Below are 288,358 nucleotides of genomic sequence, written 5' to 3'. Positions count from 1 at the left end.
CTTCAGTAAGACAGATAGAATAGGCAGTTTAATGTGGATGAACTACAGTTATAGAATAAAGATACATAACAAATATGTATGTCAAATCACAGTCGCAGGAGTAAACAGACGTACCAGCAACCATCTCCTCCCCTACCCTTATCCTCGCCACCACCTGCCCCGGTGTACAGATAACCCGGGCCGGGTGCGTGGAATCATGGGGATAGTACTGCACTAGGGAGGGGGAGGTTTCTCTCAGGTGTTGGTCCTCTCAGGCGCTAGTCGTATGGATTTGTCCCAGACAGTACTTTACTCTCCTGTTGAGGCCACATCACGAAGATTACTTAGTCCTAGCGGTAAGGCAATATTTTTCGTCATAGTTATGTTCAGGAAGTCTGGTTTGTGGCTCGCAGACCACAAAATATATGCCAGTTCACTGGAATCCCGCACAGCCATGTTCAGCCTCTCTTCTGGGTCCAATAGTTTGACTCCAGGTGTTTTTCATTTGGGTCACATCTCAAGAATATTTTCTGTTGCCTTGAAACGTAGCCTCAAAACCGTCCTCTAGCAATTGAGCTCTGGGTCTGTGTCAGGCAGATTCAAAGAGGCCTTTCACTGTTACTCAGGACTAGCACTAGGATCTTCGGGCACCGGATAAGCGTCCTTAGGGTACTATCCCAAATCTTTTATTTTAAACTTTGGTTTTTTGGAAAGTCAGAAGATTTTAATGCAAAAAAAAATCAAACAATTCCTTTTTAAAAAAGCTTTTTAATGCTATCAGTCTTCATAAATTGATACCTTATGAAATTATTCTTCTTTTCTAACTTGTTTTTAGATGCGAATTATTTTATAATCCTGGTATTATCTAACGAGCAGGCTACATCTGACTATTACGATTATAGCTAATGCAGCAACCGCTCTTGTCCAATTGTAGCTCACAAATAATTCTTAACTCTGCTTGGGCAAAAGTAACAGGTGAAGTGTAGAAAATCCATAAGGCTACCACTATATTTGAAAAAATGATATTAAAATTACATTTATGAAGCGCATTGAGAATGCGCAGGGAGGGAAGTGAATCGGACACTAAATTAGGTGCATAAATCTCTTTTAGCTGCAACATTTCTGCTTTCAGGTTCTGATTATTAACGTCTAAATTGTACGAAGAGGCCATGTACTCTGCGTACTCCGATACTATAGAATTGTCTAGGCTTATGTAATTCCATAGAAAAAAAAACAAATTTGCCCAACATATTGTCGACGGCAGCATACCTCATAGTTAAGTTTGCTAAAACGGTATGTAGAATGACATTAAAGAAAACAGTGTAAAGCTGTCAGTTGGACTTAGGACTAAATCTTCTTCTGGTGCTTCATCTACAGAATGTTGCCTCAAAACACTAATCCATTCCGATAAAGCTAAACCACCGCTACTCACACAACCAGGCATACATAAAAGAAACTGTAAAAACTGCGGTAAATTCGATAGAGAACAGACACACAGAAACGTTGAAATTAGGTACAGAGGACACACAATAATCAGCGCAACAAACCAATCCACTGGACCATTTAAAAACTGAAAACTCATGAATCTGATCACGTAACAAAAACAATGGAACTCTGACATATAACACGAAAGTGAATTAAAATGAACGTTTTGGAAGAAACCGAAATCTATATGCACTCACGGACAGCCCCTGATAAAATATTACGTGAACAAACGAACCTAAAACATAAAACAATTGTAGCTAATTTCATTGAAATCATACAGATCGATTCGGGTTAGTCGTAATGAAATAAAAACACAGATATATACACACTACAAAAACCTAACAAAGATCATAATACCACGCCACAGATAACTACGATTCATAAACAAACGAATAAACAAATTGTAACCACAAGCATCGCTGGATTAACTTTCAATCGTAGCTGTCAAAACCACAACAGTGCATACAAGCGATAGAATACCAAGTTTACATTTTCGAACAAGAGCAATTAGTAGAGATTAAGATAAAATTCTTAAAACTTGGTCGCAGTTGGAAACGCACTATACAGCAATAAGATTATAAGACAGCGACAGCGCTACGATGCAGTAAGGAAGTAAGTCCTAGCACACAGCAACACAAAATTGTTATTTATTATAATATTACAACTTTTAAAAAATCGTATTTTGTTGCAGATAGGCCGAAGATGGCGATAATGCCGAAATAGGTCCATTGCTAATATAAAGTGTCCAGCATTTAACAATTATAGCAGCATTCTGGTACATTACCGTCTTTTATTTTATTACTCAATTAATAATATTATGTGTTTAGCACTTTTATCTGGAGGATGAATTAAAAGCCACACAACACAAAAATTGCTTTAAGACACTAAATTCTTTTAGCAATCGGTATGTTTTGAGTACTTATATTATTATCTTATGGAACTCCTCCAAAATAGTTTTAGACTTGTCAAACGACCGTCGCAGCTCAGTCAGTATGCGAAACTAGAAATCCATAAATGCACACTCGTACGTATTTCGTAACATTCATGTTCGATATGGGTAGAAATAAACTTATTTGATAATTAAATCGTTTTTCTTGCTTTGATTAAAATTTATTCTTTTATTTCCATTACACTCTGGTATTACATGACGGAAATTAAAATATTTTCATAAAAATTGCAACACGTGCACGTATGTAACAATAACAATATTTTTTGCCCTACAGCGTCTGATGTATTTGTCGTGTATTAGACGCAAAACCATAATATTTTCATTAATTTAACTACTAGTTATAACAGTGTAATTTTTTAAAAAAGCAATCCTGCAGCATCAGCGATTGCCCCTAGCGCTCAGGCCTTCTGTTCAGAATCATAGATGTAGTATTTAAAACTCGCGTTTGATCGGTGGAGGCCCACGCTCGTGGTACTTTTGACACACTTACAAACGCCCTCCCCCCCCTCCCCCCCCCCCCCCCCCACTTTCAGCTCTAAAGCCGCAAAGGTCGTTTCAAAGGTTGTTAAGCGAGAGAGCACTTCTGCACTTCATTCTGGTGGTGGAGACGTTGACGAATAAAGATTGCCATCCCACCTCCGCTGTCTCTCCTGTCTGCCCTACAGACAATCATGTTGCTAAGTTTGAAGGTCTCTTGACGCTTTAAATGTGCTCCTGATATGAGCAAGTTGCCCATGTCGTACTGGGAAATAAAATTATCTAAATTTTGTTTCTTGCTGTTAATCCCCTTAGCATTCCATATAGCTGTCTGTTGTGCTTTCTTTTTATTGCTTTTATTCAACTAGAAGGGCCAGTCCCTGGGCCAAGGTCTAATGAAGTTTATTGTAGGACGCCTCTCGCAGTTTCCACAATGTGGGCCTATACACTTTACACATTTTGCTGGTTCGCAACAGTAATTTTTCATATTGTCCAGCCGCTGGCATTTCTTGCATTGAACCGGTCCGTCCTACGGTGTGTAAACTTCTATCCGAATTTCTGTGTAAAATAAGTAGGGTAGTTCCCCATTTTAGTCAGTTCTCTTGTGTTTCTCTAGAGTTGCTGTATAACCGAGTAGTGGCATTAAGTTTCTATTATCTTTACGTTCTTTTTTCCTTTACCTAAAATCTTTTCCCCTTTAGAACTGCTTTTAACTTCTTCTTCTTCTTCTTCTACTCCTCCAGGAATTTCACTGATTGCTGCCTTCAGTGCTATTGAGTTCGGGTGCTGGTGGGTGTAGAAGGGAATGCTTCCGTCAAGGCAGAATATGAACACTATCATCTGATGTTCCAAGAGGTCTAGTAAGCATCTGATTTTGTCACCATGTTATGTCGCTGTCAAACCTCCTTTGATGACTCTCTGCAATTACGTATCCAGATTCAGATAGTTCCCGAAATGAAGGATTACTGTTGGCAGTACTGTAGCACACTTCTTTTTCGTGGTATCTTCTGGTGCTGCCTGTCAGTAACAGATTCACTGTACGTTTGCGCGCTCTTATGGGAAGATTTTATAAATGTTACTTATTTCTACTGTTGAATAGTTTTTTTTCTCAGTGCTCTCCATCGTGTGACTAGTTGGAATTGTTTGTGATCCATATGTTCTTTTTGTACATCCATTGCATTTTCATTTAAGGGGTGAGGGGTCCCTTGAAGAAGAAAGTTCTTCATGATCACTGTCTTCTTCGGTGAACTGTCTGAACTGTCGGTGGTTCCATGTTCTTCCTTTACATATTGTTGGATGCCTTTTTCAACTAATTTTCTGTCAGCACTGATGAATTCCTGCAGCCATTGCACTTGAAGAAGTCGTTCTCCGTATTTCTTCTTCTTCGTAACGCTTCGATCTGTAGGCATCGCTTCTGGTTTCATGTACTTTGACGTCGTCGATCTCATTGAGGTAGAGGGAACCTACGCGAGCGATTTATCGCCACCTGTCTTTTTGTCAAGGGTTACCTAACAGCGGGCTGGTCCCACCGCAGCAGCGGCTCTGGACCTGTATCTACCCTCCGCCCTATAAATCCACCTGTTCATGATTATTTCGCCTAACAAGAGCCGTAACCTGTGGACGAACCCGCGATGTGAACTGTCGTAAGTGCAGCTGCTTATGATGGTTCGATATTCCTACTCTCCGTTCAGAACGCGTTCACTTTCTAAGGGACTCCAGCCATTTCTTGAGTGGAATATGTGGCTTTTGGCATTTATAAGTATTTCATACTGTATTTGTGGCAATTCAGATAACTTGTTAACAATTTGCGATGACTTTATACACATAAACCGATCAGCCAGAACATTATTACCACGTGCCTAATAGCCGGTATGTCCACCTTTGGCACGGATAACAGAGGCAAAGCATCGTGGTAGGAAAAAATAAGGCCTTGGTAAGTCGCTGGAAGGAGTTGGTACCACATCTGCACACACAAGTTACCTAATTCCCTTAAATTCCGGGGAGGGGAACGATGAGCTCACATCCCAAATGTGTTCGATCGGCTTCTCAGTTGGCGAGTAGGGGAGTCAGGACATCAATTGGAAATTGCCACTGTGTTCCTCTAACGACTTCATCACACTCCTGGCCTTGTGACATGGCGCGTTGTTTTTATTGAAAAATGCCACTGCCATTGTGAAACATGAAGGGGTGTACGTGTTCTGCAACCCTTATATGATGCTCCTTGGCCGTCATGGTACCTTGTAGGAGCTCCACTGGACCCATGGGTTCCCCAGATTATATTGGAGCAGCCTCCAGCCTGTCTCCGTGCCGCAGTACAAGTGTCAAGGGGCTGTAGCCATGGTACTCGACGGGTTTGCGCTCTCCCATCGGCATGATGAAGAAGGTATCGGGACTCATCAGACCACACAATGCTCTGCCACTGCACCAGCATTCAATGCCGATGGTCACATTACCATTTCAATCGTAGCTGCCAATGTCGTGGTGTTAACATTGGCACATGCATGGGTCGCCGGCTGCAGAGGCCCATTGTTGGGAGTGTCCGGTGTACTGTGTGTTCAGACACACTTAAAATCTGCCCATCATTAAAGTCTAATGTTAGTCCTGCCACAGTTCGTCGCCTGTCCTGTTTTACCATACTGTGCCGACTACGGCGCCCGACACCTGTAATGAGGGCTGGCCGTCTAACCCCACGACATCTGGACGTGATTTCACCTTGGTTTCGCCACATGCTGAAGACACTCACCACAGCACTCCTCGAATACTCGACAAGTCGTGCAGTTTCCGAAATGCTAGTGCCGAGCTTCCAGGCCATCACAATCTGCCCTCGGTCAAACTCAGACAGATCACGCGCCTTCCCATTCTACACACGGACAGCACGCTCACTGATACAACCTGCACTGTGAGTGTGTCTAACTAGCAGTCATTCATCGCCAGGCTACGGTGTTATCGCCTGGACGGGTTTATATCGATAGTAGGTTGGTGGTCATAGTGTTCTGGCTGATCAGTGTACCTCCTTGTAAATTTTATGTGATTCTTCTTATCGTTTAAAAAACCCTGAAGCGACATAGATTACACCGAAATAAGTGATTTAATATAAAACACATGGGGCCGCAAATGTCGGAAAAGACGCGAAAAGTGTATGACAAATGTTGAACATTTGACGTCACCATGTGACTTACCTCGTCGCATGTCCAGTGGGTGTTCTTGTCGATCCCACCCTAGCCGGTACGGAGTAGTACTACATATCGCTCCGCTAGACTACTCCGTTTTCGTTCTCGCATTATTAGATGCGATGCGGTAGTGCTCGTAGTAGTGGTAAGAGAGGACTACGAAGAATCGGTTTACATTTAACGAGCTTGCAGACATTCATCTCTGTTATGGTGCTGCTAATTCCAATGCTCTTACTGCAGTACGTATTTACGCAGAATATTTTCCACAGGGTGTTTTACCTTACCACGTATAGTTTGCTACTGAGGATCGTCGAATACGTGAAGCAGGGATTCTGCGTGTAAGTAAACACTGAAGGCAAAAAATGTATTGACGGCAGGTAACACAGTGGTCGGATATGCTACGTTCTGAAATCAACGTTAATTATCAGACAAGATCTAATGTATTAAATGATTTCTACTTTGCTACTATTCGTTTTATGGGATTTTATGTTAACGTTTAAAAAGCATGTATTGTAAATACGTACATCAGCTTTTTGTTTCGAGCTTTTAATCATAAAAGTCAATACAGTTTTTCCACTCATACTGTATTTCAAGATGTTATAATCGCGTGTGGATGTTTATCATAAACTCAACGTTCCAGGACCTTGGACGTGCCGGTAATGTTGGAGCTATCCCGCGAGTAAGAGACCAAAGCTGCTTTGGCAGGAATACACGCCAAGTCGCAGACCAGTTGGGTGTTTCGCAGTCAATGGTATGGCGTTTGTGGAACGGATAGGTCTGAAAGCGTACCACAAGTGAAAAGTGCACAAGTTGCAGGGAAGGGATCATACGCCTTGTACTGAATTTTGTGAATGGTTTCTCGCGCGACAGTAACATGACTCTTTTTACTTCAGTGGATATGTTTACCGACGAAGCGACAGATACTGCAAAAAGAGTACTCAACATCAAAAATTAACATTTATTTATCCGGTGCTAACACACACCAAATGTACGAGCAAGGGGTCTTCGACAAATTTAAGGTAAATGGTTCAAGTGGCTCTGAGCACTATGGGACTTAACATCTGAGGTCATCAGTCCGCTAGGACTTAGAACTACTTAAACCTAACTAACCTAAGGACAGCACACACATCCATGCCCGCGGCAGGATTCGAACCTGCGACCGTAGCAGTCGCGCGGTTCCAGACTGGAGCGCCTAGAACCGTCTTTAAGGTAAACGTATGGGTGGGAATTTCAGGCAACCCAATTATAGGACGTACGTTTCACCTGATAATTTAAATGTTTATAACTACTCACTTTTTTAGGTAGGTTCTGCCAGAGCTACTTGAAGATGTTTCTATGGATGTAACAGCAAACATGTGGTTGCAGTAGGATGGAGGTCCACCACACTATGCCATCGCAACAAACACGTACTTAAGTCAGGTGTGTCCAGACAGGTGGCCTGGGCGATGCGGACTAATTTGCTGACCAGTAAGATCCCTGGATTTAAACCTAATGGATTTTTGTTGAGTTCGTATGAAGGAGCTACTTTACAGCACGCCAGTAAAATCCCAAATGGACCTAATAGCCCATAAAGCAGTTGCAGCTGTGGAGATTCAAAACACGTAGTGTATTTTCGCACACACGTGCGAAGGGACGAATGAGAGGTGCAATACTTGCATTCAAGCAAACGGTGCAAATTTCGAAATCTTTTATAAACGTGGTTTTTTAAACGTAGAATTTAAAAAATTACTGTCCCCACTGTAACCAAGAAAAAACTGTTCTTATTTTGTTTTTCTTTGCTTCCCTCTTTTTACTACAGACTTGATTTGGGAAAGAAAACGTACGTCATTTACTGGTAGCGACGAAATTCGGAAGCTTATATTCATTAACTTCTGATGCAATACTGTAGGTGTTTGCCTGTAGTGTACTTTGCAATCAACCAGCGGAGACCGCGAGTAGGCCCCGAGTCACACCGACATGGTTTCTTCACTTCGAATGGGATACTCAGGTGCAACAGGCCGATAGGTTCAACCACTGCACGTGCTGTGAGATACGTCATCTGGTAACCTCACATGTTCAACATCTGTCATCCAGTTTCGGGTATTTCTCAACATTTGTGGCCCCATTTGCCTTGCGTTAAATTACTTGTCCCGGCGTCATCTGCTTCGCTTCGGGAGTTTTTAAACGGTAATAAGAATCTATAGTTTCATAAATGTTTTATGATCCAAAGTGTCTTTTCCAGCAAAAGTGGCAACGAATCTGTGTGTTTTATCAACTGTAAAGTTAGGCGGATGGTACTGTGTAAACAATTATTTCCTGTATCCAGCAATTAAGATGGAGTATCGACAGTCAACGCAGCAGAGCGGCGTTGCATGCACTATGAGAAGCAAGGAGTGGGATGCTGCTGATTGCCTACCGCATCCTTCGACACCCATCCACCAAGGCGTCTTTTTGGTAAAAAAAGTCACTAATTTTAAGCTGCCTTTATATACGTATTATGAAACTTCTATTAAATATCTAAAACCTTTGGCTGAAGATCGGTATTATACATTGCCAACCCGCCTCTTCGTAGACAACTGACGTAACAATAAAGTCAATTCTGAACAACGTTTTCGAGAGGTTTTCCTTGGTTGTAAGGCAAATGCTGGAACTGGAAATCCTCTCCCAAATATTCCCAAATGGGACTCTCATTTCCTCACTACCAGCTCGCCAAGTACACTCCTGGAAATTGAAATAAGAACACCGTGAATTCATTGTCCCAGGAAGGGGAAACTTTATTGACACATTCCTGGGGTCAGATACATCACATGATCACACTGACACAACCACAGGCACACAGACACAGGCAACAGAGCATGCACAATGTCGGCACTAGTACAGTGTATAATCACCTTTCGCAGCAATGCAGGCTGCTATTCTCCCATGGAGACGATCGTAGAGATGCTGGATGTAGTCCTGTGGAACGGCTTGCCATGCCATTTCCACCTGGCGCCTCAGTTGGACCAGCGTTGGTGCTGGACGTGCAGATCGCGTGAGACGACGCTTCATCCAGTCCCAAACATGCTCAATGGGGGACAGATCCGGAGATCTTGCTGGCCAGGGTAGTTGACTTACACCTTCTAGAGCACGTTGGGTGGCACGGGATACATGCGGACGTGCATTGTCCTGTTGGAACAGCAAGTTCCCTTGCCGGTCTAGGAATGGTAGAACGATGGGTTCGGTGACGGTTTGGATGTACCGTGCATTATTCAGCGTCCCCTCGACGATCACCAGAGGTGTACGGCCAGTGTAGGAGATCGCTCCCCACACCATGATGCCGGGTGTTGGCCCTGTGTGCCTCGGTCGTATGCAGTCCTGATTGTGGCGCTCACCTGCACGGCGCCAAACACGCATACGACCATCATTGGCACCAAGGCAGAAGCGACTCTCACCGCTGAAGACGACACGTCTCCATTCGTCCCTCCATTCACGCCTGTCGCGACACCACTGGAGGCGGGCTGCACGATGTTGGGGCGTGAGCGGAAGACGGCGTAACGGTGTGCGGGACCGTAGCCCAGCTTCATGGAGACGGTTGCGAATGGTCCTCGCCGATACCCCAGGAGCAACAGTGTCCCTAATTTGCTGGGAAGTGGCGGTGCGGTCCCCTACGGCACTGCGTAGGATCCTACGGTCTTGGCGTGCATCCGTGCGTCGCTGCGGTCCGGTCCCAGGTCGACGGGCACGTGCACCTTCCGCCGACCACTGGCGACAACATAGAATGAACTGTGGAGACCTCACGCCCCACGTGTTGAGCAATTCGGCGGTACGTCCACCCGGCCTCCCGCATGCCCACTATACGCCCTCGCTCAAAGTCCGTCAACTGCACATACGGTTCACGTCCACGCTGTCGCGGCATGCTACCAGTGTTAAAGACTGCGATGGAGCTCCGTATGCCACGGCAAACTGGCTGACACTGACGGCGGCGGTACACAAATGCTGCGCAGCTAGCGCCATTCGACGGCCAACACCGCGGTTCCTGGTGTGTCCGCTGTGCCGTGCGTGTGATCATTGCTTGTACAGCCCTCTCGCAGTGTCTGGTGCAAGTATTGTGGGTCTGACACACAGGTGTCAATGTGTTCTTTTTTCCATTTCCAGGAGTGTACTTGGCCCCAAAGTGCGTTACTGGCAAATGGGTCATCACTGAACGGCCCGCTCTACCTTTACAGGTAGGAAAAAAAGAGTATTTGGCAGGCAGCACTTGCTGTGCAACTAAGGAGTTACCAGCACGCAAGAAACTACAAGTACAGAAAACACTAAAGGACAACCCAACGAATGGATAGTAAAGAGTTTGGATGTATAACTTCATAGAGATTGAACTCCACAAAGCCGGGGACCATTTTCTTCGTTATCTGCAACAGCAGTGGTAGTCGATGTGCAGTTTCAGTCGTGCCTGTATGTCTTTAATCTCATTTGCTTTCAGCCATCTATCTTGGACGTCGCCGCGCTGTGATAACAGATTTCTGCTTCAGACTGCAATTCGGGCTCGTTCTGCCAGCCACTGACGGACGTCTTTGCTTGTTATTGCGTGTTCTCGATGAACAACTGACAAAGCCTGTGTTTCGTTACTATGCATTTATTGAGTTCAATGAATTCTGTCTGAGCCAATGCAAACGTATTTCATTTTGTAGTTTTCCGTTTGGCCCTATGCTCTATAGCGCGTATGGACTGTATTATATCATTCGACAATGAAAGTAAACTTCAGGCTGGTATGTGCTGATACGATTCTGTAGTTAATGCATTTTTCCATTTTCCGCTCGTTGTTTGGGAGGTGTTGTTGTGTGATCTGATGTTGTGTGATCTGATGCTGTTGTTCAGCATTGTATTATACAGGGTGACAATTACTGAACTATATGAAATATAATCGTCATAGCTTCTGAACCTACCCCCATGAACCATAGACCTTGCCGTTGGTGGGGTGTCTTGCTCGCCTGAGCGATACAGATGGCCTTACCGTAGGTGCAACCACAACGGAGGGGTATCTGTTGAGAGGCCAGACAAACGTGTGGTTCCTGAAGAGGGGCACCAGCCTTTTCAGCAGTAGCAGGGGCAACAGTCTGGATGATTGACTGATCTGGCCTTGCAACACTTACCAAAACAGCCTTGATGTGCTGGTTATGCGAACGGCTGAAAGCAAGCGGAAACTACAGCCGTAATTTTTCCCTAGGGCATGCAGCTTTACTGTATGATTAAATGATGATGCCGTCCTCTTGGGTAAAATATTCCGGAGGTAAAATAGTCCCCCATTCGGATATCCGGGCGGGGACTACTCAAGAGGACGTCGTTATCGGCAGAAAGAAAACTGGCGTTCTGCGGATAGGAGCGTGGAATGTCAGATACCTTAATCGGGCAGGTAGGTTAGAAAATTTAAAAAGGGAACTGGATAGGTTAAAGTTAGATATAGTGGGAATTAGTGAAGTTCGGTGGCAGGAGGAACAAGACTTTTGGTCGGGTTAATACAGGGTTATAAATACAAAATCAAATAAAGGTAATGCAGGAGTAGGTTTAATAATGAATACAAAAATAGGAATGCGGGTTAGCTACTACCAACGGCATAGTGAACGCATTATTGTGGCCAAGATAGACACGAAGCCCATGCCTACTACAGTAGTACAAGTTTATATGCCAACTAGCTCTGCAGAGAATGAAGAAATTGATGAAATGTATGATGAGATAAAAGAAATTATTCAGGTACTGAAGGGAGACGAAAATTTAATAGTCATGGGTGACTGGAATTCGAGAGTAGGAAAAGGGAGAGAAGGAAACATAGTAGGTGAATATGGAATGGGGGAGAGAAATGAAAGAGGAAGCCGTCTGGTAGAATTTTGCACAGAGCATAACTTAATCATAGCTAACACTTGGTTCAAGAATCATGAAAGAAGGTTGTATACATGGAAGAATCCTGGAGATACTAGCAGGTATTAGATAGATTATATAATGGTTAGACAGAGATTTAGGAACCAGTTTTTAAATTGTAAGACATTTCCAGGGGCAGATGTGGACTCTGACCACAATCTATTGGATATGAACTGTAGATCAAAACTGAAGAAACTGCAAAAAGGTGCTAATTTAAGGAGATGGGACCTAGATAAAGTGAAAGAACCAGAGGTTGTACAGGGTTTCAGGGAGAGCATTAGGGCACAATTGACAGGAATCTGGGAAAGAAATACAGTAGAAGAAGAATGGGTAGCTCTGAGGGATGAAGTTGTGAAGGCAGCAGACGATCAAGTAGGTAAAAAGACGAGGGCTAGTAGAAATCCTTGGGTAACAGAAGAAATATTGAATTTAATTGATGAAAGGAGAAAACATAAAAACGCAGTAAATGAAGCAGGCAAAAGGGAATACAAACGTCTCAAAAATGAGGTCGACAGGAAGTGCAAAATGGCTAAGCAGGGATGGTTAGAGGACAAATGTAAGGATGTAGAGGCTTATCTCACTAGGGGTAAGATAGATACTGCCTACAGGAAAATTAAAGAGACCTTTGGAGAGAAGAGAACCACGTGTGTGAATATCAAGAGCTCAGATGGCAACCCAGTTCTAAGCAAAGAAGGGAAAGCTGAAAGGTGGAAGGAGTATATAGAGGGTCTATACAAGGGCGGTGTACTTGAGGACAATATTATGGAAATGGAAGAGGATGTTGATGAAGATGAAATGGGAGATACGATACTGCGTGAAGATTTTGACAGAGCACTGAAAGACCTGAGTCGAACCAAGGCCCCGGGAGTAGACAACATTCCATTGGAACTACTGACAGCCTTGGGAGAGCCGGTCCTGACAAAACTCTACCATCTGGTGAGCAAAATTTATGAGACAGGTGAAATACCCTCAGTCTTCAAGAAGAATATAATATTTCCAATCCCAAAGAAAACAAGTGTTGACAGATGTGAAAATTACCGAACTATCAGTTTAATAAGTCACAGCTGCAAAATACCAGCGCGAATTCTTTACATACAAGTGGAGAAACTAGTAGAAGCCGATCCTGGCGAAGATCAGTTTGGATTCCGAAGAAATGTTGGAACACGTGAGGCAATACTGACCCTACGACTTATCTTAGAAAATAGATTAAGAAAAGGCAAACCTACATCTATAGCATTTGTAGACTTAGAGAAAGCTTTTGACAACGTTGACTGGAATACTCTCTTTCAAATTCTAAAGGTGGCAATGGTAAAATACAGGGAGCGAAACGCTATTTACAATTTGTACAGAAACCAGATGGCAGTTATAAGAGTCGAGGGGTATGAAAGGGAAGCAGTGGTTGGGAAGGGAGTGAGACAGGTGTGTAGTCTATCCCCGATGTTATTCGATCTGTATATTGAGCAAGCAATAAAGGAAACAAAAGAAAAGTTTGGAGTAGGTATTAAAATCCATGGAGAAAAAATAAAAACTTTGAGGTTCGCCGATGACATTGTAATTCTGTCAGAGACAGCAAAGAACCTGGAGGAGCAGTTGAACGGAATGGATAGTGTCTTGAAGGGAGGATATAAGATGAACATCAAGAAAAGCAAAACGAGGATAATGGAATGTAGTCGAATTAAGTCGTGTGATGTTGAGGGTATTAGATTAGGGAATGAGACACTTAAGTAGTAAAGGAGTTTTGCTATTTGGGGAGCAAAATAACTGATGACGGTCGAAGTAGAGAGGATATAAAATGTAGACTGGCAATGGCAAGGAAAGCGTTTCTGAAGAAGAGAAATTTGTTAACATCGAGTATAGATTTAAGTGTCAGGAAGTCATTTCTGAAAGTATTTGTATGGAGTGTAGCCATGTATGGAAGTGAAACGTGGACGATAAATAGTTTAGACAAGAAGAGAATAAAAGCTTTCGAAATGTGGTGCTACAGAAGAATGCTGAAGATTAGATGGGTAGATCACCTAACCAATGAGGAGGTATTGAATAGAATTGGGGTGAAGAGGAGTTTGTGGCACAACTTGACCAGAAGAAGGGGCCGGTTGGTAGGACATGTTCTGAGGGATCACAAATTTAGCATTGGAGGGCAGCGTGATAGTTAAAAATCGTAGAGGGAGACCAAGAGATGAATACATTAAGCAGATTCAGAAGGATGTAGGTTGCAGTAAGTACTGGGAGATGAAGAAGCTTGCACAAGATAGAGTAGCATGGAGAGCTGCATCAAACCAGTCTCAGGACTGAAGACAACAACAACAACAGCTTCTGAACGGTGTGTGTTAGGACGTTCAAACTTCGGTTGGCCGCGGGGCATGAAGGAAATTAGTATTATTGGTTTAACGACAAAGCCCACTTTCATTTGGATGGGTTCGTCAATAAGCAAAATTTGCGCATTTGGAGGATCGAGAAGTCTCTTCACCTTCAATGTGTGACTGTGTGGTGTGCAATGTATCGATGCGGTATTCCTTGATGGCACGGTGACTACCGAAAGGTACATGAAGGTTTTGGAAGATTATTTCACTTTGGGGACCGCATTCTGGCTCTGGGGTACCCAGAAGCCACTGGCACGGGCCTCGATTTGCCGTCATATTCTCCAGAGCTGAATATATGCGACTGTTTCTGGGGGCTATATTAAACACAAGACCTCAGAACCATTACTGGGCTGAAAACAGCCATTCACCAGGTCATCGATAGCATCGATGTGCCGACGCTTCAGCAGGTCGCGCAGAATTTCGCTATTCGTCTGAGCCACGTCATCGCGAATGATGCCAGGCATGTCGAACATGTCATTACCTAAATCCGAATATCTGTAGTGACGTTTACATGCTGAATAAAGTGTCTGCACACCGTAGTTTGTAGCTAATTGTAACTAATTCACGTTTTTCTCATATAGTTCAATCATTGTCACCCTGTACATTGAGATGACAAAAACTGATGGGAAAGCGAAATGCAAGTATCCTGCTGGCGGTAGTATCGTATACACAACGTATAAAAGGGCAGTGCACTGGTGGAGCTGTCATTTGTGCTGAGGTGATTCTCGTGATAAGGTTTCCGAAGTAATTCTGGCTAAGGACGGGGAATGGAAGCTGGAGATAGACGCATGGGACATTCCATTTCGGAAATCGTTAGGTAATTCAGTATTCCGAGTCCACGGTGTCATGAGTTTGCCGAGCATGCGAAGTTCAGGCATTACCTCTCACCATGGACAACGCAGTGGCCGACGGCCTTCACCTAAGGCCGGTAACGCACTAGGCAGCCAGGCTGCGGCAGCCGCAACTTTGAGCATCCAGCAACAGCAGCCAGATGACCGCCAGTCGTGTCGAACTGACAGAACGAGATGGACGTGGAAGACGCGATAATTTTCCACCTTTTTTCTCAGAAGAAACGCAGAACCAAAACGACATTCATCCTGTACTGCTGGAGCGACACACAAATGGTTTATTTAAAAATTACTTCAAGGATCTTCAAAACCATCCTGAAGGTTTTTTTTTAACTATACAAGAATTTCAGTGGAATCTTTTGATAACCTTGTGGAAAATATAAGAAACTGCATAACGGGTACTGATACTCGCATGTGAGCTTGTGTAACTCCGGAAGAAAAATTGTTGGATTACTTTGAGGTGAGTTCAAAAACAAATATGATAGTTTATTTTTAATAATATTTGAAAATAATTGGCCAGGGGTTAAAACGATAAGTCACAATTTACTTATTTCTTTTTAGAGAAAAAAATAGTACTTGTCCTTTCCAAATTCTGCAGCAACTATCAACACCAAAGACTTATGTCGCTGCCTAATAATGGTCGCTCGTATTAGAAAATGTGCAATTATAAAACTTCAAAGCAGTAAAACGCCAAATTCGTGAAAGATTATTGAATTATCATCGGTTTCTCTCCTGGTCCTTCGATTCTAATGTTACGAATTTGAAGGAACTGAAAACGGACGAAGTCAGAAGACAAAAGTGATAGTTTGAAAATAATACAACGTGTACGATGATTTGACATTATTATTTTAATTGTATATGCCAAATTATAACAACATTTGGAAAGAATATTAATATTAAAGTTATTGTAGTACTGATGACTGGAACAGATCAAGTATTTCAGAATTCTGAGTTGACACCGTAGAGTCACTGGGCGATGACGGTTCATCGTATTCGGCGGCATTGTCCTGTCTGTATGTAATAGGGGTAGAATAATCACGGCGACTTTCCTTCTGTCCTTTGCTGAAGTCTGCTCGACCATCATTTGGCTGTAGTACGTATCCATGCTAAAACTGTCTACTCAAGGCTTCTGGCTCATACCTACGGCTATATGTTCCAGCCACTGTTGTTTCAGACTCATAATCAGAATAGCCTTGGTGATGAGTCCGCAGTGGAAGCATTTGTGCTCTTTTTATGAACATCAACAATCTCCTTTTGGGCAGTAAGCTTGCGTTGCTCCGGAATCTTTTTCATGTCTTCTAGTAATGAAAGCAGGAATAGTCTATCTGAATCAGATTCCTGGTTCCTTTCACGCTCCTCCCTCAGTGCGATACTCTGTTGTAGTACATCAATCACTCAGTCGTCGTTGCTTTTCTGCTTCTTTCTTGGAAAAAGTGAAGGACTTTGTACGCCACATCCTCCATAGTTACTTTCAAAAATGGTTCAAATGGCTCTGAGCACTATGTGACTTAACATCTGAGGTCATCAGTCCCCTAGAACTTAGAACTACTTAAACCTAACTAACCTAAGGACATCACATACATCCAAGCCCGAGGCAGAATTCGAACCTGCGACCGTAACAGTCCCGCCGTTCCGGACTGCAGCGCCTAGAACCGCAAGACTACCGCGGCCGGCAGTTACTTTCAGCAACGTCACTTTCATCCAAGCTACCTTGAGTTGTATTGTCTCAACCGTTTCCTTAAGAATCTGTAATTGCTCGAAATACAGGTAAGGTATTTTACGCAAAGCTGCTGATCCACTTTTGGCACCTGCTCTGCGTTTTAATTCCCTTCTGAAACTTGTCCTAATATTCTTCCACTTCTGCTGTGGAAATTTTCCTGCAACAAAATTTTCTGTTAGCGGTGCCGATGGGATGAAATTAGGGATGTTAATATGGCTAATCTGTCATAATGTAATAAAATTTCTGCCAGACTTACGTGGGTTTCATTTTTTCATATAAACATATATTTCGTTTCAGATATCTGGCTACAGTATGTACTATGGCGGCACAGAGTCACAATTTTCGGATCTGATGTACTACTGTCCGAGAAGTCATATGAAACTTGCTTGGCGATTTGAGACAGACTACGTTTCCAGAATTAAATGAGGAAAGATGGATTGTAATAGTAAATGGGTTTAATAGGTATGCAAACTTTCCCAATTGCATCGGTGCCATCGACAGGAAACGTATCAGAGTAATAAAACCCCGTCATTCAGGTTCACTTTACAATAATTAAAATATTTTTCGGTCGTTTAGTTGCTTTATGTGATGCAGATTATAAATTCACTTACATTGATGTTGGAGCACGTGGAAAATGTAGTGACTCATGTATTTTTAAGAAATCAGTTCTGTATGAAAAACTACCAAATAAAAATTCACAAATACCAGACAAATTCTCAATATCAAACAATGGAACATCGATGCCGTACGTCATTGTCGGAGATGAGGCGTTTGGTATGTCTGAAAATTTAATGCGTCCTTATGGAGGAAGGAGTTTAACAGACAAAAAAAGAATCTTTAACTACCGACTGTCTCGGGTTAGGCGATTTATAGAATGCACGTGAGGTGTAGTAGGCGAGTGTCAGCAATATGTCTCGTGGTGTTATCGTGGCGTGTTTATCTTCTGCCGTTAGGTCAGACGATAGACATGCCACTTGCACGCTTAGAGTAGCAGATTGACGGTGACCAACTTTAAACAGAACTTGATTAATTTTTACACACACTTATTAAAATAATAAAAATCATAAACCTTACTTAACTTGATTCTGGATGCTATTTACAACTGACAATCTGAAGTTCCTTTGGTCTTGGTACGTTAATCTTATTCTCACATATCTCTGATACTTGACAAAGTGTCTATACATTTCTCTTCATGGCTATGTACAGGAATATGATAATCTTATTAGGCGCAAACTGAAACTTGACTATAGACTGGTACAGACTAATACAGACAGGTACAGACAGGTGCAGATAAATGCAGACTGACTAATCGGAGGTCTGTACACTCGTTATAATACCGTGCGCATTCAGGTATCACTGCGCGAGTGTGATCCGCGAGGAGAAAAGGTTCTACGTTAGCAGCAATCTCATTGGCTGCATTACAGATTAATACGCGGATCGGCGGAAGCAGAATTTGGTCCGTCTCTAAGACAGCGCCATCTCGTAGTGTGGAGACGGACGAGCGCTGCGCCTGCGCTGTTGTGTTTAGCGGGGCGCGCTCTATTGGGAAAGTTGTGTACGCGCTGACTACGCGGAACTATGTACACAACAGCACGTTTGGCATTGTGGCAAATAAATGGAGAATTTTTCATCGCCCTATGGATGTTTGGGAAGAATTTGCAATTACCATAATAAAAGCATGCTGTGTTTTACATAATTATGTGCGAGAAAGTGATAGCTACAAATTTGAAGTCACACTGTACGTCCCTCCAGAACTGGAAATTTCCCCAGGTCCTACAAGAGTAGGGTGCCGTTCATCAGTATCAGTAAACAGAGATTTACTTGCGGATTATTTTGCAAATGGAAATCCGCTGGAATGGCAAAACAGAACTGCATTGGGGTAATAATTATATGTGTTAATTGAATTTTGGATGTGGCTATTACTGATTTCATGTGAATTACTGTGTATTATTGTTAAGTGTACAATGATACCCTCTTCTCGATTAATGTACATATAACCATTTTTATTTTGTAATAAGTAGTAAATGACTTACCGAATTCATTCTTTTCGTTTTCCGTCATATTCTCCTCACGCATTATATTTGTGATTTCCTCCCATCTTCTTCTCTTCACGTCATGATCACTGTACTCCTCACAAGATACGTCCAATATTGGTCTTCGTCTTTAAATTTCGGTGTCGAAAGACATCACTACTTTTGGCTCGAGGTGCAGACAAGGTGTGGCTGCTCGGACAAGTGCGTGGAGACTTAGGCAGCCACACACGCTCTTTGCGGGACCCGCAGCTCGCCACCGGCTGCGCGCAGCCACCTGGTTGCCGTGCAATCGCCCGTGTTCTGCTGGCTGCCGCGTCCACAGAATCGTGGCTGCCTAGTGCTCGGCCTGCAATCAACTGCCATTGTTTTATTGGCTGCCGCAGCCTGGCTGCCTAGTGGGTTACTGGCCTAACGCCCGAGAACTGCGGTGTTTGCATAGAGTTGTCAGACGTAACAGACAAGCAACACTGCTTGAAATAACTGCATAAATCAATGTGGGACGTATGACGATTGTATCCGTTAATACAGTGCGAAATAGTTATTTTCAGACAATTGACTATTGTATTAAAACTTCCTTATAAGTAATAGGAATATCAATGACTGGTTTTCGACGCGACAGATTTCAAAATTAAATCTATTATAATTTATCTGAAATTTTACATTCGAAAAATATGAATGGGACTTATTAATACCTTGCCAAAACGTAAGATGAAGAGACTGATACCAATTGAAACACTCGTACCACAAAATTGTGTGTGGGAGTGGTGGATCAAGAGGCCATAGACAGGGGTGGCAGGGACCAGGGAGTTCTCAGGATGCTACATCCATCCTAATAAGCAACAATGTCCTGGGCAGATATGTAGCCAGTAGAATAGTTTAAAATAGGAGATACCCTCGGCATTAATGGTCTATGGCAGCAGACGACCGATGCGAGGCCTATATCTCTGACATCGATATGTTGTAGAATTTTAGAACATGTTTTTTGCTCGCGTATCATGTCATTTCTGGAAACCCAGAATTTACTCAGTAGGAATCAACATGGATTCCGGAAACAGCGATCGTGTGAGACCCAACTCGCTTTATTTGACCCAGAAAATATTAGATACAGGCTTCCAGGTAGATGCCATTTTCCTTGACTTTCGGAAGGCGTTCGATACAGTTCCGCACTGTCGCCTGACAAACAAAGAAAGAGCCTACGGAATATCAGACCAGCTGTGTGGCTGGATTGACGAGTTTTTAGCAAACAGAACACAGCATGTTGTTGTCAATGGAGAGACGTCTACAGACGTTAAAGTAATCTCTGGCGTGCCACAGGGGAGTGTTATGGGACCATTGCTTTTCACAATATATATAAACGACCTAGTAGGTAGTGTTGGAAGTTCCATGCGGCTTTTCGCGGATGGTACTGAAGTATACAGAAAAGTTGCAGCATTAGAAAATTGCATCGAAATGCAGGAAGATCTGCAGCGGATAGGCACTTGGTGCAGGGAGTGGTAACTGACCCTTAACATAGACAAATGTAACGTATTGCGAATACATAGAAAGAAGGATCCTTTATTGTATGATTATATGATAGCGGAACAAACGCTGGTAGCAGTTACTTCTGTCAAATATCTGGAAGTATACGTACGGAACGATTTGAAGTGGAATGATCATATAAAACTAATTGTTGGTAAGGCGGGTGCCAGGTTGAGATTCATTGGGAGAGTCCTTAGAAAATGTAGACCATCAGCAAAGGAGGTGGCTTACAAAACACTCGTTCGACCTATACTGGAGTATTGCTCATCAGTGTGGGATCCGTACCACGTCGGGTTGACAGAGGGGAGAGAGAAGATCCAAATATGAGCGGCGCGTTTCGTCACAGGGTTATTTGGTAAGCGTGATAGCGTTACGGAGATGTTTAGCAAACTCAAGTGGCAGACTCTGCAAGAGAGGCGCTCTGTATCGCGGTGTAGCTTGCTGTCCAGGTTTCGAGAGGGTGCGTTTCTGGATGAGGTTTCGAATACATTGCTTCCCCCTACTTTTACCCCCCGAGGAGATCACGAATGTAAAATCAGAGAGATTCGGGCGCGCACGGAGGCTTTCCGGCAGTAGTTCTTCCCGCGAACCATACGCGACTGAAACAGGAAAGGGAGGTAATGACAGTGGCACGTAAAGTGCCCTCCGCCACACACCGTTGGGTAGCTTGCGGAGTATAAATGTAGATATATATGTAGAGTGCCTTTGCTAACAACACGACATTGCTTGCAGCGCCTCTCGTAGTCTCGTGAGTATATCGACTGGACGCTAGACGACTCGAAAACCGTGACCTGGTATGATGAGTCCCGATTTCATTTGGTAAAAGTTGATAGTAGGGTTCAATTGTGGCGGAGACCCCACGAAACCATAGACCAAAGTTGCCAATAAGGCACAGTGCAAGCTGGTGGTGGGTCCATAACGGTGTTTAAAAGGAATGTACATGGTCCTCTGGTCCAACTGAACCGATCATTGACCGGTTATGTTCGGCTAGTTGAGGACCATTTGCAGTCAGTCAACAACTTCATGTTCCCAAAGACGGAAATTTTATAGATGACAATACGCCATGTTAACAGGCCACAGTTGTTCGCGATTTGTTTGAAGAATATTCTGTACATAATCAAGAGGTCAGTTCGAGCGCAAAATCATGAATCGGGGAACACTTTCGCAATTATGGAGGGCTTTAGAGGCAGTATGGCTAAATATTTCTGCAGGGTACTTCCGACGACTTTTTGAGTCCACGCCGCGCCGAGCTGCTGCACTACGCAGGGCAAAAGGAAGTCCGACATGACATTAGTGAGCGTCTCATGACTTTTGACGCCTCAGTGTGTTCTTTGTCATTTTTGACCCAAAGTGTTTCTTCAGGGTTTCTAAATTTTGGAGAGGAATCGTTTTACATTTCTTTGTGCTCAGCTACATAATGTTCTCCTTAAAAGTTAAGCAGCCAGTCTGGTCTGTAATCAGTCAAATTGTCATTAAAATCAATCACAGACCTACTTATCAATGAAATTAATTTCGAAGCATGTCCCTCACATGCTGTATATTTTTTGTCACGTACTATTATTAATGATGCTCAATGTACGCCATACTCAGTTTGATATCGGTTGTAATTAAATGTGACTTGTTACAATCTGAAGCCATATTCAACAGACTCATGCTGTAGTTTATGTATTAAGTACCCATGAATGATTACAGCCATACTGCTACAGTCACACTAGACAGAATTAAAATTTATCAGATGCCTAAGTAGGCATACTTGAAAGAGTTTCCCGTTCTTTTACAGTGTACTTTCTCCCCCAGGAAGATAACGCGCTGCTTATCCAGTGACGTTTCCAGTTGCTGCTTCCTAAGTGAACGTCTTTACATTCACATCTATACTCCGCAGAGGATGCTCCCGTTGTACCACTTATTACGGCCTCTTCCTGATCTACTTACGGCCGACCGAGGTGGCCGACCGGTTCTAGACGATACAGTCTGGAACCACGCGACCGCTGCGGTCGCAAGTTCGAATCCTGCCTCGGGCATGGATGTGTGTAATGTCCTTATGTTAGTTAGGTTTCAGTAGTTCTACGTTCTAGAGGACTGATGACCTCAGAAGTCACATAGTGCTCAGAGCCATTTGAACCATTTGTTCCACTTACGTATGGGGCACGGGAAAATAGACTTCTTCAGCGTCTCTGTGCACGCTGTAAGTAGTCTAATCTTGTCTTCACGCTCCCTACGAGAGTGACACATAGGGCAGTGTAGCGTATCACTAGAGTCCTCACTTAGAGCTGGTTCTTGAAAATTTGTTAACAGGCCTTCACTGGAGAGTTAGCGTCTATCTTCAGGCGTCTACCAGGACAGTTTTTTTCAGTATCTTGTGAATTTTTCGTAATAGGACACTTTTAACATCGCCTGCTTCATTTAAGTTACTTAAAAACGACGTATTATGGACATCGAGATAGCTACTGAAAATTTGGAAATATTTCGGAAATATTAACGGTTTCGGTAATAAGTTAAAGGCAAGTGGATCATCAACGAATATTTAACAAGACTCATCACATACAGTTCAGTATTTCTCATAGAATTCCACAAGCTAGAAAAATAGTTTTATCAAATAATGAAACACAAGAAGTAGACAGTATCACGATCTTAACTATAAATGTGCATTATGGCATATGTATGTTATGTTACAACTTTAGGGTAAACTGTAGCAATGTCTGCGGTGCCCACAGGCTCCTTTTTCTGTCATAGTACGGTACCTCACATATAGTATCACACTTCATTTACAAAGAGTGACAGTTTATATGTGGTGTGTAGACATACATTCAGGTGATGATGGAGGATTAAACCTTTGAAAACCGTAGTGGTAATAAACAAACAGTGAATGGTAACAGAAAACTTATTGCTTCATTCGATAATGTAATGTTCCTTCCCATAAATATGCAATATCGACATAAGTAGCGCTGCTCGGAGGCGTAAACATCGCTGGGCAAAGAGAGTATGGATGCCGAACAGGAATATCTGTGAATAAACAAAGACTCCAGTCAGTGTGCTATGAGACATGCAAGTGTGCAATGATGCTTTTGTGTCGTTAAAATATGTATTGTTCAGTCACAAGCATCCCGTCTCTGTTATTATAATTTTCCTTACACATAGTACGCAAATCTTCCATCAGCCTATACAGCTTCCTCCAAAATCGAAATTACAGTTAATCTGAATGATGAAGTTATAACGAAGCACAGTATAACGGCCAAGATCATACTTGCTGAAAATTACGCCCTATGACATAAATACTAAGAACTAGGTCGTACATAAAAAGAAAAAAAAAGATCCTGCAAGACTTATGGAGTTACAGGGTCTAAACGCCACATGCAGCATGTGGCCTCTTAAGACTCCTTGATGTGGACAGTAATATAGGGTAACGGCCAGACAATTACTCATAATGATACAACGAGTAAATCTTACGAACTCCAATGAAAGAGATTGGAATTATTGCGATCAGATACAATAAATACGGCTGATCGTATCCGGACGGTGCACTGATAGAGAGTGAGGTGGTAATAGCGAGCAAAAAATAGTTAAAAGAGTGACAACAGTAGCCTGCAAATTTCAGATTCCATAATAAGGAAAATGGTAAACAGCTGCTACATGAAAATGAACAATGGAGCCACAGGAACGCAGCCAGCTCCATGATAAACTGAATTTTCTTGTGTTGCGAGTTTAAATGCTGTAGTAATGTATCTAATTATCCACTGCTACCAATCCACAAGCACAGCAAATCATCCACGTATTTAAACCAGTAATTAATTTTACAGTTGAGCTGGGAAGCTTTTCTATAAATTTATGTGATCTTCATATACACTCCTGGAAATGGAAAAAAGAACACATTGACACCTGTGTGTCAGACCCACCATACTTGCTCCGGACACTGCGAGAGGGCTGTACAAGCAATGATCACACGCACGGCACAGCGGACACACCAGGAACCGCGGTGTTGGCCGTCGAATGGCGCTAGCTGTGCAGCATTTGTGCACCGCCACCGTCAGTGTCAGCCAGTTTGCCGTGGCATACGGAGCTCCATCGCAGTCTTTAACACTGGTAGCATGCCGCGACAGCGTGGACATGAACCGTATGTGCAGATGACGGACTTTGAGCGAGGGCGTATAGTGGGCATGCGGGAGGCCGGGTGGACGTACCGCCGAATTGCTCAACACGTGGGGCGTGAGGTCTCCACAGTACATCGATGTTGTCGTCAGTGGTCGGCGGAAGGTGCACGTGCCCGTCGACCTGGGACCGGACCGCAGCGACGCACGGATGCACGCCAAGACCGTAGGATCCTACGCAGTGCCGTAGGGGACCGCACCGCCACTTCCCAGCAAATTAGGGACACTGTTGCTCCTGGGTTATCGGCGAGGACCATTCGCAACCGTCTCCATGAAGCTGGGCTACGGTCCCGCACACCGTTACGCCGTCTTCCGCTCACGCCCCAACATCGTGCAGCCCGCCTCCAGTGGTGTCGCGACAGGCGTGAATGGAGGGACGAATGGAGACATGTCGTCTTCAGCGATGAGAGTCGCTTCTGCCTTGGTGCCAATGATGGTCGTATGCGTGTTTGGCGCCGTGCAGGTGAGCGCCACAATCAGGACTGCATACGACCGAGGCACACAGGGCCAACATCCGGCATCATGGTGTGGGCAGCGATCTCCTACACTTGCCGTACACCTCTGGTGATCGTCGAGGGGACACTGAACAGTGCACGGTACATCCAAACCGTCATCGAACCCATCGTTCTACCATTCCTAGACCGGCAAGGGAACTTGTTGTTCCAACAGGACAATGCACGTCCGCATGTATCCCGTGCCACCCAACGTGCTCTAGAAGGTGTACGTCAACTACCCTGGCCAGCAAGATCTCCGGATCTGTCCCCCATTGAGCATGTTTGGGACTGGATGAAGCGTCCTCTCACGCGGTCTGCACGTACAGCACGAACGCTGGTCCAACTGAGGCGCCAGGTGGAAATGGCATGGCAAGCCGTTCCACAGGACTACATCCAGCATCTCTACGATCGTCTCCATGGGAGAATAGCAGCCTGCATTGCTGCGAAAGGTGGATATACACTGTACTAGTGCCGACATTGTGTATGCTCTGTTGCTTGTGTCTGTGTGCCTGTGGTTGTGTCAGTGTGATCATGTGATGTATCTGACCCCAGGAATGTGTCAATAAAGTTTCCCCTTCCTGGGACAATGAATTCACGGTGTTCTTATTTCAATTTCCAGGAGTGTATATATACAAGCATAAGACGACATTTAGTTAACATTTGCTGAAAAAACGTAGCTACATGTATGGGAATCCCTGTATGCTCCCAGTACCCACACAGCCACAAGCATGCAGCTTTTAATTCGATGGTGCATCACCTCATATCTGTTCCATTATCTGAAACAGCTTTTCAATCATAACTACAGACCATCAAACATACCACTTCCAACAATGGCTATAGGTCTCTCTTCTTCATGAGTTCTAAGCTGCTACAAAACTTGTTCCACATGGGCTTGCTCTGACTGTTGAAATTATTGTTATACTGTCCATAGGACAAACTACGCAATTTGCTTCCTGCTCGAACTGTATCAGTAGTGTTTCTGTACTTGTACTGACTTCAGAGTCTGATTGTAGAAAGCTTTTGTTACAAATATAATTTACCATAAATTACATAAACAGTTCCTCAGTAACGTTCCTCTTCTCATAATAATTCCATTGTTCATATTCTAACATATATATTGCGGTAAATGACCAATTTCTTGTTCTTCTAGTGTTGAAATGGAGTGCATCCTAAAGTAATCACAGTTTAATGCAGAACATGCAGGCAGTGTATCCAGCACTATGGAGAAGATAAAGATCAAAGAGAGGAAAGATGGCATAAATGCAGAATTTTCATCAATGAATGGGGCATTGTATACAAGGTCCTACGATGAAATGGGGTAAAACTGATTGCTCGTAATTCAAGCGCATTTACATTTACGTTTTTTCTGCTCTTTTCCCCTCCTTTTCTGCCACCCTTAACCCTTCTGCTCTCACCCTTTCTGTTCTCCTGTTTTCTGCTCTCTACCTTTCCTTTTCCTTCTCCCTCTCCATCTTCTTTGTCTCCATCTCTGCTCTCTTCCTTTCCTTTTCCTCCACCCTCTCCCTCTTCTCTTTCCTATCTCCCAATTATTCTTTCTTTCCCATTGGTCTTCTGTTGTTTTTCATCTTCACCTGTTATTTTCTTGATTCAGATGAAAACTACCTGAATACTTAAGTCGCTTTTCACCATATTCCTTGTTTCACACTCTCCAAAAATCAACAGAAATTGAAACACATTAAATCTCTAGGCTACTTATTCAAACATTTCTCCTTTTAGCAGAAGACTCTAAACACAAATTCCCACAGGTCACAGAAATAAAAACAAAACAACTAACTGAAGCATAAAAACCATACATTTACACCAAAAGATGATTGAAAACGGAGTCACACTAAGCTTCAGGATTTGCCTTACAGGGCTTTTTTATGTTGTGCTTTCAGCCACTTAAGATGAAATTCTGCAAAGTGGTTTCAGTACTGGCAGGTGAAATGGTTCTTAGGGCTCAAAACTGTTAAGGCTTTTGCGAGCACTTGTTGATAATTTGCCCGTTTGCTTCTGTCTTGGGTTTTCGGCTGACGCGTGTTTGAATATTTTTCTAACGTTTCTTAAGGTTGTTCTTGGAGTGGTCGTGGCGTCATGTGAAGTCCCACTCGGTGCCATAGCCAGAATGCACGGACTATTATTCATTTATAACTTATGAAACAAGTTAGAAAACATATTGCACCAAAGATTAACTAAGAAACTATTATTGGTGGAGCTCAATCAACTTTCCACAATGCTGCGCAACTAAAACCTATCTAAATAAAGGTCAGTAAATACAGCGCCTTCACCTGGTTAATACCAGTTTACATTGACAACCTCCACAAAGAAAATGTAGATAAGTAGAAAGTCATATAAAAACATCACACTCCAATTTTCCGTGGAAACAAATTTAATTTATTGACATCAATTAGTCACCACCAAGTCCAACACTTATATTAAACACACCACCAGTTAAAATGAATATGTGAACGCTCATGAAACTGCAACACTCATCTATAGATCCAGAAAGTTGTTGATAAGAAGTAGATACCCATGGTCTGTAATGCTCTTTTGGATTCTTGTAGGTTTTCTGTATTGGGAGACTGCTTTACTGACCACAAAGGATCACATACTCCGGACTTCAGACACGCTAAACTCTTTAAAACAGCACCTCCACCCCAGAGGGCACAGAGCCTGCCTCCTATATTTGTGAAGGCTGGCAACTGACTCCCCCATTTTGTGAATTCCAAACAGCTCTGCAAAACTGTTTTAACACATAGACTTTTCAGACAGTTTGATTCAGGAGCAGGATACAAGCATTTTCAGTGACCTCTTCTCTCTCCTGCTAGAAGCACTTCTCTGGATGTAACTGCTTCGTACTGGTACTTTTCAGAAATTTATTTCCAACAAATGCTTGAAATGCCTGCTTTCGGGAGGAAGTAAAAAACAAAGAAGATTGGGTTTAACCTACCATCGACATCAGAGTCATTACAGACAGACCACTAGCTTGGATAGTATCAAGGATGGGGAGGGAATTCGTCCATGCTCTTTCAAAGGGACCATCCTAAAATTTGGCTGGAGCGACTTAGGGTAATCACGGAGAACCTAAATGTGGATGACCAGACGCGTGTCTGGACCGTCGTCCTCCTGAATGCGAGTCCAGTGAGCTGACCACTGCGTTCGTGAGCAAGACACTAGCCTTCAAGCCATTCATCTTAGTCATACCGTAGGGGGGGGGGGGGGGGGGGGGGGGTGTCGTTCAGTAAGTAATGCAACACTTATTTTGTGAAAGTAGGTTGGCTTTATTCAGGATTCCCACACACCATATTACTTCCATTCTCTGCCTACAAACCCTACTTTTCAAAATAATCTCCGTTCAGCGCGACGGCCGTACGCCACCTTACTGGGGGTGGGGGGCTGTATGCCTGTATGCTATCACTCTAATGGTCGATGTCGGAGTTAACGTCTTGCTGCTTCAATAAACCCCCCATCATCCACGTTCTGCTTCCCGCGGAGTGGATCTTTCACTGGGCCAAACAGATTGAAGGCTGAAGGTGCGCGATAAAGGCTGTAGGGTGGATGAGAAAGGACAGTCCAATGAAGTTTTGTGGGCTCCTCTCGGGTGCGCAGTCTCACTGTGATTTTGTTCACTGCCAGGTCTCTGTAGACATTCTGCAAGTGTCTATGAGTATCTGTGATGCTCCGATTTACCGTCTAAAGAAAGTCAATGATAGCTCTCTACTTGGAACGCACCTTCGTTACAGATGCAATTTTGAAGTCTGCGTTTAGCGCAGCCAACTGTCTGAACTTCGTCAAACTATTGGGGCTGAAGTTGAAATATTCAAAAAAATGGTTCAAATGGCTCTGAGCACTACGGGACTTAACAGCTATGGTCATCAGTCCCCTAGAACTTAGAACTACTTAAACCTAACTAAGCTAAGGACATCACACAACACCCAGCCATCACGAGGCAGAGAAAATCCCTGACCCCCCGGGAATCGAACCCGGGAACTCGGGCGTGGGAAGCGAGAACGCTACCGCACGACACGAGATGCGGGCAGTTGAAATATTCCACGATGTCCCAGAACAAATTCCGCATTATTTCAACCGGAAGTGGCCGAGACAAAAAATGTGTTGCATCACTTATTGAACGCTCCTAGTATTATGCAAAGACCGACCCATGATCTCCTGGTTGGGTAAAACACCCTTTTACTGGATGCAGGAAGCAGGCCTACCAGCCTAGATGACAACCCCACTGCAAGGTCACGAATGATATGTTACATGGCATTTTCAGAATGAAGAATAATCACTACAGGTGTATGGCAGGGATCAATATTCAATTTTCTTCTTGTTCTTGCTAATAAATGGCCTGTCCGCATATATCCAAGAGGCAGATATAGTTCTCCTGGAGATGATGCCTGTATTGTAATCAAGCCTAATGGCAAAACTTCAACACCTGCAAAAGTAAATAAAATTTCCTTGGTAATCAGTAACTGCTTCTTCGCAAATCGACTGGCACAGACCTTGGGTAAAACACAATACATCCCATTCTGTACTATATAAGTTCTGAGCACGCCATTAGAAATAATACAAGTGGATAAAGTAACAAATGAAACAGAATACTGTAAATTCTTAGGTGTTCATGTTGATAAGGATCTGAACTGGAGTTCACTGGTTACAGATTTTTAAATTAAGTAAGCTCTGTAACATTTTGCAATACAAATAACAGTAAACTTTGGAGAGCAGAGTGTGAAAAAGTTGACTTAATTTTTGTGTCATCATTCAGTACTGTCTTATGGCATCCAATTCTGAGGCAACTCTTCAATGAGGAAGAAATTTTTTGTTGCACATATGTGTGTAATAAAGATAATATGTTGTTGTACTTTCAACATTGCAGCACAGTCAGCAATCGCGATAATCTAATATATAAGAAACTATCAGCCTCGATTGCGGTAATGAAACCAACCTTTACCTAGGTTTCAGCCCACAAATTGAGCGTTCTTCGGAAGATATACCTGAATCTATAATTTGTCTAAGAGGGCATAGTCTAGAAATAAAACTAAAACAGCCTGAATAGGCATAGTCACATTTTAACTCTACCAGCGGATTTCACAGAGACATCTCAATCATCAACAGATAAGGAACTTCTACACTTGTCCGTAAGGTGAAGCAGCACATCACTTCTTTCATGATACCATCTCTGCAAGGACACATTTCAAACAAAATCTTCGCCATCGAGCTCTAAAGGACTGTGGTTACGTATTGCTGAGAGATGACACTGTCTGTCTGGCCTTGCGAACACAGTACTCAGGCCCACACAGAGTGATTAGATCTGTAGTCACGTCATCGCCTCCACCACTTAACCCACGACCTTACTCCAAAGCCGAGCATCAGTCTCGTTACGAACGACAACACCGACTCTCTCTCACCTCACGCACTATCATATCTACTGACTAACGCCAATCACGCCTCGCTCCATCCAATCGACGCCTCAGGAAACGGTCCAGCCGTGCCTTACTTACTCAACGGGCCTCGGGACAGCCGGCCACGTGCGCCTGCGCGGTGAGGTGGGCAACAACATCGTTGTCCATCCCCCACCTCCATCCAGTGCCCCACACTCCCACACGAGAGCTCTACAGCGACCCAGCAGTTATTTCGTTAACTGATACAGAAAAACTCTTTGGTCAGTGGCGCAGCTCTCTGCTGCAGGGCTATCTTTGAGTCACTTTGGTCTGAGCTCACGTTGTATGCACACGCATCTTTTCCATGTATTGTTACCGAGCAATAAAGTGTATATATTTCGAATTTTCTGCGTCAGTCATTCGACTTTGAGTCTCCTCACTTGCGTCATCTCCACAAACTCTTTAAACAGTTGGCCGTAATTACAACAGCTTCGCAGTACATTCACTCTATTACACTACTGCCATTAAATTACTACACCACGAAGATGACGTTCTACAGACGCAAAATTTAACCAACAGGAAGAATATGCTGTGATATGCAAATGATTAGCTTTTCAGAGCATTCACACAAGGTTGGCGCCGGTGGCGACACCTACAACGTGCTGACATGAGAAAAGTTTCTAACCGATTTCTCAAACACAAACAGCAGTTGACCGGTGTTGCCTGGTGAAAAGTTGTTGTGATGCCTCGTGTAAGGAGGAGAAATGTGTACCATCACGTTTCCGACTTTTTTGATAAAGGTCGGATTGTAGCCTATCGCGATTGCGGTTTATCGTATCGCGACATTGTTGCTCGCGTTGGTCGAGATCCAATTACTGTTAGCATAATATGGAATCGGTGGGTTCAGGGGGTAATACGGAACGCCATGCTGGATCCCAACGGCCTCATATCACTAGCAGTCGAGATGACAGGCATCTTATCCGCATGGCTGTAACGGATCGTGCAGGCACGTCTCAATCCCCGAGTCAACAGATTGGGACGTATGCAAGACAACAACCATCTGCACGAACAGTTCGACGACGTTTGGAGCAGCATGGACTATCACCTCGGAGACCATGGCTGCATCACAGACAGTAGCGCCTGCGATGGTGTACTCAACGACGAACCTGGGTGCACGAATGGCAAAACGTCATTTTTTCGGATGAATCCAGGTTCTGTTTATAGCATCATGATGGTCGCATCCGTGTTTGGCGACGTCGCGGTGAACGCACATTGGAAGCGTGTATTCGTCATCGCCATACTAGCGTATCACCCGGTGTGATTGCATGGGGTGCCTCTGGTTACACGTCTCAGTCACCTGTTGTTCGCATTGACGGCACTTTGAACAGTGGACTTTACATTTCAGATGCGTTACGACCCGTGGCTCTACCCTTTATTCGATCCCTGCGAAACCCTACATTTCAGCAGGATAATTCACGACCGCATGTTGCAGGTCCTGTACCGGCCTTTCTGGATACAGAAAATGTTCGACTGGTGCCCTGGCCAGCACACTCTCCAGATCTCTCACCAATTGAAAACGTCTGGTCAATGATGGCTGAGCAACTGGCTCGTCGCTATACGCCAGTCACTACTGTTGATGAACTGTGGTATCGTGTTAAAGCTGCATAGGCAGCTGTACCTGTACACGCCATCCAAGCTCTGTTTGATTCAATGCCCACGCGTATCAAGGCCGTTATTACGGCCAAAGGTGGTTGTTCTGGGTACTGATTTCTCAGGATCTATGCACCGAAATTGCGTGAAAATGTAATCACATGTCAGTTCTAGTATAATATATTTGTCCAATGAATACCCGTTTATCATCTGCATTTCTTCTCGGTGTAGCAATTTTAATGGCCAGTAGTGTATGACGCTTACTGTCAGAGAGCTGCCCCATTGACAAAGGGTTTTGCTATATTATACAAATCGCCATTGTCTTAAAGGAGTAAAGTGTGCAGGAATTAAAATTTAACAGTAACAACAGTAGCTTCAATTACAAACTGAAATTGTGTGTGTGTGTGTGTGTGTGTGTGTGTGTGTGTGTGTGTGTGATAACCCATGGGTCTTCCTTTTCTGTTGGTTGTAATCTATGTGTAATTCCAAAAAGTTACTAATATGAAATTTGTTTAGTAATGTAATGCATCTATATACAATGTAAAAAAACTCGACCAATTTCTGGAAGCCCCAAAATGTAACTCATTTCATTAACATTTGGTCCAAACGTCTGGGACACCGCTAATTTCAATGCTGTGTTGTTGCCATGGCCGTTTGCTATAATTTTATGTACTGTACTTCATATAGAGTGACTCGCCTAAAACTTGGCGGATTTCACAGAACGGATTGGCAGTCAGGGGCTCGTATTGTTAACCAATCAAGAGATTGAAATAATAACTAGAAACTGTTTTTATGCAAATATACACTTTTTAATTGGAACAATGCCTATTGATATTAGCATACTGAAAGCAGGATAAATAAGCATCTCCATGGTGGTTGTTGCAAGAGAGTCGTTTACGAGATATCGTATTTTGAAGAGTTCCGACACCGGTACTTGTGTAATACCTGTAGTATCACGTACTAAAGAACAATAGAAGTGCATGAACTAGTTACGTGAATTCTAGCCAGTAACGAGACAAATGACTCTCACAATTTGTGTTAAAAATTACCACCGGCAACGGTAAATACACGTTTCCAGGCTGGTATGGAACGACTGCTGCACGCGTACTAGCATTTCAGCTGAGATGTCCGAGCAGGCTGCAGTAGTGCGTCGTTGTATACCATCGGGTGTAGGCGGTATGCCCTTGTAGACAGTGTCTTTCGGCTTTCCTCACAGAAAAAAGCCTACAGGCGTCAAACACATAGCACATGTAGATCACATTCATTAAAAGAACTAGATCCGGGAACACAGCTATGTCAGCCAGTCACGTTCGTTATACAGTTGTCAAGTGGGACCATATAATGGGAGACCAGAATTTGTCCTGACATGTACGATGTTCAAATAACTTACGGGAATGCTGCCGGCTGACGTTGTCGACAACCGCCGATATTTCTACAGATTACCAAGGCAAAACTGCAGCAAGTAAGCGATGTATAAGGGGTAGAAGGGAACTTAAAACCTCGGTTTGTAGAGCAATTACACACACACACACACACACACACACACACACACACTGTAAACACAAGCGCCACCACAAAACCAGAGATGACCTACCGTGGAAGTTGTTGGTAGGGAAAATTACTAAACGACGAGTGAGGCATCATTAACTCTCTCCTTCTGCTTTTTGACCAGACAGAGAGCAGGATTCTGTTCAGGATTGAAGCAGAAACTTGATTTTCTATTTACAAGGTGACTTGCTAATTTAATTTCAACTGCTTCCTTAATAACGCTGCGGAACTGCATACCAGAATCTCCGCGTTGTTATATTCCATAGGCTGACCCGTGTGAAGACAATGTTCTGCAATAGTCGATTTGCTCGGCTATTGTAAGCGTATGCGGGGCCTTTTTGGGAGCGGAGGAGGAGGTGGCGCCACTAGGGCATTTAACGGCGGCTGAAGGGTGGGTGGTGACATGAGGGACGGGAGCTATAGGGAGGTGGCGAGAAGGGACAGGTCCCGGCGTGGACGCACCGGTCGGCCCCGGAGATGGTGACGGTGAAGGCGACGGCGACGGCGACAGTGGTGTCGGTGATGGCGAAGTCGATGGGGAGAGATGGGCATGGGCAGCTAGCTGGAGCTGCAGTGACAGACTGGGGGAGTGGGGAGAAAGGATGAGAGGGAGAGGAGCGGGAGGAAGAAGATGGAGAAGGGGCGACAAAGAGCGAGGGCGAAGGGAGAGTGAGAAGAGGAGGGACGGAAAGAGGGGGGGGGAGGAGGTGACTGGGCACACCACGTAATGGTGATGGTGGCGGCGGAGGGCGAAGTGTACATAATGGCAGTGGTGGTAGTAGTGGCAGTGGTGGTGGGGGCTGACATGACGACAGGGATGAACGAAAAAAGCACAGGACGAAAAGGAGAGGAAAAAACTGGGGACGGACGAAGACCAGAGTCCGACGCTGCTGGCGCTGGCGACGGCTGGCAGGAACGCCGCAGCTGCTTCTGGAGGGCTGGCTGGCTGGCTGGCTGGCTGGACCGCTGCTGCTGGCCGGACTGCTGTTGTTGGCCGGAATGCTGCTGCTGGCTGGACCGCTGCTGCTGGCCGGGACCGCTGCTGCTGCTGCTGCTCGGCTGGCTGGCTGGCTTACTGGCGGGCTGGCTGGCTGACTGGCCGGCTGGCACCTGAAACCCTAACGCCTCGATTAGTGCTGGAATGGCACAATCGAAGGGCGGTATCCTTCCGAATTACCGCCGGAGATGACAAGTCAGTGTGAGCAGGCTTCCTATAAACAAGAAGTCCAAATGTACATCAACCTTTCTTCTGACTAACACAGCAGGGAAAGAAAGTCAGTCATCTTTCTCCATTCAGGCGTTCTAAAAAGTCGTGAGGACAGACAACAGTAGTATCACAGATAAATCAACAAAAGGCTGCAGAAAAAGGTTGGGAGAAAGACGTGTCCTGTGCTGTCTGGTGCACGTCGAGCTACGAGTAATGTAACAACCGCAGAGAGGGCTGCTTTACGTTGACTTAGAACTGATACATATGTTGCTATTATACCCGCTGACAACGGAAATGCTACAGTTGTTCCGGACAAGCAAGATTACATTCAAAAGATGCAATGTTTACCATCGTATTCAGCGAATCGCAGGATCGGCGCAGACTCCACACTCTTTCCACTCGCTTTGTGTTTGCACTAGTGGCGTATTTATGCCTATAAACATATGACTATGCATTTGACAGTTTTAAATGCGACTCTCCCACAGTTTCTGGTATTTTATAAGAACATATGCTTCTTTATGTGAAGCACTGTGTGTGCACTATGTAGTACGCTTCCACCTGGCTAAATATAAGTATTGCTCGAAATTGTAATTGCAATAAGTGAAAGTGAAATAATTTTTAAACTGCCATTACCAGAAATGATCACGTTTAATCCTTCAGCAGAAGCGCTGGCGCAAATGCAAAGCAAGTTTATTTTTGGCGAGTTTAGATCCTTTGTTTGGAGAAACAGCGATTCCTTCATTTTTGCTTCGGATACAGTTTTGATAGATTTTGTCCATTGTTGAACACTTGTAGTGCGTCTGAGAGAAGTTTAAAAGCAAGTGTGTCACGTCTGGCATACCAAATACACAGTGCATCTGGTCATGTAAGTAAAATTTATCCTGATTAGTTTTTCTGCTGTCACTAATATAGTTACTGTCTCGTGTGTGGTTTTATATGCAAGTGGTCTGTAATGTACAAATGACTTTTTCTTGTTCAGGTAGCGTAAGGACATCGCGACTGACAAACTTTATGAGGTATCCAATAGGTATTCCGATACTGAAGTAGAGTACTCACATGGGGATGATGACAGTTCTGATGGAGAAGATGAAGGCATTGACGGCAGAGAATATGATTCACAAAGTGAGCAGGAATACAATCCGGAAGATTATTGTACTAAAGGTAATAGTGGGCTTGCAAATGAGATGTATTTCACAACGAGAAGTAAATGGAAGAAAATTTGCAATGTCAGTAAAAAAACAAACAAAACAGAAGAACATCGTGAAAAATGCTTTTTATATAATAAAGTTAATATTGCGAATCTTAACAAAATAGCCCTTTGAATTTGGACTAATAAAACAAACATGTTTTATTTCGTAAAGTTAGCGGAGTATTATGCACTCCTGCACATAATTCTACTAGAATCATACCATCTGTAGCAAAGATTGTCAATTAACCAACTTCAAATCATAATAAAATACTAATACACGTAAACATGGCCCGTATAGGGTGTCATGTGATTTTTATTTAATTTCGACTACTTGTCATTCTCAAGCACCTGTAAAACCAACATGCAAAAGCACAATATTGTCTGCATACATCGCGTATATAATTGGACTTTACTCACCTCACATTAAGAGAAAACATTATTGCACAAGTTTTTTACAACCACTGTCACGGTAGTTACAATATCAGGCGAAGAAGAACGTTCAGTTAACTGACTGTATTCCCTCGTGCTATTCAGCAGGACATGGAACTCTCAGCCTCTAAATATGTGTCACTATATTCCTCCTATATGTATATCTCCCAATACAGTGTATCTTTATGTCTGGCTTTAATACCCAATCTGGTTCTTATACAGGGTGGTCCATTGATCGTGACTGGGCCAAATATCTCACGAAATAAGCGTCAAACAAAAAAACTACAAAGAACTATACTTGTCTAGCTTGAAGGGGGAAACCAGATGGCGCTATGGTTGGCCCGCTATATGGCGCTGCCATGGGTCAAACGGATATCAACTGCTTTTTTTTAAAAAAAGGAACCCCTATTCTTTATTACATATTCGTGTAGTACGTAAAGAAATGTAAGTGTTTTAGTTGGACCACTTATTTCGCTTTGTGATAGATGGCGCTGTAATAGTTACAAACATTTGGCTCACAATTTTAGACGAACAGTTGGTAATAGGTAGGTTTTTTAAATTAAAATACAGAACGTAGGTACGTTTGAACATTTTATTTCGGCTGTTCCAATGTGATACATGTACTTTTGTGAACTTATAATTTCTGAGAACGCATGCTGTTACCTGTAATTACCATATTAATGCAATAAATGCTCAAAATGATGTCCGTCAACCTCAATGCATTTGGCAATACGTGTAACGACATTCCTCTCAACAGCGAGTAGTTCGCCTTCCGTGATGTTCGCACATGCATTGACAATGCGCTGACGCATGTTTTCAGGCGTTGTCGGTGGATCACGATAGCAAATATCCTTCAACTTTGCACAGAAAGAAATCCGAGGACGTCAGATCAGGTGAACGTGCGGCCCATGGTATGGTGCTTCGACGACCAATCCACCTGTCATGAAATATGCTATTCAATACCACTTCAACCGCACGTGAGCTATGTGCCGGACATCCATCATGTTGGAAGTACATCGCTATTCTGTCATGCAGTGAAACATATTGTAGTAATATCGGTAGAACATTACGTAGGAAATCAGCATACATTGCACCATTTAGATTGCCATCGATAAAATGGGGGCCAATTATCCTTCCTCCCATAATGCCGCACCATACATTAACCCGACAAGGTCGCTGATGCTCCACTTGTCGAAGCCATTGTAGATTTTCCATTGCCCAATAGTGCATGTTATGCCGGTTTACGTTACCGCGTTAAATAGAACGTGTGCAAAAAATCTGTCATCGCCCCGTAATTTCTCTTGTGCCCAGTGGCAGAACTGTACACGACGTTCAAAGTCGTCGCCATGCAATTTTTGGTGCATAGAAATATGGTACTGATGCAATCGATGATGTAGCATTCTTAACCCCGACGTTTTTGAGGTTCCCGATTCTCGCGCAGTTTGTCTGATACTGATGTGCAGGTTAGCCTTAACAGCTGCTAAAACACCTACTTGGTGTTGCAGGTCGTAGTTGACGTTTCACATGTGGCTGAACACTTCCTGTTTCCTCGATTCCTCAAATAACGTAACTATCCGGCGAACGGTCCGGACACTTGGATGATGTCGTCCAGGATACCGAGCAGCATACATAGGACACGCCCGTTGGGCATTTTGATCACAATAGCCATACATCAACATTATACCGACCTTTTTCCACAGTTGGTAAACGGTCCATTTTAACACGGGTAATGTATCAGGAAGCAAACACCGTCCGCACTGGCGGAATGTTACGTGATACCACGTACTTACACGTTTGTGACTATTACAGCACCATCTATCACAAAGCGAAAAAAGTGGTACAAATAAAACATTCATACTTCTTTAGGCACTACACGAATATGTAATATAAAATGGGGGTTCCTATTTAAAAAAAGGCAGTTGATATCCGTTTGACCTATGGCAGCGCCATCTAGCGGGTCATACATAGCGCCATCTGGTTTCCCCCTTCAAGCTAGACGAGTCTCGTTCTTTGAAGATTTTTCGTTTGATGTGAGATATTTGGCCCCGTCACCATCAATGGACAACCCTGTATATTGCTGTCACGTTCTGTCTACATGGTTCTTATAGATCTACACAAATATTCTATTCTCTATCTGCAGCTTATGAAACAGTATATAAGACAATTTTATTGTTAATTTAGATACACAGTTATTAATGCGAATTGTATTGGGAAGACCCCAAATGTATACCAATGGTGATTGATCATTTCTTATTATCTTACCAGCAGGATTTTTACATCATACTACCTCTGTGTATCATGTGTTACGTTTTCGTCTTATTTACTCATATAAGAGCACTGTGGTTTTGTTAAGTATCAGTAAATTCGTACCAGGGTACGGCTTAAACTGCTGTCTACTCTGAATTGTCACAAAAACTGTAATGTATCATTTCCAGTTCTGAGATGGCTAAATGGGTACGTACCAAAACATAATAAATTGAATAAGTTATTACGTATATTTTAGACTTTCAGAGGGCTTTTGACACCGTTCCTCACAAACGACTTGTGATCAAATTGTGTGCCTATGGGGTATCGTCTCAGTTGTGCCACTGGGTTCGTGATTTCCTATCAGAAATGTCACAGTTCGTAGTAACTGGTGGAAAGTCATTGAGTAAAAGAGCAGTATTACCTAGCGCCCCCCAAGGAAGTGTTAGAGGTCCCCTGCTCTTCATGATCTACATAAACGATTTAGCAGACAGTCTGAGCAGCTCTCTTAGATTGTTTGCAAATGATGCTGTCATTTACCGTCTTGTATGATCATCTCATGATCAAAACAAATTGCAAAATGATTTAGAGAAGAGACGGTATCTGTATGGTGCGAAAAGTGGCAATTGACTGTAAATAATGTAAAGTGTGAAGTCATCCACACGAATACTAAAAGGAATCCGCTAAATTTCGGTTACACGATAAATCATACAAATCTAAAGGTTGTGAATTCAAATAAATATTTGGAAATTACAATTGCGAATAACTTAAATTAGACCAATCACATAGATAACATTGTGGGGAAATCAAACCACTACTGCGATTTATTGGTAGAACACTTAGAAAATGCAACAGATGTACTAAAGAGTCTACTTAAATTACGCTTGTATGACCTCTACTGGACTACTGCTGTGCGGTGTGGGATCCGCATCAGATAGGACTGACGGAAGACATCAAGAAAGGTAAAAGAAGAACAGCTCGTTCTATGTATCGCGAAAAAGGGTGTGCCATGGATATGACACGCAAATTGGGCTGACAGTCAATTAAAACAAAGACATATTTCGCTCAGCACGATCTTCTCACGAAATTTCAATTACCAACTTGCTCCTCCGAATGCTAAAATACTTTTTGGTGGCCACATACAAAGAGAGAAAATATCATTGTAATAAAATAAGTCAGAACTTTTACGGTAAGATTTAAGTGCTTGTTTTTCCCACGAGCTGTTCGAGAGTGGAACGGTAGAAAAATAGTTTGAAGGAGGTTCGCTAACTCCTATGCCAGGCACTTAATTGTGAATTGCAGAGTAATCATGTAGATGTATATGAAGACACAGTGAATTGACAACAGGTGCACTGGGATCTCGGATGAGTGGGCAGTTTCCCGCCTAAAATAGGTACAGGACGTGCTGAAGCATCTGCCTCGCAGTAAAGTGACTTTTTTGAGTTGCTGTTTGCCAGTCCATTGAGTGGAGAAAGTCAGGGTCCAGGACCATTGAGGTAGGTAAGGATCTTGGCTGAGAGTACTTTCAGTGTTTTATCTGGCCAGTTGTGCCACATTCACAATGAAATTCCTAGTTACGCTAACAGGGAGATGAAAAGTTTGCCCTGAGATGTCACAGATTGTGTTGTTAATTCGCAAAATACTGTCTTCCAGCTCCAGTTGCATTGCACCCCTACATCGGCCTTGCTTGTGGCAACTCACAACAACTACTTCGAGTTTGTACATGGAATACATGCAGCGTGTCCCCACTCCTTTAAAATAAGGTTGAGGTGCCAGAACATCCCATGGGCACCATTCTGCTCCTGCTCCCCTTGCGAATAATTGCACCTTGCATACCTCTGCATCGATCTGATCTATTTGGTTTGGGCAAGTCATGACCTAGTCTCTCTCTAGTAATACTGTGTTCATCCGCTAACATGAGCACATATTTCTTTCCTTCCTCGGAAATTAACATTGCCTCTTTCGTTTTTATTTGTCGTACTACACCAAGGACCCCCAAGTTTCTGAATAAGGGTAGACTTTAAAACGTTCGTACCATGCGTTGGTACCCGTTACGGAAATCGGATCAGCACACACAGTCGAGCATGGTCGGTGTAGATCCCTAATGCTGCAACATGAAAAAAGAAAGCCAGGTTTGTTTGTTCAGCATGAAGATTACCTCTAAGCTAGCTGGTAGCTTCTTCTGGGTCTTCCATAGACTTCCCAGGAATCTTTCAGAACGTAACAGACACATTCAACAACCTGTGTATGGCCTCCTACAACCCTATTAGCTATACCCTATGCCGTCGGCTAATGTTCGCAAGAGTCACGCTACTGCTACAGTGGTGTCCAACAGATCTAACTGGGTCTGTATACCTTTCAGAACCCACGTTCATTTTCACATATCCCACCAATTTGGTTATTAGCTTTCTCACCATCAAGTGTAGTTCAGTGTGGCCCATTCCAAGTTTGTCAGCTGCATAGTGTGCCACTCAACAATAGTTATGTTACCGTTTGCCAGTCCTCTCGGTCATGAATATTTTTCAATGTCCTGCCCCCCTTGTCCAATCACTCTCTCATATATTGCTGCAAGAAATGTGGTACCAAATCCAGTGCTGGCTATGATAGTTCCCACAGACGTTCATATGAATGACATAACACTTGGTGCTCCCCCTGTGCTTCTCCAACGTCTTCTTCACAGCCTCAAAGTGAAGTTTTGAGAATATCTCATCTAGCGTTCATACTTCGTTTCTCACTTAGCACACATTGTATGTTAATTTTAGGGTAGTTACAATGGTGTCTACCGCTCTGGAGAGCAATACCCCTCCTCCCAGTCATCAGTCCTGAAAGGCTTCTACCCTATTCTCACTGAAGAGGTGCAGCACTACCAGAACTATGATGTACACCATGGTCATGCTTGCTGGTAATATTGCACGTGAAAAGGAAGCTGTAATCACTCTCCCTCCCATTTTGGAAGATCTGTTGTCTGTGTTCTACACCCATAAATACACTGTCAATTGCATAAAAAATTCCATTCCGCCACCATATACCCGTCCTTCAGATTAATTACTAAAACAAACTTCACCTCATGCATTTTGCTAACAAAACAATAACAAATCAAAATGATCGTACCTTCAACTTCCTACATTAACAAAACAACATTCTAATCAAAAAGGTTATATGAACAAATTACAGTCGCTAGGATCCCTAGAATCCTACGTTCTTACACACACAACCACAAACAATCAACACCCTGAATTTACCTGTCACACAAAATTCCTACACACAGAAGAATGCATTGGACTTTCGTAACCTTAGTGCATATAGTATTTCACTTACAACTTGTACAAGTATTTCTGGCTCCCCTTTCCTTCTCTTACCCCCTGCATTCTTCTTCGTGATGCTACCTGCAGGAACGAACCCAGAACGTCTTTAAAAGGATGAAAGTGCCCCACCTTCGGAATAGTTGTATGCGCGCATAATCATAATTTGACATTCACCAGCGATATCGGTTCCACAACTTTGTATTGACCCTGGTACCAAGTATAAACTTCTTTGTCTTACCTTTTGGGTGTATGGTCTTGTCAGCTTCATCCACTGATCTACCTAATACCTAAAATTCTGTCCTGGTCACTCCTGACATTGAAGGGCCTTGGTCATCGTTTTGTACACCTGCTTCCACACACACTTCAATATTCTATCAAAGTTCTGTACCAATTCCCCGTTCTTCCCCATCCTTGGCTTGACTATTTGCAAATGGCAAAGGAATTTTCCTAGCATACACTACTTTGTATGACGACAGTCCCACGGTATCGTGGAAGTTCGAATTATATACTGCTACTACGTATGGTAAGAAAATATCAAAGTCATTATAGTGGATATTGACATAACAGTCTTGTATCTCACTGACCACTGCATTTCATCCTTCTGCTAGCCTGTGGATGTAATGGGCTAGTCCTCAGTTTACGAATATGTAACAAGTGACATGACTGCTTCATCTGGTGTGACATGATGATACTCTGGTCTATCATTGCTGTCCAGACACACCAAACATTAGCAACCAGTTACTTATCACCATATGTGTGATTATGTCTCCCTGTTGATTTGGAAAGGTAAGCATCATAATGTATTGTGAGGTATGATCTATAATAGACAGAATGTATTGTTCCTCCAATTAGTGTCCTAGAATATCCATTTCAGTTAGCTCATGGGTTTAGATGTTCTGAAGTGGTACTTGTTGATGACTTAAATCTACATATTGTTCATACCACACACAGTTCTTTACATAGTGATCTACATCTTGGTTCTGTGTACACTACCAAAAAACTTGGCTACTCTATGGTCTGTCATCCTACATTCTCCATGCCCATATAACACATGATCATGTGCTTCCTTTAATACATCCTCCCACAGTGTAGAAGGCACTACTAAATAAGGCCCAAGCCTTGTTGTCCTGCATAACTCACTGTTATGAACAGAGAACTGTAACAGTGTTTTGAATAGCTTGCAATTCAGTCAGCAGCTTCTGTCTCTGACATTTCACACGGTTATGACCCAGTTCCCCATTATGCCAACCTTTCTACTAATCATATTTGCTTTCCATGTCATTTATCTGGTTTGCGAATCACTTCGAAGTTAAATTCGCTTAGTTTCAATGCCCACTGTTTAAGTGTACTTGATGGATATCTCAAATCTACAGCCATTTCAATAGTGTGTGATAAGTCAATACCTTAAATTTATCAGTATAAAGATATCACTGGAAATATGTCACACCATACAATAAGCTTAACATCTCCTTCTCAGTGGCAGAGTAATTTTTCTGGGCGTCCTTCAAATTCTGTGAAGTTTAAACATCTGGATCCTCTTTGCTGTGTACTTCTTGAATTAGAACATATCGTATTGCATTGTTGATAGCATTACATGATAAAAAATTCCCTTTCATAATCCAGAGACACCACCATAGGACAATTTGTTAATGCCCGCTTAAATTTTTCAAGCACACTTTGTCATTCTGTTGTCAACTTGAACTTGACACACTTCTTCAACAAATGCCTGACTGGTTATGCAGTATCCACAAAACCCATTATGACTTCCTATAACAATTAGATGATCCCAAGAATGACAATAATTCTTTACTCATCTGAGGTACTAGGAAACTTCACACTTAATGTATCACTCTCTGATCTGGTTTTGCTCCATCCTGGCTAACCAAATGTATTAAGAAGTTCACTTCTCTTAAGCCATACGGTACAAGGGGGTAGTATCCAACTTTTGTAAGTATTGTGATTTAGATTGATATTTCATATTTTAATATTCTGGTAAAAATATTTAATCTTTTTCTCTTTACTCTACCAGATTTTATAAATATATAACTTTTATCAGCTAAACTTAATCTATTCATTTAAGTGTAATGGCAGTCATCATGAAGTCTATCTCATTAGTGGTAGATGTGAGATACAACGAATGTCTTATTTCATAAATGATAAAACTGTGGCAGGATAGATCCTCTGTGCATTCAGTTTCTCTGTGAGCAGCAAGAATGATCTCAACAATGATTCATTTCTCTTTAGTTTCTGATTGTTTCTTGTTCCTCCTTATTGAGAGCTATTTTGTTCAGTGTTAGAGACAACTATGAATGAAAATGTACCATCACTCTCTTAATGAGAGAGAATTACTAAGCATTTTAGAAGAATCTAGAGATTGTGAAACTGAATTTGGTGACAGTGATGAAGTGGTGACTGAAACTGAAGACAAATATGTTTTGTGCGAGGATGTGGGCAGTGTTCTTGTACAAGCAGACTCTGAAGGCGAACTCCTGGCACCTGCAGCAGATGACGGCGCAGCTGATAAGGTCAGTAAGAAGTATTTTACAACTACTGGAAACGTTTTTATGTCCAAACTTCCTCATATGACAAGGCGAGTAGCATGAAACATAGTGAAACAGCAAGAAGGCATAAGATGCGAAGGTAAAGTATTAACAATAACGAGACGGAGGGTAAATGTGGAGGCTGGCCGTGTGGCATCGCCCGCTCTGCCTTTGAGTGGACATGTGGCTGCTCCTTCAGCAAGGTCCGAGCAGGCACACGGGGGGAGGGGTTTATTAGTTATTGGGAGCTCCAACGTTAGGCGGGTGATGGAGCCCCTTAGGGAAATAGCGGAAAGGTCGGGGGAGAAGGCCAGTGTTCACTCTGTCTGCTTGTCGGGGGGTCTCATCCGAGATGTGGAGGAGGCCCTGCCGGTGGCGACAGAGAGCACTGGGTGCTCCCGACTGCAAATTGTTGATCATGTCGGCACCAATGACTCCTGCCGTCTGGGTTCAGAGGTTACCCTCAGTTCGTACAGGCGGTTGGAGGAAATGGTGAAGGCGAAAAGCCTCGCTCGTGGGGTGGAATCGGAGCTAACTATTTGTAGTATCGTTCCCAGAACCGATCGCGGTCCTCTGGTTTGGAGCCGAGTGGAAGGCTTAAACCAGAGGCTCAGACGATTCTGCGGAGAGCTGAATAGGTCATTCGTGCACTACACGCCGGAAGCGGCTACAAGGGTTGCGGAGTAGGTGTGGAGTTGGTTGGTTGGTTTGGGGAAGGAGACCAGACAGCGTGGTCATCGGTCTCATCGGATTAGGGAAGGATGGGGAAGGAAGTCGGTCGTGCCCTGTGAGAGGAACCATCCCGGCATTTGCCTGGAGTGATTTAGGGAAATCACGGAAAACCTAAATCAGGATGGCCGGACGCGGGACTGAACCGTCGTCCTCCCGAATGCGAGTCCAGTGTCTAACCACTGCGATGTGTGGAGTGCACATGGGGGTTTTCTAGGTTACAGAATTCCCTCCCTAGGCCCGACAAGACGCCTCCTGAGACGCGGCAAGGTAGGAGTAGGCAAAATGCAACAGGGAATAACAATATTAATGTGCTAATAGTAAACTGCAGGAGCGTCTATAGAAAGGTCCCAGAACTGCTCTCATTAATAAACGGTCACAACGCCCATATAGTAGTAGGGACAGAAAGTTGGCTGAAACCAGACGTAAACAGTAATGAAATCCTAAACTCAGACTGGAATGTATACCGCAGAGACAGGCTGGACAGTGAAGGGGGAGGCGTGTTTATAGCGATAAGAAGTGCAATAGTATCGAAGGAAATTGACGGAGATCCGAAATGTGAAATGATTTGGGTGAAGGTCACGGTAAAGCAGGCTCAGACATGGTAATTGGATGTCTCTATAGGCCCCCGGGCTCAGCAGCTGTTGTGGCTGAGCACCGGAAGAATAATTTGGAAAATATTTCGAGTAGATTTCCCCTCCATGCTATAGTTCTGGGTGGAGATTTTAATTTGCCGGATATAGACTGGGAGACTAAAACGTTCATAAAGGGTGGCAGGGACAAAGAACCCAGTGAAATTTTTTTAATTGCTTTATCTGTAAACTACCTTGAGCAGTTAAACAGAGAACCGACTCGTGGCGATAACATATTAGACCTTCTGGTGACAAACAGACCCGAACTATTTGAAACAGTTAACGCAGAACAGGGAATCAGCGATCATAAAGCGGTTACTGCATCTATGTTTTCAGCCGTAAATGGAAATATTTAAAAAGGTAGGAAGATTTTTCTGTTTAGCAAAAGTGACAAAAAGCAGATTACAGAGTACCTTACGGCTCAACACAAAAGTTTTGCCTCGAGTACAGATAGTGTTGAGGATCAGTGGACAGAGTTCAAAACCATCGTACAATATGCGTTAGATGAGTATGTGCCAAGCAAGATCGTAAGAGATGGAAAAGAGCTACCGTGGTACAACAACCGAGTTAGAAAACTGCTGCGGAAGCAAAGGGAAATTCACACCAAACATAAACATAGCCAAAGCCTTGCACACAAACAATAATTACGCGAGGCGAAATGTAGTGTGAGGAGGGCTATGCGAGAGGCGTTCAATGAATTCGAAAGTAAAGTTCTATGTACTGACTTGGCAGAAAATCCTAAGAAATTTTGGTCTTATGTCAAAGCGGTAGGTGGATCAAAACAAAATGTCCAGACACTCTGTGACCAAAATGGTACTGAAACAGAGGATGACAGACTAAAGGCCGAAATACTAAATGTCTTCTTCTAAAGCTGTTTCACAGAGGAAGACTGCACTGTAGTTCCTTCTCTATTTTCGCACAGATGACAAAATGGTAGATATCGAAATAGACGACAGAGGGATAGAGAAACAATTAAAATCGCTTAAAAGAGGAAAGGCCGCTGGACCTGATGATGGAATACCAGTTCGATTTTACACAGAGTACGCGAAGGAACTTGCTCCCCTTCTTGCAGCGGTGTACCGTAGGTCTCTAGAAGAGCGAAGCGTTCCAAAGGACTGGAAAAGGGCACAGGTCATCCCCGTTTTCAAGAAGGGACGTCGTTCAGATGTGCAGAACTATAGACCTATATCTCTAACGTCGATCAGTTGTAGAATTTTGGAACACGTATTACGTTCGAGTATAATGACTTTTCTGGAGACTAGAAATCTAGTCTGTAAGAATCAGCTGGGTTTCGAAAAAAGACGGTCGGATGAAACCCAGCTCGCGCTATTCGTCCACGAGACTCAGAGGGCCATAGACACGGGTTCCCAGGTAGATGCCGTGTTTCTTGACTTCCGCAAGGCATTCGATACAGTTCCCCACAGTCGTTTAATGACCAAAGAAAGAGCATATGGACTATCAGACCAATTGTGTGATTGGATTGAGGAGTGCCTAGATAACAGAACGCAGCATGTCATTCTCAATGGAGAGAAGTCTTCCGAAGTAAGAGTGATTTCAGCTGTGCCGCAGGGGAGTGTCATAGGACCGTTGCTATTCACAATATACATAAATGACCTTGCGGATATCATCGGTAGTTCACTGAGGCTTTTTGCAGATGATGCTCTGGTGTATCGAGAGATTGTAACAATGGAAAGTTGTACTGAAATGCAGGAGGATCTGCAGCGAATTGACGCATGGTGCAGGGAATGACAATTGAATCTCAATGTAGACAAGTGTAATGTGCTTCAAATACATAGAAAGAAAGATCCCTTATCATTTGGCTACAATATAGCAGGTCAGCAACTGGAAGCAGTTAATTCCATAAATTATCTGTAATACGCATTAGGAGTGATTTGAAATGGAATGATCACATAAAGTTGATCGTCGGTAAAGCAGATGCCAGACTGAGATTCGTTGGAAGAATCCTAAGGAAATGCAATCCGAAAACAAAGGAAGTAGGTTACAGTACGCTTGTTCGCCCACTGCTTGAATACTGCTTAGCAGTGTGGGATCCGTACCAGATAGAGTTGATAGAAGAGATAGAGAAGATCCAACGGAGAGCAGCGTGCTTCGTTACATGATCATTTAGTAATAGCGAAAGCGTTACGGAGATGTTAGATAAACTCCAGTGGAAGACTCTGCAGGAGAGACGCTCAGTAGCTCGGTACGGGCTTTTGTTAAAGTTTCGAGAACATACCTTCACCGAAGAGTCAAGCTGTATTATTGCTTCCTCCTACGTATATCTCGCGGAGAGACCATGAGGATAAAATCAGAGAGATTAGAGCCCACACAGAAGCATACCGACAATCCTTTCCACGAACAATACGAGACTGAAATAGAAGGGAGAACCGATAGAGGTACTCAGGGTACCCTCCGCCACACACCCTCAGGTGGCTTGCGGAGTATGGATGTAGATGTAGAATCATTTAAAAAGATTTTTTTCTACAGAAATTGTTATCATCACACGAGGGTTGCCCAGAAAGTAATGCACTGCATTTTTTTGCCCCCCCCCCCCCCCCCCCCCCCCCCCAGTTGAAATCAATGCTACGAATGCGAAATGTTACGTATGTATTATTTGAAGTCTCCTGAGTAAGCACACCAAGTTTCTATCACTTCTGACAGATAGCGTAGCTGCAGTACTCTTTCAAAATGGTGTCTGTAGGTGATGTATGTGACAAGCAACGTGTCATCATTGAATTTCTCACTGTAGAGAAATAAACTGTGGGAAATATTCACTAACGCTTGTGCAAAGTCTATGGAGCATCTGCTGTTGACAGAAGTACAGTTACTCACTGGGCACGATGGGTGAGGTCGTCAGGAGGCAGTTCAGCAGAGCTCCATGATTTGCAGCAGTCACGGAGACCATCCACAGCTGTCATACCTGACACGTTGCAGTGACCTGATGTTGTCATTCACGAAGACCATTGTTGGGGCTGTTAAAGGATACCATTTGTGGAAGGCATTTTGAGGACAATGACTCTCACAATGAAGCACTGTCTCTGCCACCAGAACAAGGACTGGTATCTTCAGGGCATACACGACCTTGTTCCACGGTGGAGGAAAGCCATAGAACGTGATGAAGATTAAGTGAAAAGTAGGGTGTGTAGATAAAAAAGCATTCTTTCATTTGTGTAATACTCGTTATGTTCAATAAAGAATTGTTGAAGAAAAAAATGTGGTGCATTACTTTCTGGGCATCCCTCATAATAAAACATACCAACAAGAAACATTGAGACAGAATTTATGCAAAACAGACTTGAATTCATGGCGTATATAGGGTTAGTTATTATTATGGGGGGGAAAGGTGACAGTACGTCACCTATTCCCGATTTATGGTCCAACACTTCAGGAAGGTTTGTTTATACTGCTATGAGGAGTAGAACTAGATTCCATCAGCTTACTAAAATAGTAAGATTTGATGATAGGGAGACATGAAATGAGCGCAGGGAACATTACAAGTTTTCTGTAATATGAGAAATATTTGATAAAATGAATGAAATGCTGCCAATATATTATTCTGCTGGGATGCACACTGTTATCAATGAAATTTTGTCATTGTTCTATGGCAGGTGTCCCTTCAATGTCTTCGTGAAGGAAAAAACTGAAAAGCATAGTATACTTACGTAATTACTCACATAATCTAAAATCAGAAATGTTCTCAGCACAGAGCTGTATGCAGAGAAGAAAAATGATAGTCCACAACAGTCAAATGCAGCTGCACCTGTAGTCAAATGCCTAGTTGTTCCTATACATAATTCAGGGCACAATGTCACCACAGACAGACATCAAACTTCAGTTGATTTGGCTGAAGATTTGTGCAAGAATCATAAACTAACACTCGTGGGAACATAACAAGCTAATAGGAAACATATACCTCATGAACTTGCAAACATCTCAAAAAGAGAACTATATTCCAGTAAATTTTCTTTCAGTGATTCTATTGCTGGAAATATCCCAATCACAACTGTTTCTTATAACAACTGTGAAAAACCCAAAAAAATCTTCTGTTGCTGTCTACTCAACATTATGACACTGCAGTTGGTTCATTTACTGACACTAACGAGCAAACAGTCATAAATTTATATTATAATGAGCCGAAAGGTGGTGTTGACAATCTATCAAATGGTGAGGAAATTTTTAACTAGGAGGGTTACAAGAAGGTGGTCACTCTACATTTTCTACACCATTGTGGGCAGCGTTAAATGGTTATACATTGTTTCTGCTCAACTTCCCAGAGTCCAAAAAGTCTAATAAGTAACAGTTTTTTCTTCAAGAATTGGGACTACAGCTGACAAAACCATACATTGAGGAAAGGGTTACAAATAGTAGAGGACTCCGGAAGTGTGTGGTTTCAGCAATGGGAGGTACTCTTGGACGAAATATTAAGCAGAAGTTTGCTGCAAAGGAAGCTAAAACAAGAAGGGAAGATGTCATTTGTGTTGTGAAAGCCAATCAAAAGCAGTGAAGTACAATAAAGTGAACAACAAAACAATTATCTCCAACAACTGTTAGAGATACACATGAAGTAAACACAGCAAGAAAACTGTTATATGTTCCAAGTGTGAAGAGGTTTCTGAAGAAAATGATGAATAGTAAAGTAATGTAAATTGCTGTATTTTACGAAAGACATCTACAACATTTTTTAGCTATAATGAAGTGTTCTTCATTATCTCTGTATTGGCTTTAACACCAATGTAAAGAGATACTACTCAAGAAAATAAATCTGGATAACCTTAAATGATGAAAAAAAAGGAACATTAAATGCATTTCTGTAGATAGTGCTAAAAGAAATTTACAGTTTCTGGATCTTTGTTGCACATCAATAGCTCTTTATACAATATGTTGTTAATAAAGGTCAATAACACTAAATACATCTGAATCTTAAAAAATTTTGTGGTGGCCGCAAAGTAGCCCCCCCCCCCCCCCCTCCCTTGGTACTGTGTGTTATGAAAAGTACATTGGTACCTCAAGGGTTAGTCCAAACTGACATTTATCAATGCCTGGGGTCATGCATCCAGAATGTACTCTCTTAAGACCGTCTTTTAAGCATTACACATGTTCCTCCACATCTTTTGAAAATATGATAATACTCTCAAGGTACATTATGCATCATCTCAGCTTTAGATCCCTTAACACTCCATCCAGCAACTGCAGAAATGTGACTAGTCCATTTTTTTAGTGAAACATAATTCAGGGATACTGGCAATGACCCCATGGAACTGTTAAAAATGCAGTCTTTGGCTGGTGTTCTGGCACTACTTCCAATTGATGATATCCACTTTCCAGGTAGATGGCGCATTTGGTGCTCTGTAGCTTGTAGAAATTACAAATATGTCATAGTAATAATTACTTATTGGACAGAAGTGGCTTTTTGGTAGTTATTTATTTTACCGAACTCATTTTGGATGCTGCCCATCATCAGCAGTATCTATATTATACAAAATATGCATATTTCTTATAATATGTTACTTACATTGTGTTGCGAATCACAGTCACTGAGATGTCAAGGTGTTACAATAACAACTTTACACAACTGGGATGTGATTTCAGCAGCAAGTCGCAACTAAAGTCGGAATTAGCAACTAAAGGAGCAGTTAACATTTAATGCTCTGTTCCATCTGTTGGACAAAGTTCATACTTCTTTCTAAGAACCTTTTGTCTTACATTACAGATATATAACCTCCTTATAGCTGAAGAAGTGAACTGAGAAGCTAATTTGCTCTGAGAAAAATTTTAAACTTCTTGCTCTTCCTGAAAGTAGCACTGGTGTATTTGGCTAGAGTGTGATACCTGACACCATCTCCTCCATCCCTTCACAATAAAGCCTGAGGTCAAAGTTAGATTGAAAGATGATAATATTCCATTGAGAATTAGTGGATCCAATGCATGTTGTCAGATAAAGGTTGTGCGCATAGACAGACCTGTAGTGTAGCCTGATGTTTACATTTGTGTCACATTTAAACATACTAAATTCACATTTCATTATAAAAACTAAAACTGCTAGATAATTTCAGGAAGATATATTGGGTAATGGACAAGGGCTCCAATATGTACTCTACATGTATATCATACATAAACTTCAATTAGTGGTCCACAATGCAACTTTTACCAAATGTTTAACAACAGTGTAGTCACAAGACGAAAATTTTTTTCAATACTACAGTACGCAGGAAGGCTAAAGTTATGTGTGCATTTTAAAGTATTGCACTTAAGCTATTCCTGATTGTCAGCTTTCAAATGGAAGTTCAAAACTTTCCACCATTTTTACTTGCACATCATGAACCTTAAAACACCCAACCGTCAGACCTAACCTAGGCCTTGGGGTAAGCTACAGGTCAGTCTGTCATCACAACCAAATTTGTGGAGGGGGGGGGGGGGGGAGGAGGAAGGAGGGGTGATCCAATATTACACTCTAGCAAGACATTATCATAACTATGTGTGCGAAAATTTTGGGACTTGGGACAGCTTGAACAAGGGGAGGATGGAATTTTCATTGTTCACTCACAATGTATTTCACATTTACTTTTTATCCTTTTCATGTTACGTAATGACTTCAATGACAAATTGTTCCACCACTCATTTTGCACACTTATTATATCAGTGTTATGTCTGTTTTAAGCTGTAAGTTCTTCAAGACTTGTCTTGAATCATCACGATTATCTCTATTACATCTGGACGGATATATTGAGCAGCCGGTAATTGAAGTGACAATTGCATCTGGAAAATCCTGAGGATTATTAAATTTTTCCACTGCTACTAATTACTAGCAATATCATTCACAGTGTACAACTGCTAATATTTCTGGCAATGGAAACAACTGAGTGGGAGATGGTTTCATAGTTCGCAGTAAACTCACTAAGTTCATTCACAAACTTGGAAACCTATGTTTCCTCTGATGAAGACTGTCTCAACTCACTGTGGCAGCTTCTCCAGTTCTGCTGTCACTGATATTCTGAATTATTGCTACGTCGAGTGACTGAAAATGTGGTTCAGATATGTGTGAACCTAAAGAAAACTGTTACAATCTGTATTCTAAACACGCAGTCATGCTGTAATGTGTGGAATTTATGTTATGATAATCAACATCACATATTAATATTTTCAGAGTGTGAAAACATTACCTTACTTAATACAACATTAAAGCCTAAGGAAAAACAGATGTCAAGCATATTTACTACTGACTATTTTGTTGAGATGGAATTTTCCCTGTAGACAAGTGCAGGTTTCGTATATGGCGATTAATCATAAAAATTTGAAAGTCACATAAATCGCTTAAGTCACAGAAATAGCAGAAGTCACAGAAATCACTTATGCCACAGAAATAGCACTGATAGAGTGAGGTGAGATACAAGCTGTGAGTTCATTAAGTGCAATTTTGAACCGTGACAAATAGCAATTAAGAATCACAGTTACTGAAAAGTAGCATTCACGGATCTCGCCAATAAGGGAAAGTCACAGTTTAGCGCAGTCCCCAGTGTATGTGGTAGTGTTTTATGCAAATAAGAGTTTTCAGTTCCTTGTCATGTGACTTTAGATTGCTTTTCATAAGAGCAAGTTTGATTTTATGTGAAATTTTTCCCTATCAACAGTGACAGTGAGACCCACACTGCAACCAGGAATTGTATCATGTGGCAGTTATCCTTCACCTCTACTTTCATTGAGTGACTTCAGCTCAAGTCCAAGCATAGAAATGGAAGAACATGATCGGCAATTATAGAGCTACCTAAAGTTAATCTCATCACCACCCATCCATTCTCAAACCCTTCACAATTTGATGTCTTTCACTTCCCTACCACTGATGGTTGTAGCCATTAGAGTTGTGGTTGATCTTTTCCCCCCTAAACCATTCCTGTTGTAAGTAGGGAGAGTGCTGTACCCTTAACCAATTATTTTTAAGAGATTTGCAGACTTTCAAATTGTTTGCTAAAATGATCCTCTTTGCATCAACTCAGCTTACTTATCAATAATTAGACAATTGTTACTTTACATCAAAATTTTTAAAATGAAAAGAAAACATTACATAGTCATCAAAAGTAAAACATTCTGTTGGAAATCTGACTGGACTAAAAACTAAGTGTGTGCCTAACATGTTTACTGCCATGTCTGACAATGACACCAATATGGAGAGCAAGGCCAGTGTGCTGTGTCGTGGCCTACTCAAGTTAAAATGTTGTGCCCACCCAAAGATGCCACACAAGCAGGCCACTGCAGGACATGGCCACAATGCAGAAAGTCTGTTGGCCTGACACTGGTTGCGTGTACATCACTCCCATTTATCAATGTAGAGTTCCTGTGTCAACGAATGCGGTTCTCGGTTCACGGTCACTGGGATCTCATTTATGATGACTTTGGCAGTGCTTTTGGACTTTGTTTTGGACACATTTTCAGCCAGCCTGTGTGTTTAGCTTCATATGACAACTTGGCAGGATACGATAATATAGTGATGAGGACTTTGCAATTAATAACACTTACTACAAAATAAAAAAGTGCAAAAGGTTCATAATTTTACATTCAGATTAAATTAAATATATTTTTCTGATTACTTTTAATTTGTAATTCATTATTCATTGTAGTGGTTAGAGATCTTAATCTGAAACATCAAACACCTTTTGAGAACAAAGAATCTTCAGTTTTCTTTGGAAAGGGTAGTGCAGTCACATCAGCTTCTACTGCATCAGTATGTGTTTTGTTATCTTCTTTCAGAAGTATACAACTTTTCCTCATTCTCTTCAGAACCTGTACCTTTAAATAGTCACTTTCCATTTCTTGTATTTCAGTCACAAAATACTTGGTGTTTTCTACATGATAAATTTAAAATACTGTAATCTTCTTTATCAAAGGTGTCTACATTGAAAGAAATGTTTACATGTCTGCCTTATTCATCTGGATTCCCGTCGCCATGCGGTTTGAGGCACCATGTCACAGATTGCGCGGCCCCTCCCACCAGAAGTTCGAGTACTCCCTTGGGCATGGGTGTGTGCGTTGTTCTTAGCATAAGTCAGTTTAAGTTAGTTTAAGTAATATGTAAATCTATGGACTGATGACCTCAGCAGTTTGATCCCTTAGGAATTCACACACATCTTAACATTTGATTTGTGTCATTAGGTAAGCTAGGAACACTTTCACCAAATAAAATCTCAACTTGTGTCTCAGTATTGTCATCCTCGTGTTGAACAAACCTTTTAGTTTTCTTAATACAAGGCTCACATGGGATTTTGCAAATGGAATGTTTTTTCTCATCCCATGTTTTAATACTTGTTTTTCATGTATGTCTATTAGTATTCCTTGCCTTCTTTAAGCATATCCTACGGTGTTTCAGCGTTGTTGGCTATATTTTCAGAATAGGCCTAACATCTTCTGATGAATCCAAAGATACAATTGATTAACTGAAACAAGTAACATTTTCTGTGACAGAAGAGTCCTCTTTGGCTACTTTTGATCCCAGTATCATTGGCCCATCACTCTGTAAAAGAAAGTCAGGCTTACTGTTATTCTTATTCAGTGGACTAACCTTTAATTATGCCCCATGTTGTTCTAATGTTAGCAGCAGCAGTTTGTGTTCTGTATAGTTACTTACCGGATTTACTCAGGTTACCTTAAGTTAACACGCAGTTGCCAACATTAACAGCCATGTTAATGAACCAAACTTGTCTCTTACAAGAGGCGGAATTTTGTGACTGGAGTCAAGGTGGAACGTCTTTATTCTCAAAGTATTTGATTTGCTAAGGTGATGACAGTTATTGTCATATGGGTTTCATGATGGTCCATCAGCAACAAAGCTGAAATTTCTATACTTGGACTTTCATGATGTGTGTGTGCATAATTAATCAGCGTGCACCTCCATGGCCATGCTAAATAGGACACCTCACGTCAGCACAGACAGCACAACAGCAGCAGCATTGTGTGCAAAACAGCCTTATATAAGATAGTGCTGGGCCCTCAGCCACTCTAATGTTTATGTGAAAAATATTTACTTCACTGTTAGACTGTGCCTTAATGTACTCCTTGGTTTTGTTTGTTTGTACTGATTACTGTGTATTTGTATAGTCCTTCATGTGGAAGTTTATTGAAAATTAGTTGGCAGGAATTCTGATACTGTATGTGTGCAATGTTACAATACATGAACAATAAAGTGATTATGAAACTGGAAGAAAACTTGTTTTGTTAATCCAATTTGAAAGATTAGCAGCCTTAGTACATACTGGTGCTCCAATTGGCACTAAAAAGTTGAAATTTATTCTGGGTAGAGGGAGGGGGAAGTAGAAATGGGATGGAGTTGCTGGCAGAATCCATTTTCATGTCTGATCCTCTCTCACTGGAAATCGTTCCTTCTACCTCCTTTTGTCCTTTTGGTGTCTGGCCTTTGGAGTCTCAGAGAATTATTATTATTATTATGATTATTATTATTATTTTATTATTATTATTATTATTATTATTATTATTATTATTATTTGAGAATATATCCAATTTCTCAAATGTTGGAATTTCTTGAGGAGGAAACTCAGGGTAGGCCTTTTCCATTTGAAGTGCATTTACACATAATCAGTATTCAACTCACAATCTTGAATAAACTTTTATGGCAGTTTCAATATCTCCCTTATCTTTTTTTCTCGTTGATTTCTGTCTTACTGCCTGCCATGTTGAAACCCTTCCAGCAGCCTGAAATGCAGCATGTACTTTGAGTATTATAAAAGGTACTAATAACCAAACATTGGTTATCCTTATGGGTAAAATTCTATAATTATTCCACCTACTCATAAGAAAATTATCAACATTTGAATTTTTGAAATGTGTGTTGTACCATTGAAATGATCAAAGGAACGGTACCTGTTTATCGTCAAGGGTACAGCAAACTGTCAGCATCTTTTTACAAATCATGCTCTTTGCTTAATACATCTTGGCTGATTAAAACTGTGTGCAGACTGAGGCTAAAACATGGAGCCTTTCCTTTCATAGGGTGATGCACTTACCAACTAGGCGACCCACCCACCCCCACAGCTTTACTTCCACCAACACCCCTTTCCTAAATTCTAAACTGCAAAGAACTTCTCCCACATACCATATGGAACCAACACTCCTGGAATGAAAGATACTGCACACAACTCACATTACATTTCTTCCAGGAGTGCTAGTCTCAAAAAGTATGTGGGAGAACTGTGAAATGTTGAAGGTGAGTGAGAGGTGCTGGTGGAAGTAAAGCTGTGAGGACAAATCTTGAGTAATGCCTGGGCAGCTCAGTGGGTAACAGCATTGTCCCCAAGAGGCAGTGAAATGGCACGGTTTGGAATTCGAATACTCCCGTAGCACACAGTTTAAATATGTTATCAAGCTTCAAAACAGTGCACATTTAGCTGCAGAATGAAAGATTTGTTCCAGAAGCTTAAAAGATTCACTCTACACAATGAATAGTTCATAATAAATTGGCTTTGTTTCTGCAGTCCAGTACAACACAGCACAAATCATTACTAAAAAGATGGCAGTAAATATGCTTTGAACTGAAGGATGAAAACCGATAGAGATTTCTCTGCATACCAATACCAGCTTAACAGTGCCTTTGGCAAAGGGATGATGCGGTATTAACACTGACTTGAACTTATCATTTCTAGATAGCACAAAAGTGCCACACTTATTCCAAATGGTACTTACTGTTTCTCAGCATAGCTGATTAATCTAATACTTAAGCCATCTTAAGTTACAGTGAGGAAATATACTTGTTCATTCCAAAACCATGATAGTGAGATTTTTACTATTTTTTGGGGGGGGGGGGGGGAGGGGGGTTACATAAGAAATTAAAAGATCAATTATTGTGGAGTACCAGTTACACAAACTGCTGGTGAGATCAGAAACTTTCTTGTACGGACTATTTAATACATGAGTGTGTGCTGGCAATGAAATATTTAAGAGAGTCTTCGAGCAGATTACATTTTTACTAATCCTCTGACTGAAATATCTACTAAATACATCTGGTGACTGCCAATATAGATGTGAAACACTGATAACAAGAGGGGATCTGAATTAATAGCACCTGAGATGCTGTCCTTAAGTCTAGATGTAAGTCACTAACCTGAAACACCTTTTGAAACTGAGAAACAAAGCTGTCATTTGCCAATGATACATCTGAAAGGGAGGTAGAGATGGAGAGAAAATTCTGTATGTACTTTATATCAGAGTGGAGATATCAGTGACCCAACATTCAGCATTTGTCAGTGCTGTGAAAGAACATTCTACAAAACAGTGGTATCATCATTGTTAACACTAACAAAGACATAGATTTTATGAGAACTTCAGTAGTTTTTAAGCAAACATAGTCATGGCCTGCCAGGGACACCAGGGACACAATAACCACTGTAATTAACATTCACATAAAAAGGCTACAAGCCCCTCACAATTTTAATTACTATTGCTGGTTTCATCCACCAGATACAAGCAGCAACATATCTGTGAAAACTTCTATACAGGGTGTTACAAAAAGGTATGGCCAAACTTTCAGGAAACATTCCTCACACACAAAGAAAGAAAATAAGTTATGTGGACATGTGTCTGGAAGCGCTTACTTTCCATGTTAGAGCTCATTTTATTACTTCTTTCCAAATCACATTAATCATGGAATGGAAACACACGGCAACAAAATGTACAGCGTGACTTCAAACACTTTGTTACAGGAAATGTTCAAAATGTCCTCTGTTAGCGAGGATACATGCATCCACCCTCCGTTGCATGGAATCGCTGATGCGCTGATGCAGCCCTGGAGAATGGCGTATTGTATCACAGCCGTCCACAGTATGAGCAAGAAGAGTCTCTACATTTGGTACTGGGGTTGCGTAGACAAGAGCTTTCAAATGCCACCATAAATGAAAGTCAAGAGGGTTGAGGTCAGGAGAGCGTGGAGGCCATGGAATTGGTCCACCTCTACCAATCCATCAGTCACCGAATCTGTTGTTGAGAAGCGTACGAACACTTTGACTGAAATGTGCAGGAGCTCCATCGTGCATGAACCACATGTTGTGTCATACTTGTAAAGGCACATGTTCTAGCAGCACAGGTAGAGTATCTCATATGAAATCATGATAACGTGCTCCATTGAGCATAGGTGGAAGAAACTAAAATGAGCTCTAACATGGAAATTAAGCATTTCCGGACACATGTTCAAATAACATCTTTTCTTTATTTGTGTGTGAGGAATGTTTCCTGAAAGTTTGGCTGTAGCTTTTTGTAACACCCTGTAGATCTGATGATATTCACGTCTGATGAGGGAAACTGGTTTTAGTCAACCAAACTGTATGCAATGTGTAGCTGCTGTATCTTTGGTTTAACTTCAACATTACTTTCAGCTTCAAAACAAACACAAATAGAAACTGAATCTGACAGGTGGCAGCCTGTTCAAGGCCATACTTCACATGTTATACTGCTTTGCATACCCAATTAGCATATCAAACTTTCATTTCTTTATTTTGCTTTCTGAATAGATCTGTGTTTACTATCGCTAACTCACAGTTGGATGAACATAACTCATGAGTGGTTAGACATAGTTATTAATGTTAGATGGGTGATCATATGGGATTTTGGTATAGAGCTCATTTCTGGTGACATTCAGATTTCTCTGTTCACATCTTGGCTTGACAAGTGAGATCTCTTCTAACTGTGGAACAACAACCTTCCCACACACTGCAGAGAGACATGTCAGTCAAGCCTCACTTTTCCTATTACCTAAGTTTGAAAGAAGACAGTTCTGTTGCAAATGGTGGCCTGAAGATTATTTGATGACTGCGTCTGGTCAATGGGAGACAGATCTGATGGTGCTCACGCGAGCTTTGCAGACAGTAACATATGGTACCTCATGGATGGTCAGGCTGAGACCTGGCCATCATTAAAAGCCATTGATGATTGGTTTTGGCTGTCCACAGTGAAACTGCCTGCTTTGTGCTAGTGGGATTGCCTTCCTCAGCCAGAAATATTGACACATGTTCATTTTGAAAACCTCTGTAGCACTCCTTCTGTTGGAATGAGCCATGAAGCCTTCCTAAAATTTGCAGAATTTCCCATTGTGGAGGACCAGTGGTGGGAATCTTTGCCTGGTCTCTGCTGATCAGGAAAACTATAGTTTTCATTGGCTGATGCACATTAAATTATATGGCGGAAAGACAGGGAACCAATTTCTAGGTCTGGGGTTGGCGATTCACCCAGGCCCATTTGCTGATTGGTCACAGAGGGGTTTTTAGAAGTGGTGTTTGTGGTGAGAAGGAAGGTCTTGCATGTCAGTGTGAGGGGAGTCAGGTTGATGGTTAGCTAAGTGAAGGAGCTGCTCAGACTTTGGCCTTCTGTCATGTTATTCTGGAGCTATACTTTAACTTTTTTGTAACTTTGAGATTATGCAGCCTCATCAGTGTCAACAAGATGATGCTTTTGGCTTCATGTATTCAACTCATTACAACCAGTGGCATTCTCCATTAGCTGCTCTTATGTCTCAGTGCTCAGTGCCAACACCTTCACCTATAATTATGCCACCGATAGTTACGCAGCCACTGTTAGGACTGCAAATTGCAATGTGCACCTTAAATTTCAGGTTATGAGGTAGAATGGGGAAAGAGAGACTTGACTTCACTTTACACCTCATTTAGTGTTTGTGAGGCAGCACTGTTTGAGTATCTCGAAGCCAGGCACTTTATTTCCCTTCTTGTTGTTTCTTTTTTTTCCCAATGCAGCTTTTCTTTTCTTGGGGATTTTTAGTTGCTAACCTCTCATGAATCAATTAATTGATGCTGTTATCACCTGTAGGACTTGCAACTGTTATGATAATCTTGCAACTCCTTGATTCTGAATTCCTTTCCAGCTGTATACTCCGTTGAGGCATACTAATTTGATTCTCTCTTTATATATATATATATATAACAGAAAGAAACTTCCACATGGGAAAAATATATTAAAAACAAAGATTCCAAGACTTACCAAGCGGGAAAGTGCCGACAGACAGGCACAATGAACAAAACACACAAACACACACACAGAATTACGAGCTTTCGCAACTGGCAGTTGCTTCGTCAGGAAAGAGGGAAGGAGAGGGAAAAATGAAAGGATGTGGGTTTTAAGGGAGAGGGTAAGGAGTCATTCCAATCCCGGGAGCGGAAAGACTTCCCTTAGGGGAAAAAAAGGACAGGTGTGTGTGTGTGTGTGTGTGTGTGTGTGTGTGTGTGTGTGTGTGTGTGTGTGTGCGAGTGTACACCTGTCCTTTTTTTCCCCTAAGGGAAGTCTTTCCGCTCCCGGGATTCGAATGACTCCTTACCCTCTCCCTTAAAACCCACATCCTTTCATTTTTCCCTCTCCTTCCCTCTTTCCTGACGAAGCAACTGCCAGTTGCAAAAGCTCGTAATTCTGTGTGTGTGTTTGTGTGTTTTGTTCATGTGCCTGTCTGCCGGCGCTTTCCCGCTTGGTAAGTCTTGGAATATATATATATATATATATATATATATATATATATATATATATAGAAAGAAACTTCCACATGGGAAAAATATATTAAAAACAAAGATTCCAAGACTTACCAAGCGGGAAAGTGCCGGCAGACAGGCACAATGAACAAAACACACACAGTAATTCTGTGTGTGTGTTTTGTTCATTGTGCCTGTCTGCCGGCGCTTTCCCGCTTGGTAAGTCTTATATATATATATATATATATATATATATATATATATATATATATATATATATAACCATGGTTGAAATTATTGAGTGTCTGTAAGTTGTTTTGTGACCACCACTTCAATCAACTTGTCCAGTGTAATGCTGGTGATGACCTTTGTACTTAATTACTCAATATTCATCTTGTTAAAGAAACCCATATTTCAGGAGGTCTTGCGTTTCAAATTTATTCATGAAGTTTTCTAATTTACCTAGTTTCTTCATGAAGAATAAAAAGTTACCTGATCCAACTCTTTCATTTATAGTTATTAATTTACCCTACATATTTATTGCCTGAATTCTCTAACCATCGGCTAGTGCGCCAAGTCACTTTATAATTTCAGCCTTTCTTATGTGGAAGAGTCAATACATCCATGTAATCCACGTGCCCCATGGGAGTATTTTCTTCTCTGTCAGGATGAGGTGTGATAAATTACCAAGATTTGGTTATTTGCATATCCATAGTGAATTCATTGAAGCAGTGTCTGTGCTCACAGAACATTGACTTCTGTCGTAATTGGAAACCCTGCCATTCCTCCAATTCTGGGGACTCGGTGATGCATAAGTGGCATTCTTGTCATTCATTAAAATTTCGGGACTCAGGGATGCTTCAATGACATCACTGTCAGCTCTTTGTTCAGATGATCTGGTGACAAACTTTCTCTCTTGATTAGTAGTCAAGTTCAAAATGTTTGCATGCACCAAATACTCAAAGTGAGTTTATACAAAGGAGTAAACAAAAGCTAGTTACATTTTAAAATTGTGAGGGATTTTTCTCATTTAAATTTGTCCACAAAGTTGCATGCTTTTAGTGTAGTTAGTATTACGGTGTAGGTGTTTCTCTGGTACCATGTTTCACAGGTATGGCAGGTTCCTCATTCCCACAATGAATTAGGACTAGGAGCCAAACCTGGGAACTAAGCACAATGGAAAACATAATGGTGTTAGTTCACGTAGATAATGCAGCATCAGGGGGAAAATAGTGGTGATGCATTTGATACCCCACTGGGTCAAGCAGAGGATCAGTTAGCAGCAGGGGAAAATGATAGTTAACAAGCGTTTGATGGTACAAACGATGGTGGATTAGATGAGACATATGATAGAATGGGGGAAGACATAGGAGAAGACTCTTTGCAGGACATGGTAGCTCAAATGAGCCAAGCAACAGAGCCACCCACCAGATCTACTGTATGCACACATAAGATGACTTTCAGAGTATAGTTCTGTACCTCATACTTGAACAGAGTGAGCAGATGAAGAAGATGCTGGCTGATCATAATGCACTTCAATAAGAAATGTGAAAATATAATATTGAACAGAAAGTGGAGATCAAAACAATTCTCAATAAATTGAAAGTTCATGAGGTGCACAACAAGAAAGTTGACCATATGTTAGAGAAACCAGAAGAGCGAAATAAAGTAGGTGTGGATAAGCTAAGCAATCATGAACAGTTTATCACATACATTTCCAAGGAGTCAAGAAAGTTTTAGAAGTGTTTAGGAGAAATAAGATGGTAGAAACAGTAGTTAACACCACTCCGACTCAAATTCAGTGGCATGTCATAACAGCAATATGAAATTTAGACCTAGGATCTGACAGGACGTCCCCTGTCACAGTTTCCAACTCCACAGACAGCGAAGATTTGTTAAAATTTGAAGGAATGCAAGAGAACATAAATACAACCTGCAAATAGGGAAAGGAGGTGATCGTAAAGAAGCTCATTACTCTGCAGTGTAAAGTGACAAAATCTGTAGGCGCGATGGATTGCGCTGGAGTGCCTGACTGTAGCATACAGTCTAGCCTAGATGCTACATTAGGTACTAACCAGAATCTGTCACAGACTAGCAACAGAAGTTGACAGTCTTGACTAGCATGTGGTACATGTGTCGAATCACATCTGCCCTTTAATGAAGACATGGGGTCAGTAGAGGAGCAGTGTTTGAACTCCAGTTACTTCTCGAAGCTCAGGAAATTTCAGGTATTTTGGGAGAATAATTGGAATTTGCACTCCAAAGCTTCCATGGAGCAATTTGATCATTCTGTTCCACCCATATGGATGGTTCAATTCCAACTCAAATTTAATTGCAGACACTTCAAGGTGAAAGCCTCATCAAAAATATGATCAGCAGCATGAAGCTGTCAAATGTACAGTGAGTTTAAAAGAAAGATCCTCATGACATATTGATCACAGGAGGTACATTCTAGACTTGAAGGTAAGATTATGTTAGGGATAAACTTCACAAATTTGGGCATGTGCAGTCCAGTGACATATTTTGAAAGGCCTTCTCACAAAAATCAATTCCTTGACACCTTCTTCCCACATAAAGATTACATCTAATTCTGTTACAGTAAACTCCCACAGTTGTACCAGCAGACACTGATTGGGAATTGTGGAGAGTATCAAGAGGCTTTTAAGAGAAAATTGTTAAGGCTTTCGTAGACACTTGTTGACAAACTGCTTATTTGCTTCTGTCTCGGGTTCTTCGGCCAACGTTTGTCTGAAGATTTTACTGACGTTTCGCCAGCATGAGTGGCTGGCACTGTCAAAGCTTCACCCTCTATTGCCGGTGGTGAACTGGAGCTGAGCTCGCAGCTGCAGACTACATGTATCGCAGGAAGCAAGAGGAGAACTGCACCAGAAATGACTGCAGAGAAGCCCTCGGGCATTGGGGCGCCAGGTACATATAGTCTGCAGCCGCGAACTCGGCTCCAGTTAACCAATAGCGATGGAGGGTGAAGCTTTCACAATGCCAGCCACTAGTGCTGGCGAAACGTCAGTAAAATCGTCAGACGAACGTCAGCTGAAGAATCTGAGACAGAAGCAAATAAGCAGTTTGTCAGTCTTTTAAGACTTTTAAGACCTTACTACAACACATTGAGTACAACAGCAGCTTGTTATGCCTTAACACCAGTACAAAAAGTGCAGGGATGAAAGATTCCAATCATAGTGAGGCCACCCTATCACAGAAACAATACTAGATGGGTGTCCGTTACTGCTTTTCACCACGTCAGATATTTTGCTTACAATGTGGCTTAATGATTTTGTAGACTGCGTGAGTGTAGTGGTGATAACAGTGCACTACATGCATTTTGTTAGTGCTTATCCGCAAGTTCTGTTTCAGAAGTTTTGGAGTCAAGAAATCTAAGCCAGTCTAAATTATATGCCAGAGTTATAAAGTATACAATGATAAACCCAGCACAGCCCCAACTCGATGCTGAACATTCTGACAGTAATCATCCACAAGACAAGTACGTGATGGACTGGATCAACTGTCCACAACAGCATGCACACAGGATGAGTACAACTAACAGCTGATGTTCTTTCTCAGGAGAGATTTGCAATGTTTTACATGTGAGGTGAAAGTCTCTGGGCGAGATATATTGTGTTTGATGTGGGAATTTTGTTGTTGAATTGATAACTTGGGTATGCATATCGCACACTTGTAAAAGATATCTTCCAGAAGCAGTAGCCAGAAGAAGGTATAAAGACAGAGATGATGAAGGAATTGATGAGACAGGTGATGACGTTAAGGGAGTATTGAAAAGAATTTTTTTTTAATTTAGTCACATAGCAGATGCCACTATAAAAATGACAATGATATGAGTAGTTGATTAGAAAACAACCACAAAGCAGGGAATATGGTATTGCCTCATCCATATTTGTGTGGCATGATGACAGCAGAGCACATGAAGTTGCACGGTGCTGTGTCATTAATATACTACAGACATCCGGTGTTGATATATTACTCTAGATTAGGTAACACCTACTTTGGGCACAGTTAAAGCATATGATTAACCACTAACCTGGAGTAAGTCATCTAATAATGAAGATGGATGGATGAATGTATGATAGAAGATGCTATTTCTTTTCCTCTCATGGTGAATATCTCCTTGATTGTACAGAATCTATAGATTCCACTATTGTCTGCTAGTTCAGTGTTCAAAGGTCATGTCATTTTCTATCGTTTCTGTACACACCTTTTGAGCAAGATAGCCCATGTAAATCATTAATTCTTAGTCGACTGCAACTGAAGCATAGAAACTTGAAACCCATTTCCATATTAGTTTGTTGTATAAATATTTAATTTTTGTGAGGCCAGCTCCTTATTAAACTATAATTTTGCGATGAAAAGTTGAGCACCTAGGTTCAATTTAGTCACCCATAAGGTGCAGGAAATTGTGTTGTTTATTGTCTGAACACAATTACTGACACGTTTAGTAATCCAGGTATTGTTAGTGTACAGAGAGAGTAGGTGGAAACACAAATGCACTCACATGTGCGGCTCCAGCGGTGGTGCGAAATGGAGCATCTGACACGGCCAGAGAGGTGCCGATATGTCTCAGCTGGGTCATAGATAGCTGGATGACAAAACAGCTGCTCTTCAAACACTGAGTAAGTGCCTCAAAGGTTGGTGGCACATGACTGACACAATGAGAGCCTATGGATTACAACATTGTGGCAGCTCGACTGGTGTCACACCTATACAGCTGCGCAGGATGAATGAATAGGGACAACTGACACAGACAGCAGTTGGTAAAGGACAATCAACTGCTTCCAACAAGCCTTCTTATCCAGTCAACAAACAGATGTCTCACAATACTTACTATGGGTCAACTGAGGTTATCTCAAGCCAATAAATTGTAGAAGTACATGTTCTCTTGTTTGTCGAGCACCAATATCATGTAATTCGTCACGCATGATGACGAAGCACGGACTATGCAATCAGATCTGTTCTCAAAAGGGAATCTCACCTCAATTCCCAGTGTGCCTAGTGATACCATAGGTTAACACCACTATTTTTGTCTCCTCGTGAATTACAGTACCCCTACTCACATGCAGAGAACAATCACTCGCCTGATTAAATGTGACATCCTACAATCACACTCATTTTCTGCCACAAGGCACTCAAGTCTGTGCTGCAACACTGTACGTAAAAATCAAGAAATGATGTACAGTCATCCCATATACCACCACACCAGATGTAACCACTCAGATGTCCTCCACAAATTGCAATCTGCCACAAACTTTTGATTGAATATTCTTCACAATAATGATCCATTTGCAATGTGAATGCAGAGCAATATTACAATCTTTATATCACATGCTGCTGCTAAATTATTGTCATATTTGGAAGTCGCAGTGAGGCATATTGTGTTTCCTCAGATCTCACAAAGAGGTGTAAAGATTTGTTTTCCTACTCATTTGTGATGTATTTTTCTGCAGACATTTGAATTTTTTTTTAAATTATTATTATGTAAAATGGGCTCAGCATGTTTTGTCATGGCATCTGTCTATACTATTTATTGTTTTTTAATTTTGTTCTTGGTCACACATAAGCACACATGCACAGTGACACATACTACTGTGGTTTTTGATGTTTTTTTGTATATGTGTTCTGTTCACAACACACGTTTAAACACATATACATGATGATTCTTGTACAAAGTAACATGTCACAAAGAGTTGCATGAGCTTTATACTGAAGAGTTTAAAAAAAATGCTGCAGTCACATGTCATATTTTATAAAGTTTCTCACCTTATGGTCATACAATCTTGTTTGAATATGCACATCTATTGTCAAGAGTGTCTTTCCTTTTCTGAGAAAATTAACCATTTTTCTTACACATTTACATCTGCGGTAGAGGTTGGTGTTTAACTTATATGAATGTGTGGCAAACTGAAGCCAATTTTTTCTATTTTAGATTCATTTCTCTAAGGTATTTAGCTTAAGTGTGTTTGTGGATATCACGTAATAATGAATAGGAATACTGCAGAGTCACAACAGGTTCTACACATACACTCTTCTCCTCTTTCAGTTTTTCTACTATGATTCTTACATCTGTTGGGTTGTGAAAAATTTTCTGGGAAAAATCTCACCATATTTCTTGGTGAAACCTCTACTGGTGTCAGTTTTAAATGTGACACAAGGCTGATGTGAGGCAGCGGCCTGTTCCAGGCCTTACCTCACATATATCCTGCTTTGCATAATAGATTAGCACATTAAACATTGATGTCTTCATTTTTCTTTCCAAATTGTTCTGTGTTTAACATGCATGACACTCAATTGTAAAGATTTAACTCATAAGTGGTTAAGCCACAGCTGCTAGTAATGGAGATGGGTGATCATACTGGATTTTGGTATTGAGCTCATTTCCGGTTACATTCATATTTCACTGTTCAAGTCTTGACTCAGCATATGGTACCTTCTATAACTGTTGAACAGCAACCTTCCCACACACTGCAGAATGACATAGTCAAGCCTCATTTTCCCTAGTACCTGGGTTCCCAAGATTACAGCTCTGTGGCAAACAGCAGCCCAGAGATCATTCAGTGGCTGTGTATGGTCAATGGGAGATGGACCAGAAGATGCTCAGGTGAGCTTTGCAGATAACAGCATCCGGTACCTCATGAGTGGTCAGGCTGAGACCAGGTCTTCATTAAAAGCCATCAGCGAGTGCTTTTGGCCACCCACAGTGAAACTGCCTGCTATGTTCGCACTCGTTGCACTGTCTTTATATGCCAGAAATACTGTCACATATGCATTTCAAAAGCCTTCTCAGCACTCCTGTTCAAACAAGCCATGTAGCCTTCCTTAAATATGCAGAATTTCTCATTGTGGAGAACCAGCTGTGGGAATATTTGCCTGGTCCCTGCTGGTCAGTGAATCTAAGGGGTTCCATTGGCTGATGCACGTTAAATTATTCTGTTCCTATTTCTAGGTTTGGGATTGGCAGTTCACTTAGGCTGTTTTGCTGATAGGTAGCAGAGCGGTTTTTGGAAGTGCTGTTCTGAGGTGAGATGGAAGGGCTTGAGTGCCAGAGTGAGGGGAGTCAGGCTGGTGGTAACTGAGTGAAGTAGATGTTTGGACTTCAGCCTTCTACCAAGTCATTCTGGAGCTATACTTTAGCTTTTTTGTGACTTTGCGATTATTCAGCTGTGTTAGTATCAACAACATGATGCTTTTTATTCATGCAGTCAACTTGCTACTATCAGTGGCATTCTCCGTTAGCTGCTCTCATGTCTCAGTGGTCAGCACCACCACCTCTAATGATCTTGCAACACCTTGCTTCCGAATTTGATTCCAGTAGGATACTCTGTTGAGTTCACGTTAATTTGATTCTTTTTTTACCATAATTGAAATTATTATTTGTTTGTCTTAAATTGTTATGCGGCCACCATTTGAATCAACTTGTCCAATGTACTGGTAGTGGCGACCCTTTGTAATTAATTACTGAATATACATCTTGATAAAAAAAACCATATTTCAATGGCTCTTGTGCTTCGAATCTGTTCATAAAGTTTTCTAATTTATCTTGTTTCTTCTTGAAAAATAAAAATAAAAAGTTAACTGATCCAACTCTTTCATTTAGTAGCCACCCTACATATTGACTGCCTGCATCCTCTAACCATTAGCTAGTGGACGAGGCTGCCTGATAGTTTCAAGTATTTAATTTCAGACTTTCTTATGCACAAGAATCAGTATAACCCTATAACCTATGTGCTCTATGGATGTATTTAATCATCTTTCACAGGATTAGTTGTGATACATTAGCATAATTTGGTCATTTGCATAGCCACAGCAAATTCGTTGAGGCACTGTCTGTACTCACAGAACACTGACTTCTGGCAAAACTTCCTCAAAGATTAAAGTTGTGTGCCTAGACAACTCTCTACCAATAGAAAATTGCTCATGGCCTTACTTTTTCTAATGTAGGAGAGGCACTGGCACACTGAAATTTGGACTCAGGTTATGAGGCAGAGCTCTGCCTGTGAGACATAAAGAAATAGATTTGAGCCTTTATTCCACACACACTTTTAGCCTGTGAGGAAAGTTCACAATTGCCTGAATGCAGCTGGAAGTTTCATTCTAAACAGCAAGTGTTCTTCATGATGATGGTTTCTCTGATATAACAGGAATTAATTTTGTATTACAACTTTATTTCATAACAAATGGATTAATAGACAAATAAGAACGCAATATTCTATCAAAAAGGATCTTCAATACATGTTCTAGAATCATATCCTCAATAAAACAATAGTAAAAAAACATTTAAAAAGTAATATCTGTTCAAAACCAAGTGAAATTCAATTTACATACACAGACAGAAGTTCAGAGGTTTACCCTGAATTGATAATTTCCAAAACCTTTATCTTATTCCTTAGGCATCAGACATTATCATCATACAAGTTGAGTGCTTTAGCGCCAATTACAAAGTTTCATCATCAGTAGTCTCAATTTCATCTGATGGAACATTGTTTATTTCAGTATTATCATTTATGATGCAATTATTTTTAGTGTTTCTTTTAACTGACTTTCCTGATTTCTTTTTAGAACTGGAACTTTCCCCTTTTCCAGGAAGTTGTTTTATTCTGACTTTTTTAGTAAGAGAGTTCTTTGGAATACGATCAGTGTAGTTAGTAATAATATAAACTGGTTGCTGAGGAAGTGCTTCATACGATGACCCTGGTACACTATTTCTTCCTCTGGGATTAAATATCTGCAACAATGAAATGAATATAATAATGTAAGAAACAACTTTTATAGTTAATTAAGCTTAAGCTTGCCAATTCTTTGTATTAAAACAAAGTTTTACAAAAACCCAGACATTAGCTCATTAAAATGGAACACATATTCCATCTAAATTTGTTCACTTTTGTAATTATAAAACAAGTAATTAATGCATTACGCTATTCAAGAAGAATAAATTAGAGAGATCACACAACTAAAATGAACTGACAATATAAGATAAGACAAACTAACATAAATAAGAATTATGAGCAAGTTAAATGGCTACAGAAGTGTTACGATGAACCAAATAATACTTATAAAGATTATACACTGAAGTGCCAAAGAAACTGGTATAGGCATGCATATTCAAATACACAGATATGAAAACAGGCAGAATATGGCACTGCGGTGAGCAATGCCTATATAAGACAACAAGTGGAGGAGGAGGAGGATATTAGTGTTTAACGTCGCGTCGACAACGAGGTCATTAGAGACGGAGCGCAAGCTCCGGTGAGGGAAGGATGGGAAAGGAAATCGGCCGTGCCCTTTCAAAGGAACCATCCCGGCATTTGCCTGAAGTGATTTAGGGAAATCACGGAAAACCTAAATCAGGATGGCCGGAGACGGGATTGAACCATCGTCCTCCCGAATGCGAGTCCAGTGTGCTAACCACTGGGTCACCTCGCTCGGTCAAAGACAACAAGTGTCTGGCGAAGTTGTTAGATCGGTTACTGTTGCTACAATGGCACGTTATGAAGATTTAAGTGAGTTTGGGCATGGTGTTACAGTCTGTGATGGGACACAGCATCTCCTATGAAGTGCGGATTTTTCTGTATGACCATTTCTTGAGTGTACTGCAAATATCAGGAATCTGGTAAAACATCAAATCTCTGACATCACTGTGGCCAGAAAAAGATGCTACAAGAATGTGACCAACGACAACCGAAGAGAATCATTCTACGTGACAGAAGTGCAACCCTTCTGCAAATTGCTGCAGATTTCAATGCTGGGCCATCAACAAGAGTCAGTGTGCAAACCATTCAACAAAACATCATCAATATGGGCTTTCAGAGCCGAAGGCCCACATTTGTGCCCTTGATGGCACCATGACACAAAGACTTATGCCTGGCCTTGGCCCGGCAACACCGACATTGGACTGCTGATGACTGGAAACATGTTCCCTGGTCAGATGAGTCTTGTTCCAAATTGTATTGAGCGGATGGATCTGTACAGGTATGGAGACAACCTCATGAATCCACGGACCCTGCATGTCAGCAGGGAACTGCTCAGGTTGGTGGGGGCTCTGTAATGGTGTGGGGTGTGTGAAGTTGGAGTGAAATGGTCCCCTGCTATGTCTAGATATGACTGTCAGGTGATACACACAAAAGTATCCTGTCTGATCACCTGCATCCATTCATGTCCATTGTGCATTTCGATGGACATGTGACACCCCATACATCCAGAATTGCTACAGAGTGGCTCCAGGAACACTCTCCTGAGTTTAAACACTTCCACTGGCCATCAAACTCCTCAGACATGAACATTATTGAGCATATCTGGGATGCCTTGCAACGTGTTGATCAGAAGAGATTTCCACCCCCTGATACTTCTATGGATTTATAGAAAGCCCTGCAGGACTCATGCTGTCAATTCCCTCAAGCATTACTTCAGATATTAGTCGAGTCCATGCCACGTTGTGTTGTGGTACTTCTGCGTAACCGCGGGAGCGCAATATGATATTACGCAGGTGTACAAGTTTCTTTGGCTCTTGAGTGTAATATACACATGCATGGTGTTCATGAAATGTATTTTCATTTGCGAATATGAAAAACCACCAGCTGTGTAATGGGATGATGATAATGAAAATTTGTTCTGGATCAGGAATTGTAGGCAGATTTCCCACTTATCGCGAGGGGTCACCTTACTATTAGGCTATCCAAATACACTCCGCAGCCAGACCCAAACTGCCATACATTGTCAACAACGTGTCTACAGCTTGCACTCATAAATTCATTATGTATATTCCTGTACAAGGAGACACTTTAATTATAAATTGCTTGCCAAGGGTCAACAAATAAATATGATATTGCAGTGCCCGTGTTGTTCAGAATTATGATGCAATGTTGAAACTTCCTGGCAGGTTAAAACTGTGTGCCAGACCGAGACTCAAACTCGGGACCTTTTCCTTTCGTGGGCAAGTGCTCTACCAACTGCCAACTGAGCTACCCAAGCACGACTCTCGCCCCATCCTCACAGCTGTACTTCTGCCAGTACCTCGTCTCCTATCTTCCAAACTTTCCAGAAGCTCTCCTGCGAACCTTGCAGAACTAGCACTCCTGAAAGCCACAGCCTGGGGGATGTTTCCAGAATGAGATTTTCACTCTGCAGTGGAGTGTGCACTGATATGAAACTTCCTGGCAGATTAAACTGAGTGCCGGACCGAGACTCGAACTCGGGACCTCATATCAGAAAGTCAGTTCTATCTGCGAGTGGAACAGGAAAGCAAACATCTAATTGTGGCGAGGGCTTTTAGAATATGTATGTAGATATAGATGTAGATCTCAGGGTCCTTACTTTATATTAGTGACATTTCATCTGTAACATTACCAGATGCCAAGTTTGTTTTCTTTGCTGATGGCGTGAACATCGCAATAAGAGCAAATCATGTACAATCTTAAAATGATCGGCTAAAGAAACTGACATCAATAAATAGTTCCTACCAATTTTTTGTCACAAAATTTTGAAAAAAGAAAAACCACACACAAATGTAGTTTATAACTTGTAATAGTTTCCCTTCAGTCTATGCTTAAAATATAATGACAAAGAGAGAGAAGAAGATGACAGTGTTAATGTCTTGAGCTTACAGCTTGATAATGGATTCAACTGGGAAAAGCGTACCACAGAACTGCTGAAACATCTGAATAAAATTCTATTTGCAGTGTGAATGTTGTCAAACATAAGGTAATAAAAAAATAAACAAGCTAGCATACTATGCTTACCTTCATTCCATAATGTCATACGAGATTATTTTTGAGGTAACTCATCAAGCTAAGTTAAAGTTTTCCATGTCCAATCAATACTAGAAATAAGACTAGTCTTCACAAAGATTTAAAGTCACTTGCTTTGTTCCAAAAAGTTGTCTGTTATTCAGGAACACACATTTCCAATAATTTGCCAGCAACCTTAAAAATTTTAAGCCTTAAGGATTTAATTGGCGGCCAGTTCCTACTCCAATGATGAATTTCTAATTAGAAACAACTAATATGTGTATGTTATTAATAATACCAAATAATGAGAGTATTAGTACAATCTGAATTCTGTACAAGTTCAGTGCAGTAGTAAGTGTTGTAAAATGATTTTTCTACCTGATGAATATTTCTATTTCAAGAATTATCAAATGCACCTCACTGTACTGAACATTTACATGTTTTGTGAGTGTTCATTATTACCATTTAGATTAAAATATGATTAAGATTTTTTTTTAATTTATTCCACATCCATGAGGACCATTCCACTTGGGATTTGTGCAAGGTACATTAGCATATTTGCTTTTCTTTTTAAATATTTATTGGGTATTCCTGCTTTTTCTGAGATGTTCTACGGTCTAGAGGATCTCCTCATTCTGGACCTAATGGAACGAAAAGTACCTGTAATTTAATCTCATCTAGTCTAATCTATATGCCTAAAGATTCCTATTACTCTGGCACAAGTGTTTTGATCAGCAATATCTTTCATACACAGATGATACTTATGCATTATCCTACCGATAAATCAAAATCTGCCAAATGCCTTACCTACACCAGAGTCTATGTCAGTGGTTCCCAACCTTTTTGATACTGTTAACTCTCAACAAAATCATACAGAAACCAATACCCCAACAGAGTTTAGTATCTAACTAAAGTTTAAAATGGAAAAAAAACTTGCTTCAACATTTCTATTCTTAAAATTACATAAAAATAAATAGTATTTCATTAACATTCAACAAATAAAACTCACATGTTTTGTATGTGTTATATTAAATCAAAATATAATGAAGGTCAATAAGATGATTGGTACTGCTTATTTCTAACAATATTTTTTATATTTGCTTTGGTCTTGGCCAGTGCAAATCGTAAATTGTGTTCCAGGTTCATTTGGACCCTTGCTTTTGTTTTCATTGCCACCACATTCACAAATCCACTTTCACACGTACAAGTTGTGGTGAATAAAATCAATATTCTTAAAACTTTTTCTGATAATAACGAACACTTGTCACTAATCTTTCTCCACAATATTGCTAATTCTGTTTTAGAGAAATCTAATTTCCATGTGTTGCCTCCACATAGTCCCATACATTGTGTTCTGGGTTGAACTTCACTACCCAAAAATATTCCTTGATTTATTACATGTTAATTGTCTCATTCAGAAAAAAACAATTAATGACAGGATTTACTACTGACGATAAGAAATGGCTTCACTGCTGCTGGTGTTGAGGATCGCTATCAGTTCTGGTAACATCAAAATGTGTTAGCTTCAGCCCTGCATTGGTAAAGCTCCAATCTGTGAAGAAAACTGACAACTTCATCTTGTGCTGTCAAAATATTCATCATATTTACTTGCAAACTGAGGTTATGTATATTTATGCCTACAAAGAAATCCACAAAATATGCCACTTTGGAAATCAATGTATTGTGTGTTTTCTTTCGGTATGGAAAAGAAATGGTTACTGGCAATGTGTCACGAATTGTGTGTGCTGCAAAACAATGGAAAAGGAGAACAATATGTAAACTTTGGTGACAATTGTTGATATACTTTGGATATCTTGAATAGCTATGTCAAATTAATAAAAGAATCTAGTTGCCAGAAAGTGCAAAGTTGTTGTCAGCCTCTCTGTGAGATATTACAATTGTACAAATTGTGTTCATTATTCATGGTTCAGATACAACACCTGTTCAGAGCGTCCAACTGAAATTTGGTAACCCTTCTGAACTGTGTATTCTCACCAGTATGCAGTTCACAGGAAAGACTATTTTTGCTATGCACCGCCTCACTGTTAGAAATGATTTCAGCCACCAATGATGGCTTTTTTCTTAAATAAAAAATGATGGTACAGCATAATAAATGCTGCATTTGCTGTCTTGACTTCCTCCAGCTGCAAGCCTGCATTCACTCAAACTCACCGCTATTCACAGTGTATCTCTGAAAAGCTTTGGATGGTGTGATGCAGCCCCATCCAAACTGAGAGTGAAAAAATGTTCTGCCTCTGGGACGCACCTTCATATAGTAAGATATTATTTGTTTGGACACTTTGAAATTATACACAAGACTGGTAAACTATTTTCCACTGGATATAAAGAGATATAAGTGTTTTACAATCATAAATATTTATTTTGATATGACAGCTGCATTTTGTTTGCACCAACATATAGCTTAAAGTGCACCAGCTGAATAGTAGTGGCAATGTATAAACATTTGGTCGAGTCCTGAGCTTAAAGAAGGAAACAGAGTTGGGCACAAATGAAGGGTGGAAAATTTCTTGCAGATGACAACAGAAGATTTTGTAAGACTTCTGGAGATGGTTTGGGGGACGAATTTCAAAACAAGATGACAATTTTAGATTGCCAATTTTTGCTTCCTTCAGATTAGTAATCACACTCTGCAAGTTGTTCAAACAATGGGCTGTGAGTTACTTAACTTCAAACTTCAAGGAATTGTGGTAATTAGTCTGAACAATGAATCAGTGCATACCAAAACTTCCTGGAAGATTAAAACTGTGTGCCCGACTGAGACTTGAACTCGGGACCTTTGCCTTCACGGGCAAGTGCTCTACCAACTGATCTACCGAAGCACGACTCACGTCCGGTACTAACAGCTTCATTTCTGCCAGGTTCACAGGAGAGCTTCTGTAAAGTTTGGAAGGTAGGAGACGAGGTACTGGCAGAAATAAAGCTGTTAGTACCGGATGTGAGTCGTGCTTCGGTAGCTCAGCTGGTAGAGCACTTGCCCGTGAAAGACAAAGGTCCCAAGTTCAAGTCTTGGTCGGGCACACAGTTTTAATCTGCCAGGAAGTTTCATATCAGCGCACACTCCGCTGCAGAGTGAAAATCTCATTCCAGTGCATACTAAGCTTTACTAGAGGAATGTTGTCACATGCTACATGTCTAGAACATGCATGTTCAGGAGGTGACTTGGCAAGTACAAGAGCCATGATAAAATGCATTACAAATTGTGTGATCTCTTTTGCGATATGACCAGATGTCAACCTATGTGTGCAATTTTTATTCTGCAGCGAAATAGATGGATTGAAGCACATGCTGAATTCAGTTTTGTCTTTACTGTGAAGTAATTTTTAGTCTGTAACTGTGTACATTCTTTATAGTGACATTTTCATGATCACTGCTCAGTGGCACCACAATTACAAACAATAAAAAAACTGACACACCTACTTATATCTTACTTATTCAGATATTTATGTTCAATACTGAATGAAAGATAGTGCTGTAAATTAGCAATTACCAGCAGTTGGTACTTGAACAAGAAAAATTCATTAACCTCTTCTTGAGACTCTTCTTAACAACCCAAAACACACTGAGAAAGTAGTGAAATGGGAAGCAGCAACAATGGATTCACTTCACTTGTCTGTCAACTTGGATGGCAAGCATACAACTGACTAACAAAAGCAGAACCATGAGCAAGCCAATAACTAGGTGGAACCAACAATGAGCATACCACGCCAAGGAAGTGGCCAGCTGTATCTAACTGTCATCGCCAACTGCATGTGGATTTCAAATAAAGTAATTAATGCATTTGCTGTGACTGCTGCCTTGTCATGTCATGCATGCTTGTATCTCACAATTTTAGAATTAGTTACCTACCTAAAATTATTAGTCTAATGAGATAGAGATGGTTGGATGGATTGAAGAGGTTAAAGGAATCAAACTATGAGGTCATCAGTCCCTTAATCCTTTGTGTTTCAAGCTGAGAACAGTCCCCAGAGAGGAAGTACAGAAAGACAAATCCAAATGGACTTGACTGTGTCCAAGAATCAAGAAAGCCATGAGATAGCAACAAGTAGAAATGAAATGGGTAAAAGGGTGAAGGTGGAAGAGTTTCCCCATCCATAAAGCAGCTGGAGGTCCCCAGAAGACATTATATGACTGGAAACACATCCTTTGCATCCGACTGTTGTTTCCACACCCTCTATAACTACAAGAATACTAGCTACACAGACAAGATAAAATCTCAGGAAACAGAACAATGATGGGTCTGTCAACTAGTGACATATGCATGAAATAAGAATTAAAATGGCAAGAAGGGCAGCAACCAGGTCAGACCACTGAGCAAAGGCACCATGTGCCTCTCAATCAGAGCAGGCAATGGGGTACCTCTCAAATCATTCAGTCGGCCGACGAGGCTAATGTGCCCTGGAATGAAGAGATGAGTAAAAACCACTTTCACAGGTAAAATGTAAAACCAAACCAGCTGCGTTGGCATTGTCCTCTAGCAACTGATGCAGTGTGTCAGCAGTTTAAGGTTTTGCTGTAAGGTTGCCAAATTAGGACAATCCAGTAGGATGTGGGTCGCCATGAGTTGGGCACCACACCGACAGTAGGGTTGATCCTCACACTGAAGGATGGGGCCATGGGTGAGCCAAGTATGGCCCATGCAAGGCTCGCAAAGGACAGTAGATTCCCTCTGAGAAGCATGAAGGGAAGACTACCACACGGTCATGGTCTCCTTTATGGTTTGCAGTTTATTCGGAGAAATCAGAGCACACTAATCCACATTACAAGCCTCCAACAATTGTTGGCATAGAGTCAACCAAAGATCTGGTTCCAGTACTGCCACCTCTAAAGTCAGCATCCTGACAGACAACTTGGCCTACCAGTCACCACGTTCATTCCCTGGGAGCTCACTGTGATCAAAGGTCCATACAGGATGACTCACCATTCCTGTGGTGGTCGTCATACAGGAGGTCCTGGTTAGTGACAAACAATGGGTGTTGACAGCTTAAAGATTACTGAAGGAGTCACTGCCAATTAAGAACAACTAGCCAGTGCAGGAACAAAGGTGACTGTGGGCTCAAGCAATGGTCACCAATTCTGCACTGAATATACTGCATTTATTCAGAAGGGAGTGTAGTTTGCTGCATCTTGCATGTGCCTACAATGGGGGTGCTCACAGTTTCTCACTGCCAAGAGGAGACAGGGGAGAAAGATGGAGTTCAGAGCAGAGACTGTATGTGACCTGCAGTTGTGCCTCCAGGCCTTGGCTTCTGTTGTGGGAGGTAGATATCCCTACCAGGAAATAGGACACAGTAGTTTGGATGCTCATGGAAGCAGCAAATGTGTATTACATAGCTGAGCAACAGTTGTTGGTGTTTGATCTGTGGGAGAGGGATGCCAGCCTCCATGGGTTGGCTGTTCACAAGGCTGGTGAGAAAGACACCTACTGCAAGTAAGACCTCCCAATGGTGTATCAGGTCTAACATCCGCAATGTTAAAGGTGATGCTGAGCCATATGCCAAGCTCCTATAATCAAGACACAACAGGATCATAGCTCTGTTGAGCCACAAAAGTGTACAGTGATCCGCATCCCAGATGGTGTTACCGAGACAGTGAAGAGTATTAAGGTGTGAGCAGCATGTTTGTTTTGACCTGAATCTTGGTTAAGTTGGCGAAGACAGGGAAGCCACTTCAACTGCTCATCAAAGACAAATCCCAAAAAACTATAAGACTTCACCACACTGAGCATTTGATCTTCGAGATAGAGTTTGGGTTGGGGATGAGCAGTATGACAGTGACAGAACTGCATGACACATGTCTTGGTGGTGGAAAACTGGAAGCCATGGGTGATAGCTGAGGACTGTGCCTTGTGTATGATATCCTGCAGTCAAAGATCAGCAACACCCACAGTTGAGGAGCAATAGTACATGCAAATGTCATCAGCATACAGGGTGGGTGACACTGTAGACCCCACAGTGGCAACTATAAAAGGTGCTCTCTCAATACAGACCCCTGTAGAAGCCCATTCTATTGTATATGGGAACTACCTCTAGTAAGCAGAACCGAACGAGACTGGAGTGCACCAGCTGACGGGGTGACAGTGTCAACGGGGAATCCCTGGTAAAACACAGACACACACAACAGGAACAATTAACCACAAAGAGAGCATACAAATCCATCAGCAACCAAAGCAACAATGACTAGAGATATGATCATGTGCACTGTCAGAACACGACTGTGGTCTGAGGCCTGGTGTTACTGGCTTTATAGAACCCCTGTGAGTGCTGATGGATAGGCGAAGCAAGTATGGCCCAAGCATAGCACTGTGGTAATGGCAGCAGCACTCGCAGATTATATGGGCATCACCTAGTGGCTGCTGTCTATGTCCATGCCTTTTTGCGGGCTGTCAAAATTGTTGGGCCGGGATACCAGAGAACCATGGAAAGCACCAACTTGAGCCCAGACAGCACAGTGAGATGAAAAATTCCTGATAACACTCAAGAGATGGACCTGATGGTCCCCTCATTGAGGGTAGCGAGGTTGTAGTAACATCATATAGTGTCATACATCCTACACAAGTCAAAGAAGGCAGCGATAAGATATTGATGTCGAGCAAAAGCTGACTGAATAGCAAATTTGAGGCAGACCAAATTGTTAGTGGAAGAGCAGCCTTAGCGAAAACCGCCCTGGGACAGAACCAAAAGACCCAAGACTCAAGATGCCAACACAGCTGTTGGATCACCATATGTTTGAGCAACTTGCAGAGAACATTAGTGAGGCTAATTGGGCAACAGCTGTCCATATCAAGGGGATGTTTACCCAGTATCAGTACTTGGACAATCACACTTTCTCACCATTGAGACAGAAACCCAACCAGATATGATTGACAATGGAAAAGATGTGTTGGAAATCCACTGATATGGGTTTGAGGATTTGTCCATAGAGATGAGTCAGGGCAAACAGCTAGGGCAGTGAGGAATTCCCACTCACTGAATGGAGTATTATAAGATTCTAGGTGGTATTGTAGTAAATGGTAAAGAAAGTTTGAGGATGTGAAATGCAGGCTGATGAATTTCAGATGCAAAGGCTCAAGCATAATGAAAAGCAAAATGTTCAGCAACAGCATTTGGATCAGTGCAGACATCACTACCCAAAGAGATACCAGGTCTAATGGTAGCAACACATTACTCTCAGCATTCTCAGTTCTGTTGGCGGACCTTAGCATGGAGGCATTTAAAGGCAACGAGGTGCTCCATCGATGGATGTCACTTATGGTGCCTGCCATCTGTAATGGAAATGGCTATTTTGGGGGTCCACCAAGGTACTGTCTTCTGACAGGTGGATCCCAAGAAAGAGGGGATTGCTGAGTCAGCTACCAACAGAATGGCTACAGTTGTGCTGTGGAAAACTGCAACAATACCTCCATGTAGCGAACTATGAAGGGCAACGACAGTGGTAAAAGCATACAAATCAGCTATGGAGAGAGTCCATCTGGTTGGGCACCCAGGCGAGTGATGCTGTAAAAGTGTCAAAAGTTTGGAAAATAATCACTGTCACATAGGTCATCATGGACTCTCCAGTGGATGGATGGAAGAAGACCTGGGCAGCAAATGGAGAGGTCAATGACTGAATAAGACCCATATGCCACACTGAATTGTGTGGCAACACCATTATTCAAGAGGCAAAGACTGAGCTCTGCAAGCAAATTTTCAACAGTTTTACATCAGCCAGTGGTCGTAGTTCCACCGCACAAAGGGGTGCAGGCATCACTCAATACTAGGAAGGATGGGGTGAGTTGAGAGAACAGTGCAGACAATGCATTCTGGGACACTTCACCGCCAGGAAGGAGATACGCTGTACAGATTGTAAATTCCAGAGTTGTCTTTACATCATCGAGTCCAGAACATACACACAAACACCACCCAATGCTCTTTCATAGTCTGTGCTCTTCTTAAAATAGCCCCAACAGTCGCAGAGGGTAGGGCTCCACATTGCTGGGAAACAAGTTTTCTGGAGGACAATGCAAAATAGGGGAAGTGCACAGAAGATGTCGTAGCCCAAAAAAGTGTCAGAAAAAACTGTTCCAGTTCCACTAGAGGATCATGCTATCAGTATCTTGTGGAGCATGAAGGGACCCAGAAGACATATCACACCTTCATGCCACATGCTGCCACTGGTTGTGAAGATACACCATCAATACACATTTGTCCCAAAGCAGGGTCCATGAGAGGGTTTGGGGCCGTTGGGGCCACCATGAATGCTGCCTTGGACACAGAAGCAGAACATGCAGGGTCTGGTGGCATGGGGGCCATCAGAATCTCCATCTTTTTGTCCTTAAGATGATTTAGACTTTGGCAAGGGACTGTTCCCCCCAGATTTTGGAACAAAAGGAACTCAAAGTCCTATGACCCGCAACCTGTGGCTCCTTTGGTCACCAGCTGGCTTCCAGTTGCAGGTCAGCAGAGTCCTGGGAAGAGTATGTCTGAAGGAACCCCTTCCAGGTAATCGGTGCTGGAGGAGGGAGTTGCTTCTACAGCTGGGGGTTGGGTACAGATGTTCCCGAGAGATAGGAAGCTGACGTTCCCTAAAGGGGTGTGGGGGAAGCAGTATGAGAAAGACCACAGCCACCAGGGAAACGGGTGAAGTCAGGTGGCCCTGTGGGTCAGATGTAGAAGATATGGAGGGTGATAGTGCAATCACTAAAGTGGACAACATCGTTGTAACAGTAGCATACATCAATGTCACGTGTGTCAGATTTAGGTGATTGTACTTCTTCTTGGCCTCTTGATACGTGAGGCAATCAAGGGTCTTGTATTCCTGGATTTTTTTTTTTTCATGTTTGAAAATGGTGCAATCTGGTGAACAGGGGGAATGGTACTCTCCAAAGTTGACACAGATGGGGACAGGGCAAAAGGTGCATTCTTTTCCAATTGACAGCCACAGCCCCTTCAGGCTAAGCTGGTGTGCAACACGAAGACATGTGTCCAAATTGCATGCATTTGTAGCACTGCATGGGAAGACAAATGTACAGCTTGACATAATGCCGATGCACTAACACCTTGACCTTCTCAGGCAATGAGTCACCTTCAAAGGCCAAGATGAACATTTCACTATCCACTCAGTTTTCTTTTGGACCTTGCTGGATACAAAGCACAAAATTCACATTTCAACACTCCAAATTAGGACACAACTTATCATCAGTCTGTAAAAGAAGATCTCAGTAGAAAATGGTACCCTGTACCATTTTAAGACTTTTATGGGAGGTTATAGCAACACGAATATCATCCAGCTTGTCGCAAGTGAACAGTGCCCATGACTGAGAAGGGGAAGCTGTTTTAAGCAGAATGGAGCCACTTTTCATTTTTCAAATCACTGCCACTTCCACGAACCTGTCCTTGAGATGTTCAACGAAGAACATATGCTTTGTAGTAAAAAATGAATCATGGTTCATCATCCTAGAACATACCAAATATTGGGGGAAGGGGTAGTCCTCGCATTGTCTCTGAGCCCTATGTTCCTCCCATGACGTAGCCCAGGAAGGGAATAGGGTCATACTTCTCCGCATTGTAACATGTCTTACCTTCAGAAGAGACTGCTGGGGCTGTGCGGCCACCCGCAGAAGAAAGTTTAATTTGCTTCATGTGTGAATGTTCTGCCATGGTACCACTCACTCCGAATGTGGGCTCTCCTCTCACAGGTGCCACTCAGGCCACAGCAATGGTTACATGTATAGTAACCCATTGCATAGAATCTTCTTGCCCCAGTCATGACAGGCAGATCTCCTTGGTTTAGGTGGGGAGTTTCCACCTCAGGCACCAACAGTGCACCCCTGTGTGGTCAGGGGGCTACCACCATGCAGGACCTTGATGACCTCCCCCCAATGGAATGGCTAACATGCTGTGTTTTGGACATAGTACCACTGCAACAAAGAATGGTGTAAAGAGAAAAAGGTGCAAAGGAGGAATATATGCTGCACTGGGAGAGCTTCCCTGCACAATGTGGACTTCTGCAAAAGTTAGAAAAAGAGTATCAAGTCAAATCCAACAAGGGGAGCATATAATTAATTATGACAGGGTGAAGAAGGCAGGAAGGTAAGAAAATGAGAGACCAGAACATAAACTAGATCCGATCACAATTGGTACCAAGAAGACTACCCAATGGAAAAATAGAAAGGCACAAGAAGACTATCCAATGGAAAGGTAGAGAGGAAAAAAGAATAAGGGAAAGATAGACTTGTAGCATCGAAAGGGAATTAACATACCCATGAAAAAGATGTGAGCCCCCAGGGGAGATGAGGTAGTATTGATTTTTAAAACAAATTAGTTTTGTGACTGAACTATAATCAAACTCCTCCTGCTTTTACTCTCCAGAAAATTTGATTTTACTAGCCTATGTGATATTCAAATACCCACATGTTACTCTAAGGTATTTTATGACCTGAACGCTACAAGCTGGCCGGCCGGGTTGGCCGAGCGGTTCTAGGCACTACAGTCTGGAACCGCGCGACTGCTCCGGTCGCAGGTTCGAATCCTGCCTCAGGCATGGATATATGTGATGTCCTTAGATTAGTCAGGTTTAAGTAGTTCTAAGTTCTGGGGGACTGATAACCTCAGCAGTTAAGTCCCATAGTGCCATTTGAACCATTTGAGCTACAAGCTGTAATGATAACCATGTATTCAAAGGCTGCTGAAATTTTACATTTTGTGAACTGTAAACTAATGTATTTCTCTTCATTAAGAACAATTTGTCAGTTTTAGTATGATGCTGATGCTTTGGCAAAGATTTATATGGATATCACTACAAAATTCATAGGACAACAACTTACAACAAATAACTGTATTACCTATGAAAAGCTTTGAGGTTGGAACTACATTATCCACTAGTCACAAAGATATAACAAGAGTAGTAATGGCTCTAAAAACTTCTATGGTCCCCACTCCAAATGATTTTCGAGTTTGTAGATGATTCTCCATCTAAACAGTCACTTACTTTATCTTCCTTACATCTAAAATGAAATGCTAAGTTCTGCCATTGAAGAAGTTTTCAATCGAGACAGAAATCTGCTTAGATGCCCCATACAAACATATGGTATTCAATAAGAATTGGTGTGGTCTTTAAAAATTTTGAAAGTATAGGAACACTAAGTCAGCAAGTACTTATGTTAGCAGGTCTTATGATGTCACAAACAAATACTGCCAGCTGAGCTTCACATGGCCTAAGTCTATATCGACATTCCACAAACCACCATTGAACATGAGACCAAAAATATGACAAATTTTCCAAATACCGCAATGGGAATCAGTTCCATGGGGATGTCAAACAATTACTTTAGACCAGGCAAGAGAGGAAGGACTGATGTTTTCAGAGTTCTTACTCAATGCAATGGATGCAATTGTCGAGGAATTATGCTACATCCAGATAGAGACTGGTGGTAGTTCTGTTGATCTGTTCTGCTGCCTTGCTTTTTTCTCCCTAGGTGAGTGTGACATGTGATCCTTTTGAGTGTGTGTGAACAGTTCTCTGCTAATGTGTCAGTAAATTATGATAAATAGCAGTGCTAACTCAATTACAAATCTACTTCTGTAGAGAATCCAACAGCCACTCTGTCAGGCCTTGAGGCCTTGAGTTTGTTGCTTTCCAACAACAATAACCATGATAGTTATATCAGTTCTATTGTATGACAGCTGAAAGATGGCAGTATCTCTTGATTTTCCTTTGTGGAGGAATATTTGAAGAAAACATTAAGAACCAATGACCTCAGAATATGCCAAGGTAATCACTGCTAATTTTGTTACTAATGATTTGTGATATAATTACATGGGTTCTCCGTACAAAGAGTGATTTCTGTTGTACTCTGAGCAGATTCCTCAATCCACACACTGATTAATGAATTCGTGCTGTGGTCTGGATGGAAACCATACTATTCTGGGACAATGATGACTTTGATATTTTATACAAATCCCTGTTCCAATCTTCACAAAAATCACTACAATAGCACTTGACTTGTGAGTTAAAAGTATTTTTAACAGTCAATAAGCGAAAGATTCAATTGTTACTGGACACATGTATTGGAGTGATTCTGACAGCAATCTATCTCGAAGGAAAACAATAAAGCTTTTGACTGCACATGTATACAAATATATGATTTATAATAAATGATAGTGGTATGTATAAGATAGGTAAATCTCTAATATCATTTGGATTGGACATGTGATGAGATGACAAAGCCTACTGGCTTGAATCTAGTGTTTGGTTCAGTTTAATGTTTTTATTCTTTTACCCAGCTCATCATTTCCAACACTTTCATCCTCCTTGTAATCTAATTTTCTCTCATCTGATATTTTACAAATATATTTCACACAGCTCCAACGTTTTCCTGGGGCCTGTATTCTATGCCAATCTACCATCATAATGGGCTTGTGAGACTTACAGATTGCTAAAATTATTTTTTTAAGAGACTAACATTCAATCCATATTGTTCTTGACTTCATTTAATATTTTCTGTTGCCAAATCCAAATGGCACTCAACTCCCTCTGCAGAGAATCAGTTTGTGAATTATTTGATGGTTGGCAGAGTACCAATGTTAGTCAGATAATTTTCTATTGCTGATAAAGCATCTTAGTAATCTCATGTCATCCATACCAAAACAACATATTTTTTGTGAACTGTAGTTGCTTTCCAGCATGCTGAGATACCCAAAGGCAGTCTGCTTGCAATAGCTTTTACTTGATTTACATGCTTAATTTTCAGTATTTCTAGCAAGTTATGTTACTTAGTTAAGTCTTTTTTAGGTAGTATACTTTTGGATCCAACAGTGATTTGGATTCCTTGCCTAGCATGGACATGGACATTTCAGAGGTACTAAGGCTGTCAACAGTGGTTGCAGGCAGCTATTGTAAGGGGAGCCACTGCTGAGATACACACACCACTTGGTGCCATTCGGTGTCAACTGTTTGTCATTGATCTTGTGACCCGGGCTCACAGCATGGCTTACTCCTTGCTATATTTTGTAGCTGTTTGAAACACAGCATTGCACGTCGAGGTTGATTTAGTTTGTTTCTGGTTACTAATCTGGAACCATTGTATTGCTTCGTGGACTTTGCTACATCCTGAACTTGTTAGTGCATCATTCACTTCGTGAACTCAGTCTATTGCAGACTTATAGGGCCACATGTTCTTTTCCCTGTGGTTCAGTGTACCCACTGGAGCAAGAGAGGATAAACAGTTCCTAGCTAGTTTCTAGCTATGCCAGGCAGGATAGAAAATGTACAAATAATTGTTAGGATCCAGAAAGAATGTTCACTCTGCAGGGAATTGTGTGCTGATTTGAAACTTCTTGGCAGATTAAAACTGTGTGCAGGACCAGGACTCAAACCTAGGAACTTTGCATTTCGAATGCAAGTTCTCTACCGACAGCTATCTAAGCATAACTCATGACCTGCCCTCATAGCTCCACTTCCACCAGTACTTTGTATCCTACTTTCCAAAAATTACAGAAATTATCCTACTTACCTCTCAGGATTAGAATTTCTGGAAGAAAGGAAAATTTTCACTCTGTACAGGACTGTGCACTGAAATGAAACTTCCCGGTAGATTAAAACTGTGTGTTGGAATGGGACTTAAACCTGGGAATTTTACCTTTTGTGTGCAAGTGCTCTACTGACTGAGCCATTCAAGTATGGCTCACAACCCACCCTCACAGCTCTATTTCCACCATTACTTCCCCTACCTGCCGACTTTACAGTTCTACTGCATAGTTTACATCACTACCAATCCTAGAAGAAAGGATATTGTGGAGACATGGCTTAGCCATAGCCTGAAGTTTAGAAGGGAGAAGATGAGGTACTGGTGGACATAGAGCTGTGAGGATGGGTCATGAGTTGTGCTTGAGTAGCTCAGCTGGTAGAACTCTTTCCCACAAAAGGCAAAGGTCCAGGTTCAAGTTCCAGTGCGGCACATTGTTTTATTCTACTAGGAAGTTTCAAATCACACACAGCCCACTGCAGAGTAAAAACTCATTCTGGAAAAAAAAAATAAAAAATAAAAAATAAAAAAAAAATAAAAAAAATAAAAAAAACCTCAGGCTGTGGCTTAGCCATATGCCCAAAATATTTTCTCTTCCAATATATTTTCAGGAGGTGGTGACCCACAGCTTATTAGTAACATATTCATTCATAGCTTTATCACTAATTGCTGATGTTACATAAAAGAGTTGACTGCCCAGCATAGTTTATATATACTGATGACGTAATTTATATTACAATGTGGGGACAGTAACTAATTCATGGTTTTATTATCAGACACCAATGATTTAAAAACCTGACGATGGTCTATAGACTGAAACTGATTGTTAAATAAAGCATTTTAGCAGCAACTTAAGAGGGAAACTATGACATTTTTCAAACACTAATAAGGTATGGTGCACCACCTTCTGAAAATACACTGGAAGAAAGCATATTGTGCAGACATGGCTTACATAAAGCCTCAGAGATATTTTCCATACTGAATTTCCACTCTGCAGATGAGTGTGTATTATTTAAGTTCCAACCTTCATAACAGGCCTATTTTGTTCCATGTTGAATATTAGTTACTGGTAAGTTAGATGTTTCCAATGAAAGAAATGGGCTTCTGTGACAGTTTACTTACATGGAGGTGGGAAAAGGTAGTGTAGAAGAGTTCTGTAAATCTTAGTGCAGCTTGTTTGATTTACTAGGGTGGTTTGAAAAGTTTTCAGAATGAAATAGAAAAAGAGTACTTACACCACTGAAACTTTTTTTATTTTTCTATGTAGTCTCCTTGTAGATTAATGCACCTGGTCCATCAAAGTTTCAGTGCCTTGACCCTATCTTGAAAATGAGTTTCCTCCAGACCTGCAAAATAGTTGTCAACTCCGCTTATCAATTCTTCGTTTGAAGTGAATCTTTATCCACCAAGAAAAATTTTCAATTTTGGGAAGAGATTGAAGTCTGATGGAACCATATCAGGTGAATAAGGTGGGTATGGCAGCAATTCATACCTTAGTTCATGTAATTTTGCCTTAGCAATGGCACGTGTGCGGGCGTGCATTGTCTTGATGGAAGACGACTTTCTTCCTAACTAAATCTGGCCTTTTTTCACATACCTTTTGCTGCAATTTGTCCAAGAGGTTAGCATAGTATTCATAGTATTCTCCAGTAATTGTTTGCCCAGTGAGGAGATAATCTACAAACAGAATCCCCTTCACATTCCAGAAAACTGATACCATGACCTTTCCTGCCGAAGGAATTGTCTTTACTTTCTTTGGTGGTGGAGAATCAGCATGTTTACACTGCTTTGACTGTTGTTTTGCCTCTGGGTTATAGTAGTGCTCCCAAGTTTCATCTGTGGTCACAAACCATTGCAAAAAATCTTGTTCGTTTCTCCTAAAATGGGCCAAACATTGTTCCAGTATGTCCACTATCATGGGTTTCTGATCCAGCGTCAAGAGCTGTGGCAGCCATCTTGCGGATAATTTTTTTATTTCTAATTCTTCAGTTAAAATGTGATATACCCTTTCAGATGACATCTGGCAAGCATGAGCAATTACATGCGCTTTCAATCAGTGATCCTCTATGACCATTTTGTGCACTTTTGCAAAGATTACTGGAGTAGTGAGACATCTTGGCCAACCACTGTGCAGATCATCATCTAAGCTCTCCTGACCAAATTTAAATATATTTGTCCTCTTGGCAACAGTTGAATATGAAGGAGCAAAGTCCCCAGTGTGTTCTGGAAACTGGCACGAGTGTCCTTTGTTTTCATACCTTTCTTTAGAAAGTACTTAATCACTGGTCGAATCCTGACTTTTTCCATCTTTGCAAATCATTATGCGGGAACAACAACAGAGTCACATCACCGCCACAGCTATCTTCCAAGAGCACTGACATGGCATGTGTTTACAGGCAACAGTCCAATCAATATGACGTGAACAACTCATTGCGCTAGTGCTGACATCTCGTGGTGATTCTGAGAACTTTTCGGACTACACTTGAAACTGTCCTAAATAATACAATTTGTAGAGAAACACTACAGCTTCTGGCATCAGCAGCATTATGTTTTAACTCCAAGATTAATAACAGTAAACTCCAGGACTGTGGTTATAACAACATCACATCCTATGTCATAGCAAATCGGTGTTTGTGTTTTTCAGTTACTATAAATAACCAACATATCATGCCACATTAGCTCTGTTTTTAATAGGAAATTATATTGTCTGCATTTATCATAAATTAATGCTACTGTCGAATTTTTTCAGTGACCTTAACCTTAAAAGAATTTCAGAGAAACAATAAAACCCGTACTAAGTTTTCTGTTGTCATAACAGACATGTCATAGTTGGTTGTAGATCACTTTCTTTCCAATAGGCTACTGGTAATGCATGTAGAAACCCAGACTCAGATATTAAAAAGAGAATCAGCAAGCTTAGTATAAACTTATTTGTTTATTATTCTGTAAAATACAGCATCAGGCACAAGGTATTTGTTAATTGTTCTGTAAAATATTGCACCTGGCACAAAGCAGCCCCACTGTGCTTGCCATTCTTCAACAGGGATGAGTAGGTTACTACTCACATGTAGCTGGAAATCATTTTGACTACTGTCAAGTGATTAAAGAGTGGCATGTCAATGGTTCAATGTATGTTTAGACATATGGTATAGTGTAGACAGATTAGGGAGAACTCAGGATGTTCTAACCATCATTTAGGTGTACTGTATAGAGTTGACAGATCAGGGAGAACTCAAGATGTTGCAACCATCCAACCAACCAACCAACAAGTTTGAGGTACTTTCTCCCACTGGAACCAAAACTAAACCAGTGAGACTCCCTTCACATGGTGGGAAACCTGCTGTGTCCTGTGTCAACTGGCAGCAAAAGCAAAGGGGTAGGGGTCTAGTAATCAACAACAGCTCAAACGCATGGCAAATAATTGTGCTGCTTATGGAAATGGCACCAAGGGATGGGAAGGAACATCAGGTGCACATAGTGTGTATACCTGGAGGCCTCATTCAGCATGTTGCATGTTGAAGAGGCTATTCTGGGAGCCACTAAAATAACAGTGTGCAATCAACTGCAGACTGTGTGCACATTATGACAAACAATACCTGTCATCTGGGCTCTGAGGTAATACTCGGATTATTCTGGTGACTAGCAGAGAAGGTTGAGAATACCAGCCTTGCTCACAGAGTTTTAACAAAGCTCATAATCTGCACCATTCTCCCCAGAAGAGACTGGGGGGGGGGGGGGGGGGCTGGTTCTGAGTCAACTGAAAAGCTCAAAAAAGATACTCTGAGATTCTGTAAAAGCTAGACTGTGACCTCCTAGACTTGTGCAGTAGGTTGAAAATTGTAGGGTTCCCTAAATGGGCCAGGTGTGCACTACACATCACAGACAACTACCCCGGTAGCTGACTGTGTAAGAGATGCACACAAGGTTTTTTTTTTAGGCTAGACAACTGTCCATCCAATCTAGATAATAACAGCTGTAGGAAGCCCAGAAGTATAAGCATAAGATCCAGAGAAATGCCATCACACAGGTGACAGTATTAAAATCTTAATAGTTAACTACCAAAGCATTTGCAACAAAGTGGCAGAGTTTGAAGTACTCCTAGAAAGCACTGAAGCTCACATAATATTAGACACAGAAGATTTTTAAAACTAGAAGTTGAGAGCAGTGAGATCTTTGGAGAAAATTGAAGTATATATTGCAAGGATGGGGACATGGGAATTGGAAGTGGTATATTTGTCCCTGTAGGCATGAAAATACAAATCACTGAGACAGAAATTGAAGCTGCATGTGAGATTGTTTGGTCGAGGCTCAGTATCAAGGCTGGGTATAATATTATAATGGGATCCTTCTATCGACCACTAGTCATCTCCTGATGTAACCAAAAACTTGCCACTCATGGTAAAAATATACTACATCTAATGGGAACAAACAGACCTGACTTCTTTGAGAAAGTCCACATAAAAACTGGTATCAGTGAGCATGATGTAGTTATAGCAACAATGAATACCAAAGTACAAAGGGCAACTAAAATAAGTAGACAAATTTATACGTTCAGTGAACTAGACAAGTGTCGTATCTCAATGAAGTACCTGAAACTTTCAGCAGCGAGTAGGTGCATGTAGAAGGGATATGGCTCAAACTTAAAAGAATGATTCACTATGCATTGGATAGACACATACAACTGAATGATTTGTGACAGGCTGTTGCATACAGTCACTGTAAAGAAACTTCTAAAGAAAGAGACTGTTGCGTAGTGGATATAAAACAAAGCACAGGGCTATAGGCAGATAGGTGTTGAATGAAATGCATTTGGCTGTCAAGAAAACAATGTGTGAAGCCTTCAGTGACTACCTAATCAGAATATTGTCAAAAGATCTTTCACAAAATGCAGAGAAATTCTGATTGTATGTAAAGGCTGTTAGTAGCATCAAAGTTAGTGTCCAGTCACTCTTGGACAAGACAGGAACTGAAACTGAGAGTAGTCAAACAACAGCAGAAATGCTGAACTCTGCTTTCAAATTTTCCTTTACCAAGGAAAACAAAAGACTATTCCTTCAATTTAATCCTGTTACCACAGAAAAGAAGAGTGAAATAGATATTGTGTTGGTGACAGTGAAAAACAGATGACATTGTTCAAAAATGGGTCAAATGGCTCTGAGCACTATGGGACTTAACATCTATGGTCATCAGTCCCCTAGAACTTAGGACTACTTAAAGCTAACTAACCTAAGGACATCACACAACACCCAGCCATCACGAGGCAGAGAAAATCCCTGATCCTGCCGGGAATCGAATCCGGGAACCCGGGCGTGGGAAGCGAGAACGCTACCGCACGACCAGATGACATTGTTAAAACTGCACAAAGCCCCAGGGCCAGATGGAATCCCCATCAAATTCTATATCCACTTTGCAGCTGAGTTAGCCCCTCTGTTAAGTACTCTCTACATGAAGGGTAGCAGAAGTGACCCACAAAACTAATGTCCATTTGGTGTAGAATCTTAGAACATATTCCAAGCTTAAACCTAATGAGGTTCCTCGAACAGAACAACCTCTTCCATGCCAATCAGCATGGATTATGATAACATATATCAAGTGGAACAAAACTTGCACTTTTTTCACATAACATCCTCAAAGCCAGGGCTCAAAGCAGCCAGGTAAATGCAGTATTTCTCAATATCTGAAAATCTTTGACTCAGTACCACATCTATGCTTATTATCAAAAGTATCATTGTATGCGGTATCAGGCAAAATCTGCGAATGGATTGGCGATTTTTGGTAGAGAGGAAGCAGCACTTTATCTTGGATGGAGAGTCATCGACAGATGTAAAAGTAACTTTGAGTGTTGTATATTAATTAACTTGCAGATAATATTAACAGTAACATCAGACTTTTTTGGAGATGATGATGTTATCCATTATGAACTGCAGTCTGAAGGAACATTTAGTCGGACCTTAATAAGATATATAGGTAATGCAAAGATTGGAAACTTGCTTTAAATGTTCAGAAATGTAAGATTATACACTTCACAAAATGAAGAAACATAGTATCCTATGAACACATCAGTGAGTCACAGCTGGTATCGGTAAATCTATAAAAACACCTGTGTGTAACACTTAGTAGGGATTTGAAATTGAATGATCATATGGATTCAGTCATGGGTAAAGCTGGTAGCAGACTTTGGTTTATGGTGGAACACTAGAGAAATTCAGTCAGTCTACAAAGGAGATCACTTAAAAATCGCTCCTGTAAGCATCGCAGTGTAGTGTATCCACCATATTTGGTCAAAAAGTATGCCAGAATGAAAGTGAGTTGCAACAGAGCCAACTGCAGGCAGGCACCAGTGTTATGTGTTGTGAAGCAGAACACGGCTGACAGGCATTGCGAAGCAGAGCCAGCTGGGCCCGGTATAGCAACAGCCAACGCTGCAAAGCCTTACCTCACTTGCTACCACAGAAGTGTTTAGAGTCTAAATGAACAGAGTCTGGAGCATGTAAGTGCTCAGCCATTTGTGTACTAAGATATTCTCATCTGAGTATCACAGCCTACATCATGAGCCTGTGACATACAGAGCAACATCCTGGAATGCAGTATGGGGTCCACTGTACAATCAATGGTCAGGGCAGCCTACCCTGAGTGACGAGAGTGCCGCTGCTGGAGCAGAGAGCCGCCCATTTGCTGGAGGAAGGTAACAGCCTTCTCCACGGTATTGTCAGATGTGCTGCCATACTGTCATCACAGCTGCAGCCGGAGACATCACTGACAGTGGCATTCCAGTGATGTCATGCTCACCCCACTTTTGCACTGTCACGAATGCCAGACATCTACTGTTTTGCATGCTGCATCAGGTACAGAATCAGTTCCAGTAAAATGTTATAAGTGTAACTGTTAGGGGCAGGAAGCTAGGCAATGCCTGGAGTTGAGATGGCTCATTATTAGATGTAAGAATTAAGTTAATGTATTTTGTTTTCTTGACTTGTGAGTGCTAGATCTCAAGTCTTCAACAGTACTAGAATCGTGATTGTCACAATTGGGTGCAGATTTGTCAGTTACAAGTTTAACTGCTTCTCTTTCTGGTAAGGCAACTGAGGATATGAAACCTTTGTGTGAGACCTTGCAAATCTACCAGAGATGGGAAGTTGGTCTGATAAGGTGTTATTGAGTGTTGAAAAGTGGAAGCTAAGACTTGTGCAGGGTATACAGAAGCTCTCACAGGAGTCACAACATTCGAAGAATTTACAGAAGGGATAATTCAGAGATATATGAAATGAAATAGTGGCAGACACTATAAGGAGCACTTAGGGGTAATAACTAAGAGAAACTGTGGGACAATCTGCAGAAAGGATAAGAAAATTAATGGATGTGCCTATGAATTAGGACAAGATGATGCAGTCAATGAAATTATTTTGCCAGAAGCTGAGCAGAGGGTGCTCGATGCTGTTTTCAGAGAGTTGCACATGGACATGTCAAAATATGTACAGCCAGCTGGTCCGACAGATTTGCACACAGGAGTGTGGTTAGCTATAGAGTGTGAGAAGATCGATTCGTCAACTGGAATGCAGAGTAAATAGTCTGATTTTGTAATTAGTATAAAATGTTTCAGGTGTGAATGAACAGGGCATGTAAGATGCAGTGCCCTCAGCCTCAGGGTGATGTGAATAAAGTAAGGGGAAATAATAGTTTTAGAAGTAGATGACAAGGGAAGGATAAGGTGTTAAATGCCATTGGGAACCCCAGGTCCACCTACGGCCAGTCCCAGTAACACTGGGTGCTACAAAATCATATGCAGAGGTGGATTGTGCAACAAGAGGAATATTAGGAAAAACGGTTGCAGGCTATTACTGGCCACTGGGGTGCATATGTCAGTCACCAGTAGTGATCTGATGAAATGTAAGCAATTGGACCCACAACAGTACAATTAGTGTGGGGTGAGGGATAAAGATGTCACACAATTAGAATCGGTGAACACAGACTTTTGCTGGGATATGGTACAATTTAAACAATGTGTAGAAATTCTGCTACATGTGAGTGAGGGCTACAACATGATTCTAGGATTAGATTTCTTATATCAGCCTAGTACCATAATCGATCTCTGGCAACATAGGCTGGAACTTAACAGAAAAATGTTTCAGTTAGGTGAAGCCACAGCCAGTGTAGTGATGCTGCGAGGGGAGTCTGTCCTGAAAGACAAACCGATCAGACTAAGACTTTATTCACATGATTGTATACTTAATGGTACTGGGAAATCACTGGAGTCAGTGTTGAGTCTAGCTTGCCGGTATGAATTTTGTGTGTGGTGGAACCATTGGAAGAGAATGACGTATAGATCAGGCAGGTCACTTAGTTAAAAGAGGTACTGTACAGATACAAGAAATAAAGGATGAAAGGAAGGCACCTGTTTCTACAGATCATTTTAGCACACAGGACAAAGAATTAACAAGGTTTTAATCAATGTTATGGATATCCTGGAGGGAGAAGAATGGAACATGAGGGGTGTCAGCCACAGACAATTGCTGGATGCCCTGCAAACAGCCTTATGAAAAAAAAAGAAGCACCTAGAGAGAAGCAATAGGGAACAGTTGGAAAAATTCTTTTGGAATTTAAGGATTTATTTTCTTCAAAACGTCTATTACTAGCCATGCATTTTACACAGCACAGCACACCAACAGGAAATGAATCACCAGTCTATGGCAAACTGTACAGAATACTTAGGTACTTGCAGCCAATTTTGGAGGAATTTATAAATCAACAGCTGAAAGATGGAATAATTGAAGAAAGTAATAGTGAGTGGGGGGTAAGGATAGTCATTGTGCCAAAAAAATCAACAAATGGAACACAAAAATATAGGTTTTGTTGTGATTACAGACACCTAAATGAGAAAACCATAATAGATGCCTACCCTTTGTGAAACATCACAGAAACGTTGGATCATGTAGAGCAGTGTAAATATATTTCAAGAATGGATTTGAGGAGTGGTTACCACCAGACAGAGGTTGCACTACAAGATCAACACAAAACAGCATTTTGAGCAGCTTTGGGACACTACCAATTCAGAAGAATGCCATTCACAGAAAAGAATTCACCTGCAATGTTTCAGGGAGTGTTGGACAGAGTACTCAGAGGTTTAAAACAATGGCGATGCTTAGTGTATCTCAATGACATAAGCATCTATGAGAGTAATATAAAACAGCATATGAAATGATTAAGGGAAGTATTCCTAAGGTTAAAAGCAGCAAAGTTAACACTGAATGTGTAATTATGTCATGGAAGAGGTAGTGTACCTAGGTCATACCGTAAGTAAAGATTAGGTTAAGACAGACCCAAGATTAATTACATCTGTACATGAATTTCCTGTAGCAGAATATGTAAAGGAGTTGCAATCATTCTTAGAAGTCGCAAACTATTACCACCAGTCGATAAAAGGATTTGTGGATATTGCCAAACTGTTAAAAAAGGGTACTAAATTTGTGTGGTCAGAAGAGTGCCAGTAAGCTTTTAAGGAGCTAAAAGAGGCTTTAGCACCCAGTCAAATATTGGTATTTCCAGATTTTGATACAGAACTTGTTTTAACATTGATGCATCATACCATGCACTTGGCTGTGTGTTGTCACAAGAGGTAAAAGTCATAGAACATCTGGTAGCTTTGATATCAAAACAACTAATTTCTGCAGAAAGAAATTATTTCACAACAGAAAGAGAGATGTTAAGCCTTATTTATGGAATCACATACTTCAAATGTTATCTGTATGATAAAAAGTTTTGAGTAATAACAGATCATGTGGGGGGTTAAAGGATACTTGTAGTAGGTTGCCATGATGAGCAGTAATTTGATTTCAAAGTCAAGGATAAATCTAGGAAGAAGCACGAAAATGCTGATGGCTTAAGTAGAACAGCAGCAGTATTACATATTGGGGATAATGAGCATAAGGAATAGCAAACTGGACAGAGTGGATAACGAATGTAAGCAGTATTTTAGGCAGTCACAGCTTTGTATGCAGGATGGGTTGCTACGCAAAGAAACCAAGCTGGGACCATAGGTTGTGGGACCAGTGAAGCTAAGGAATAGAGTGTGACAAGAAGCTCTTGATCACATATTAGTGGATCATGGAGACCACAGATTAAACAATGTAAGAGTAATGGAAAGGTATTGGTGGAGGAGTATGCAGACATAAATAAACCAGTATGTGAGGAACTGCATAAGTATACAAACAGAGCAGATATGTTTCGAACAGGAGTACCATTGAAGAGGTTACCTGAAGATTCAGATTTCTGGGGATTGATGTTTTAGGCCCATTCAATAAAATACCTGCAGGAAATAAGTATATACTCACAATCAGAGATACATAGAAATGGTCATGATGCCAAACCAGCAGGCAGCAACAGTAGCACAAGCATTTGTGAATAATTGAATACTGGAGTTTGATGAGCCTGAAACAATAGTACAGACCAGAGAACAAACTTCAAGTGAGATCTATTAAAGGATCGTATAAGTTATTGAATGTGAAGAAGTTAAGAACGAGTGCTTTCCATCCACAAGCAAATGAAAGAACTGAAAGAGTGCACAGGAAAATTGGGAAGATGATTGGATATTACATCAACTCACATCACACCAACTAGGTCATCTATTTTAAGTACTTCATCTCCACTTACAACTCGAAACAGCATACCAATACAGGATTATCACCATATGAGGTAGTATATGGTTGTAAAATGCCATCACCATTCAACATATTGAAAATGGGGTACAAAGTAGACTAGCCTCCAAGTGGTGTACCCCGGGCAACGTAACTAAGTTACGGTTAAATAGTCTACAGATATCGGCTGCTGGACCTCTGGTGGTTGCAAATTTTCTTAGGATATCCCAGCTGTTAGAGGATACATAGCAATGAAGCAAAACAGTTCTGCCAATAACTACCTGACAAAGGACTTAGGGAATACCCTCCGGCTCTTACAGCTAAACATAGAAGGAACAAGCAGAGCAAAAAGTGAGTATCTCACTCAAATATTGATTGAAAACAAGGTGGACGTTGTTCTACTACAGGAAACCCACTGCTCAGGCGAAACCCAACTTCATTCCAGGTGTAAGCTCCCTGGCTACACGTTAGCTGCTGCGACATACCATGCAAGTTACGGATCTGCAACATATATCAAGAATGATGTTGAAAAGGTAACAGATGTCCAAACAAACCATCAGGCTGAAAGTCACCAACACAGAGATTGTGAACATCTATAAGCCCCCAGCACAACCATGGGTAAATGAAGCTGCTCAAAATATTCCACATCCAGGAATAGTAATTGGAGACTTCAACAGCCATAACACACAATGGGGCTACAGAACCACGAATGAAGATGGTGAGAAAGTATCAGAATGGGCTGAAATGGAACGCCTTTTCTTACTATTTGACGGGAAGGACAAAGGGACATTCCGCTCAGCTAGATGGGCTCAAGACTACACTCCTGATCTCTGTTTCGTTACCACTAACAACAAAGGATTACCCTTGCAGAGCAGCAGGAAGGTGCTCAGTGATTTCCCTAGAAGCCAACACCGACCTGTACTGGTGAAAATTGGACTCGAAATCCCAGTTGTGAAGTCTATACCAAAGCGACGATGGAACTTTCAAAAAGCCAAGTGGGAAAAATTCTCTGAAGAGGTTGATCATATTATTCAGTTTATTCCACCTAAAGTTAGGCACTATGACCGCTTTGTTAGACTAATTCATTCCATTGCCAGAAAACATATTCCAAGAGGCTACAGAGAGAACTACATCCCTGGATGGAGCCCTAGATGTCATGAATTGTATGACGAATTTAAAACGACTCAAGACACCAAGGTAGCAGATGAATTGATTTCGGCCCTAGATTCAGCTAGGCAAAAGAAATGGATGGAACTAACTGAAAACATGTCTTTCCAACACTCGAGCAAGAAATCTTGGAATTTATTACGAAAGCTTGGCAGTGCCACAAAAGTTGATATCTTATCAGACAAAATAAATCCTAACAAAATAGCAGCCAGGATTGTTAATATAACAAGAACACCAAGCAACAACAACAAACAGAAAGCCAAAGAAATAAAACATGAGCTAAAGTCTAAAATGTCTCAAGCACAGCCTTCCGAATTTGCACAGATAATCTCTTCAACCGAAGTTGTTTCAGCCCTAGACACTCTGAAATCTGGTAAAGCGGCTGGTTGTGACGGTATATACCCGGAGTTCCTTAAACATGCTGGCCAAGGTGCAGTGCAGTGGCTAACTGCACTGTTTAATGAAATTCTCGCAACAGGAAGACTGCCAAATCTTTTTAAGAAAACTAAAATAATTGCCATCCTGTAACCGTCAAAATCTGGTAACAATCCTGAAGACTATAGACCCATTGTACTTTTAAGTATCTGCTATAAACTGCTGGAGAGAGTACTCTATAATAGAATTGCACCAACTATCCTGAAACACATTCCTGTAGAACAGGCTGGCTTCAGACGAGACCGCAGTTGTAGTGATCAAGTGCTAGCGTTGGCAACATACATAGAGAAGGGCTTCGAAGACCTGAAGAAAACAATGGCCGTGTTTATTGACCTAACATCAGCATATGATACAGTGTGGCGGAAAGGCATGCTTCTTAAGTTCTTAAGAATAATTCCATGTAAAAGAATTGCACAACTACTCAATAACATGCTGTCCAACAGAAAATTCCAAGTTCACCTAAAAGGTCAAGTAAGCAAGGGATACAATTTAAATGACGGACTACCACAAGGATCAGTATTGGCCCCCCTACTTTTCAATTTATATGTCGCTGACTTGCCAGAAACGAAAGCAAGAACATTTATCTATGCTGATGACATAGCCTTGGTGACGCAGGCTAACGATTTTACAACTTCAGAAATGACTCTCACTGAGGATCTGCGAATTCTAGATGAATTTTTTAATCGATGGCGACTCAAAGTAAACAGAAATAAAACTGAATCCTCCACCTTCCATCTGAGTAATAGGCATGCTCGTTATAAACCGCAAATTTCCTTTAAAAATCAGTTGCTGTTATATAACCCATTCCCAAAATATCTCGGTGTGACCTTGGATCGTTCGCTAACATATAGAAAACAACTGCCCTCTCACTTGTATACTCTGTCGGGGAATATTGCAGCCCAGTATGGCTGAACAGCACTCACACAGCCATGGTAGACACGCAGCTGAATGTAGCCATGAGAAGCGTATCCGGGACAATAAAATCCACACCCACAGAATGGCTACCTGTTCTGTCTAATATTGCACCACCGAAGTTACGACGTCAAGCAGCGTTGAAAAGGGAATGGGAAAAATGCTCCAAGAATCCCAAGTTACCGCTACACCAGGACTGAGATTCCACTCAAAGGCAACGTCTTAAGTCCAGGAAACCCTCCTGGAGACTTGGAAAAAGGCTTACTTCTGATGGATTCCAACCAGAAACAGCATGGCGGGAAGAATGGTTCGCCAGCCAATCCCGATTCTGCAGGTCTCATTGCTGATCCTACACGAGTCCCTCCTGGATTCCACTTACCTAGGAGGTCGTGAACCACCCTAAATCACATACGCACCAAGCACGGAAGATGCCAGGACTTGAAGCATAAGTGGGGAATCGCTGAAAGTGCCAAGTGTGACTGCGGACACCAACGACAAACAATACACCACATAGTCACCGAGTGTCCCCTACGGAAATATGCTGGAACTATGACCAGCATACATGAGGTCTCTGAGGAAGCAATCTCCTGGCTGGGTGCTTTAGATATTAACCTATAGTTTTTATTACAACTTGAAACTCTGTTTGTCAGTATTACTGTTTATAAAAACCACTTTTTCTCTTTTACATGTAACTCATCCTAGTGTTTTTATCCATATGAATATTATTGATTTATCGATCTAATCTAAGACTTTTATTACCATAAATGAATGTAATCTGTTTTATTTGTAGTATATGCATATTGTGTTACCAGTAACATCATTGCTGTTCAATTCAAGTACTGTATCCTTGATGCCAAATGAACTAATAAAAAAATTGAAAATGAAAGGGAATGGAAAGGCACGGGATACTCAAAGGAAGTGCTGGGGTATGTGAGAGAGCACATGGAGCATACGAGAAATTAAGGAGTGAGATAACCCACTCGGGGGGGGGGGGGGGGGGGGGTCATTCCACATATATGAAGGAAGAAGGGTAGACTGACATTGGAGGATGGCTTATGAAAACTATATTTGGCACTGATGATGAGGAAGACATTTAAAGAGTGAACAACACCATGTAGAAGAGGTTAAGCAGTGGGCAAAAGGAGTCAAATCCATGAGTGATTGGCACACTACACAGATTGCAAGTTTAAAGAAGGACATATTGAATATCACACAACTGACATGACAACTGAGTGGAGAAGTATGCGTTATGCCAGAACTGCAGAAAAGGCAGTTGATCAGATTATCTGGGAACTACAAACTGAAGTAGTAGTCTTAGATAGGGAAGTAATCGTGTTTGGGAAGCACAATAGAAGGTACCGGAACTACAGGAGGCTACGCAGTACGCCATAAGAGGTCAGCTAGGGGTAAACTTGTTGTCATCAGAGCAGTATTTAGAGGGTCTAAGGAAAGTACAGAAGGAACTACCGCTGGAGTTAGGGTTGGTTTTAGAACCCGAGAACAAAAACATACCTTTTATTATCAAGGCAGCCACAGTATTGGTGAAAACTAATGGAGCAAAAGTTAACATTTCCATTTATTTATCAATAGCTGGGAAACAAGCACATTATATGAGTGCTACATATCTCACACATATCCCGTCAAGTGGGGTATATTGAAGAAATTTGAAAGAGTAAAAATGCAGTGATTATTCATAAGCTGCGACTTTGTTTTTATAAAACAGATCTGATGATGGTCATTATAGACCAAAACCGGTAATGTGTTAATAAAAATATGTAACCATAGACGTAAAGTAAAGGAAACTCCTTGCAGTGATTATTATTCATTGTAAAAGACAAGGGAAGATAAGTAGAAATGGCAGCAGTAAAGTTACAAAAATGCTACTGAGAGGAAGTCATAAGACAGGGGCAGGATTCCTGTGCAGTGAAACTGCCAATGGGACAAAAGGAGGTAAGAAAATGCAATAAAGAAGTGATTGAGCCAGAGTTGTACTTTCAGCAGGTAGAGGCATATTGGTTGTACTCTACCTTTACTCTAAGTTTGTGGTAGCGGCTAGTTCTTTCGAGCAGTACAAGTTCAACTCCACAAAGAGGCTAGAATTAAACAGGAGTGGTTTGTTATTAAATGGAACAGCATGCAAGATAATGGGGCCTACTTTCCATATGCTCACCGCAATTTAAGGGATAACTCACCTGAATATTTCACAGTCTTGTTTGTATTGGCCAGAGGAGCCCATGGAAGTACTACCTGCTGCAAATCTAATCAGCTTAAATTGAACTACAGGAACAGAATTAATGCAGTCTATAAACACACCTCTGAACCAGCAGGAGTTACGAGTCTCCCTGGAAACCTTAGTGTAGCATTATATCACGACAATCAGTACTGGAAAGAGACAACACTGACTATTGTCATACCAACCCCCAGAGCAGCACTTGTTCTGCTGAACATAGTCCTTGTTTTACTATGTACAAGATGAAGCACACGGCTGAGTTCGGACCCAGCCATCTTTCAGATTTCAGTGGATTGGATACCCCAAGCATAAAAGCAGCAGAAGATAGATGAATGCATAAGGGGGGAGTGTTAAGGATACCAGAAGGACATTGTCACTCTGCAGCAGAGGGTACACTGATATGAAACTTCCTGGCAGATTAAAACTGTGTGCTGGACCAAGACATGAAATCAGGAGCGTCGCCTTTCACGAGCAAGTGCTCTACCAACTGAGCAACCCAAGCACAACTCACGATCCATCCTCGCAGCTTCAAATCTGCCAGTACCTCATCTCCTACCTTTCAAACTTCACAGAAGCTCTTCTGTAAACCTTGCAGAGTTAGCACTCCTGGAAGAAAGGATATTGCGGAGACATGACTTAGCCACAGGCTGTGGGACGTTTCCAGAATGAAATTTTCACTCTGCAGTGGAGTATGCCCTGATATGAAACTTCCTGGCAGATTAAAACCATGTGCCAGACTGAGATTGGAACTTGGGACCTTTGGATAATTGATTCATTTTAGCTTCCAAGTTTGGAATAGAGAGATAGGAGTTATTGTGCAACAAGCCTAGTAATGAAATAAGTTTGAAATAAGTAAGATTAAGTTATAGAGTTGCCAATAGGCATTGCGAAGCAAAGAAAGATTAATGCTAGTGGAAGAATAGAAGCCTTTCCTTACTTGCAACCATGAAAGTTTTTAAGAGTACATGCCTTAAGCCCTAAATGAACATATTCTGGAGCTTATAAGTACTCTGTCATTTGTGTACTAAGATATTCTCATCTCAGTATTACAACCTCCACCATGAGCCTCTGACACATGGAGCAACATCTTGGCATGCAGTACAGGGTCTGCTGTTTGACCATGGGACAGCGTAGCTCACCCAGAGTCACGAGAGTGCTGCCACTGGAACAGAGAGCAGCCTGCTCACTGGAGTGAGGTAATGGCTGCCCCTGCGGTATCATTAGCTGCTCTGCCCCACTGACATCAGGTGCTGCCAGAGACATTGCTGACAGCAGCATTTGAGTGATGTCATGCTTGGCCTCACCCTTCCCTGCTCTGTCAGTAATGCTGGACGTCTATTGTTTTGCATGAGAGGCAACTGGGCGCATCCACCAAACTGTTCCTGACGTACTATGGCCGATGGCCAGAATAAAGAAGTTAATTAAACCAAATCTACTGTTGTCCTGATGTCTCTTTTCACTAAAACTGAAGTAATCTAACAATAGAATATTGCTCAAGTTTGTGGGACTTGTATCAAATAGGACTAGTGTGAGATATCAAACGTATGCAGTGAAGGGCAGCACAAATGGTTTCAGTTTTGTTTGACACGCGGGAGAGAGTCAGACGATTGTTGAAGGAACTGAACTTCAAACTCTTAAAGACAGAAACTGTCCTGAGAAAGTCCAGTAACAAAATTTCAAGAACTAATTTTAAATGATAACTATAGGATTATACTACAATCTCATATACATCACTCCCATAGGGATCGTGAGAACAAGATTAGATTAATTACAATACCCACAGAGGCATTTAAACAATCAGAGATATTTAAACATCACTCTTCCCATGTTCCATATGTGAATGGAACGGGAAAAATCCTCGTAAGTGGTACAGTGGGACATACCTGCTGCCATGCACTTCATAGTCTTTTGAAGAGTATAGATATAGATATAGATATAGATGTAATGCAGATTACATGCTGATAATAGTAGAATTATCTTTTTTATTCTTACTGCAATTGGGAGGAAGGAAAATAAGGGTTTAACATGACACGGAGATTGAAGTAATTAGAAATGGAGTGCAGGTTTGGACTGGGCAAGGGTGGATAGGGAAACTGGTTATGCTCTTTAGAAGAAAACCAATTTGAAGACAATTATTCAAACATTGCTCTTCCCAAGTGTGATTCCAGATGCTTAATCATTTGGTCCCAGCACATAACATATTGCAGCTGGGGTTCTAACTTCAATGGATACAAATGCACTCAGTCAGCACAATAATATAACTGTTTGTGACATCAGCTGGTACACACTGCTCAACTACTTTCAGTTTTTAATGTTGCTTGTTTTAGCAGGCAAAATTCACTTTTCAGTTAATTTTGTAAAACTCAGAGAATGTAAATATCTGAAATATCTGACACTATTTAATGGAATAATGTATATAAGTTGTATTCGTGGCCAAGCACAGTATCCAATTTACAAAAGTATCCTTTTGTCTATCTGACACGTGTACTCAATATGTATTAGTTCAATTTTTAACACTCATGTATACAATAAGTGGCCATTTTCTAGTGACTTTTGCAATGTTACCCCTCGACACAAAATAAATATGACTGCTCATATAATTCATTAATGGTAATCAGTGCATTACTGCTTTCTCACTTTGTACAGAGTCCTTATCGTACAGCAAGTTTCATCGAAATTGATCAGCTCAGTGGTAGTGAATAAGCATTTTACTATACACATGGTTTTCACTTTTACCAGAAAATAATATACACAAGAGAAAAAAGGGTTTCCCTTCTGCTGAGTCTAGCTTTGACTTCTGTTTCTGCATAGACACATTTAATGTGTGGTATACATGGTGTTCTGAAATGAATCAGTGGCACTGACTGGGTATGTCTGGCTATGAGCACTATGGGACTTAACATCTGAGGTCATCAGTCCCCTAGAACTTAGAACTACTTAAACCTAACTAACCTAAGGACATCACACACATCCATGCCCAAAGCAGGATTCAAACCTGTGTCTGTAGTAGTCGCACAGTTTCGGACTGAAGCACCTAGAACTGCTCGGCCACATTGGCCAGCACTGGGTATGTGTACTGACATCTAAAACTGCTCTGTGTATGGATGGTTTGCTCTGAGGTCTGCCTTGAAGTACACCGATTCATTCACAAGTGTCACCACCTTGTGACAATAATGATGACTTCGTCATAAATGCACCAATTTAATCGCTATCGTTACTGCCTTGTGACAACAACAGTGAACATGGAACAGTTTACTTAAGCTGAAATGGCCGACATGTGTCTAGTACATGTGTGTTGTTGTTGTGGTCTTCAGTCCTGAGATTGGCTTCATGCAGCTCTCCATGCTACCCTATCCTGTGCGAGCTTCTTCATCTCCCAGTACCTACTGCAACCCACATCATTCTGAATCTGCTTAGTGTATTCATCTCTTGGTCTCCCTCTACAATTTTTACCCTCCACGCTGCCCCCAATGCTAAATTTGTGATCCCTTGATGCCTCAGAACATGTCCTACTAACCGGTCCTTCCTTTTTGTCAAGTTGTGCCACATACTCCTCTTCTCCCCAATTTTATTCAATACTTCATCATTAGTCATGTGATCTACCCATCTAATCTTCAGCACTCTTCTGTAGCACCACATTTTGAAAGCTTCTATTCTCTTCTTGTCCAAACTATTTATCGTCCATGTTTCACTTCCATATATGGCTACACTCCATACAAATACTTTCAGAAACGACTTCCTGACACTTAAATGTATACTCGATGTTAACAAATTTCTCTTCTTCAGAAACGCTTTCCTTGCCATTGCCAGTCTACATTTTATATCCTCTCTACTTCGACCATCATCAGTTATTTTGCTCCCCAAATAGCAAAACTCCTTTACTACTTGAGGTGTCTCATTCCCTAATCTAATACCCTCAACATCACCCGACTTAATTCGACTACATTCCATTATCCTCGTTTTGCTTTTGTTTATGTTCATCTTATATCCTCCCTTCAAGACACTATCCATTCCGTTCAACTGCTCTTCCAAGTCCTTTGCTGTCTCTGATAGAATTACAATGTCATCGGCGAACCTCAAAGTTTTTATTTCTTCTCCATGGATTTTAATACCTACTCTGAATTTTTCTTTTGTTTCCTTTACTGCTTGCTCAATAAACAGATTGAATAACATAGGGGGAGGCTACAACCCTGTCTCACTCCCTTCCCAACCACTGCTTCCCTTTCATGCCCCTCAACTCTTATAACTGCCATCTGCTTTCTGTACAAATTGTAAATAGTCTTTCGCTCCCAGTATTTTACCCCTGCCTCCTTTAGAATTTGAAAGAGAGTATTCCAGTCAACATTGTCAAAAGCTTTCTCTAAGTCTACAAATGCTAGAAATGTAGGTTTGCCATTCCTCAATCTTTCTTCTAAGATAAGTCGTAGGGTCAGTATTGCCTTACATGTTCCAACATTTCTAAGGAATCCAAACTGAACTTCCCCGAGGTCGGCTTCTACCAGTTTTTCCATTCGTCTGTAAAGAATTCGCGTTATTATTTTGCAGCTGTGACTTATTAAACTAATAGTTCAGTAATTTTCACATCTATCAACACCTGTTTTCTTTGGGATTGGAATTATTATATTCTTCTTGAAGTCTGAGGGTATTTCGCCTGTCTCATACATCTTGTTCACCAGATGGTAGAGTTTTGTCAGGACTGGCTCTCCCAAGGCTGTCAGTAGTTCTAATGGAATGTTGTCTACTCCCAGGGGCTTGTTTCGACTCAGGCCTTTCAGCGCTCTGTCAAAATCTTCACGCAGTATCGTATCTCCCATTTCATCTACATCTACATCCTCTTCCATTTCCATAATATTGTCCTCAAGTACATCGCCCTTGTATAGACCCTCTATATACTCCTTCCACCTCTCTGCTTTCCCTTCTTTGCTTAGAAATGGGTTTCCATCTGAGCTCTTGATATTCATACAACTGGTTCTCTTTTCTCCAAAAGTCTCTTTAATTTTTCTGTAGGCAGTATCTATCTTACCCCTAGTGAGATAAGCCTCTACATCCTTACATTTGTCCTATAGCCATCCCTGCTTAGCCATTTTGCACTTCCTGTCGATCTCATTTTTGAGACGTCTGTATTCCTTTTTCCCTGCTTCATTTACTGCATTTTTATATTTTCTCCTTTCATCAATTCAGTTCAATATTTCTTCTGTTACCCAAAGAGTTCTACTAGCCCTCGTCTTTGTACCTACTTGATCCTCTGCTGCCTTCACTACTTCACCCCTCAGAGCTACCCATTCTTCTTCCACTGTACTTCTTTCCCCCATTCCTGTCAATTGTTCCCTTATGCTCTCCCTGAAACTCTGTACAACCTCTGGTTCTTTCAGTTTATCCAGGTCCCATCTCCTTAAATTCGCACCTATTTGCAGTTTCTTCAGTTTTTATCTACAGTTCATAACCAATAGACTGTGGTCAGAGTCCACATTTGCACCTGGAAATGTCTTATCATTTAAAACCTGGTTCCTAAATCTCTGTCTTACCATTATATAATCTATCTGATACCTTCTAGTATCTCCAGGATTCTTCCATGTATACAACCTTCTTTCATGATTCTTGAACCAAGTGTTAGCTATGATTAAGTTATGCTCTGTGCAAAACTCTACCAGGTGGCTTCCTCTTTCATTTCTTAGCCCCAATCCGTATTCACCTACTATGTTTCCTTCTCTCCCTTTTCCTACACTCGAATTCCAGTCACCCATGGCTATTAAATTTTCGTCTCCCTTCACTACCTGACTAATTTCTTTTATCTCATCATACATTTCTTCAATTTCTGCATCATCTGCAGAGTTAGTTGGCATATAAACTTGTACTACTGTAGTAGGCGTGGGCTTCATGTCTATCTTGGCCACAATAATGCGTTCACTATGCTGTTTGTAGTAGCTTACCCGCATTCCTATTTTCCTGCTCATTATTAAACCTACTCCTGCATTACCCCTATTTGATTTTGTGTTTATAACCCTGTATTCACCTGACCAAAAGTCTTGTTCCTCCTGCCACCGAACCTCACTAATTCCCACTACATCTAGCTTTAACCTATCCATTTCCCTTTTCAAATTTTCTAATCTACCTGCCTGGTTAAGGGATCTGACATTCCATGCTCCGATCCGTAGAATGCCAGTTTTCTTTCTCCTGATAACATCGTCATCCTGAGTAGTCCCCGCCCGGAGATCCGAATGGGGGACTATTTTACCTCCGGAATATTTCACCCTACAGGACGCCATCATCATTTATCCATACAGTAAAGCTGCATGCCCTCGGGAAAAGTTACAGCCGTAGTTTCCCCTTGATTTCAGCTGTTCGCAGTACCATAACAGCAAGGCCGTTTTGTTTAATATTCATGGGGAAGTGTACGTGAATGGAAATGGACAAACAGCATTGAGGTAGTACTGACAGCACTTTCCCACCCAACAAATTCTACAACAAACAATTGGACTTTTGCATCATCTGCTCATGCATGGTATAGGTTGGAATTGAACAGTGCGAACTCCCAAAATGGAAGAAAGATTCTGCAACATGTTGAAGACACTGCATCTACAAGTGCATGACATATTGCACACATTCTTGGTGTCAGACATATCCTAGTGCGAAGTGTGTTAGATGACCAACAGCTTCATCCTTTTCATGTTCAGCATGTGGCAGCATTAGCACCTGAAGATTTTCCCTAACAGTTTCTACAATGGTTTTCACAACAGACTGACCTACATCCCTTATTTCCAGATGAGGTCATTTACACCATCAAGGCTTTAATTACTTGTGACTGCCATTTCAATATCAACTATTTGCACATTAAGAGACATGTGAATCCATGAGGTACTCAACCTTGTGCTCATCAACAGTAGTTCAGTGTTAATGTGTGGGCCAGCATTCTCAGTAACAGGTTGACTGGACCATACAGGATGCACATAAATAAAACTGACAAGCTACAGGGATGAATTCCTGACTGGAAATGGAGGAAAAGGGGTCCTATGAACCCAGAAATGCATCATTGCCACAGTAGATGGCAGTGACAAATGAGGTAGTGACAAATGAAGTTCCTCTGCCCACTGACCATATTTCATGTGTTCCTTGTGTGCTGCAGGCTGTGAGATTGACACAGCATACTGTAAGCAACAGAATAATCGAGGAACAAGGCGATATAGTGTTTTTGTATGGCCCAAAAGATGGAAACGGTTGAGAGGCAGCATGGCTATACCAAAACAAGTACCCTCACAGTCACCAACCACATCTCACAGCATTTAAAGCCCTTTTTGGGCATTTGTGTGATCATGGGTCCTTTGAGAGGTGGCAGACTGTGTGGACACCTGTTTTGGAGGACTGGATTCTACAGGATATTGAGAGGAATCCTACAACAAGTGCCAGGAAAGTGGCCTGTCAACATGGTGTAAGCCAATGTATGATTATGTGTAACCCGCATGGACAACTGCTTCAATCCCTATCACCTGCAAGGATTATCAGCAATGGATTTCTCTCTATAGGAAGGATTTTCTCAATGGTTTCTGCATGACACCATCACAATTACAGTATTTCTGTCAACAGTCCACTTTATCAACTAAACAACCTTTACCGGAACTGACTTCAACAATCTGCATAATCATCATCTGTGGACTACAATCCTTCGGGAATGATTGAGGCATTTCATCAGCAATGGTTCAGCATCAGTGTGTGGCTATGGATTCTTGGTGACCACGTACTTGGACCAGTTATTACTCCTCAGCACCTCAACAGAGGAACATAACTGGACTTCTTAGGGAATACTCTGCCTGGGCTGCTTGAGAATGCACCTTTGGCACTACAACAGGTTATGTGGTTTCTGCATGATAGAGCACCACCCTACTTCTGCATTACTACACCCCAACAACATCTTCCTGAGACATTGGATAGGACACAGAGGCCCCATAGCATGGTCTACTAGATAAACAGATTAACACTCAGGATTTTTACCTCTCAGGGCATCTGGAAAGCACTAAATCAGTTCCTGATGTGCAGACCCTTCAACAGAGTATTCACGTCATCTGTGACCCTATTAGGAGAGAGGCCAGAACATGTGAAAGAGTCAGCAATCCATGATGCAACTTGTGAATGCGTGCACTGCATCCCACAGAGGCCACTTTGAACATCTGATATGATGTGAATGCAGTGCAGCTGTGTACTGTATGCTGGGATGATTTGTTGATGTTGCATGCACATCATCCATTTCCGAACACATGTTCATAGGACCTTTCTTTCTCCATTTCCAGTCAGCAATCCACCCCTGCAGTTTGTCGGATTTATTAATGTTTATCCTGTATATTCTTCCATTCCACCTCAATGGATGGAGATGTCATGTCTTTGTGGAATATGTGTTGCCTGAACTGCAGGTACATCTGAATGTTAGACACAGGATGTACTTACAGCACAATGGGGACACCAGTCAATTTCAGCATTGCTGTGAAAAATTGTCTGATAGTCACTATCAGGAATCATTGGATCGGCCAAGGAGGCCCTGTGGCCTGGCCATCAACATCACCTGACATCATGTGGCTGGACTTTTTCCACTGGGGGGGATATGGAGCAACTCTTGAATGAAAGAATTGTGTAAACAGAAGAAGACCTCATCAATAGAATTGGTACCATTGTGGACATGCCCTGAATCTTTTAATGGACATGGCATTCAATGGTTCGATGATGTACTGTGTGTATACAGGACAATGGTGATGTACTGCTTGTATACAGGAAAATGCATTCGAGCAGTTCCTGTGAACGCCACTATTGTAATTAGCATGCTAAACTACCCTCTGTGTATATCATGCCTACCATCAGAAACTGTTATCAAGGACCATATATATAAAATAATATATAAATACATTTGTTTTTATGTTCTGTACCTCACGTATTAATTTGAAAGAATAGTTTCAGAATACCCTGTAGACATGTTCAGTTTTATAGGGTTTAGGTTAACATCTCACTTCTATAGACCAGAAATGGAGTAAGGAATGGCCACATTGTCAGAAACTGTCATGAATTTAAGAAGACATACATTTATAAATTTTGCTCAGACCAGCATACGGAAGCATGTGTAACAGAAGTTGAATTTCATAAGCAATTCTTCATAATTGTACGTGTCTATCAAGCACCTGCAAGTAATTTTAATCAGTTCAAAAATCACCTTGAAGAGCTATTGAACAGTAAAAAACAAAGAAACAGTGGTTAGCAGTGATTTTAATTCACTTAACACCTCTTCCCATAAGAATTTATGGCAAAGTAACAATATTACCATTCAAGATAACTCCCACTGTCAATTTCTCAAGTAGGGTAGCTAACTGTTCAAAAAAAGCCACTGATTATATCTCTGTAGGAAGGTGTAATGAACACAATTACACTGCCTGACCAAAAATGTAGCACCAACAAGACATGGTTTGATATTACTTTAACTTTGTACATGTATTAATGATTAGAACTGCAATTCTCTGTGACACGTAGAACGGCCACATGTCTGTGTTAGTGTTGCTTGCATTTAGTGTTATTACCACACCTGGTACTGTATATTTTAGGCATGATCAGTGTCAGATGCTGAGTGTTCACTGTGAATGACACAGAGATACTGCATCTGTGATACACTGGTACCAGCACCTAAAAGAGTTTTAAAGGAGCCTCATTGTGGGTCTCTATTTGGCTGACCAATTAACATTCGAAGTATCCACGTTTGTGGGACATGCAGATACGACAGTGACCCAATGTTGCACTGGGAATGTGAGGGCAGGGATACTTATCATTCACAGTTCTGCCCAATCACATCTGATCACTACAAGGGAGGATCATCATATTGTGCACCAATCACATCGTAACACCTTCACATCAGTGCCTGTCACCTGAGAACAAGTAATGGACTCCTTGAAACATTCTGTGTCATCCTGAACCATTGGTTGCAGACTAGCATCAGTCTGACTAGGGAATTACCATCCCATGTGCAGGCTGCCATTACAACTGCAACACAAATTACTGTTTTTGGAGTGGTGCCACAGCTGGGAACCATGTACTGCTGATGAATAGTTTCACATATTGTTCAACGTCCTGCACTACCCTCGATGACGATTGTCAGTGAGTGCGGCAGTGATCTGGGGAGAGGTTCCATTCTTCCAATATTTTAGAGAGGCACAGCTGTGTTACTCTAGACATCATGGTTTGGGGAGCCATTGAGTAAGATGTCAGGTCACGACTGTTAGTGATTGAGAGAACTTCGACAGCACAATGGTTTCTCACAAACATCCTGTGTCCATGTGTTACCTTTCATGTGACAATATTGTGGTGCTATTTTATTTCGAGGTACTCCAATGGCCAGCAAGATCCTGAGATCTATCCTTGATAGAACATGTGTTGGACCATCTCAGACATATGCCCCATCCAAGTGCTAGTATCCAGGATATCAAGACCTAGTTACAATATTTGGAGGCCAGTGTGTCTCAAGAGAAGACTCAATGACTTTATGGCACCCTTCAAAAACTGAATCAGTGCAAACACCCAGGCCAGAGGAGGTGCAACATCATACTGATAAGCACACACACACTGCCAAGTTCTTGTAAATTTGTCTCGTGCCTGTAACCAAGTCAAGTGGCACAGTGGTTAGCATACTGGACTCACATTGGAGAGGACAACAGTTCAAATCTGCATCTCAGCATCCAGATTTAGGTTTTCTGCAGTGTCCCTAAAACTCTCCAGGCAAATTCTAGGATAGTTTCTCTCAAAAAGGCATGGCTGATTTTCTTCCCGTCCTTGGAACATCCTGAGCTTGAGCTCCATTTCTAATGATTTTGCTACTGATGGAACGTTAAACCCTAATCTTTCTTCAATTTTGTAATCATTGAAATAACATGACATACCCTCTCAACCAATGAAGTTTCATTTCATTTACTCCTCACCTCCTGGGTGCTTCACTTTTTTTTTATCAGATAGTGTATATTACAACTCCAATAGTTAATGACCTCTTACACCGAGACATCCAATTCTTTATGTTATATGATAATACAGATCAGGACACAAATCTGATTATTTTAGAAAACTCCTCAGAGACATGAACTGGAGTGATGTATATAGTGTTCATGACATGAATGAATTTCTCAGATTCTTTAAAAGCTATTTCCTCTCAAAAGTAACCCAGATTAGACAAGTCTACAAAAAAGAATCCATGGATTACAGAAGAAGTAAAGGTATCTAGTAAGACACAAAGGAAACTGCACCTGTCAGACAGAAATTGCTCTGATGTTGATGCTACAGCTCACTGCAAGTGATACCTCAAAATATTGAAGATCCACACATCAAAGGAAATTCATTACGATAAAAAAAAAAATAGTCACATCAGGTAACAAAGTAAAGACAATATGGGATACAGTGAAGAAGGAATCTGGTAGAACCAGCGATGAACGGAAGTAGACTGCATTAAGAGTAAATGATATATTGATAACAGATATGTTCAGTGTTGTTAAATATTTTAACAAGCATTTCATTAATGTTACTGGAAGATGAGGTTGTCAGGTTCAATAGATACAGCCACAGAATACCTCCAACCAGCCCTTACAAATAACTTCAGTAATATGAATATGACTCTTACAACATTAGTACCATTAATGACCACCATTATACCTTTAAAAATCAAAAAATTCTGATGGTTACGAATAAATATCTACATTTATTGTGTTTCATAAATAGAGCAGTAGTGTAACCTCCATCTGACCAGATGAGAGGAAACACCGCTGTCAACTAAAAACATGGAGAACCATCCAACTGATGATGCCTTAAAGTGAAAAAAGTCGAAACGCGTCTGGGAGAATAAATATAGTGCAGCAAGAGGAAGCTTTTTTTTTTTAATTTACAAACAAATATTCCCCGTCAAGATGCTCCAAAACATGATGACTATTTCCACCAGCCGAAACGCGTCTGGGAGAATAAAATATAGTGCAGCAAGAGGAAGCGTTTTTTATTTACAAAACAAATATTCCCCGTCAAGATGCTCCAAAACATGATGACTATTTCCACCCTCTTTTCTGCCCAGAACGCCCTAAACCATGTGACCTCCACATCATAAATAAGTTGCAGATTTTTTGTCTACTGTCCTCTGTTTATGAAGACCACCAATTTTAGTGCTTCAACCAATATTGTGTTACAAATTTTTTTTTGCCATAATTTTATAATGATTATCAATAATAAGTCTCACGTGAACATCTTTTCAATGTGATTTCACAAAATAGTAGAGCTAACGCCTGTTAGAAAGAAACAAAAACAATTACTTATTTCACATTTTTTAAAAAATAGTCAAAATTTAATATGCTTTAACTTTAAATTCTGAACAATATTAGGAGAATGTCAGTATGAGTAATTTATCCATTTTCACTTCTTGTGTTCCATACGCTTTCATGGATTTTACACTTTCCTGCATTTTATACATTTTTGGGTCAGTCTGCTGAAAAGTTTAAAAAGGGGGTTTTACTGTAACTTAAAAACTGAAAACTAAAAAAATAAAAAAGTTTCTGCATGGGGCTTGACCCCATGAACTTAGCATTTCTGTTCTGTATCATTTCTGCTGTGTCACCTCCTGCCTGGGAACCATGCCTGGCCCAGATGGAAAAAGCTTTTTTTCTAAACACCTGGACACCTGGAGCCCCCATTTCCATTATTTTAATTTTTGGCTAAGGCCTGCATATACCAAAAGTTTGGACAAAACAAGTGATAACAGGTAGGTGCAATCCCCTTGTCAGTAACATACATTTTCAATAACTTTCCACCAGGAACGAAAACTTCAGTTACTAATAAAGTTCAGTTTAAGAGAAGCCTAAGGGATTCATTGGTGGACAGCTCACTCTCCTCCAGAGAGAAATTTCTTAGCAGAACCAAATGACGTGTATATACAGTGTGTTTGGAAAGTCTCTGTGCACTGGACTATGGACAAACATTACATTGGAAGTTTGCTACAGAGTTGGCAGAAATGTGTTTGCTACTGTTGCTTAGCAATTAACTGATTGGTTAAGTTGATGAATGCTACCAAATGCATTTTGTAGTGTTTAAATGTTCAATTTGCTTTTAAATTAGGGTGCTTTCAACTGAGGAACATATTTTTCTTGTCGAACATATTGTTCATCAAGATGATAAGTACATGGATTTAGTGCAGCAGGCATCTGCTGAAATATTTCCTAAAACAACTGTACCTCATAGTAATAAGGTTCATCAATTTATTGAGAAATTTTGAGGGACGCAGTCCATGTAAGATTCTGAATGAAATGGAAGATCATCTAAGCTAAATGAACAGAAGTTGTTGGATATTTATGATTTCACACAGCACAGCCTAGCAAAATCATTATGCAATCTGGCACAAGAAAAATTTACTGAAAATTTTCTCATATAAAGCAACAGCAGTAAAGGAACTGAAAAATACAGATAATGAAAAGTGAATCTATTAACGCAAATGGTTTATATCTTTTATTTGAAGGAATACCACTGATATTCTTGATGTCACCTCCCATACAGATGAGGCCTAGTCTAACTCTCTAATCATGTTTACACACAAAGCACATGATTATGGTCAATGAAGAATCCTCATGCTATGCTTCAAATGCCATTGCGTGATTAAGAAATTGGAATGTGGGTAACCGTATCCAAATGGTGCATTATCAGACTTCTATATTTTGACGAAACCATAAAAAGTGATCACTGCTATTTAATTATCCATGACTTTACTGGCCAGCTAAAGGAACGCCAAATCAACTACTCATGGTTTCAACATGTTGGTGCTACTGCGCACATAGCTAACACCACTATGTGTATTCTGGAGGAATTTTTGGGGAACAGACCTTACACCACCACACTTTTTTTCTTGTATAGCTGACTGTGGACATTATTTTCAATATATGTTGTAAATGTGCAGCAACTTTCCAAATACCCTGTATTATTAATAATACCAAATATGAGTGTTATGTAAAATCTAACTTCTGCATGAATGTGGTAAATGTAAATAAGTGCAGTAAACCGACTTTCTCTTTGATAATGGATGCCATATTATTCCACATCTGTGAGGATAATTTTATTTGGGACCTGCAGAAAAGGCATTAGCATATTCCCTTTTTGTGGCTACAAATACATATTAGTTATTCTTGTTTTATGAATGTTCTACACCCTTGATAATCACCTCACTATGGGTCTATGGAAAAAATTACATTTAAACTAATCTAGAGGAAAATGGCAACTACATTCCAACCCTTCTGTACTGATGCAACACTTTGCTTTTGTCTTACCATGCTTATGATGCCTCCATTGGAGAAGATTCAAAACCAGCTCATTAAATGTCCCAATGGACCAGGGTACATAACAGTGTTAATAAAATTTTCTGCTAATTTGCTGCTCATATTTTATATTTTCTTACAAAAATTATTATGAAAATAAAAATAAATAAATTAATTAATTTAAAAAATCTTCTGCAGGAGTAAATCTGCAAAAACAGAAGCTCCAGCTATCTTCTATATTTCGATATAACATAAATTATTTCACATTTTGTGATGTGGAGCACCTGAGCCTGAAGATAGCCACATGCTGTGTTATGAAGAAGTTGTCACAACATGTTCTTATACAGATATTCTAAAATTCATGCATAAATCCTAAAGGGGCATAAGAGTTTTACATAAATTGTGAATACAACACATATTACAAAAACAGACAAAAATATACTTCTCAACCAAGAATGGCAATGAAGTATGTTACTTGAGGATCATTACCTGGCTTCTACTATCTGGATGAAATGGGCTAGCATCTGGTTCTGTATCACAAAATCGCTGACCTGCAAATGTATAAGGATAATTGTGGCTTCCAAGACCTCTGCTTCTACCATGCAGCCCATAACAGCAGAAAAAGATCACACTAATAATGATCATGACAGCTGTTGCATAGACAACCATTCCACGCAAGAATGGTTGTGATTCTGAAAATTAAATACTAGAATTACTATGTATCTTCTCAATTATCTTACAATAAGCTACTATGTTTCAACACCAAGAAAGAAAAAGATAGTAAAAATAACAAATAATCTTAGATAGTCAGTTAGGGAGCAGATTTCTGGACAGGCTGCAGCCTAGGGAATGTTGGATAACCATATACACTAGAACACACAAAGAAATAATAAACACATCATACAGTTTTCAAGATTCATATATCATTCTACAGCAACTGAAGATTTAAATGACTGACTGAATTTGTTGTTTAAATGTTTTAAGAGGACTATTTCATTAATTTTCTTTCATTTCCTTTTTTTTTTTTTTTTTTTTTTTTTTAGCTGTAATGAAACCCCACTCTTGGCAGTCATTGTGGCTCATGTGCCAGACATGGAATAAGAAAAACTGACCAAACGATTTCACAAACTGACAGTAACTGTTCTGAATGTGGAAGGAGAACTGATTCTAGTTTGTTTCACTGATACCTTTTTTTCCTAACTGTTAAATATTCTACAGTCCATTCCATGAAAATGAATTTCTGCATAGTAGAAAAAGCCTTAAGATTTAGATGACACCTGCAGAGAAATCTTTCAAAATACGCAAAACATAAGAAATAATTTAATCTACTTGAAAGCATGTATATCATGTAAATCTTTGATACTTGGTGAAGGACCTTGGTATGGACAGTGGTAGGACACTGGCAATTTTTTATTCACCTCAGGGACTTTAGAAATGCAAAACCTAATCAGACTGATATATGAACTCCACAGACTGACCCAGTCTGCTCTCTCACAGTGTGCTGTGCGCCGTTGTGTTTGCTACTGGTCATCATTATTTCTCCCTGGCAACTTTTACAATATTCTTCTCAGGTTGTGTCAGGATGCTTATGATGTAGCACTGTGTTTTCCTTTAATGTTGTGTAATAAACTGTGGCAACCTATAACTATTCTAAGTAATTTTTCATTGTTTATTTGAGTCTTGAATTATGAAAAAGAATCTGTATCAAATCTGACTGTCCATCAGCTGTTTCATATCATAAACTGAGGAATCAGTGCTCTATTGAGCACTAGTCCACCAATGGAAGACAATACAGCAGTGATCTGCGTAGCATGTATTCAACAAGTCCTTGATAGGTTTCTAGCAACACTTGGCACCAGATGTCTACCCATAGGCCACTTCACTTAAAATTATGGGCTCCTAATCTGTGGACACAAAACTGGAATCCAATAGCATCATGAATGCATCCCATTGGGTTTCAATCAGGCAAATTTGGTGGTGATGACATCAGTGTGAGTTCACTGTCATACTCCTCAAACCACTGTAGCATGATTCTCACCCTGTGATATGAGCAGTTATCCAGAAGATGCCATAATGACAGGGCAAAACATCAGGCCTGAAGGGATGTGGTTGGTTTGCAGTAATGTTCACACTGTCCACAATTGTCATGGTGCCTTCGACTACTATTGTAGGTCCCGTGGAAGTCCCTGTGAATGTCCCCCATACTTACTGCTCCCACCAGGCAGAGTCCATGGCATGGTGCATGTTTCAAACCTGGATAACAGCATATATGGAAAGGACCAACAAGCTGGTGTAACAAGATAAATGATTCATCTGAACATGCAATATGTTTCCATTTACTCACAGTCCAATCTCAATGATATCATGCCCACTGAAATCAAAATTCATGATTCCGTTAGGTCAACATGTGAACACGTAGGGGTCATCTACTGGGGGGGGGGCTCCATATTCAACAATGTGTACTGAACAACATGCTCCAAAACAATTGTGCCTGCATCAGCAATGTACTCTGTCATCATATCTGCCATAGATCACCAACTATCCTGATTTGCAGAGCAGGCAAGCCTCTGCCTCCACATGATGAGATAAGGGATGGCTTTCGAACATCTTGTCACTTCACCATCATATTAACCACTTTCCACAGATGTACACGACAGCACTATGAGAACAGCTGATCAGATTCATCATTTACAAGATGCTCATACACAGATGCCAGGCCATAACAATTTGCTATTTGTCAATGTCACTTATTTCAATTAACCTTCCCATTTTCAGCCTGCATTGTCAATATAATATTTCCTTATTGATCACTGCTCCAATTTATACACTTTTCTTATCAGAACACATGCCTGCAATGGCACCAGTTAGCACTGAATATCACAATAAGATCGTTGTTCTCCGACAATGTTACATAATATTATATGTGTGCATTATGTCTGAGATTAGCATCTCTGATCATAGAATTCAAACAATTTGGAATACTGTTAAAAGGGGAACAGGGCAAGGCACAGGAAGACTGTATTTCTATTAGATCCAATGAAAAGATTGTTAACAAAAAGTCAGAGTACAAATATTTTTAGTAACCATTTTTAAATGTTATAGAGAAACTAGGAACCAGATGTCCATTAGAAAATGCAAGGCTGTATATGGAACAGGCAATGCCTATGCAGTTTGATAAAATTGAAATTCAGCCAACCTCTCTTACTGAAATTATGAAAATAATAAATTCACTCAAAAGTAAAAGTTCACATGGAATTGATGGCATTTCCAACAGAGTACTATAATCTTGTTCCCAATAGATAAGTAGGATTCTCAGCCACATATGTAACAACTCACTGAAACAGGGCATTTTTCCAGATAGACTGAAATATGCTATTGTTAAATAATTGCATAAAAAGGGAGATATGTCTCATGCTAACAACTACAACCCAATCTCACTTCTGACAGCTTTCTACAAAATTCTGTAAAAAGGGATTTATTCTAGAGTAGCTTTACATATTTGTAAAAATGAAGGACTAACAAAATGTCAATTTGGTTTTTAGAAAGGATTTTCAACAGAAAAAATTGTATATATGATTTCAATGATCAAATATTAAATGACCTGAATAACGAAACATCACCCATTGGGATTTTTAGTGACCTCTCAAAGGCTAGTGACCATGTGAATCATGAAATTCTTCTAGATAATCTTAAGTATTGTGGTATGAGTGGGACAATGCACAAATGGTTTAATTCATATTTAACTGGAAAAATACAGAAGGTTGGATAGATGCTGGTGATGGTGTAGGGGATATAAAGGTGGGGCCCAGCAAAAGACAATCAGTTGTCAGGACTGCCTGAAAATGCCAAGAAATTGGCTTGCAAAATATCGTGCCTTCTGGACAATGCAGAACTGCTGAATACCCAAGAAATATTCAAAATCTTCCTATACCAGGAAAACGTAAAATCACACATTTTATATTCTTTATAAAAGGTGAAAATGTTATTCTGAAATAGTTCTCAGTATGCATGAGATCATAAATACAGAATTTATTTATGACCAAATGCTTTAGCACATACAAAAAAAGTTAATGCTTAGCCTGTTTCTTATTGTATACAACTTCTCAGTGTTCAGAATATAAACTGTGATGCTAGCTTCTCTCCTTTGCTCCTGACATTGTGCAAAGTTTTGCTTCACTATTCAACACAGTCTGCAGTAGTGTAGTGTTGTTTATTTGTCTTAAAATAAACATGCTTATTATTGTGATCCACAGATTTAGTTTTGTGCTTTATTCCAATCCTCAGTTCAGTACAATTGTTTTACTTTTCTAAATGTTTGTAACTGTATGGATCAATGCGTCATTGTTAAATAACTATGTTTCTGACATGTCACTCACAATTTTATGTTCTGTATGTTTCTTTCCTCCTTGTTTCTAGCAGTGTAACTGTTATTGCCCAACAAAATTACAGGATCACTTTTCTGAAGCCCCATAATAGTCTCCCATTGTGACAGATAAGTTTGAAATTTGTATTTTTTTAAAGCTGTGGTTGCAAAAAGTACTGCCTTGCAATATGTTCTTTGGCTTCTGAAAATATGTAAATGGTTTTCAGACGAATGACATTAAAACATACAGTAAACTTACCAAATATTTGGCTTGAAAAACTTGAAAACATGATCCCAAACTGCTCCAATGGCTGGAAGATGATAACTCCTATCATATGGGATATGACATTCACTGGTGTAACTTCATCAGAGGGGTCAATGTGCAAAGCATTCCATCTTCTCTGGCATTCACTATCACTGCTGGACCCAAATATACTGTGATACCAAGATCGTTCCTGTGGTGTACATGTTAATGTGTCTGATAATATTCTCTCGTTCTTTTCTCTTGCTTTCTGTGGCAAAAAAAAGGGAAGTCACTCACAAATTCATAATACTACACAACTACCAAAGATTTACCATTTCATTATTAATTTTGTGAAAATTTACCATCCGAAGGAATCTATAAGTTCCATAGTAGCTCACAGAAAAAGTCATAAGTAATGTGATACAAATAATTCTTGTTATTCTTCCACCCAGTATGAACAAAAATAATGGTAAGATGGCAAAACTGATTACACCAATTTCCATCCAGACCTGAAAATTCATTTACAAATTTATTTCATAGATTGTATTCTTACAACAGCATTGTAATCTTAAAATTATAATATTAATGTTTTACAGCCTAATAATTCAGATATGAAGGTCTCAAGTCACTGACATGGCAATCACCATAGATGACAAATAAAAAAAAGCATAGTAATACTAGTATAATATACAATCAAGTAATTCTGTACAAATTTTTTATGCTGTGAATGGTATTAGCATTAGAATTTCCTTCAAGATGCCTAGAGATGCCTAGGACTGATGCCATGGAAAACCAAATACATTTATGACTTCTTTGGGCTGGGGAATGGAAGTGGATGTTGCATGGTAAAAATTATTTTCACCTAAGTTGAAAAGTTCTGTGCAGCACCCAGCTACATTCACATAATTTCATTTCCCAAGAGTCATTTAACTGAAGTAGATTTCCATTTTTACTTACTTCAATTCCAACAATTACTTTCTTATAGCAAAAGAAATTGCATTAATTGAGCTTAAAAGCATTCCAGAATCTTGGTTTCATCTGGTGATTTGGTGCAAAGACATCAAGAATACATTTCAAATATGTATTCTGAGTAACATCTAAATTTTCAGTTGTTTACAGATCCAGCATGTTCAGTCTACACAATTTTAGTTTTTTCCCAAATTACTATTTTCCAAATATGACTCTTTACTAGTTCATTTCGCTTTAAATACAAAAAAAACCTTACCTGATAATTTCCAATGAGAAAGAGCAGTTACTCTGGTATGTCGATCTGTGTGCCTTGGGGTGAGGGGGGGGGGGGGGGGGGGCGGGGTGTCAAACATGGGGGTATTTGTGTAGTTTCAAGGGGTTCTGCTGTGGCTATATCAGTGCCCTTGTTGAAATAATTAAAACAAGTGTGCTTAAACTGTCTCAAATATTTGAAAAAGTATAAAATTCAAACTTGCTTAAAGCTATGCTCACTCTCTCCAAATTTCACTCTCATCCACTCACACATTTTATCACACCATGTAAAATATTGCACATTTTAGCCAAATGCTCTAAAAATTTGTAAAACACAGGTAATACAAGGAGGAGGAGAAAATAATACCATGAGTATGTATCTACATCTACATTTATACTCTGCAAGCCACCCAACGGTGTGTGGCGGAGGGCGCTTTACGTGCCACTGTCATTACCTCCCTTTTCTGTTCCAGTCGCGTATGGTTCGCGGGAAGAAAGACTGTCTGAAATCCTCCGTGCATGCTCGAATCTCTCTAATTTTACATTCATGATCTCCACGGGAGGTATAAGTAGGGGGAAGCAATATATTCGATACCTCATCCAGAAACGCACTCTCCCGAAACCTGGACAGCAAGCTATACCATGATACAGAGAGCCTCTCTTGCAGACTCTGCCACTTGAGTTTGCTAAACATCTCGGTAATGTTCACAGTTACCAAATGACCCTGTTACGAAACGCGCCGCTCTTCTTTGGATCTTCTCTATCTACTCCGTCAACCCGATCTGGTACGGATCCCACACTGATTAGCAATACTCAAGTATAGGTCAAACGAGTGTTTTGTAAGCCACCTCCTTTGTTGATGGACAACATTTTCTAAGGACTCTCCTAATGAATCTCAACCTGGTACCTGCCTTACCAACAATTAATTTCATATGATCATTCCACTTCAAATTGCTCCGCACGCATACTCCCAGATATTTTACAGAAGTAACTACTACCAGTGTTTGTTCCGCTGTCATATAATCATACAATAAAGGATCCTTCTTTCTATGTATTCGCAATACATAGAAAATGCTGCAACTTCTCTGTATACTTCAGCATCATCCGCGATAAGCTGCATGGAACTTCCGACACTATCTACTAGGTCATTTATATGTATTGTGAAAAGCAATGGTCCCATAACACTCCCCTGTGGCACGCCAGAGATTACTTTAACGTCTGTAGACGTCTCTACATTGATAACAACATGCTGTGTTCTGTTTGCTAAAAACTCTTTAATCCAGCCACACAGCTGGTCTGATATTCCGTAGGCTCTTGCTTTGTTTATCAGGCGACAGTGCGGAACTGTATGGAAAGTCAAGGAAAATAGCATCTACCTGGGAGCCTGTATCTAATATTTTCTGGGTCTCATGAACAAATAAAGCAAGTTGGGTCTCACACGATTGCTGTTTCTGGAATCCATGTGGATTCCTACAGAGTAGATTCTGGGTTTCCAAAAATGACATGATACTCAAGCAAAAAACATGTTCTAAAATTCTACAACAGATCGACATCAAAGATATAGGTCTATAGTTTTGCGCATCTGCTCGACAACCCTTCTTGTAGACTGGGACTACCTGTGCTCTTTTCCAATCATTTGGAACCTTCCATTCCTCTAGAGACTTGCGGTACATGGCTGTTAGAAGGGGGGGCAAGTTCTTTCGCGTACTCTGTGTATAATCGAATTAGTATCCCATCAGCTCCAGTGGACTTTCCTCTGTTGAGTGATTCCAGTTGCTTTTCTATACCTTGGACACTTATTTCGATGTCAGCCATTTTTTCGTTTGTGCGAGGATTTAGAGAAGGAACTGCAATGCGGTCTTCCTCTGTGAAACAGCTTTCAAAAAAGGTGTTTAGTATTTCAGCTTTACGTGTGTCATCCTCTGTTTCAATGCCATCATCATCCTGGAGTGTCTGGATATGCTGTTTCGAGCCACTTACTGATTTAATGTAAGACCGGAACTTCCTAGGATTTTCTGTCAAGTCGGTACATAGAATTTTACTTTCGAATTCACTGAACGCTTTACGCATAGCCCTCCTTACGCTAACTTTGACATCATTTAGGTTCTGTTTGTCTGAGAGGTTTTGGCTGCGTTTAAACTTGGAGTGAAGCTCTCTTTGCTTTCGCAGTAGTATGGCTAACTGACCACTTGAAAAGAAAAGAAAAAGACACAAATCAACCCACCACCCTTCTAAATTATTAAAATTTCCTCTCCAATGTCATTTTAAGCATGACTTCTTAAATATCTTAGAATTTTCATCACATTCACCTCACTAGCTTCTGAAAAACAGGGCAGATCCACATCTGCTATCTGTACCCGACATGCATTGTACACTGGAGGGTCCTCTTGTTGGAGCATGAGGTCAAGCATCTTAGGACAATGTCCTGTATAATAGGCAAATGCAGGTAACCACATTTCAACTGTGAGGGAGGAGGCATGACTCTGCTGTATTGCTGACTTTCCAAGCCACAGCTTATTATTTATCACTTCTTGCTGTTCTTCTCTTGAGCTTCATACAATTCTGTGCCTCCTCAGGCAGGATGTAGGGGGTAGCACACTGACCCATCTCATTATAACTACATGGCTCCTTACTTGCTACATGTACTAATTTGTTTCCATTAATTCCCATGGTTCCTGGAACCCTACAGAATGACATCTGCTTCAACAGCCTTTGTGCAACTTTGCAATCCAAAAGACTGGGCGATCATAAAAATTGGAATGTCTGTTTTTTGGAAAGAATTGTGTTTTCTTGTCTACATCAGTGTTATCCCTTCAAACTAGTCCCCCATTAGATATTATACATTTATGCCACAACTTCTTCAGATCCCTGAAACACTCCTGGAACTTGATGTGTCAGCTATCTTTTAGCTCTCAGAGTGATGCATTTTTAATCTCATCTATGCTTGTAAAACAAAGATCTTTGAGGTTTTATTTATTTTTGGGAACAGAAAAAAGTCACCTGGAGTTATGCCTGGTGGCTATGAACACTGGGACATTGTTACAGTATTGTTGTTGAGCAAAAATTAATGAACCAACAATAAAGTATGAGCAGGTGCATTATTGTGATACAAAAGTCATTAACTGTTTCATCAGAAATCAGAGCATTTATTCAGATTCCTTCATGCAACAGCACTACCAGAAGTAGTCCTTATTGATTGCTCAACATTGTAGTAGGAAATCATAGTGTACTATGCAGTTAAATTTGAAGATCACAGTAAGCACAACCTTAACATCTGACAGCAATTACTGAGATTTTTGTTTTCTTTTTTTTTCCTCTCTCGGCATCTGAAACACTGCTGACATCTGGTGACTCTTGATCAGCTTAATTCGGAACAAATTTTGCACAGCAGGTTCCCCACAAGTGAAATTTGACTTTCTTAAAACTCTGTGCACTCTATTTTATTTTAGGAAAAATTGATACAAGCACTATGATCAATTTTTCATTCAAAATAAGTAATCACTGATACTACCAAAACACAAGTGTTACTTTGACAGCTGACAACAGACTATATATCAAACTAGCTGACCCGGTGAACTCTGTTCCACCTTAAAGGTAATAAATAATCAGATTTTGGATGTTAAGTTCAATTTTTTAATGGGAATACAAATAAAAAAATAAGTATTTTAATGATTATTTATTCTTTATGTTTTTTGGTGCATAGCTTCCACTCTTAAATTAAGTACCTTGTGATACATGACATTTTTTGTTTCATTATCAGGTGCAAGAACAAACAATGCAGATGGTCTTCCGACCTCTGAACATGCCACAAATAACTGACCATGTGAAAAACATGGATATTCCAGATTTAAACCACAAACTTTCAAGGATTGGCTTTGTGATTTGTTAATGGACATGGTGAATGCAAGACGGATCAGAAATTGAAGTCTTTTAAACTCAAATGGCGTATAAGTTGGGATCATTGTGATCCTCAGAATGAGAACTTCCTCACCTTCAAATTTTCCTTTTGAGTATCATCACATAAATAACATTGTTCATCAATTTACTTACCACCAAACACGTACCATTGCACAGTTTTGGTTGGTTTATGTTTTGAAGCACGATTACTATGGAGCCAACTTTTGGCCAGGCACATCCAAGGAGTTTAAAAATTCAATTGGATAGTTGGTGGCTTCATCTTCATTTGTTACACAGTCAACAGATTTGAATGAATGCATTTTACCAATGATCTCATTCTGAATTATGTAGTTTAGATCATCTACATCTTTATTCTTAGCAGCTAATTGCTCACTCACTCAACCATTCATTACTTTTGTAGTTAGTAATAATGTTTGGGAATACTTTGTTGATAAGTTCATCTTTTGATGAGACAAAGTTGCAGAAATTATGAGGAAATGAAGTAATCTACTTGATTCTTCGACAGGTACTCGGCCATTACCAATAGTCAGCAATTGCTCAGAGAAATCTTGAGCAGATGTATCATTAAGCAATGTAACTCTCATATTTGTTGTCAGCTGAAGTTTCTTCAGATAGCGCCATAGATTTGATGATTTGAGGCAAGCATTTATTTCGTCTGCAGCTGTTGATCTTGGAAATACTAGCAGTGTTTGGCAGAAATCACCAGACAGTAAAATAGTTGCTTCTCCAATAGATCTAGAGTCATTGTGTAGATGTTTCAATGTTTGGTTAAGTGCCTCTAATGCACGTTTATGCACCATTGTGCATTTGTCCAAGATGATGATCTTGGATGTTGATAAAACTTTAGCTATTGCTGAGTTTTTTGTAATATTACATGTTGGTTCTTCAATAGCTTGAAGATTTAATGGTAATTTTAATTCTGAATGAGCCATACGGCATCCTTCTAACACTGTGGCTGCTATTCCAGAAGAAGCAACTGCTGTTATTCCATGTCAGATGCGTTTTTGTTATACCGTTTTATACTGACGTTTAGCTGACATGTGCGTTTTGTTATTCCATGCCAAATGCGTTTTTGTTATACCATGTGTTATAGTGACTGAATGGGATAAAAAGTATCCTCTTTCCGTCTCCTGGTTCTAAGCTACCTCTCCACCAATTTTCAGCCAAATCGGTCCAGCCGTTCTTGAGTTATAAATAGTGTAACTAATACGACTTTCTTTTATATATATATAGATAAGCTAGGTTTCCACAGACACGAATTACACATGCATGCTCCTGCTACCACTTGGGTAAACCAACTTACATCTGAAAATACCCTACTTGCACACTATCATGCCATGAAAGTTAGAAGCTGTTTAATTTTCTTGTATGACATCAGGTCCCCCACCATTGCCTATGATTTCCAACAACCACCATACAGTGGATGAGTATATTACCATCTGTCCAATTGTTAACTTGTGTCACAAACTACCAACCAACAGGGTGTTTCTTCTTGTTTAGCTTTGTCAGAACTTCACTTCTGATATCTTGTATAGCTTCCTGTACGGCGAATTCTTTATGAAAACATACAGAGGTGTCACTCCAGCATATTTAAGTCTTTGAGTTAATAATATGCCATGTGCCATTGACGGATCACAAATATCATGGTAATCTTTCCAAGTCAGCACAACATGATAATACTCTACATGAAATACCTTCACAGTTAGCAGAATTACTAACAGTTTGTCACTTGATTAATTTTGAAATTTCCTGAGAGGTTTTAGTTTTGACATTAATGTCTGTTGGTTGTACATGCAGTGTCTGCTGAACTAAATTTAGTGCATCTGTATGTAGTTGTTCATTAATGGGTAGCATTTTTACTGCTTGTCACCCAGGTCATTTATATAGATCAGGAACAGCACAGGTCCCAGGACGCTTCCCTGGGGAACATCTGATAACACTTCAATTTTACTCGATGATTTGCCGTCTATTACTACGAACTGTGACCTTCCTGACACGAAATCACGAATCCAGTCGCACAACTCAGACGATACCCCATAGGCCCGCAGCTTGATTAGAAGTCACTTGTGAGGAATGGTGTCAAAAGCTTTCCATAAATCTAGAAATACGGAATCAACTTGAGATCCCCTGTCGATAGTGGCCATTACTTCGTGCGAGTAAAGAGCTAGCTGCATTGCACAAGAACAATATTTTCTGAAACCATGCTGATTACGTATCAATAGATCATTCCCTTCAAGGTGATTCATAATGTTTGAATGCAATATATGCTCCAAAACCCTACTGCAAACCAACGTCAATGATATAGGTCTTTAGTTCGGTGGATTACTCCTACTACCCTTCTTAAACACTGGTGCAACCTGCGCAATTTTCCAATCTGTAGGTACAGATCTATCAGTGAGCGAGCGGTTGTATATGATTGCTAAGTAGGGAGCTATTGTATCAGCGTAATCTGAAAGGAACCTAATCGGTATACAATCTGGACCTGAAGACTTGCCCGTATGAAGCAATTTGAGTTGCTTCGCAATCCCTAAGGTATCTACTTCTAAGAAACTCATGCTAGCAGCTGTTCGTGTTTCAAATTCTGGAATATTCCATTCCTCTTCCCTGGTGAAGGAATTTCAGAAAACTGTATTCAATAACTCCGCTTTAGCGGCACAGCCATCGACTGCGTCCTACCGCTTGTGTACTGTACATACAACCAGAATTTCTTTGGATTTTCTACCAAATTTCGAGACAACGTTTCATTGTGGAACCTATTAAAGGCACCTCGCATTGAAGTCCATGCCAAATTTCACGCGTCTGTAAATTATAGCCAATCTTTGGGATTTCGTGTTCTTCTGAACTTCGCATGCTTTTTCCGTTGCCTCTGCAACAGTGTTCGGACCTGTTTTGTGTATATACATACACAAATAAATAAAAACTGCATTGGGCTAACACAACATGCAACATTTCAAAATTTCGGTTACTTTTTGAATACACCTTGTACATTTAATCTGCTCCAGTCTCTTCAAGATCACATGTAATTCTGCATTACTTACAACAAAGTTCTTAGGTACTGAATCTTGAGGACAAACCACAAAACAGGCAACAGTCCTCCTGCTTGGACCCCTCTGGGAACACAGGCAGAGAGTTGTAGTGTTCATTTAAAATATCATAAAACACTGGATTAAAAACATTTGCAGAAATGCAGTCTCTTCTGTACCTCACCAAAACTAAAATTACACTGGGCCTCTTCAGTAACCTAAGAGATAGTTGGTTCCAACATTGGGTTTTGATCAGTACTTGTCTCTAGTTCATTTTTCAAACAGATCCCAAATGGACTGATTCATCATAGATGATTTGAGCTAATTTATTCCATAGTAGGGCAATCCATAACTTGGTATGATGGGGAATTTGAGGAATATTAGCTATGTTAGCCACAACAGTTTTGAATCAAATATGAGGCCCAGAAACCTAAGTGAATCTGTAAAACATGAGATAGTGTGCATAATTTGCAAGTTTGAGAAATTAAAAACACATCAAGAACAATTAAAAATACATATACTTATCCAAAAAAATTTAAAACCTATCTTTGCAGCCCACTCCTCAAATCTTCTAACTCAGAGTTGCAACTAATGAGTTGCTGCAGCAGGGTTAGAACTGTCTACAAATAAGGAGCATTGCACATGGCCTCTGATTGTGGATGTTATACTATTTATGACTATGGTAAGGAGGATAACACTTAAAACACACTCTTTGGGGACAGCAAACCCATGGTCATTGCTGTCAGGCTAAACTTCATCATCATTGTACCCGAAAATACATTGTGGACTAAATGAATATAGGCAGATGGTTGTGGAATCCCAACTTTTGGAGCTGCCTGTTACTGTGAACTCTAATATGATATCTATGGTAATACTAAAAGGTGAATGTGTTGAAAATATGTATTTTTCAGCTGATTATAATACATATGCTGAATGTTAACTAACTGTTGAACATGTGTAAACCTGGCAATGTACACCATAATACAAGAAATATCAATGTAAATTAAATCTGTTCTATCTCGGAAACCATTTGGAATAGGGCATATAGCCATATGATTTTTTTTGCTTCAAATTATCATTCATCTCATATTCCTGAATATTGACTATTCCTCCTAGGACACACGGTATTGTTAGTCAATTATCCACCCTTGCATTATGCACTGATTCCTGCATTTGGTTATAATTTGCTACATTTGCAACTTCCCTGTTTACAATGTCATCTACAAATAGCCTTGCGGACTTTTTGATATTTCATCAGCTAATTCATTGTGAATGACATGCTTTGTTACAATGTGGTGTCCAAACGTTCTTGAAATATAATAGTTAAAATTATTACAGCTTACCTAGATCTTATTTTGCACCCTCACCTTCATGGTAGTCCCCTTGGTGTGAATATACTAACCCAACTGTTTGTATGACACGTCTGTGGACAGTTTCCCCATATCCTTCCTCAAATTTCTTAGAACATCACTACTGAACTCTTTATTGACCATGTGAGCAGAGAGGACAGTCTCCTTATGAACATGAAATAAAAATTAAACAACCTGCCACTGTCTCTTTTCCATTTCATTAATGTATGCAACCAGTTTCAACGATCCATTATACCATCTTTAGGAAGCTTGACCAATGTAAACTGGAAGGAATCCAATCTCATGTGCAGCCATAACAGCAGCCAATATTAAATAACCAGTGTCTGTAGACACTATCGCTTCATTCACCAACTGATGAGTCATCACATGTTTGTATGGAAAGTGCACAAGCATCATGGAAATGTTCAGCCAACTCCAGCAGTAGATGCTAAAAGAGATATGTTGTGCATCACACAACAGTTTACTATTTGAATTGCAAGAACAAACATCGCTACATAAACTTTCCCAGCATATTTAGTGGTAATATTCTTGCCATAATGTAATTTTAAGGTATAGATCCCCAGTGGTGAAAGTTGGCAGAAACAATGAGTTGCTGCGAAGTACGTGCCTCTGTTGGTCAAGTCAAAGACTTTTCTTTTTTAAATATCATAATTATGAATGAAACATGATTTCACATTTTACTTAAAGGATAACCCTTCTCTCTATTTATATTATCTTCCAATCTAATTTCAGGTGATCCCTGTAAGGAACAGCCTTAATAGTAAGATGCAGGAGCAATTATAAATAATATGGCAGCTACTATTATAAACAGAGACAAGGCCTATCCTTCGTCTGTTGAGCTCCTCCATCCCCTTCTCTCTCCACATTATCACACTCACACCAATGGGAGGCTGGTGGTTTTTACACCAACAGTATTTCTTTCCACAATGTAACTAATATGTGTACAAAATTTGACTGAAATCATTCCAGCAGTTTCAATGAAATTTTTACCTGAGGCTTTGCCCATGCACACACATGTCAAATATATTTCACATGTATTTAACATATTTTGTTTGTATTTGTACACATATTTCACCTGTATCTCTAGCTCTGCAGTATCATTTTCATGCTGCTCAATGTTTATGATGATGTATCTTCTGAACTATGTGCTGGACAATGACATAATGTTGCAGATACATTCCAGTGGCATATATGGCTACTGTCAGTGAAAAGTGTTGTAAATAGAGTTAGTAGCAATGAAGTAATAGATTTAAATGTCTTGCAAGATGAGGCAGTTTTCATGCATCTGTGTTCATGATGTCATATGTCCTGAACTATGAGTCGTATATGTATCATGAATACAGTTAACAGTAAAGAACTAGCAAATTAAAATGTCACCCTTCATGCTGCTGTTTTACTGCATGAACAGTGAAAATGTTGATAATATTTTTTTTTTCCTTTATCATTCTGTTGGGGTAGTCAGTGTGAAAAAGTTCCTTAAAGGTTTGAAATTATGTGTAAGGTTTGCTGCAAGTCTCTAAGTGCTCTCACTCTCAAATACTGGATGACTAAAGTATTGGTATTTGCATGTTATTGGTTACATTGCTTTTTCACCCCTACCCCCACTCTGTTGTTAGGTAGGTGGTTCTGGCCCTCATAATGATGATTTCCAGACAGTAAGTGATATGTGTGAAAAGTTGGTTGAAATCCGTCCAGTGGTTTAGGAGGAGATGTGGAACGAACACACATACATCCACATACGTCCATTTTTATAATATATATGAAAAAGAAACTTTCATTTGGCCGGCAAGGACATGCTCCACAGCAGTTCATCATTTCTGCCAGTTTTCCACCACCGAGGCACTGTACTTTCAATTTAAGTAATGGAGCAGCAGCAACAATTTCTCACATTGATGCTTTTAGTAAAATGTAAACTTCCACAGCCGGAAATGTCACACTTAATAAAATGTTCCAGGCTGTTATGCCATGGTTGAATGGATTTCATCTTAAAACCTGATGTTTCATTCTCATCTGCTGAGGATATTTTCAAGGAGGATCATAGCTTTGTTGAACGTCTGATTCAGACCTCACTACTGACTACTGCAAAATTCTGCTTCTGCACAGTGGCATGACATCACACATATTGAATATGCACGTGCACTTGGCCCTTGTTGACTGGCATCGTTCGTTGTTGCTATCATCCCGTAGTGCAAAAATGGACCACATCTTCTTCAGCACCGAAATCCAAACATCATTCAATTTAATGTTGTCCTCCTTCCTATTTGAAATTCCTGGGGCACTTTACAATATCTATGGCCTCTCTGTATAGCCTTTCATGGTATCCACTTGTAGCTGCTAGTACTTGAGTCCTATCAAAATGAATGTGATGGTCTCCTGGCTGTAAGTCATGTTACGCAACAGCTGATCTGTCAATCTCCCCTCTTCTGCAATTGCCCCTGTACTCTTCAAGTCTTTTTTGACAGTTCTTTTAGTAGTATCCACGCCCACTTCCCGACAAATACACAGAATCCTACAAATTACAGCTTTCCCAATGGTTATCAAGCATTGTTGGCCAGTTTTAGGTGATCTTGTATCTTCCGTGTAGGTGTGATGTTCCAATTCTGGTCTCCAGAAGAAGAGAGTGCAGCTTTTGTGTTCCTTCACATACCTGTCTCACTGCAGAGCAGTCAGTGTTATTCCAAAGTTTTTGAGAATTAATTTACTATACAACTCGGCCAAGGCACAGAGGATTTTCAAATGGACAGAAGAGGCTTTACTATGACAGCGAATTCAACAGATCCATCGGAACCTGGCAAGCACAGACTGTAAGTTAATGTCTCTTCATATTACTATCAGCAATAAATTGTGTAGTGGTGACTGGGATAGAACTGACAGACCGTTGCACAATACTATTAGGAAGCGTATGTTGACAATGTCTAATAGACAGATGAAGAAATTTGATTATCTGCAGCATAATAAGGCACTTCCTGCTTGGTTGTTATCTAACTATGAGAGATCTGTGTTTGCCAAGAGTGGATATTTTGCCATTAGCCTGTGAGTTGTGCCCATGGAAGTAATAATAGCCAGTGTAGAAGCAGGCATTAATAGTGTGGACCAGATTACGGCTATCCACAGCTCGTGGTCTAGTGGCTAGCCTTTCTGCCTCTGGATCACGGGGTGCTGGGTTCGATTCCTGGCCGGGTCGGGGATTTTCTCTGCCTAGGGACTGGGTGTTTGTGTTGGCGTGATCATTTCATTATCATCATTTGTGACAATGGCTAGATTGGATTGAGAAAAATTAAACTGTGTAAAAAATTGGGTCTTTGTACAGGCATTGATGACTGCACAGTTGAGCGCCCCACAAACCAAACATCAACAACATCATCAAGGTTATGGCTGAAGAAATTCATAAAGGAGCTGTAAGAGTACTGTCTCACACAGAGCCTATAAAAGGTAATTTAAGTGTGGGTGAGAGGAATGCCATAAAACACCTGAATGAGGAAGACAGTGTCGTCACTCTCTTCACTGACAAGGAAAATGCAATGGTTGTTTTGAATGTGACTAACTATTATAGTAAGATTAATGACTTATTAGACCTGCAAACATATATGAAACTAAGTAAAGACCCCATTGACAAAGTTCTTAGAAGTGTTATGCAGTGAATAAAGAAGCATTCAAAAACGTCTGTTCGATTCAGTTATCCTAGCACCAAGACTTTATGGATTGCCAAAGGTGCACAATGAACATGTTCCTCTAAGGCCTATAGTGAGTGCTATTGGTTCACTCACCTATTCAATTGTCAAGTTCTTGACAACATTATTATGACTGTATGTGAGCCGATCAGATTAATATTTAAAAAATTCAGCACATTTTATCAGTACATTAAATGGCATAGTGATACAACTGGAGGACATATTAGTTAATTTTGATGTGGTGTCTCTGTTTACAATGGTTCCACTCAGTAAATTGTTGCAACAGCTGAATCACATGTTTCCTCCTGATGTTGCGGAACTGTTTAAATATTGCCACACAACCACATATTTCAAACGGAACGAAAAGTTCTATGAACAGAAGGATGGTGTCGTCACTCTCTTCACTGACAAGGAAAATGCAATGGTTGTTTTGAATGTGACTAACTATTATAGTAAGATTAATGACTTATTAGATCTGCAAACATATATGAAACTAAGTAAAGACCCCACTGACAAAGTTCTTAGAAGTGTTATGCAGTGGATAAAGAAGCATTCAAAAACGTTTGTTCGATAGGACTATAGGAGGCCCCTTAATCTTGGTTATAGTGAACATCTTTAAGGAAAAAGTTGGGTAGTAGGCTTTGGAAACTGCGAACAAGAAACCAAATAACTAGTTCTGTTATGTGGATGATACATTTGTTTTGTGGCGGCATGGCAGGGAGGAACTGGATCATTTTCACAAACATCTGAAGATTCAGTTTATGTAGGAGGAGGCAGATGGAAGATTAAATTTTCTTGATGTACTAGTTTTCAAGAAAGAAGATGGTAACTTGGACCTCATGGTTTACTGAAAACCCACACACATAAACCATTACCTACACTGGGATTTGAACCACCACTCACAACAAAAGCGAGGTATCATAAAAATATTGGCAGATAGAACAAAGAAAATCTGTGAACCAGAGCTGCTTGAAGCAGAATTAAAACATCTCATCAATGCATTGCTCAAGAACGGTTATTCTTTGAGCCAGGATAAGAATCAGACATTCAACAAAGTTACGATCCCTCATGAAAATGTCTTCTGCATATGAGGACATAATGCCGGGTTTTAAGGTGAAATCAATTTGACCACAGCATAATAGCCCACAACATTTTATTAATTCTGATAGATGCTTTTAGTCCAATGAGGCATTAAAAACAGCTGCTGTTCATGGTAGGAATCAGTTACAGAAAGATTTAGCAAACAGCATTTGCCTTTAAAGATGGCAACTGGCTAGACTGCTAGAATATTCTGTTAAGATTATTGTATGATCCAGTTGCAGATCCAACAAGAATATTATTACAATAATATACTATGTCAGACGATTGAAGCAAAAAAATTACTTACAGTCACATGTATTTCACAAACTGACCATTACACTAAATCAGACAATTCACAAATTGAACAGGAAACAGTTGCCCCCACCATGCACCATAAGGTGGCTTTGGAGTATTAATGTAGATGAATGAGCTGCCGAAGCCTTTGGTGTTGCCAGCAGCGGCATATTTCCAAACTCTGAATCTTGATAGCAGTCAAGTCTGTTTTAACATTAGCAACTGGCTTGGATTTAGTGACTGCAACAGTTAAGACTGTACTGGAGATGGTTTTGTTAGTGTCACTGATAAAACAGTGCTGAGGAGACCATCTTCATTTACGATGCATCTTGTCAAAATCTCTTTCCCTACTCTTCTTCCCTACCTCTTACATCTTCTCCTTTCACCCCACTCATCAGAGCTGATACCACTGCTCACTAGCGTTATGCTACGGAATTAGTGTCTGATAAAAAATTGAAAGTTTGAGAAATGTGCTAAGGCATTCAGTGCTCCTCATTTGTGGAAAAAATTGCATTCTGTTAAACATAGCTGTATGCTACTCAGTGGATTTTCTCACAGGCAAATGGTTGACTTTCCTAAGACCATATGTTAAAAGGAAGATAAAATAAAGTTCTGAATTATAGTTCTGAAAGGTATAAAATTCATTATTTTCCTGCCATTTATTGAGAAGTATAATGGAAATTCTTAAAAATAGGTCTAGAAAATTGTTGAAAACTAGCTACAGCTTTGTAACATTGCACTAGAGGCCACTTATCTCTTTCATCCACATTCTCAATTAAATCACACATCATTCAGCAACACAACTTTTTGTTATCCATGCATTGGCCACCCTATAAAGAGCACTGACTGGCAGACTAAGGGTAGATGACTAAAGTCAGATAAATGCATAATGACATGTCTTCAAAAACATGTGTGCATCTCTCTAATGTTTTCTTACCTCTTTTGAAGAAATCATTCGTATAACCCCATGAAAAAATGAAGAGTTGTCTTCCTCATGGTCATTAAATTTCATATCTGAGATTATGGTATTTAGCAGTCTGATGGCTGGGGCAACATCTGTGTCATCTTTCAGTCTTTGTAGTTGCTTCAGTTCCTCTGGTGAAATTTCTAATGTAACTGAAATCTTTTTTTGGATTTCATTATTTTTACTGACACAAATGTTCACCAGTAAGTTAATAAATCTTCGCAGGAAGTTATGCTCCATTTCATTTTTTGCACATCGACAAATGTCTTCCTTTGGTAAATTTTCATCAGACTTTGTTTTACTTTCAGTTTCTGTACTTTCTCCTTCATTTTTTTCAAGCATATTTGTAGAAACTTCCATCTCTTCATTTATTTGTAGATTTTTTTTGGTGTTCTCTACATTTCCTGGTAGTTCAGCATTTTTACTTTCTTCTGGTAATTGTTTGATAATCTCATTCTCAGATGAAGATTTTCTGTAATGAGAGAAAAGAACAAATACTAAACACACATAGTTCTTTATAAGATGACACCTTATGATTGTTACAGTAATAAAAGCCAAAAGTCCTGTATTCTGAGAAAAAAGTAAGAGGAAAATATTATTCCTATTGGGAAATAGAACATATTCACCAATGGAAATTAGAGGAATAAAGGCAATGACACCTGAAATTCCATTTAGAGACTAATTGTATCATCTCTTACATGTAATAAAAGTTTTGTCACAAGTACACACACAAAAATCAAATCAACACAATATTGATTATAGTAAACTTTGTCAAAATGGTAATAACTGGGAAAAAATTATTGTTCTATTATCGTTAAAAACAGAACTGGGTTCTGCAGTAATATTTACAGATTAATGTGTGTCCCCAGCCTCCAGATACCAACAATTGGTTACCACATCACTCACAAACAGGAGATGATGTAGAATCTCTTTTTTCTCCCATTACATTAAAAAAAATTGAAATAATCCAATATGAAAACATTTTTGATGATGTAGAATTTATTGTGGCCTCTGAACACCCTGCTGTAGAATTCAAAATTTTTCTATCAGGTGACACTAATTTTTGTTTTTCTTACTTTTATTTAAATGATTGCAGCTGGTAAAAGTAATTAGATGTAGCAATGTAAAAACATAAATGAATATGGTCAGCAAGAAGTTTCATAATGTGTGACCAGAGCTATCATTATGAACAGCAAGGAAAGAAAATATGTTCTGGTAATGATTATGGAAACCAGTAGTGACCACACAACGTTTTCTCCAAAGTATATCACACAGACTCAATAATATTGAGATCTGGTGACAGTCGCAGCCAGGGCAGCTGCGTCATTTAATCCTCATGTTTACTAAACCAGTCCTGGATGATGTGAGCCATGTGAGCAGGGGCCCTGTCATCTTGGAACACAGCATCATCATTGGGGGACTAATATTGTACTGTGGAATGGACCTGAACAGCCAAAATGGTGACATAATCCTTGGCAGTAATGGAACCTTGCAGAGTAAGCATGGGGACCATGCAGTATTATGATATTGCTACCCAAATCATCAATGAATGCCCACCACATTTCAATCTTGGCAAAAAGAAGTCTGCATCATAGGCTTGTGACAGCATACACCAAATGTGAACTCGGCTAGAAGTTGGGGACAGTGTGTAGCAAGACTGATCTGGCCAAATGATTTTTTTTCATTGCTCCAGTGTCCAAGTTCTATGGCTTTGGCAGCATGTTTACCTATTACAGGCATTTGCATTACTAATGTGCAGCTTCAGAATTCCAGCTTGCCCTGTAATTACAGGCTTATGGAGCTCCTTTTATGTAGTTTTGGTGCTGACACCTTTCATGAGTGTGAAATTCAGTTCTGCAGTGACTTTGCAGCTGCTGTCCCCTTATTTTCCATCATAATCATCTTTAATGACTGTCTGTCATGGTCATTCAACACACATTATCATCCGCATTGTGACTTAGCAGATGATGATGTTTTTGCTGTATCTACACTTCTTATTGAGATCCCCAACATACACAGATTTACACTGGGTGATAATTGCATGCCAAATAATGACAAGGTTAGAGAAACATTAACAGAACCATTAACTGCCCAAGTACAGAGTCCTATGACTGACATGTCTCTGGCTCAAGAACATTCACATACAGTGAAGAAAACACATGTGGATAAGGCCCTGCTGCAGCAGCCTGATATATTTATATTTATATTTGTATTTGTATTTGCTGGTCAGGGTGCTGGCTGCAGGTGCACCTGCTTCACCCAGCTGCCGCTGACACCAGATACAAATCCTGCAGTGGCAGATCGTGCAGGTGCGCGCCACATCCCTCCCCTCTTCTACAAAACTGGTGAAAACAGGAGGACCACGCTGGCCAGGTCTATGCTAGCAGAAGGTTGGCATAGGTGAAGAAACCACCAGGTGCATCCAGAAGACCCGACAACAATGATAACGGTGACAGCAGTGGCGCAATGCCAAATTCATGGCAACGATGTTGGCTTCCATCGGTTGATCCACATCTGAAGAGGCAGAAGCCCCACAGGGATTGACTGTCAGCTGTCTCTGGCCTGGCGGGGTGTAAGAGCTGAAGTGGCCCCGACAATTGTGCACTGGCCACTGTGATGACTACACATGTGGAGGCTCCGTGGGCCAAATGGCAACAAGCGTTGCAGGCTGCAACAACGGGGGAATGTCTGCCCCATGCTCTGATGAGCAGGCGATATCTGGCCAGCCACTTTCCAACATCAGTTAAGGGTCCAGGGCGGGCAGTAGATCCATCTTGACATCAATGATGCCTGCTGGCAGGCTGTGGTGCAGGATGGAGTGGATGTAGCAGTGTAGGTGTTGTTGGTTGTGTAGGACTTCCACTAAGCTGCACCTATTCAGGGGCGTGGTCCTGTAGGTGCTTAGGAACAGAGGCTACATCATATCAGTAGACGAGTTCACCAAGCACTTTGCCATTTGGATCATAAATGCATGCACCATACGTTCCACCTCACCACTCCATTGGGGGTGAAATGGTGTGGACGTGAGGTGAGAAATACCAGTCTGGCTGCAGAAATCTTGGAACAATGTCAGGGCAAACTGTGAGCTATTATCAAAGTCAACTGTCTGTGGTAGCCTTCATCTGCAGAAATCTGCATTAGAGCCCGCACAGTCATGTCTGTTGAGATGCAGCTTATGTGCATGACTTATGGGTAATTTGACAGTGCATCCACAACTACTAAATACATGGAATGACAGAAAAGACCCGCAAAATCGATATGGGTGCAGTCCCTCGGCTGATCAGGAGTGGGTTGGAAAGAAAGAAAAGAGTGGGCCATGGAGCAAAATTTCGAGGAGGGGCTGGGGTTCCCTGTTGCTTGGCACACTATTTGCAGCCACGCGGAGGGGCAAGCTTCTCAATCACTGAATGAGGGCTGGGCCAGTAGACAACATATCTTGTTAGCATTTTCATGTGGGTTATGCCACAGTGGAGAAACCACAGGACTGATGGGATGCCAGGTGGGCTTTATCCGAATCCATACTAAGGAGAAGGGTTTCATCAACAATCACCAGCTGATTACTGGTCAAGTCTTTGTGTGGTCCTGCAAGGAAGCCAAGAACAGGGGCAAAAAAGTGCCACAAATGGTTTATGGTTGGCAATGAAATGAAATTTGTTTCCATATAGGAAGGCATGGAATTGTAGACTGTGTAGTCTATCGTCTGTTCTTCCTCTTCTATTTGTGAACAATTCATTAAGGTGCTATCGACATCTTTGAGGCCAGATAGCCACACTTAATAAGATTGACCAGAGTTCTTTTGCTGTTGGTGAACTCCAAATAGGCAACTACCACATGGGTTTGCTTATGATAAGGAAGTCACACATTTCAGAAAATGACAATGCAGATGATCTTTCAATAGACCAAGTTTTTGAAGCAAATGAAATGTTTCAGATGCAGTCCATGACAAGAAAAATGCTGAAACGCTGCAAAATTTTGCTGCTTACATCATACTTATGTGTTCAAATCTTTTTATGCTTCTTGGAATGGTGGGAAACCTGGGGGTGAGAGGTGGGGGAGGGAGGGGGGGAGCTGCACGGTCAGGCACATAAGAGCTAGTCGCTGGGGGGGGGGGGGGGGGCTATTGCTCCCAGCGAATTTGTAAATATAATTGATGAAAAAATCCTAACTGCTGCTGCTGTCACTCAAGTTGTTGGAACTGAACCAATACCGGATCTGTTTTCACTTATGAAAGACATGTGTGGAATGAACTACATTGCTGCCAAACAACTGCATGCTGAATAATGACTAGGTTAGGGAAACATGGACACAACTGTCCAAGTACAGATTGCTATCACTAACAACAAAAACACACTGGCACAGTGCTGGACTGACTCAAGAACATTTGCATACAGTGGAGAAGATGTAAGTGGACAAGGACCTGCTGGCAGCAACTCAACATGTTTGTATTTGCCGGCCAATGATACTGGCTGTGGGCAATGGTGGCACCCAGCTGCCACTAGTGTCAGATATAAACTTTGCAGTCGCACATTGTTCAGGCATGCCACAGCAGTTTTTCTAGTATCCCTCCATGTGGTATTTCTTTCCTACTGTGTCTCTTCAAATACAAAAAAAACTTCATCTATCGTGGTTACAGAAGCACCCACCATACGAGGACCAACAGTTTTCCCACATTTGAATTCACTGTCTCCAATATAATGCATGCACAACTACACACAACACTGTTCTGACCACAACTGACACTTGCAACATAACAGATGGGCCCTGCATTCAAATGGTTAAATAGGAAGCGAAATTGTTATTACTTTTCTTCAATGTTAAAGCATTTAAGTCTCTTTATATGAATGTTGTCACTTGTGCAGTCAAATAACTAAAATAACAGAAGATTCATTTGGTGATTTTCTGTCATTTGAATATTTTATTTTGTTCTGAATGACTGAAGGATGATTTTGTTGTGACAAAAATGTTTTCTATCTACATGTAACCACATTTCATTTGTCATTTCCCATAATAACTAAATTTGGGTCCTGTTTGAGGCTTCCTGGTTTTCCTTTTGACAAAGTCCCATATAGTTTTACTTTTAGCTTTGGGTTAATTAATTTTATAGATAATTTATAAATTTATTTGTTACTGCAATGTGAAAGGTGATGTACTTCTGTGCTTGTCCTAACCTGTCCACATAGTTCCCTATTCATGATATTTTAATTTCCTTCTTTATCCATGTTCAGCAAGAACATTTCATAATTCCCACATGGAAACAGATTAAAAAGGTGTACATAAATTTAGCCAGAAATATATTAAACTTACAAATGACACCTAATGCATTATACTGCCACACATAATCCAGGATCAAATACCACTTCCAACAGCCAGAGCATCAACAAGAAGTAACAGTTCCTCTGAAAGCACATTTATTCTGCACACACTAACGTACAGACAGAACTGAACAGATGGTCTCAGCAAACATTGCTCTTGTTTATATGTACGTAAATTCCAAAGTTAGGTCCCAAGTTATTTCAGAATTCTTAAATTATAAATAAATGCAGGAGGGAATCAAACTGTCAATCTGCAAGTTACCTGCTAGTGATTACAAGAGCTACACCCCAACATATGATGTACAGCATAAAGCATTGTTCCTCATCCTGGAAAAACTGCAACCTATTGTTTCAGAGTGAACTAGAGCTTTCTGCCTCTGGATCTAGTTGGTGGATCTTCATATGACATTACTGGAAGAATGTCACATACAAGTTGTATTGTCACTTCCTCATCTTCAATATGACATTCAAAATTGAGTTTATTCCATCAAGGTATCGATCATCAGGCAGGTATTCATCTTCAATATATGGAAAACCCCTATTATTGATCTGCAGCTCAGAATTAAGATACAATTTCATGCAAAGGGCACAAGATCACTCCAATTTTGTGATCATCATCCTTGGCTTTGTAGGTGATGTCTGACACGTGACATAGGATTTGGTACACACTAAAGTAGTGCTTTTATAATTTTTCTTACAGCCTGACCATCCACAAAGTGAAAAACTGCCTACTAAGACACATGAGTGTTGGTATTTGGAATTATAATTTTCGCAGTCCTTATCCTGGGCATCCAAGGGTTGAACACATGCCAACTGTCTTTCTTCTTTAGTTCTGAATAGCGATGAGCTGTTTTATGTATCCTTTTCAGCACTATCAGGTTGTAATGAAAAGAGAGTATCCATTGTTGTTTCAGACTCTCAACCATGGTTCACGTGAACTGATTGACAATGTGTATTGTCTTGCTTTGCTGTCACGTACTTGAATGTCTTGACTGGCAGTACCATATCCCAGTCTCTGTCCGATATCAATGTACACAACAGGTCAAAAGTTTTCACTCACCCATGAAAGAAGTTATATACTATATTCCAATGTACAAACACATTGTACAAACTAAACAGACCAACAAAATAAATATTTTCTCTCTCTAAGATTAAGTACGACACAATATGATTTAGATTTTAGCTTCTTCAAAGTATCCACCAGCTGATCTAAGAACAGCTGCACAAAATCTCAGCATTCTGGAGATAATATTTTGTAGTGTTTTTGCAAATTTTGCCTGTGAATTATTCCCCAGATTTTCAGCCTATTTTCTGATCTCCCTGTCAAGTTCATCCCGTAAGAGTTCAATGAGATGTAAGTCAGGTGACTGACTTGGCAAAATGATAGTTCAGTTGCCCACATTTCTCTTTTCTATTGACATACCCTCTGTAGGGATCGCAAAATGATAGTTCAGTTGCCCACATTTCTCTTTTCTATTGACATACCCTCTGTAGGGATCCGCATAGCTTCCACACCCACAATTGGGTTGCACAGTTGTAAGGTGTGAAATGATGCTAGCACTGGCAGAGGCCATCACTCTTGGATGCGCATCAAGCCTCTCTGCAGTGCACTACACCAGTCGGGTGATGGCTTATAGAGTCAGGCCTGGCCAGCCTCACTCTCCATCATATGATGACATTCGGCTTATGTTTATCAGACTAGTTGTGTAGGCAGTCCATGGCAAGTGTCTTCTTGTACAAGTATTCTAAGCATAACAAAGTGTTGTGTCTGTTATTATTTGTGAGTACTTGTGCTCAGAACACACTGGCAATGAGCAGGGTCCATTTTTTAATGTGTTTTGTTGTGCTGTTGCTTCTCTCATGATGTTTTGACATTGAGTGACTGCTTCAGATGTTGCTGCAACATTAGTAGGAACTACTTATGGTCATTTGACGAGCTGTGCTGGTGTTGCGCTTTCCCCCTTCATCTCCAACTATGTTTTCTCCTCAGTTCCTGCCTTTGGCGAGGCAGTGGAAGATTGGGACATGTAGTAACTTTGCCTACAGCAACATTTCCATGCCTTCCACATTATGGATGTGAGGGTATGTTATTAGCTGTTCTTGTCATTGATTTCTCCCACCATTCATCAGGTGTTGCAGCAGTTGTCCCATTGCAGGAACCTTCCCAATTGGAATTTTGAAAAGTTATGCTCACTGCTGTCTTCCTATTACTGTCCCACACGCACGTCATGGCCCCTAGGGTTGAAGAGCACCAATGCATGAAGCAGTCCCATCAGTCTAATCATGCCTAGGCCTTGACCATCCATGGCCTTAGTCACAAGCACCAATTTGTCACAGCAAAGTCAAAAGAGTCATATGCGGACATCATGGTTTGTGATGTTATCATCTGCTCCCTCCCCCTGAATAAGGAAGTCTGGCAATGGGCCCTCCAATTAGAAAGCCCCTCCCTCGAAGAGGTTTTGTCCATCACCCCATTGTATGAGATCTAAACTGTGGCCAGCAGCTGGAAGCACTGTGTGGTGTCGCAGCAGTACAGTGTGGCCCAGTGGCATCCACTGCATCCAGAGAGGACGACCTCTTGGTGGTGCAAGCCAGACAATCAGGCAGCTTCTGCACAGCATATAAACAGTATTCCAGCTGCCGTTCCCTGTTGCCATTGTGTGCATCTTGTTACTCCAAACATGAGAGATCAAGTGTTTCTCCAGCATTGGGCTGTCTGCCAAAAAAAAAAAAAAAAAAAAAAAAAGAGCGCACATTGTGGTAGTCTGCCACATAACTGCACAGAATGCAGCATAAGAGTACATGGATATAGACATCCAGGAAGAGTCATCATCAAAGTCCATTCTCAATCAGGATTCTAAAAGCTTTTATAGAGGGTTTTGGTTCTTTTGCGACATCTGTGCCTGCAGGTAGGCACCGGTGCTTTTGTTCCCCTCCTTAATGCCCGAACATATTCAGATCTAGGCCCACTGCTGCTGTCACTTGTAAACAGGTGCCTACAGAGATATGGTGAACAGCAAATCCCCTTGCCTGGCCATTTCATGATTGATGTCACCTATAGATCAGTGACTTGGCCTATTACCTTTACGGTCATGCACGATGCTAGTTCAGCGAACCTTTTTGCGTTTGATGCCTTTTACGCCTTTGGCTTTTCAAAATCAAATGTGTGTGAATTCTAGGAAAACTACAGTTTCCATAATGCAGTGGAATGATGCTGGGTTGCACAGCACTTTTGCCAAATAGTGTTTATACAAGGTCAATTCTCCTTTGCTTAAGATACTGAACTTAGTGTTTTCTATCATTAGTTTGACATTTTGATGTGTAGTGCGAAAGCATACCGAGTGTGTTCTACAATAACCGTTCTGCAAATTTAGAATGGTTCAAATAGCTCTGAGCATATGGGACTTAACTTCTAAGGTCATCAGTCCCCTAGAACTTAGAACTACTTAAACCTAACTAACATAAGGACATCACACACATCCATGGCCAAGGCAGGATTTGAACCTGCAACCGTAGCGGTCATGCGGTTCCAGACTTAGCGCCTAGAACCGCTCGCCCAAACCAGCCAGCTGCAAATTTAGAAAACCAAATCTTCATTGCTGTAATTTAGTTTTGAAATAATAAGTATTTCAGGTATTACTATTCTATCTCCATCTCCCCCCTTCACAGTTACACAGTATTTCTTCCTCTGCTTATTTTGTCATTTTCATAAAAATAATTACTCACTGATTGCACAACTTCTTGTGACAATAAATTCTCTCCCAGTTTTTGATCAGGATTTTCTAATATATTTATTTCCTTTTTGCCTGGTGTACCATGTAGTTGGGAGCATTGAATTCACGCATTATCTTCCTAATACTCCACGATTCAGGCAAACAAGTTAGTAGCATTACTTTATTTTTCCTATTACTTGAACAAAAACTAGCTTTCAAGTTACCTATTACAGACTGCTGCAATGGCTCATGTTCAAATTCTGAGGAATGCTTTGCAGTAACAAATAACTGTCTTTTTTTACTGCTAACTCAACGGGTTTTAATTTTTTTGTGGACTGCTCCTTCATCTGATGTACATGGGAATCTCCTAATCCTGAAGAGACATATTTAGTGTCTCCAGAACAGCTGAAGGTGGAGGAAAATAGCTTGTTTCATCATCATCCAAAGAATTTTTGCAGTCATTATTTTCTTGAATATTTTTCAATGAACCAAACTGCTTCCTACAATTATCAAAAATTTTTGATATCTTTGGGGTATCGGGAAACATATCAAACATCTACTCAGGCACATTTCTTAGTTTCTTTATGTTTTTCATTGAATGATTATATTTTTTTAAAGGATTGCAACACTGTAGTGCAAAATTTCTTTCTTCCTGAGTCATTGCATAAAACCACCTGCAATTAAAATTTATAAATGATTCTCTATAGAATGCTAAGAAAATATACTGAAATAACAAGTAATGACTTAGATAATAATTTTGTTCCCTAACCAACACCTTACAGAATATTAATGAAGCTTGTATCACTACATAATTACCAACAACATTTACATTAACTTCCACTAAATCAGCATGAAGGTTTATAGGTTTAAAGGAACTGAATCATAACATCTTTGGACTCATAGTTACAGATGGTTCAACCCTGAATTGGAATAGCAGGGCCTGGACTGCAGCCACCTAAGCTACAGTAATACTAATTAGCTATTTATTATTCCTGGAATCAACCACTGGAACTTCTATCCCAGTTTGTTCTCTTTGCATATAGTTATCACACCTGTCTGTGTGCATCTTAGAGACACTGAATCTGTACCTCAAGTTATGGTCTGGGGTAAAATTTCAAATGACAGCAGGAGCACTCTCATGATTATCGCACACACCCTGACTGCAAATTTCTACATCAGTCTTCTGATTTGGCCAGTTGCACTACTATTCACGAACAGAATTCCAGGGGGTGTTTTCCAACAGGATAAAGCTCACCCAAATACTGCTGTTGAAACCCAAGAAGCTCTGCAGAGTGTCAACATGTTGCCTTGGCCTGAATGATTACCAGACCTGTCTCCAGCCGAGTACATATGGACATCATCATATGACAACTCCAGTGTCATCCATAAACAGCACTAACCATCCCTGTAATGACCAACCAAATGCAACAGGCAAGGAACTGCATACCACAAAATGACATCCGGCACCTGTACAACACAATGCATGTATGTCTGCATGCTTGCATTCAACATTCTCATGGTTACTCATTAACCTGTGCTCTAAGAACATTAATCACTTAGATATGTTACCTAAACAAATTTATTCCCAAAATTTCATTATTCTACATTAATAATTTTTTGATGTTATGATTCTTTTCCATCAGTTTACATCATTCCAATGTGTGAAGTTCACTGTTATGAAATAACACAATTTTCCTTGTCAACAACTGTTTATGGGTGGTCATTTTGTTTATAGAGGTTAATGGGTCACTGTAATTTGAAAGACTATTTGTAACTGCATTGATGTTAATGTGACTGACCATACAACACATAAAAAAAGAGGGAGTAACCCTTATTAATGTACTACTGCACTGTTTGGTTATTATTGTTGTTGTTAATATTATTATCATACACCCTCCCAGTGCTACGGACCTTGCCATTGGCTGCTAAAGATAGCCATACTGGAAGTGCAACGACAGTGGTAGGGTATCTGTTGAGAGGCCAGACAAATGTGTGGTTCCTGAAGGAGAGCAGCAGTCTTTTCATTAGTTGTATTGGTAACAGTCTGGGTGACTGACTGATCTGACCTTGTAATATAAATCAAAACGGCCTTTCTGTGCTGATACTGCACATGACTGAAAGCAAGGGGAAACTACAACCATAATTCTTCCCAAAGGCATGCAACTGTACTGTATGGTTAAGGGATGATGGCATCCTCTTGGGTAAAAAATCCTGGAGATAAAATAGTCTACCATTCAGATCTCCAGGTGGGGACTACTCAGGAGGATACTACCATCAGGAGAAACAAAACTGGTGCTCTAAAGATCAGTGCATGGAATATTAGTTTCCTTAATTGTGCAGTTGGGTTAGACAATTTAAAATGGAAAATATATTCTCAGTTTGAATACAATAAACTTTCTTGAGACAAAGAAGCTTATGCCCATGAATCAGCATGGTTTTAGAAAGCATCACTCATGCAAAACTCAGCTTGTCCTTTTTTCACGTGATATGCTGAGAACTATGGATGAAGGGCATCATGCAGATTACATATTTCTAGATTTCCAGAAAGCATTTGACACGGTGCCCCATTGAAGGCTGTTAACAAAGGTATGAGCATATGGAATAAGTTTACAGATATGTGGGTGGCATAAAGACTTCTTAAATAACAGAACCCAGTATGCTGTCCTCGACAGCGAGTGTTCATCAGGGACAAGGGTACCATCAGGAGTACCCCAAGGAAGTGTGATAGGACTGCTGTTGTACTCTATATACATAAATGATTTGGGAGATGGGGTGGGCAGCAATCTGCAGTTGTTTGCTGATGATGCCGTGGTGTACAGAAAGGTGTCAATGTTGAATGACTCTAGGAAGATACAAGATGACTTAGACAAAACTTCCAGTTAGTGTAATGAATGGCAGCTAGCCCTAAATGTAGAAAAATGTAAGTTAATACGGAAGAGTAGAAAGAACAAACATGTAATGCTCAGATACAGTATTATTAGTGTCCTGCTTAACACGGCCAAGTCCTTCATCTGGGTGTAATGTTGCAAAGCGATGTGAGGTGGAATGAGCTTTTGAAAACTGTGGTACGGAAGGCAAATGGTCGACTCTGGTTAACTGGGAGACTTTTAGGAAAGAGTAGTTCACCTGCAAAGGAGACTGCATACAAGATACTGGTGCGACCTATTCTGATAGAGCGATTGGGATCCATACCACGTAGGACAGAAGGAAGGCATAAAATCAATTCCAAGGCAGGCTGTTAGATTTGTTACTGGTAGGTTTGAACTACACGTAAGTGTTAAGGAGATAATTTGGGAACTCAAATGGAAATTCCTGGAGGGAAGGCAATGTTCTTTTCCAGAAATACTATTCAGAAAATTTAGAGAAACAGAATTTGAAGCTGACTGTTGAAGGATTCTAATGCCACCACCAACATACATCACACATAATGACCACAAAGATTATAAACAAAAAAATATGGCTCATACGGGAGTGTACATACAGTCATTTTTACCTTGCTCTATTTGCAAGTGCAATAGGAGGGGAAATGACAAGTAGTGGTACAGGTACCCTCCGTCATGCACCTTAGGTTTGTGGGGTATCTACATAGATGTAGCTGTAAATGGATAAGTTGAAGTTAGATACAGTGGAAATTAGTGAGGTTCAGTGCCAGGAGGAACGAGACTTCTGGTCAGGTGAATACAGATTTATAAATACAAAATGAAATAGAGGTACTTAAAACTTACGGGCTGATAGGCCGGCTTTTGATATAACGCTCACCTTGCTGAATTTTATTTCATGATCACCTTCCTGGTAAACATGTTTCGCTATGGCCGACTTATCCGTGTGACCCAGGCGGCAATTCCTCTTATGTTCAACAAGACGGGTGTTCACACTTATCTTTGTGGTACAGATATAAACCTGTCCACAACTACAAGGAATTTCATTGTGGCATTATTCTGACACTGCCTCACCACAACCTACTTTCAATACAATAATAAAAGGTGGAAAGAAAAGGCCTAATAGAAATCCTTGAATGTCTCAGGAGATATTGAATTTAACTGATGAAAGGAGAAAATATAAAAATGCAGCAAATGAAGCAGGTGAAAGGGAACACAAAGGGTGCCTAGAAAATGAGACTGACAGGAAGTGCAAAATGCCTAAGCAGGAATTGCTAGAGGACAAATATAAGGACTTAGAAGCATATTTCACTACGGGAAAGATAGACATCACACACAGGAAAATTAAAGGGCCTCTGAGGAAAGAGAAGCAGCTCAATGAATACTGAGAGCTCAAATGGGAAACCAGTACTAACCAAAGAAGGGAAAGCTGAAAGGAGTATATACAGGACCTATACAAGGGAGATGAACTTGAAGGCAACATTATAGAAATGGAAGAGGACGTAGATGAAGATGAGATATGATACTGTGAGAAGAATTTGATAGAGCACTGAAAGACCTAAGTCGAAACAAGGCTGTGGGTGTAGACAGCATTCCTTCAGAGCTACTGGCAGCCTTGAAAGAGCCAGCCATGACAAAACTCTTCCATCTGGCGAGCAAGATGTATGAGACAGGCAAAATACTCTCAGGCTTTAAGAAGAATGTAATAATTCCATTTCCAAAAAAAAGCAGGTACTGACAGGCATGGATATTACTGAACTATCAGTTTAATAAGTCATGATTGCAAAATACTAACATGAATTCTTCATAAAACAATGGAAAAACTGGTAGGAACTGAACTCAGTGAAAATCAGTTTGGATTCTGGAGAAATGTAGGAAGGCGTGATGCAATACTGACCCTACAACTTATCTTAAAAGATAGGTTAAGAAAAGGAAAACCTACATTTATAGCATCTGTAGACTTGAGGAAAAGCTTTTTACAATGTTGACTGGAATACTTTCTTTTACATTTTGAAAGCAGCAATGGTAAAATACAGGGAATGAAAGGCAGTTATAAGGGTCTAGGGGCATGAAAGGGAGGCAGTGGTTGAGAAGGGAGTGAGACAGTGTTGTAGCCTATTGGCAATGTTATTCAGTCTGTACACTGAGCAAGCAGTAAAGGAAACAAAAGAAAAATTTGGTGTAGGAACTGAAGTTCAGGCAGAAGAAATAATAAAAAAAAAATGAGGTTTGCCAAGGACACTGTGATTCTGTTTGAGGTGGTAAAGGAAAATCAGCTGAAAGGAATGGACAGTGTCTTGAAAGGAGGATATAAGATGAACATCAACAAGAGTAAAACAAGGATAATGGAATGTAGTTGAATTAAATCAGGTGTGCGGCACTGGCCGCATCTGGTCAGTCCTACATTAAAATATGCACGTCATTAGTCATACTGCTGGATACCCTACAGCCGCCACTGCAGTAAGAGAGTGTTGCCATGAACACAAACACTGCTGCCAATGATATGCAAGCATCCCTCTCTGGATCTTCATTGGTGGTCTACTTAAGTTCAAACATCGATACACAGTGATCTTTTTTGTGTGTTTGCTATTTCATAATATTTACAGACTTTCATAGTGGTCAGGGCTTGTCATCTATGGCAGTCATCGTATTGAAGATTAACTGAATTGCTATTTGGGCAGCAGAATAACTGATGTACTGCTACAGAAGAAGCTGAAGATTATGTGGGTAGAACACATAACTAACGAGGTCGTACTGAACAGAACTGGGCAAAAAAGAAATTTGTGGTGCAATCTCACTGGAAGAAGAAATCGGTTGATAGGACACACTCTGAGACATCAAGGGATCACCAATTTAGTACTGGAGGGAAGTGTGAGGGGTAAAAATTGTAGCGGGAGATTAAGAGATGAATACAGTAAGCATATTCAGAAGGATGTAAATTGCAGTAGTTATTCAGAGATGTAGAGGCTTGCACAGAATAGAGTAGCACAGCTGCCTCAAACTAATCTTCGAACTGAACACCACAACAACAACAGCAACAACAACAACAATAAAATAATTAAAACTTTAGAACTGAAGCCAAAAAATTATTTATCAAAATCAGACACACTCCCACACAAGCAAACATTCAACACTCCTTCACACAAAATCCAATACTGTAACAACACATTTGTTTTAAAAGTAGGCAAATGTTAAAATACAAATAGGCAAGCAAAACAATTAATTCACAATGTTGAGGGGAAATCCAGATAGACTCTAAAATCTTGTAACTAACAATTCAAGTAAGTCAGATGTCATAAAACACATTCAATATATGTTTTGCCACACTTGAAAACAGAGGGCAGATTAGCTTACAAACTGGTTTCTGCATTCTTGTCATGATACAAAACACGTTCAATTAAAATGTGGCATACAGAGGATCATACACCACAAATGGTGAACTGTGACGGGCCTTCTTGCTGAAGGAGAAGCCTGTGTGATAGGGCTATAGGCTACCCAGAGGCACATTACCTATATTTCCTCTCACCTCAATGAATTGGCTTGACCAACTACAGCTTTATGTTCTGTACATCCAGCTTTTCCTGTTCTTACTGATACATGATCTTGTGTCTTAACAGCAAGGAGATAGCATGTAAAGTGACAACAAATTTTGCCACAATATGTCCTGTGGAAGCACGCTTATTTGATTCATTTGCAGTGCCATTTCCATGAATTCTCACATACACTGATACCTAGTAGAATGATACTTCTTTCCTTGACTCAGTAGGTGAAAAAGTAAGTCCTGGAGGGTTTGCACACTGCCACCTGCCAGGTACAATCACTGAACAGATTGAAGGACACATTGTTGGTATGAGCATACCTATCTGGCAAATTTGATCGAAAGTTATGTGGAGGATTTCCTCTCACTAGTTATTAAGATGTAGCAACATGTAGTACTGAATATGATCACTATCAGGAACAGTGTGTGGAGCTTGGGACAGAACTGATTCCAGCTCACTCTTGAGGAAATGATAGTTGTTCTTTACTTCATAGCTGTAAATAAAATAGCAACCACCCATGTATATGCTTTACAGCATATAAAACCTAGATCTGCGATAGCTGCAGCATTTACACTAACATAAGGTTCCACCATTGCCATCACTGCAGCTGATATAGGTGGCCTGGATTCTTTGCTGAAGATCCTTCTGATAGCTTCCCTTTCTTTAGTGAAATGTATTCTTTGATTGAGTTTAGGAACTCCTGTCTTGACAATTCATTTTGGCACTTTCCTTTCTGGGCTGCTCTGCCTCACAAGTTGCTTTATATGGAGGAGCAGTTGCCTGAGGAAGATATGAAGCCATTTACCACCAAGCAGCATGTCTCAAAACATGACATAACAATAGTGAAGAATGACCATCAAGCACTGCTAAAAAGTCATAAATCATTTCTTGAGGAGGTATAAGTTCTTAGAATAGATAAGAGTCTCAAAGATTCTTCCTATGGTGCATGCAGACAAGTCTCATGGCATATAATGTTCTTTAATATTCCCCTGAGGAATGATTTGGGAAGTTGAACAATGCAAACCAGCAGTGTCACTGTCTACATGCTCACTTTTCAGAAGATGCAGTGAGTGCACATTATTAACTGAAAAGCTGTGGTGAGGCTGACAACAGGTGAGACATGATATTCATTGGCACTGAAAAACTGCTGCAGCATGCATGACATTTTAATTTATTACTTCTTTACTACTAACTCTATTCCCAGTTCATTTCACAGACAGTATCCACATATGCTGCTAAATGTACCTGCAGAATTATATAAATGCACAACACATAGCTGAAAGGATAAGACCTCATAAAAATTGAGGTGTGTGAAAACAAAGTTCACTAGAGATATGGGTGAAATACATGTACACAAATGTGTGAAATATGTTACCCTAGATTGGTTGCAGTCAAACTTGGTACACATGTAACTTACTATCTGAAAAGAAATACTGTGGGATAAGAGCCATCAACCTCTTATTGGGGTGGAAGTGATGGGCAGAGATGAGTGGAGGAGGAAGATATGAAGACACACAGAAAGGGAAGGAGGAGATGGGCACAGATAGAGGGGTGGAGATGGTCAGAGAGAGGGAGAGGAGAAAATGAATAGAGAGAGGGGAGTACGAGAGGGACAGAGATAGGTGGAGGAGGAGTTGGACAGAGATAAGCAGAGGGAGGAGGAGATGGACAGAGAGAGGGACGAGAACAACTGAGAGAGAAGGGTAGAAGGAGATAGACAGAGAGAGTGAGGAGGAGGAGGTGATGATGTTTGGTTTGTGGGGTGGTCAACTGTGCCGTCATCAGTGCCGTACAAAGTCCCAATTTTTTCACAGTCCAATTTTTACACGATCCAATCTAGCCACTGTCATAAATGATGATGATGATGAAATGATGAGAACAATACAAACATCCAATCCCTGGGCTGAGAAAATCCCCATCACAGCCTGGAATCGAACCCGGGACCCCGTGATCCAGAGGCAGCAATGCTAGCCATTAGACCATGAGCTGCGGACAGGAAGGAGGAGATGGGCTACTAGAAGGCTGGGATAAATACTTGATCAGGCAATGCTGGGTACTCAGCTACTGTATCTACACAATAGCCACATAAAATTTTAGTGTTAAATATATTTTGCCTCAACATGCTGTTAAGATTACAAAATTGTATTTGTGCTTATAACCCTGTCCTATATTCAGATGGCACTGCCTTCCAAAGTATGTTAATTTAATAACCAAACAGTTTTCTACTTCGTGATCTGTTTTACAAATGGTTAAAATGGCTCTGAGCACTGTGGGACTTAACATCTGAGGTCATCAGTCCCCGATCTGTTTTACAAGTCTACAAAGTTAGTACATTGTTTGTCCAAAGTTCAGCTCATATGACACAGTTTTTATGTATTACAGATGTATACTTATAAAACTCCTGTATGTTCATAGCCATTTCTACTCATTTTGAAAGTGATCCAATACTGTGTCAGCTGTGCTGCTCAGTTCAGCCCATCTGTCAGCAACACACAAAATTTCTTTGATGTCATTATATTCATATCGCAACTGTCAACAGTTTTTATTGTTGATGTGCTTGGGGGAGCCTCTCTCCTCACATGACCACTTGCTGTCTTGATGAAGGTGGATGTGATGCAGATATACAGGGAATGGGCTGTGGTCAGTCAAGAAATGAACCAATGCCTCCTTTATGTGGTTAGTAGAAATCTATCTCCATTTCATATCGTTACGAATTACACTGGTGTCCAAATGTAGGCAACAAATCACTATTTCCCCATTCTGTGTCTAATCCATGATATAATCATACAAACTGTCAACATACATCAGTACAATCATGTTCTGCATGGAGGATGGCATTTCAATCAATGGACAACCCTGCCAGTGATGATGTCAGGGCACCTATCAAACAGGATAGTGTTTGCTGGGTAGTCCCACATCCACAGCTGCTCTGTATACAGTCACAGACGGTGCAGTATGACACAAAGAAGACACCTACAAGAAACTTTGTGGTGGAAGGCTATAGGAACAGGACAGTCGCAACCTGATGTGGTCCAATTGCTTAATGTGAATCGTTCTGTTGTTCCTTGGATGTGGTGACATTTTATAGTGACAAAAGCTAAAGACTAAACTTGTTTGGAATGTCATCAGCATTCTGCATCATCTAGTCCATAGTCTGTTTGAGATATCTAACTTTGCTAATATTGTTCATATGTTTGGAAGCCCTTTTTACCTTTGCATTCATGGTTTTGTATTTTGCAGGACACACAGGGCATCCGTGTTTTGAAAATCCTTCTGTTTGTGTCCTACTTCATCATAGACAGAGTACTCCTGTTTGTGTAGCCTACAGAGTTTTAAGGAATGTCAAAAGTCACAGCAATTGAAGCACTTTGTTACTGACACAAAGTTCTGTATACTTAGTGCATGGAAGTTTATGGAGACCCATTCTTGGTTAAGGAGCTGGCTTTGCGCCCTTGGGCTTATCTCAATAATGTTATTTTCCACTCCTCTGTCCCTGGGACTTGTCTTGAATCTCAATCTATCTTCATTTTGGATGTCCTTGCTAGAAAGGATTTCACTCAAATTGAGCTCATACATTTCCTCCAGGAAGTCATTGGCACATTGTAAATTGCCATTGGGGAACACCTCCTTTTCAATTCTTCACAACAAATTTCTTTCAAACATGCTATTTATTTACATGATTCTCTGGCAGTCTTCCTTTGAGTATGTCTCCATAATCACAATGTGTGCTGGTAAATTGCCATTAGGGGACACCTCCTTTTCAATTCTTCACAACAAATTTCTTTCAAACAGGCTATTTATTTACATGATTCTCTGGCAGTCTTCCTTTGAGTTTGTCTCCATAATCACAATGTGTGCTGGTAATCTAACTGTCTTTATCTTGTCAAAGAATTATCACTTTGGTAAGTGTATCCTTTATAGGTTTTTTTTTTTTCATTCCCATTAACAAATAGCATCATGGCTTTTTTGGCCTTGACATTTGCTATTTTTGAACCATCCTATGTTTCCTTGACATGACCCCCCCCCCCTCCCCCCACAGCCACCACAGCTGCAAATGACACAGTTTGTCTTTACATCATTCACATGCAACTTTTCATTTTCTTCTCTGAGATGCTGGGCTTCACAACATGGCATTTTCAGCATTCCTATATGTTCCTTGTCTTGAAATGACTTCTGCTTCAATGATTTGTTGCTTTCCTTTAACACATCTATCTCTTCTGTCAATTTTGTGTCCTTTCTAATTGCTGTTTTGATTTATTTTTTTTAAATCTTAGCAATTCTTTGTGAGGGAGACATTAACATGTCCTTCATGGTTACATTTTTCCCTACTGTGGTGGTATCCTAGTATTTTCCTTAGAACCAGTGTCTATCATGGGGGAGGTACCATTCTCTTTGCCATTTCCCCTCACTTTGGGTTGTGCTCTTCATCAATATTTTCATTTCTGTTTCCACTGACTCCTAAAGGAGGTTCACACTGTGGCTCCATGTATTGCCAAAGAGACTCCAAAACTCACAGACACTGTCAGCACATTCGCATTTAATGCCTACAAGTCCGCATACTTCAGTACAGAGATGGAACTAAACACAGATCAGCAGTCAGACCCACGCATCCCAGCTACTACAGATTCATGGAACAGTGGGAGCCATGTTTGAACCACATGCCCTATATAGTGTAGTAACGACTAATTCCTATGAATATACCCCTTAGTGCATTTGCTATCTTGCTTAAGCTTCAAAGATATGTGATGGTTAATGAACCATTATGGTATTTTGGGGCATATGATAAGAGAATTCAGTCTCAGCTGTAACCATGAGACAGTGAACAAACCAAAACACCCTGTTTTACCCTTTCTTGTGGAGATGTCATGCCACATCATCTTGACAAGTTTGAAAGCAATGGACAGAAGCCCATGTCTAACTAAATGTTTGAGTCAGACCATTAGACATGCTAAGATAGCACACACAGATGTTAATGAACTGGGTTCAGCCCCTAGTCCATCACAAAGTAAAAACTTTTCATATTTAATCAACATTTATTTGAGCATTTTTCACTTATATTTCCTAAACATTTTGTCACACTTTTGTATAGTCATGTCAATATGGTACACAGCATTTATGATTTCTTTCTGCATCTTCTATCAGGTCAATTTAATAAATACCCTTAACATTGAAATAGCATGCTAGAATATTTGTCACTTATCTTACATGCAGTTTCCTTAGCACATGCACTGAACTTCCCAAAATCTGCAATCCCCTTTTCTCCCTAACACATATGTTTCTTACTTATACTTTATTTGGTACTGATGTGATTGTTTCATTTTCTTCGGTATGACCTGAGGTTTTTAAGTTACATGAAATGCTGGATAAATTATGATTAATGCTATAGCCTGAAACATCATGTTTTTTTCTTGTTCTTTGCATAACCATTCGTTTGTATGAATCTGAGGTGACCTAAACCTGCTGAAAATGCTGTCCAAGTAGTTTGGTATATCCTCACAGTCATGCAGCAATATTACTTTCAAGTAAACATCATCATGGTGAACAATATGTGTGTGCTAATGGCCTTGTAAGACAAATCATTTATGGATACTGAGAGCATTAACGATTCCATCACACTTCTATGGGGTAAGCCAAACATTACATTAATCTGTGTTAAACATTCATCATTCACTATAAAATAACTGATCCTTCTTGTTTTTCTTCTTCTTCTTCTTCTTCTTCTTCTTCTTCTTCTGGGTTTCAGGGACTACACAGCTGCTGTTTTAACTTCACAATTCTATCTACCTCCTATGTGGTCACTGTACATTCCTCTCACCTACTAGAATGTATTTCATTACAAGTTTAGGTATGAGCATTTGTAACAGTCTCTGAATGGTGCTACTTAAGTGAGGTGGGACATTTCTATCTTTTATTGGCTTCCTTTGGAAAAATTTCTCTAAAATATTTTTATGATGTGTCTGCATTTTGGTCACAATATTTCTATGTTTGTCATATTTGAACTAAATGATCACATTAACACAGCCTTGGAAAATGCCTCCACACACTAATATAGCTCAGTAACAACATATAATACATACATTAGAGTCTTCTGCAAGTTCCTGTGACCTTCCAAATCTAATGGGTCCATCCAGTCATCGGCAGCAGTATTCATCTTACTGAAACAGACAAAGAATACTCAAGTTTGAAAGACACTTATCATAGTGCACATGACTTTACTCAGCATTATTGTATGCATTTTATACCTAGTAAGCAAAACCTAGTAAAAAATCATTTATAATACAAAAATGCCAGGTACTGCAAAAACAATGACATTAATTTCTAATTTTAAGTTTTTGTTGGACTACACCAAAATATTCTAACAATAAGCAGGGAGAGGAGGAGAGGGCCAGGGGAACAAGCTCCGCCTCTAGAAGCCAATATCTGTTTTCGAGCTTCCATAAAATAAAAATGTGTTTGACAGAGGTAATGACCAGTTAAATACTTTGTGTTATCAAAACTGAGATTGCTGTTTGTATTCACAAGTCAAACAATTGTCTCATCACTTATTTTCAAAACAATCATGATCAATATAGGACAACAGTACACACCACAGTGACAGAACAGCTCAGCTAGGATGCAGTCACCACCTACAATCAGTATCCTATATTGTTGGCAACAATCATCCACAAACCATTACAGCACAAAGCCTCCCAACTGCTGTTGAGTGCTACCAATCAGAACTAGGTAGTCTACGCGTCAAGTTATAGTACTCACTTAGTAATGTGTTTGTGAAAATGAGTGCACCTTAACACAGAAAAATATACCACTTCCATGGTGAGTGGCAAGAACAGTTTTTTTGTTACAATGCATAAAGATAGGTGTACACATTTGATATGTGGCTCTAACTTAATACCTAAGAAGTGAAGTATGGAACCTCATTCTGGAACAGTTCACAAAGATTTAGAAGAAGAAGCAGCTGTGGACAGTGAGCTGAGAAAGAAGAAACTTTCTAGTCTTAAAAGTAAAGTAGTTTTTTGTAAAGCCTGCAAAGAGTATTTAATCAAACATAGCATCATTTCATGTATCAGAAATACTGATCAAATATGCAAAATAATTTTAACAATGGCACAGTAGTTATGCAATTCTTTCTTGGGTCCTTGTTTTCCACATTTAACAACAAATCAGAGGAAACATCAGCCATTTGAAACATGCCTCTGTCAAGAGCTACTATAACAATGAAAGTGGAATTAGTGGTAGAAAATATAAAAGGTCAACTGATAGCAGATTTGCAGTCCTGCTTGCAACCTTGAAATATATCACACGAACAGAAGATGGTTGGTTGGTTGGTTGGTTGGTTTGTGGGGGTTAAAGGGACCAGACTGCTACGGTCATCGGTCCCTTTTTCCAAATACTAAGAACACCCACAGAGAATGAAAACGATCAACCGACGTTAAGACAGACGACACAGAACAAGAGAAACGTAGACAAAGACCAGACAAGACGAACTAAAATCACACAGAGTGACAGTGGTTGGCTGACCATACAAACAAAAAGGGATAAGCCAACCACCAAGAAACACATTAAAAATCAGACAAATCGTAGGCCAGAGGCCAGAATCAACACAAAAACTCACACACTTACATTAAGCGATAAAATCCTCCTGCCCGAATAAAACACAGAACTATGTCCACTATGGAAGAGTCGTCAGATAAAAGTGCAGAGAGCGTATCAGGCAGCGCAAAAGTCTGCCTGAGAACAGTTAAAAGGGCGCACTCCAACAGAATATGGACCACCGTCAAGGACGCCCCACAACGACAAAGAGGGGGATCCTCACGACACAGTAAATACCTGTGCGTGAGTAGGGTGTGGCCAATGCGGAGCCGACAAAGGACGACTGAATCCCTGCAGTTGGTTCGCATGGATGACTGCCACACAGTAGTCGTCTCCTTGATACGGCGGAGTTTGTTTGGCACAGGCAGGTTGCGCCAATCAGTGTCCCATAAATCGAAAACTTTGCAGCGTAATAGTGCCCGCAAATCAGTCGCCGGGAGGCCAATCTCCAAAGATGGTGCACTAGTGGCCTCTTTCGCCAGGCGGTCAACAGTTTCATTTCTGGGTATCCCAACATGGCCCGGGGTCCAAACAAAGACCACAGATCTGCCACAATGGGCAAGAGTATGCAGGGACTCCTGGATAGCCATCACCAGACGAGAACGAGGGAAACACTGGTCGAGAGCTCGTAAACCGCTCAGGGAATCGCTACAGATAACGAAGGACTCACCTGAGCAGGAGCGGATATACTCTAGGGCACGAAAGATGGCGACCAGCTCAGCAGTGTAAACACTGCAGCCAGCCGGCAACGAACGTTGTTCAGAATAGTCCCCTAGAGTTAGTGCATAACCGACACGACCAGCAACCATCGAACCATCGGATTAGACAACACCAGAGCCCTGATACGTGGCTAGGATGGAATAAAAGCTGCGTCGGAAGGCCACTGGAGGGACTGAGTCCTTCGGGCCCTGTGCCAAGTCCAGCCAAAGGCAAGGGCGAGGCACACACCATGGGGGTGTACGCAGAGGGGCCCGGAAAGGAGGTGGTACAGGGAAACACCCAAGCCCGCAGAGAAGCTGTTTGACGCGTACGGCGATCGGACAACCCGACCGGGGCCGACGTTCTGGCAGACAGACGACTGACTGTGGGAACAGGACACGATAATTCGGATGCCCGGGCAAGCTAAAAACATGGGCAGAATAAGCAGCCAGTAATTGTTGGCGTTGTAACCGCAGTGGAGGGACACCTGCCTCCACAAGTATGCTATCCACAGGGCTGGTCCGGAAGGCACCAGCGGCAAGGCGTATCCCGCTGTGGAGGATTGGGTCCAGCAGCCGCAATGCAGATGGGGACGCTGAGCCATATGCCAGACTCCCATAGTCCAGACGGGACTGGCTCAACGCCTGGTAAAGCCGTAGGAGAGTAGATCGGTCGGCGCCCCACCTGGTGTGGCTCAGGCATCGCAGAGCATTTAGATGCCGCCAACACGCCTGTTTAAGCTGCCGAATATGGGGCAGCCAAGTCAACCGGGCATCAAAAACCACCCCCTAAAACCTATGTAACTCCACCACTGTAAGATGTTCGCCGTCAAGATAAAAGCCGCGGCTCCGGGTGAACAGTGCGTCGCCGGCAGAAATGCATAACGCAGGTCTTGGCTGCTGAAAACTGAAAACCATGTGCTACAGCCCAATACTGCGCCTTGCAGATTGCACCCTGTAGCTGACGTTCAGCAGCTGCAATGCCAATAGAGCTGTAGTAAAGGCAGAAGTCGTCAGCATACAGGGAAGCAGAGACAGAATTTCCCATGGCCGCAGTGAGCCCGTTAATGGCTATTAAAAACAGACAGACAGAACAGAACCCTGTGGCACACCATTCTCCTGGACTTGGGAGGCACTATATGAGGCCGCGACGTGCACGCGGAAGGTACGATACGACAGAAAATTGCGGATATAGATCGGCAGAGAGCCCCGAAGGCCCCATCCATGAAGCGTAGAAAAGATGTGATGACGCCATGTCGTATCATACGCCTTCCGCATGTCGAAAAAGACAGCGACCAGATGCTGACGGCGAGCAAAGGCAGTACGGATGGCCGACTCCAGGCTCACCAGATTGTCGGCGGCGGAGCGGCCTTTACGGAACCCACCCTGAGACGGAGCCAGAAGGCCCCGAGACTCCAGGACCCAATTCAAGTGCCAGCTCACCATCCGTTCAAGCAACTTGCAAAGAACGTTGGTGAGGCTAATGGGACGGTAGCTGTCCACCTCCAAAGGGTTCTTCCCCGGTTTCAGAATGGGGACAACAAGACATTCCCGCCATTGCGACGGAAACTCACCCTCGACCCAAATGTGGTTGTAAAGGTTGAGGAGGCGTCGCTGGCAGTCCACTGAAAGGTGTTTCAGCATCTGAGAGTGGATGCTACCTGGGCCAGGAGCGGTATCAGGACAAGCGGCGAGGGCACTGCGGAATTCCCACTCACTGAATGGAACATTGTACAATTCAGGATGGTGGGTGCGAAAAGAAAGACTCCGACATTCTATCCGCTCTTTAGTGGAGCGGAAGCCCAAGGGGTAGTTGGCAGAAGCGGAATTCAGAGCAAAGTGCTCTGCCAAGCAGTTTGCAATGACGTCGGAGTCAGTACAAACTGCTCCATTCAGTGAGAGCACAGGGATGCTGACAGGGGTCCGATAGCCATAGAGGCGGCGAATCGTGGCCCAGACCTGTGATGGGGTGACATGGAGGCCAATGGTGGACACATACCGCTTCCAGCACTCCTGCTTGCGTTGGCGGATAATGCGGCGGGCTTGAGCACGCAGCCGTTTGAAGGCGATAAGGTGTTCAATTGAGGGATGTCGCTTGTAACGCTGGAGCGCCCGCCGGCGAGCTTTAATCACTTCAGCGAGCTCAGGCGACCACCAAGGCACAGTCCGCCGCCGAGGGGACCCAGAAGAACGGGGAATGGCAGATTCGGCAGCAGTAACGATGCCGGTGGTGACTGATTGAACCACTGCATCAATGTCATCGGTAGAGAGAGGCTCAATAGCGGCGGTGGAGGAGAAAAAGTCCCAGTCAGCCTTATTCAGAGCCCATCTGCTAGGGCGCCCAGAAGACTGACGCTGTGGCAGTGACAGAAAGATCTGAAAGTGGTCACTACCACACAGGTCGTCATGCACTCCCCATTGGACAGAGGGTAAGAGGCTAGGGCTACAGATCGAAAGGTCAATGGCGGAGTATGTGCCATGCGCCACACTGAAGTGTGTGAAGGCACCATCATTTAATATCGAGAGATCGATCTGTGCCAATAAATGCTCAACGATGGCGCCTCGACCTGTTGCCACCGACCCACCCCACAGATGGTTATGGGCGTTAAAGTCGCCCAGTAACAAGAAAGGTGGCGGCAACTGGGCTATCAGAGCAGCCAGGACATGCTGCGCGATATCATCGTCCGGTGGAAGGTAAAGACTGCAGACGGTAACAGCCTGTGGCATCCACACCCGAACAGCGACAGCCTCTAAAGGTGTTTGGAGAGGTACAGACTCGCTGTGAAATGAGTTCAGGACATATATGCAGACGCCACCAGACACCCTTTCATAAGCTGCCCGGTTCTTATAATAACCCCAGTAGCCACAGATGGTGGGGGTTTGCATTGCCGGAAACCAAGTTTCCTGCAGAGCAATGCAGAAGAAAGGGTGAAGGCTGATAAGTTGGCGGAGCTCAGCTAGATGGTGGAAGAAACCGCTACAGTTCCACTGGAGGATGGTGTTGTCCATGGCTGAGAAAGGCGTGATGGGACTGGGAAGGGAGATTACGCCGCTGGGTCACCTGCTGCCTCCGATTTAGCGCCTGTGATAGTGCTTTCCATGGCGTCTGATGGACCGGCGAGATCGAGGACCTCAGCGGACGCCAGAATCTCCACCGCATCCTCAGACGCAGAGCCGGAAGATTGCGGTGGGATGGCTGCCACCGCAAGTTCCTTGGGCTGAGAGCTCTTCTTGGGTTTCTCACGCCATTCCTTGGGTCGCACCGACTGGGAGGGCTTCACCGAATGAGTCTCCGGGACGGAGGAGGATCGTGAAGCCCTACGACCAGCTGATGGTGGGCACTTGCGCCACTGTCGGTCGTCAGCCTTCTCGCTGTTGGAAGCGTGGGAAGCGAGGGACCCAAGGGACCCCTTGTGAGCTTGAGAAGCCGAAGAAGTTGGACACTTCTCTGGCTTAGAAGTGGGGACGGACGTCCCCGATGGGTAGGATGGTGTTGCTCCTGAGGTAGGTGGCGCAGGAGCAACCCGATGGGTAGAGCCCCCCACTGGCGAGGGGGCAGGAGGAGTTGTACTACTCGTTGATCCGGCCACAATTGGAGAACCAGACGGGGCTAGCACAGGTGTTGTAGCAGCAGCGTAGGAAGATGTCATTCTCACAGGATGGAGTCGGTCGTATTTCCTTTTGGCCTCAGTATAGGTTAGTCGGTCCACGGTCTTGTATTCCATGATTTTACGCTCTTTCTGGAAAATTCGGCAGTCTGGCAAGCGAGGTGAATGGTGCTCCCCGCAGTTGACACAGATGGGAGGCGGGGTACATGGAGTATTGGGATGTGATGGGCGTCCGCAATCTCGACATGTGAGGCTGGAAGTGCAGCGAGAAGACTTATGGCCGAACTTCCAGCACTTAAAGCACCGCATCGGGGGAGGGATATAGGGCTTAACGTCACATTGGTAGACCATCACCTTGACCTTTTCCGGTAATGTATCCCCTTCGAAGGCCAAGATGAAGGCACCGGTAGCAATCTGATTTTCCTTCGGACTCCGATGAACGCGCCGGACGAAATGTACACCCCGACACTCTAAATTGTCGTGCAGCTCTTCATCAGACTGCAAAAGAAGATCCCTATGGTAAATAACTCCCTGGACCATATTTAAACTCTTATGGGGTGTGATCGTAACGGCAACGTCCCCCAACTTGTCACAAGTGAGTAACCGTCGTGACTGGGCAGAGGATGCCGTTTGTATCAGGACTGACCCAGAGCGCATTTTTGACAAGCCCTCCACCTCCCCAAACTTGTCCTCTAAATGCTCGACGAAGAACTGAGACTTTGTGGAGAGAAAAGACTCCCCATCAGCCCTCATACAAACTAAGAAGCGGGGCGAGTAACTGCTACTGCCATCCTGAGACTTACGTTCTTCCCACGGTGTGGCCAGGGAGGGGAACATTTTTGGATCATACTTCTGAGCGTTAAACTGAGCCCGAGAACGCTTAGAGACTGCTGGCGGCTGGCCACCAGCAAGAGACGATGTACCACGCTTCATTGCGGGTCATCCGACCTGATGCCACCTACTCCGACCAAGGGCCCTCCCCACGGGCGCCACCCAGCCACGGCAAGAGCCACCTGGTAGGATGGCCGTTGCCAGGAGTCCCGATACCCCAGGAGGATGGGCATCTACTCCTTGGCATACGTGGGGAGTTAACGGCGCAGGCATCAGTAGAGCGATCCCTGTGTTGTCAGGGGGCTACAACCAACAGGGTACATGGCGGCCCCACCACAACGGACTGGCTACCGTGCTGGACGTTAGGTAACATGTGGTCGATGGTCGCCGTCGGTGCAGAAAGAGGCACTGCACAGTGCAAGGTGTAATCTGCGCGCAGAAACAGAGTCATGCCCAAGAGATGGAGAGCGGACAGGACTGCAGTTCAACGGTGTATAAGCTGGCGAAAGGTCTGATCGCAAGATGGACACAATGCACCAAGTAAGGCGCCCTTCCCCAATCGGCTCACTCTTCGGAAAATTTTGAGAGATGGAGGTCAAACCCAACAGGGGACCATTATATAAGGCCGAAAAGTTAGAGACTCCTTTTAGTCACCTCTTACGACAGGCAGGAATACCGCGGGCCTATTCTAACCCCCAAACCCGCAGGGGGGGAACAGAAGATGTTTACAATGCATTCAAATTCTTCATTTCTGAATATGATTTGCCAATTCAGAAACTTGCATCTATTACTACTGATGGAGTGCCTTGCATGATAGGCAACACAAAGGTTTTGTTACCTTGTGTCCAAACAACAAATCTTTCCTGTCTTTCTTTAAGTATCTTTGTACTCATCAGAAAGCATTTTATGGAAATATTTTGAAAATGGCACATGTTATATTACTCTCACAAAAATTGTGATTTCAATTCGCTCACAATCACTGCAGAGAAAAAATCTTACAGCACTGTTACAAGAATTGAACAGCTAATGCACACTGATGTTCGATTGATGAGTACAGGTATGCTTCTAAACAGATTTAAAGAACTTCTGTCAATGATAAAATCTTTTGTGTCTGAAAGAGAGGAAGATTACTCACTACTGAATGATTTGAGTTGGTTGTAGGATGTGACATCTGTAACTGATATAACAGTTAAACTAAATGAGTTAAATGAAGAATTCCAAGGAAAAAACTAACAGTCATAACTCTTTATGTCTTCTATAAAATGTTTCATGTGAAAACTTGACATTTTGATAGCATAGTTACAGAAAATAAAAATGTGAAACACTTTTCTCAAATTTGATCAGAACTGTTGGATCAACAAACATCACTGGATCAAGAAGCTGCAAAGAAGTATTGAACTAACCTGCAAGCACTGAAGACAGAGACTGAAAATGATTTTCAGATTTCAAGTAAATGGAATCTGTTCTAGCTTTTATAGCTCAGCCCTCCCAAAATGTGGATGTGGAAGATATTTCAAGTACAACGGCATTCAATACATAATGCAATATTTCTTTTTCTGGAAGCAGGTTGGTTTGATTTGGGATTCCAATAACCATATTATTCCCCGCTCTTTTGGGTACAAAACCTATTTTTCAACATAATATCTGTTCAATGTGGTGGTCTTACACCCTGCTGCCACCTCTGAATTAGCTCCAGTTTTTGGTGCTTGAAGTATAAATAGCACTGGATGGGAAATTGCTGAAATAACAGTCTGCCTCAACCTGCAGTGACATCATCAAATCAGAAGAAGAAAACAAAGTGATTTAAAACCTCTAGAAACCTGAATCAAAACAAGCAAACCATAAGATACATCAGAGCTTACTCATTCATACTAGGGTCTCCTTGAGTGAACGCTCATGTCCTCTCAGCTATTCCCCTTCTGAAATGGGTTCTCCAAGAAGCAGAAGAGAACAGGGGAGACAAAAAACTCATTGACAAATAGTTTCTGTACCAAAGCTGAACATGAACAGGTTCAGAAGATATGTGGAGATGCTGAAACTGTTAGCCCAGGAAAGACTGATGCCCCTGTGGTCAGAAGACACAGCCTCCACCAAAAAGGTGACTTCAGCAGTGATGGAGCTATAGGTGAAGTATCCATCCATGTGGTGACACACAACATTCCACTCCCATCTGCCTTGGAACAGTTATTCTGGCAGTTGCTATAAAAGTGCACATTCCAAGTAACATTAAATTGAGTAACATTTATTTACCACTCAATGAAGCTCTGTTTGGAAATGCACTCTCTCACCTGATTTCACATCTACCCTAACTACTCCTACATGTAAGAAATTTTAATGCAAATATACGCCATGGGCATTGATGTCAACCAGGCCTAGTAGCACACAATTCAGCATTTTAGTGGTGTCATTCTACTTTGCTGACATCACAGGTATTGCTCAGTGGGATGTGATCAATGACTTTCAGTCGAGTAATGACCAATTCCACATCTGGAGCCATCTATCAGATTGAGCAGTTCCCAAAAGGTAACCACCACCCTGGATCCTCAGCAGAGGAAACTGGATGCTGTACAGCCAAGTGGCTGCTTTTGAACCGTGATACAGCATCCAGAAATTGGTGGACCACATTAAAAGCATATGCCATCAAGCAACTGATGTATCTATCCCAAAGTCCTGACTTCAAAGGCAAAACATTCCATGGTTGGTTGGTTGATTTGGGGGAGTGGACCTAACAGAGAGGTCATCGGTCTCATTGGGTTAGGGAAGAATGGGGAAGGAAGTCGGTCATACCCTTTCAAAGGAATCATCCAGGCATTTGCCAGAAATGATTTAGAGAAATCAACAGAAAACCTACATCAGGATAGCCGGATGTGGGTTTCAAACTGTCGTCCTCCTGAATGTTAGTCCAGTGTGCTAACCATTGTGCCACTTCACTCAGTAGATTCCATGATGAGACATGTGCCACTCAGCAATTAGGATCATGTGCACGGCTTTGTTGTGGTTCAAACACCAGCCATCTGCTGGGAACATCACAGCCTTTCAGGTCAATAGAGAAATGAGATTTAGATCAATGAAATAGCTCAAGAAAAGGGATGGCAACTATTTCTGAACTCAGTACTCTGTTACACCAGTTCTCCTAAGGTATGGGAAGCCACAACAGGATATTTGGCATATAACTGTTGTTATACCAATAACTGATGTACTGAAGCAAATAACTGTTCTTATATCAATAACTGTTGTACCAAAGCTGGGGTGTCTCCAGTACTGGAGACATTGTGTATGCAATGGCAAAGTCCAGTACCTCAGCTCAATCACTGCAACTGAAAACCAAGACCCAACTTTAAATCACCATCGGCTACTAAGGGAGAAGGGCAGTTGGAATTTCCTTTCCAACAGCTCCAAGAAAGGTAACTGCCCTTTTTTTATATGGGAACAGGATTGTGCATTACCTCATGCCAAGTGTGAAATAAGTACAGCATGTGGGAAAGCAAATGAGGTTTTCTCCCATCTGACAATAGTTTTTGACACACAGCATTCTGTGCTGAGAGTGTAGTTGTGATGTCACAGTCTGTTGTGCATTAATTTTGGAATTGTTAAGGAAAGTTTATGCTGTAAATACATAGTCAGTGCATAGAGTGCACCATGAAAGCACAATCTATAAAGTTGGTTCAAAATGAAACATACGTCTTTTTGATGTGTTATGTCCAGTAAGGAATGGAGATAGTAAGTAAACAGTAATGTGTATTTTATATAAAGAAAGCATTCCCTGCACCTATGTAGAAATAACTTTCAATCGGATTGAGTTATTCTGAAATTAATGATTTCAGTAAATATTGTAAAACCTCAGTATAGATATTTTGATATGTTGTATGTTATCGAAATTCATGAGGAAGTATGGTTTCAAAGCAATGTGCAGTTACTGCCAAATTAAGTCACAACGAGTTCTTTCAGAGCCCACATCTGACTATATCATGTTTTGTAGACTACAATGATACTTTTAATTGCAATTCAGTCAAGAAAAGATCACCAAATGTTAAAAGATTATCAAGCTACAGCACAGACTACAATGGAAATGCTATGTGTAATTTAGTTAGTTGGATGGAGCACATTTTGCTTCAGCTGAAAGCAGCCACTAGTGAATTAAGGGTGGCTGTCCCATTTGCTGTCTGCTCCATCTGACAAAATCTGCTCACTTTACTGGCCAGGGAAGAGTCTTGACAGTACAAGGATGCTATCACTGGTGTTAGTTTGCACTCTGCCTCAAAAACTCTGTTGTGTGTGATTTTTTTTATCATGCTAGATGGGGGACTTAGGAATTAAATCTACTCACCACCTGATTTCAGACTCTAAATCTGGTCGAGTAGCTGAAGCACTGTACACGTTATAAACAGTTTCTCATGAAATGCCAACTTATACTACTGCATGATGAGTGGATTCATTTTGTATTAACTTCACGCTTTCAAAAATGCACTGTAGGGCAAGCTCTGAAGTGGATTTTGCCAACATAACTTGTAACTCCCCTGCCAGTTTATAAAGCCATGGTGAGTGTGGCCTCTGACAGGAGAAATCTATTGTATTACTGCACAAACAACTGCTGTAAAGGACTTGATTATATTACATCTTTCTGAAGAGACTGTTTGTTAGTCTATCTAATGGTCTACAGATTGTGTTTCTTTTTATTGCATTCAGTTGCCACTCTACTACATCTAAATCTACTACATCTAAATCTAATTTTACATGGAAAATATCTCAAGGGGATTGCAGCTAGGGAGATAGTCGGACTCACTGCTTTTTTCAGTAATTTTCAGTTGACAATACCATCCAACTTACCCTTACAGAGTGGGATGGAGAGCATATTGTCGTAAATAACAACTTACATATGAAAGTACAGTGAAAAGCTTGGAAAGCCTGTTAAAAAACCTAAAAAGTAACATGAAGGTAAGCAATCCTCCTATCTCTTCATAATAAAATTTGACTGTTTGGAGACATTCCTGATTCACAGAGTGAGGCAGTTTTAGTACACTTCCTGAAACTAGAGAAGGCTTGCACCTTCCTCAGTAGTTATCACTGCATGGCACTCACTGGGTGTGTAGGAAAGATACTATAATGCATGGTCAACAGGTGGCTGACCTGGGATCTAGAATTGGAAGAACTACTTTACTTACTTCCAGTGTGAGTTGTTGAGGTATTGTTGGGCCATCGACAATCTCATCCTGATGGAGGCCACAACACAACAATATTTCCTGTGCAGACAGCATCTCATAGGTATATTATTTGATCTTGTAGAATTCGTGGATGTCCACTCAGTCACATTGTAAGTTCTCCATGATATTTTAGCAGAATCATTGCTTCTTCAAGTGATTCCTGATGACACAAAGAGTGATCAATGATGCAATAATGTTGGTGTTCAGGAAAGGACTAAACTTCATCCTGACTTCACCATCACTACTAATTGTGGACATTGTATACAGTGTGGAACAAGCCACCTACACTTTATCAGTTAACACAACTGAAGAAATATTCAGTGAAATTTGCCATGCACTCACCAGGGTCACACCACTGACAACAAATATTTCAATGGTGGAAAGAGTGCAATGGTGATAATGACTGTTCCATCTTAAGAGCTATACACACTGCCACATAGCATATATTAATTTTCAGTGCTTTTTTATAGAGGCATCTGCCATCCTCAAGATTCAGGAGGATAAACCAAGAATGGCAGCCACTGAAGCATATACAGGGTGTTCACTAATCTCCATGTCAGGAACCCCAGGTTAGTCGAACCTGTAGACAGTCAAGGCAGGCCGCATTCCCTGGCATGCTCACAGATATGGCATTCAACTTAGAGCTAGTTACAAGAAACACTCTGACAACCAATGGGGGTAGTTTGGTCCTTCCATTTTAAGGAAGATGACTAAAACTGTTGCCCTCCACAAGTTCAGAAATTGTCCTGTCTACCATGTTGTGATGAAAAGTTCTAGAAGGATTTATTTTTATACATCTAGTGGCCTAGTGGTGAAGCACATTTATGTTTTTGTTTATTCACCTGGCATTGTTTTTTCAATGGTGATGGACATTTTGGCATGCTGCTTTTTTTTTATAGTTTTGACTTTCTTTGGTATGATATAGCTGTCTTTTTGGTGCTCTCTAGAACTTACCATAACTGTTTTACTTAGCACTGGTTTGACAGTATTGGTTGCTTTGTAACTGCATTTACAGGAGCATGTATTTGTGGTTACGCTATTGGTCTGCATCTGTATTGACATGCAGACTTTCAACAGTGAACAGTTTCTTAATTACTGACACAAAGGATGTCATGAATATGGGCTGCTGCATCATCTTGTGTAACTTTCTTCCCTCAGTGTAGGGTACCTGCTTATTTATTTTAACCTCTTGCACCTTCTTTGCTTCTGGAATATTTTGCAGCTTCAGTTCCATTCTGCATGGTCACCACCACAACTGATATACAATTCTGAATTCCCATTTCATGCTAGGGTTGTGTGACCATATTACTGTCATTTAAAACAGCACAGGGGATTTGAGATATATGGCCACACTTTCAATTGGAAGAATCCTGCCTTAACATATTGCAGCACATTCTGTGAGTCAAAGTTTAGAATAAATGAATCAGTCTTTTGAAGCCCACCACTGAAGCATTTAATCATGTTTTATGCATCTATTACTCCTTCATCTGACCATTTTACCAGCAATTCCTTCATCTTTATATACATAACCGGTTTGAGTTAAGTGACTTACGTTTTTCTATCAAAACAGAAATTCCCATAGCTCCTTACATTTAAGCAGCTGGTCAGTTTTTTTAGCTGTGCTTCTTTCTAATTATATCATCAGATCTCTAGGCTGTTTCACTCATCTGAGTGATGTAATAACACACTCTAGTGCTTTCTGAATGCAGAAAGGACACTTTTTTTTCAAATGTCCCTTCATCCCATTTAATAATTATACATAAATATTGACACAGCTGTGCCCTGTTACAATTCAATGTTGTCATATATGCCTTTTAGATATGGCTATGTGTTTCAGTTGAAATTCTCCTAGGTTTGTATTTGGAGATTTCCAAGTTTTGGCTTTTCTTGTAAGTTGCAAAAATGTGTAGACATCAGTTCTAACTGGAATATTTTACACACATTGATCAGTCTCTCACCATTTCTGTTCATTTTTATGTGTGCTGGATATTCACCCATAATATTCTTAAACTTCTTTTCTTTTCCAACTTACACACTGAAGTTGCTGAGACATATTTGAATACTGTTTTTAGGTGTGTTGGAGATTTCAGATTCTAAAAAGGTCCATTTCAGCTTCTAAAAGACCCTAAACCTGATTTACTTTCTCCAGATTTCTTCTGTTATCATCATTTAAAGGCGCATGGCAATTTTTTAGGGTATATAGCTTTTATTCTAGCACTGTATTGTCAACATGCACATTCTTTCTTATTTCAACGTAAATTCTGTTATACTATCTACAATTTTTTTGCTTGCATAAAATTCTGTTCCAAACATTAGCATGTTTTCCATTATCCTTACTGCTGGTTTCTCTTTACAAATTCTGTAATTTTGTGGTTCAACTACATTCTTATCAAAGAATCTCATTTCCTGCACTGTTAAGATTTATATCATTTTTCTACAGAAATATTTTCAATTCCTTCTGTTTCTCAATCTTCTGAAAAGAATTTACATTTAATATTCCAAAGCAGTACTTCATTTTGAACTTAAACTTAGAGGGCTTCTCAGTACAGTCTCTCTCTTCATCACCGTACTTGTTAATATTATTCACAGCTGACGCAAATGGACAAGTACATGATGTGAATAATACTGCAAAGCAAGGGGGCATAGAACTATATGTACCACTCTGTCCACAGTTTATGGTATTCATTTATCACTTTAAAGTCTTTAATCTTCTTTTCATCATGGAAGACAGGACACACTACACCCCATACAGGAAGACTGCCTGAACAATTTACATAAACTTGGGAATCTGCTGAGGCATACTTCCTACATGTTGCCTATGCTTTACATTATGCATTGGTGTGCCCAAAATACAGACATTTAAAACAATGCATGGGTTTGTTATACACGGCAATGACATAGCACAGGTATGAGAAAAGATAAACACTGAATTTTCCCAAGTGCACCATTGAACTGTTTCATTATATTTAAACAATGGAAAATGTTGGCCGAAATCTCACTTTCTCACAGTCTTTTTGTTGTGTCTATCTGCAAATGGTTCAAATGGTTCTGAGCACTATGGGACTTAACATCTATGGTCATCAGTCCCCTAGAACTTAGAACTACTTAAACCTAACTAACCTGAGGACATCACACAACACCCAGTCATCACGAGGCAGAGAAAATCCCTGACCCCGCCGGGAATCAAACCCGGGAACCCGGGCGCGGGAAGCGAGAACGCTACCGCACGGCCACGAGCTGCGGACGTCTATCTGCAATTCAACAACTCACTATATCATGAGTATCAACTTTACTCTTCATAATTTCAATCCATTTAACTTTCTCTTGACAAATTTCTTTGCCCACTCCTCTTGAAACTCAGGTAAGCTGATGTGTGTGACACCATTGAATGTTACTAAACCTTTGCTGTAACTAAGGGTAGATTGCAGTTCATCAGTAATTCCATGCTTTTAGATGCCAATTGCACTGTAGCTGACACTATTGTTCCATCACAAAATGCCCAATCAATAATTCATATATAACTAGAATCCAGTCAGTAGGAAAGTTCACAGACTTGAGTATAGCAAACTATATAAGTATGTACGCAGAAGAACACAACCAAAAATGAAAATCAAAGAGCAGCACTTTATGCCTCGCCAGTGACAGCTGGCTGTCACTAAGGCAGTAAGGAAGTCTGAGCAAAATGACATCTGTTCATCTGTCAGTGACAAGATAATGTTTGAGGCACTACAGTATATTTGCTTTAAGGTGAAGCAAAGTTCAAACCCACTTCCGGCAATATAATAGTTTCTCACAATTTTCTTAAGAGTATAGCAGAGGTTCTTTTGGGAAAAAAAACTCTAACTCTTCCCCAACTCAGTTAGCATTCCATCTTTAATGCCCTATCTGACTATATAATATCAGGATGGGCAGTCAGGGATATCCAATTATGTTCAAAAAACATTATAGCAGTGTATTCAACATGGAGATTTATTACAAAAAATTACAATAGCGATTTCATATACTAATCAATATTGGCAACTACATCCAATTGTTTACAGAACGTAACATACACTTTTAGCTTCATATAACCTGTTACAGTTTTTATTACAAATCTGTTTGTAGAAGAAGATGGATATGTTGATTAGCAGTAGAGAAATATAGAATCTCACACTGACAAGTCCCCCCCCCCCCCCCCCCCCTCCCATGTACTAAGATAATTAACCATATAGTCTTTTTTTAATTCTACATTCCTCCACCTAATATATGGCATGCTACCTATATATAAAGGAGATACATCATGCATAGGGGATATGCAGCCAACAGGGACTTCTCAAAAAATCCAACCTTTTCGACTTGCACTTTAGCATCACTCAATATTGTTCTAGTCAACAGAGTATCTTGCTTAATTTCGCTACTTTTGCCAGCAACAGTCCGCCACTCTTCAACTAAACAATTAATCTTATGAAACACAAAACTAAACTTCCTCACAGTCAGGTTACAATACTTAAAAGACATTTTCCACACACAACTGATTAAGAACACTCTTAGAATCACATTCAGATCTGATTGCAGAATCAGTAAAATCTCCACCACGATAATTAAATTCCACATTAAATGGAATATCTGGAGATGCTACAGTGGAGCACACAGGCTTCCGACCATATAAATATTGGGCAAATCTACGAGTCCAATGATGTTGACAACGATAACGGTTTGTCGCATAATAACATCATGTCCACCTCTGATGAATCCTCTGACCTACAATCATATGTTGAAACCTCCATACACAACCTACTCCCTGCCGCCTCGATGTCAATGTATGGCACAATGGGTGATATAACTTCCTTTGAAACCTCATCTTCTATTTTAATTATTGAACACTGTGAAGATGACACATGCACCTCAGCATACACAAACCTTAAATGATTTCTCAATTCTTTAACATAAACAATATCTTCATAAGAAATAAATGATGCAAAACCATGATACTGAATACTAAATCCTGGAGCATTTTTAACACTAACGGTGACTCTCCTACCTTCAACAATTAATTTAAAAATATCAGCATACTGCAACCACTTTGACCAATAAAACTCATCAAACAAAATTACCTCATGCACATTTGAAATATAGCCACCAAAGCCAAATTTGGAACACAAAGTTCGACCCCATGAACTCATCATGAACAATGATTTTGTCAACAACAGTAAATTTATGAATGTTGATGGGACCAAATATATAGAGTAGTTTCTTTTGCAGAATGTGATTCCACCAAGAATCATAATACCAATTCACTAGTTCACCAGCCCAACCACAATACTGCCCATGATAAGGTCAAAGTCTACCACACTCCACATTCTTCCTATGGTAAACATCATGGAACTTCTCTCTCAATAAATTTCACACGTGTCCAGTTACTAACCATAAATGGGAGCATATAATCAGGCACAGATATTTTACATGCCCAATTATGAATTTGAACACAAAAATCTTAAATGACTGACAGAAATATTAGTCAAAGGATTTGCACCAGCTTTTTTATATACTTCAACCAATCTTGCAGTCTCTTACAGGACTGGAAATCCAAATGAACATCTTCACTAAAATTATATCTAATCATTTCAGATATATCATTGAAGGCTTGACCAGTAGCATATCTAATAAAAGAATGACAGTGAATACCTTCCTGCACTTTGCCAATCAACTTGAATACATCAAGAATGTCTGCTTTACCATCAAAAACTTCACCAATAGTAGCAGCAAAACATCTGGTACACTGGCTTTTATACTTCTTGGGAGGCAAATTTGCATTTAAAGAATACTAAAAAACATCAACAGGTCACGCCAGACCTTGCTGTGGCTGCAAAATATTTGGCTCCGATTCAGCAGCGATTTCAACAACCTCAAGGTTAGTTTGACCACCTTTGAACTGACTTAACCAGGTAACTTTAGGGGGATCCACAGCTAAATGTGAAGTGAACCACAGTTCAACTTGGCATTTTTAACATACACAACTCATTGCTGGAGGAGAAAGGAGACTCTACTGGAGGCGAAAGGTGTTGTAGTAACCACAACCAACAGCAGGAATGCCTTGGGCTGCGGATCGGAGCCGCGAGGCGGGAAAGCCGCCGGCGGTGGAGAACACACCACCGGGTAAACACAGTACGAGTCAGATGACAGACCAACGACAACTGACAACAACCGACCACGACCGACTATGAGTGACACAACTAGGAAGAGATAAACAGCGGAGGCTTGTGGAAACCACAACACCAAACATCGAACGTAAATCCACTCGGAACCAGAGCCAGGCAAATGTCAACAATGAGCAACGACCAGAATGCAGTACCGCTGAGATAGAAACGAAATCCAGAGTGAGTACCAGACTGGCTGGACTAGGGCAGAGCGGGCCCTTATATATGAAACTGGAGGGAGCGACTATTGGCCGCTGTCTGCACGTGGCTTAGCGGTGGTGCCCTCACTGCGCAGAATAGCCGCCGTGGAGGCAGAGCCCTCTATGAGCTGACCATGTCCATTTGTTATGCCGCGTGTTCGACTTCCGCGGCGGAAGGTACTAGAGGTGTAATAAGCCACAGAAAAAATCCTAGAAGGAACTTTGCATTGGAACCCAAAACTTAGTATTTGTAGTCTGACACTTATCAACTAAGCTATTGGCCTGTCTGTCAATGTGACATTAAACTCTAACCTTCTTTATATACTTTTTCTTTCTCTTTACAAGGAGAGATAAAATTTTACATAATGACATTCCATATTATTACACTGTCTACTTCTGACACACCACTGGGAGCTAATTTCTCCTTATGGATTCTGAACTACTTAGATCCCAAAAGGTGCTGGGATTTTATTTAATAATAATGGTGTACGGTGCAAGTCTTACAATTGGATGCCACTTTGGTGAATCGTGAGTCCCTGAGCCAACAGCACCCAGTGTTTCCATGTGGTCAACCACATATGTACTAACCAGACCCGACATTGCCTAACTTCAGTGAGTGGGTGAGAGCTGATAAATCTGTAGCGGCGCCACTGCATAAGGTAGTTTTAGTGTGAATTTGGAGCAGTATTTTGCAGCCATACTTGTAAATCAGGTGTGGGCTTGTTGATAATAGTTTTGTGCAAGATGATGTATGAAAGTATGGCAGGATGACACACGCACAAGAGCTGCCAAAATGGCTCGCTCAGTGGGACTGCGAGTAAATGTTGTCACAAACAGCCATCAAAACCAGCGCACTGGCTTAACTTAATGAGTGTCTGTACATGGCTTAAAGAAGTGAATTTGCAAAACATATGTGCACTGCCGAGTATACATTGGGGGCAGTCAGTGTCACAGCTCTCTTGGACGACAGTGCTGTGCTACACGGGTAGAAACATGAAACTTCCAATGAAGGACTGCAGTTTCAGTCTGTGGCTAGGCCACAGTTTGACCCTCTGATTTGGCAAGGGACTCACAACCAGCCAGTAGTGGGCCAGACCAGGTCTCCAGCAGCACAGTCAACTGCTGTAGAGAGGCAGGCGGGATGCCACAATCACAGCTACTGCAGAGGACATTTACCCACCAGCATCCACATTCTGCTGTTGTGGGGAGTGGGTCAGTGTGGTGCGAGTGCCACTTGAAATGGTAGGCCACCGCACAGCCGTCATAAAAGAGTTCACTACTGAGGTAGCATGCCTCAGTGCCACTGTCGCAACTGGGCCACAGGCAACAGGACTATGTCCTCAGCAAAACAGTGAGACTAAACTGTTGAGTGAGTGGGACAACAGACACCTCTATCATCTGAGGCAAAGGAAAACATAATGTTTACAGACTGTCGCAGTATCTCTCTGCAGCCGTGAGCTGCCCTGTGCTCTGCCCTATGGCCTCCGCTACAGCATCCCTTTACTCTGGCGACTTCATTTGATGTCACAGTAACTGGTGTTATCTTTGCAGTACAGCGTTCGGATCCACCGCCTACATAATCTGTAAGAGCTATTCGGATAAAGCAGTCACAAGGTGTAGCGAGTGATGAACAGTTTTGTTTTGCAATGTGGAAAAGGCATGGGAGTTGTACAGTTACATATGTTTTTTTATCAGTGTGTTGGCTATTAAGAAAAGGGTGCTGAGAAGCATTTCAGAATTGTTTTGTTGTGAACATAAGTGAAATTGTAGTACGTGGAACCTGTTGTTGTTTTACAGTCTCGTGGGGGTAGGAATCATAATTCTTTGGTACCTGTAGGACACAACCATTGTAATTTGTTGGGTTATTCTGCACCTTATAATAAGTCTGCGGCACTAGTGTGTTACATTTGTTGCCGTTTCAGCCATAGTGTGAATCAATGTTTTCAGTTTAAGCAGTATCACATAGAAATTAGGGTTGTTTTGGTCTATGTTGTATCTGTGTGGTTTAGTATAATAGGTGTGAGGAGTAGTGGCGTGACCAGGCTGAGAAATTTTTCTTTTTGTGGTTGTGCAGTTTGTGATTTGTGATTTTGAAGCCTAAAAGCAGTACAATGGCAGAGTCAGGGATGCAAGGCATGTCATAAACCGAGGTGGTGCAGATTTTACTGGAAAAGGTAGCTCAGTTAACAGTGGATAATACACATTTGAGTTATCAGTTAGCAGTGAGGGGTAACCAGTGATCATTGCCTCAAATGCAATAGCAGGAGATAGATCGGGCTGCCACAAGGTTGATTGTGCCATTTTCGGTAATTTGAGGATGTGCATTCTTTCGTAGAGGATCTAGAGATGTAGACTGTGATGAATGGTTGGACCGATAATCAGTTGTTGCACATGGATAAGTAGTTGCTGTTAGTGGGAGAAGTTAAAATGTATGTTAAGTGTTCTGAGGCTTTGAAAAAGGTGACAGTGTTTGAGCCATTGAAGGAAAGGTTGTTCCAGAGACATATGAAACAGAATAGCACATGGTACTTTTGGGAGAGGTTGAGTACGATGTTAAAGAGGCAAGGGGAAACAGCAGAGAAATTCACATATAGGATAAGAGAGATGAACAAGCACACTTATGAACTGGAACCAAGTCATAAGGCAAATAAGGTTCTGGTACAAGAGGCCAAGCAGAGGGCACAGAATGTCTTTTGGAAGGGGTTGCTGACGAATATGTCTAGAAATGTGCATGCAGGAACACTGAGGGATTTGTGTTCTGCTAGATGGCAATTCAGTATGAGGAAACAGACATAGTAATGGGGCTATGTGATAAGCAGACAGTGTTTTTGACTAGCATAAGGAGTTACAAGTGTGGTCGTATGGGACGTGTGCAGAAGCAGTGTTGCAAGCCACCAGGGCATACGGGTAGAAGTGATAACCAGCAATGTGGAGGATGGAGGGGAGGATGTGGTAATGTTAAGCAGTTGTTAAATGGCAGAGGAAGCTCAAGGTTCACCTATGGGATTTCCCATTTAATTTCAATGCTACAAGTACATATGTGTAGGAAGCATGTTCAGTGGTAGGATTTACAGGAACCTGGAAATTTAAGTTTCTGTTGGAGACAGCAGCACATGCATTCATGACTAGTAAGAGCCTAGTAGGTCAACAGAAGTTGAACCCACCACGTTATAAGTTGCATGGAGTGGGGGATGGGAAGGTCACACCGTTGGGGACAATGCACGTGGATTTTCGAATAGGGAAGGTTTAATTTGACCAGTGCATGGAGGTTATACCAATTGAGAGCAAAGACTATGACATGATCCTTGGGATAGCTTTCTTGTTTCAGCATCATACCAAAACTGACTGTGGACAGAAAACTGTGGAGCTTATTGGAATGTTATTTCAGCTAGAGGAAACCATTGTCAATGTGAAACTGTCATAAGGGGTGTTAAAAGTAATGAACAAACCAACTGAACAATGTACATTAACATTAAGGCTCAATTCGCATGATTTTGTGTCTAGTGGCAGCAGGAAGCCATTTTGGGTGAATGTGGAGTCACATCAAACTGTAGGTATGGCGTGTGTTGTCGAACCATTAGAAGAAAATGGCATCTTGGATCCATTAGGTTGTTTTGTGAAATGTAGTATTGTACTTGTATAAGAGGGGAATGTTGGGTGAGTAGTGCCTGTGAACAGGGGTAATTATAGTGTTATGACCGAGCGAGGTGGCACAGTGGTTAGCACACTGGACTCGCATTCGGGAGGACGACGGTTCAATCCCGTCTCCGGCCATCCTGATTTAGGTTTTCCGTGATTTCCCTAAATCGTTTCAGGCAAATGCCGGGATGGTTCCTTTGAAAGGGCACAGCCGATTTCCTTACAAAATCCTTCCCTAACCCGAGCTTGCGCTCCGTCTCTAATGACCTCGTTGTCGACGGGACGTTAAACACTAACCACCACACCACATATAGTGTTATGGAAGTGAATCTTAGGAAAGGGATATTGATAGCAAATTTAAATGTTCCTGATGAGGAGGATTGGTCCATAATGGGTGCCCACAGTGGACAACCATGAACCACAGATAGAACTGCATTACGTAAGAAAATTGAGCATTTGAAAGAGTTGAGAAGGTGTGGATGGAAGAGTTGTTATGGGAATTTGAGAATTTGTTTTGTCCGCAAGGGCCAGTGCCAGCAACTTCAAAAGTTCAGCATAGAATGCCAACAGAGGACGAAGCACCAGTTTACTGTAAACCCTATTGTATTCCAAGGTGTCTGCAATCAACAGTGGAGGAGTTAATTAACAAGCAGCTAGCTGTCAGTGTAATAGAACATAGGAATAGTACTTTGGGAGCTGGGATCATGGTTGTGCCAAAAATGTCTATGGATGGGACAAGGGAATACATGTTCTGCTGTGACTATCATCATCTCAACAGCAAGACAGTAACAGATGTGCACCCCATTCAAAATGTATCTGAGATTTTGGAACACTCCAGACATTGCCAGTACTTTTTGACCATGGATCTGATGAGCGCTTATCATCAGTTATACGTGGCTCCAGAAGATTATCCGAAAACTGCATTCTCCATGCCTGTAAGCTACTACCAATATAGGATGCCATTCGGTCTAAGGAATGCTCCCGCAATGTTTCAGATACTGTTGCACAGTCTGTTGATGGATTTGAAATCACGGCAGTGTCTCGTATACCTAGATGACATCATAGTATTTTCAAGTAGCATGGAACAACATGAGTAGCATCTAACAAAAGTGTTTCAGGTGTTATGAGCAACATGTTTGACATTGTGACTGGAGAAGTGTCATTTTGCATCAGAGAAGGTGAGATATTTGGGCCACATTATTAGTACAAATGGAGCTTGGATGAATCTGAGGCTGGCAAGGCACTATGGGATTTTCCAGAAACATACACAATTAAAGCAGTTGAGTCCTTTCTTGGGATTTTGAATTTCTATAGAAAATTTGGGAAGGGATTTGCTGACATAGCACAGCTGTTGACACAGTTGTTATGAAAAGGTGTGAAATTTGAGTAGGCGGGAAGTGCCAGGAAGCATTTGACAAGTTAAAGGAAGTGTTGACATCGAGTCCGGTTTTTGTTTCACCAGATTTTGAGAAAGAGACTATTCTGGCATGAGACACATCTAATCAGGCAGGAAGTTGATGGGAAGAAGCATCCAGTGGCCTATGCATCAAGACAATTGAATACACTGCAAAGGAATTACTCAATGACAGAGAGGAAAATGCTTAGTGTGGTTTATGGCTCTACGTATTTTAAGTGTTATTTGTACAGGAAAAAATTTCATGTGGTAACAGACAATGTCACTTTGAAGTTGTCACTCAGACTAAAAGACACATTTAACAGACTTGCAAGGTGGGCTTTAAAGCTTAGTGATTTCAACTACGAAGTTATACACAAGCCAGGGAAAAAAATACAGTAATACGGACACACTAAGTAGAAAAGTGGCAATAGTGAAAGCCTGGGTTACAATCTTGCAATATGGTAGAAAATGCAGGACGCTGATGGTGATTGTGAGCAGTACCAGACACAGCCACAGTTTAGCACATATGACAGTCTTCTGTGCAGAGAAATGAGGATAGCACCACGAGTAGTAATGCCAGCAAAGTTGAAGGAGGAAATATTAAGGGCAGTCATGTTGTCTGTAGGTTGACGAACAGGAGATTGGTGGTGAGGTACTGGTGGATGGGAAGGAGAAATGACATAGACCAGCATGTGAGGAGTAGTATATAGTGTGTGCAATGAGCCGATTTGAGTCATAAGCAGGTACAACTGCAGAGATTGACAGAAGCATCAAGCCCATTATCTGTGTTGGGGATTGATGTCATGGAACCGTTCAGTCAAACACCAGCAGGGAACAGATTCGTTCTAACGTTAATGGAACATTTTTTGAGGTATGTAGAAATGGCGGTCATGCCAAATCAACAAGCTGCAATGGTCACACAGGTGTTGGTGAACAACTGGATTCTGAAGTTGGGTGTACCCAAAATGATAATTACTGACCATGGCACCAATTTTATGTCAGGTCTATTGAAGGAACTTTGTCAGTTGCTGAACATAAAGAAGTTGAGGATGAGTGCACTGCATCTGCAGGCAAATGGGATGATGGAATGTGTGCATGCCATTATTGGTAAGATGCTCAAATACTATGTAAACTCACATTAAGACTAGGAGGAATATCTGGGATATGTTGCCTGCACCTACAACTCAAAAGTACACACAAATATGGGGTTGTTTCCAGATGAGATAATATATGGATAGAAAATGCCATCTCCATTTGACCTGATAAAGGTAGGAAACGGAAGAAATGGGGAATCAGAGTGCGAGTTTGCAAGAACAGTTTAAGAAATATGGAAATGGGTGCAAAAGGCAAATACAAGAGCTTTGGAAAAGCAGGAGGAGGCACTGAGATGAATGGCGAGTTTATCTCAGAGCAGAGTGGGGCAATGGGTGATGCTGTCCAGCCCATATACACTGAAAAATGAGACCAAGTAATTCACCACCAGGTATCAAGGGGCATGTCATGTAGAAGAAACCAGCTCACCTGAAATGTTAAACTTCAAGTGCCCACCAGAATGACAATTGTGCATCTGGGCATATGTGGCTATTTAAGGATTGTCCAGATGTAAATCCCACTATTTCACAAAGGAAAAAAGGGAAGGAAAAAAAATGATAGAGGAAGGTAGGAACAGAAAGATGTGATTGGGGTAGAGAATGAGGTGCCATACATGTTGTGTGCTAGGGAGTAGTAGAAAGCATGTGCAATTTTTTATATTAGGTAGTAGTGAATGACTGTTCCATATAATTGTAATTTAGTTATGTTGTTTGATTTTATGTAGAGCCTGCTAGGGGCAGCAGTCTTTTGAAAAGGCAGGAAGGTTGCTGGTGATCCCTGTCCTCAAGTTACTGAAAATGGAAATCTTGGCAGTGATGCATCTCATCATCCTTGTTGGGATGGATGCCTTGCAGGTCCAGCACTTGGAACGTGGAGCACTGTACACGAGACAGGAGGATGTGATGGTGACAAGTCACCAGTGGGTGTAAGGCTTAGTATTGAACACATGAGAGTTATGGAATGAAGTGAGAATATTGGAGGAGACATTTGATGAGCTTAAGTAGGTTCAGAAAATAAAAGGACTGCTCAGGGAAGTAGCAGGGGAATGTGGGAAATTGCCTCAGGCTTATTGGAATGCTACATAAATGTGTTTTGAAGACAGTATTTTGAACGGCAGATGAAAGTGATGTTAGGGATCTAAACAGCATATAGGAAACTATAAATAAATTGGCAGAGGAGAGTAAAGCAACAGATGTGTAGCACATGGCAGGTAGAGAGTTTGGAAGGGGAACTCCTGAACAACATGTGGTTATTTCATAAGTTGGCACAAAATGTGGTGGACTATGCTTAAACATTATAAAACATGAATCAAAATCTAGGAGCCTTACAGGGATGCTTGTAAGTGATGGCTATCATGATTGCACTGATGAGACTTTTGCAGGGAGTAGCTCACAGTGTTTGAGATGTGCAGGGAGTAGTGATGAACCTGCAGAAAGCTTTGCATTACACCTTGCATGGGCAGCTGAGTGCTAATTTGTTAATTCCGGGCTGGTGATTGCTGGCATTATGTAATGCACAGAAAGAACTGCCACTGGGGTTAAGTTTGGTAATGGAACCTAGAAAGCAAAACGTACCATTTTACTATCACATTGCATCTGTGGTAGCAAAAACTGACGAAGCACAACTATGTATTGTGGTTTGATTCCCAGGAATGGGGAAGCATGCAAAATTCTAGTGCTATACCATCCATTCACTTTCAGTAAAGTTGGGTACTTTGAGGAAGTTCATGAAGGTGAGGATTGAGGGGATTACACTAATCTTGGCAAATCGTAGCAGGTAAACTAAAATTTCAAGGGCAGAATTTCAAAACTGCTATAGAGGAAGGATAACTGTGTGTCCATCTAAAGAGATAAACACTGATCCAAATGCAGGAGTGGTGCAATTATTTCTAGCCAGACAAAAGGAGATAGTTTGCCCAGGGGGTATAGTGAAACTCAAGCTGAGTCTGCAGCGAGTTGGGTTGCATTGGGTTCACCCCATCTGCGAAAGTCTGGAGGTAGTAGCAAGATGCTTTGAGCATGGTGATTTGCAGAAGCTACACACATAGAACTCAGAGGAAATGGAATACTGATTAATGGGACTGTGTGCAATATAATAGGACCAACTTTTCATCTAGCAGCATCAGTTTCAAAGGTCACACAATTGAACATCACACAGCTGCAGCTGTACTGGCTGGCGGCAATGTTAGGATTTTTGTCTCAATGAAATACAGTATAACCTTTTTGAATCAGCCTTTGGAGCCGAGCCTGATGCAGTTCATGGAGCAACAAGGGCACATCTCAGTTGAGCAGCTGATGCAGCATGTCACGCGTTACAGAGCAGGACAACAGCTGGTAACAATCCTTCTGAGTGCCAACGTGCCAAATGCCATAGTGGCCCTGGCCCTGTTATGTGTTGCTTTTATTCTTATAAAGTGAAAATCCAGCAAACCAAGGGAACCATATGTGGTAAAAATCTCGGTGGATTGGATGCCAAGGGCTGGAGAGGAAAGGGAACTCCAAAATTCTTGGTGCCTAGTGCTTAAGTAACAGTGTAACAGTAGGATCCATGTGCGTGTGGGCAAAACAAAACACCTGGGGTACCACAAATAATATATGTTATTATGAACACTTGAAGAAGACGTGTAATAGATTAGAGAAACACATGCAACCGAGTCTTCCCACAGGGGGAAAGTACTGTAGTGGCATCACCGCATAAGGTAGTTTTAGTGTGAATTTGCAGCGGTAGATTGTAGCCGTACCTGTAAGTAAGGCACAGGTTGTTGTTGTTAACTTTTTACAACATGGAGTATCAAAGTATGTCACGCTAACATGGGCGCACGAGTTGCCAAAATGGTGTACTCAGCAGGACTGCGAGCAACTTTTGCTACAAACCATCATGAAAACCAGTGCACTGGTGCTAACCTAATATATGGCAGTACATGACTAGAAGAGGTGGATTCTCAAAACATATGTGCACTGACGAGTATAAATGGGGGCAGTCAAGTAATACCAGTGTCTTAGTGTCACAGCTCTGTTGCACAATGGTGCTGTGCTATGCAGATGGCCACAAGATGCTTCCAATGGAGGATCACAATACCAGTCAGTGGCAGGGAAATGGTACGAGCTTCTGAGTTCGCAAGGGACTAAGAGCAGCAGGACAGACCAGGTCTTCCAGCAGCGTGGTCAACTCCTGCCCAGAGGCATGGGGGTCGCATCGTGGCTGCTGCAAAACACATCTGCCTTCACACTTAAGGGGAGTGGGTTGGTGTGATGCAAGTGCCACTTGTCATCGGAGGTCAGAGCACAGTTATCATTGGACAGTTTGCTGTCGGGGTAGTGCACCTCGCCGCAGCTGTTGCAACTGGGACATGGGCGACAGGGCTCTGTCCTCAGCAAAGCAAAGGGACCAAACTGCCAAGTGAGCGGAATTTGATATGAGCAGGACAACAGACACCCATATAACCTGAGGCAAAGAAAAATAACATGTTTACAGGTTGCCACAGTCTCTCTGCAGCCTTGTCCTGCCATGTGCCCTGCCCCGCAGCTTCCACTCCAGCATCCCCATGCCACTGGTGACTTCAAATCCAATGTGACAAGGCCTCTGGCTCTGGGGCCCTACAGAAACATAGAGTCTGACATATCTGAATAAACCATAACAAATAGGGTGATGCAAGTTAGTGTGAGACTGCTTGTTCCCCATTCTCTGAAATGCACAATATATCACCACCATGTCTAATAATGGTTGCTGAAGTGGGTACAGAAAGTAATATACAGAACTGGGAAAGCTGAACAGCTCCCAGCTTAGTAATGTATCCATGAAGTGTCAACTCAATAATGTCTAAGTGAGATTCCTAAAGTTTATGCCCTAGCGCCCCTTAGGGACCACGGTTAACTTGAAAAATGTTCATATGTTCAGATGTGTGTGAATTCCTAAGGGACCAAACTGCTGAGGCCATCCGTCCCTAGACTTACACACTACTTAAACTAACTTTAACTTATGCTAAGACCAACACACACACCCATGCTCGAGGGAGGACTCAAACCTCTGGCAGGAGAGGCCACGTTATCAGTGACCTATAACCACACAGCCACTCCACGCAGAATTGACAAATTCTTATGATTCCAGTAGATTTTCATGTAAAGTTGTCTTTGGTGACTGATGATAGATACATCACTGTAACCTGTTCCATAAAATTTTGGGTGTGTAGCTGCAAGAATTTCACTTCTTCTTTTGATATTTTGGCTGTATACTGTACTGCCATATTCAGAGTGAGTCACCTCGGCTCACTCTGAAGATGGCTGGACAGTATACAGATGAAATATCATTAGAAAAACTGAAATTCATAGGCTGCATACCCAAAATTTTATGGAACAATCATTGTGTTGTGAGAATATGAAGATACACATCATTATAACCTATTTCACATACAGTCTGTCAGGCACAAATCTCTGGCATTGTTGTACAATATTACAAGAGGTTGCAGACTGGATTACAAGTTGGCAGCACTCATATTTTCTGCAGCCAAGATTATTATTGCTCTTGTTGAAAAATCAACATTATTAACTAATATTGAGGTAATTTTCAAACAGTTGACTCAGACACACCAATGTGCTTTATCATCTGATATGCTTCTAATGTACACTCCTGGAAATTGAAATAAGAACACCGTGAATTCATTGTCCCAGGAAGGGGAAACTTTATTAACACATTCCTGGGGTCAGATACATCACATGATCACACTGACAGAACCACAGGGACATAGACACAGGCAACAGAGCATGCACAATGTCGGCACTAGTACAGTGTATATCCACCTTTCGCAGCAATGCAGGCTGCTATTCTCCCATGGAGACGATCGTAGAGATGCTGGATGTAGTCCTGTGGAACGGCTTGCAATGCCATTTCCACCTGGCGCCTCAGTTGGACCAGCATTCGTGCTGGACGTGCAGACCGCGTGAGACGACGCTTCATCCAGTCCCAAACATGCTCAATGGGGGACAGATCCGGAGATCTTGCTGGCCAGGGTAGTTGACTTACACCTTCTAAAGCACGTTGGGTGGTACGGGATACATGCGGACATGCATTGTCCTGTTGGAACAGCAAGTTCCCTTGCCGGTCTAGGAATGGTAGAACGATGGTTTCGATGACGGTTTGGATGTACCGTGCACTATTCAGTGTCCCCTCGACGATCACCAGAGGTGTACGGCCAGTGTAGGAGATCGCTCCCCACACCATGATGCCGGGTGTTGACCCTGTGTGCCTCGGTCGTATGCAGTCCTGTTTGTGGCGCTCACCTGCACGGCGCCAAACACGCATACGACCGCATACGACCATCATTGGCACCAAGGCAGAAGTGATTCTCATCGCTGAAGACGACACGTCTAGATTCGTCCCTCCATTCACGCCTGTCGCGACACCACTGGAGGCGGGCTGCACGATGTTGGGGCGTGAGCGGAAGACGGCCTAACGGTGTGCGGGACCGTAGCCCAGCTTCATGGAGACGGGTGCGAATGGTCCTCGCCGATACCCCAGGAGCAACAGTGTCCCTAATTTGCTGGGAAGTGGCGGTGCGGTCCCCTACGGCACTGCGTAGGATCCTACGGTCTTGGCGTGCATCCGTGTGTCGCTGCGGTCCGGTCCCAGTCGACGGGCACGTGCACCTTCCGCCGACCACTGGTGACAACATCGATGTACTGTGGAGACCTCACGCCCCACGTGTTGAGCAATTCGGTGGTACGTCCACCCGGCCTCCCACATGCTCACTATACGCCCTCGCTCAAAGTCCGTCAACTGCACATACGGTCCACGTCCACACTGTCGCGGCATGCTACCAGTGTTAAAGACTGCGATGGAGCTCCGTATGCCACGGCAAACTGGCTGACACTGACGGCGGCGGTGCACAAATGCTGCGCAGCTAGCGCCATTCGACGGCCAACACCGCGGTTCCTGGTGTGTCCGCTGTGCCGTGCGTGTGATCATTGCTTGTACAGCCCTCTCGCAGTGTCCGGAGCAAGTATGGTGGGTCTGACACACCGGTGTCAATGTGTTCTTTTTTCCATTTCCAGGAGTGTAATTTTCCCTCATTTAAAGCCAAATGGAGAATGGCTATACTAATCTCTAACATAAATCATGAATAATCAACATATAGAGAAATCATCGATACAAAAGCACTCACCAAAAATAATTATCTTCATTTGGTATTTTATTTCAAGTGATACACAAAGTGCTACATATTACTTTTACCGGTTTGACTGCAAAAAAAAAATTTTCAGAACTTTTGGACAGCACCTTGTACCACGCGGACCACAGTTATTTTGACGGAGAAAGGTTAAGAATCTATGCATTACACTTGCATAAATATTATCATTGGTCTTAACTTTCTTACTTCCCCAGTTCTCAAGAAAGTTACTGCTTACATCTTAAATACTTTCCTTATTTCAGACACAAAATTTTCCTTTTAGTCATAAAATAGATACAACTATGAAAGTCATGTAATCAGTTTATTATTCTGTGACTGTACCTGTCTATATAGAATGGATCAACCCAGTTATCATCCTCATCTCCTTTCTCAGCATTTATTACTGGAGGCGAAAGCAAAAGTGTGGCAGCAATCAAGACGGCACAATACATTTCTGTAACAAAACTGTGCAACAAGAGATTAAATGTCTGATTTACATTTCTCCTCAAACAGTAACAACAATAATACACATCAAATGTAAGCAACATGAACCATTTTATATCTAACATGGTGACATTACAACAGTACTGGCAGAGAGATGAGAAAATTTGTGATATCTCTTTCACTCTATGTTTCTTACAGCTGATAATTCTCACCCGAGTGGGGCTTCAGTATATTTTCTGAATTTTTAGCAAAACTGCTTATCAGCTTAAACCAGTTCAAAGTGTCTCCAACAATCTGTGACTAAATATGATGTTAATATAAGGAAAACATAAATGATAAGTATGGAACTAAAACTGGAAATAATGTAAAAATGTGTTGGTGAGACACATTTCATTGCTTTGGTCAAGACTTAAGAGATTGTTCTTCGCAATAGTACATTAGAGGACATCAAATAGGAGGAAAATAGGTTACTGTATGTAAATCTAATAATGAAAATGATTCGGATGTCATCTGAAGATACATAAAAATTCAAATTGGGCCTGGGTAACATGAAGAAAGAAGTGGGACTAGGGCTTAACACTTTGTTGATCGTAGGAAACCCCGAACTCAAACTGGACAGGGATGGTGCAGGTAAATCATTGTGGTCTTTTAAATGGAACCTTCTCTGAGTTTATCTTCAGGGGATATGATGACAAAACTGATAAAAACATTCATTTAAAAAACAAATTATTAATGTATACTGGATGCCTTCTGGAAGAGCTTGATATAAGAAATTTATGTGTTTGATGTAATTTAAGAAATGTTAACTGATCTTTGCTCAACATTCTTCCATCAAATGTCATTCCCCTGTTGAAATTAAAATGATGTTTTTGCCACAAATTTGCAAGTCTAAAATAAAGAATTTTCAGTATCAATACTGTTTTCCACTCTTATTGTATCTGGCTGCACTCATTCACTGTTATGAGAGTTCTGCACTGTAGCTTTGTGTATTTCCAATCAAGTTTTGTTTTGTTACATTGTGGCATGTTAGTGCATAAGGTGCCTAGAATATGTTGCTTCATCAGTAATAAACATCATCACAGGAACTGATACATGGCAAAGTGTACTTCAATAACTGCTGACAGAGAAGAACCATGCACAGGCTTTTTCTGCAAATAGAAATAGAGACCATCAAACTTATCATCAGAGATGATTCAAATGAAAACTTATTGATGAATTTTCGTAGCAGTACCCAAAAACCAAATCAGATCTTTAACTAATATGTGTGGGGTAGGTTCCAAGAAACACTATTGTGTGACAAAACACACTTACAATCTGAATTTATGATGAAGTTTAATGTTTCAATGATAGTGTACAAACAGGAAATATGTTTCAGAACAAATAAGAATTCAGTCTGGTGTGAGCTACATGAAAGCAATAAATATGGAGCATGGAGTGTAAGCGGATAAATTATTGTTGCATGTTACAAAATCAAGAAGAGTGCATAGAAGAATATGGCATTGGACAGTTTTAAATGCATTTAAATGAAAAAAGATACTGTACAGACCTGTATTGGCAAATGAAATTTCTGAGTACCTACAACACCTAATTTTTATCCTTATAAACCAACATGCCTTAAGTGCAATCCTCTCAAATCAGTTAAAATAGGTAAAATTAAGATAAGTAATTACATATTTAATTTTTTTTTCCTAACTGAGATGTTTGAAACATAATGATTTATTCAGTTTTTGATCATAAATAAATTTAAGGAATAATGGTAATAACTCACTGGGTTGTACAGGTGATGAGTTATTACTGAATGAGATTTCCACTCTGCAGCAGTGTGTGCACTGATATGAAACTTCCCGGCAGATTAAAACTGCGTGCCGGACTGAGACTTGAACTCGGGACCTTTGCCTTTCATGTGCAAGTGCTCTACCAACTGAGCTACCCAAGCACGACTCACGCCCCGTCCTCACAGCTTTACTGGCAGAAGTAAAGCTGTGAGGATGGGGCGTGAGTCATGCTTCGGTAGCTCAGTTGGTAGAGCACTTGCCCGCGAAAGGCGGAGTTATTACTAGTCACATAAAGAACTTTACTTTTACTATAGAGGAAGGGAATACTGCAGCGAAGAGGGTGTCTATGCAAGATGAGTGAAGATAGGGTCCTGGAGGGGGAGCAGGTGGAGGTGGGCATGAGACAAAAAGATTATAGGATAGAAACGTGTTGCAAGGAGAACATGCATTTATCTAATTCAAAGAACCTGATTTAGAGGGTGATGATAATGATGTTGGTTTGTGGGGCACTCAACTGTGCAGTTATCAGCGCCCACACAAATTCCCAACCTTCGCTCAGTCCAATCTTGCCATTTTCGTGAATGATGATGAAACGATGAGGACAACACAAACACCCAGTCATCTTGAGGCACGTGAGATATTAGAGGGGAGGATCCAGAAGGGTAGTGAGGCAGCCATTGAAATCAAGCTTGGGCTCGGTAGTATGTTCTGCCACTTGGTAATCAATCCTGCTCTTGGCCACAGTTTTGTGGTGGCCATTTATTCGGATAGACAGCTGGTTGGTGGTCATGCCCACATAAAATGCTGTGCGGAAACTGCCACAGAGTTGGTATATGAGATGACTGTTTGCACAAGTAGCCCTACCTATGATAGGGTAAGATAAGCCTGTGGTGTACTGGAGTAAGATGTGCTGAATGAGTGTATTGTGTATTGGACAGGTCTTGCACCTGGGTCTTTCACAAGTATGACACACATGGACAGGGAGTTGGGAGTGGGTGTGGAGTAAAGATGGACTAGGACTAGGACATTGTGCAGATTGAGTGGGTGGAGGAATATCACTTTGGGAGGGTAGGGAGAATTGTGGGTAGGATGTTCCTCATTTCCAAGAATAATGATAATTAGCCACATCACAAGTGAAGGATAAGATTCAGTTGTTCCAGTCTGGGATGTTATTGGGTGAGGAGTGGGGCACTCATTTGCAGCTGGGTCTTGGCGGCTGTCAAGAGATTAGCAATGTGCGGGGTGTGGAACATATGTCTGTGGACTACATTTGGAGGATAGTGCCTTTCAGTGAAACCCTTTGTTAGACCTTCAGCATGCTGGGCAAGAGATTTCTCATCATGGCAGATGCACTATCCATGGGTGGTCAGATTATACAGGAGAAATTTTTTAGTGTGCAAGGGATGATAGCTATCAAAATGCAGGTACTGTTGATGTTTATTGGATTTAATATGCACAACGGTATAGATGGAGCTATCAGACAGATGGAGGTCAGTGTCCAAGAAGGTGGCACATTGGGCTGAGGATCAGGTAAAGCTGATAAGAGGGAAGGTGTTTAAGCTGTAAAAGAATGAGGATAGGGTGTCTTGACCCTGGGTCCAGATTACAAGGCATTCTCAATGAACCTGAGCCAAATAAGGGGTTTGGGGTTTTGGGTGGCTAGGAAGGTTTCCTGTAGATGGCTTATAAACAGGTTGACACAGCAGTGTGCCATTTGAGTGCCCATGGCCATGCTACAGACTTGTTTGTGTATATTCTCCTCAAATGAGGAGTTGGAAAGAAATATGGTAACACCAAAAACACAACACATTACCCTGCCCAGTGAAGAACTAATGGCTGTTTCATCTCAACAGCTATTCATTCTCATGATGTGTAGTGCACTTTTGAGAGTGTTCCTGAAAGCCTCTTAATTGTCACATCACAATGAAAGGCATCACAGAACAATGTATGGCATTCACAAATTTCTGCCATGATCTATGATGATGATAGTTTTACACACTCAGTGGCATGGTTATCAGCACTCTTGCTAGATAGGAATATATGCGTTTAGTGAGTGGAACAAACTCTTTCCTCATAAGCAATCTTCTTTTGGCAATCTCCAATGAACACTATGGAGACCACCTGACAATATCAACATTTGGGAGAGTGAGGGAGAGAGTCTCTAGGCCAGATAAGAAGTGAAAGTCAACTTCCTCAATCCATGCCAACACTAACAGTGCCTGTCCTATAGCTGCCTCTTGCAATGGCATTCTGAAACATTTCCTCACAACACTGGGATACCCAGACATGGAGAAAGTGGTATTGTAGATTAATATTTCATCTTTTTCTTCCAGGCCTTTATCCTGTGCCTTCACAGAGTCGGCATATTAATTTCTGGATATGGCCATGTTAACAGTAGAGGGTGGCCAAATATCCTTCTTGTGGCCAATTGTCCCCCCCCCCCCCCCCCTCTTCCCCACAGAATGTAATTTGTGCATCCCATTTGTCTCTATATTGTCTCTATAAAGTGTTATCCCATGTGAAAGTGTGCCAACTTTTTCGAAATGTTTGCGAATTGTGTAACTGAGTTTTCATCTAGCCTGATGTGGAAAACCAAGTGAAAATCACACCCAGGATGACTGGCACGCTGGCCCATGTTGTTAATCAACCATTTGGATTCGATCTGGGGTCAGCATGCCTCTCCAAATCCAAGAAATGTCATGCCAATGCAGGCAGCTACCTGGGTGGGTCATGATGAATTTTTCAACATGAAATGGTATTCACAAACCAGCATTTTATTGAGAATGCTTGATTATGTGAACATTTAGGAGATGAGAACAAACTTCCAGTGAGCACCAACCCTCCCAATCCAAGTGAATGCCAACACTCCCTGTCCTACTACTGTTACGTGTTGGGGCATTCAGTAAAATTCTCAGTAAAGACTGGGAAGCCCACAGATGGGCAGCAAATCAATCAGAGAACAGGCTTCCAGTTTATCTGTCTTGAAGACTGGTTTGGTGGCATCAGCAATGTAGTACATCAGCTGGCGAAATGATCCACTCATTTCTGAATGATGCGTCTATGTTCACACAGAGCCACGTGACTTGCTGACTGTTCTACAGCATTACTTTGCTTTGCTGAGCACTCAAACTGAAGGTTTTCTTTTGAGCCCCAGTCTGTCTGGAACCTGTATCCATATGGTGAAGTGATCACTGGAGTGTAGATCACCACCCACCTCCCACTGAGCCATTTCTGTGCAAGAGTTGGAGAGCATAATGAAAAATTAATGACAAAGAATAACCCTATGGCTGTATAAATGTGCTTTCTCCAATAGTAAAAAAAAAAAAAAAAAAAAAAAAAAAAAAAAAAACACTTTTTGATAGCAAGACTCTCAACAATTTGGCTTTTGGGGGCAAGTAATAAAAAGGATGGCCATAAACTTTTAATTATCACCTTGAAGCAATAAAGTTGCAAAAATAATATTTTGTTTGTTTGCAGGTACATGTCTAGTCCTGGTACACATTGAAATCCCCACACCTCACAACCCTAGCATGCAGCTAAAGGAGCCTAGAAAAAATAGCACAGCCCACTGATAAAGTGGTGTTGTAGTGTCCTCCAGTTGACAGGAAAGAACTAACAGTCAATTTGAACACACTTTATTATAATCAAAGAAAAACGCCTTCTTGGCATACATTAAGTCTTAAACACAAGAACAACAAGAAAACCCACAACTCTTGTGGTGGTAAACCAGATGAGGAAACACGACTATGGAAGAAAATACTGACCAAAATCTACTCTACCAATCACAAAATACAACGTGCTACTACAATGCTACGGCGAGTGTATACAATGCTAAGGACAGCAGAAGTACTGGCCGGAGCTGTTCCTAGTGGTAGGTAAACACTGCTGTTCTGACTGCCTGGGGGTGCTTATAAGGCCGGGTCGGCAGAGTGCTACATGCGTCATATGAGTTCCAATTGGTGGAACACTGTTACATGTTGTCTGACGAAATAGTTCCGCGTTTATTTGGAAAACCTATTATTGTTTATATCCGCCGGCAATGTTTCTCTCTGCACTCCTATAAGGAGGTCGGCAACCCAACTTGCACATCGGTCGTGTGGGCCCTCTAAATAAGGGTCCACTATGACAGGGGTAAAATATGGCAATTCATTATCTATGTTTGAAGGGGACCAAGCCTGCAACAACCCAGTGAAATTATATAGTATGATACAGTGGACTGGTGGAGCAAGTCTGAATGATGAAGAACAAAATAACTCACCATTTCTCTCCGAAGAGCTGGGAATTGCAAGAAAAGTAGAGAGCCTGATGAAAAACTGAAAATCAGTCATGGATCAAGTTTCAAAAGCTTACACAAAATTCTAAACATAATAAAAGCTGCCACCTGCAAACAATGTTACCTAGGAACTGCTCACACTCACTCAAAAAGTCTGCCAAACTGAGGCAACACATGCTGCTATTCAGGGCTATCAAATTACGTCTTACATCAAGATTCTTCTGAAATGGCATATGATGACTTCTTCCACTTCCACCCGGATGAGAAAACCATTGCAGAGCAGATATTTTCAGAAGGAAAACAAGGTGACTTTTGAGGTGCAATTTTTCCTGAACAGAGAAAATGCAGACTCTACAACCAAGGTCTCTGCCAATTCTTCCACTGTTGGGAAAAATATGTTGCACTTAAGGGTGAATATGTAGAGAGGGTCAAACAATGTTACCTAGGAACTGCTCACACTCACTCAAAAAGTCTGCCAAACTGAGGCAACACATGCTGCTATTCAGGGCTATCAAATTACGTCTTACATCAAGATTCTTCTGAAATGGCATATGATGACTTCTTCCACTTCCACCCGGATGAGAAAACCATTGCAGAGCAGATATTTTCAGAAGGAAAACAAGGTGACTTTTGAGGTGCAATTTTTCCTGAACAGAGAAAATGCAGACTCTACAACCAAGGTCTCTGCCAATTCTTCCACTGTTGGGAAAAATATGTTGCACTTAAGGGTGAATATGTAGAGAGGGTCAAACAATGTTACCTAGGAACTGGGCTCAAACATGGGGCACAAAAGCTGCAACACTAGCCACTGTGCCACCACTTCAGTTGAACTTACCACACACCAAAAGGCATCTACATTATACTGAAAACTTTGACAATCATTCTCTCAGAAATGTCAAGTATCTGTATAAGCTGAGACATGTGTTCACTTATTTTGACCCTTCTTTCACTGTGCGATGTTTCTGGGAAATAGGGTTATGGCCCTTACTATGTTCTTTGTGCTCTCCATGTTAGTAGTGGATTGGCTTCTGAGTTCTTGATATTCACATTCTCTTTTCTCCAAAAGTCTCTTTCATTTTCCTATACACAGCATCTATATTTCCTCCAGTCATGAATGTTTCTACAGCTTTGCATTTGGCTTCTAGCTATACCTTCTTAGTCACTTTGCACTTTTTGTCATCTCATTTGAAGGCATCTATATTCTCTTTTCACTGCATTTTTATGTTTTACCCTTTCATCAGTTTCACTCAGTATCTTGGGTGCTATCCAAGAATTTCTAATAAGCTTTGCCAATTTGCCTATTTATTCCTCTGCTACCTTCTATTTCTGCTATGTCTGTGAGTAGCCAGATATCAGTGAACAAGTCAGAACCTGGGAAAGAAACAGGTGATGCTGCAAGGCCTGTGGAAGAGAACAAAAACACACAAACACTATGTGGTAGTCAACACAGCTGACTGATGGCAGACAAGACATGGACTAGGACAAGCCAAAAGTACGCTATGCAACAACAAGGTGCAAAATAGAAACGTTCTCCAGAATGATGTCAATACACCAAGAGCACAGGGAGAGACACTCCAAATCATGACCAGAGAGAAAGACCAAGTGTCAAGTGATGATGATAACTAGCAATATCAGACATGAGTATGGAACTGACTGTTCACTGGGCAGCCGTATTTATACTGGGTGCAAGGAACACCACTGGCTGATGTATTCAAGTGGCAAGATGGGTAGTGCACTCACTACACAAGTACATCAATATTGTGATATTATGTTCTCTAATGACCATCTATGTCCATTTCCTCCAGCAGGCACTGGGTCACATACCATATACCTCCTCTCATATCAGGTGTGTAAGGGCAGAAACACCCTGTATGGTGCTATAGGGAGTGGAGTGAAGGTGCAGATGAAGTTCTGGTCCCTTCGACTGACAGCTGAGGGAAGAGAGTGTGTTTGGCAGCATCCATTGCAATATTGCTGGCAATGGGCATGCCTTGGGGGTTTCCACTGATCCACATGGATGTGAAATGGAAATCAAGTGTAACTGTGTGGATTCACAGGCAACCCACCAGGGGCACCAGTTGTGGCACGAAACTGCCAGCTGAAGGCAGTGGACGAGGTGGCAGTGAGTGCGACACCTGCACTCAAGGCCTGAGTGGGCTCTGCTGGCAGTGATGAGCCCCTTCTGTGCCTGGACTGATGTAACCCACTTCCTGTGGGTCTCCACTACCATTTCTGGTGTCCAAGCCTCAGTACTCTCATAGGAGCAAGTCCATATTGCCACACCAGTCGTGTAGTGCTGAAAGGGATGGGAGAGGAACTCTGAAAGCAGTGGTGCCAAAAGGTGAATCAAGATTTGTGGTTGCTGCCCGTGGAGTAGCTTGGTGGGCCTACAATTGTTAATCAGTGTAGTGCAGTAAGTGCTCACAAACAGGGTGAGGGCTAATGAAGTGGTAGAGGAAACAACAGCTTTTCTCATTCGCTGCTTAAAAGTCCAAATGAGAGTTTCTGCTTCACTATCTGAGGAAGGATGGAACAAAGGGCTGCAAATATGTTTCATGCCATTGGCCTCACAGAAATCTTTGAAGGCAGATGCCATGAATTGTGACCTATTACCAGAGACCAATGTACAAGGCATCCCCACAATGGCCAAAACCTGGGCCAAGGTGGTGATGGTGGCATCAGTTGCGGTGGACACTACATGTACAACATATGTGTGCTTCAAGTAAGCACCCATAACGAGAACCCACATCAATTCCAAGAACCAGCTTGCAAATTCGGGATGGATGCTGTCCCGGGGGATGCAGGGTGAAAGCCAGAGGATAAAAGATTTTTGGGGTGCTGTCTGATGCTTGTGCATGTCCTGCAGCACACACCTTTCAATATTGCTGTTGATCCCTGGCCAGTAGATATGTTAGCAAGCTAATGCATTTATGTGGGACATCCCTCAATGTCCCCATTGAAACAAGCTTAGCATCCATTGTTGCAATATTGCTGGGATGGCCACCCAATGTGTGTGTGTCTCAGTGTTCAAATGTGTTCAAATGAATGATGTCACTGACAACCAAGAGCCTGTGAGAAATATGTTTCCATGAGCTGGACTCATTTACCAACCAATGAATGAGGTAAATTGGCTAGGTATGGATCATGAAGATGACCTGCCACAAGGTAGAGTGGCAACACAAGCAGCTGTGATGCTGCTCAGTATTGATGTGGAGGCACTGGACCTCCTGTTGCCTGAAACTGGGGTCTGGCCCAGTGAGGAGGTGCAACAACGCATCAGCTTTGTAACAGTGGGTCTTGGGTTTATACAGGATGGTATAATGTGCAGTCAGGAACAATGCACAGCACTGGAGGCATTGGGCTGTCTGCTCTGGGGCACTGAAACATGATCCAAATAATGCCACCAACAGCTTGTGATTTGTAATTAGGAAGAACTGCTTTCCAAAAAGGAAATTTTTTTAATGAAAAACACTATCGTCATTGTTTCCTTTTTGATCTGGGAACAGTTTCACTGAGCAGGATTCAATCTCTTGGATGCATATGCATCTTCATTCCTGTGTGACAAGACTGCCTTGATGCCATAGGTGGATGCATCAGCCACCACAACCAACAGGTGACCGAGACAGAATGGTGTGAAGCAAGGAGCGTATTTTAGCATGGTTTTCAAGTGAATAAGAATGTGGTCACAGGCATGGGCCCAATTTCAAGGCACACCATTTTATGCACCTAATTGAGGGGTTGCGCAATGTGGGTCATGTAGAACAGGAACTTGGAATAAAAGTTGATTTTTGTCCAAAAACATCTGCAATCCAGATACGTTTGTCGGGAGTAGGGGGGAAGATGCCTATTGCAGCAACATTCCTATCAGTAGGTCAGATTCCCTCTTTGGTGAGCCAATGTCCCAAATACATCACTTCTGGTTGAAAAAACCTGCACTTCTCCAAACAAAAATTCAGGTCTGCATCCTACAGGGTCATAAGAATGGTGTGGAGGTATTGAAAATGCTCCTGCAACAATGAGATCATCCAAGTAAACCATGCAAGCTGGAATATGCTCCATCAGCTGTTACAGAAACTGTTGGAAAATTGCAGGATCTGAGGCAATACTAAATAGGAGACACTGATACTCGTATAATCCAAAATGTGTATTAAAAACAATTATGTTCTGTGATTCATCATCTAAGGGTAACTGGAGGTATGCATTGGCAAAGTCAATCTTAGAGTTATAATCCCCTCCAGCAAGGTCTTCCAGCCAAGGTATAGGATAAGTTTCCACCTGTGATTGGGCACTGTAGCCTTGAAATCTTCTCACAATCGGAAAGAAAAAATGGGCTTTCTGTAATTGCTAGCGGAATGGCTCATGCACTATATTTCATTGGCTTGATAAGCCCTGCAGCCTGGAGATGATGGAGATGATACAGCTCCTCCTTCACAACAGCACATGTGGCTACCAGAATTGGTATGGAACAGTAAAAATGAGACATATTGGGTGGCTGAAAGCTGACATGAGCCTTAAAGTTTGAGGCTCGCCCAAAATCCAGCTGAAATATGGATGCAAACACAGTGCAGAGATCACCCAGGTTCTGGAAAGAAACAAATTGCAGTTAATATCATCTTGGCTTCATATGAAATACGAAACCAAAACAACATAAAGGTGTCAAAGCCAAAACTGTTGATGGCAGGTGGGTGATGAATGACAAACACTGTGATGAGCCACGTAATGCATTTGTAGACCACAGTGATTGAGAACCGCACCTACAGGCCACCAAACACCATGACAAAGGGGACAATTTGGGCGAAACCAGTTGTGCATACATCACCTGGTTTATTAAAGAAACAACAGTCTCTGTGTCCACCTGGAAACATCCTAGTGAAAAATGCAAAGTGTGAGAAACAATTTATATGTGAAGGAGTTGCCCGGAGGGACTACTGACTACAATGCATGTACAATGTGTCCTGGTGCACTCATGGGGGTAGGATGGAAGCAGGTTGCACAGCTTTGATGCACTGAGCACAAATGCCCCTTGTGGCATATAGCTGGTGCCTTAAGATCCAGCCACACACCTCAGTGTTGTAGTCCTGTTAAGAGATCTGAGAGTTACGCAGCTCATCTTGGTTGCACTAACCACTATAGTACTAAGGTCATCATATTCACTGGATAAAGCCACCAATAGCTTATATCCATAACCCATGTGACATAAGACTATTTCCTGGTATTCCTCTGCCAAGGGGCCTTTATAGGATAACACTCAGCAGCTTACCAGTGAGTGCTAATCTAGCTGCGACACTGATGTACACTTCAGATGTGCTGTGAGTCTCTTCCTCTGACTATAGCATGTTACAACAAATCCAGTACATCACCAGCACAATTTATACAGACCGTTACTAAGGCAGTGGCTCTACAACAGATTGAGTGCTCGCCTGCACCATCCAGAAATGTATTGTAATAGCGACAGTTCTTCAAAAGACGTTGGCATTCTTTATGTTGTCTATTCTAGGAATCTGTTTCTGCTGTTCACATTACTGTGTACTTTCTCTGTAGTAATAAAGTTCTATTGCTCTTGGCTATCTGCACACCTTTCTCTTCTTGAGCATGCATCACCCACAATGGGATACTTTCATTGGCAACAAGGATAACTTTTCTGACACTTTTGACTCTGGATCTTCAACCTCTGGATCCTGTGCTCCACCAGATGGCACTTCTCTCTGTGTCTCCCTAAGGAGATTACACAGTTCTGTTCCACATTTCAAGAACATTGTTTCTGCTTCCTTTGGGTGTCATTTGCTGTGCACACTTTGTTCTCCACTGTTCTGTGCTTCTATGTCCTATTCTTATTTGTTTTGCCTTGTCTGTATTTAATGCAAGTGTCATTTTCCTCACAATCTGCTTCTCTTGTCAATGCTGATTCCTCTTCAGTGGTTTTTTTTTCCGTTGGTCTTGCTTACCCATTTACTGTGACTCCTTACGGTCTACACCTTTCAGTTTGGCAGCTTTCCCAGTTACAAGGTCAACTGTGGCTCAGTTGACCTGGAATATCACTCACCCGATGCAGCACTGTTCAGTGATGACATCCACAAGTGCTACAGCCAGGACAACACAGCTTCTGCATCTTGCTAGGCACTTCCTGTGCACCCCAGAGCTTCTTCAATGGCACCTTGCTGTCCAGGAGCCTCTCCAGCTCTGGACTCGACATAGGTGTGTCTCCTTCCTTCAGATTTTGCCTTAGATCCTTGGCCCATGTTCCTTGTTGCACTGAACCAACTCCTGCACGTTTCTACTTTTCTCAATGCTTCTCTCCTGGCCACCTGCAGACACCAATCCTTATGTCCCTTGCACACTCAGTTCCTGTGCTGCCTCTTTTGCCTCTGATCTGGTGTCACCAGCTCCGGTGCCTCCATCTGCACCACCACTGGCTCCTGGACTGCCTGCTCTTGCCCCATTGCAGTCCCCACCACTGGGTCAGGCTCCCCTGCTGCTTCCAGCTCTGCCAGTACCAGCTCCGCCTCCTCCACAGCTGACCTGGTCAGCACCCCTATCTGTTGTACCCTCTCTTGTCTTTCTGGTGCCCTCAATGGCCAACCACTTTGTTGACTCAGCTACCCTATCCACTGGTGCCATTCCTCATCTCTTTGCCACTTCTGCTGATTCGAGACTGTTACCTTTTGACACATCTCCAATCATTCTGCTTGGTACAGCTGCTTCATGTCCAGCTCCGCTATCCTTTTACACCTCCTGACCCTTATAAGTGTAGGTGTCACCAGTCTCTCATTCTCATCTTCTCTAACAGGTACCTCCACAGTACATGTTCTGCCTTCAGTGGGGCCCTGCCTGGTGCTGCCCACATCTGGTCACCTTTCTCAAATGTCCTTTCTCACGGCTACCTCTAGTGGCCTCAAGGACTTCCTTGCACCTCCTGTTCTCTGGTCTTGAAAGTTGTGCACAAGATCTGGCTGCACCTGATCTTGCCAGCTTTGGCAATTTGGTTGTCCATTCTTGACAATGGCTCTGCATGTTTTTCGTTCTTCCAGGTCTGCTCCTCAGCTCATCTGGCAGCTGGAGTGCTCAAGACTGCTTGCACCTTCTATTAGAAGCCCACAGCCATTGCTGGCTTCCTTCTGTGCGCAGCTGACTACTCTGGGTTCCTCCCACCAATGGCAACGGTATGTCTGACAATCTGCTGGAATGTTTCCCATGCTCTGTCACATCTGCATCTGGCTGCTGGCATGTTCTCTACTGTGGTTCTTGCCTGGCTGGCACCGCTGGCACCCTTGCATACTGCTGACCACTGTTGGTTCCAGCACCTGTTTCCCGTCAGGTGCCAGCACCCTGACACTGTCCTCTCAGCCAGCCTGCGTTGATCTGACATGACATGCTTTGTGGTCCCCACACTGGTGGCTCCTGAGACCTCTTCCAATGCCAGCGGCACTCTCACCACTAGCCCTGGTGCCTCCTCAGGTTACAGCAACACAAGTGCCCTCCATACCTCCAGCAGTGCACTGCAGGCCACACATTGCTGGCTACTGACTGACAGCCTCTCCCTGCTATCTTGTATGCCATCGGCTTCAGCCTCCAGCATGCCAGCACGTACTCAGTCATCTGGTGGCATCTTTCTGTTCTCTTTCACCCCTGAAAGTCACCCCTTGTCCCTTCTGGCTGCAAGGCCTGTTGTCAGCATTCCGTCTCCATTATCCAGGCCTTGCTTCCTTCCTGGGACTACTCTTCCAATTGTGACTCTCACATGTCTCTTGCACAGGGATTTTTCTTTCATAATAGACATCTTTGCAGCATGCCATACACCTTTGTCACGATGCCGCTCTGTGCCACTCTGCTCTGGTTGCGGGTTGCAGACATCTCCAACTGTGCTCCTGTCTCATGTTTTCCATGGTCTTCCCCTCTCTGTAGTGTGCTGGAGTCTTCTCTTTGTGCCACCCCCCACCAGGGCTTCCATTGGCCTTCATTGGTGCTCCTGTTCTCCGGGCCAGTTCTCCCGGATGGCTTTGTCATCTCCTCCATTGGGAAGAAGAGTGATGTATCTTCTGATGTCGTCTCCATTGCATCCACCATCTACACAACAAGGTGCCGGAGTCTTCTCTTTGTGCCACCCCCCACCAGGGCTTCCACTGGCCTTCATTGGTGATTCTGTTCACCGGGAAACTTCTCCTGGATGGCTTTGTCATCTCCTCCATTGGGAAGAAGAGTGATGTATCTTCTGATGTCATCTCCATTGCAGCCACCGTCTACACAACAAGATGGCTCTTCCATTGCTTCCAAATGGAAAAGGAATGTGGCATACAGCTGGTGCCTTATGATCCAGCAACACACATCACAACACAGCGTTGCAGGTTGCTGTCCTGTCAAAACACCTGCAAGTTGACACAGCTCAGCTTGCCTGCACTGGACACTGCAGTACTGAGGGCACCACATCCATTCAATACAGCCGTCACCAACTAGTATCTGCACACCACCTGACATGAGAATATTTCCAGGAATTCCTGTCAGGTGACCTTTACAGGATGCTGCACAGCATCTTGCCAGTGAATGTGAATCTGGATTTGACATTGATATATATTTCAGAAGTGCTATGAGTCTCTTCCTCTGACTGTAGCATGTTACATCTGAACAAGGTTGTCAACTGTACTGACTGTGCCTACAGGAATGACTCTTGACTGAGACAGGCAGAATGCTCACTTGGACTTTCCAAAACAGTATTGTAATAGTAACATTCTTCAATAGAACAGGATACTCAATAAGTTGTCTGTACAAGGAAGCTGTTTCTGCTGTTCATGTTACTAGACACTTTCCCTGTAATAATAAAGTTCTATTGCTCTCTGCTTCCTGGGCACCTTTCTCTTATTGAGCTTGCATCGCCCACAATAGTATGTTACCCCTCTTTGCCATAGCAGATGCAGAACCTCCATTGATCCGGACAGTCTGCTTGGGAGCAAGCAAAAGAATACTGCCAGTACAAAGAGTGTGATCCCATGACCATTAATGAGGTGCGACCAGAGGGTCTAATGGCATAGAGACACTGGCCAATGATGAATCACAATATTGTTGCAACCTAGGGGTTGACCCAAACCTGTTATTCACCACCACGTTTTCCACCCATCACAATTTGTGACCCTGCCATAAGCCAACACAATTTCGAAGGACTGCACAATAAGCAAGATGTCCTCCATTCAGCTGCAGTGCCAGTGTGTAGGTATCAGGTTCAGGTGCCAGCTGAACCACATCATCATGAATCATGGAGTCCATGTACGAAGCCTTGCAACCTTGACTGGTACAAGTGAAATCGCATTTGAAGCTGAGAGCTTGCAAGTCAGTGACCTGGGAGAAGTACCGCTGTCCAGGCTGTGTACGGTATTAGTGAAACTCGAGCCTGGTGGCAACAAAATGATATCTCTGGGAATAACAATTAGTCAAAAGAGAGAATATCTCCTGAAAGGAGAGTGTGGTGGGGTCAGACAGAGGCACCAATTTTTGGAGCAGAAGAAATGTGTCTGGTGATGCACATGACAGAAATAACAGTCACTGAAATGAATCATCCATGACTTGAAATGCAGTGCAATGTTGATTCAGTCAATGCTAGAATGTGACCTAGTCCTCCGTAGTTTCACTGAGAGGTGAAAACGATGGAGGACAAATAGCTTTGTTGACCGTGGGTGGTGCCGAGGCATGGTGTGAAGTGGCCTTGTGCACTCGAGTTTTTTCATATGAAGCTAAAGTGACTTTTATAACAGATCTGGCTGAAACTGCTGCTGTTGCTCCAGCAGGCAAACCAATTTAGCATCCATGTCACCAAAATAATTCCTTTTTCCTCATTGCCAATGCTATATGAGCAAGTAATTGGATATTAGTGCATACATCAGAACCTGGAAGAGAAATGGGTGAAGCCACAATGCAGAAAGGCCACTTGTGGAAGTCAATATGACATCAAGTGGTAGTCAAGCTAAACATGGCTGACTGATGGTGGACAAGACACAGACTAGCACAATCCCAAAGCAACCTTGTCAACAGGCCAAGGGAAAAGACAAACACACTATCCAAATTGTGATAAGAGAGAAAGACCAAGTGCCAAGAGATGTTGTTATCAAATAGTCCATAGTGAGGCAGGTGGAGCACTCACTATGCGAGTGCAGCATTGCAGTGATTATGCTCTCTAATGGCTATCCAAGTCCATTTCCTCTGGTGGGCATTCAAATTCTGTGGAGGCGGGTACCAGAATTTCAATCTCTCAAAACTAACCATTCCTCTTCTGTTGTACTTCTTTCCCCTGTATCTATTAATCGTTGCCTAGTGGTCCATATGAAACTCTCAACAAACCCAAATTTTCAATTTATCCAGGTCTCATCTCCTTAACTTTGTATGATTCCATCATCATTAAGCCATACTGTACAGCTGTATTCCCCTAGGAAATATGACAGCTATAGTTTCCTCTTAATTCCTGCCATATGCAGTATCAACATAGCAATGATATGTTGGTTAAATATTATAAGGTAAAAATCAATCATCTGGAGTTTAGCGCCTGCAGTTACTGAAAGGGCTATTGCCCCCTTCACAAACCACAAGTTTATCTAGTCTTGCCACAGATACCTGTTGCTGTTGCACCTACGGTACAGCTAACTGTATGACTGAAGCACACAAGCCATCCCACTTCGCCAAGGTTCATGTTTCATATCTTCCACTGAAAAATGCAACCCAACTTGTACATGAAATTTTGCATGATCTTCAACAAATATCTTTCCATCATGGCATGGATGTTGAGATGAGACTCTCTAAGGGGCTTGATGGTTCTGTAAGACAGATTACAATGTCTGGGTCAACTATATACTTTCATCTTCTTCACATCCATCATACAAGAACAGCGCAGCACAGTCTGATGGCTTGGGCTACTTCTTTTGATCTCCAGTTTCTTCACTGCACCTTTTTCCTTGTGTGGAGCAAGAGTGGCCTGCTCAATTTGCTGGCAGTGTGGAGAAGTCAAATTAGTTTATGGCAATTCATTAATTGCAAGTGAATTTGGATAAGCCAGAGTTCATGGCCACTTCAACCTGTAAAGTTTGCTTTGGAGTAACCATTGTCACAACTATTTCTTTGACCACTGAAGCAAATTATGTCACAAATTAGTGGTTTCTGAGAAAAACATATGTTTTGGATACTGAATAGAGTATTCTTCTTGTGCTTTTTAATTCCTGGTTTTTCTTTTCATCAATTATGTCTTGACAGTCAAGGCACTAAATAGTACTGTTGACTTTGCAGTTCACTAAAAACAGCAAATATTAACAAGGTTCTCATCTCCAAGCACAACTTGACCATACTTTCCAGTTGTTGCATGTCCATTGCACTGTAGACAATGAACTGGGTTATGAATGTACTGTCTTATTTGCAGATGGGTGAATCCAGCTTTTATAACTGAGACATCAATGGATAACTGGAAGTTAGTAAAAATTCAGTTGTCTTCTCTAGTTTGCTATTCCCACATCTACAAGCATTAGACACCTGCTAACAACCACCATATGAAAATTGTGGGTAGAGTGTGATTTATGCACAAATGAACATTCATCAAGCACTTTTGATTTGTGTATTTGTTCTGCTTGACACTATGAAGCTGTTTCCACCCAAAGTACATGTTTCTCAAACACTGGACAGGTTCTGGCATACTTGCTATACAATGCAAGTCTTTGTGTGCATAAAAAGGTTCTGTCTCTTCAAAATTTCACAGTACTCTCTCATTTATAAAGAACAGATTCTGAAATGCATTTAGTTTATTGTTAGCCATTGAAATTATTGTATAAGATGTAGCTCATAGTGGCCTACCTGAAGACATTTTTCTCTTGAGTGGATGTTATTGCTTTATGTTTTAAATTAATAACTCGATGTCATGGTGTTCCCACAAGTGAATTGGAAAATAAAGACTGATCTAGACAGTCTTACTTGCCTGAACAAAGTCTATACAAATGGAGAGTATCAGGTAGCTCAGAAGTTACCTACTAATGACTGTTTCACATCCATCAATCCCATTGACACATTGAGTCATCAGTCTTCTGACTGGTGTAATCTTGAAATTCCTCCCCTGCACTAACCTCTTCATCTCAGAGTACCACTTGCATCCAATGACCTCAATTATTTGTTGCATATATCCCAATCTCTGTCTTCCACTACAGTTTTTACACTCTGCTGATATCTTAACAAACCTCTTGTCAACCTGTCCCTTCTTCTTGTTAGTGTTTCAGATACATTCTTTTCCTCATCAGATATGTGGACAATGTCTCATTCCTCACATTATCAGTCCACCCAATTTTCAACACTCTTCTACAGCATCACATCTCAAATACTTCGACTGACTTCTGTTTTGGTTTCCCACTGTCCATGATGCACTACTATACACTGCTGTGCTTCAAATGTACATTATCAGGAGTCTCTTCCTCAAGCTAAGGCCTATTTTTGACACCAGTAGACTTCTCTTGGGCAGAAATGCCCTCTTTGCCTGTGCTAGTCTATTTTTATGTCCTTGTGTGATCTGTCATGGGCTATTTTGCTACCAAGGTAAGAGAATTGCTTGGCTTTGCCCACTTTTTGATCACCAATTTCTCACTATTCTCATTTCTCGTACTTCTCATCACCTTTGTCTTTTTCTGGTATGTAGCAGTGTTCACCATCCCACAGCTAAGAAACCGAGAGTTTACAAACATCGTACCAAAGCAAAAAATGAGTGCTTGCCATTTGGCACAACCCACTGTAAAACATGTTGCTTACCAAACGCTATGGACAAAGCAAGATTATCTCTCACAATTCTACTGCCTGATGGTCTCAACTGCATTCTTCTCTTTTTTTTTTTGTGATGTAGGTTTCATCACACATTATTTTTAATGGATTTCTCAGCTGGGAAATTTAATTTTTGGTTTATGTTTCTTCTGTTGTAGATGATGGTGCTCTCATTAGATTTGTCTGACAGCACACCTGCATGTTGAAGTACTGCTGTGTGTAATATGGGTTCCTCAGTTCCCATACAAAATATCTTTTTAATGTTTGAAGCAGCAGGTGGTAACCCAGTGGGAAATTTTTATTCTGCCATTTTCACCACTTCCTGCTATACATCTGATGATTACCTGAACAGCACATGCAGGCTAGTGAGGATGAGAACAATCAGCATTTTTCATGTGTAGATAGATCACACTTACTGTGTACTACTTGTCCTTTACACATACATGTAGTAAGTCCATACATATAAAGAAAGAAGGTTTGCGTTCAACAGCATTTTATTACTGACACAGAACAAACAATTCTCCTGGGGAAAATAAATAATTCATTGCCTTATTTAAGGAACTAGGTGACTGATTGACTCAAATAGTTACAGAAGACTAGAGAAAACTTAAACTGGGACTACCAGGCACAGATTTGAGCCCCTGCCAAACTAGAATTTAGACATATTAAACGATTTTAAGTGTCTGTGCATATAGGTTCCATGAAAGGTTAGAGAACCTAACAAATACACACATAACAGAGTAAGCCTGATACAAGCTAGATGCAGAAAATGCATCACAGACAGCATGCTACGAACAGCTTCACTTCAATACCCAGTCACGCAACTGATCCACTTACTGGTTTTGTACTTTGCTCATCTTAAGGTTGAGATCCTTTTTACAGAGGTATATATCAGCCTGAGGGGAAAATGATTGGGTTAAGACCACTCTCAGCTGACACACACAATATTTTATTCATCAATGGTGGTCATCGAAATGAACTCATAGTTTACAGTAATATACACTTTGTAGCACAAATCAACATGCAATGCAGGAATTTCAGATTTGTCAAATGAGAAACAAGTTATATCTGTCTACGCTTGATGAGGTACTCAATATTTGGCTTAATGAGAGCGTATATCCAGCCTGGTGTATCCTACACTTATGTTGGAACAACACCGGTAATCGTGTTTATTTTAAGGATCTGCAACCATATCTCTCCAGTAAATGTGGGTGACATTCCATATACAGTAATATGGTTTCAGCAACACCAACTGATCATTAATAAATCTACATTGTTTGTAAGGAATGAAAACAGATGCTGTCAAAACTGCTGTTGGTCTATATGCAACCATGTGTGCTCAGTTGAAATGTTTAGCAGGTACAGCAGTTAAGATTGATTTAAAACAAGAGCTGAGAGCAACTGAAAGATGTATGATTAGTAGCATCCACAGATTCAGTTCCACCATATAAACTACCATACTGAACAGTATGTGATGCAGCAGTGGAATGTAAATACAATGTCACCTCAGTGATGGAAGCCAAAAACACACAGAAGCCCTGCAAATGATACCAATACTAATACCACACATCAGGAGATGTTAGCACTTACACATTACAGTAAAGTTACAGCACAAACCAAGGATCATGATACTGAAAAACAGCACATGTTAGGCAAATGTAAAATCTAACACAGGTGTATTGTAGAACAAGGTAAGAGTAGGCACATGATATGGACTGTGAAATCATACTAACAAGAAGGCTTCAAAATGCAAGACATGGATTAAAATCCTTTGGCGAATGTCCTGCTACCTCATGCAGAAGAGCAAACTAAGTATTCACTGGCGCCAAAAGTAAACACAGAAGGGTCATCAGTTACAGCAGCAACCAAATGAGGGCAGCAACTGAGACAAAGGACACTGTAGCCCTCAGCAACAGCAGTCACACAGTGTAGCTGCCCAAGACCTGGGAGATCTGCAGTAGAAGCATCCAGTCAGGGTAGGTGACTGAGACTGAGACCTAGGAAGCCTCCTACATTAAGTGAGTTTTTTTATGGCATCATGGGAGCCGCAGAAGGCCTTGGAAAAATACATAAGTGAAAGAACTCAATTTAGTTACCAGTATAAAAATATCACCTGGAATTTAAACATAATACAAAGAGATGAGTCATTTTTGCGCCACAACCTCCAACAATTCAATGCAATGTAACTGAAGTATGGGCAGCTAGTGAAATGCTTAGTGCATCACACAAAGGGGAATCATTGAAATTAAAGACAACAGTTACAATACTTCACCGGGCTGTATGGAACATAAATAATAAAGCAAACGAATATGCAAATATAACCAGTTTCTTCAGAACACTGGATAAAGGTGGTGGGGTTACCATTTTCTCTAGCTACATATCAACTAAACCCATCCAAAATACCTAAAATATGCTGATGCAGTGAGCTTTGAAACTACAACTGTGGAAATAAAAATTGTAGCAAAGTTGTGCTGTAGGCCTGTACCAATCATCAGATGGAGAAATAAAAACATTCCTTGAACAACTAGAAGGTACAATTCAAGACTTGTCAAAAAAGACGTGCTTATTTAATAATTATTGTGGATTTGAACATAAACACTAGGGAAAATACTGGCAACACAAGATGCTATTGGACTTACAGCATACATTCAACCTAAAAATAGAAATTGACAAAGCATGCCAGAGTAACTAAACATAGTGAAATAATGAAACTAATTGTTCCAGCATAAAGTCAAGCACTGGCATGCCGGTCGGGAACAAGAGAGCAGAGAGGGCTGTGAAGAAGACATGCCAACTGCACGTGGACCAACCCTGCACTAGGACGACAACCCGATGACAGCGCCTTGACACAAAGAGGACATAAGCGTAGTGCCGCCTGCCCGTGGCCCAGTTGAAGACTGGCAGTTCTACGACTTCCACAGCGACATCAAGAACAGGCACTTGTATAGCAGCGACTTTGGAACTGTATTACTTCTCTTTTATTATGAATTGTGTATACTGAAGGGATTTCTTGTTTGTCTCTTGCTCTTTGCTCGCAACACATCTGTATTCTTAAAATTAAGTATTTTAATCATTTCCTTTTGTAGCAAACTTCATTAATACAATTTGCTTGAATTATTGTCTAGCGGTCCGAGAAGCAGGTTTCCTAGGCACCCTATATCTGACAAGTAGGCAAGATACAACACTAATATTGGTCATATAATAAGGGGGGGGGGGGGGGGAGGGGAAAGCAGGGGGGAATCAGAAACTAAGGTTACAAGACAAATATTCCTGGAGTTTCACCTGTTATGCAGAAATTAGTAGTGTGTGATAATTCTCATACCTGTGCTTTGCAACTGTGGAAAGTTTCAGCCACTTGCCACCTACAGCACTAGTTGTGGGTACACACAAATGGCAACTCGTTTGGAAAACTGGTCTCACAAAGAAATCTTCTCAGTTATTTGATTTCTGTGGAATGTGTACTCACAGCTGAAATTCACTGGCAGCTGTAGAGATTTATGAAGATACTGTAATGTTTTATCAGTACGCAACAGAATGTTGTCAAAAGTTTGTGGCCAGTAGAGAAAATGTCACTGATGAGAATTGCAATGACTGACTCAGCTCGGCATCAACAGATTTGAACACAGTTTACATGGAGGAGATGATTTAGGAACAGGAAGGTCATATCATGACATATGCTAGTAGAACTGGGAGAAGGTGAAACACTTTGTGACAATGTGTCTGAACAGGCGAGGACAGGATTTTTACAAGGGGCATGAATACAATCAACCTACAAAGTGACTAGCACCTAAACTGACATGGAGACTATGAGAAAAAATAACCTAATGTATGTAGGACTACTATCAGCTGGCTGTGAAATAAACCATAAATGTCTCACTGCAGGCTTTGTAACCTTAGCTTCTGATCACCCCTTATCAAATATTCCTTCATGCTACTGTGACACCCAGGTACCAATAGACCATTTTGCCATCATGATAAGACATTAACAAAAAGACTTCTTGTAGTTATCAAAAACATAATTCACAAATAAATAAAAGTTTTGCATCACCTCGGTTCCGAGAGTTCTGGAACCTGTACAGAAAATTGGAATAGAGATCAACATAAACATCATTTCTGCCCTTTTTATTGCTCATGAAAACTGCACATTGCATGTTGTACCACTATACAGCAAGACCTTCAGAGTTGGTGGTCCAAATTTCTGTGCACACCAGTTCCTCTAATACCTACTAGCATGTCCTCCTGCACTGATGCATGCCAGTATTCATCGTGGCATACTATCCACAAGTTCATCAAGGCACTGTTGGTCCCAATTGTCTCACTCCTCAACGGCGATGTGGTGTACATCCCACAGAGAGGTTGGTGGGTCATGCCGTCTATAAACAGTCCTTTCAATCTAGCCCAGGCATGTTCGATAGGATTCATGTCTGGAGAACATGCTGGCCACTCTAGTCAAGTGATGTCGTTATCGTGAAGGAAGTCATTCACAAGATGCGCACGATGGGGTGCGAATTGTCATCCATGAAGATGAATGCCTCGCCAATATGCTACTGATATGGTTGCACTATCGGTCGGAGGATGGCATTCACATATCGCACAGCCCTTACGGCACCTTCCATGACCACCAGCGGTGTACAGCGGCCCCACATAATGCCATCCCAAAACATCAGGGTACCTCCACCTTGCTGCACTCACTGGACAGTGTGTCTAAGGAGTTCAGCCAGACCAAGTTGCCTTCAAACAGGTCTCCGACAATTGTCTGGTTGAAGGCATATGTGGCATTCATTGGCGAAAAGAACATGATGCCAATCCTGAGTGGTCCATTCGGAATGTTGTTAGGCACATCTATACTGTGCTGCATGGTGTCATGGTTGCAAAGATGGGCCTCGCCATGGATGTCGGAAGTGAAATTGCGCATCTTGCAGCCTATTGCACACTGTTTGAGTCATAACACAACGTCCTGTGGCTGCACGAAATGCATTATTCAACATTGTGGCAATGCTGTCAGGGTTCCTCCGAGGCCATAATCTGTAGGTAGTGGTTATCCACTGCAGTAGTAGCCTTTGGGCAGCCAGAGCGAGGCAAGTCACTGACAGTTCCTGTCTCTCTGCATCCCCTCCATGTCTAAACATCACATTGGTTCACCTGGACACCTCCCTTGTTGAGAGCCCTTCCTGGCACAAAGTAACAATGTGGATGCGATCAAACCGCATTATTGGCCATCTAGGCATGATTGAACTACAGACAACATGAGCCATGTACCTCTTTCCTGATGGAATGACTGGAACTGATCGGTTGTCAGACCCCCACTGTCTAATAGGCACTGCTCATGCATGGTTGTTTACATCTGTGGGTGAGTTTAGTGACATCTCTGAACTGTCAAAGGGACTGTGTCTGTGATACAATATCCACATTCAATTTTCAGGAGTTCTGGGAACTGGGGTGAGGAAAAACTTTTTGTGATGTGTGTAAAAAATGAATGTAATGACAGAAAAATGGAAGGTAATGTATCTAGACAATGAGGCAAATACTAAATTGAACCAGTTATTATCTTTACTATTATTATTATTACAGATGAATGGAAAAACTGGTAGAAGTCAACCTCGGGGAAGATCAGTTTGGATTCCGCAGAAATACTGGCACATGGGGCAATGCTGACCCTACGACTTAACTTAGAAAATAGATTAAGAAAAGGAAAACCTACGTTTCTAGCGTTTGTAGACTTAGAGAAAGCTTTTGGCAATGTTGACTGGAATACTCCCTTTCAAATTCTGAAGGTGGCAAGGGTAAAATACAGGGAGCAAAAGGCTATTTACAATTTGTACAGAAACCAGATGGCAGTTATAAGAGTCGAGGGACATGAAAGGGGAGCAGTTGTTCGGAAGAGAGTGAGACAGGGTTGTAGGCTCTCCCCAATGTTATTCAATCTGTATATTGAGCAAGCAATAAAGGAAACAAAAGAAACATTTGGAGTAGGTATTAAAATCCATGGAGAAGAAATAAAAACTTCAAGGTTCGCCGATGATATTGTAATTCTGTCAGAGACAGCAAAGGACTTGGAAGAGTGGTTGAACAGAATGGACAGTGTCTTGAAAGGAGGATATAAGATGAACATCAACAAAAGCAAAATGAGGATAATGGAATGTAGTCAAGTTAACTTGGGTGATGCTGCGGGAATTACATTAGGGAATGAGACACTTAAAGTAGTAAAGCAGTTTTGCTATTTGGGGGGCAAAATAACTGATGATGGTCGAAGTGGAGAGGATATAAAATGTAGACTGGCAATGGCAAGGAAAACGTTTCTGAAGAAGAGAAATTTGTTAACATCGAGTATAGATTTAAGTGTTGGGAAGTCATTTCTGACAGTATTTGTATGGAGTGTAGCCATGTACGGAAGTGAAATAAGGACGATAAATAGTTCGGACAAGAAGAGAATATAAGCTTTCGAAATGTGGTGCTACAGAAGAATGTTGAAGATTAGATGGGTAGATCACATAACTAATGAGGAGGTACTGAATAGAATTGGGGAGAAGAGGAGTTTGTGGCACAACTTGACCAGAAGAAGGGATCGGTTGGTAGGACATGTTCTGAGGCATCAAGGGATCACCAATTTAGTATTGGAGGGCAGCGCGGAGGGTAAAAATCGTAGAGGGAGACCAAGTGATGAATACACTAAGCAGATTCAGAAGGATGTAGGTTGGGAGATGAAGAAGCTTGCACAGGATAGAGTAGCATGGAAAGCTGCATCAAACCTGTCTGTGGACTGAGAACCACAACAACAACATTATTATTATTATTTTGTTACATGTCCTGTCATAAAAAGGCTAATTTAACTAATACCAGAAAAGAAAAGCTGAGTGATTGGAGAGGTAATCCATGCAAGAAATAAACTGAAAGTCTATTATGACTTCTCCAAGAAAGAAAAAAAAACAACAACATCATATAATACTAAGCACAAAAGAGGATTTCTGGGCGGGAAGGAGCGCCTGGTCCTCAGCACAAATCCGCCCGGCAGATGTGTGTCAAGGTCCGGTGAACCGGCCAGTCTGTGGATGGTTTTTAGGCGGTTTTCAATTTGCCTCGGCGAATGCGGGCTGGTTCCCTTTATACCGCCTCAGTTACACTATGTTGGGGATTGCTGTGCAAACAAGTTCTCCATGTACACATACACCACCATTACTCTACCACGCAAACATAGGGGTTACACTCGTCTGGTGTGAGACGCTCCCTGGGGGGTCCACCGGAGGTCGAACCGCACAATAACCTTGGGTTCGGTGTGGGGCCGCGGAGGGATGAAATGAAGTGGGCTACAGTAGTCGTCGTGGGGTTGTGGACTACTGCGGCTGCAATGGGGACGGAGCCTCTCCATTGTTTCTAGGTCCCCAGTTAACATACAATACAATACATATAAGCACAAAATAAAAAAGTGAGAGTATTGCAGTTGCATCACAGAAACAAAGCTAAGACAGCTGTAGATAAAGGAGAAAATTACTCAAATGATTTATTCAAATGACTTGTGGTCCTTCTTAAGGAAGAGAGGGTAAAGGAACAAAATGCACAGAGGACACCTGCCAACTGAAAGATGCCAAAAATGAATATATCCTCTAAAAATGCAAACACCTTTAACAGATACTACATAACTGTAGCAGATGAACTGATAAAACAAAATAAAACAGATGAAGAAAGTACGATACCAAAACTTCCACATATCAACCATACCACTGTACTCATCCCAATAGCTGACACAGGAGTTTCAAACCTAATAAAGAAAGAATTATGGACTCTGCTGTTGGTGGGATGGATTGCATGATTCAGCAATACAGACAGCCATACTGTAGGTGCAACCACAATGGAGGGGTACCTGTTGAGAAGTCAGATAACCATGTTCTTTCTGAAGGTGGGAAGCAGCCTCTTCAGTAGTTGCAGGGACAACAGTCTGGATGAATAACTGAATTGGCCTTGCAACATGAACCAAAATGATCTTGGTGTGCTGCTACTGGGAATGGCTGAAGGCAAGCAGAAACTACAGCCATAATTTTTTCCGAGGGCACGTATCTCTACTGTACGGTTAAATGATGGTGGCATCCTATTGGGTAAAAACTTCTGAAGGTGAAACAGTTGAAACAGTCCCCCATTTGGATCTCCTGGTGGGGACTACTCATAAGGATGTTGTCATCAGGAGAAACAAAACTGGCATTCTATGAATCAGTGTGCAGAATGTTAGATCCCTTAACCAAGCAGGTAGATAGAAAATTTTAAATGGGAAATGAATAAGTTAAAGTTAGATATAGCAGGAATTAGTGAAATTCAGTGGCAGGAGGAACAGGACTTCCAGTTAAGTAAATACAGGTTTATAACTACAAAATCACATAGGGGTTACATTGGAGTAGGTTTAATAATGAATATAAATATTGGAATGTGTGTCAGCTACTATCAACAGCTTAGTGAATGCATTCTCATAGCCAGATAGACATGAATCCCACACCCTTCACAGCAGTACAAGTTTATATGTCAACTAGCTCCTCAGGTGAGAATGAGTTTGAAGAAATGTATGTGGAGATAGTACGTGAATACAGACTGGGGGAAACGAATGAAAGAGGAAGCCATCAGGTAGAATTTTGCACAGAGCATAATTTAATCATTGCTAAAACATGGTTTAAGATTCATGGAAGAAGGTTGTCTATGTGGAAGAGATCTGGAATGGTTCAGATTGATTATACAATGGTAAGACAGAGATTATAGAAACCGATTTTAAATTTCAAAACATTTCCAGGGGCAGATGTTGACATTTACAAGAAGTGTAAAATGCTGAACAGGAATGGCTAAAAGAGAAATGTAAGGATTTAGAAGCATATTTCACCAAGAGAAAGACAGATACCACCTACAGGAAAATTAAAGAGACCTTTGGAGGAAAGAGAAGCAGCTGTATGAATGTCAGGAGCTCAGATGGAGAACCAGTTCTAAGCTAAGAAGGGAAAACAGAAAAGTGGAAGGAGTATATAGGGGGTCCACACAAGAGAGATGGACTTGAAGGCAATCATATAGAAATAGAAGGGGAAGTAGCTAAAGATGGGATGGGAGATACAATACTGCAAGAGGAATTTGATAGAGCACTGAAAGACCTAAGTCGAAACACGGCCCCAGGAATAGACAACATTCCATCAGAACTGGTGACAGTCTTAGGAGAGCCAGCCAAGAAAAAACCCTTTGATGTGGTGTGCGAGATATATGAGACATGCGAAATAAATGTGTGTGAATTCCTATGGGACCAAACTGCTTGGGTCATAGGTCCCTAGACCTACACATTACTTAAACTAACTTATTCTAAGAACAATACACACACACACGCCCAAGGGAGGACTCAAACCTCTGGAGGGAGGGGCCACACAGCCTGTGACATGACGCCTCAAACTGCGTGGCCACTCCACACAGCAGAGGTGAAATACCCTTAGACTTCTAGAATAATGTAATAATTCCAATTCTAAGGAAAGCAGTTGCTGACAGGTGTGAAAATTATCAGCCTATCAGTTTAGTAAGTCATTGTTTCAAAATACTAACACGAATTCTTCACAGAAGAATGGAAAAATTGGTAGAAGACCGGTGTCGGGGTAGATCAGTTTGGATTTCGGAGAAATGTAGGAACACATGAGGTGATACTGACCCATGACATTAGAAGATCGGTTAAGGTAATAGAGTTAAAAAAGCTTTTGATAATGTTGGCTGCAATATTCTCTATGAAATCCTGAAGGCAGCAGGGGTAAAATACAGAGAACAAAAGGCTATTTACAGCTTGTACAAAAACCAGATGGCAGTTATACAAGTCAAGGGGCATGAATGGTAAGCAGTGGTTGAGAAATGTGTCAGACAGGTTTGAAGCCTATCCCCAACGGCATTCAAACTGTACAATGACCAAACAGTAAAGGAAACCACAGACAAATTTGCAGCAGGAATTAAAGTTTATGGAGAAAAAATAAAAACTTTGAGGTTTACTGATGACAATGTAATTCTGTCATAGACAGCAAAGGACTTGGAACACCTGAACGGAATGGATAGTGTCTTGAAAGAAGGGTATAAGATGAACATCAACAAAAGCAAAAAATGGAATGTAGCTGAATCAAATCATGTGATGCTGAGGGAATTAGCATTGGAAATGAGGCACTTAAAGTAACATTGCTAAAACATGGTTTAAGATTCATGGAAGAAGGTTGTCTATGTGGAAGAGATCTGGAATGGTTCAGATTGATTATACATTGGTAAGACAGAGATTTTAGAAACTGATTTTAAATTTCAAAGCATTTCCAGGCACAGATGTTGACTCTTACCACAATTTATTGATTGTATAATGTAGATTAAAACTAAAGAAATAGCAAAAAAAGGTAGGATATTAAATGGATGAGACCTGGATAAGTTGAAAGAATCAGAGGTTGTTGATAATTTCAGAGAGAGCAATAGGCAATGGTTGACTAGAAGCAGCACAGAGGATATAAAATGCAGAGTGTCAATGGCAAGAAAAGCATTTCTGAAGAAGAGAAATTTTGTTAACAAGTGTTAGGAAATCTGTTCTGACGGCATTTGTCTGGAGTGTACCCATGTCTGGAAGTGAAACATGGATGATAAACAGTTTATACAAGAAGAGGATAGAAGCTTTTGAAATGTAGTGCTACTGAAGAATGCTGATAGGTGGGTAGATAACGTAACTAATGAGGAGGTATTGAAAAAAAAAAAAAAAATGGGGACAACTTGACTAAAAGAAGGGATCAGTTGATAGGACACATTCTGAGACATCAAGAAATCATCAATTTAGTATTGGAGGAAAAACAGGCAGAGGGGGGGGGGGGGTAGAAGCTGTAGAGACAGTAAGAGTAAGATATGAATACAGTAAACATGATCAGAAGAACATAGGTTGCAGTAGTTAATCACTGATGAAGAAGCTTGCACAGAATCAATCTAAAATAATGCATGTAGCATTCCAAAGTAGAGTGAAATGTGTAATGTAAATAGTACATTAAATAGTGAAACAATTAAAGAAGTGAGCAGCACAATTTTTTTTAGGAATTATTATAAACAGTCATTTGACATTGGGAGGGGGGAGAATGTAGATGTACTGTGTAACAAGATAAACACACAGATTTTCCTCATGCACAAAACTGCAAACATTGTGGGTGATAAAGTTCTGAAGACGCTTGCATTCTCACACTTGTCCTACTCAATTTATATGGGGGGGGAGTGAACAAGGAGTAAAGGAGATCACTCACTGGAAAGTGTATTTGTACCCCAGATGGAGAAAGGATAAATCCCAAAACCAAGTAAGTTTTCTCTCTTTTCTACCTGTCAATGACTCAATGCTTCTGCTTTTTGGGGACTGGTCTTCTTCACTTCTAAAGGGTTTACAGTCTATTAGACCTTTCCCACTATAATTATACCTCTTAAATAAAGACATACATCAACTAATACCAAAAGGAAAGGAAAATTATTACACAGGACAATGACATCTCAAACTGACAATGAGTGGTCCAGATGGAGTAGGCAAAAGTTTTTTACCACGCTACCAAACTTAATCAAGTACAGAAATTAAAATTTATTTCTAAATTGTTTGAAAATGGATCTTACAAACACATGTCTATACTGGTACAGTATGAGTGAGTATTAAATATCAAAATATATGTTAGCTGCCATACTGTAATGGAAAATAGGTAATAACCCTGTATGCACCTGTAAAATGTAATCCTGTTTTCTTTACTGTACATTTATTGTAATAAAAAATTGTACGATGCACCCGGTACTCTCAGCTGAAAATTATCAGCTAATGTCCATGGGCATAGACTAACTAAACACTAATCTGTAAAATTTTGATATTCTTATGGATGCACACAGAGCTGGAACATGATAGATGAATGGTGCATTACTCCCTGTGTAAAGCATAACAGAGTAGCAGCTGGGAAAAACAAAAACTTCATTCTAAACTACTGGCTTTATGATAGTATTAGAAACTATGGATTGCAATATACTTTGAGATGAACTCTCTTCTAGGTAATAGTTCATTAGTGGCAACACCCCCCTTGTATTTTGATTTATTTTGCTGTTTTAGTTATCCATAACAAAAATCGCATTATGAACTGAGCAGACATAAAACTTGGGATAAAGAGGAATATTTGGTGCAAGTCATTAGCTTTTACCAGTGACACAGTAAACATGCAATAAATGGTGCAAACAACATGGTGAACCTAATATGATGTCAGTGATAATTTGTTTCAAAAGGGCTATTCACAGCCCTGCACCACAACTAAGTTCTTTCTTACTTTCACATTTGTTGACTATGCAAACTCTCAAACAAACTGTCATCTCCTAACTTAACCTAGACCTCAGGTTAAGTGGCAGATCAATCTGTCAAAACTTTTGCTTTTTGTTGGCATTATCAAGTAACAAAAAAGTGTGAATATACTCACCAAAATGTAACATCACAGAAGCCATTAGTTTCACATCACTGGTCAAAGCTGACATTTCATGCATGACTCAAAACTTGAGCTACACGAGATTCACCACATCCAAGATTTTGAAGGGGGACATTATCCTCTTCTGTTGCCCACATTTCACCAACAATATGCAACTGGCTTGTACTTTTTACAATGTAAAAATGCACCAGTCCAATAGAAAATTTCATGTAGGAGTCTCATAGAATGGGAGAAAACAAAACGAATCACTCATCTCAGTAGCATGAACTCGTCTCAACTGAGAATCTCTGGTCTGAAGTAGATGATAGTTGTCAACTAAGCTAGACCATACAGAACCAACTGCAGAACAGTCTGACATTGGATCAGATATGAAGAAAGTCTTAAAAGAATGGGAAGGACTGCAGCAGTACAGTCTCCTACTAAGTAATTTCATATGTATATTCTGCGGGTAATGCCTGCAGCCAAGAAAATGTTCTCCAAATAATTTCAGTTAAACTGTTGTGGGTGTTGAATCTAGTAATTATTCAAAGTGGTCAATGCTGATCATAATAATGTGGCAAGCCTGTAACTAACAGATCATATGGGTTACCCAAAATATAACAATATCCATCTGTGATGTAGCAAATGGAGAACTTGATACATGTATGGCAACTTCTATTTGCTAACCAAAACAAATGTTTGTGCTTGGAGAAAGGCACACGGTGCAATGAACATTAGGCGACACGATTTGCTATCGTAACATACGGATTCTACATCATTCTAGTTGTTTCTGAAAATACTGTCAGGAATCGGGTGACCATCTACATCAGCAATGAAGTAATTTTCGGTTACTGTTGGCTATACAACTCTAAAAAAAAAATTTCACTCTAGTGATGGTTTATAGTAGTTTAAAAAGAATTTTACAAAAATTGTAGATACACCTGACCCTCTTTATACTGTATACCCGTACAACATGAATTTCACTTCGTTATCGATCTTTTTTGCTGGAGTTACCAATACACATGTTTACACTGAGACTAGTCACGTAATTGTAAAATGTAGCAAACGACTGATTTTTAAATTTTATTTGGATACAACAGTGTATTTATTGTGTTGATATTTTCAGATTCACTGTAAAGGAGATCAGTTGATGGTGCGATTAAATTTGCCATGACATACGTGATCTACACACAATGCAGCAACTTAATACTAGTGCAGAAATAAAATTTGTTCATTAGCAGTTAACAGTGTTGAGGATTTGTATTGAATGTGTGTGTTATTTTTGTACGAAACACGCATCAATTAAACGCAAAATTATGCCGAACAATTAATATATCACTGATTTAGAGTTAAATCTTACAGGATTCAATTCGAGATATAGAGTTATAGCTGCATGTCTCCCAAATAAAGACTACCATTTTCTGGACCCTTACTTCATAACAAACATTGTTTGTTTACTAGGCAGAGATGTATACATATCTACATAACAAAACAGCACAGTACAGACCAACGACGCTACAGTTGCGACCATAGATACTACTACTCCCCACGTCCGCTTACTTCTCCGACCAAAACTTGAATTCTTGGCAACTCAGTCAAACTTATGCATCGGCCAAAGACTGTCAGAAGATATTAACATCTCTAACTACAAAAATATTATAACATTTTGATAGACCTCTGTATGAAATGCAACATTTTACGAGGAGGAAAAGATGCACGAAACAAGGGAAAACATCGAAATCCTCAAGGCACTAACGGTACCTCCTTAAGCACGATGGACATCTCACGTTTATTTCCTTCGGCAGTAGAACAGCGATCAGGAAGACTGGACAGATTATTTGAGAATGGACACACACATTCAAATATTTAGTGCAGTGCCACCACTGAACAAACAATAGATTTGCTTGCTACCTCAGTTCACTAAAGGAGAAGCTCAGGTAGATTTAAGTGTAGTTAATACTAAACAAATTTTAGACAGGCAACCAACTGTTTCAAAAAACTAGAAAGTAGAAGGAAAGTGCAGTTGTTAGGTAGTAGCCATGCAGTAGATGAGGACCAGATCTTAAAGGAAAAATTAGGTAACAGTTACCAATACACAAGCTTTTTTCAAGACCAATGCATGTCTCAGCCATGTGACAGAACATGTATGACCATTGTACAAGGGTTTTAGCAGCAGGGTCATATTATTGTAGTGGGTGGAGCTGGATACAGTATTGATAAGCATCAGTTCTACAATATTAAGTGTGACCTGGTAAATATAGCATCTGCAACGAACCATACAAATGCTGGATTGGTTCCTGCTTTCATGTGGTGTGATCAGCTCCAACTGAGCACGTCTGTCAGGAGGATGAATATGGAGCTAGAGCAGCTGCTTCAGGCGGCTACTTTGTCAGGCATAGGTTTGGTTCCTGTTGATGCTGTTGGAAGGTGGGACTTCACAAGGCATTGCCTGCTACTCAGTAGGAAAGAAAAGTGTAAATTGGGTTGGATGACAGCAAAAATTTTTAAGGAGAGGGCACTGAAAATCATGGAAGTACCACTTTTTAAGCTAAGATTAGTTTCCAGTGACTCAACATTGAATGAAATTTAGTTTAAGAAGAAGATCAGACAAGCAGGTTCTAGAGATGGTGAGATCTTGCTAGAGTCTCATAAAAGTGCAGTGAAAAATGATGTTAGTATGTCACAAGATTCTCGTAAAAGCACAGTGAAAAATAATGTTAACATATTGCATCAGAATATCAGGGAATTAAAAAAATAAAGTGCATGAGCTACTTGTGAATAAAATTCTTCTGGGTTAGAGACCGCATTGTCATTTATAAAATTCCAACGTTTCGGCGTCTGTTGCAAGACGCCTTCCTCATGGTGTGTTGCTAACTGCTGAATGCGCTTCTTTTTTTTTCTTTATTGTTATTTTATACCTATACATAGGTAGGCCAGCAGCGGCGTAACTAAGCCGCTCTTCGGCCACAGACATGAACATACTACAAGCAGTAAGAGGTACAAAGAGACATGGAGGTTAAAAAACAGTAGACAAACAGAGTAAAATAACAGAAGCCGTTCACAGTGGAGCAGTCAAGTTAAAAGCGATTCACACAGCACATAACGGAGAGATACAAAGTAGCACACGTGAACGATGGAGTACGGAACAAGAGACACGGATGCACTAACAGGACGACAAAACACATAAGCACTGTGGCGACAATCTCCGGCGGTTGGTGATGCACTTGTCACACGAGTAAGGCCGGGGACCTGCCAGAGGGAAGGGGCGAGGGTAGGAGGGAATGGGGGAGGGGTTGATGCCAATGGGGAGAGGATGGGAGAGGGAGGGGTGGTGTGTGGAAGCCCAGGGAGAGGGGGAGGGGAGGGAAGGAGGGAGGGAGAGAAGGGAGAGAGGGTGCCCACAGGATAAGGAGAGGAGAGGGAAGGCAAGGCTCAAAGTTGGTAGGAGGGGTAGATGGAGGGGAGGAGGGTATCATCCGGGAGGGGGAGTTGGCGGAAGCCACCTTGGGAGAGGGTGTGGAGAGTGTGAAGATGGAGAGCAGGTGGGATACAGGAGTACAGGCGCGGCAGCGGGTTGGGGTGGGAGAGGATGGGAGAGACAAGCGGGTGGGGAGGATCAAGCTTGCGGGAGGTGTAGAGGATCCGTATCCGTTCGAGGAAAAGGAGGAGGTGTGGGAAGGGGATGAGGTCAGAGGATCCGCGTGGGGGAAGGGAGGCGGATGCGATAGGCGAGGCGGAGTGCATGGCGTTCAAGGATTTGAAGGGATTGGTAAAAGGTAGGAGGGGCGGAGATCCAGGCGGGATGGGCATAACAAAGGATAGGACAGATGAGGGATTTATAGGTGTGGAGGACGGTGGACGGGTCCAGACCCCATGTGCGGCCAGAGAGGAGCTTGAGGAGACGGAGTCGGGAGCGTGCCTTGGCTTGGATTGTCCGGAGATGAGGGGTCCAGGAGAGGCGACGATCAAGGGTGATTCCAAGGTACTTGAGGGTGGGGGTGAGGTTAATAGGACCGCCATAAATGGTAAGATAGAAATCAAGGAGACAGAAGGAAGGGGTGGTTTTGCCTACGATGATTGCCTGGGTCTTGGAAGGATTGACCTTGAGCAACCACTGGTTACACCAAGAGGTGAACCGGTCAAGATGGGATTAGAGAAGGTGCTGGGAGCGTTGCAGGGTGGGGGCGAGGGCAAGGAAGGCGGTGTCATCGGCGTACTGGAGAAGGTGTAGGGGGGGTGCAGGCGGAGGCATGTCCGCCGTATAAAGAAGGTAAAGAAGAGGGGAAAGGACGGAGCCTTGGGGCACACCGGCGGAGGGGTAGAAGGTGTAGGAATCCGTGTTGTGGATGGTGACATAGGAAGGACGGTGGGAAATGAAGGAGGCGATCAGACGGACGTAGTTGATGGGAAGGGCAAAGGTTTGGAGCTTGAAGAGGAGACCAGAATGCCATACACGGTCATATGCGCGTTCAAGGTCGAGGGAGAGGAAGATGGCAGAGCGACAGGAGTTGAGTTGTTCTGAGAGGAGGTGAGTGAGGTGAAGGAGAAGGTCATCGGCAGAGAAGGATGGCCGAAAGCCACATTGGGTGGAGGGAAGGAAGCGGTGCTGGTGGAGGTGCTGGTGGATGCGGCGGGTAAGAATGGATTCCAGGACCTTGCTGAAGACCGAGGTAAGGCTTATAGGACGGTAGGAGGAGACATCGGAAGGTGGTTTATCGGGTTTGAGGAACATCAGGATCCAGGAGGTTTTCCACAGGTCGGGGTAGAAGCCGGTGGACAAGACCACATTGTACAGTCTGGCCAGGGTGGAGAGGAAGGAGGCGGGAGCTTCACGGAGGTGACGGTAAGTAACACGGTCTCGACCAGGAGCGGTGTTGCGTTTGGTGCGGAGTATAGCTATGATGCCTTGAGTAGTGATAGGGGTATTGAGTTCGGTGTGTGTAATGTTGTCCAAGTATTGGAAGCCAGGAGCGAGTGGAGGGACAGAGGTGTCAGTTCGATCGCGGACATCGGGGAAGAGGGAATAATCGAACTGGGGATCGTCTGAACGCGCGCAAGTGTGGGTACATATATACTATGGAAGAGTGTTGTGATTGGATGTGAGGATGAGGAGGAAGGGTACTAGGAGTTCATTTTATTGGCGTTTGCATTGCGTCTTGTTATTGGCGGAAATAGGCGTTTTCCATTGGAGTTTTCTTTACTGCCTGCCATTGGTGGAAATCGGCGAATAGGAGACTTAGCGGCGACTGCAGCGTAGCGTTGTTTACTAACTGCCTAGTATCGACTAGGTCGCGTCAGCGCTTTGTGTACCATCCTCCGCTGTGGCCTACCGCACGCCTGTTGCTTTGCGCGAGCTGTCCTTCCGCAAAGCTGTCACAGCAGGCAGCCAAGACGCTGGAAGTCTGTACCCGTCTTCTCTGTTCATATTATCGGGTCGATTGGCTATTTCTATAGCCTCTCTAATCTTCCTCCTCAAACTAAACGGCTGTTTCGCCAGTACTCGGGCCTCTCGAAATTCGATGTTCATCCTGCACTGCTCATGATGTTCTGACACCGCTGATTTGCTATATTGTTTGAGGCGGATATATCTCTCATGTTCAGTTAGCCTCGTGCTTATTGGACGTCCAGTCTCACCTACATACACCAGTCCACATTCACACTCGATTTCATGATCTCCGGCGGCATGGAACTTGTCAATTGTATCTTTTGTCGAGCCCAGAATGTCTTTTATTTTGTTGTTGCTACGAAAAATCGGCTTAATACCTGCCCGACGGAGAATTTTGCCCAGACGTTCAGTAACCCCTTGTACATACGGTAGCACGGTGGTGTGGAAAACGCCTATTTCCGCCAATAACAAGACGCAATGCAAACGCCAATAAAATGAACTCCTAGTACCCTTCCTCCTCATCCTCACATCCAATCACAACACTCTTCCATAGTATATATGTATCCACACTTGCTGCGCATTCAGCAGTTAGCAACACACCCTGAGGAAGGCGTCTTGCAACAGACGCCGAAACGTTGGAATTTTATAAATGACAATGCGGTCTCTAACCCAGAAGAATTTTATTGACATTGACAACGGCCGCGGAAGCCTACGGTTACATTTAACGCACCTGTATGGGCAGGAGATTTACGCAAACATCAGAACAAGAAAATTATTGTTTGTGGGGATTTCAATGTAGATTTTCTGAAAGAGTCTGATAGGGAGCTTGACCATGAAGTATTACTTTTTTCTTTCAACCTGAGATCAGTAATTGATTTTCCCACTCTGGTGGTACAGGAAAGCAGCGCACTGATAGATAATGTTTTTATAGATGAAGATAAATTTAATCAAATAAAAACTTTTCATGTTAAGAATGGTACGTATGATCATGATGCACAGCAAGTTACAATTTATGACAGAGCTCCATACAGTAATGCAAAACAGTCCTCCAAAATAGTGTGCTCAATTAGCGATCGATCAGTTCAAAATTTTAGGGAAAGCTCGCAACAATTAGATTGGGATGAGATGTACAGAGAACCTGATGCTAATTTAAAATTTAACCTATTTTATGATACCTTTACTAGTACATTTGAAGGCAGTGTCCCCTAAGAAAACAGTGAAACATAATTGCAAGAAAATCTAGAAAGCCATGGCTTACTAAAGGGATAAAAATATCTTGCAAGCAAAAGAGGGAAATGTATCTTACAGCTAGACAGAGCAATGATCCCGGAACAGTCAAACATTATAAAAGCTACTGTACTGCATTAAGAAAAGCTATTAAAGAGTCCAGAAGGATGTGCATTATGTCTGAGATTAGCACCTCAGATAATAAAATTAAAACAATATGAAGTATTGTTAAATGGGAAACAGGGCAACTGAGAGCACAGAAGACTGTGTTTCTATCAAACTCAATAAAATGTTTGTTAACAAACAGTCAGAAGTAGAAAATATTTTAAATAATCATTTTTAAGTATTGTAGAGAAAATGGGATCCACCTATTCATTAGAAAACACTAGGTTGTAAATGGAAGGGCCAATGCCTATGGAATTGGATTAAAACTGAAATTCAACCCACGTCTGCTACTGAAATTAGGAAAATAATAAATTCACTCAAAAGAAAAGCTCACTTGGAATTGATGGCATTTCCAACAGAGTACTAAAAACTTTTTCCCAACAGATAAGTAGGATTCTCAGTCACATATGTAGTAACTCACTGAAACAGAGCTTTTCCAGATAGATTGAAATATACTATTGTCAAACCATTGCATAAAAAAGGGGATAGGTCTCATCCTTACAACTACAGCCCAATGTCACTTCTCACAGCTTTATCCAAAATACTTTACAAAAGGCATGTATTCTAGAGTAGCTTCACATATTTGTAAAAATGAAGTACTAACAAAATGTCAATTTCGTTTTCAGACAGGCTTTTCAACAGAAAATTCTATATATGATTTCATTGATCAAATATTAAATGCCCTGAATAACCAAACATCACTCATTGGATTTTTTGTGAACTCTCAAAGACTTTTGACTGTGTGAATCCTGAAATTCTTCTAGATAAGCTTAAGTATTGTGGCATGAGTGGGACAGTGCACAAATGGTTTAATTCGTATTTAACTGGAAGAATACAGAAGGTTGAAATTAACAGTACAGATAGTCTGCAAAAATCAGCAGGGGAGTGGGGAGGTATCAAGAATGGTACCCCACAGGGTGCGGTCTTGGAACTCTTATTGTTCTTAATATCTATTAGTAACTTGTCACTCTATATTCATGAAAAAGCAAAGCTAGTTCTTTTTGATGATGATACAAGTAGATTAATCACACCCAACAAACAGGAATTAGGTGAGGAAATTGTTAATAATGTCTTTCAGAAAATTATCAAGTCTCTGCTAATGAATTCTTACTAAAATTAGAGAAAAAAATAGTATATTCGGTTCTGTACAGTAAATGGCATAACACCATTGTAAATATTAGTTTGTACAGAAGTCTGTTGCTAATGCAGAATATCCAAAATTTCTGGTTGTGTACACTGATGGGAAATTGAGCTGGAAGAAACATACTGTTGAAACGTTTGAGTTCAGCTGCTTGTACTATTAGGATTACTGCAAATTTTGGTGATAGACATATCAGAAAAATAGCCTACTATGCCTATTTTCATTCACTACTGTCATATGACATCATATTTTGGGCCAAGTCATCATTATGAGAAAACATATTCATTACACAAAAGTGTATAATCACAATAATTTTTGGAACCCACCTGAGATCACCTTGCAGATATTTATTTAAAAAACTTGGCATATTGACGGAACCTTCACAATACACATGTTGACTTACGAATTTTTTTTTATTATAACGCAATCCAATCCAAAATAATTGTGAAGTGCATAGCTACAACAGTAGAAGAAAGGATGATCTTCACAATTCTAGGTTAAATCTGACGTTGTCACAGAGATGGGTGAATTATGCTGCCACAAAAATCTTTGGTCACTTACTGAACAGCACTAAAAGTCTGGCAGATATATACTGGTATATGTAGAACATAGTTGTTAGTGCAGTTTCTTGCTGATAAGCATTGGACATGACTACATGTTCTGTAAGAAAGACTACTGTTTCAAATACAGCACAGGCGAATAAAAGTATTTTAGTATATGGAAAGGAGGGCACCATGAAACTTGTCTCTTGCTGTTAGATATCAATTTGATGCATTGTTTTTGAGTTTTAAATGTAGATTACTTGCATGGTACATTTTACCAGGATATTATTCTGTACCTGATAACAGCTTGGAAATGTGCATATATGCGTTTAATGCCAATTCTGTGTTACAGTTAGTGTTCAATACTTGTAGCACACAACAAACAGAATAACATTGTTAGCTGCAGCAGGCAGAAGACATGCTCTGTCGGTGTTGCACATTTTCGAGGTTTTGACTGAGACAGACTGACACTGCAGGATGACGGTGTAGAAGTTGTCACAGAATCAGGTAAGTAGAAATCCATGCAATCGGCTAGTACTTTTATTTATATTTAATAGCTAACTTCTGAATTTTCCTTCGTGTGAGACCACATGTGTCAGATTTGTGTGTCCTTTTGAAATTCTAGAGTCTCATATTTTACTGTTCGTGTCACTTCACCATAATCTTTCATTGATAATGTGAATACCACACTTGCTTTTATTGTGATTTATTGTAAAATTTCGAACATTTGCGAGTGCCGCCATAAACTTGTTTGCTTACAGTCAGCGGTAGGCTTACTGTTATTTGCTCTCTTTTAAAAGTTTTGAGAATAGCAGGCCTGTCCTTATTCAAAACAAACTTTCTCTAATTTCATTGTATAACTACTTGAGAAATAGGTTATTTTTGGGAACTTTCAGACACTTACAAAACTGTTTTTGAAAATTTTCGTATGTTACCGATATGTGTGTTGCAGGTAACTTATTTCGTGACAAATCAGCGTTTGTGACTCACAGTTACTGCTGAAGAATAGATCACCCCCGATGTCAGTGTATATCAACGCAAACAATCGTACATTTTTTGAAAATTTGCAGAACTAACATCGTGTGTTGCATCTAGTTTTCCCTTCAAGAGGAGTATATATTATCTACACGTATCTTACAGTACTCTATTTTCGAGTTTTTTAAGGACTATAATGAACCTCAAAAAGTTTTAGGAAACTAGTAATGTTTACCACAGATTTTTCTGTTGCCTTAATAGAAACCTCATTTCGTGTATTTGCTTCACTCCTTATAGCCAATTGGTAATTTTTTAGCTCAACAGATTAAAAGATAATCAGCAGGCAAATTTTACAGTTATTCGTTAACTGTCCTGTAATACAGAGTACCAGCCACAATGCAGCCCCACAGTGAATGTTGCTATCGAACATGGGATGAGTTGGTTGACATTTGTAAGCAGCTGGAAATCGCCCTGACTACTGTCCAATGGTTAGCAACTGCTGCAGCTTAGTGTGTTGGAAGAGCTTCCGAGAATTGTGTAGCTCTGGTAATGGAACCAAAGGTACCTCAAGTACTGCTTGTCCTGTGTCCTCTGCAGGAAGTACAGAATGTGTCTTTACTCGTCCACTTGACTGCAAATGGCGTCAGTGGCAGATCTAGGCACCCTGTACAGGTGAGAGCTAGGCAGGACTTATGATGTTATACTGATCCCCTAACCAACAAGTTTGACGTTCTGTTTTTCAGTGAAACTGAATGTGAGACAGTGGTACTCACATCGCCTGTTTTAGGGAAACCTCATTTGTCCTGTGTCAAGAGGGTGCAAAGACAAAAGGGTAGGGGTCGATTAATCATCTGCAGTTCAAACATATGGTAAATAATGGTAGTTCTTAAGAAAATTGCAACAAGGGAGAGGAAAGAATACGAGGTGCCATGTGTAGTCTGTATGTATGCCTGGGGATCTTCTCCAACTTTCTGAAGAGGCTATTCCAACAACCACTGAGGGAACAGGGTACAATCAACTGCAGACTGTGGCACACGTTGGAACAAATGATGCCTGTTGTTTGGGCTCTGAAGTCATTCTTGTGTCCTTCCAGTGACTGGCAGAGAAGATTGAGAAGATCAGCTTTGTGCGTTGAGTTCCAACGAAGCTCACAATTTGCAGCATTGTCCCCAGAACTAATCGTGGCCCCCTGGTTCTACGTCGAGTGGAAGGACTGAACCAGAGATTTTAGAGGTTCTGAGAGAAGCTAGGCTATGATTTTCAGGACTTGCGCCGTAGAGTAGGAGCTGCAAGGTTCTCATAAATGGGTCAGGTGTGCATTACACATGAGAGGCTACTGCCCATGTGGAGTGCACACAAGGGGTTTCTAGATAGACGATTCTCCATCCAGTCCAGATAACGACAACTGTAGGAGATTCAGAAGTATAAGTATAAGATTCCAAAGAATGCCCCCACAGGCGAGAGAATTAAAATCCAAGTATTTTACTGCCAAAGCATTTGCAACAAGGTTCCAGACTTTGAAGTCATCCTGAAGAGCAATAAGGCTCACATAATACGAGGTACAGAAAGCTGGATGAAATCTAAAACTGACAACAGTGAGATCTTTCGGAAAAAAGTTAGTGTATATCGAAACGATATGCTACTGGGAAATGGAGGCGGTGTATTAGTTGCAGTAAACAAATCTACTGGGATAGAAATTGAAGCTGCATGCGATATAGTTTTGGCAAGATTCAATAACAGGGGCGGACAAATATGACAACTGGATCCTTCTTTTGACCACCAGACTCGTCTCCTGTTGCAACGGGAAATTTTAGAGAAAACATCAGTTCACTTGTACATAAGTTCCCCAGTCACACTCTTATCGTCAGTGGAGACTTCAATCGTCCAACTATCAATTGGGAAAATTACAGTTTTGTTAGTGGTGGGTGTGACAAGACAATCTGTGAAATATTACTAAATGTCTCCACTGAAAATGAGCTGGAACAGATAGTTTGGAACCCCACTCACGATGCAAATGTATTGGAGAAAATGGCAACTAACAGACCCAACCTCATTGAGGAAGTCTGCATTGAAACTGGTATCAGTGGCTATGAGGTAAGTACAGCAACAATAAATATCAAAGTACAAAGAGCAACTACAATAAATAGAAAGATTTATACGTTCACTGAATAGGTAAAAAAGCAGTAGTATCATATTTCCATAAAGAACCTGGAACTTTCAGCACAGGACAGGGACAGGGACTGTGGCTCAACTTAAGAAGAATAGTTGATCAAGCACTGGGTGGATATGGACTGTCATGTCTCTATGCTCGTCGTCAAATAAGAGGTGCCTAGGAATCCTGCATAGTCATTTCGCTAGACAAACATTCGCATGCAAAGGGCCACATACGAAATAATCTAGATTCTTCCGTATAAACAATTCCAAATCTGCTACACAGAGAGTATTGGCGCTCATCTTGAAGTTGCTATTGAACTGGGCCGTCACCATTTTTATAATTTTCTTTATAAAGGATGGGGCCCATCCACGCCCACACCAACGTGGTGATCAAACCAAAAGTTCTACTGTCACCTCCGTATAACATGTTAGTTTTCAAATCGTGAGTCACAGGATGCGGGCTGTGATGTTATCAATGTGTCTGGGTAGGATTACTCTTTGACATGGCCCATCAGGAGACAGAAAGTGGACGAAAGCGATGGAAGGGTAGCGGTTGGTAAGGGCAGAGGGAAAAAAGCGCCAAGGGAAAAAGACCTCTGCGACAGTGGGACGGGTAGTAAGGGCAAAAGTCACTTGCTAGCTGCGACAGTGCATGCAAGATGTTGTTATGTTAGTGAGAGGTATCGTACATCGTTACCTTTGTCGTTGCAGAAGCTCGCTGTAGGGCTTGCTGCATGTGCTGCGTCCCTATAACAATTCAGGGGCGTCACACATTAGTGGGCGATCGGTCATAGATCAGCTCACAGTGTAGGGTGTGTGTGTGTGTGGCTGCTTTGCGTGCTGTGTACAGTACGGTTTCTCTGCGATTGCCTATTTTTCGGCTTATCGAGCATCTGGGGTTGCCAGTAGTAGCTGTGTTGCAGGGGCTCGCCAGTACTGTCATGTTAGCGTGCTATGGACCATAGATGTTTAGTTGCTTGCTAATAGTGTCTTTGGTCTAGTATGTTTCCATCTATGGTTGTGGACGTAGTTACCCAGAGAAAGGATGGACGGGTTACGCGAGTGTCTCGTGTTACTGTACAGCCGTGTGGAGAGTTTTGGAATACCTGCAAGATGGTATCTAGCCGATATTCCCGGTGAAGATCCGCAGTGCGTGTGTAGCGCGCAGCGTTGCTTATGATTCTGAGTACTTTGTTCTGTATGAGGTGCAGACGGCGCAGGTGTGTGGGCGCAGCGTATCCCCAGACAGAGGCTGCATACGTCATGGGGGGTCGAATAAGTGTCATGTACATGGACCTGGACACCCTCCTATTCAGTGTGCTACGCCCGTTAAGCTTAGGGTAGAGTTGTTTGAGCCTCGTGTTTGCTTTGTTCGTCATGTATTGAATGTGAACCCTCAAAGCAGTTTACGGTCCAGCCAGACACCGAGGTATTTGATGTTCTCGCGGAAACGTATTGGGCTTGCATGTAGTGTTATTGGGTTGCAGTGTTGATGTCTGCGCAGTAGTTTCGGTCTTCTAGTGAATAGAACCACTTCCCACTTGTCGACGTTTACTCTAGAACGCCATCTCACCAGCCATGGCTCTGCTGCTCTGAGTGCAGTCTGTAATCGTGAGTTGATGTTAGACGGCTTCCAATCTTGCGCAAGGATGGTAGTGTCATCCGCGTTGATTGCCACCGTCGTGTTGCGTGTAGCTGGGAGGTCGTTAATGTAGAGGTTAGACAGTAACGGCCCTGGGATGCTTCCTTGGGGTACTCCTGCCTGGGTACCATGTCGTATCGATTGTTTGCCCTGCACGTCGGTGTTGATACTGCTCTCCATGAGATATGAGTGTATGAGACGTACGAGCAAGTCGGGGAACCCTGCGCCACTGAGTTTGCGTAGGACGCCGTTGTGCCACAGACGATCGAAGGCCTTTTCGATGTCCAGGAACACCGCCCCAGTTGCTTTGTTTGTATTGTATCCGTGTGTTATGTATTCAACGACGCTGAGGAGTTGTTGGGTTGTCGAGTGGTGATTCCTGAAGACGAATTGCTCTGGCCTCAGGGTGTCGTTTGTGATTCAGTGCCTAGTGAGACGTTTTAGTATTAACTTCTCAACGATCTTGCTGAGGGCGCTCAGTAGACTGATGGGTTGGTAATGTTGTGGGAGGGAGCGGTCTTTCCCCGGCTTCCTGAACATCAGAGTCGCCACCAGTCGGTCGCGGCGCTTATATCCTCTTCACATAGGGGCCACTGCTGTTGTGTTGTCGTCCTGGAGAGGGGTCAGTCAGTGTGCGATTGGCTGATGTCTTCTCACAGTCATTTCTTCTCTATCGTTCCCGACTGGCGTGCTGGCGCTTGACTTGAAGCCACAATATTCTTCCCCCCCCCCCCCCCCCCCCAAAGCGACGGACCGTCGTTGTATATGAAGCACGACGACGGGAGGGAGGACCCTTTGTGGGGCCGGATATTGTGGGTGCAGGGGACCTCGTCCGTCGTTGTATATGAAGCACGACGACGGGAGGGAGGACCCTTTGTGGGGCCGGATATTGTGGGTGCAGGGGACCTCAGAATTCTGCTTGTACCCCGCCATCCGGCCTTCGCTCTCGCGGAGATGTCCCCCAGAAACCACCCAGATGGGTACGCGTCCACCTCCTGAGGCCGACACCACGCTGTAGAAGGCGTCGGCTGCTGCGGCGTGGGCGGGTCCAGCTCCATAGATAGGACGAGAGGAGGCGGAGGAGGCGAAGGCTCCGCCTCTATGGGGTCGTCCCGCGGGGTCCTGATGACACCCTCTGGCGGCTGCTGTGGCCGCGCTGTCCTTGGGATCCATGAGTCTGGGTGAAGAGATACAGAAGGATCTTCCTGCACATGATAGTGGCGAATTTGATTGTGATATCTGCGGTGCAACCTTTCTGGGTCTGCAATGAAACAAATTCATGAGCCAAGTCGACGAAGGAACTCGCCTCGCACCCACCGTCTGCTGCAGCTAAAAACCTTGAAAAACACAATATCATGCAGTGCGAAGGGATACTTGCGGCCTTCCTTCAGCGTCGGGTACTGAGAAGAGTGGAGCATGTGGAGCAGTGTCCATGTTATCTATATAGACGATTTGGGAGACAATCTGAGCAGCCGTCTTAGGTTGTTTGCAGATGACGCTGTCGTTTATCGACTAATAAAGTCATCAGAAGATCAAAGCAAACTGCAAAACGATTTAGAAAAGATATCTGAATGGTGCGAAAATTGGCAGTTGACCCTAAATAACAAAAAGTGTGAGGTCATCCAGATGAGGGCTAAATGGAATCCGTTAAACTTCGGTTACATGATAAATCAGTCAAATATAAAGGCCGTAATTCAACTAAATACCTAAGAATTACAATTACAAACAACTTAAACTGGAAGGAACACATAGAAAATGTTGGGGGAAGCAAAACAAAGTCTGCGTTTTATTGGCAGGACACTTAGAAAATGTAACAGATCTACTAAGGAGACTGCCTACACTAAACTTGTCCGTCCTCTTATAGAATACTGCTGCACGGTGTGGGATCCTTATCAGATATGACTGACGGAGTACATCAAGAAAGTTCAAAGAAGGGCAGCACGTTTGGTATTATTGCGAAATATGAGAGAGAGTATCACTGAAATGATACAGGATTTGGGCTGGACACCATTAAAAGAAACGTGTTTTTCGTTGCGACGGAATCTTCTCACGAAATTTCAATCAGCAACTTTCTCCTCCGAATGCGAAAATATTGTTTTGACACCGACGTACCTAGGGAGAAACGATCACCACGATAATATAAATGAAACCAAAGCTCGTACGGAAAGATATAGGTGTTCGTTCTATCCGCGCGCTATACGAGATTGGAATAATAGAGAATTGTGAAGGTGGTTCGATAAACCCTCTGCCAGGCACTCAAATGTGATTTGCAGAGTATCCATGTAGATGTAGATGGCGCCGGCCGTGAAGCAATTCCGCCGGCGATGGTCCATCTCGTGGATGCGTACGATAGGAGGTGAGAAACAGTTGCAATACTTGATCCCAGGTGTGTGCGGTGCGGAGTTTATCCATTTGCTGTTTGAAGGTTCTGAAAAAACGTTCCGATTAACCGTTTGACTGTGGATAGATGCTGTATGCCATTGCGATCACAGAATGTTTCAAATTCATTTGACGTGAACTGAGGGCCGTTGACCGACACTATAACCTCAGGTAAACCTTCGAGGTAAAAGATAAGAGGAGAACGCCGAAACTGTGCTACATGACATTGTCGAGTTCATTGGTACAGCAAAAGGAGACTTGCTAGAAGAGTCTTCCACAATCAACCAACGAGTGTTCCAAAAAGGTTCTGCAAAGTCTATATGCACGCGTTGCCATGCTGATTGCGACTTAGGACAAGCAGAGAATGTTTGTGGCGGAGAGGACTAATTTTCCACACATGCGTAACCCTGTGACGTCATCTGTTCTATTTTGGCGTCCATACCCTGCCAAGTACAGTGTCGACGCTCTATCTGTTTCGTAAGAATAATCCCCCAGCGTCCACGGTGGAGAAACTGCAACAGGTCTTTTTGCAAAGCTTTAGAGATCAACACACGTGACTGTCCACTGTCATTTTGAACAAGAATCACACCTTGTTGTATACCGAGGCTATGTCGACGGGCAAAGTATTGGCACAATACAGAGTTCTTTATGCTTTGCAATGGGCCAGGCCAAGATGGGCGAATGTATTTTAGCAAAATGTTCAAATCTGAATCAGCTTTCGTGGCCTGTGCAATTTTCCTGTATCTCAGAGGAAAATATTGAAGCAATTCAGAACCCTGAGCATCGACGTGACAACAAGATGCAGCAGAAGCGTCAAAGTCTGTATCAGGGCCAATCGGAAGACGTGAAAGTGCGTCCGTATTACCATGTTGAGCTGTCGGACGATACACCATCTCGTACTGGTATTGCCCGCATCTCGTGGTCGTGCGGTAGCGTTCTCGCTTCCCAAGCCCGGGTTCCCGGGTTCGATTCCCGGCGGGGTCAGGGATTTTCTCTGCCTCGTGATGGCTGGGTGTTGTGTGATGTCCTTAGGTTAGTTAGGTTTAAGTAGTTCTAAGTTCTAGGGGACTGATGACCTAAGTTGTTAAGTCCCATAGTGCTCAGAGCCATTTGAACCATTTTTTTATTGAAACAACAACAAAGCCCATCGTTGCAATTTTTGGGCAGTTCGTACAGGAACCGGCTTCGTCAAGTGAAACAAGAACTGCAGTGGCCTGCGATCCGTTACAAATTAGAATTTTCTGCCATACAAATAGTTGTGGTATTTGGTGACACCATTCACAATAGGTCAATAGCCAATGCCTCTTCCTTCATTTGTAAATAGTTACACTGAGCTTTGGGCAACACTTTTGATGCGAAAGCAATAGGCCTGTCTTGATCACCAATTCTGTGAGAAAACATTGCATCGATTCAATAAGAGGAAGTGTCAACTAGCAACACAACTGGTTTGTCAGACTCAAAGTGAACCAAGCATCGATCACTGAGCAATGCAGCTTTAAGTTTTTGAAAAGCTTCTTGACATTCATCTGTCCACAAAAAAGGGAACGGTCTTGCGATTCAAGCCATGCAATGGATCTTCGATTTGTGCAGCATTCGGCATGAACCGAATATAATAGCTCATTTTTTCCTAAGACTGACTGCAATTCTGTGACATTGCGACGAACTGGCAGGTCACGTATGGCTAACAAATGTGACTGAAGAGGATGTACACCTTGACTGTTTATGACATGACTAAGATACTGCAACTCAGATATAAAAACAATCACACTTGTCCAGTCTACACTTTTGTCCTGCATCAGATAACGCACGAAACAAAGCACCCAAATTTGCAATGTGTTCTCTTGGTGTACGAGCTGCTATGAAAATATGGTCCAAATAGTTTGAACAGTTTTGTACTTGAGCAGTCAGCTGTTCCAGATACCGTTGGGAAACGGCGGGTGCGGAAGCACTGCCAAAAGGCAAATGCAAATATTGAAACAAGATCGATTGAGTATTCACAACACACACGGTTTTAATTCTTCATCTGGTGGTATTTGAAGAAATGCCTCGTGCAATTCAATTTTTGAAAAGTAGCGACCAGCGCCTAATCTTTCCATGAGGTCCTCTGGACGTGGCAATGGATAAGTATCAATCACAGCCTGTGGGTTGACTGTAGACTAAAAGTCAACACAGAGGCGAATGCGACCTCAGGTTTTGGGGAGCAAAGTCAGTGGACTTGCGCATTGACTAGCCTTTATGTGCGCAATAACTCCACTAACTTTCAGTTCTGTAAGTTTAGCAGTCACTTCGTCCCATGATGCAATGGGAACAGTTTTGGCCCGGCAAAATTTCGTCTGAACATTGTCTTTCATAGTAATACGTGCAACAAAATTTTTAGACTTGCCTAAACCTTCAGAAAAGAGTTCAGGGATTCTCTCAGGAAGCTAGCAATACTGTCGTTGGCACTGAATGCAGTCACTGACAACACATTGTCCTGAATTTGAAAGCCAAACAAATCAAACGAATCAAGCCTAAATAAGTTTTCAAAATCGAGTGATTAAAGCACAGTGAAAGTTACAGTTCGCGTATGCGAGCGATACATGACAGGCAAACTACATTTTCCGAGAACGGGAATGTCTTGTCCATTATAAGCCGTCAGGTGCGTGCTAGTTTTAGACAGGCGTGAGGAGTCTAAGAGCTCATATGTGTTACGATTCAACATTGTAACAGAGACACCTGTGTCCAGCTGAAATTTCACACGTTTTCCACTACAAAGCAAATGAACAAAAAGTTTGTTGGACTGGTGTAGCACTGAAGAAACTGCTTGCTAGTTTTCCTAATGCCTGCAGCAGGCTTCGAATGCATTGCATTGATTACATGGGCCTTGGGACTAGATTTTTGTGAATGGGCAGACCTCTTATACTTCTCATGTTTGTTCCGTTGCGAACATATGGATTGCACATGACCGTTCTTGCCACAGGCATAACACTGTGCTCATCTGGATGGGCAGACTTGGATTTTGTGCCGTGAATAGCACCGGTGGCATGATTTAATTCTATCTGCCTGTTTATAGGACTGTTTATGCAGCTTGGATCGTGCGGGCTGTCGCTGCCTACTGTGCCGGTCGGAAGCAAAGGACGACTCAACCCGAAAAATTGGTGGCTGCTCAAATTTTAATCAGCCGCTACAGCACCTGAATCATACTGGTCTAGAATTTACACTACGTGCTCCAATGATGGATCTGGCTGTTTGAAAATCTGTTTCCTAAGTTTGACATCAGTTACATTGTACACAGTCGCATAACATCTAAATACGAAGCACCACAAGCACATTTGAATTTGTATTTCCTCAGCATACCTTGCAAATCTGTTATCCACTAGCGATAAGTTTGGTCCAAACTTTTCTTGCAACGAAAGAATTGGTACCTAGCTGCCACCACATTCACTTGTTGGTCATAATAGTTAGCGAATCTACAGCCTGATCATAGGGAAGTTCACTTGGCGTGGTGTTAGGGAACAATTTCTGAATGAGGTGAAAGATTGCACTTCCTACTGTTGATACAAAGTAATGTAGTTTCACAGTACCAGATACTTTGTCAGCAATTATGTGAGCTTCAGACTGTTGTAACCACTCCAGCTATTCCTCTTCTTTTTCAGTAACCTGGTGAAAAGGCGGTATAGCACTTGGAGCTAAAGGTAATGCTGGTTGTCCTGTTGGGCATACAAAATTTACCAGTAACTGCTGTACCGAGTTTAGTAGAGTTGAGATCTGCTGTGTCTGAAACTGAAATATCTGTATTAGCTGCGTTGCATCTATCGCTTGCAGCTGAGGCTTCTGAGCACGGAGGTGAGAGAGATTGGTTACTCATTTTGAAAAAAGCAAATGCAATAAACAGACAATGAAAAAATAAGCACACAAGGAAAGAAAATTCCTGCAACGCCCACCTGAAAACGCGGAGTAGAAAAAACACTACAAGAGACACTGTTAAACATGAACACACACCCCTGCAACGAAAAGGCAAGGTAGAATTAAGGTGCCAAAAACCTAAGACAAAAAAAAACAATTGTGGCAGCCAGGCTCTGGGTTGTGGCTGTGGTGTTCGTTCACTTCCTCGTCAAATATTATGCCTCCATGCTCGTTGTCAAATGTTATCTCTCCATGCTCGTCATCAAATAAGTGGTGTGTAGGAAACCAGTGTACTTGGTTCACTAAACAAACATTCAAACAAATCGTATTAATGAGTTTTAATACAAAACGAAAAGATACAACACTTAACTTTGCAATTGCCCAGATGTGTCGGAAGCAAATGACGACATACGAAATAATCAAGCGTCTTCAGTATACTCCACCACACACCGTCAGGTGGCTTGCGGAGTATGGATGTAGATGTAGATGTAAAATAGTTCCAAGTCCGCTACATAGAGAGTGGTGACGCTTCCAAGTAGCTCGTCTTGAAACTGCTGTTGAACTGGGCCGTCACCAATCGGTCATGGCGCTTATGTTCTCTTCACATAGGGGTCACTGCTGTCGCGTTGTCCTGGAGACAGGTCAGTCAGCATACGATTGCTGACGTCTTCTCACAGCCATCTCTTCTCTATCGTTCCCGACTGGTGTGCCGGTGCTTGACTTTACGCTGTAACATGCACCCAGTAGCACAGTTCATACTGGGAGGGATCCTCCATCATATACAGTCACTGTAAAGAAAATTCTAAAGAAACAGAGACTACTGCACAATAGGTGTAAGACAAAGTATAGAACCATAGATAGACGGAAGCTGAATGAAACATGTTTGAATATCAAGAGAGCAATGCTTGAAATCTTCAATGATTGCCATAGTACGAGGGTTGTCCAGAAAGTAATGCACCACTTTTTTTTTTTCTCGGCTGAAAACAGTGCTACCTATGTGAAACGTTACTACGTATGTATTATTTGAAATCCCCTGAGTGAGTATGCCAAATTCCCGTCACTTCCGACAGATAGTGTAGCTGCAGGACAGTTTCAAAATGGCGTCTGTACGTGATGTACGTTACAAGCAACGTGCCGTCATTGAACACCCCACTACAGAAAACGAAACTGTGGTAAATATTCAGAAACGCTTGTGTAAAATATATGGAGCATCTGCTGTCAACAGAATTACAGAATTACCGTTAGTCGCTAGTTGTGGAGGGCGAGGCCATCAGAAGGCGGTTCGGCGGAGCTCCACGATGTGCAGCGGTCGGGGAGACCATCCAAGGCTGTTAACCTGACAAGCTGCAGCGAGCTGATATTGTCATTCGCGAAGACAGACGCATTATGACTCGGCAGTTGGCGCTGCATTTGTCAGTCAGCAAAGGAAGTTCACACAGTGAAGTACTGGCTCTGCTACCAGGACAAGGACTGGTACCAACAGGGCACCCACGCCCTTGTTTTGCACTGGAAAGGCATTAGAACGGTGTGGAAATTAAATGAAAAAAAGGGAGTGTGTATAAAATGCCGTTCTTTCGTGTATGTAACTCTCATTATGTTCAATAAAGAATTGTTGAAGAAAAAAATGTGCGTTACTTTCTGGGCAACTCTCGTAGAATACATCAAAAGATCTTTCACAAATCCCAAAGAGATTCTGGTCGAATGTAACGGCTGTTTGGCACTCGCTAATGAGAGATGAACTGAAACTGAGGGTAGCAAAGCAAAAGCTGAAAAGCTTAACTCTGTTTCCTAAAGTTCCTTTGCAAAGGAAAACCCATGAGAATTTCTCCGATTTAATACTCATAACAGTGGAACAAAGAATTAAAAAAAAGTGTTGTGTCAGTGGTTTCCAGAAACAATGGAAATAGTTGAAACTGAACAAAGCTCCTTGGCCTATTGAAATCCCCACTACATTCTACACTGATCAGCCAGGACAATTTGACCGCCAACCTAGTAATGATATAAACTCATCCAGGAGGTGGCAGCATAACTTGGTGAGGAATGACTGCTAGTCAGCATACACATGGTGGGTGTAGTATTAGTGAGCTTGCTGCCCATGTGTAGAATGGGGAAGGTACACAATCTATCTCAGTTTGACAGAGTGGGTATCGTGATGGCCCTGAGGCTTGGCATGAGCATTTTGGAACTGCACGACTTGTCAGGTGTTCGAGGAATACTGTGGTGAGCGTGGTGAAATCATGGTGAACCCATGTCCAGGCATCGAGGGGTTGCGGGGCCACTTCTCATTACAGACGTAGTATATCGTAGCTGGGCAGACTGGTAAAACAATACAGACAGCAAACTGTGATGGAAATAACATCAGATTTTAAAACTGGGCAGAGTACGAGTTCAAATGGTTCAAATGTGTCTGAGCACTATGGGACTTAACTTCTGAGGTCATCAGTCTCCTAGAACTTAGAACTACTTAAACCTAACTAACCTAAGGACATCACACACATCCATGCCTGAGGCAGGATTCGAACCTGCGACCGTAGCGGTCGTGCGGTTCTAGACTGTAGCGCCTAGAATCGCTCTGCCACCTCAGCCGGCAGAGTACGAGTGTATCTGAACACACAGTGCACTGAACACTCCTAATGATGGGCATCCACAGTCGACAACCCATGCATGTGCCAATGTTAACACTATGACATCAGCAACTATGACTGAAATGTGTATGTGACCATCACCACTGGATGTCAGCACACTGGCAGAGGGTTGTGTGGTCTGATGAATAACAATACCTATGTCGATCAGCCAATGGGAGGACGCGAATCCTTCATCTTCCAGGGAACAGGTCCTTGGTACCTGTACAGTGGGACACACAAGGTGGCAGTGGCTCCGTTATGGTCTGGAGAACATTCATGTGGGCATTTATGGAATCAGTGGAGGCCATGTAAGGCACCATGATGGCAAAGGAGTATTGTACATTTGTTGCAGACCATGTACACTAGTAGTTGGGCATAGGGATGTGGCCTCACTCTGTATTCTTGCTACATTTATGTAAGTTGGCGGATCCAAGATGGCAGCTATAGATGCAGTAATGTTGCACTGATGTTTTGATGGGAAGTTCAAATTGAAAATAGGTCTACTGGGGTATCTCTACTAACCTAACCCCACACCCTCTCCTCCCCTCCCCACCCCTATTCCCCTCCACTCCCTCATCTGGAAAGTGTTGGGAAAAGGTCTCAGTCTGCGCTAGGCTGCTTGATAGGATTGACATAAATCCTTATTTTGCAGGCATTGCAGTATATGGTTTATTTAAGCAATTTGAGTTGTCACTGGCAGTAGTTCGATCCAATATGTTCACTTTGAGGTCCAGAGTCCAACCGACCTAGTTCACAACACCACCCTGAGAAGCTGCTGTTGGCCCTCCCCCTTCCCCTTCCCTCCCCCTTCTCTACTCTCCTGTAATGTAATTCAAGATGGCGATCTGGGGAAAAGTGGTGGGAAATTCGCTCAATCTATGCTGAGCTACCCAAGAGGATAGACGTAATTGTCTACTGTGTACTATGTGGTCAATGGTTGAGATTTCTGTGCTGGAGAAATATTAGCTGTAACTACGCAGCTGAGGACTGTGCCTACAGCCACCAATGATATTTGGTGAATGTATGAAGAAGACCAATATGCTTCATGAAATAATGCAGATGAAGCAGGATGAGGCTAAGTTACGCTTCGAAACTCATGCTGGTAAATGCATGTGTTGTAACTGTAGATAAAAGTCCAGTTAGTCTTCTAAAGTGAAAGAGGCAAGACGTTCACCCACTCTGGCGCAAGCATCCATGTCTACAACTGCGGAAATGCTGGTGATGAGCAGGGACGAATTTGATACTTGTACTACATGCAAGTGCACAGCTAACGACTGTCTCCATAGCATCCTATACAATGAATGGAAAGAAGAGATAATGGATGAGTGTATGGTGAATACTTTTTGACAAATAATGGCAATGCAGCAGGATGGCGTGACGATGCATTTCAGAACTCATGCAGATAGATACTTGTGCTGGAACTGTCTACATCGTTTGAAATTGTCTAACATCCCATATCAACTTCGCCCTATTGAACAATGAACCATAGGTGTTCACCTCGAGGTTTGGAGACCAGCTGGCATAGTTCACAACACCACAACCAGAGGGCGCTGTCGGCTCTCCCCCACTACCCTCCCATAACACCATCCAATATGTCAGTCCAGAAAAAAAGGGTGGGAACCAATAGGAATGCTGAATCTGTACACGTGATAGGCTTTGGCCAATAGAATGACGGTATCTGGTGATGTCATCAGAGGTGATGTGGGGCGGGCTCAAGAGCTCCCCAACCCTAGTCTCACTCAATCAGCCAACAGCAACAGCGGAAGAAGAAGAAGAAGAAGAAGAAGAAGAATCATGAAGCATCAGCTGCAGCAGTAGATACAGCCCTGCAGACAGCCACATATCTATGATATTTGAGGGGGTCAGAAGCAAAGTGATATATGTGATATTTTTGAAGAAAATGAGATAAGTGCATATATATGTTCTAGAAATCTGATTCTGTTGTGAGGAAACGTAATATACGTGATGCTCCATTCAGAGCTGGACTCTGGTTTCTGAATACATGTACTACTTTGGCTCTGAGGTTTTGGCTACAAGGAAAAGTAATACAAGTGCATTGTCTACATTCGTTGTGTTGCTCCTTGTTCCTGTTCGTGCATTTTTTTGCCATAATGAACGAAGGTGAGTTATTGTTGATTTAATAATATGAAGTTAGTGCCTTATAGAGTGAACTTATTTGGTAAATAGATTGTGAATATGTAGGAAAATCGATAAAATGATGCAAGTTTGTTTTGTGTGGTAATGTGTGAGGCTATGATACGATTTTGGACAATGTTTCTTGATGTACTGTGTACACCTGCGTATCCAGTACAGGAAACGCGTACTTGTACTAAAATAGTGTGCAGTTATATGGAAAAAACGTACTTTTCCTAGGAAGTAGTAATAGTTTTATCAGCTAGTGATGTACGCTAAATTGTCATATAACATGAGTTATTGTGTAATTAAATACCAGATGGTTTTATTGTAAACGGGTCCAGTTCCGATTCTTCGCATCCATCTGCTGATGATAGCGACTTCAGGCCATTGCATTGTGATCGTAGTGATAGTGATGATGAATCACTAGTAAAATCAACATCATCTCTATCTTCAGATATCGTGAATTCTAGAAGTATTTTGTCAGAAGAATCTTCTGTGTCAGAAGAAACCTCATCTTCTGCTAGTGGTACTTTACTAACTGATGAGAATTCTAATAGTAGGGGAAGAAAATGCTTTCGAAATCCAGCTGACCATAGGTGTGAAGTCGCAAAACGGCTGCGAAATGCTGGGAAATCCTATGTTTGACAAAGAGGAATAGAACATCACAAGTGTCGATATCAATGTAACAGCAATTTTGCAGAGAGAAAGCGTGAAGAGTTATTTACTGCATATTGGGCACTTGGATCATGGAATGTAAAAACTGCTTTTCTTGGGGGCTGTGTTGAGCTGAAAGAACCAAAGCGAAGAAGGGGAAATGTCACAAACAGGAAACTTAGTACTGTTATAAAACTTAGTGGTGTACGCGTTTATAAAGAGTTTCTTCTAAAGACATTTGATATATCAAATGTTCGCTTCAGTAGAGTCGTGTCCAATAAATCCATCATCGGAGTATCACCGAAGAACCAGAGAGAGCAAAGTGCACCATCAAACAAAATACATACTACTGAACTGAAGGTTGTTGAAGAAGATATTTAGTCTTTTCCCACATATATCTCACTTTACAGCAGGATTCAGAACCCTAACAAAAAATACCTCCCTGAAAGCCTGAATATTTCTATAACGTACCAACTTTACAGAGATATGTGAAGGAATAGATCCTGTGAAAGAGTGGACATAGCGCCACGTTTTCAACACCCATTTTATTTTGGATTTTCGCCGTCCTAGCACTGACACATGCAATAAATGTGACAAGTATAACAATTTGTTACGCAGCTGTGACCGTAATAGTAACGGAGCAAAATAAGTACGGGAAGAACAGATGCTCCATCACTGGAAGGCCGAACGTGCATGACAAGAAAAGAAATCTCACAAAGAAAGAGCATCAAACTAGAATAATGTTGCGGTGATGTGTTTTGATTTACAGAAAACTGTACCATGTCCACGCCTTTCTACTAACAAAGGGCACTATCTTCGTCAGTTGTAGACTTATAATCTTGGCATTCACAACATAGTGTCTGGCAAGGCCAATATCTATATGTGAGATGAAAGCACTACTCGAGGAGGTTGAGAGGAAATCGGTTCTTGTTCGCTGAAGTTTGTAAAATCTTTGGATTGTGACCCTAAGCAGATCATAGCTTATTCAGATTGTTGTTCTGGACAAAATCTCAATGAAAATATTGCCAAATAGTGGATGCATATCGTTTTTCAAACACCTATTGAAACAGCCCATCACAAATTCTTAGAACCTGGGCACACGTTCAACGAGTGTGATCAAGCTTGAACTCATGTGTACATGCCTCAGAATTGGGTAGACGTCGTTAAAAGGTCCAGCAAACAATTCACAGTTACTCAAAATGAACCAGGCAGATTTTGTAGCTATCGATAAAATGAAACTCTTGACCAAGTCATCCGTTCCAGGAGATACCGAAGGGAATGCATTTGCGTGGCGGTCAATTAGATGGATTCACGTAAAAAACGAATGTCCATTCATCATGCATTTTAACATTTCTTTAAATGAGAATGTTGAATTTTATACAGCTGACTTCTCCAAACCACATCGTGAGAGACCCCCACAGATTACACTGAATACACTGTACAGTGCTCAGTTACCCATAACGTTTGCGAAGTGGAAGAACCTGCAAGAGGTGAAATGCTTCATTTCCCCTATTCACCACGTTTTCTTTGATAATCTGAAGTGTGAGAAACAATCTTCAAGTACAAACAGCTCAGGATGTCGAGGACGACAGGAGTGGCATGACAACATGGAGAGGCAGAACGACGTCATGGTGAAGAAGAATGTTTTGACAGGCCTAGGGAAGTAGCAACAGGCATGGAAGATTTAACAGATGTTGCTAGAGACATTATGGACAGTGAGTACGACGAAAATGTTACCCTATGTTATTTAAAATGTTCAAAAATGTAATAGTTACTGCATAATAAACTAATTAACTTGTTCACGTGCACCTGTATTACTTTACCGCTAAACCTTTTCCATATCAAAATAATATAAGTGATTTTAGGCCCTTTGTTCACCCAGAATGGTGGTAAGAAATTGTGTCAATTTTTGTCTGCAGAACATCTAAATTCTATAGCAGACGATTGGGTGTCACTTGTGTCATACGTCTGTACACGAGATTTCCACACTTCTAAACAACCCTAGGCCCAAAATTTCCGATGTGATACTGAAGTGGAAACGTGAAAGGACACGTACAGCACAAAAGCATACAGGCCGACCTCATCTGTTGACTGACAGAGACCACTGGCAGTTGAAAGGATCGTGATGTGTAATGGGCAGACGTCTATCCGGACCATCACACAGGAATTCCAAACTGCACCAGGATCCACATCAAGTACTATGACAGTTAGGCGGGAGGTGATAAAACTTGGATTTCAGGGTTGAGTACAGCTCATAAACCACAAATCACGCCGGTAAATGCCAAACGACACCTCACTTGGTGTAAGTAGCGTAAATATTGGACGACTGAACAGTGGAAAAACTTTGTGTGGAGTGACGAATCACGGTGCACAATGTGGCGATCAAGTGGCAGGGTGTAGGTATGGAGAATGTCTGGTGAACGTCATCTGCCAGTGTGTGTAGTGCCAACAGTAAAATTCGGAGGTGGTGGTGTTATGATGTGGTTATGCTTTTCATGGAGGGGTTGCACCCCTTGTTGTTTTGCGTCGCACTATCACAGCACAGGCCTATATTGATGTTTTACGCATCTTCTTTCTTCTCACTGTTGAAGACCAATTCGGGGATGGCGATTGCATTTTTCAACATGATGGGGCACCTTTTCTTAATGCACGGCCTGTGGCGGATTGGTTACACTACAATAACATCGTAGTAATGGATTGGCCTGCACAGAGTGCTGACATGAATCAAATGGTTCACATATCTCTTAGCACTATAGGACATCTGAGGTCATCAGTCCCCTAGAACTTAGAACTACTTAAACCTAACTAACCTAAGGACATCATACACATCCATGCCTGATGCAGGATTCGAACCTGTGAGTGTAGCAGCAGCGCGGTTCCGGACTGAAGCGCCTAGAACCACTCGACCACTGCGGCCGGCTGACCTGAATCCTATAGAACATCTTTGGGATGTTTTGGAACGCCGACTTCGTACCACGCCTCACCGACCGATATAGATATCTTTCCTCAGTGCAGCACTCCGTGAAGAATGGACTGTCATTCCCCAAGATACCATCCAGGAGCTGATTGAACGTATGCCTGCGAGAGTGGAAACTGTCACGAACGCTAAGGGTGGGCCCCAACACCATATTGAATTCTAGCATTACCGATGAAGGGTGCAACGAACGTGTAATTCATTTTCAGCCAGAGCGGGTCACAGTATTCGATAAGAACTTTGTTGCTGTGGAGATGGCGAAGACTGCAGTAGAATTCACGAAACTTATTTATGTGAGGATGTGCACCATGTGTGTAAAATTTTTTTTAAAACTCCGGAAGCATAAACAAAAAATCTATTTGTATTATTCGTATATTTTTTCATCCAGACACAATGGATGTGTTATGCTTTCTTATTTTTTTATTTTTTTAAGCATATGGTGCACATCCTCACATAAATAATTTTCGTAAATTCTACTGCATTCTTCGTCATCTCCACAGCAACAAAGTTCTCATTTAATATGGTGACCCGCCTAAAATTTGATCTGGCAATGAATTTTATTACGCCATAGTGCCCACCCCATTCGGTTCTAATCAAAATTTCACGCCATTCCCTCAAATTTTCCGTTGTTTTGTCGAATATTCAAAAATTCATTAAGTTATAAAAATCGTACTTAATGTCACACATTGCGGAAGCTGTCTGTATCATATTCAGATCAATATACTCCTTCAACCAGGGGGACTGCTTGAAGGAGTTAACGTGGGTGATTCTAACCAGCTCCATTCCCAAGATGAGACAGTGCTGGAGATTACGATACTCGATAATGTATCTCCACTTATTCCCCAGCATTAAGATCAGTTTTAGGGTGGATCCTCCTCACAGAATTAGTTGCTCTGGATACAGAGGCAAATCGGCGTGCGCATCATGAAAACGAATAGGGTGCATTATGCAAACTAATAGGGTATGTGTGTTCAGCTTCCTCCATATACCTTACATCAGAATCAGCTGCCATACCCCCAATGACTTTTCTACCTAATCCCTTGCATTCGTCGAACCCATCGAAACTCACCAATAGGGAGTGATGGTTGCATGGCGTGCCTGTATAAGTTATTTACATCCAAATAAATTATGTAACTCGAATCAAGGGATGCGTTGAACCTGTCACCCATCCGTGGGTTATTTGCCGTTGCATGCCTACAGACACATTGGCAAAGTTCCCCGCGGATCCCTCGCTCAAAGAGAAGAAGCATTTCAGCATCGGTCAATAATTCGATGCTGCACTTTGTTTTCTTGAGCATTGTGTTCCAAGACAACCCAGGTGCCCTACAATAAAAGGCGGAATAGAGAATATGTGATCATGCCTTGACTCCGCAATTTCTCGAAAACGTCCCCAAGCAAGCGCACGTTTGTGTCCATGTAAAGCCATGCGTACCCTCCTAAAGTGGAGATGTTGAATTCCTGCCAGACATTCACGGCATGCCTACACTCTGTGTCCGTGATGACATCGCCTGTAAGGTTGCTGGAAAATGCAGTCATGTCGTGTAGCCTGGTTTCGTTAAGTTTTGCCATATTATCCACATACTCGTATGGGAAAAGCCCCTTCCTAGCTACAAGTCGAAACTTTTCGTCGTCGAGAAATGCAGCTCGAGTGATATGCATATCACCTCGAGGTAGAGTTTCAACTAGTTTCTGGAGTGGCACCTGCATAAAACGTAGCGTGTTAAAGAAGCAGAGCGTAATTCTTGACGTCATTAGTTTGGAGATGGAAATTTATTTCTCGATGCTCTCAGGTAGGGCACTGACCTGATTCGTCCCCAGCCAAAATCAGCCAAGTCCTCAACTAGAAAGTGAGCATCATATCCACTTAAATTATGGAAGAAAACGCGTATGTGCCTTAGTAGCTGGTACATCAAATTGCACGAATTGTGAGCTGCACAAACGGAACTTCATTGTAAGATGACAGTGGTCCCTATTAGAAGTTTCCTCTTTTCTGTCTAACGGCAGCCCGAAATGTGACAGTCAACAGTGTTATTGTACAAATATTCCTTGTCCTTCTGTTTCGTCACGAGGAACGTTGTCGCTGTAGAGTTTAACAACCTTCAATGACAGTATTTCGAGCTCAGTGAGCAGCCAAACTGCAGGATTACATCCGACATATTATTTATAGCGGTTAAGAGTCGAATCATAGGACGATACAATCTGGTACGCTGCCGCATATGGTACGTGTTTTTCTGTAAAGGGGCATGTCAGGTGACCTCCACAGCGGGTCACAGGAGCGAGGAGGCATTGAAAGTCGGCGCACACTACAAACGGGCATCACTCCTGGTGGTCAGCATTTTTAAACTTAATGAATTTGTTTTCCTCAATAGGCATAATGACACGTACCGGATCATTGGAACTCGACTAGATGTACTGCTAATAACTTGTCTGAAGAAAAGGCATTGAGGCACCTTAAGGAAATATGCGTTTTACACTTTCGGTTACTCAACTGAGAGAACAGAAGTCGGGACATGCCTTTGATCCAAATATAATAATAATTATCGCCTCCAGAGAAGAATACCATGTTTACATGGATCTCATGCTCACCGATAGGTTCTGAGAAATAGAGAAGACCGACGGCTAGATGCTTTTCATGCTCGATTGGCTTGCTTTTCCTCTCCAGGCCACAAACATGAACCGATATTCTGGTATTCTGGGCCTCAAATTAGGGTATGTTCTGGATCTTGACGGGGAACTCGATACGATCAAAGTTATAGCGCCTAAAAATATTATCACCTACATGGAATGTAACGGGACCCTTAGGATGATTGCTACGACTGTAATTTCTCTCGCAAGCCAGGACTGAGCATGCAAAACAAACCTGATCTTTTCTATTTTCGCCATTAGTGCATAACTGCTTATTAGCTATATCCTTAGGGCGTTTTTATAGCCAGATCCTCCATTTACCGGATCGTAGACATGTGTATGGATGTCCAGGTGTAGTATTGGGCTGAGTGCATTAGCTGACCATGCTCGGAAAATCAGGTCAGTATAGTACTCAAGGTGGATTCACGAAACCACTCGCCGATTGACGTGCTCAGTGTTATCACGCTATTTTACCAATAATGATAATGAAGACTTTTCTCTTCAGCGCCAGAGGCAACTCTGGCGGGGGTGCAATAGTTCGACGCAGAGCACTGCACTGCGTTTAATCGCGAGATACCGCGGATCATTGACTACTTTGACGAGCTCCGTTTGCCGCACGGGATTAGCCGAGCGGTCTGGGGCGCTGCAGTCATGGACTGTTCGGTTGGTCCCGGTGGAGGTTCGAGTCCTCCCTCGGGCATGGGTGTGTGTGTTTGTCCTTAGGATAATTTAGGTTAAGTAGTGTGTAAGCTTAGGAACTGATGACCTTATCAGTTAAATCCCATAAGATTTCACACACATTTGACCATTTTTTGAAGAGGTCCGTTTCCGCAACAGAAAGGCGCCCTATTAGAAACTGGACAGGGCCCTGGTACCCTCTTGCTGGATTCTCGATCCTTGTGAGCGAAATACGCTCCGCCAAGGCGTCTGCAGTCATCGAGTACTCTAACTGCGGTGTGGTGTCACTGACCTTATGTGCTTCACTAAAAGGACAGGAGAGGGAACTGCCTCTAGTCACAGGATCATCTCTATTACCAAGTAAAGCTACTTCTTGAGGGCGATGGGATCCATCCTGTTGATGATGGAGTCGGCGAGGTGCACAGGGATATCTGCACCTTTAGTACACGACGATCATTTTGACGAAGCAGAGAAGGAGAATAAGGTGGCACTACCGGCTCAGAGCAGTGGGAACAGCCTGGTTGTGGCGACGGCTGCCGATGTTGCTGCTGCTGTAGGCCTGACCCCCTAGCCTGAGGGGTGGCAGCTCCTTGCTTGATACAGAGACGCGGTGCTGGGGCGGCTGTGGCGGCAGCGGTGGCGGCTGCGGCCTCTCGCTCGGCGACTAGCGGCGCCCTTGCTGGCGAAGTGTGTCGCACAAAACTTCGCCTTAATGTTACAGGATTCACCGTCACCGGTACCCACATCATAGTGTGCTGTAGCCGCTGTGGAAGAGAGAAAGAATAACGAACGCAGTTATGTAGAACGTTGTAGACATTGTTTGCTGCTGCTGCTGGTGCAAGGACAGAAAGAACACTGATTATCTGTAAGTGGAGTGAGTAATTACCTTTCACGCTCTGGGTGCTCGTCAGATATCTCTACTAGCCTTTCAGGAAACTCATCCTCCAAAGTGGCCAGATCACGCTGCCTTTGCAGCTCTTCGTCTAGGATTTCCTGACCCATTCAGGTATCTCATCCTCATCGGAATCGTTATGGTGCCGACGATCCATCCCGTCTACAACAACAAACACAAACAAACAAAAATTACAGTTATTATTTTCCACCTACAGGACTACTCTACTGTCTCACTGGGTGCCGGAAATTGCTGCTGCAATAGGTGAATAGCCTCCAGGTGCCTCTCTAGAATTCATAGCTACTACTACACAGATATTTTTTTCTATATACGCGACTGTTGGCGCTGTGTACTCGCTGCTGGTGACTGTTCCACAGTATATGGCCGGCGATTTTTTCAGCCTCCCACACTGCCGACAGCTCGAGCTGCATTTTCACCATGTGAGCTGTAACAAGAACAAGTATGAAATGGGAAATAAACCAACGATACAAAAACAATTTACACTGCTACTAATATGAATTTTTTTAATACTCACGTGGCAGCTCCTGTTGCATGCTTTCCATAGGGGACTGGACCTCAAAATGGAGAGTTCACTGTGGTCCAGCCTCCTCCTCCTCCTCCCACTCCCGTCTACCATCGAATTCTAAGATAAAATTCTGGAGTTGCGCTGTAAAACTAGGAAAAAAAACTGAGTTACCGAAGAGACTTTTTTTTAACACACTAAATTTTTTCCAGATTTCTACACCATAACCACATATTTACAGAAACAAATTATTTGCTTACATGGCAGTTTATATTCTTCTTCTTCTTCTTCTTCTTCTACTACTACTACTACTACTATTCTACGTCGTTTGCCACTATAAGTGATAGTGCTTGATGTCGCTGAACGCTTCATTTTCAACAACAAACTGACCCACATGCAACTAAAATAGCAACCATACTGGAGAACTGACACTGGCAGAATGAGACCAGGCGGGAACCAATCAGGAAGCGCGGTTAATGGAATGTCCTGAAAAATATTTTCAGGAGCCAATACGAGTGCAGCATTTCACCCCACCTACCGATGGATGCTGGTCTGAGTACGCAGGACAAGGTCTGCTGACCATGGATTGCGTGCGCTTTTGCACGTGGGGCTCTGGAAATACCTAGTTGTTCTGCTGATCCATTCTTTGTGCTGGAGTGGCTCCGCTTCCCGTCACCGTTTTACTCTGTGGCGAGCTAGCTGCGGCCGCTGACGGATGCGCCGCGGTTTCGCGGGTCGCGAGTTATGACAGTGCCTCGTGTAAGCAAACTACTGAGATAGCGTATTTAACAATCGTCTTCAGAGTTTCGACGCGGTGTATTTGAGTTCATTTATTTTAGTTACAATTTATAAACAATATTCTTGCCTAATGTACTTTCGAGTGCTATTGCCATAATGTAGTTCCATTCCACATGCATCTGGGAAGACAATGCAGTGCTTTGTGTGCGTGTGTATTTGAAAGAAGTTGTTTAAAGCAACATTTGCAAATGTACTGAGGCGTTAAACACTTTACATAATTTGTTTATGAACGGAACTTTTCCAGGGCAGTGGAGAGAGACTGAGAGGTTTCACGGGTGTGCCACAATCTTTTAGAGTCTGTGTTCAAGTGTGGCGGTAAGCATCGCAAAACTGAAGGACACTATTGTGCAGCGATCTTTCTGCAAGTGTATTTAGAGGCGTATTCAATTGGATTTAATAACTCCTGAAGCAGCTCTTGCTCAGAGACAAGGGAAGGTTGTGGTATTACCCACAAAAGCGCGCGAAGTGTCTCAGGGAGGTTTGACAAGTGTGCTTTGATCTTTTTGGGTCTGTGTTCAAGTGTGACGGTATACATCGCAAAACTGAAGCAAACTACTGTGCAGTGATCGTTTGGAAAGTGTATTTAGAGACATATTCAATTGAATTTAGTAACTCCTGAAGCAGCTCACGCTCAAAGACAAGAGAAGTCTGTGGTGTTTCCCACAAAAGCTCGCGAAGTGTCTCGGAGAGGGGGCGGCGGGGGGGGGGGGGGGGGGGGAGTGATATTTTTTTTTTAGAGTCAGAGTTCAAGTGTGGTGGTGGTATTCCTCGGAATAAAACGTATAATTACATCGCAAATTCTTTAAATATTCTTGCTCTCTCTCTCTCTCTCTCTCTCTCTCTCTCTCTCTCTCTCTGTTAGTGTAGTGGTACATTTAGTTCCTGTAACATCTCCAAGATATGTATGTGACAATGCTCTGCACATTGCTTAAACACTAGATTTAATAATTCCTGAAGCAGTTCGGTTCAACGACAAGGGACATCCGTGTGCTACAAAGATGGCAGAGGTATTTCCAGTGTGGCAGGACGTGCTTAGCGCACGACCGCCCTGTGGTTGTTGGTTGCCGGTGCTGCAACCCTGGCGCAAGGCTTCTTCCTGTGGGCGCGAAGACTGTGGGGGGGGGGGGGGGGGGGGGAGGGGGGGGGGGCAGGGAGCGCGCGCTCCGGAGCGGATGAACGTCTTGCCTCTTGGGCTTCGGAAGACTGACTGGATCTTTATCAAATAATAATAATAATGAGCGTATGGCATTGGTGGCTGGGAGACCCCTCGCAGGGCAGTTCGGCCACCGCTCCACAAGTTCTTTAACGCCACTACGGCGACTGACCTACAGTTATAGCACACACATTTATCAGCATGGGTTGCGAAATGTAACTTAGCCCAAACCTTCTGCATCTTCATTATTTGATGAAGCTTATTCGTCTTATTTATACATTCACCAAATATCATTGCTTTCCAAGCATCGTGCAGGTGGCTATAGACACCGTCCTCAGCTACACGATCACAGTTAATATATCTGTTAAACTATTCCTTCTCGAGCACAGGAATCTCATCCATTGAACACATAGTACACAGTAAACAATAACGTCCGTCCTCTTGGGAAGCTCAGCTCCAACTGAGAGAATTTCCTGTAATTTTGTTCCTAGACCACCATCTTGGATTACATCATGGGAGGGGAGGAAGGGATAGGGGAGAGGGGAAGGCCAACAACAGCCTGTGGTAGTGTTGTTGTGAATTAGGTCACTTGGACTCTGGACCTCAACGTGAACACACTGGATGCAGCTACTGTCAATGAAAACTCAAATTGTTTAAATAAACAGAATACCACAATGTATAAAAAATAAACACTTACTTTTTTCCTATCCAGCAGCTCAGCACTGACTGAGTTCTTTTCCCACCAATTGGCAGATGGGGGAGGGGAGGGGAGTGGAGGGGGGAGGGTTGTGGGGTGGGGAACTTCCTGCCATAACGCCAGTGTGACGTTGCCACATCTATGGCCGCCATCTTGGATCCACCAACTTGAATGGATTTGGCAAGAATGCAGAGTGGAGCCACAAATCCTTCGCCCTACTACTTAGAACCCTTCATAACAATCAAGTTTCCCAATGGCAGTGGCATTTTTCCATGAGATAATGCAACATGTCGCAAGGCAGAAGTGTGATGGAGTGGTTTGAGGAACATAGTGGCGAGTTCCAATCGATGTGCTGCCTCCCAGCTCGCTAGATCTGAATCCAATCAAACACATCTGTGATGTGACTGAAAGTGACGTCAGAGCTCAACGCCTCCCTCTATGGAATTTATGGGAATTAGGTGACTTGTGTATGCGAATATAGTGCCATCTCATCCCAGCGACCTACCAAGGCTTCATTGCCTCCTTGGCACGAAACTTCACCTCTGTCATCTGTGCCAAAGTTGGAGATACTGTCTATTAATTAATTAACAGCAATATACTTGCTGAGCAATGTACAATGAATTTTCAGTTTAGTGAGGCCCTCCTGTAACTATAACCTATCATAGATCTCTCGAAAAAAAGACCTTGCCCAGTCGTTTGAAGAAACTACAGGTCACACCCAGTCACTAAAAAGATAGTAGAACTAATTCATATAACTACCGTCCAGTATTCTTGACATCGATGTGTTGTAGTATGTGAGAACATATTCTGAAGTCAAAAATTAGGAGATATCTCGAACAGAATGATCTCCTCCATGCTAACCAGCATGGATTCAGAAATCATTGATCATTGAAACCAAACTAAGACTTTCCTCACAATACATACTGACTTTGGATGTAAGCAGTCAGGGAGATGCAGTATTTCTTGATTTCCGATTACGTTTCACTCAGTACTATATCTACACTAGTAGATAATAAATGAAGGTTCTTGACCACTAGACCAATTTTACAAAAATATTTAAAATTGCTCGCTAACACTTGCATTTCTTATTTTCCGTAAAACTGATGTAATAATTCAGAACCGACATTTATTAACTACAATCCATTTTACCTATTAATAATATAATATAAGAAAATAATATAATAGTAGTTATAACAAAAATCATTTATTTTAGATACATTTCCCATAGGTGAATGTAATGTAATTAATTATATTAATGAAAAGTGTGATTACAAAATCATATTAAAGAATATGTATATAATAATCATTTTTAACAACATTTTTTTAGTCCAAAAACTTCTCGTATTTTTGACTTTTGTGAAAATCGTGTTTTCTAGAATATATTGAAAGATAAGTATATACAATTATTTACTTTCTGCTTTTGCAGCCATAAGATTATTATGAATTGTTGTGTGTAAAATGTCTTTTGAGATAACAACCTTTATAAATGTCCTCAATTCTTTTTTAATCATACATTCACTACACTGTCTTAACTGTGACTTAGTTTTGTCCATTTAAAGAAAATAAAATTAATAAGGAAAGTAATATTACATTGTGAATCCAAGTAAATGAATATATATTGTTTTACAAAGTACATTTTTTGAATAATATTTTTAATATAAACTAAAAAGGTATTATTGTAAAAGTAATAAAAATTTTTCTATATAAATGGAGACTATAATCAAGAAACTCAGTGATGTTAGTGTCTCGAAAGAGATTACGAAAATAACTGAACTAGGGATAAATGTTTTATATGATATTACTGACTGTGAAAATTTAAATATTAGGCATGGAGAAAATATTTGTATGGACCTTAATAATGATGTTAAATTTATTTTACCAAATAGAAATTACAAATTAATTGATCCTTAGGAACATGAAATAATTAGAAAAGGGCAAATGAAGAAACTTAAAAACAGAAATAATGGATTTCATGACATAGATTTTCACAATGTGATTTTTTTAAAGTAATGTAATTTTGAAATTATAGCTAAATGATTTATTTTTTAAAAATCAAATAAAAATTATTTCTTAAAAATAGACAATCAAAACGAAATGCAAGTTAAATTGTGAATCCAAGTAAATGAATATATATTGTTTTACAAAGTACATTTTTTGAATAATATTTTTAATATAAACTAAAAAGGTATTATTGTAAAAGTAATAAAAATTTTTCTATATAAATGGAGACTATAATCAAGAAACTCAGTGATGTTAGTGTCTCGAAAGAGATTACGAAAATAACTGAACTAGGGATAAATGTTTTATATGATATTACTGACTGTGAAAATTTAAATATTAGGCATGGAGAAAATATTTGTATGGACCTTAATAATGATGTTAAATTTATTTTACCAAATAGAAATTACAAATTAATTGATCCTTAGGAACATGAAATAATTAGAAAAGGGCAAATGAAGAAACTTAAAAACAGAAATAATGGATTTCATGACATAGATTTTCACAATGTGATTTTTTTAAAGTAATGTAATTTTGAAATTATAGCTAAATGATTTATTTTTTAAAAATCAAATAAAAATTATTTCTTAAAAATAGACAATCAAAACGAAATGCAAGTTAAAGAAAAAGATAATTATGAAATAACTGAGGTATGTGAAAAAGATATTGATGGTCCCATTTGTTTAAGTGATGAAAGTAATATTCTCTATATTAAAACAAATTGAAATCATATTTTTCATTAAGAATGTATTGACAAATGGTTAAAAGAAAATTGCCCACTTTGTGAAACTATTATTAAAAATAGACAACCAACATCAATTGGGATATTGACAACACTTGATTCTTTACCAGTAAGTATAATTAAAATTATTGATCTAATTTTTGATTCTTTACCAGAAACTATAAGCACTTTTCATCATTTGTTTGATAGAAATTGACAATTTAGCAATCACGATTATGAATCTGATGATGATCCTGATGATGATCATTTTTAAACTAATTTATATGAATAATTTTAAATTAAAATATAAAAAATATAAAAGCATACTTTTTGCAATTCTAATAAATTTCTTATATATAAATGGAACAAGGTCAACAAGTATGTTCAGTTAAAACTAAATTTTGTAAATATAGTAATACAGAGAAATCATTTGATAATTTTACTTTGCAAAAATTTTCAGAAGATGGTTATGGAAATATATGTAGACCATGCATAAATAAATATAATGTACAAAATCACAATAAAACCTAATGTTTGTGTTTTTGGAAATGTGTTGCTAAATATTATTTTACAGAACATTTAAGAAGAAATACAAGTGAAGAACATACAAAACTATTATTAATAATGGAAAAGAAGAAAAATTTAAATCTACAATGAATAATGAAGAAGTTATGAATGAAGAAAAATTCACATCTGCAAGGAAAAGCAAAATTTGTCAAGAAATTAAACATTTAATATTGATTTTAAATAAATCCATCACATAATGATAAACATATTAATAAATCGAAGAAAGGTATTTATAATATATTGAGAATAAGAAAGCATTAACCTTATGACTTATTAATTATTAAATAATAATCCTTTACAATTAATTATCTATCATAGTATAATACTTGTCCATCTATTAAATAATTACCATCTTTTAATAAAAATAATTCTTACAAATTAATGAATTTAAGTGCAAACAAGTTGATTGTTAAACTTAACAGTAAAATGAGTACTAAAGTAATTCTTTTAAAAACTAATTGTTTTAAACTAATATTTTAAAAACTGATTGATTGTTAACGTAAATAATCTACTAATTATCATTTTGATTAATTATTTATTAAATAATAATCCGTATCAATCTATTAAATATTATCATTTTATATAAAAAAGATTTTTTACAAATGTAATAATCATTTTATGGAATAAGTAGAAAAGCAAAATGGGAAGTAAAATTGCTGTTAACTACAACAATTCAAAGTTGAAAGACTTGAGGAGTTTTGTAAAATAAATAAATTATTAGGATATTCAAATTTGCATAAATCTTCTTTAATTAGATTTTTATTAGGAATCGTTCAATTATGATTAGTAATCACATTATATTGTTAGAAATAATATGTCTGAAACAATTAAAAATAATACGAATGAACAATAAATCTGAAGTAAGTGAAAATTAAATGAACTAACAAAAAATTTGAAAATATTGCTTATATTTATATACCTGAATGCAGTGAAAATAATAAAAATATTGTTAAAAATAATAATAAATATTTGAATAGTGAAAATCTGTGAAAAAAGTTACCATTTTTATATTTATTACGTTTTTTTAACTGAAATATGTAAACCATTAAAAAGAATCTTTCAATTTTGTACAAATATATTTGTAAAACTAAGAGACAGAAAATCAATTGCAGATAACTTATTTGAAAGAACATTTGAAAATAGATTACAAACTATACATTTAGAAAATAGTGTAGTTATAGCTGATCCTAAACAATTCTTAAATGCAGAAAAAACAAAAAACTCTTAAAATGATGAAGATTATTTGAAAGTAATTCATGGTGTAAATATAAATTTTAATTTATATTGTGAATATAAATCACAAAAAGATGAAATAAATGGAAAAGTTCAAGAATTGGACAAGAAACACGAAACTGTACGATTTTAACATAAATAGGTTTTAATAAAAAATTCGAATTTGGTGTAAGACATATTGTAAAAAAAAATTCTAATTTTCAACCACAACGATTAGAATGGTCACTAAATAGAATTATATGTTTACAACTAGCAATTAATAATTTTGTTCCATTAAAAGGATTAACTTATATTGATTCACCTGAAGTAATAAAAACTAAATACCTTGTATTAATATAAACAATTATGATGAAAAATATTTTCTAATTCCTGGAGATAAAAATGCTGAAAGAATAACAAAATATAAATATGTTGGTCATGATATTGATAAAAAAATTAAACTTTTGAATTTCCTGTACTAGTTGATCATATTCCAAAAATATGAAATATAATTAATATATTTCTTGATGTTTATTCATTTGATGATGATGATGATGTAGAAAACTATCAAGTATATACATTAAAAGAAACAAAATCTAAAAAAGGAAAACATCTAAATCTATTTTATTTCAAGGAAGATAATAATTCACATTATTGTTAAAAAAAATTATCTAGACTTACAGCAAAGGAAAAATGGCTAAACATACTAAAGTAAAATTTATTTGTTATTTTTGTTTACTTCATTTTAATAATAAAGAAAAATTAGATAATCATACTTTTTAACTCACAAACCATTATAAGTTGAAATGCAAAGTAAACAGGAATTTGATTATTTTAATAACTATCAATTTACACAAAAAACCATTTGTAATTTATGCTGATCTTGAAAGTTTACTTTAAAAATTGGTAACTGTGAACCACAGTTCCAATTTTTAAATTTTAAAAAATTTTAAAAAATTGTTTGGATTACTTTATCTTCACAATGATTTATATACTTTATCATTCTTTCAGTAATATTTATCATTTCGTTTATTTATATTTTTACTTTTATTTCATTATTCATACTTATTAAATATGTCATTACTGTCTGTTTCACCAAATGTATAATCATATTTTCCAGGAGTATCATCTGACCAATCTTTTAATGTTTTAATTGGTGATAAATTTCCTAAATCTCCTATATGATCTTCCTTTTTAAATTTTTTATATTCTGTTCTCGGTTGCTTCTTCCAAAATTTAAAATTTTCATTTAATTTTTAGTTTTCATTCCATATTTTACCTTTTTTAATACGTTTTTCACCATACTTTGCAAAACATTTATTAAGGAAAAAAAATATTAATTATGTTTCATGTTCATGTTTAACATATCTGTTTAACGATTATGTTTATATTTGTGTTTAATGTTTATATTTATATTTTTGTATAATTTTTAAGTTAAAGTGAAGGTAAATTTTTATCTAATGATTATGTTGTTAAGAAATGTTGTATTAAATTTCTTAATTCTTCCTTCATTTTTCTAGTCATATTTATTGTTAAAAAAGCAAAATCATCATTCCAACATTTACTACACATTTCTTTAAATCTTTAAATCTCCACCAACAAATTCATGATACAGATGATTTAAAATTGTATCATCTTGTCTAAATATGTTTTAAATATTTAAATTTTCTCTAACTAACTCTTTTGGTATTTTTGAATATGTTTGAGCTAAATAAAAACAATCTATACCTTTGTGTTTGGCTCTAGTAAAATAATCTCTAACACAATCTTGAGTTTCTAAAATTAAATCACCAAATAAAGCACCTGAATTTTCTTTACATTGATCTCATGGTACAATTCCTCAATTATCTTGAGATAAAACCAACAATTTGTTTATTAATTTTTATCTTCAATTTTTTACATAGTTTTATAAATTGTTATTACTCTGGTTGTTCTAACTTTTATGAAGAAATATACAAATGATACAAATATTTAATTCCAATTTAACCATCGTGGAGCTGAAACATAATTACCAATCATTAATGTTGTTTTTCCACAATCACTGAGCCAATTATTGCACATCTTATAGAATTTGGTAAATGTTAACCATGTTTGTTTTTTAAATTAATTTCTGGAATTCTTACTTTAGCTTCCCAAACGGTTTTGTTCAATTACTTAATAATTTTTTATTTATTTAAATTTTTCATTTATTTATAATTTTACTTTTTTTCTTGTTAATAATTTTAAACTTACTAATATTTTGCAGTAGTAAATAAGCCACCTTTTTCATTTTAGGGATACATCTAATATACTTAGAAATGGATTAACTGTTCCATTATATGATAATTATGCTAATGTTTCATTAGTTGGCTTTTATTCAACTTTCTTAACTCAAATATTATAACACAAAGTAATAAACTTTATTGTGATGGTGAAATTATACAAATTTCTGGAGGTCAATTCGGAAAACCGAATATAGGCATTAAAGCAGATGAATTCTTATATAGAATAATTATTGAAAGCGATATAATATGTATATATATATATATATATATATATATATATATATATATATATATATATATATATATATATATATAGATGTAAAGGATAGTATTGTTAATTTACTTTGTTTCAATAAGTTGTTTTTCCTAATGAAAAATCTGTAGCTAAAGATGTTCTTAAAATGATTCCTTTTGAATTAATAAGTCTAAATTTTAATCTTGCTGATGGAAAATATGTAAAACATAATGATAATTTTCGTAAGGAAACTAATATTATTGCTTCAGGTAAACCTAATGCAGAATTTGGTGGACCCATAATTTATAAACCAAAATATCCTAATTTAAAAACAACCCAAGAATTAGAAGTTACTATAACTGAGGTAAATGTTAATTTAATTGACTTTAAAGGTGCTAATGTAACAGTTATTTTAAAAATGTCTTAATAAAAATTTTCCTTAATTAATAAATACTAAAATAATTTTAGATGGTGTCATGATTAAAATTGAAAGTTATCAGTTTTATTCATTTCCTGTTAATGAAAAAACTAAAATTAATTTAAATGTTCCTAATAAATATACAAATATTGTTGATGGTTGGCTACATCCAAATCATGCACAATTACACATGAATTTTAGTATTATTGGAAATGATGGTACAGATTATCCAACTTATGATGGAAATTCAAACAAAAAGTTAATTGATAATTATGTAAATAAATAACAGTTTATCTAGAATTGAACATCCTTTTATTTCATCATCTGATACTGACAAAATATGTTTAGAAGGACATATTCTTAATACAGGAAAAATAAATAGTAAAAAAATTAAGTACTTTATCCATCATCAATAAAGGTTAGATTTTTTAAAGATTATAAAGAAAATATGTTTCAAGAAGACTTAAAGTAATTTTTACATGTAGTTCAGTTACTGGAGATGTAATTCTACATTGGTCTGATGCAAATGATCCTGGAATTGAAATAAAAGATAGGTTACCTACAGAAGGTAAAATTATTATAGGATCTATGTAAATTCGTCTACCTGATGTTAAATATGAACTCAATTATGATCTTGAACAACGTGCAAATAGTTTTGAAAACCCTAAAATTCCTACTTCTTTTTATGAACTTCCAACAGAAGAAGTTGCTGGTAAAAACCGTTTTGAACTAGATGTAACAAATTACTACAACTCTACAGAATTTGATATGCCATAATTTGTATTGGTTGTATTTCAGACAAATTGTACAAATATTCAATTAGTTGATTCATCAGTATTTGATAATGTAAAACTACAGAATATATATTTAAAATTGGTAAAAATGAAGATCATCCTCCAGAAATGTGGAATATTATTCCACCAAATAATTTTCTTGAACCATATGATGCATCTCTTAATTTTAAAACTATTAATTTACTAAAATCAGATATTGATATTAATCCGTTTAGTTTTATAAATAATTATCCAATTTATGTAATCAATATGACATGTATAAAGAATGTTGTAACTACACAAAAACTATTATGAAACTTTGTACAACTTTTAGTGATAAAATTCCAAATGGTTCACTTGCTTATGTAATTATGTGTGGTGAGAAGAATCTGACACATGATGCACAACTTACTAAAAACTTTTATTATTAATATTTGCTTCTATATAAATGAATGAAAAACTTAAAAATTTATTAAAAATGTTAACTTAATGTTCATATACATTTCTGAAACATTTTAATAAGGACATTAAAATAAATACTGAAGATTTTAATATAATTTATTTTTTTAAATACTTCATTTTAAGTATTTACTTTTGTTAACTAATACATTTTAATTATTTACTTATGTTCTGACTATGATTTTTAAAATAATGTACTTCATTAAGTAATTTATTTTATTTATTTTCTTATTGGTGTGTCCCTTTTTTGCTGTCTATTTAATTTTTAATTTAATTTACTTTTGTTAACTCATACATTATTTATTTGTTTTCAAAAAGCAGCTGAAACCAGGTAGCTGAAAGCAAAGTAAAGTACTTTCCTTATGTATCTGAATGTGGTAGAACGGTAAATAAGTCTTATCTGAAAAAACATTTACAAACAACAACTCATAATAATCTTATGGCTGCTAGAGCAGAAAGTAAATAATTTTATGTACTTATTCTTGAATATAATTGTAAAACACACATTTTTCACAAAAGTTAAAAATAGGACAATTATTAGGACTAAGAAAAAGTGGTTAAAATGATTTTTTTAAAATTGTTTTTTAAAATAAAATTTAATTCCCTAATATATTTTTATATATTATATTGCTTTGTAATAATATATTATTGTTAGATAAAATGGATAGTAGATATTAAGTGTGGGTTCTGGGTTATTAGATGAATTTTATGGAAAATAAAAAATATGAGATTTAATGAGCATGTTTTTATTTTTTATGAAGTCGGGCTAGTGGTCCAGGACCTACATTTATTATCTACTTACCCTCACTGTGTGTACCCATATGACAACATGGATTATCAAGCGAAATTTACGACTGACTGAGGGTTTTCTGGTAGGGAGGTCGCAGCATATTATCCTGGATGGAGAGGCATCGTCAGTTATAGAAGTAACTTTGGGTGTGTTCCTGGTGATTGTACAGAGAGCCTTGCTGTTCGTGTTGTACATTAATAACCTTGTACAGAATACTAATAGTAAGCTCAGGCTTTTTTCAGATAATGCAGTTATGTATAATGAAGTGCCGTCTGAAAGAAGCTGCATAAATATTCATTTAGATCTTAATAAGATTTCAAAATGAGCAAAGCCCAGCAATTTGTTTTAAATTTTCAGAAATGTAAACTTCTGCACGTCACAAAACGAGAAAACCTGGTATTCTATGTCTGTAGTGTCACTGATTCACAGTTGGTGTCGACCAGCTCATACAAATACCTGCGTGGAACACTTCACAGGGATACGAAATGTAATGATCACATAGGCTCAGTCATGGGTAAAGCAGGCGGTAGACTTCAGTTTTTTGGTAGAATACTGCGGAAATACAATCAATCTACAAAGAAGATTGCTTACGAATCACTCAAGTGGCTTATCCTAGAATATTGCTGAAGCCTGTGGGATCCATAGCAAATAGGACTAATAGGGGATATTGAACATTTACAGAGAACGGCAGCACGAATGGTCATAGGTTTGTTTGACACATGGGAGAGTGGCACAGACACGGTGAAGAAACTAAATTCGAAGACTCTTGAAGACAGATGTAAACCATCCCACGAAAGTCTACTTATAAAGTTTCAAGAACCGTCTTTAATTATGACTGTAGGAATATACTACAACCCCCTACATATCGCTTTTGCAGAGATCGTGAGGACAGATTAGATTTATCACAGCATGCACAGTGCCACTTAAAAAAAGTATTCTCCTGTGCTTAGTACATGCATGGAACAGGAAAAAATCCTAATAACTAATGAAGTGGGATGTACCCTCTGCCACTCTGAAGTGCATGGTTTGAACAGTATCAATGTAGATTTAGATGTAGCTGTAGATGATAACTTGGTTGAACAGTTTGAACATGTGTGTACCCTTTTAGGTCGCTCTACAAAACTACTGAAACGTCCTCTTAGAACAATTATACGTGACTGTGCTTAAACTGACACACAATATTTTTAGCGCAACGCAATCTCACTTTCTAAAATCCCTACAAAAGAATGGCCCTGACTAACAGTAACCTATACGTTTCACCTATCACTTACTTCACAAAAATCTTGGTTACTCGAACTACTGCAATACAGCGAGCACCACTACTGCCAGCTAAATAAAAGATTCAAACTATGGAAGGCACTAACTACTCATAGGTATAGTTAGCAAATGAAAGATTTTAATAGAGAACAAACAATGTATTTACCTTAATAGTCATAATATATATAGCAGTTCATGATATCCATTCTTACAAATTTCAAAACTCCGCCATCTCTCTCCACACATCCACCACTGCTGGCGGCTCGCCTCCAACTGCTCAACGCTATGCGCTGTTAACATCCAGCCGCCCAACACTACAGTGGCGAGTATTACAATAATGCCAACCAGCCACTGACTGCACACAGCACAGCCAGTGATTTTTCATACAGAGCGCTATGTGGCGTTACCAATAAAAAAACCTAAACAGCCTACTTACACTACACATAAATATTTCATATCATTAAGCAATCTTTAACTTTTTCTGTTTATTTTCAAGATATGGTAGTTGTCTTCCTAACTTCATAGTTAAAATTCCGGTGTTTGTAGGCGGTACAGTTTTCTGTTTACTATAAACACTATCAATTAGATCAGTAACGTACGGTATAAGAGAAAGAAAATTACACTGGATTTGGATCTTTGCTGAGAACTATATTTCATTAAAGTTTTATCTGATGAGATTGTGGTTGTTTTTGTGATATTTTCAATGGTTATGTCTTGCTTAAGAACAACTTGTTTTTACGGTTAGTGAGGTAATATTTAATCGATTCATATATTGTACTGCCAATCCATTTTATTTCGAAATCATTCAGTAGAGCAGCATGACCTATAATATTTAACGCTTTGGACAGGTCCAGAACTATTCCAGCAGCCATTTTCTTGGCAGCTGTAGCTTTTAGGACAGCATGTAGGTAGTTGTGGATAGTAGTGTCTGTGGATCTACAGTGATTAGCGAGAAAATTATGACCACTTACCTAATAGCGAGTATGTCAACCTATGGCAGAGATAATATTGGCGACACATGGCACCAAAGCAATGAGGCCTTGGTAGGTCGCTGGCAGGAGTTGGCCCCATATGTGCACACACAAGTCAACTAATTACCGTACATTCTGGAGAGGGGGCGATGAGCTCTGACACCATGTTCAATCACATCCCAGATGTGTTCGATCAGGTTCAGATGTGGCGAGTTGGGAGCCAGCACATCAATTGGAAATTGTCATCAGATTCCTCAGACCACTCCATCACACTCCGAGTCTTGTGACTTCGTGCATTATCTTGTTGAAGAATGCCACTGCCGTTGGGAAATATGAACATAATAAAGGGGTGTACATGGTCCGCAACCAGTGTACAATACCCCTTGGCCTTCATGGTGCCTTGCACGACCTCCGCTGGTCCCATAAGTACCCACATCAATGTTCCCCAGAGTATAATGGAGCCACCAGCAGCTTGTCTCCATCCTGCCATACAGGTGTCAAAGAGCTGTTCCCCTGGAAGACGATGGGTTCGGGCCCTTCCATCGGCATGATGAAGAAGTTATCAGGATTCGTCAGACAATGCAACGCCCCACCACTGCGACGTCTAGTGCCAATTTCTGTCATATTTGCTGATGTTATGGTGTTAAAATTGGCACATGCATGGCCCATCGGCTGCAGAGGCCCATCATTAGGGCTGTTCAGTACACTGTGTGTTCAGACGTAGCATTAGAATCTGATGTTAGTTGTGCCATAGTTCGTCATCTGTCCTGTTTGACCAGTCTGTCCAGCCTACATACTGCATTTGTAATGAGGGGCGATGCACAATCCCACAATGTCTGGATCTGTTTTCACCTTGGTTTCGCCACATGTTGGAGACACTAATAACAGAACTTTCCAAACACCCGACAAGTCGTGCAGTTGCCAAAATGCTCATGCCAAGTCTCAGGGCCATAGTAGTCTGCCCTCTGTCAAATTCAGATAGATCACACACCTTTCCCATTCTACACACTGATGATACGCTCAGTGATGCTAAATGTAACATGTGTGTGTCTGACTAACAGTCATTCCTAGCCAAGTGACACTGCTGTCTCCTGTATGGGTTTGTCTCGATAGTAGGTCGGTGGTCTTAATTTTCTGGCCGATCAGTGTATGTGCTCTGATACTGTGCTAGTAGTTTGATAGCACTGAGTTTTGTTCATAAAATCTTGTAGCTTATTATAGAACAGATAGTTGAGAAACCATTAAGCTGTGCCACAAGCACATAATCGTGAACATTGTCTGTAGCTCCATTTTTGTGATCTTAACAACCTTTAGAATATTTTGAAATGTTCGTGAGGGAAACGAGTGGTTAATTATAGACTTCAGAGGGTCTACAATACAACGCCCTGGCCATATTGTGATACAACGTGGAACATCATCAAAATCACATTTCAATTTCTTTAGTGATCTCATTGCTAAAATGAGCTCATCTTGTGTGACTGGTTACGAAACATTGATTCTCCGTGTAGTGTGCTATTTTCGTAGTGGTGTCTATTATGAGTTCCAAAGCCATGTAGGCTGTCATCCTTTGGTTTCGACATTGGTTGTGGACATGTTTCAGATTCAATTCATCTGGCCTCTGTTTCTTTTTTTTATTTGGAGATGTATTCATCATTACCTTCTTTTTATATCTTTAATAAGTTCTTTGTAGTGGTAAATCGTATTGTGTAATTTGATATAATTTTGAATTTTTAGTAATATACGATTTATTTAGCTGTATGGATGGAGAAAGCTTTTCTGTGGACTAGACATTATTATGCTAGCTGTAACCCAACCTTTATTTCCAGGTGGTATAAGTCTACATTGTTTAACTGGAATGGCTTGGTCAAAATAATACCTACATCTTTCATTAAAGTTACTGAACATGCTAGTTACATCTGTCTCACTGAATACTTCACCCCATCTTAGAGTGTAGCGTAAGGTTTTAGTACTACCATTTCCGAGGTCCCTACACCCACTTGCTTTGATGGATGATCTATTTTCTGAACATAGTTTGTGAGTGTATAGACTGTATTTAGTGCTTTAGTATTGTATGGAGAGTATGTTTCTTGAAAAAATCATGTATAGTACTTTTAGTAACCCTTGAGATTCTAGTTGGTATATCTACTTATAGGATTAAATTGAGTCTTGGTGTTACGTTCAGAAAATCATCTTTGTAATCTGAGGATTTCAGGAAATCTGTGTTTTCTGAAGTAATTACTGATCTTTAAATTTTAAAAAAGAAGTGTTCAAACTCTCCATCAAGGGATCATAAAAAAGTTACGGTCAGTAGCTTTCATTTCAAAGTCGTTTTCCTTTATCAGATCGATATATGTTTGAATGGATTTTTGCTTTGGGTCTTTGTCCCACTTCAACGTTGTATCGGCCCTGTTATTAGATTTGGCGATGTTACAGTGAGAGGTGGCCGGATGCCCTTCTTGTCGCCACCCCGTACCCCCTGGGATGGAATTAGTGAACCCCAGCTGTGTGCATCTAGTATAAGCCGTGAAAGAGCGTGAAAGTTTTCAAGTGTCTGCGAGTCATGTAACTGAGGCGGAACGTAGGCACCAGCACAACATTCACCTAGGGGGATGTGAAAAACCGCCTAAAAACCAATTTGTTTGAATTTATCTACGCCTTAAATTCTGCTTTCCAAAGATGGAAATGCCTCTATGTTTGTAATAAGATCTGCAGAATGAGCTGTCTACGAGAAAACCAGGGATATTAATGGTTTCTATTTGCAGTTGTCCTTTCCATATTCTGTTATGCAGATAACATCAATATTTATGTCTGATATTAGTATTATTTATGATCTCTGTAATTTATAGGTTAGAGATTGAACATTATGGACCGTTAGCTTAAATGAGAGAGAGTTGGTTTTCCTTTTTTTACTGCTGGTATTGCTTTAATTATTTCAGGTGAATCACTTACCTGAGATAAAATCTTGTCTCTTTTTATCTTAAGAGCTTCCTGTTAATTCTGATTTCTTTCTGTAGGTGTTTGCATTTGCCGGTCGGGGTGGCCGAGCGGTTCTAGGCGCTACAGTCTGGAACCGTGCGACCGCTACGGTCGCAGGTTCGAATCCTGACTCGGGCATGGATGTGTGTGATGTCCTTAGGTTAGTTAGGTTTAAGTAGTTCTAAGTTCTAGGGGACTGATGACCTCAGAAGTTAAGTCCCATAGTGCTCAGAGCCATTTGAACCATTTGTTTGCATTTCTTTCGTTGGTAATGTTACTGCTGTTGGTATAACTCTGCTGTCACTCATGTTTGATATTTATCTGTTGCTGGTGTTACTTTGGATACTTCTGATCATTCTGGTGCTGCTACTGATGATTCTGCTGTTGCCACTGTTGTGCGATTCTAGTGCTACTAGTGACGTTCATTTTGCTGTTTCTGGTACTAGTGCTGCTGCTGTTACTTTTGCTGCAGATTCTACTGTCGCTACTGTATCTCGTGATGTTATCAGTACTGCTGTTGGTACTGCAGATGTTTGGTGGTGCCTCCTGATTTCTTTGAGTAGTTTTTACCTCATAAGTTGCTACATAACGCTATTCAAGTAAAGTGCTTGTGAATTATGAAATCTATGTCCAACGCTGTACCTTTCTTGTTTTCAATTTTTTTCTGCTTCTGTATCTTTATATCCAAGACCTCACATTTTAGGTGGAAACATTAAATTTTTGTGCAAATTCCAAATCTTTCGTCCTTTTAGCAGTTTTGTCGTTTCTCTTGATATCTGTCTGACTGTTTCTTGTTCTGTTCTGTTACATGGAAAAAAATCCTGTTTAAGGTAAAATTATTTTAGAAGAGAAGGTCTTTGAGAAAGCAGTCTATCATTATGCAGCTATTTGGTTTGTCAAATCGAGTATGATTCCAATAAAGATCCTGAAGCAAGGTTGGTAAGACTTGAACATATATGTTGAACTATCCACAATATTTCCAAGAAAAAAAACTAGCAAGACACAAGAAACAAGTTCTATAAACCTATGGCTCTTTCCCTCCTCTTATATGACACGTGGTTACTGTGAAATAAACCTGTGAGAACAATGAGGCAAAATTAAATAAGAACCGTGTTAACACCAAATGCTTTGTTATACTACTGATGATACACATGTAATTCAGAAAATCGTACATGTTACACAAAAGAATTACACAAAGACAAGGCAGGAAACGGAAACCATTCCAAAGTAAGTAAGTCAGTCAAAGAAAAGACATAAATTCCACGCTTTTTGTCATAATAATCAACTGTTTGCATCGCAATATGTAAAGCCCCTACCCCTGCCCACCTCCTGCCGTGTGGAGCGAAGCTCCCAGGAAGAATTAATATTTGAACTGGACAGTTCTGCCAGCCCTGGCTCGTACTGCATATTGTGTTGGAGGAATTGGGTGAGTGCTCTGGGAGTGTTCTTCCTGTGGCGGTGTAGCGTCATTAGTAGCTGCATCTGTTGGGAAGGTAGGAGAGCGGTGGATCCGTCTGGTAATAGCATAGGTTGATTGGCTGCATCATACTGCAACGTCATCGTTGGGTGACAATAGAGGCAGCAACTCACAGCATTGTCCGTCTGGAGCCGATAAACTGTCTCGACATTCTCTGCGGAAACCTTGATGTGTTTAGCATTAGTGAAAATCGTCACTATGTGAGTACTATGGTGCAAAAGCGTATACGAACCTGTATAAGGCGGTTGCAAAGGGGCTGATGGAGTCTGTACATAGCATCACGTGAGAACATATAGACAAGTCTTTGTGCATAAAAATGGGAGAGTGTATGTGGCGGGACACAGTGGGTGGATAGAAACTGGAAATGAAGTTTCAGATATGTTGGATTAAGAAGGAGAGGGGTCTTGAGGAGGGTAGTCCATTGTTCACTGAAAAATTCCGACGTAAGTCTGACGGGGAGATCAGGTTTGAATGCTACATGCAAACCAAATGATACAAGGGACAAACACGTCAACCAAGAAGAGTTGTGACACATTAGGGTCGACGTGATAGTCCGGTGCCAATAGTCTACCATGCTGTTGCTGGATAGGTGGTAGTTGGCGGTATGATGATGTATAAAACCACATTAATCCACCAGTTCACACGAAACAAAGTTCACTCACATTGGCGGCCTTGCTCCATCTGCGCGTCCGCAGGGCAGCCAAATTATGAGGTCCACATAGTTAATGTTTGTGCGACCTGTTTCTGCCGAGATGCCCTTGATGAGTGCATCTTCTACTCGTCGGGTGGACATATCAGTTGCATTGAATACATAGTTAAAACCTTGTATGGGGGTGAGCACCAGTATTGTCAATTCCATTATTGTAATAAACTCCTTTAATAAGATTTGCTTGTATATTGTTTAGCTATCCGAGAACGCAGCTTCCTAGGCACCCTATATTACAAGAGTGGGCAGTACCCAACAGAATGTACCAAAGGTTGGTGGACCTGACGTCCCACTCTAGCTGACTGAAATCCAAACAAGTTTTCACCCATAACCGACAATCATGCCACACGCCCGGCCACACAAATCTTTTTGTGACCATACAGTGGTGGTGACTCCTTCATGAGTGAGTTGATGAATGGTATTAAAAACCTGTTTTCGAAAATTCGATGGAACGAAAAATTGTGGTTGGCTTTAACAAATGTGGAGCCATATGAAGAAGATGTCCATTGGTAGTTTCTGCTGACACAGTGCTGTGTTTGATTTTCCGATAATTCCTGTAGCTCTGCGTCGGTGTCTTGAACAGCAGCCAGTTGTTTTAAGTCGAGGCTCGTAGAAATTGCATTTATTCGACAGCACCCTGCAAGTGACGAAGTTCAGTTGTAAATCGGTCGATGAATTGTATATGGTGGAACTGGCGTGGTGAGAAAGGGTTGCGTGGGTGGAGAAAGCCAAGCAAACTGGTTTGTGATCAACAAAAGCTGTAAAATGGCGTGCCTCTACATACAGTCTAAAATGCTTGATGGCTTCATAGACCTCCAAACGTTCACTGTTGCAGGCACTCTATTTGGTCAATTTACAGAAAAAGAACCCAAGTGGCTGCCACGTAACGTTAAGTTACTGCTCTAGGGCGGCTCCTGTCACGGTCTGGTTCACATCCACAACAATATTGCTAGTAGTGTAGAAGGAAGACAGTTAATACAATGTCTCTTAAGCTGGATTTGACATCTTCGAATGGTGACAACATTTCTGGGTTCCATGTTACGGACTGTTGTCCTCATGAAGTTGGCCACTACAGTGCAGCTGTTAGTGGTGCTTGTATAGCAGTGGCGAGGGGTAGGTGGCATGTGTAGAAGCTCGTTACACTCAAAAAATTGGAAGTTCTCTGGGAGGGGAACCGACTGAATCATGTTAGCCTTGGTTTGTAAAGTTCGAATGCCTGAGTGGGTTACCCAGCGTCCCAAGAAGTTCACCTATGTTGTCAGAGCACACATGTATCTTTGTTGATCTTTATTCCCTAACGTGAAAGTCCATCAAAAATAATTTGCAGACGTTTCCCGTGTTCAGTGTCAGAGGCCGAGAAAGACAATAAATAGTAGATATACGTGAAACATATGAGCAGGCCACGAAGGACTTCATCAACCAATCGCTGTCATGTTTTATCCACATTCTTCAGGCCAAAAGGCATTCTGATAAATTAGTGCTGTCTTTTGTATATCTGCTGGGGCGGTGATGGAATCTGGTGATATGCTTTTTGAAAATCAGTCTCTTTCAAGAATCGGGTGCCTGCTAAACACAGCCGTAAAATCAGTAACAGTGTAGCAATCAAGTGTAGTCTGCGCCTTAAAGGCGCAATATTCCCCGTAAGCACGACAGAAACCATCTTTTTTCTTTACTAAATGTAGAGGGGGGAGGGGGTGCCCACGGGCTGTGAGAACGTCAAATAATATCAGCAGCCAGTAATTTTTCAAATTCCTTCTTCACTGTAGTATATTTCGTAAGTGCCAACCGGCGGGCTTTGGAAGCAAGCGGCGTTTCCCAGCGTAATGAAGATGTGGTGGGTAGTACAATGCTGTATTCTGGGCTGTGACGCGGACTGCCGGTTCGTGCTGTCCAAGGTTCTGTGGTAGTGACATCATCCCGTAGCCTACTTATATGAACCATGGCCGTCTCAAGTGCAGCTATGCAGTCAGTAATGTGAGTTGTCCACAATAACGTGTCCTTTAATTTCCTCGATGACTGAACAAGTTTTGGTATGTAGGACATCTGCAGCTGTGAGGCACGATTAATTAACTTAAAGAGTTCCGCCCATTTGTTCCAATAAATTTATTCCATCCACGGCCGGTTTCGGGATAAAAAAAAAAGTATTTTGTAACGCATAACATGCGGTCAGGACGGTCAGTGCAAGGGCTCCAAATCGCTGCATCTTGGGTGAGACCAAGAGAGGAATAAAGTAAGCAGGTTCAGAAAGATGTAGGTTCCAGTAGTTATTCAGAGATGAAGGCGCTTGCACAGGACAGAATAGCGTGGAGAGGTGAATGAAACCTGTCTTTGGACTGGAAACCACAACAACAAAGTCCCTTGAGTGAGCGTTCTGTGCAAGCAGTTGCTACGTTTTATTTCAGTTTTCTTCTAGAGAGTATAACTTCACAAAGAGAATATTTAACGAGACTAACACTGTCAGGAAATTGTTTAACATATTGATCACCTGAAAGGTGGATGCCTCAGTCATGGTAATACATCTGTAATGACAGCAACTGCAGCCTTAGCGTTTTTGTGCGAATCAAGTAACGTCTTTGAGTGGTATCAGTTGAGGGATGTACCACTAAATCAGTAAGTTTTCGTGATACAGAATAAAATCTTGCACAGCAAAAAATGCGGAAATTGAAAGTGCTACTGACGTGCGATTTTCGTAGAATTGATTGTTAGTCAGAGGCTCGTATTGTTAGTCTACCAACAGAGTGTAAGAATACTTAGAAAGTGAAATTTTCGTGCAAACATACACTTTTTTTAAATCGACATTAAGAAACGAAAATGAGGGTAAATTAGAGTATCAGTGGTGTCTGTTGCAGGATTTTACTCCTAATCGCATTTTGAAAAGTTCTCACACCGACATTTGTACAATACCAGTGGTAACATAGACTAAAGAACAAGACAAGTGCGTACACTAGCTATGTGGGTTCTGACTAGTAACAAGACAACTGACCATCACAGGTTGTGTTCAAAATGCGCACCGACGGGGGCAATACATATTTCCATTCTAGTATGGAACGAATTCTGCACACGTGCTAGCATTTCAGCGGATATGTCTGAGCAGGGTGTAGTAATACATCGTTGCATATCATTGAATGCAGTTGCTATGTCCCTGTAAACAGCAGCTTTCTATTTTCCCCACAGAAAAAAGTCTGCAGGTGTCAAATCCGTGGAATGGACCGGCCAATATACATATCCTTTATGTCCAATCCAACGAGTTGGAAACAATTCCTGAAGACATGCTATAGTACTTCGTGCACTACGGGCTAAATAGCCATAACGTTGGTGCCACAAGTTTCTCCCAAGTCTGCAGAGGAACGTTTCCTATCTTCCGTGGAAGATGATCTGTTAGGAGGCTGCGATACTTGCACGCGTTCAGCATTCTGTCTATGAAAACTGGGCCTATGCGCTGATGGTTCACTATCCCACACCACGCGTTTACACTCCATGGACGCCGACCTTTCGCCTGACGATTCCAACGGGGATTGTCAGCAGCCCAATAGGGCACGTTTCAGCTGTTTACCTGGCCATGATTGGTAAATGTGGTTTAATCACTAAACATGATACACGACACATCTGAAGTATCCTGTCTTAATGCCCATGTACAGAAGTTAAAAGATTCTTCCAATCGTTTCCATTCAGCTCTTGATGCAGAGGGACGTGACAAGGATGGAACCTATATCGATGGGGAATGTGTAGGACACTTACCTGACTCATGCCACTTCCTCGTGCTTATCAACTGCAACAGCAGCTAGAACATTAATTACTCTCTCCTCTGTCGTCATTTGTTTCCTTCTGTAACATTGACTAAGTGGTACATTATCAATTTCACGTAAATGGTTGAAGAGGATGATAAGCAATTGAAGAGATGGTTATTGTCTATTGGAATATCTTGCCGCCTACACCGTATAAGAAGGAAGTACTGCCTTCCTACACTCTCTATACACCATGAGCATGTCGGCTTTTTCTGCAGTAGTAAATCCCTTTGTCCGCTCACGACCTACTGCCTGTACTGTCGCATACCAACTTACTAGCAAGTCACATCACACTCAAGTAACACACAAGCACACTGTAAGCAGGCATAATAACACAGTTCGTAGCAACTGCACATTATCAATGGCACAGAAACATTTGTCGTTGTCGAAACTTTTCAAAATACGACATCTCGCAAACGACTCTCGCTAGATTCCGGCACCGGCCGCGGTGGCCGAGCGGTTCTAGGCGCTTTAGTCCGGAACCGCCCGACTGCTACGGTCGCAGGTTCGACTCCTGCCTCGGGCATGGATGTGTGTGATATCCTTAGGTTAGGCAGGTTTAAGTAGTTCTAAGTTCTAGGGGACTGCTGACCTCAGATGTTAAGTCCCATAGTGCTCAGAGCCATTTGAACCATTTTTAGAATCGTGCAACAAACACCACTGACATTGTAACTTACCCTTCTTTTAGTCTGTTAAGTCAATAGGCACTGTTCGATTTAAAAAGGGTATGTTTCCACAAAAAATACACTTTATAAGTATTATTACAATCTGTTTTTGGCTAACAATACGAGCCGCTGACTACCAATCCATTCTGTGAAAACGGCGCATCAATAGTACTTTCTATTTCAACAATATTTGCAGTGCAACTTTTAGTTGATTCACCTGCATATTAAAATCCCTGTGAGTACAGCCACTGTTTCATATTCTCTCCTGTTCAACTTCAGATAAGTATTTTATCTGTTGCGTAAAATAGGTGGGCTGCAGTGCTGCAAGGTTACACAGTTAACCGAATAACGACCTGCCATATTTTTGCTAAATAATTTTATTTTTAAAGCATGAATCAAGTCAAGTTGGAGTTTCCTTAATACACTTCCTATTAGCAGGTGTTGAATAGTTCAGAAAATGGGCAGAAATACGTGTTTTGTGAATATTTTCAAGATTGTCACAAGAAGAAACCGATTCATCTGCATGAAACTGGCAAATTGTTCCACATGCTCAATGATTATGATAAACCTAATAGTGAAATAGTGTAGAGCTGTCTGTTCAGCTCCGAACACTTTTTGCTTTGAGTGTTTGCCCTCGATGTGCATCTGATGCTGGCCGCCAAATTTAACTGCTGTGATCATCGGTACCTAAGCTTACACACTACTTCATCTAACTTAAAGTAACTTACGCTAAGGACAACACCCACACCCATGCCCGAAGGAGGACTCGAATCGTCCACTGAAGGAGCTGCGCGGACCATGACAAAGCGCCCCACACCGGGCGGCTACTCCGCGCGGGTGCCCGCCAAATACTGGCCGCTAGGGTGGTACATCTAGGAGTAAACATCACGCAGTGATACAGCGATATAAGAATCACGCATGGAGAGTATATCGTGATGAATATTTAAGTACGGCATGTAATTTTCAAACCGTTGCTGAGACTGACAACCATAGCAGCAATAACAAATATACCATCGTACTTAAAGTTTACCTGAATACATTAAAGTTGATGCATAGGTTTGTAGCGTTTTTCTACGGATTTTTGACGTACAGTTTACTACGAGTATATTTACCAACCATAATTGTTTGTTACGAGCTCTAGTATATTTCAAGTGGTTGTACACTGAAGCGCCAAAGAAACTGGTATAGGCATGCGTATTCAAATACAGAGATATGAAAACAGGCAGAATGCGCCTCTGCGGTCGGCAACGCCTATATAAGACAGCAAGTGTCTGGCACAGTTGTTAGATCGGTTACAACTGCTACAGTGCCAGGTTATCAGGATTTAAGTGATTTTGGACGTGGTGTTATCGTCGGCGCACGAGCGATGGGACAAAGCATCTCAGAGGTAGCGATGAAGTGGGAATTTTCCCGTACGACCACTTCACGAGTGTACCGTGAATATCAGGAATCCGCTAAAACACCAAATCTCCGACTTCACTGCGGCCGGAAAAAGATCCTGCAAGAAAGGGACAAACGACGATTGAAGAGAATCGTTCTACGTGACAGAAACGCAATACTTTCGCAAACTGCTGCAGATTTCAATTCTGGGCCATCAACAAGTGTCAGCTTGAGAACCATTCAACGGAACAACGTCGACACGGGCTTCCGGAGTCGAAGGCCCACTGGTGTGCTCTAGATTACTGCACGACACAAAGCTTTACGCCTCACCTGGGCCCGTCAACACCGACATTGGCCTGTTGATGACCGAAAACATGTTACCTTTGCGGACTAGTCTCGTTTAAAATTGTATCTAACGGATGGAAGTGTATGGGTATGGAGCCAACCTCATGAATCCATGGACCCTGCATGTCAGCAGGGGACTGTTGAAGCTGGTGGAGGCTCTGTAACAGTTTGGGGCGTGTGCAGTTGGAATGATACGGAACCCCTGGTACGTCTAGATATGAGTCTGACAGGTGACACGTACCTAAGCATCCTGTCTGATCACCTGTCTCCATTCATATCCATTATACATTCCGACGGACGTTGGCAATTACAGCAGGACAATGTGACACCCCACACGTCCAGAATTGCTGCAGTGTGGCTCAAGGAACACTTCTGAGTTTAAACCCTTCCTCTGGTCACAAAACTCCGCAGACGTGAACATTATTGAGCATATCTGGGATGCCTTGCAACGTGTTGTTCAGAAGAGATCTCCACCTGTTCGTATTCTTACGGATTTATGGACAGCCCTACAGGTTTCATTGTGTCAGTTACCTCCAGCACTACTTTAGACGTTAATCGAATCCATGCTACGTCGTATTGTGGAACTTCTGAGTGCTCTCGGGGGCCCTACACGATATTAGGGAACTGTACCAGTTTCTTCGGCTCTTCAGTGTATATTGAATTTTTGCAAATATAAAGTTACTGAATATTTCTATGAGTGTCAAAACTGAATGCCAATTTAAAAAGTCAAACGTTTGTGATATACTGTTCATTTTTGGTGTAACAGAGGTATGAAGGCAGCAGAGGCAGTGTGAAGCACATGTGCTACGTAAGGAGGTGAGGGGGTGAGGTTTGGGGGGAAGTGCCAGCTGAAATATCACATCAGAAAGTGATGGACGTGTGTAGGCTGTCACAGCCAGAGACAGTTACCTTAAACTTTAGAGGGTATGGTACTGCTTCACATTGTAAAACAACTGTCACTGAATAAAGTTGACGTTTCAGCCACAGGTTTATTCAGACAATGTTAGGTGGTACCATACCCAGGGAGTTTTTACCTTAACGGGCGAAAATGGTTTTCTCGTTTCAGGGAGATCTTGAATTATTCCCCACATTCTGCAAGATCTAAGAGCTTTGATAAAGACTGGTTAAAGGTTACAATTCATGATTGTCTACGCCAGTGTACCCGATACGTATCAAATGTGATGAACTACGACCATTTAATCTTTGTGCTCTATTTTAATTCAATGGTCAGGGTCCGAAATAGAGGTGTATTGATACTGCACGTTACAACTCAAAACAATGTAAATCCCTGGGTGGCTATACACGCGTTTTTCTCGAACATTGTAGGTTTTTTCATGAATTACACTGACTATTTCTGTCTATTATCGTTAATAGTGATCTAAATATTAGTACCTTTGTGTCAACTTCATAAAATGAAAGTAAAGGGTGAGCTCTAACAAAAAACATCTCTTCAAGAATCCATGAAAGATGTGCATCCATAAAAGTTAACCTTCTGCACCTGGTGGCACAAAGAAGGCACTGTGTACGATGGCGTGCTAAAAAATAATGCCTCCGAATTTTTTATGTGAAAACACTTAAAACTTTGTAACACTTTCACTGCCACGAGGCTTATGGGACTGACTGTGGTCGCCCCAGGCCAAAAAAGCAAAACAATTTTTTTTTCTTTCTAACTACGTATTGAATACGTTATAATGTTATGAAGTGCACCCCGAATGTATGAAAGCTCGAAATGCTTCAAAAGAGGGTTTAATGGTGGGGTAGCCGGAGTCCTCATGGCCCAGAAGTGAAGCCAGCTCCAAAGAGGTTGTCATGGTGAGTTGTGAGGACCCGGCTACCTCACTTCTTACAGGAAGTGATAAAGAAAAAGGATACAAATTACATGAAAATGTATCCAGTTGATTGTTATTTATCAGGTGTATATAATAAACAGCGTCGGAGAAAGGCAGTGGCAAACCACCTCCGTTACGACCTCGCCTAGTTGGGCGGTGCGGGTCTCCCGCATCGTCCCCTAGGCTCCTAAGAGTATGGGACCTCATCATCATCAATAAATAGTATACAAACCTAGGAACAATTAGTGTGTTTTTGAAAAAAAAGTAAATGCAAAGAAATTCATGACATTCCTTATAGATTGTGGTTGCTTTTGCTACAAGTTTCCGCGCTTTATTTTTTCTTTTATCTCTTGAAATCTTCGAGTAGCAACTTCTGCACCTCCTCCGTATTTTTCTATTTCGCTTGTCTGTCTGCATGCTCTCTACAAGGGTATAGCTCTTTAAACTTTTAGAAAATCGATTGGGAGTCGGTGTATCGACGTTGTTCTCCAAGAGGCTCACGATTTTTTCCACCATAAAATTATTTATAGGAATATTTGTCCCGCTAAATATTTTTTTTAAAGTGAGCGTTTACTATTGCTGTGTTGAACGTAATTTCGGACGCCACTTTATGCTACCATCTTACTGTTTTCCCCAGTGGTGAGAAATAATATACACTCCTGGAAATTGAAATAAGAACACCGTGAATTCATTGTCCCAGGAAGGGGAAACTTTATTGACACATTCCTAGGGTCAGATACATCACATGATCACACTGACAGAACCACAGGCACATAGACACAGGCAACAGAGCATGCACAATGTCGGCACTAGTACAGTGTATATCCACATTTCGCAGCAATGCAGGCTGTTATTCTCCCATGGAGACGATCTTAGAGATGCTGGATGTAGTCCTGTGGAACGGCTTGCCATGCCATTTCCACCTGGCGCCTCAGTTGGACCAGCGTTCGTGCTGGACGTGCAGACCGCGTGAGACGACGCTTCATCCAGTCCCAAACATGCTCAATGGGGGACATATCCGGAAATCTTGCTGGCCAGGGTAGTTGACTTACACCTTCTAGAGCACGTTGGGTGGCACGGGATACATGCGGACGTGCATTGTCCTGTTGGAACAGCAAGTTCCCTTGCCGGTCTAGGAATGGTAGAACGATGGGTTCGATGACGGTTTGGATGTACCGTGCACTATTCAGTGTCCCCTCGACGATCACCAGAGGTGTACGGCCAGCGTAGGAGATCGCTCCCCACACCATGATGCCGGGTGTTGGCCCTGTGTGCCTCGGTCGTATGCAGTCCTGATTGTGACGCTCACCTGCACGACGCCAAACACGCATACGACCATCATTGGCACCAAGGCAGAAGCGACTCTCATCGCTGAAGACGACACGTCTCCATTCGTCCCTCCATTCACGCCTGTCGCGACACCACTGACGGCGGGCTGCACGATGTTGGGGCGTGAGCGGAAGACGGCCCAACGGTGTGCGGGACCGTAGCCCAGCTTCATGGAGACGGTTGCGAATGGTCCTCGCCGATACCCCAGGAGCAACAGTGTCCCTAATTTGCTGGGAAGTGGCGGTGCGGTCCCCTACGACACTGAGTAGGATCCTACGGTCTTGGCGTGCATCCGTGCGTCGCTGCGGTCCGGTCCTAGGTCGACGGGCACGTGCACCTTCCGCCGACCACTGGCGACAACATCGATGTACTGTGGAGACCTCACGCCCCACGTGTTGAGCAATTCGGCGGTACGTCCACCCGGCCTCCCGCATGCCCACTATACGCCCTCGCTCAAAGTCCGTCAACTGCACATACGGTTCACGTCCACGCTGTCGCGGCATGCTACCAGTGTTAAAGACTGCGATGGAGCTCCGTATGCCACGGCAAACTGGCTGACACTGACGGCGGCGGTGCACAAATGCTGCGCAGCTAGCGCCATTCAACGGCCAACACCGCGGTTCCTGGTGTGTCCGCTGTGTCGTGCGTGTGATCATTGCTTGTACAGCCCTCTCGCAGTGTCCGGAGCAAGTATGGTGGGTCTGACACACCGGTGTCAATGTGTTCTTTTTTCCATTTCCAGGAGTGTAACATCTGATCTGACACATCGATTCCTTGCTTTGTCGCATTATAATCCAGAATGTCATCAGGCTTAAATATTTTCTAGCCAGTTTTCTTGATTTTCTTTCCAGTGGTTCGCATTTCGATGTCATGCTTAGAAGTGAGAAAAATCACATCTCTTTTGGCTTGCCATTTTCCTACTACTATTCCATTAGACACTCTTCCAGTGAGTTTGCCTTTTCTTATTTGTGACATCGTGATGGTAGTAGCCAAATGCTTTCTGTTTTCTCTCAGGGTACCTACGATGTTGGTATTTCTATCCAGCAAATGCCTAACTAATGACACGCTTGTGTAATAATTGTCACTAACAGCGGTGCATCCCTTATCTACACCCTTGTCTACATGTTTTTCCATTAAGTCTAAAACTACTTTTTCTGCAAGATATTTATTGACATTGTACAGCAGTCCTGTGTAAAGAATCATTCTCAGCGTATAACCAGCTTGGTTACAAAGTTTGAATACCTTGGTTCCATGTCTATGGTTCTTGCTGGGGATGTACTGACGAAATAAAAGTCGGCTGCGAAAGCGTACCATCGACTCGTCCACTGCTAGCATCTCAACTGGTTCATATTGCGAGCAAATTTTACTCTGGATCATATCAAGGAGTTTTCGGATCTTGGCTATATGATCACTTTTATCTGCGTTGTCCTCGAAATGGACGAAGCTCAACGGCAGTTGAAGTCGATTAAGGAACATAGTTCTAGCGACTGGGTTGTCCCTGTAAAAAACACTTGTACGTTGCTTGGGTGAGGAAGCTTCGTCAAGCGCGTAGTCATCATCATTGTCGTCACTCAAATCGCAAACATCAGATATCTCACCATCATGAGCATTGAGAATTTTTAACAGCGAAGCTCTGTCAAGATATCAGACTTATCTTTCCTTCTCTGTTTACCAGTAGAGGGACCGGGGCCTGTATCTCCACCGCGCTTCGTCTGTGGCCAATCATTAGACTGCGCCCTTTACTGAACAACAGAGAACGACATAATAGTTGTTGGTGTTGTTGTGGTCTTCAGTCCTGAGACTGGTTTGATGCAGCTCTCCATGCTACTCTATCCTGTGCAAGCTTCCTCATCTCCCAGTACCTACTGCAACCTACATCCTTCTGAATCTGCTTAGTGTATTCATCTCTTGGTCTCCCTCTACGATTTTTACCCTCCATGCTGCCCTCCAATGCTAAATTGGTGATTCCTTGATGCCTCAGAACATGTCCTACCAACCGATCCCTTCGTCTGGTCAAGTTGTGCCACAAACTTCTCTTCTCCCCAATCCTATTCAATACTTCCTCATTAGTTATGTGATCTAGCCATCTAATTTTCAGCATTCTTCTGTAGCACCACATGTCGAAAGCTTCTATTCTCTTCTTGTCCAAACTATTTATCGTCCATGTTTCACTTCCATACATGGCTACACTCCATACAAATACTTTCAGAAATGACTTCCTGACACTTAAATCTATTCTCGATGTTAACAAATATCTCTTCTTCAGAAATGCTTTCCTTACCATTGCCAGTCTACATTTTATATCCTCTCTACTTCGACCATCATCAGTTACTTTGCTCCCCAAATAGCAAAACTCCTTTACTACTTTAAGTGTCTCATTTCCTAATCTAATTCCCTCAGCATCACTCGACTTAATTAAATGGCATTAATAAACGTAAATACTGAGTATTGTACAGTGACAGATGCAGGTACAAAACAAAACCTTTAGCTAACAGTAAGAGCTCACAATGTAAACCACAGATACGAACTCTACTTTATAGGAACCGATGGGCTTACAGTACACGATCACCAAAGCCCACAACAAGCTGAGGAATTTAAGCAGACGGTGAGGTGAGTTTTAGCTTTCTGCTAACTAAACATTGTGCAAGAAGGACTCAGAAGTTGTATTATAACACTGGTTTACTCAGATATTGTAGTGTAACACTAATTTACCACGTATTTTACGTTTGATTAACTGTTAACGCTCGCAGCTTACGCTAGTCAAACTATACAAGTGAGGTTACAATTCACTGACAGTATCACGTTTCCTAATAAAACGTATGAAAACTGCTACCTTCAATGTATCGAGTCTAAATGACACTAATAAACGTAACTACTGAGTATTGTACACTGACTTAATTATTAATTTCACTTATTTAGTGTCAGTTAAGAATGTAAACAAACGTTTGCGTACACGAGAAACAGTCCTAAAGAAAAACTTAGCTTTTCCTATTCAGACGCAAATAAATACTGAAACCTTCAATTTATCAAGTCTATCTGACACTAATTCACGTAAATACTATAGAATATCCAGCAAAAACAATTAATTACTAGCTAAATTACGTATCTCGTTACACAGCCGACTTTTGGTTTTCTCTCACGTTCTCGGTTTGATTTATTGGTGCTTGTGCTGCCGACGTCTTTTAGTTACAAAATGGTTCCTGAAGGGAGATGACTAGTGTTACACAGGATGGAATTCCTGTTTATTTTATTCGAGTTAGAAAAGAAATATAGTACATCGTAATTATCACCACCAACATTAGAATTACTAAGCTATACTATTCTTGACCAAGATCTTGTAACTTCAGCTGCAAGCAAAAGATCTTTTTCTATGTAAGATGCAGCGTACAGTTGACAATCCAGTGGGTGCTCCATGGTCTGTAGTTCTTCGAGTCACACTTTGTGGTATGTTACCCTTGGATCTTCCAACTCCCGAACGAAGACAAAAAAAAAAAAAAAAAAAAAATGGTTCAAATGGCTCTGAGCACTATGGGACTTAACGTCTGAGGACATCAGTCCCCTAGAACTGAGAACTACTTAAACCTAACTAACCTAAGGACATCACACACATCCATGCCCGAGGCAGGATTCGAACCTGCGACCGTAGCGGTCGCGCTGCTCCAGACTGCAGCGCCTAAAACCGCTCGGCCACTCGGCCGGACAGAACGAACACAGTTGAGTGACTTCCATGCTGTAGAATTCCGTGCGCGCGCAGGTGGGAGAGGTTCAGAAGGGAGAGGTCGGGCAGAGCTACTCTCAGATCGAGGGATCCACAATTGTTTCCTTGCTGTAGACGCTGTTGTTTGGAAGACTGAAGCGGTCTTGAGGAAACTCCTTTTGGACCTAAGTCTTGGATCTGCTCGAACGTGGCCATGTAGTGGATGGTTTCCCTGATGAACCTGATTGTCTATCTCCGCGTTGCAGCTACTTAACGACTAATTTCTGGTGTCACTCTGCCGGTGAGTTAGTAGAATTTTACAAATGGCGTAAGTTTACTACAACCTGTAACAAGCCTACACGTTTCGTTTAGCACCTTGCCACTATGTTTGCGTTGGTGGATTTGTACCAGACTGTGTACGCATGCATCCGGCCGTTGTGGCCGAGCGGTTGTAGGCGCTTCAGTCCGGAACCGCGCAGCTGCTACGGTCGCAGGTTCGAATCCTGCATCGGGCATGGATGTGTGTGATATCCTTAGGTTAGTTAGATTTAAGTAGTCTAGGAGACTGATGACCTCAGATGTTAAGTCCCATACTACTCAGAGCCATTTTTTTGTGTACGTATGCTCTCCAGCGCTGTAACACGTTGCTAGTACCTTCGTTCACAGGGTTTGAGGTCAAGAGCCTCAAGTGCTACCAGTGATCTTGTGCACTATATTATTTCTGACTTCAACCTTCATTCTTGTATTCTCGCAGTGCTACTTGTAGGTCAGAGGATGATCCAGTCATGTATGCCATCTTATCTTCGTGCAATAAAGTGCGGCTGTGAGTGTAGAAATGCTTACGCTGTTGCACGCGAGCAAGCATTTAAGATCGGTTGCAGTCCCTATCATACACTCCTGGAAATTGAAATAAGAACACCGTGAATTCATTGTCCCAGGAAGGGGAAACTTTATTGACACATTCCTAGGGTCAGATACATCACATGATCACACTGACAGAACCACAGGCACATAGACACAGGCAACAGAGCATGCACAATGTCGGCACTAGTACAGTGTATATCCACCTTTCGCAGCAATGCAGGCTGCTATTCTCCCATGGAGACGAACGTACAGATGCTGGATGTAGTCCTGTGGAACGGCTTGCCATGCCATTTCCACCTGGCGCCTCAGTTGGACCAGCGTTCGTGCTGGACGTGCAGACCGCATGAGACGACGCTTCATCCAGTCCCAAACATGCTCAATGGGGGACAGATCCGGAGATCTTGCTGGCCAGGGTAGTTGACTTACACCTTCTAGAGCACGTTGGGTGGCACGGGATACATGCGGACGTGCATTGTCCTGTTGGAACAGCAAGTTCCCTTGCCGGTCTAGGAATGGTAGAACGATGGGTTCGATAACGGTTTGGATGTACCGTGCACTATTCAGTGTCCCCTCGACGATCGCCAGAGGTGTACGGCCAGTGTAGGAGATCGCTCCCCACACCATGATGCCGGGTGTTGGCCCTGTGTGCCTCGGTCGTATGCAGTCCTGATTGTGGCGCTCCCCTGCACGGCGCCAAACACGCATACGACCATCATTGGCACCAAGGCAGAAGCGACTCTCATCGCTGAAGACGACACGTCTCCATTCGTCCCTCCATTCACGTCTGTCGCGACACCACTGGAGGCGGGCTGCACGATGTTGGGGCGTGAGCGGAAGACGGCCTAACGGTGTGCGGGAGCGTAGCCCAGCTTCATGGAGACGGTTGCGAATGGTCCTCGCCGATACCCTAGGAGCAACAGTGTCCCTAATTTGCTGGGAAGTGGCGGTGCGGTCCCCTACGGCACTGCGTGGGATCCTACGGTCTTGGCGTGCATCCGTGCGTCGCTGCGGTCCGGTCCCAGGTCGACGGGCACGTACACCTTTCGCCGACCACTGGCGACAACATCGATGTACTGTGGAGACCTCACGCCCCACGTGTTGAGCAATTCGGCGGTACGTCCACCCGGCCTCCCGCATGCCGACTATACGCCCTCGCTCAAAGTCCGTCAACTGCACATACGGTTCACGTCCACGCTGTCGCGGCATGCTACCAGTGTTAAAGACTGCGATGGAGCTCCGTATGCCACGGCAAACTGGCTGACACTGACGGCGGCGGTGCACAAATGCTGCGCAGCTAGCGCCATTCGACGGCCAACACCGCGGTTCCTGGTGTGTCCGCTGTGCCGTGCGTGTGATCATTGCTTGTACAGCCCTCTCGCAGTGTCCGGAGCAAGTATGGTGGGTCTGACACACCGGTGTCAATGTGTTCTTTTTTCCATTTCCAGGAGTGTATATACCGACAGCTGTTTACAGAGCGTGAGGACGGAGATGCAATTAGGAGTCGTGTTTTATTAGAGGCTACAGAGAATGCGGTGGTTCACACTGAGAGGCTTCTACATCTACATCTACACACATGTTCAGCAAGCCACGGTCGGTGCGTGACGAAGGGTACGTTGTACCACTACTAGTCATTTCCCTTCCTCTTACACTCTCACACAGAGCGAGGGAAAAACGACTATGTATATGCCTACGTAAGAGCCCTAATTTCTCTTGTGTTCGTGATCTTTACGTGAAATGTACGTTGGCGACAGTAGAATCGTTCTGCAGTCAGCTCCAAATGCTAATTCTCTAAATTGTGACCATAGCGTTCCTCGAAAAGAACGTCGGCGACGCTCCAGTGTTTATCATTAGAGTTTCCACAGCATCTCCATAATACTTGCATGTTGATCGAACCCACTAGTAACAAATCTAACAGATCGCATATGAATTGCTTCGATGTCTTCCTTTAATACCTCCTGGCGAGGATGCCAAACACTCGAGCAGTACTCAAGGACAGGTCACACTAGTGTTCTACAAAGTGTCCCAGAAATGTTGCCACGGACTACGAAGGGCTGTAGGGAGTGTCTTGAGGAACAAATCGAACATAGGAACCAGTGTTGGGAAACGTCATCCGTCGACATGGTTGGCTCCGGCACCTCCCACTAGGCCACCTTTTCGGCTGCAAACGCGACTTTGTACCGTAGGTGGAACGTCTCGCAATGTTGTTTGTTATTCAGTGATC

At 41.2% G+C, this 288,358-nt stretch overlaps 1 protein-coding gene across 5 annotated transcripts; it reads right to left on the bottom strand.

The window, feature by feature from the left end:
* Positions 1 to 69,535: 69,535 nt before the first annotated feature.
* LOC126298959 (uncharacterized) lies at positions 69,536 to 221,746 on the bottom strand. 5 transcript variants are annotated; one of them, XM_049990578.1, is made up of 9 exons: positions 221,530 to 221,687; positions 220,185 to 220,407; positions 188,827 to 188,949; positions 157,971 to 158,048; positions 136,424 to 136,922; positions 121,272 to 121,418; positions 120,925 to 121,177; positions 116,792 to 116,994; positions 69,536 to 70,116 (listed from the first exon to the last, which is right to left on the bottom strand). In XM_049990578.1, the coding sequence occupies exons 3-9, from the start codon at positions 188,934 to 188,936 to the stop codon at positions 69,826 to 69,828; spliced, it is 1,581 nt and encodes a 526-aa protein (XP_049846535.1). In that variant the 5' UTR covers positions 188,937 to 188,949; positions 220,185 to 220,407; positions 221,530 to 221,687; the 3' UTR covers positions 69,536 to 69,825. The 5 variants fall into 5 exon arrangements, with proteins under 5 accessions (XP_049846535.1, XP_049846537.1, XP_049846534.1 ...); XM_049990580.1 differs by having other exon boundaries at positions 220,185 to 221,746; XM_049990577.1 differs by lacking the exon at positions 220,185 to 220,407 and having other exon boundaries at positions 221,530 to 221,708.
* Positions 221,747 to 288,358: the final 66,612 nt, after the last annotated feature.

Source organism: Schistocerca gregaria, chromosome X, assembly GCF_023897955.1.
Source record: "Schistocerca gregaria isolate iqSchGreg1 chromosome X, iqSchGreg1.2, whole genome shotgun sequence".
NCBI lineage: Eukaryota > Metazoa > Arthropoda > Insecta > Orthoptera > Acrididae > Schistocerca > Schistocerca gregaria.
This window is presented reverse-complemented; position numbering and strand designations above follow the sequence as displayed.

Coding starts and splice junctions, on each gene's coding strand:
- LOC126298959 (XM_049990580.1), bottom strand. CDS start 188,936: ATGTATTGTGCCGTCTTGATTGCTGCCACACTTTTGCTTTCGCCTCCA. Junction 158,049..188,826: donor GATCCATTCTATATAGACAG/GTACAGTCACAG, acceptor TGTCTGTTTCAG/TAAGATGAATACTGCTGCCG. Junction 70,117..116,791: donor ATCCAGATAGTAGAAGCCAG/GTAATGATCCTC, acceptor TCATTGTTGCAG/ATATTTAATCCCAGAGGAAG.